A 223897-nucleotide genomic window follows, 5' to 3' on the forward strand; every position below is an offset into this window, starting at 1 on the left:
CATTTTAAACAGACAGTTAAAGCTGCCATTCTTTGTTAAAATGATCTGCAATGCCACAGATTCCCCTGCAGGTGTCATCTTATTCCTTTATTATCGAAGTGAGGGAAGGCATTGAGTTGAACGGAGTGGAATCATCTGACCTGTTACTTTAATATCCCTCCCCCCACACCCCCCCCACGTTGATCCCATGATGGGGCGTAGGCTGAGGATTATCACGAGAAGAATGAAGGGGGAGGTTGGAAGAAATTTCGCCCTGAGGGTGGTTAGAACGTGGAATGCTTCACCATAAGTGGCTAAGGCAGAGACATCATTTTAAAAGTGAATCGGATAAGTGGTTTGAAAAGGGAAGAATACAAAAGAATGTGGGGGAAAGGGCGGGTAAATGAGATGAGAGCAAACATGGGTATGAATAGCAGTCTCCTGTGCTGTAATTTCAGTTACTGGGAGAAGGCGGGAAGAGAGCATTCTTGTGCTTTGTGAATAGTATTTTCAGAGTGTCTGTTGACACAGGATTATTTCTCTAGCAAAATGCAGAGTGGAGTATTGCAGTATTGTTCCATAATACAAATTAAGTGTGTAAAATCAATCACTTACAACAGTGCGGTCTCCAGACATGATTGATGGGGGAATTACCCAATTATCTCCATTCTGGCCGGGATAGTGGTGTCACTATATGCAGCCTAGTATTTTACCACCTGACCGGCTCCAAACTGCTTCAATCGGGTTTACAAACGCCAAAGGGGAAGTACCTCTCTGGGTTCCTTTTGAAGATGGCGCGCTTGACACCATCCATATTTTGCAGAAGTGATATGTCCCATTAACTTGCAAATGGATGGTGGAATTCACTTCCTTCTTGTTCTCCCACAAGAGCACTTCAGTGCATTGCTGAGGTAAGGGTTGCCAACTCCGGTTGGACCTACTCCGAGAGATTTCATCACATGACCTCCTGCCTCCAACTGCCCCCACCCAATCAGACAGCCTTTTTTCCCCCATTTCTAATTTCTATAACTAATAAATGAAAGTGTTCATAGAAAATGGAAAAAAAACAATTTTTTAATACCCCTATGATTTTTCTCCTGGGTTTTTGCTCGCAGCAGTGCCCAGGATATTGTTCTTCAATTCATGGAGACTCCAGGGCAATCCTGGAGAGTTGGCAACTCTATGCTGAGGAGGGTGCCGCATTGTTGGAGGTACGGATGAGCTGCCTGTTCAGGTGGACCGTGTGGACATTGAAGATCTCGCAGCACTGCTTGAAGAGCAGGAAGCTCTCCTGGTGTCCTGGCCCCATCTCAACCAAATAAACAGATCAACTGCTCATTCATATTGCTGTTAGTGGAGCTTTGTGTGCAAGTTGGCTGCCACATTCACCTCCATAAGAACAATACCTGCACTTCAGAATACTTGAGGTGCTTTGAGTCGTGATAAGAACAACAAACAAACTTGCATTTATATAGTGCTGTTCACAACCTCCGGACATCCCAAAGCACTCCACGGCCAATGAAGTACTTTTTTTTGCAGTGTAGTCGCTGTTGTAATGTAGGAGATGCGGCAGCCAATTTGCACACAGCAAGGTCCCACAAACAGCAATGTGATAATGACCAGATAATCTGTTTTTTAGTGAGGGATAAATATTGGTCACGATACTGGGGCGAACTCCTTTGCTCTTCAAAATAATGCAGTGGGATCTTTGAATTCCACCTGAGAGGGCAGATGGGCAATGTCTAACATCTGTTTAACGTCTTATCTGAAAGATGACACCTCTGACAGTGCAGCACTCCCTCTACTTTACTGGAGTGTCAGCCTGGATTGTGTGCTCAAGTCTCTGGAGTTATGAGGGGTTATATAAGTGCAAGTCTGTTTCTTATAAAGGGATATTGCTGATCACTTCTGTAACTAACCACAATATTTTTCTCTAATTGCCTCTACTGTTTGCATACTTATTAAACCCTGTATGATCATACAATCTATTGTCCTTGTGTGATATATGTGCGCTAAGGTTCCATTTCTAGCAATGTACATTTGATATTTTAAAAACTGTAGTAAAATCAGCTGAATATTATTGCCTCTCTGGAACATAGGAACAGGAGTAGGCCATTCAGCCCCTCGGGACTGTCTCGCCATTTAATTAGATCATGGCTGATCTGTCCATCAGCTCCATTTAACTGCCTTTGCTCCATACCCTTGCCTAACAAAACTCTCAGTCGATCTCAGTCTTGAACATTTCAAATGTCCCAGCATTCCCACGGCCTTTTGGGGGAGAGAATTCTGGATTTCCACTACCCTTTGTGTGATAAAGTTCCTGATTTCACTCCTGAATGGCCTAGCTCTAATTTCAAGAATTTGCTCCCTTGTTCTGGATTCCCCCACCAGAGGAAATAGCTTCTCTACATCTGCCCTAGCAAATCCTTTTATCATTTAACAAATCTCAATGAGATTACCCCTCAACCGTCTAAATTTAAAAGAATATAAGATTATGCATAATTCATTAAGCACTATGTCCACAGTGACCAAAAATGAATGCAGTCTCCAGATGGGATCTGATCAAGGCTCTGTACAATTGAAGCATAACTTCCTCCCCTTTGTATTCCAGCCCCCTCGAGATAAAGGGCAACGTTCCATTCGCCTTTTTGAACCTGTGCGCTAGCTTTTAATGATGTCTAGCTGGACGTCCAATTCCCTTTTCTCTTCCACTGTGTCTAGTCTCACCATTAAGAAAATATTCAGATTTGTCTTTGTTGAATCCAAAGTGGATGACCTTGCACTTCCTCACGTTGAACTCCATCTGCCACAGTTTTGCCCACTTAGTTTGTCTGTGCCCCTTTGTAACTTCCTGCTCCAAGCCACTGAATCTACCCAAGTTAGGGTGGCAGTGGAGCTGAGCTCAGACTGTAGACTCAACAGGTGCAACTTGCACAGTGCCCAGAGCCCAATCTGTATCATGGCTCATTGAACCTCTCCACTATCCATTCGATAGCAGTAGTCTGACTTTCCAGCCAGTGGGTAAATCCAATACTTTGTGATCCATTCTGCCCATGCTCGGTACCCTGGTGACGTTCAAACACGCATGCTGGGATGCTCGCAGCGTCTGATTCATAATTTGTGCGCTTATTGTGTGTGCTAATGACACCTGGTGGTTTTGGGATAATGAGATCTGCCATGGCTCAGTTGGTAGCACTGTCGCCTCTGAATCAGAAGGGGACTTGAGCACATTATCCAGGCTGACACTTCAATGCAGTACTGAGGGAGTGCTGTACTGTCAGAGGTGCCGACTTTTGGATGAGACGTTAAACCGAGGCCCCGTCTTCCCTCACGTGGAAGTAAAAGATCCCATTGCACTATTTCGAAGAAGAGCAAGGGAGTTCTCCCCGGTGTCCTGGCCAATATTTATCCATCAACCAACATCACTAAAGCAGATTTTTTGGTTATTATCTCATTGCCGTTGGTGGGACCTTGCTGTGCGTAAATTGGCTGCCGTGTTTCCTACATTACAAAAGTGACTGTTTCAAAAAGTGCTTCATTGGCTGTAAAGTGCTTTGTGATGTCCTGAGGTCATGAAAGGCACTATATCAATGTAAGTCCTTCTTTCTTTCTCAGGATCATTATTAGAGAGTAGCCTGGAGGAGGGTCGGGACTATGGGGATGAGATAGAGTGCCGGCTGGACAAAACGACAGAGGAGATAGGTGTAATGAAGCATCTGGTGAAAATTATTTTAAATGTTAAAGTGTTCATATCTGTTGTCTCCTTTCTGGAAATTTGCATAGGATTGAATTACAATTAATAAATTTGCACTTCAATCAATCAGCTAGAACTGGCTTTTGAGCCAGAATAAATTTGCATTGATAAGGGAGCTGTCTCGCGGGTGACTTTAACATTCGTTTCACCCAGAGGGAGGAGGGCAGGCTCAGGCAGCCTCCACAGTGCAGCAACTGCAGGGCCAACTCATAGCCTAGATGGAGGTAAAGAGCTTCCCGTATCCCAGGTGCCACTTAGTGACATTTAGCAGCCAACCACCACTCTCCCTTCGCCCACAAGGAACACCAGATTACGCAGTAGGGTGCAGTCATTGTACAGAGTCACAGAGGAGAGGGAGAGGGGGAGGGGGACACTAATTTACAGCAGAACAATCACTTAATTATTTGAACTGCATTTCCATTTTGTTTTGAGATGTTAATTTATACTGGGCAGATCTCTGCAGCAGGCGGTGGATGGAAGGGCACGCATGCCAGATGAGATCAAATAAAGAAAAGTGGTGAGTGTGTTGTTTGGAGAGCCAGTTTGTAACACTAAAGAAATCCAGTACATTCCACAATGTGAGGGAGATTTGAGGGGGTGGGCAATTGAGGGTTATTAATGTATGGGATTGTCCAGATGGTCTGCAGAATCTCCTGCTCTTTCCTGTGTTCCTTTCTCTTTTTACTTCCAATCATATTGAGTCTGAACTGAGCAACTCGCCCTCCTCGGAGACTTCAATTTGGATTTATAACTACCTCTATCTACATCAACTCTTTCACCCACATGTACATGTACGGCCGCTTCCTCAACCCTGCCCTCACGTGAAGCCTTCCTACGTTGTAGGTTTCAATTTAAAAATAAGAATACCTTGGCTCCCATTTAGCAGCCAACCAGCTTTCTCCCTTTGCCCACAAGGAACACTAGATTACGCAGTAGGGTGCAGTCATTGTACACAGTCACAGAGGAGAAGGGGAGGGGGGAGGGGGACACTAATTTACAGCAGAACAATCACTTAATTATTTGCACTGCATTTCCATTTTGTAACGCCTCGATTTTAAAATTCTCATCCTTGTTTTCAAATCCCTCCATAGCCTCACTCCTCCCTACCTCTGTAACTTCCTACAACCCCCTGTGATCTCTGCGCTCCAATTCTTGCCTCTTGCGCATCTCTGATTTTCAACGCTCCACCATTGGTGGTCGTGCCTTCAGCTGCCTAGGCCCTAAGCTCTGAAATTTCCTCCCTAAACCTCTCTACCTCACTCTCCTCCTTTTAAGACGCTCCTTAAAACCCATCCCTATGACCAAGCTTTTGGTCACCTGTCCTAATATCTCCTTATGTGGCTTGGTGTCAAATTTTGTCTGATAAGGCCCTTGTGGGAGACACCTCAGGATGTTTTATTACGTTAAAAGTGCTGTATAAATGCAAGTTTTTGTTGTTGATTACCAACAAGACCATCTCTGGTCACTTGCTCATTTCCTTCCTTATTCACATTAGTCTGGTGACCTTTTATCTCCATGGCTGTTTTTAAAAAAAAGTAATACACTCCAACTCCCTCACAAGTGCTTTCTCCAGTTCCTGACTCCCCATCTCTCACTTGCTCACCTGCTCTGACACCAACACTTCCCTCGATCTCCTCAACTGCCTCAGCCCTGTCTTTTCATGCCCTCCCCAGCAGGTCCCAGAGGGAGTCCCACCTTTGCCACTCGTTTGGTACACTGGGACCCCCCCTTTATAAACCGCAGCCTAGATACCCACTGCTAGCACCTGTGTACCTCTGGTCTTTAGCTCAATGGTGCAAAAACTGGTGTTACCTTCTTTGGTTCCTGTGAGTGCATCTATACATCCCATTTCCAATAATACCCTGTGTGATTGCTAGCATAAGCTCACAGTCCCTCTTTAACATCTCCCTGCCTTTCACACTGGCCACTTCGCAGTCCTCTTGCCCCATTGCCATGGTGCCACTCTTTCTCTTGGTTGCTACACAAGATAAGGACTCATGGGGTTGGGGGTAATATAGAGGATTGGTTAACGGACAGAAAACAGAGAGTAGGAATAAACGGATCATTTTCAGGTTGGCAGGCTGTAACTAGTGGGGTGCCGCAAGGATCAGTGCTTGGGCCTCAGCTATTTACAATTTATATTAATGACTTAGATGAAGGGACAGAGTGTAATGTATCCAAGTTTGCTGATGATACAAAGCTAGGTGGGAAAGGAGGAGACAGAGACTGGAAAGGGATATAGACAGGTTAAATGAGTGGGTAAGAAGGTGGCAGATGGAGTATAATGTGGGGAAATGTGAGGTTATTCATTTTGATAGGAAGAATAGAAAAACAGAATACTTTTTAAACGATGAGAAATTATTAAATGTTCGTGTTCAGAGAGATTTGGGTGTCCTCGTACAAGAAACACAAAGTTAGCATCCAGGTACCGCAAGCAATTAGGAAGGCAAATGGTATATTGGCCTTTATTTCAAAGGGGTTGGAGTACAAGAGTGAGCAAGTCTTGCCAAATTGTATAGGACCTTAGTAAGACCACACCTGGAGTACTGTGTACAGTTTTGGTCTCCTTATCTAAGGTTCACTAGATTGATTCCTGGGATGAGAGGGTTGTCCTATGAAGAGAGATTGAGTAGAATGGGCCTATACTCTGTGGAGTTTAGAAGAATGAGAGGTGATCTCATTGAAACATATAAGATTCTGAGGGGGTTTGACAGGGTAGATGCTGAGAGGTTGTTTCCCCTGGCTGGAGAGTCTAGAACTAGGGAGCATAGTCTCAGGATAAGGGGTCGGCCATTTAAGACTGAGATGAGGAATTTCTTCACTCAGAGGGTTGTGAATCTTTGCAATTCTCTACCCCAGAGAGCTGTGGATGCTGAGTCGTTGAATATATTCAAGGCTGAGATCGATAGATTTTTGAATCAAGGGATATGGGCATCGGGCAGGAAAGTGGAGTTGAGGTTGAAGATCAGCCATGATCTTATTGAATGGCGGGGCAGGCTCGATGAGCCGTATGACCTACACCTGCTCCTATTTCTTAAGTTCTTATTCCTACCAAGTGCACTCACTACATCATTCGATATGTTTCTCTCCCTGTAGTGTATTCCAGGGCTCCATCCTTGACTTCTTATTGTACATTATCTATGTTTCCCCCCCACCCCCACCATCTCCAGCTCCAGTGATGACATCCACAAGTAGATACAGAGAAACTATTTCCTCTGGTGGGGGAATCAAGAACAAAGGAGCACCATCTTAAAATTAGAGCTAGGCGTTCAATTGGATCATGACTGAACTGTACCTCAACTCTAGCCGCCTTTGCTCCATATCCCTTGATACCCTCACCCAACAAAACCCTGTCAATCTCAGTCTTGAAAGCTCCAATTGACCCCCAGCACCCACAGCCGTTTGGGAGAGAGAGTTCTAGATTTCCACTACCCTTTATGTTGGAAAAGTGCTTCCTGATTTCCCTCCTGAATGGCTCATGAATTATGTTTTGCTCAATATTTTGAAGACTTTTTAAAAAGAAATTTAAAATTTTCCTGTTAAACCAAGAAGTACAAGATTCAGCTCTTGGACACATAATACTTCGTTTTAAACACTTCAGTTTAAAAAAAAACACACTTATTTTCATGATAGTTGCTGCCCCTTCAGAGATCTTAACCTTGTGACAGGGCAATGTAAGTGTAAGATTGATGAACGCATAACTCGCATTCCTCTCGGATTGCCTCGGTGATTCCGAGTACAGTGTTAACTCACTTTTAGAGCTTTGTGACTGAGATTACCAGCTCAGCAGGCTGTACAGGAGTGCTAACTGTCAAGATCTGTCGCCTCCTCCCGCCCCCCTCCCCCCGCCCCAGCTCAAATAGAATAACGATAGTGTACACACATATTTCCTCAAATGAATAAGTGAGTGTCTATTAAAGAGAACCAGCCTCTGGAAACCTGAAACAAAAAACAGACAATGTTGGGTATGTACAGATAGGAACAGAAGGAGACCATTCAGCCCCTCAAACCTGCTCCGCCATTCATTTAGATCATGGCTGATCTGCACCTCAACTCAATTTTCTCGCCTTTGCTCCATATCCCTTGATACCTTTACCCAACAAAAATCTATCGGTCTCAGTCTTGTAAGCTCCAACTGTCCCCCAGCCTCCACAGCCTTTTGGGGGAGAATGTTCTAGATTTACACTACCCTTTGTGTGAAGAAGTGCTTCCTGACATCACCCTTGAATGGTCTAGCTCCAATTTTAAGATTATGTCCCCTCGTAGGAAATAAAAGCATAGGTTAACAGTCGAGGGAGGGGGAAAGAGAGACCATTCCCTGGAATTGTTGGAAATGTTTGATAATATGTTGATGTTACAAGGTTTAGGAAGCCACATTTTGTAATTTATTGCACAAAGTAATATTAAACAGATGATGGGGTTGACTGTTCCTGACTACAGCACTGAAACAACAGCAATCAAAGTCACAGATTACATCCTCTGTGACTGTGACCATGGTGCATTTTCCCTCCTCATCCTTCGTGACTTCTCTGCAGCCTTTGAGATGGTTGACCACACCATCCTCCTCCAACGCCTCTCCTCTGTCGTCCAGCTGAGTGGGACTGTGCTTACCTAGTCCCATTCTTACCTGTCAAATTGTGACCAGAGCATCTTCTGCAATGGTTTCCTTTCCTTTCCCGCCCCCGCCCCCGCACCGTTACCTCTGGAGTCCCAAGGTTCTATCCTTGGCCCCCTTCACCTCCTCATCTACATGCCGTCCATTAGTGACATCGTCCAAAGACATATGTACACTGACGACACCCAGTTCTACCTCTCACCAATTCTTTCGACCCCTCCACTGCCTCTGTGCTGTCAAACTGCTTGTCTGACATCCAATATTGGATGAGCTGTAATTTGCTCCTGTTCAACATTGTCTTTGCCCCTGCCGCCACCTGCGCTCCCTCGCCATAGATTCCATCCCCCTCCCCAGCCACTGTCTCGATTGAACCAGACTGTTCGTGACCTCGATGTCCTATTTGACCTTGAGCTGAGCTTCCAACCACATATCCTCTCCATCACAAAGACTGCCTACTTTCACCTTCATAATATCACTCACCTCCAACCCTCTTCAGCCCATCTGCTGCTGAAACCCTCATCCATGCCTTTGTCACCTCCACACTCGACTATTCCAACGCTCTGCTGGCCGGCCTCCCATCCTCCATGCTCTGTAAACCTCAGCTCATCTAAAAACTCTGCTGCCCGTATCCTATCCCGCACAAAGTCCCGCTCGTCCATCACTCCTTTCCTTGCTGATCTATGTTAGCTCCCAGTCCTCCAACACTTCCAATTTAAAATCTTCATCTTTGTGTTTAATTCCTTTCATGGCCTTGCATCTCCCTATCTCTATATCCTCCTTTAGATTTATAACCCCCCAGAATTCTCTGTTACTCCAACTCTGGCGTCTTGTGCATTCTCCCTCTCTTCGCTCCATTACTGGCAGCCGTGCCTTCAGCCACCTAGGCCCTACGCTCTTGAATTCCTTCTCTAAACATCTCCTCCTCTCCAACTTCCACTCCTCCCTTAAAATCCACCTCTTTGACCAAGTTTGTAGTCGCCTTGTCCTCATATCGCCTTCCTTGGCTCGATGCCCATTTTTGCCTGATTACGCTCCTGTGAAGTGCCTTGGGGCATTTTTCATCGTTAAAGGTGCTGTATAAATGCAAGTTGTTGTTGTCCAAGGTGTGCTGTCTGGATTTGGTGGGTTGGCCCATTAGAACGACCTGGTCACAACCACTGACGCAACTTGGCCCCCCTTCCCCCCCACCCGCGTAGGACCTTGCACCTGGAAACGAAGGCGGAAAGAGGAACGCAGCTGCAGGCCTGCCACTGGCTTTGGGGCTTTCAAACTGCTGTGGGAAGAGCCCCGAAGCATGATGGTCCGGTCGGCCACTCTGCTGCCAGTCATGGTATCAGCTGTGGGTAGCACTCTTGCCTCTGAGTCAGAAGGTCATGGGTTCTAGTCCCAGTTCAGACACTTGAGCACATAATGCAGACTGACACTTACAGTGCAGTACTGAGGGAGTGCTGCACTGTCAGAGGTGCCGTCTTTCGGATGAGACGTTAAACCGAGGCCCTGTCCGCCCCCTCAGGTGGACATAAAAGATCCCATGGCACTATTTTTAAGAAGAGCAGGGGTGTTCTCACCAGTGGCCTGGCCAATATTTGTCCCTCAACAAACATCACTAAAAACAGATTATCTGGTCAGTATCACATTGCTGTTTGTGGGATCTTGCTGTGTGTAAATTGGCTGCTACATTACAACAGTGACTACACTTCAAAAAGTACTTTATTGGCTGTAAAGCGCTTTGGGACATCCTGAGGTCGTAAAAGAAGCAAAATAAATGCAAGTCAGTCTTTCACTCGGGTATATATTTGAGCCTAGCTTTATGTTCACCTTCATCTTGAGGCGGGGGGGGGGGCCCTCTGATCTGAGGGGGAGGTCCTGGTGCAAGAACGACCGCCAGCTTCCCGGGGCAACCCTCCCTCTGAGCCTCCTAGTGACGCCATGACAGGAATTTGATACAGGAGGTCAGGAGAACCCTCCCCACTCCTGCATCATTAACATCAGTACACTGCGCTTGTGCCCCCTGGGGCAGCCCAGAAATCCCAGGGCAACATAATAGGGGCAGAGACCTGTTGTGATGAGACAAAAGTACTTGAGTGCATAGTGGAGTTTTGATGGTGAGTGTAGGGTACGTTCTGTATTCCGTGCTCCCAACAGGGGGTCATGCTGAGACGGAGCATAGGTCGGAGATAGGGTCCGACACCAACCCCAATTCACCTTTCGACTATAGCTCCCCGCTGGGACCGTGGGATTGGTGAATTCACTTTTGCGTGTCCCATGTTCACACACCCATATTCTCTCACGCATACTTGGAACAATCACCCACAGTCTCACACCCAGCACTCGCTCGCACACTCGTGCCCATACATGCCCACACTATGTTTTCTCTCTCTCTAATTCGTAGTCTTATGATTTCATTCTCTGCAGCATACAACAGTGTCATTCAATGCTTGAGTCTTCATCCCGGACAGTGTGCTGTCAGAACATGTCCAATCTCCCAGACTCGCTGACAGGAGCCTATGACAGGCCTGGGGTTCTGCCTGGGGTCCCTTTGATTGTGTCCATTGAAATCCCTTCTGCTTCAGTTGAACTAGGGTTCCCCTCGGTCCTGATAGAGGTCATTTAAAATAATGAAGCGGTTCGATAGGGTAGACGTAGAGAATCTATTTCCACTCGTGAGTGGCAGAAGAATGGGAGCGTAAATATAAGATAGCCACTAACAGATCAAATAAAGAACTTAGGAGAAATTTCTTTACACAGGGAATGGTGAGAATATGGAACTTGCTGCCACATGGAGTGGTTGAAGCAGAGAGCATTGATGCATTTAAGGGGAGGCTTGATTAGGGTTGCTAACGCTCCAGGATTGCACTGGAGTCTCGAGGAATAAAAGACTAATCTCCAGGATGCTGCTGTGAGCCAAAACCCAGGAGAAAAATTGTACACTTATAAAAATTTTCTTTGAACTCTTTTGTTTGTTAGTTATAAAAATATTGGATTGGGGGACAAAAGGCTGTTTGACTGACAGTCAAGAATCATCCAATCGGGTAATGAAAAGTCTATTCCATTTCCTAATGGCTGTGGGAAGGCGGGGCACCACAAGGATGGATATGTGGAGCGACCAATGGTGGGAGTGTGGGGGCGGGGCGGTTGGAGGCAGGAGGCCATATGATGAAACCTCCAGGAATACGTGCAACCAGAGTTGGCAACCCTAGACTTGATGCATACATGAGGGAGAAGGGAATCGAGTGATCATTTTTTAATATTGATTTAACGTTGTGCTCATCAAGGGGATGTTACCATTGGGCAATCGATCTCTTCCCGGTTCAGGTGCCCAGTGCCAACATCAAGCACTCCTAGGTCAGGTATAGCACAGCCAGATGCAGAGTGATGCTCCCTCTATGGAACTCGCTGCCACTTGGAGTGGTTGGAGCAGAGAGCATTGATGCATTTAAGGGGAGGCTTGATGCATGCATGAGGGATATGGGGGCAGGGTGGGAAGAGGTGTTTAGAATGTGAGGAGGCTGGTGTGGAGCACAAACACCACCACCACTCCAGAGACTTGAGCACAAAATCCACGCTAACACTACAGAGGGAGTGCTGCACTGTCGGAGGTGCCGGCTTTCGGATGAGACATTAAATCGAGGCCCCGTCTGCCCTCTCAAACGGACATAAAAGATCCCATGGCCCTATTTGAAGAAGAGCAGGAGAGTTCTCCCTGGTGTCCTGGGCAATAGTTATCCCTCAACCAACATCACTAATACAGATTACCTGGTCATTATCACATTGCTGTTTGTGGGATCTTGCTGTGCGCATCTTTTGCTGCCATGTTTCCTACATTATAACAGTGACTACACTTCAAAAGTATTTCATTGGGTGTAAAGCGTTTTGGGACGTCCTGAGGTCATGAACTGTGCTATATAAATGCAAGTTCATCTTCTTCCTTTTCACTTTTCATGTTAGAATTACCTGGAAACGAATTTCCAAAATATTTTATCAACTGTTGACCTGTGCTCCTTGTGACCATACCTGCCCTGGTCTCTCTGTACCCAGGACCATGCATGCTCCATGTAGAATGGCCGTGGTCCCCGATTAGGGTTCCCAACCCTCCAGGATTGCCCTCGTGTCTCCAGGAATTGACGATTAATCTCCTGGACACTGCTGCGAGCAAAAAAACCTAGGAGAAAAATCATAGGGGCATTAAAAAAAAATTATGATTTTTTTTTCAATTTCTTTGAACATTTATTAGTTCTAAAAATATTGGAGATGGGGGAAAAGGCTGTTTTACTGGGCGGGGCGATTGGAAGCAGGAGGTCATGTGAGGAAGCCTCCAGGAATACGTCCAACCAGAGTTGGCAACCCCTATCCCAGTGTTTTATGGGCTGGAGTTTTTTATTCGACCTGGATATCTCTCTCTAGCTGAGCCTACACTGGGAGTCGGCTGACGTGAACTTGTGAAAAGGTTAACCGACATCCGACTTTAATGATGGTTTGGGCCACATTGTAAGAGTACAGAACCAGGGTCCTTTTTACTTGAACAGCAGGTTTCCTTTCACACAGCAGATTGTTGAATAGAATATTCAAGGGTTGGTGATTACCTGGTGCTGTGCTTTAGTGGAGCGTTTCAACATTAGGGAGTGAATTCTTGAGCGATTACTTGGTAAGTCCTCAATGAAAATCACAGGCATGTTCTGACTTAGCCCTGAAGAAAGATCGACCAGCAGCCTGCGCATAAGCCCAGATGATTTATGAGATTCTAAAGGACGTGATATCTCAGTTTTCAAACCTGTTTGAATTCCTAACAGGGTTAAACCATAATGAGATTTTTTTTTGTAGTTATTATTGAGATGATGGATAACTCCCGGACTGGAAATTGAATAAGTTGACAGATAGGATCCCAATGTGTGAAAGGTTATCTGGACCCTCTGGTAAAAGCATCAAGTCAACAGCACGAATCCGATAACTACAAGAGGCTTTGCAAAAACATTGCAATGCAGACCGGCTGCAAGGAAAGAACTTGCATTCGTATAGCGCCTTTCACAACCTCCTAAGGTGCTTTACAGCCAATGAGATACTTTTGAAGTGCAGTCACTGTTGTAATGTAGGAAATGCACAGCCAATTTGCACACAGCAAGATCCCACAAACAGCAATGAGATAAGTAACCAGTCATATTGGCTGAGGGACAAATTTTGGCCAGGACATCTCCCCTGCTGTTCAAATAGTGCCATGGAATCTATTCATGTCCACCTAAGAGAATAGACAGGCTTTCAGTTTAACGTCTCATCAGAAAAGACGGCTCTTCCGACAGTGCAGCGCTCTCTCACTACTGCACTGAAATATTGGCCTACATTATGTGCGCAAGTGTCTGGAGCAGGGCTTGAAACCATGACCTTCCGACTCAGAGCTGAGAGGGCTACCCACTGAGCCAAAGCTCTCTGTTCGTCTGACTCAGGCATCCCCGATTTCTTGCGCCCCACCACTGGCGGTCATGCCTTCAGCTACCTACCTACAGACAGTACTCACCAAGCATTGTTCTGTGAATTATAAATGCGATTTCATTTCGAGGATTTCATTTTCACATCGTTCACCTGACGAAGGAGGAAGCCTCCGAAAGCTTGTGAATTTAAAATAAAATTGCTGGACTATAACTTGGTGTTGTAAAATTGTTTACAATTGTCAACCCCAGTCCATCACCGGCATCTCCACATCATAAATTTCTATGATATTAAAGGTACTGTATAAATGCAAGTTGTTGAAACATCGACCAACACTTAAAGAGCCCTGCATTTTTACCATCTGCCTGGGGCATTATTGATGACGTACAGCTGACCATATGGGTCACCCCTTCACAAACAGAAAAGGGTTCCACTCCATGATTGGCAGGACCACGGAGATAATAGCGTAGAAAGAGACTGCTTGGCTCTTCTCTGGAACTGTCTGATTCTGTGTTCCTACCCATTCCCCGTATCCTTTTACAGTCTTCCTTTTCAAATACTGATCCAATTCCATTTTAATTGATGTTATAGTCTCTGTCTCAATAGCTGCTGGGTGAATCAGGACTCTCTGCTGTAGTCATGGGCTGCATCCAGAAAAGGAATACCCAAGGGAAAGATCTGAAGAGCGACACAGTGAGGCAACCCCTCGCTACCAGGGCAATGGAGCAGACAGGAGGGGACTTGATACCAGTGGCAAGAGACGGCCCCAATCAGGTGACAGAGGGCATCTCTGCCGAAGGAACTGGTCACTTGGCAAGAGCTATAAAGCAAGTGTAACAGGCAACACACTTATTTAGGTGCCTATATTGATTCCCAAACTAATCCCACTGCCCGACTCTCTCCCCATAGCCCTGTATCAATCCCAAACTAATCCCATTGTCCTACTCTCTCCCTATAGCCCTGTATCAATCACAAACTAATCTCACTGTCCCACTCTCTCCCTATAGCCCTGTATCAATCACAAACTAATCTCACTGTCCCACTCTCTCCCTATAGCCCTGTATCTTCCTCTGCTTCAAATTCATTCTTAAAAACAAGGAAGAAATCACTGTTAACTGATTGCCTGGGGTATTACTGAACTGGTGGGAAAACTACCAATAAAAAAAAATCAGAAAACAATGATCAATAAACAACTGGCAAACAAAACAAAATTACTCAAAAATATTTTGAAAATGTTTGCGGGTTTTTTATTATTCGTTCATGGGATGTGGGCGTCGCTGACCAGGCCAGCATTTATTGCCCATCCCTAATTGCCCTTGGGAAGGTGGTGGTGAGCCGCCTTCTTGAACCGCTGCAGTCCATGTGGAGAAGGTTCTCCCACAGTGCTGTTAGGAAGGGAGTTCCAGGACTTTGACCCAGCGACGATGAAGGAACGGCGATATATTTCCAAGTCGGGATGGAGTGTGACTTGGAGGGGAACGTGCAGGTGGTGTTGTTCCCATGTGCCTGCTGCTCTTGTCCTTCTAGGTGGTAGAGGTCGCGGGTTTGGGAGGTGCTGTTGAAGAAGCCTTGGCGAGTTGCTGCAGTGCATCCTGTGGATAGTACACACTGCAGCCACAGTGAGCCGGTGGTGAAGGGAGTGAATGTTTAGGGTGGTGGATGGGGTGCCAATCAAGCCGGCTGCTTTGTCCTGGATGGTGTCGAGCTTCTTGAGTGTTGTTGGATCTGCACTCATCCAGGTAAGTGGAGAGTATTCCATCACACTCCTCACTTGTGCCTTGTAGATGTTGGAAAGGCTTTGGGGAGTCAGGAGGTGAGTCACTCGCTGCAGAATACCCAGCCTCTGACTTGCTCTTGTGGCTGGTCCAGTTAAGTTTCTGGTCAATCGTGACCCCCAGGATGTGGATGGTGGGGGATTCGGCGATGGTAATGCCGTTGAATGTCAAGGGGAGGTGGTTAGACTCTCTTTTGTTGGAGATGGTTATTGCCTGGCATTTGTCTGGCGCGAATGTTACTTGCCACTTATCAGCCCAAGCCTGGATGTTGTCCAGGTCTTGCTGCATGCGGGCACGGACTGCTTCATTATCTGAGGGGTTGCGAATGGAACTGAACACTGTGCAATCGTCAGCGAACATCCCCATTTCTGACCTTATGATGGAGGGAAGGTTATTGATGAAGCAGCTGAAGATGGTTGGGCCTAGGACACTGCCCTGAGGAACTCCTTCAGCAATGTCCTGGGGCTGAGCTGATTGGCCTCCAACAACCACTACCATCTTCCTTTGTGCTAGGTATGACTCCAGCCACTGGAGAGTTTTCCCCCTGATTCCCATTGACTTCAATTTTACTTGGGTTCCTTGGTGGCACACTCGGTCAAATGCTGCCTTGATGTCAAGGGCAGTCACTCTCACCTCACCTCTGGAATTGAGCTCTTTTGTCCATGTTTGGACCAAGGCTGTAATGAGGTCTGGAGCCGAGTGGTCCTGGCAGAACCCAAACTGAGCATCGGTGAGCAGGTCATTGGTGAGTAAGTACCGCTTGATAGCACTGTCGATGACACCTTCCATCACTTTGCTGATGATTGAGAGTGGACTGATGGGGCAGTAATTGGCCGGATTGGATTTGTCCTGCTTTTTGTGGACAGGACATACCTGGTCAATTTTCCACATTGTCAGGTAGATGCCAGTGTTGTAGCTGTACTGGAACAGTTTGGCTAGAGGCACGGCTAGTTCTGGAGCACAAATCTTCAGCACTACAGCCGGGATGTTGTCGGGGCCCATAGCCTTTGTTGTATCCAGTGCACTCAGCCGTTTCTTGATATCACGTGGAGTGAATCGAATTGGCTGAAGTCTGGTTTCTGTGAAGGGGTAACCAAGAAGATAGATGAGGGCTGTGCAGTAGACGTGGTCGACATGGACTTCAGCAAAGCCTTTGACAAGGTACCGCATGGTAGGTTGTTACATAAGGTTAAATCTCATGGGATCCAAGGTGAGGTAGCCAATTGGATACAAAATTGGCTTGACGACAGAAGACCGAGGGTGGTTGTAGAGGGTTGTTTTTCAAACTGGATGCCTGTGTCCAGCGGTGTGCCTCAGGGATCGGTGCTGGGTCTGCTGTTATTTGTTATTTATATTAATGATTTGGATGAGAATTTAGGAGGCATGGTTAGTAAGTTTGTAGATGACACCAAGATTGGTGGCATTGTGGACAGTGAAGAAGGTTATCTAGGATTGCAACGGGATCTTGATAAATTGGGCCAGTGGGCCGATGAATGGCAGATGGAGTTTAATTTAGATAAATGTGAGGTGATGCATTTTGGTAGATCGAATCGGGCCAGGACCTACTCCGTTAATGGTAGGGCGTTGGGGAGAGTTATAGAACAAAGAGATCTAGGAGTACAGGTTCATAGCTCCTTGAAAGTGGAGTCACAGGTGGATAGGGTGGTGAAGAAGGCATTCGGCATGCTTGGTTTCATTGGTCAGAACATTGAATGCAGGAGTTGGGATGTCTTGTTGAAGTTGTACAGGGCATTGGTGAGGCCACACTTGGAGTACTGTGTACAGTTCTGGTCACCCTATTATAGAAAGGATATTATTAAACTAGAAAAAGTGCAGAAAAGATTTACTAGGATGCTACCGGGACTTGATGGTTTGACTTACAGGGAGAGGTTAGACAGACTGGGACTTTTTTCCCTGGAGAGTAGGAGGTTAAGGGGTGATCTTATAGAAGTCTATAAAATAATGAGGGGCATAGATAAGGTAGATAGTCAAAATCTTTTCCCAAAGGTAGGGGAGTCTATAACAAGGGGGCATAGATTTAAGGTGAGAGGGGAGAGATACAAAAGGGTCCAGAGGGGCAATTTTTTCACTCAAAGGGTGGTGAGTGTCTGGAACGAGCTGCCAGAGGCAGTAGTAGAGGCGGGTACAATTTTGTCTTTTAAAAAGCATTTGGACAGTTACATGGGTAAGATGGGTATAGAGGGATATGGGCCAAGTGCAGGCAATTGGGACTAGCTTAGTGGTATAAACTGGGCGACATGGACATGTTGGGCCGAAGGGCCTGTTTCCATGTTGTAACTTCTATGATTCTATGATTCTATGATATCGGGAGGGGGCCGAGATGGATCATCCACTCGGCACTTCTGGCTGAAGATGGTTCCAAACGCTTCAGCCTTGTCTTTTGCACTCACGTGCTGGACTCTGCCATCATTGAGGATGGGGATGTTCACAGAGCCTCCTCCTCCCGTTAGTTGTTTAATTGTCCAACACCAGTATATGTTGTCAGTCTTACATTGTAGGCAAAGGAACTGCTCTGATTGGTCTCTCTTGGAAAACCTTTGCAAGGAAATATAATTTAAATGATTTTCCTCAAAAATTTGTATTTTGTATCATGAAAAAAACAGGAAAGAAAGACTTACATTTCTACAGCGCCTTTCACAACCTCAGGACATCCCAAAGCGCTTTACAGCCAATGAGGTACTTTTGAAGTATAGCCACTGTTACAATGTCGGAAATGCAGCAACCAATTTGCGCACAGCAAGATCCCACAAATAGCAATGTAAAAATGACCAGAAAATCTGTTTTTTAGTGTTGCTAGTTGAGGGATAAATATTGGCCAGGACACCGGGGAAAACTCACCTGCTCTTCTTTGAAATAGTGCCATGGAATCTTTTACATCCACCTGAGAAGGCAGACGTGGCCTCGGTTTAACGTCTCATCCGGAAGACAGTGCAGTGCTCCCTCAGTACTGTCAGCCTGGATTATATGCTCAAGTCTCTGGAGTAGGACTTGGTTAAAACTGGGAGCGGAAATTGACTCACGTGCTCTAATTATGTAATGCAAGTCAGATAAAAGTAGATTTTTATATTTCATCTGCGATTTTTATTATTTTAAATTTCCTGTCAAAATGCCCAATTCCCGCCTTACAGGCCAAGCACAAAGGATTCTAAATCAAGAGGATCACCTAAGTGTGACAGGAAGGCATTAAGGGAATAGCGTAACATCTGCCCATCTGATGTCCTAGCTGGTAGTGCCGCTCATCCCTTAATGAAACCACCTGTGCAGCTGAATAAAGTGATTGATTTAACCCACGCCCAGCTGGCACCTGTACTATATATAAATGTATAGAGAGAGAGAGAGAGGGAGAAAAGAGATGTGCTCGTGAACTTCAAAAAAAAGCATAGAATTACATTGAATTTTACAGCACAGAAACAGGCCATTTGGCTCAACAAGTCTATGCTGGTGTTTATGCTCCACACGAGCTTCCTTCCACCCCTCGTTATCTCGCCCTATCAACATATCCTTCTATTCCTTTTTCGCTCATGCACTTATCTAGTTTCCCATTAAATGCATCTATGATATTCGCCTCAACTACTCCTTGTGGTAGCAAGTTCCACATTCTAACCACTCTCTGGGTAAAGAAGTTTCTCCTGAATTCCTTATTGGATTTTATCTTATATTTGTGGCCTCTAGATTGGGTTTCTCCCACAAGTTGAAACATCTTCTCTACGACTACCCTATCAAACCCCTTCATAATCTTAAAGACCTCTATCAGGTCACCCCTCAGCCTTCTCTTTTCTCGAGAAAAGAGCCCCAGCCTGTTCAAACTTTCCTGCTGGGTATAACCTCTCAGTTCCGGTATCATCCTTGTGAATCTTTTATGCACCTTCTCCAGTGCCTCAATATCCTTTCTTTAAGATGGAGATGAGAACAGTGCACAGTCCTCCAAGTGTGCACAGTCCTCCAAGTGTGCACAGTATGCTAAGTGTGCACAGTATTCTAAGTGTGCACAGTATTCTAAGTGGGCACAGTGCTCGAAGTGTGCACAGTCCTCCAAGTGTGCACAGTATGCTAAGTGTGCACAGTATTCTAAGTGGGCACAGTCCTCCAAGTGTGCACAGTACTCCAAGTGTGCACAGTATGCTAAGTGTGCGCAGTATTCTAAGTGGGCACAGTCCTCCAAGTGTGCACAGTCCTTCAAGTGTGCACAGTATGCTAAGTGTGCACAGTATTCTAAGTGTGCACAGTATTCTAAGTGGGCACAGTGCTCGAAGTGTGCACTGTATTCCAAGTGTGGTCTAACCAAGGCTTGATACTCGAGCTGTCGAACACGATGTGGAATAACTGAATGGTCGGCTAGGCACCCACTTTCATTATATGAAAACACAAGTCTCTTCTTCCTCACCGCAATACATGCACCATCTTTCAGGTCATCATGTCTGTGCTGAGGCCTCTGCATGTTCGCAACCTCAAGTCTGGCCCAGTATTTCAGCACCACCATTTAAACAAATGTGCAGTTTGTATCCCACCTGAGACTTCCAACTCTGCTGCTGGCTGGCATCACGGGAGATCTTCTAGTGGGAGATATATATATATGTGTGTGTGTATGTTTTAGGAGCAGGAGTAGGCCATTCAGCCCCTCGAGCCTGCTCCACCATTCAATTAGATCATGGCTGATCTGTACCTCAACTCCATTTACCTACTCTAGCTCCATAACTAGATTGATTCCTGGGATGAGAGGGCTGTCCTATGAGGAGAGATTGAGTAGAATGGGCCTATACTCTCTGGAGTTTAGAAGAATGAGAGGTGATCTCATTGAAATGTATAAAATTCTGAGAAGGCTTGACAGGGTAGATGCTGAGAGGCTGTTTCCCCTGGCTGGAGAGTCTAGAACTAGGGGACATAGTCTCAGGATAAGGGGTCGGCCATTTAGGACTGATATGAGGAAAAGTTTCTTCACTCAGAGGGTGGTGAATATTTGGAATTCTCTACCTCAGAGGACTGTGGATGCTGAGTCATTGAGTATATTCAAGACTGAGATCGATAGATTTTTGGGCGCTAAGGGAATCAAGGCATATGGGGATCGGGCGGGAAAGTGGAGTGAGTTCGAAGATCAGCCATGATATTAAATGGTAGGGCAGGCTCGAGAGGCCGTATGGCCTACACCTGGTCTTATTCTTTGATCCCCTTACCTAACAAAACGTTTTGCCTATGGCATGCACTTCCTGCAAGTCTAACACTTACTTCCTGTCACACTATTTCCATCATTCTTTTCCCTCATGCTCAAGTGATCCTATTGATTTTGAGCCCTTTCTGCTTGGTCTATAAGGCGGGCAACACTACTGACGACTCTCCTGAGATTTCCCAAACCTCTCTCCATCAAGGTGGTCCTGTGAGCACCCACCTGAGACTTTACCAACCTTCAGGTAAAATTAGGGAGTTTCAATTTAAATTGAAGCCTTTTTTACATCATATTTTATAACTTTTTTGCTGTTGCGGCAGATGCAGCCCATTCCCATGGCCCAACACCCGCCCTCAACTGTTCCTACTGCCCCTACTGCCCACCCCCGTCCTTCCGTCACCCACTGCTGCCCATTTCTGCCAGTCCTCCCCCCATTCCTGCCGCTGCCACCATTATTTCCCTCCCTCCTTAGGCTAGAGTGGGAGGAGGAGAGTGAGGGACTGGGGACTGACCAGAACGGGAGAGGGAGGAGGAGAGTGCGGGACTGGGGACTGGCCAGAACGGGAGAGGGAGGAGGAGAGTGAGGGACTGGGGACTGGCCAGAACGGGAGAGGGAGGAGGAGAGTGAGGGACTGGGGACTGGCCAGAACGGGAGAGGGAGGAGGAGAGTGAGGGACTGGGGACTGGCCAGAACGGGAGAGGGAGGAGGAGAGTGCGGGACTGGGGACTGGCCAGAACGGGAAAGGGAGGAGGAGAGTGCGGGACTGGGGACTGGCCAGAACGGGAAAGGGAGGAGGAGAGTGCGGGACTGGGGACTGGCCAGAACGGGAAAGGGAGGAGGAGAGTGCGGGACTGGGGACTGGCCAGAACGGGAGAGGGAGGAGGAGAGTGAGGGACTGGGGACTGGCCAGAACGGGAAAGGGAGGATGAGAGTGAGGGACTGGGGACTGGCCAGAACGGGAAAGGGAGGAGGAGAGTGAGGGACTGGGGACTGGCCAGAACGGGAAAGGGAGGAGGAGAGTGAGGGACTGGGGACTGGCCAGAATGGGAAAGGGAGGAGGAGAGTGAGGGACTGGGGACTGGCCAGAACGGGAGAGGGAGGAGGAGAGTGAGGGACTGGGGACTGGCCAGAACGGGAGAGGGAGGAGGAGAGTGAGGGACTGGGGACTGGCCAGAATGGGAGAGGGAGGAGGAGAGTGAGGGACTGGGGACTGGCCAGAATGGGAAAGGGAGGAGGAGAGTGAGGGACTGGGGACTGGCCGGAACGGGAGAGGGAGGAGGGGTGTGAGGGACTGGCCAGAATGGGAGAGGGAGGAGGAGAGTGAGGGACTGGGGACTGGCCGGAACGGGAGAGGGAGGAGGGGTGTGAGGGACTGGCCAGAATGGGAGAGGGAGGAGGGTGTGAGGGACTGGCCAGAATCGGAGAGGGAGGAGGGCAGTGAGGGACTGGCCAGAATGGGAGAGGGAGGAGGGGAGTGAGGGACTGGCCAGAGTGGGAGAGGGAGGAGGGGAGTGAGGGACTGGGGACTGGCCAGAATGGGAGAGTGAGGAGGGGAATGAGGGACTGGCCAGAGTGGGAGAGGGAGGAGGGGAGTGAGGGACTGGCCAGAATGGGAGAGGGAGGAGGGGAGTGAGGGGACGAGCTGAATACATTTACATTAGTTTTGCCCTTTCTCCCGATTTAATCTGGTAACGGCTGATTCCACATTAAAACTCTGTGCGCACGGTGTCAAATAACAGTAATTGTAAAGCTCAAGTTCTTCTTTTGTGCTCATACAGTTCGAGAGCAAACTCTTATGAAATACAGGTTAAAAAGAAAGAGATTTTAGCCCCTTGTTGGGAAGCTGAAAGTTTCAGTGTATTTGCTCAGCCCCGGATCTTGGTGATTTAGTTTGGATGCTCACGCCCCATTAATAAAGAGGTGTGAGCTAGAACGAGATTTGTAAAATACCTTTCCTCCCAGCTCCTTTCACCTTGTTATTCTGAGATTTAGTAATTTAACCAATGTTAAATTTAGATCCTATAATTTACTGTATTTAGTGGAGCTGTTGGAACTTGCTGCCATGGTGATTGATGTACCTCCCAGCTCACTGCCGGTTACACTCTAATTACATCTCCAGGCACAATGTCTGTTGTAACCCTATCTAACACTGTGTAGCTGACATTAATGGGAACAGGGTAGAATTGATGAGGAAGGGAGGGAGTGAGGGACTGGTCAGAGTGGGAGAGAGGAGGGGAGTGAGGGACTGGCCAGAGTGGGAGAGAGAGGAGGGGAGTGAGGGACTGGCCAGAGTGGGAGAGAGAGGAGGGGAGTGAGGGACTGGCCAGGAAGGGAGTGGGAGGAGGGGAGTGAGGGACTGGAGACTGGCAATAATGGAAGTGGGAGGAGGGAGTGAGGGACTGGGGACCGGCCAGAATGGAGCGAGAGGAGGGATGTGAGGGACTGGGGACCGGCCAGAATGGAGCGGGAGGAGGTTTGTGAGGGACTGGGGATGACCAGAATGGAGCGAGAGGAGGGATGTGAGGGACTGGGGACCGGCCAGAATGGAGCGAGAGGAGGGATGTGAGGGACTGGGGACCGGCCAGAATGGGACAGGGAGGAGGGGAGTGAATCACTCATCTGCAACTATCTCCTGCTTTGAGCACCTTACCCTTTACTATCCCTCTCACTTCTTCTCCAACGCCCTTAAAGGGCAGCTTGTTAGTCACAACAAGGACACAATGGGAGGAAAGGATGAATATCCAATAGAGATTGACAGTAACAAGCATCCAATAGGAGGGATTGTCAGTAACAAGCATCCAATAGGAGGCAATAAAATGAAGGGTGGGCCACTCACACCCGGCAAAGTATCCCACTGGCTGTCAACCCAAAGAATCGGAGCTCCGGCCTCCACTCCGGGACTGTCTGGAGCTCCTGTCTCCACTCCGGGACTGTCTGGAGCTCCTGTCTCCACTCCGGGACTGTCTGGAGCTCCTGTCTCCACTCCGGGACTGTCTGGCGCTCCTGTCTCCACTCCGGGACTGTCTGGAGCTCCTGTCTCCACTCCGGGACTGTCTGGCGCTCCTGTCTCCACTCCGGGACTGTCTGGAGCTCCTGTCTCCACTCCGGGACTGTCTGGAGCTCCGGTCTCCCTTCCGAGACGGTCTGGAGCTCCGGTCTCCCTTCCGAGACGGTCTGGAGCTCCAGTCTCCACTCGCCGGGACTGTCTGGTGCGGGATTCGAACTCAGCACCTTCTGACTCAGGGGCAGGAATGCGAAGGCTCACTTGTCCTGTACATTGATTATACCACACAAGGCAAGGTAAAAGGTAAAGTTGCAGGGTCATGAGCATGCTTAATTACACTGGGAAGACTTGAGCATGGCTCCTTTCACTCTTTCTTAGTAAATAAACAGTTACTTCTAGCTTTCGTGTTTGATCCAATAGCCCTGATGCCATTATCCGAAAACATATCATCAGGTTCCACATGTACGCTGACGGCACCCAGCTCGACCTTACCACCTCTCTCGACCCTTCCACTGTTTCTGATTTGTCACGCTGCTTGTCCAACATCCAGTATTGGATGAGCAGAAATTTTCTCCAGTTAAATATTGGGAAGATAGAAGCCATTGTCTTCAATGTTTGTCCCCGCCACAAACTCTGTTCCCTAGGCCACTGACTCCATCCCTCTCCCTGTCAGAGGCTGAACCAGACCATTCGCAACCTTGGTGTCCTATTTGACCCTGAGCTGAGCTTCTGACCCCATATCCACTCCATCACCAAGATCGCCTACTTACACCTCCGTAACATCGCCCGCCTCCGCCCCGCCTCAGCTCATCTGCTGCCCTCATCCATGCCTTTGTTGCCGCCAGACTTCACTATTCCAATGCTCTCCTGGCTGGCCTCCCACCTTGCACCTTCCAAAAACTTGAGCTCATCCAAAACTCTGCTGCCTGTATCCTAACTCACACTAAGTCCCATTCACCCATCACCCCCGCGCTCGCTGACCTACATTGGCTCGCGGTCTGACAATGCCTCGACTTTAAAATTCTCATCATTGTGTTCAAATCCCTCCAATTGTCACGCCCCTCCCTATCTCTGTAACCTCCTCCAGCCCTACAACCCTTCGAAATCTCTGCACTCCTCCAATTCTGGCCTCTTGTGCATCCCCCATTTCCTTCACCCCACCATTGGCAGCGGTGCCTTCAGCTGCCTAGGCCGTAAGCTCTGGAAATCCCTCCCTAAAGCTCTCCGCCTCTCCTTCTTTAAGACGCTCCTTAAAACCTACCTCTTTGACCAACCTTTTAGTCACCTGTCCTAATATCCCTTTATGTGGCTCGGTGTCCAATGTTATCTAATAATCGCTCCTTTGAAGCACCCTGGGACATTTTTACTACATTAAAGGCGCTATATAAATGCAAGTTGTTGTTGAAGGGGAACTAAGTCCTCACTCATGTGTTGAGATGGTGGCTTGGACATGGTTTGCTTGTGATGGTGCCTGAATTAATAACCTAGTCAGTGTGTGTGGCCTGCTTCAGTCCTCTTATTTCCAGGGCGAGCGTTCAAAGTTGGAGATGGGGAGATTTGCACAGTAGTACCAGGGCCCAGTACGATGGAGACCAGAGGCAACGGTCTGCCTTCTCCATCCGGATGTCCATGATTATCTCCAAGATTTCTGCAACGAATGCTCTCATCCGCCTCGCACTGTGAATTGATAACAACAACCCTCAGCACTATTGAAGGTTATAATTTACTTTGGGGCCACTTAAAAAGCTTGTGACCACCCCCCCTCCCCCCCAAAGTAATGCCTGACATTACTTGCAGGAGTTTTAACTGGTCGACATTCATCTGTCCCTTCCACCACCTCCCCATCTGGGAGTCAAACAATTCTGAGCCCAGCTGACAGTCCATGTGTACTTACAGTGTGACTGTGTGATTGTACTGGAATGTGTTATAAATCTTTGACAGATTTAGACAGGCTGTTTTTCTTTTTTGCACCCCCCCCCCCCACCCCCCTCCCTCCGAAGTGGAATTTCTGATGATAAAATAACCTGCTGTTACCTGGAGTGCAGTTTAAGGGTGCATGTAACAAGCCAGATGAGAATGTGGATGATGCAAAGGGCAGGACCACTCTAGACTTGCAATTAAAAGCTAGGCTGTAATATTTTCCAGCCAGTTGAGGCTAGGGGGTGAGGTCAAAGGCAGGTGCTCACTAACATTTTTCATTTGCCGTCTGCTGGCAGGCTTCTGCTTTCTGTCTTCCCAGATTAAACGAGATAAGGGGGTGGGGGGGGGGGGGAGGGAAAAAAAAATCAAATTATAAAAGATTTACAGGCAGCTGTGTCAGGACACGAAGCTGGGTGGAGGTATGTTAGCACTTTGGCTGTTCAAGAAGTGTGTAAAACCGATTCATATTTCTCACAGGATGACAGTACTTTTCGACTCGCTTTGTTATTGTATGGATTGAAAAAGGCCCCATTCATCTTACTGCTGTCACTTTCTTCTGCGTTCACCTCCTCCTGATACCATCTCCCTTTCTGGGTAAATACAGTGATCCGTCCCAGACAGTCATCTGTTTCACTTACCTCCGTACAGTTATAGCCTCGTACCTCCTGGTGCCCCAGGGCACAGTTCATCATAGTCAGCTTTCGCTATCTGTGACACTGAGACCATCGAGCCAACCCTGCAGTGTGGACTATCGCTGTCTTTTATTACTCTCTCATCATATCAAATTACATAGATCTGTATTTGACGTGAGATATATATACACATGTGTGTGTACATATATAATATATATTGTGTGTGTAGGTATAATATATATATTTGTGTATATATAGTCTGTCTGTATATATAATGTATATTGTGTGTATACACTATATGTGATGTGCGTGTATATACAATACATATATATAGTGTGTGTATGTATATACTATATATATATATATTTAATTCATTCATGGGATGTGGGCATCTTTGGCAAGGCCAGCATTTATTGCCCATCCCTAATTGCCCTTGAGAAGGTGATGGTGAGCCGCCTTCTTGAACCGCTGCAGTCCGTGTGGTGAAGGTTCTCCCACAGTGCTGTTAGGAAGGGAGTTCCAGGATTTTGACCCAGCGACGGTGAAGGAACGGCGATATATTTCCAAGTCGGGATGGTGTGTGACTTGGAGGGGAACGTGCAGGTGGTGTTGTTCCCATGTGCCTGCTGCTCTTGTCCTTCTAGGTGGTAGAGGTCGCGGGTTTGGGAGGTGCTGCCGAAAGAGCCTTGGCGAGTTGCTGCAGTGCATCCTGTGGATGGTACACACTGCAGCCACGGTGCGCCGGTGGTGAAGGGAGTGAATATTTAGGGTGGTGGATAGGGTGCCAATCAAGTGAGCTGCTTTGTCCTGGATGGTGTTGAGCTTCTTGAGTGTTGTTGGAGCTGCACTCATCCAGGCGAGTGGAGAGTGTTCCATCACATGCCTGACTTGTGCCTTGTAGATGGTGGAAAGGCTTTGGGGAGTCAGGAGGTGAGTCACTTGCCGCAGAATACCCAGCCTCTGACCTGCGCTTGTAGCCACAGTATTTATGTGTTGGTCCAGTTAAATTTCTGGTCAATGGTGATCCCCAGGATGTTGATGGTGGGGGATTCAGTGATGGTAATGCCGTTGAATGTCAAGGGGAGGTGGTTAGACTCTCTCTTGTTGGAGATGGTCATTGCCTGGCACTTGTCTGGCGTGAATGTTGCTTGCCACTTATCACATTGGCTTTATATTACTACCCCTTTTCCTCCCTGTAACTTATTCCAGTGCCTGTTAGGGAGCCTTATCACAATGGTGAAGGAGTATTAATAACCTGTCCTGTGTGGACCATTCACTTTCATTCTACTATACTGTCTGCCATTGGTTCAAAATTGAGCAAGAGCTCACTGCCTACTCTTTAAGGAGCAGTAGTAGGGTTGCCAACCCTCCAGGATTGGCCTGGAGTCTTAGGAATTTAAGATCAATCTCCTGGACACTGCTGCGAGCAACCCCCGGGAGAAAAATCATACGGGCATTAGAAAAAATTATGTGTGTTTTTTAAAATTTTCTTTGAAACACTTTTGTTTATTAGTCATAGAAATATTGCAAATGGCAAAAAAGGCTGTTGGAGGTGAAAGGTCTTGTGGTGAAACCTCCAGGAATACGTCCAACCAGAGTTGGCAACCCTAATCAGGAGGGGAGGTTACATCCTGCATTATTTGGTAGCAGAGATACGTTCTCGCCTAAAGATTTAGTTCCTTCCAGTGATGCTGTGGATGGAGGCGCGGTGATCTGTTTAATCTTGCATGATTCCTCATGTAAGCATTCTTGGCAAGACAGCAGGGCCTGCTCTTTTAATATATTGCACGGGCTTGAATTCTGCGTGAGGTGAATAAGACTCAGCAAGTTCACTTCAGACAGCTTCCCTAGATTTTGTGCTCTGGAGTGGGTCTGTGAACCCACTACCTTCTGACTCGGAGATGAGAGTGTGCTACTCTAAGAGCCACACTAAGGGAAGACTTCCCGAGAGAAGAGAAATCCATAATCCTACAAGGACAGATTGACAAAACAAACGCCTGAATACATTGGTGGGAGTGGATTTTTATAGCAGTGGGGTTTTTTTTTTTCAAAATAGAGCAGTTCCCCCCTCTATCAAAATCTTCCTCCTGTGGCTTAGTAAGTAACATTCTTGTATCTGAGTCAGAAGGTTTGTGAGTTCAAGTCCCACTCCAGAGACTTGAGCACAAAATCTAGGCTGACACTTCAGAGCAGTACTGAGAGAGTGCTGTCTTTCAGATGAGATGTTAAACTATGGCCCTGTCTGTCCTGTAAAAGATCCCATGGCACCATTTTGAAGCAGAGGAGTTCGTCCTGGCCAATATTTATCCCTCAGCCAACACCTCAAAAAACAGATTATCTGGTCATTATCACATTTTTGTTTTGTTTGTGGGATCTTGCTGTGCGCAAATTGGCTGCTGTGTTTCCTACATTACAACAGTGACTACACGTCAAAAAAACCTTAATTGGCTGTGATAGTGCTTTGGGACGTCCTGAGGTCTGAAGGGCGCTATACCAATGCAAGTCTTTCTTTCTTTCAGTGCTCTCACGGCCCTGTGAAGCAGCAGCAGGGTTTATAACCAGGACTCTGCTTTTCAGTAGCTACTTTCTTCCCGCCTCCCACCCCCCGCACCCCGATGGCTTGCGGTCAGGGCACTTCTTAAATCGAGTTACCAACACCTCCCCACGTGATGTTGCTCCTCCCCTGAAGACATGACGGATCACATTTACGCTGCCTCGGATTATTCAAATGAGTTGACCCCACCCTTTACGGAAAGGTCACCACTGCGGCAAAATGACGGCTAGAAATCCTGCCGCACCTCACCTCTAAGGGGTATGGTAGTGTGATAGTTATGATAACGGACTAGTATCCCTAACAGTTGTGAGTTCAAGTCCCACCATGGTAAGTTGGGACATTGAACTCATTAAATCGGGTAGTTTACAGCAGCATGAAAGATGCCAGATTGCCAGTGTAAACTCAACTGGTTCATGAATGTCACAAAAGCAGAATGCTGGAAATCTGAAATAAAAACAGAAAACACTCAGCAGGTCAAGCAGCATCTGTGGAGAGAGAAACCAAGTTAATGTTTCAGGTCGATGGCCTTTTGTCAGAACTGGAAGAAGTTAGAGATTTAACAGTTTTTAAGCAAATACAGAGCCAGGTAGAAGGGGGACAGGGAAAGAACAAAATGGAAAGGTCTGTGATAAGGTGGAGGGTAGGAGTGATTCAATGACAATAGGGATGACGGTGCAAGGCAAAAGGAGCTGAGAATGGGACAAACATGGAGATGTTCTCTGGGGAAGGGATCCTGTCACTCCCAGCTGGCCTGGCCTACATGTGACTCCAGTCCCACACCAGGTAATTGACTCTTAATCCCTTCTACCCCAACTATTGCTGGTCTTGCCAGTGTGGCTCACATCCCAAGAACAAAAGCAAAGGCTTTTTTCTTCCCCTTCCTTGGTCTTTGCAATGGAGTGGATTTGTATTTCAAAAGAAATGAAAAGCTACCATGCCACATTAAAATGGAACGATGTCAGGACACTGCGGGAGGAAGAAAAAAAATGAGGCCTGTGTAATTAACCAAAGGGCTAGAACACTCCTTCAAGAGGGAGCTGGACTGGTTCTTGACTGGGGCAGAGATCGCAACATATAGAAGACAAGTGGCTTAACAGTTAACGTACACATGGTCAATGTGATCTCCTGGACTGGTTTGCATCTCCTGAGGAGGGGGGTCGGAAAGGAATTCTCCAGAATATTTTTTCCCTTATTGGCCTTGGGTTGTTCTCTTTTTTTTGCTTCTTCCAGGAGATTCCTTGGCTGCAGGGAGGCAGGAAGTGTCCAGTCAGGATGCTCCAGGCACCAAGAGTGTGGAGCAGGCTTGATGGGCCATCTGGTCTTTTTCCTGCCCGTCACTTTCATGGCTTTCTCGGGGTTTTCCTGATCTCCACGGAATTCCTGGAGAGACGGAGTAAATGGCTCAGTGAAATTCCAGGGGACGGTGTTCATGTTATACTAATTCTGATCTCATTGAACTGCAAGCAGGGCTTTCTGCTCCGACAAAAATGGCACTTATTTGACAGGAATGGATTTCCTTTCCCCGAGGTGACTAGCGGGCCCTGAGAATTTGAAAAAAAGAAAGAACTTGCATTTATATAGTGCCCTCCACAGTGTCCTGGCCAATATTTATCCCTCAACCAACATCACAAACAACAGATTATCCAGTCATTATCACATTGCTGTTTGTGGGATCTTGCTGTGCGCAAATCGGCTGCTGCATTTCCTACATTATAGCAGTGACTACACTTCAAAAGTCCTCCTTCCTTCCTCCCTTCCTTCTCTCCTATCTTCCTACCTCCTTTCCTTCCCTCCTATCTTCCTTCCTTCCTTCCTTTCTCCCTTCCTTTCTTCCTTCCTTCCTTCTCTCCTATCTTCCTTCCTTCCTTCCTATCTTTCTTCCTTCCTTCCTTCCTATTTTCCCTCCTTCCTTCCTTCCTATTTTCCCTCCTTCCTTCCTTCCTAACTTTCTTCCTCCCTTTCTTCCCTCATATCTTCCTTCTGTCCTTCCTTCCTTCCTTCCTCCCTTCCTTCTCTCCTATCTTCCTACCTCCTTTCCTTCCCTCCTATCTTCCTTCCTTCCTTCCTTTCTCCCTTCCTTTCTTCCTTCCTTCCTTCTCTCCTATCTTCCTTCCTTCCTTCCTATCTTTCTTCCTTCCTTCCTTCCTATTTTCCCTCCTTCCTTCCTTCCTATTTTCCCTCCTTCCTTCCTTCCTAACTTTCTTCCTCCCTTTCTTCCCTCATATCTTCCTTCTGTCCTTCTGTCCTTCCTTCCTTCCTTCCTTCCTTTCTATCTTCCTTCCTTCCTTCCTATTTTCCTTCCTTCCTTTCTATCTTTCTTCCTTCCTTCTTTCCTATCTTCTCTCCTTTCTATCTTTCTTCCTTCCTTCCTCCCTTCCTTCCATCCTTCCTTTCCTCCTTCCTTCCTTCCTATCTTCCTTCCTTCCTATCTTTCTTCCTTCCTTCCTTCCTTCCTTCCTTCCTTCCTTCCTATCTTTCTTCCTTCCTTCCTTCCTTCCTTCCTTCCTTCCTTCTTTTCTATCTTCCTTCCTCCCTTCCTTCCATCCTTCCTTTCCTCCTTCCTTCCTTCCTATCTTCCTTCCTTCCTATCTTTCTTCCTTCCTTCCTTCCTTCCTTCCTTCCTTCCTTCCTATCTTTCTTCCTTCCTTCCTTCCTTCCTTCCTTCCTTCCTTCTTTTCTATCTTCCTTCCTTCCTTCCTTCCCTCCTTCCTTCCTTCCTTTCTATCTTTTTTCCTTCCTCCCGTCCTTCCATCCTTCCTTCTTTTACAGAACACGGCCGATAACGTTAATAGAGAACGGGGCCAGTAATGGGCTCTCCCAGAACTAAACCCCTTGACTGACACCTCGCGCTCCTTCCCCCCACCCACAGCCCACAGCCCACATGCTACTGCTGACCCCCCCTCCATGACCTGCAGTTCACACCGCACCACTCACCCCACCACCTATTGCCCGCCACCCGCTGCTGCCAGTTCACTGATGTCTACCCTCACCTCACCTCGGTGCCATACAGTATCGTGCTGTGGGAGGAAGATAGGGACTAGTGACCCTGTACAAAAGGTTCCCACTGGCATGCGCCAGGTGTGTAGGGAGTGATATCACTGTCAGAGATGAATGAGACATAACAGGATGTAGAAATGTAAACAAATGCTCAACCGAGAAAAAACTAGCTGATTAAAGCTATCTAACATTTTATGTAGATTTAACTCTTTGGAGATTGTTTCTACAATAAACTCAGTGCCGTTTGAAAAATTGAGGATGTGGTTTCTTTTTAATTCGTTCATGGGATGTGGGTGTTGCTGGCAAGGCCGGCATTTATTGCCCATCCCTAATTGCCCTTGAGAAGGTGGTGGTGAGCCGCCTTCTTGAACCGCTGCAGTCCGTGTGGTGACGGTTCTCCCACAGTGCTGTTAGGAAGGGAGTTCCAGGATTTTGACCCAGCGACGATGAAGGAACAGCCGATATATTTCCAAGTCGGGATAGTGCGGGACTTGGAGGGGAACGTGCAGGTGGTGATGTTCCCATGCACCTGCTGCCCTTGTCCTTCCAGGTGGTGGAGGTGGTAGATTTGGGAGGAGCTGTGATCCTTCAAGTGATGGGCCTTCCGGGACTCAGGAAACACACTTTAGTCAATTGTGTAAAGAAGCCGGGCGTCAATGGCGCAGTTTGCGACAGAACCAGAAGCTGGACTGAGGTCGCTGCAGCGCTCGTTAGATTGAGGCGGAAATCCTTAATCCATAAATAGCGTGGACGGCAGAAGCAAAAGGAGAACAAGTGTTGGAAGTGCAACTGTGCACTAAACAAAACACCACACGCAGGGACTAAATTCAATTGGCACAATCCGTGCAGCATGCCAGAACAGAGAGGTCTCAGAGCCGCCTGAAATCGTTCCTCGGTCCACCTTGTAATGATTCCGGAGAGCCACGGTCGCCAATCGGGAACTGACCAATTTTGGACCACAGGAGGGGGTCATCGGGAGTGGGGGTGGGGCTTGGTGGAGCGGGGGTCCGAAAGCGGCCTTCAGTCTTAATACGGAGGCAGGTGGAGCACTCCTGCTCCTCCAGGCTCCACATTAATGTAAGTCAAAAATAAAACTTAGCCTCAGGCTTCTCCCACGGCCCCTTCAGGGACCCCTGGTTGGGCTGCTGCAGAGCCTGAAAAAAAGCAGTTGTTTGCGGCAACAGAAGCTCCGCCTCCTTTAAACCAATTTGGCGAAGGGGTCAGGAAATGGGAGCAGGAGCCTCATTTCCCAATGGCCACAGCAAGACTGAGCTTCTGAGCCTCCTGTATTCATTCACCCCAATGCGCAATTTAAAACAGGGGAATGTCAAGTTAAGATTCAGTGAGAGTGAGGAAGAAATAAATGGGGGGAGGGGGGAACACGTTTACATGCAGAGTTACTAATGTCGAATGCTTTGCCACAAGTGATGATCAATGTAAAATTAATTGCTGCGAGTTGTTATGATCAGGAATTCACCGCCCGAAAGGGTGGTGGAAGCAGGTTTAATAATAACTTTCAAAAGGGAATTGAATATATACTTGAAGTGGAAAAAATGTATAAGGCTATGGGGAAAGAGCAGAGGAGTGGGACTAATTGGATAACTCTTTCAAAGAGTCGGCACAGGCACGATGGGCCCAATGGCCTCCTATGAAAAAGGTACTTAATGCCCAGGATTTCCAGTTGGTGGGGGAGAGATTCTCCGTCGAGAGATTTGTGGAACCCTGGGATGTTTTTAGACGTCTCTCTGGTGTGGGGGGGGGGAGGTTGTTCCCGCCAATCTCCCGCCAGAGTTTACAACATGAGATCAGGGAGAAACCTGGGAAATTCAGGGCAAACAATGTAAAAGGACTCAGGGATAAAGCAGGAAAACGAGAGGGCTCCTGAACGGCCTCCTCCTGGGCTAAAATCTGTTCCTATACTTTCAACTTAATTATATCGCTGATAAAAAATGGCTGTTATTGTACCTTCACACTCTCCCCATGGTGAATGGTTTGAAGTAGTGGGAGGATTCATCGGCTGATTAACAGTCTGATAGTCACAACCATCTTTACATCAGCCAATGGGGGGAGTTAGTCCTATACGGGGAGGGGGGGATTTTTTGGGCTTCCACAGCCCATACAATGAGGGAGGGGGCCAGCCACATCCCCCGGACTCGAATATCCCACTGGCTGTCAATGCAGAATTCAGAGCTGGAGCTCCGGTCTCCACTCACCGGGACTGTCTGGAGCTCCGGTCTCCACTCACCGGGACTGTCTGGAGCTCCGGTCTCCACTCACCGGGACTGTCTGGAGCTCCGGTCTCCACTCACCGGGACTGTCTGGAGCTCCGGTCTCCACTCACCGGGACTCTCCGGAGCTCCGGTCTCCACTCACCGGGACAGTCCGGAGCTCCGGTCTCCACTCTCCGGGACTCTCCGGAGCTCCGGTCTCCACTCTCCGGGACTCTCCGGAGCTCCGGTCTCCACTCTCCGGGACTCTCCGGAGCTCCGGCCTCCGCTCCCCGGGACTGTCTGGAGCTCCGGTCTCCACTCACCGGGACTGTCTGGAGCTCCGGTCACCACTCACCGGGACTGTCTGGAGCTCTGATCTCTGCTCGCCGGGAGTGTCTGGAGCTCTGATCTCCACTCTCCGGGACTGTCTGGAGCTCCGGTCTCCACTCACCGGGACTGTCTGGAGCTCCGGTCACCACTCACCGGGACTGTCTGGAGCTCCGGTCTCCACTCTCCGGGACTGTCTGGAGCTCCGGTCACCACTCTCCAGGGCTGTCTGGAGCTCTGATCTCTGCTCGCCGGGAGTGTCTGGAGCTCTGATCTCCACTCACCGGGACTGTCTGGAGCTCTGATCTCTGCTCGCCGGGAGTGTCTGGAGCTCTGATCTCCACTCTCCAGGGCTGTCTGGAGCTCCGGTCTCCACTCTCCAGGGCTGTCTGGAGCTCTGATCTCCGCTCGCCGGGAGTGTCTGGAGCTCTGATCTCCACTCTCCAGGGCTGTCTGGAGCTCTGATCTCCACTCTCCAGGGCTGTCTGGAGCTCTGATCTCCACTCTCCAGGGCTGTCTGGAGCTCTGATCTCCACTCTCCAGGGCTGTGTGGAGCTCTGATCTCTGCTCGCCGGGAGTGTCTGGAGCTCTGATCTCCACTCTCCAGGGCTGTCTGGAGCTCTGATCTCCACTCTCCAGGGCTGTCTGGAGCTCTGATCTCCACTCTCCAGGGCTGTCTGGAGCTCCGGTCTCCACTCTCCGGGGCTGTCTAGAGCTCTGATCTCCACTCTCCAGGGCTGTCTGGAGCTCTGATCTCCACTCTCCAGGGCTGTCTGGAGCTCTGATCTCCACTCTCCAGGGCTGTCTGGAGCTCTGATCTCCACTCTCCAGGGCTGTCTGGAGCTCTGATCTCCACTCTCCAGGGCTGTCTGGAGCTCTGATCTCCACCGCTGGGACTGTCTGTAGTGGGGGTTTGAATCCTGTACCTTCTGACTCTGAGGCGTGAATGCTACCACTGAACCAAAGGCTCACTCTAATAAAAGCAGCGACATATCATCAACATGTTGTTGATCCTTGCCATCCCATTAGGCGGACCTTGCTTTTTATAGCTAAACCTACCCTAGTGTGGAGATCAAGTCTGAATATAGTCGTGTCACCACTGGATAATGAATGGATATCTGTGCCAACCTGGCTTTGGCAAAGGTTGTTTACTCTGTGGTGCCCTTGTTTAGTGCTAGCGGCCATTAGTGCTTAGGATGAGACTCACATTCCCTGGTGCTGGAAGGCATGTGACTAAAAGCAGAGACGCTAATTGTGGGTCCCATCTGTCTCCGTTGCCACATAATGACCGTTGTACTGAACTGAACTGCCCAACTAGCTCCTGAAGCAAAGAGCTTTCTAACTGTTGAATTGTTTGGGGAATTCTGTGTTTGCAGGTTAGACACGTTGGGGGGGGGGCAATTTTCGACTGTCCGAGAAACGGGCAGCCAGCTGTTGAAAATCAGGGAGATGGGATGGGCATATTGGTCACCCCTTGGTGTCAGCCATAGCTCAGTGGGTATCACTGTCTCGCCTCTGAGTCAGAAAATCATGGGCTCAAGTCCCCACCTCAGAAACATGAGCACATAATCAAGGCCGACACTCCCAGAGCCAGTACTGAGGGAGTGCTGCATTGTCGGAGGTACCGTCTTTCAGATGAGACACTAAACCAAGGTCCCGTCTACCCTCTCGGGTGGATATAAAAGATCCCACGGAACTATATTACCAGCGAATCAAGCACGGCGCCCAATCCGCCAATGGTACATGGCGAGAGGCAGGATCAGGGCCCGAAGAGGGCCGAGTAAGATTAATTAAATAACTTTATTTATTAACGAGGGGCAGGAGCGTTCCTCTGGGTTACACAAGGAAACTGTGGGCCTCCCCTTAGCCCCAGCTCTCCCTCGGCCACGATCGCCTCCAGACCCCGCCCCGTCACCTTCTCACCACTTACCGAGAAACCGTTCCCTCAGGACACGGTAAATGATGAGGCAGAAATCCCGCTCCCGCCCACCGGCCAGGTAATGGTTCCTACCGGGAGTCCGACCTCCGAGACGGTGACGGGGACCCCGGAGGCACAATTGCCTCCTGACAGCCATTGCCCCTGGTGGGGCTTAAGGTTTCATTCAACGATCTGGCGCTCCCAGCACAGGGCACCGCCCAACGGGAGAGCCAGGCAGAGATACTCATACAACACCGCAGTACCGATTCAGCGGGCGAGGCTCCCTGTGTGAAGGGTGGGAACCCTCAGCTGAATCCTGTAATCAGCTGGTTTAAGACAATAAATCCAACCATTCCTCAATGCCAGGACTGGAAACCTATAATTCCGTTAGAGCGGAAGACTTGTATTTCTATAGCACCTTACAGGACGTCCCAAAGAGCTTTACAGCCAATGAAGTACTTTTTGAAGTGAAGTCACTGTTTTAATGTAGGAAACGCAGCAGCCAATTTGTGCACAGCAAGATCCCATAAACAGCAATGCGATAATGACCAGATCATCTATTTTAGTGATGCTGGTTGAGGGATAAATATTGGCCAGGACTCTGGGGAGAACTCCCCTACCTACTCTTCTTCGAAAAGTGCCATGGGATCTTTTGCATCCACCCGAGAGGGCAGACGGGGCCTCGGTTTAACGTCTCATCCGAAAGACGGCACCCCCAACAGTGCAGCACTCCCTTAGTACAGGCACCAAGAGTGTCAGCCTGGATTATGAGCTCAAGTCTGTGGAGTGAGGACTTGAACCCATGACCTTCTGACTCAGTCAGCGAGAGTTCTACCCGCAGATCCACAGCTGACACCCATTAAGCCATGCAGTGCTGCCCAAGGCGGGCACCATCATTTTGAGGCTAGTTGATGGCAAGTTTCATTTATGACTCAGGAAGTCGGTAATAGCCTGTGGAGGAGTATTTTTGGATCACGACTTTAGTTGACACTTACAATACTGAACTCTGCCAGTAGAGATTAGAACCATATGGTCAAGTGAGAACATTTTGCTAAACCCAGGCATCTCAGTAAGTTAAATTCAGCATTCTAGCTGCACCTCGCAGTGTCAAGTTTAGGCAGATGTCTCACTTACATAGAACGTACAGCACAGAAGTAGGCCATTCGGCCCAACTGGTCCATGCTCCACACGAGCCTCCTCCACCTCTGTTCATCTCACCCTATCAGCATAACCTTCTATTCCTTTCTCCCTCATATGTTTATCTAGTTTCCCCTTAAATGCATCTCTGTTATTCCCCTCAACCACTCCATGTGGAATCAAGTTTCACATTCTCACCACTCTCTGGGTAAAGAAATTTCTCCGGAATTCCTTATTGAATTTATTAGTTGAATCAAGGATTATGAATAACAGGCTAAATGCTGATTGGGAATGTACTCTGATTGGCGCAATGTGACAAGTGGTGTTCCCCAGGGGGTTGGACTGGGGCCTCAGATTGCCACCATAGATATCAATGGCCTGGATAAAGGAGAGTTGTCTATCCAAGTTTGCAGGTGACACCACGTTAGGAGGAGCAGTATGTTGTGTGGACGGCCTTTTCTCATCCCAATTTTACTTGGGATCATAAGTACGTGATGTAAAGAATAGAGGGTTAAAATTACAAGAAGATGAACCATGTTTGACTTTACAACAGCAACAACTTCCCTTTTCCAGCGTCTATAACCTGGTAAAAGGTCCCAAGGTGCTTCACGTGAGCGATTATCAAACAAAATTTGACATCAAGCCATATAAGGAGATGTTAGGACAGGTGACCCAAAGCTTGGTCAAAGAGGTAGGTTTTCAGGAATATCTTAAAGGAGGAGAGAGGTGGAGAGGCAGAGAGGTTTGGGGAGGGAATTCCAGAGCTTAGGGTCTAGGCAGCTGAAGGTACGGCCGCCAATAGTGAGGTGAAGGAAGTGGGGGATACGCAAGAGGCCAGAAATAGAGGAATGCAGAGGTCTCGGAGGGTTGTTAACACTTCTGGAAGTGAGACAAAACCCCTAGGAGCTACACGTTGTATCTGTGTTCAAAAAGGAAGTAACACCATCAGGAACATTTAGTGCTTTAGCAGCATGTAAAACTGGACTGAATTCTCTGAACATTGCATTTCCATAGCAACTGCTGTTTAAAATGCACGGACTTTGTCCAGTTATGGCTGTAGAATTAAATTACTGAGTATTAATCAGAGAAACAGTGGAGCTGCAAAATTCCATTCATTTGCTTGACTTGTTCATTAAACTGAGAAACAAAATGTGTTTGAGCAAGTTAGGTTAATTTAAGTTAGGTTAATTTGTCTGGCTTATTGTGTAGTACTTTCGCCTCTGAGTCTGAAGGTTGTGGGTTCGAGCCTCACTCCAGAGACCTGATGCACATAATCTAAGCTGCTATTTTAGTGCAATCATGAGGGAGCACTGCACTGTCGGAGGGTCAGTACTGAGGGAGCACTGCACTGTCGGAGGGTCAGTACTGAGGGAGCACTGCACTGTCGGAGGGTCAGTACTGAGGGAGCACTGCACTGTCGGAGGGTCAGTACTGAGGGAGCACTGCACTGTCGGAGGGTCAGTACTGAGGGAGTGCTGCACTGTCGGAGGGTCAGTACTAAGGGAGCGCTGCACTGCCAGAGGTGCTGCCTATCGGATGAGATGTTAAACCGAGGCCCCATTTGCCTTCTCAGGTGATGTAAAAGACCCTCAAGGCCACTATATCGAAGAAGATCAACGGCGTTCTCCTTGGTATCCTGGGCCAATATTTATCCCTCAACTAACAGGACTGGTCAATTATCTCATTGCTGTTTGTGGGATCTTGCTGTGCGCAAGTTGGCTGCCGTATTTCCTACATTACAACAGTGACCACACTTCAAAAAGTACTTCAATGGCAGTAAAGCGCTTTGGGACGTAGTGAGGTGGTGAAAGGCAGTATAGAAATGCAAACTGCTGGACCGTTCAGCATTGTCCAGGATAGTTCGGTGTAAAAGGGGTGCAGCTAATCACGTTGATTATGGTCTACGTGGTTTTCTGAATGTTAATGAGAGGCGTCGTCCCTGCTAGACCACCAAAGTCAAACATATTCATTTGTTTTACAGAGAACCTGGTGGGACTACAGAGGCCCTGCAGGATGAAGCATTCACCTTTAAATTTCCACACCCCCCTGATGATACTCCCGCTCCCACCGCCTGTCGGCCCAGCTCATTACACTAATCCAGATTACAAGGCCCCAGAGATCAGCAACTCCTGTAGTGACAATCCCATCTGTCCTAGATAATTCTGTCAACGCAGCTAACTCCCTCCCCTGCTTGCCTCTTCTCCTCTTTCCAAGTGATTGCCTTAAATGAAAGGTTAAAGTGCAACTCTCATTTAGGGATGCCAACCCTGCAGGATTGTCCTGGAGTCACCAATAATTAAAGATTAATCCCCAGGAGACTGCTGGGAGCAAAAACTCAGGAGAAAAATCATAGGGGCAATAAAAAAACGTGTTTTTTTCCCATTTACTTTGAACACTTTTGTTTATTAGTTATAAAAAAATATTGGAGATGGGGTAAAGAGGCTGTTTGATTGACAGTCGAGAAACATCCAATCGGGTAACAAAGAGTCTGATCGCCTTCCGATTGGCCGTGTGAAGGCGGGGTGTTGCGAGGATGGACATGTTGGATGACCAATGGCGGGAGAGTGGGAGCGGAGCAGTTGGAGGCAGGAGGGTCATGTGATGAAACCTCCAGGAATACATTAGCAACCCTACTGTCATTCCAAGTGATTATGGAAGAAAGAAAGAAAGAAAGACTTGCATTTATATAGCGCCTTTCACAACCTCAGGACGTCCCAAAGCGCTTCACAGACAATGAAGTACTTTTTGAAGTGTGGTCACTGTTGTAATGTAGGAAATACAGCAGCCAATTTGCACACAGCAAGGCCCCACAAACAGCAATGAGATAATGACCTGATCATCTGGTTCACGGACGAATAGTTTGGACGGGTGGCAACTGGAGTAAAAGATACTGTCAACAGGTGACAGGAGACATGGGCCGGAAATTTCCCCGGAGCTGGCCCCCTGCTCCTCCGCTGTAACTTCACCGGAGGTGTGAGGGAAAACCCTCCCTTTACATGTGGCAAAGTAATGGCAGTGGAGTGGGACGAGCTCCGAGGAAATCCCCATTTTGACCTTCACCCTCCCCTCCCCCACCCCGATCAGGTGGTGAAGAGGCCCCCCCCCACCTAGCGACTTTGAGCAGTGACGGACAGGAAAAGACCCTCTGGTCCTTCCAGCCTGTCTTACACAGTTGTGATAACTTGTGTATCACAATATATACACTCCCCACCCTACACCATGTGATCTCCTGGGAGAGGCAAAAAAAATGGATTTAAAAAAAAAACAGGCCAATTTTGGCAAGAAAGAAATCTGGGAAATTCCTCTCCGACCCTCTTAGGTGATGGAAACTAGTTGAGGAGATCACTCTGGCCCCTGATAATTCAACGCATCACATTACCTACCTTTTGTAAGAGGTGATGTCCTGTGCATTACCACAATCTTGTGGATTAGTTAAGAACGTCCTGCCCACTGCTTGCTTGATCTCACCTTGCTCTGAACTCTGCAGTATCCAGAAGAAAGGAGATTAAAAGGGTTCACGTCACATTGCAGGTCAGTTCTAAAGCCGTTCTTAGGCCGGATTAAGAAGTAAAACTGAGGCAAGGGATTGGTTCTCGAAAAGCATCCCCCACCGTCCAGATATTCCCAGTCCACTCTCCGTCTGCCCTGTTTCGGTCTGAGCGGGTTTCGGAGGGTCTTATGCACTCTTCCGGTTGATGGTCAGTTCTGGGTCCATGAGTGCGGAGATTGAGCAACTGGACTTAGAAAGATGGCTTTTCACAGCCTGATCAATAGTCTATGGAGGAACCACAACAGCACCTTTCATCCCAAGGAGACCCCCATCTCAGAGCAAGGGGAGACCATAATCGGCAGCTACCTGCTGATTCTCGGTATGTAGCACTGATTCACACTCTACGTAGAATTACATAGAATTTACAGCATAGAAACAAGCCATTCGGCCCAACTGGCCTATGCCGTGTTTATGCTCCACACGAGCCTCCTCCCTCCCTACTTCATCTCACCCTATCACCATATCCTTCTATTCCTTTCTCCCTCATGCGTTTATCTAGTTTCCCCTTAAATGCATCTATGATATTCAGCTCAACTACTCCTTGTGGTAGCGAGTTCCACATTCTCACCACTCTCTGGGTAAAGAAGTTTCTCCTGAATTCCTTATTGGATTTGTTAATGACTATCTTATATTTATGACCCCTAGTTTAGGCTCCCCCACGCAAGTGGACACATCTTTTCCATGTCTACCCTATCGAACCCTTTTCATAATTTTAAAGAACTCTATCAGGTCACCTCTCAGTCTTTTCTTTTTCTAGAGAAAAGAACCCCAGCCTGTTCAGCCTTTCCTGTTAATGGAAATGTAAAGCTTCCATGGTTTTTGAGGGGATTCTCCAGACTGCAGGTTCAGTTGCAATTAAAACCTGCTTCACACACCGGAAAACCCTCCCCTCCCCTTCCAGGTGTTATTTCTTCAAACTTTGCAGGGAGCAGGTCGAGGGCGGAGACCTATTGACAGTAATCCATCTCTTTGTGCTTCTGCCTTAGGCTGGTTGTCCTGGATTGGGAACAGTGTGGTGATATTTGTGTTGTATAGGCAGAGGACAACACTTCAAGCCTCAGATTATTTAACCTTTAACCTGGCCCTCTCAGATGCCAGTATTTCTCTTTTTGGCTACTCCCGGGGAATTTTTGAGATCTTCAACGTACTTCGAGACGACGGTTTTCTGATTACATCCATATGGACTTGTCAGGTAAGAGGCCTGAGCAAGCAGCTCAAAGTCCAATTGTAGTATCTTTCCATACTTTCTTCACAATGTCAGCCATGGCTCAGTGGGCAGCACACTTGCCTCTGAGTCAGAAGGTTGTGGGTTCAAGTCCCACTCCAGAGACTTGAGCATATAATCCAGGCTGATGCTCCGAGTGCTGCACTGTCGGAGGTGCCATCCTGTCGGATGAGACATTAAACTGAGGCCCCACCTGTTCTGGTGGATGTAAAAGATCCCATGGCACTCTTTTGAAGAGCAGAGGAATTCTCCCCAATGTCCTGACCAATATTGATCTCTCAACCAACATCACTTAAACAGATTATCTGGTCGTTATCACGTTGCTGATTGTGGGATCTTGCTGTGCGCAAATTGGCTGCCACGTTTCCTACATTACAACAGTGACTACACTACAAGAAGTATTTCATTGGTTGTGAAATGCTTTGGGACGTCCTGAGGGGAAGTGACACCATATAAATAGAAGCCCGCTCGCTCTTTCTCAATATTGACTGCTTTGAAGCCATTGAGATCTCATTAAGTCTTGTCTTTTCAGATCGATGGTTTCTTCACACTGCTCTTTGGTCTGGCCAGTATTAATACACTGGCAGTAATCAGTGTGATAAGATATATTAAAGGCTGTCACCCCTGCAGAGGTAACTTTGTTTTATTTTTCACGCTAATAGATTTTTTTTAGATAAGGGTGTTACGGGTTACAGAACCAAGGCGGGTAGATGGAGTTAAGATACAGATCAGCCACGGTCTAAATGGCCTCCTCCTGATCCTATGTTCCTAAAGGTACATTCCTCAATCCCAGATTCCCGGTGGGGAACCTGCTCAAAGGAAGGATCAACGCGTCAGTATGTCCGACCCACACTTCCTGCTGGGAATGTCAGATTGAGGATTGTGTCGTCCTACCTAAAAAACAAACGTTCTTTTTATTTAGGTGGATTTCTTGTAAATGTTACTTACAGAGTGAGCTTCTCTGAGTTTAGCTGCTGCCTATCTGTGTTTTTACGTTCTGTTTGTTTAGAGCTCCTGACTCTGTTAACAGGCTGCACTTTTTAAAAGTGTTTGTAAATGTCTGTCACAGTGGACTGGACGTGTTAAATACGTGTCAACCCCCTTTTGGGCACCATGGGGTGAAATTCTACCTCGGTGGGGGTGAGAAATGGGTGGGAGCGGACCCACCCGCCGTTATACTCTGCCTCCCACCCCCCAACGCCCCATTTCCCTCTCCGTTGATTTCAGTGCCCCGGACTCTGGATCCTGGGCAGGGTTGGGGTCGGAGTTGGGGTTGAGGTTGAGGCAGGGGTTGAGTCTGAGGTTGGGTCTGATGTTGGGGCTGGGGTTGGGGTTGAGGTTGAGGTTGGGGTTAAGATTGGGGTTGAGGTTGAGGTTGGGGTTGAGGTTAAGATTGGGGTTGAGGTAGGGGTTGGGGTTGAGGTTGAGGTTGTGCTTGGGTCGGGGATGGGTCTGAGGTTGAGGTTGAGATTGGGGTCGGAGTTGGAGTTGAGGTTGGGTCTGAGGTTGGGCCTGAGGTTGAGGTTGTGCTTGGGTCGGGGATGGGTCTGAGGTTGAGGTTGGGGTTGAGGTTGGGCCTGAGGTTGAGGTTGGTGTTGGGGTCGGAGTCAGCGTTGAGGTTGAGGTTGAGATTGGGGTTGGGATTGGAGTTGATGTTGGGGTTGAGGTTGGGCTTGAGGTTGAGGTTGAGGTTGAGGTTGGGTCTGAGGTTGAGGTTGGTGTTGGGGTTGGAGTCGGGGTTGGGGTTGAGGTTGGAGTCGGGGTTGGGGTTGAGGTTGGAGTCGGGTTGAGGTTGGAGTCGGGGTTGGGGTTGAGGTTGGAGTCGGGGTTGGGGTTGAGGTTGGAGTCGGGGTTGGGGTTGAGGTTGGAGTCGGGGTTGGGGTTGAGGTTGGAGTCGGGGTTGGGGTTGAGGTTGGAGTCAGGATTGGGGTTGAGGTTGGAGTCGGGTTGAGGTTGGAGTCGGGTTGAGGTTGGAGTCGGGTTTGAGTTTGAGGTTGGGGTTGGGTCTGAGGTTGGGGTTGAGGTTGGGTTGGGTTCAGGGTTGGGGTTGAGGTTGGGTTGGGTTCAGGGTTGGGGTTGAGGTTGGAGTCGGGGTTGAGGTTGGGGTTGAGGTTGGGTTGGGTTCAGGGTTGGGGTTGGAGCAGCACAGGGTTAAACTATAGATAGGGATGGGGTAGCAGAAGCAGAGATAAGGAATATCATCGACTGGGGCACTCAAGGATAGTTTCCTCACACAACACGTGTGAGACAGGCTCCAGAAGCAGCGGCTGTCTCTGATTTGGTGTTTGGGAATCCCTCAGTGCTGGTGGATTAGTGCCTGGGATGTAGTGGTCGCTGGATTGGGAGATCGGGCATTCTTGCCAAAGCTCAGGCCAAGTAACAGGGACAAGTTGTATAACTGTGGGTTCCTAACGCCTGGTGTGATGTTTCTGCAGCTCACTGTATTGGCACCGGGAGTATCATCGTGTCGTTGGTACTGATCTGGGCAGCTGCTCTCTTTTGGTCTGGATCTCCTCTGTTCGGCTGGGGAAGTTACATTGGTGAGTTAGGGGGTTGCCAACCCTCCAGGATTGTCCTGGAGTCTCCAGGAATCAAAGATTAATCTCCAGGACACTTGGTGCGAGCAAAGAAAACCTGGGAGAAAAATCATCAGGGGGCATTAAAAAAAAACGTGATTTAAAATGAATTTCTTTGAGGACTTTGGTTATTAGTAATAAAAATATCTGCGATGGGGGAAAAAGAGGCTGTTCGATTGACAGTTAAAATAATCCGATCGAGTTAACAAAGAATCTATTCGCTTTCCGATTGGCTGTGGGGAAGGTGGTGCGTCGCGAGGATGGACGTGTTGTGCGTCCGATGGCGGGAGAGTGTAGGGGCGGGGCAGTCGGAAGCGTGAGGGCCATGTGAGGAAACCTCCAGGAATATGTCCGACCAGAGCTGGCGACCCTGAGGTGAGATCAGTCACTCTCGGCTCTGCGGGGTGATCCAGGACGTCGGTAACAGCCATAACTCGAGGCATAAGCTACAATTTACGCTGCAGAACTTTAATTACTACAGTAACGTCGGTCGGGTCTCCCGTGCTTCTTGAGTGCAGACAGGCGGCAAGGAAGAGTTTTAATTCTGCTTTTTCTCAGTCCGTTCCGACTTTGCACTGGATCCTTCAGCTCTCTGCGATACTTCATCGGTGCTGTTCATTATTGACAGGGCTACAAGATAGTAGACCTCCAATTCTCTTACCTACCCTCCCTGTGTGGATGGGCAGTGTAGTGGTTATGTTGCTGTGTTAGTAATCTAGATGGCCTGGACTATTACTATTTCAAACTTGAACACGAGTTCATAACTCACTGTGGGCAGTTTAAGGAATTTGAATTCAGTTTTTAAAAAAAACTGGTACCAGTAAAAATGACGGTTTGTTGTTAAAAACCCAACTGGTTCACTAATGTCCCCTCAGGGGAGGAAACCTGCCGTCCTTTTTGTGACTCCAATCCCACACCAATGTAGTTGACTCTTAATTGCCCTCTGAAGTGGCCCAGCAAGTCACTCAGTTGAAGATGGCCCACCACCACCTTTTTTTTTATTCGTTCATGGGATGTGGGCGTCGCTGGCGAGGCCGGCATTTATTGCCCATCCCTAATTGCCCTTGAGAAGGTGGTGGTGAGCCGCCTCCTTGAACCGCTGCAGTCCATGTGGTGAAGTTTCTCCCACAGTGCTGTTAGGAAGGGAGTTCCAGGATTTTGACCCAGCGACGATGAAGGAACGGCGATATATTTCCAAGTTGGGATGGTATGTGACTTGGAGGGGAACGTGCAGGTGGTGTTGTTTCCATGTGCCTGCTGCCCTTGTTCTTCTAGGTGGTGGAGGTCGCGGGTTTGGGAGGTGCTGTCGAAGAAGCCTTGGCGAGTTGCTGCAGTGCATCCTGTGGATGGTACACACTGCAGCCACTGTACACCGGTGGTGAAGGGAGTGAATGTTTAGGGTGGTGGATGGGGTGCCAATCAAGTGGGCTGCTTTGTTCTGGATGGTGTCGAGCTTCTTGAGTGTTGTTGGAGCTGCACTCATCCAGGCAAGTGGAGAGTATTCCATCACACTCCTGACTTGTGCCTTGTAGATGGTGGAAAGGCTTTGGGGAGTCAGGAGGTGAGTCACTCACCACAGAATACCCAGCCTCTGACCTGCTCTTGTAGCCACAGTATTCTTCTCAGTGTAACTAGGGATGGGCAATAAATGCCGGCCTTGGCATATCCCCAGAATGAATAAGTTAACTTCTCAGGATTAGGGAATCAATCTGACTGTCACAATTCAAAATAAGAAAAATTGGAACAGTCACTCCACATCCAGGTGACGTGGAAGGGCTGAGAACAAACAACTGCTCCACTCAGCTCCTTCCTCACCAGAACCACCTTCTTTCAGGCCTCTTTACCTCAGAGACACCCAACTCTGAGGCCCCGCGGGGTTGTCTCTGTCTCAGCAGGTCGTGGGTTCAAGTCCCCCATCCAGAAACTTGAGCCCATAATCCAGGCTGACACTGCTGGTGGCAGTACCGAGGGAGTGCTGCACTGTCAGAGATGCCATCTTTTGGATGAGTCGTTAAACCGAGGCCCAGTCTGCCCTCTGAGGTGGACAGAAAAGACCCCATGGTCACTATTTGGAAGAAGAGCAGGGGAGATCTTCCTGGAGTTCTGGACAATATTTATTCCTCAATCAACATCACTAAAAAAAAGTTGATCTGGTCTTTATCACATTGCTGTTTGTGGGATCTTGCTGTGCGCAAATTGGCTGCTGCGTTTCCTACATTACAACAGTGACTACACTTCAAAAAGTATTTAATTGGCTGTGAAGCACTTTGGGATGTCCTGAGGCCGTGAATAGCGCTATATAAATGCAAGTCTTTTTAACTATTGCTGTCTCTCTTTTTATCGCTCTCTCTTGGTCTCTGCCTATCTTCCCCTCCCTCTTTCTCTTTCTCTGTCTATTTCTTTCTGTTTCTCTTTCTGCGTCTCTCCCTCTCTTTTTATCGTTCTCATTCTGTCTTTCTCCATCTCTTTCTCGAATGCTTTCTTTTTCCATCTCTTTCTCGAATTATTTCTTTCTCCATCTCTTAGAATCATAGAATCATAGAATGGTTACAGCACAGAAGGAGGCCATTTGGCCCGTCGAGCCCTTGCCGGTTCCCTGCAAGAGCAGTCCAGTTAGTCCCACTCCCCCGCCCTTTTTCCCGGAGCCCTGCAAATTTTTTCCCTTCAAGTACTTATCCAATTCCCTTTTGAAAGCCACGATTGAATCTGCTTCCACCGCCCTTTCGAGCAGTACATTCCAGATCATAGCCACTTGCTGTGTAAAAAAGATTTTCCTCATGTCCCCTTTTATTCTTTTGCCAATCACCTTAAACTTGTGTCCTCTGGTTCTCGACCGTTCTGCCAATGGGAACAGTTTCTCTCTATCTACTCATGATTTTGAACACTTCTATCAAATCTCCTTTCAACCTTCTCTGCTCTAAGGAGAACAATCCCAGCTTCTCCAGTCTATCCACTTAACTGAAGTCCCTCATTCCTGGAACCATCCTAGTAAATCTTTTCTGCACCCTCTCTAAGGCCTTCACATCCTTCCTATAGTGCGGTGCCCAGAATTGAACACAATATTCCAATTGTGGCTGAACCAGTGTTTTATAAAGTTTCACCATAACCTCCTTTCTTTATAAAGCCCAGGATCCCATATGCTTTTTTAACAACTTTCTCAACCTGCCCTGCCACCTTCAACGACCTGTGCACATGTACCCCCAGATCTCTCTGTTCCTGCACCCCCTTTAGAATTGTACCCTTTAGTTTATATTGCCTCTCCTCGTTCTTCCTATCAAAATGTATCACTTCGCACTTCTCTGCATTAAATTTCATCTGCCATATGTCTGCCCATTCCACCAGCTTGTCTATGTCCTCTTGAAGTCTATCACTATCCTCCTCACTGTTCACTACACTTGCAAGTTTTGCATCAGCTGCAAATTTGGAATTGTACCCTGTACACCCAAGTCCAAATCATTAATATATATCAAGAAAAGCAGTGGTCCTAGTACCGACCCCTGGGGAACACCACTGTACACCTCCCTCCAGTCCAAAAAACAACCGTTCACCACTGCTCTCTATTTCCTGTCACTTAGCCAATTTTGTATCCATGCTGCCACTACCCCTTTTATCCCATGGGCTTCAACTTTGCTGACAAGCCTATTATGTGGCACTTTATCAAATGCCTTTTGGAAGTCCATATACACCACGTCAACCCTTTCTGTTACTTCATCAAAAAACTCAATCAAGTTAGTTAAATACGATTTCCCTTTAACAAATCCGTGCTGGCTTTCCTTAATTAATCCACATTTGCCCAAGTGACTATTAATTTTGTCCCGGATTATTGTTTCTAAAAGTTTCCCCACCACCGAGGTTAAACTGACTGGCCTGTAGTTGCTGGGTTTATCCTTACAATCTTTTTAAACAAGGGTGTAAGATTTGCAGTTCTCCAGTCCTCCAGCACCACCCCGTATCTAAGGAGGATTGGAAGATTATGTCCCGTTCCTCCACAATTTCCACCCTTACTTCCCTCAGCAACCTAGGTTGCATCCCACCTGGACCGGGTGACTTATCTACTTTGACGTACAGCTCGCCTTTCTAATACCTCCTCTTTATCAATTTTTAGTTCATCGGTATCTCAACTACCTCTTCTTTTACTGTGACTTTGGCAGCATCGTCTTCCTTGGTAAAGACAGATGCAAAGTACTCATTTAGTACCTTGGCCACGTCCTCTGCCTCCATGAGTAGGCCTCCTTTTTGATCCCTCATCGGCCCCATCCCTGCTCTTTCTGTCCATTTACTGTTTACATGCCTATAGAAGACTTTTGGATTCCCCTTTATGTTGGCCACCAGTCTATTCTCATACTCTCTCTTTGCCCCTCTTATTTCCTTTTTCACTTCCCCTCTCAGCTTTCTATATTCAGCCTGGTTCTCACTTGTATTATCAACCTGACATCTGTCATATGCCCCCCTTTTCTGCTTCATCTGACTTTCTATCTCTTTCGTCATCCAGGGAGCTCTGACTTTGATTGCCCTACCTTTCCCCCTCGTGAGAATGTACCGAGACTGTACCCGAACCATCTCCTCTTTAAAGGCCGCCCATTGTTCGATTACAATTTTGCCTGCCAATCTTTGATTCTCTTTATCTCTTTCTCCATCTCGTTCTCTCTTTCTCTAACTCTCTCTTTCTCCATCACTTTCTCCATCTCTTTCTCCTATTATTTCTCATTCCCTATCTCTCTCTAACACTCTCCATCTCTTTCTCTAACTCTTTTTCTTTTTATCTCTTTCACTTCCTCTATCTCTTTATTACTTTCTCTAACTCTTACTCTTTATCTCTTTCCCTATCTCCTTCACTTCCTTTATCTCTTTCTCCATCTCTTTCTGTTTCTCTATCGTTAACTCTTTCTCTTTCCCTTTCTCCCTCTCTTTCTCTAACTCTTTCTCTTTCCCTTTCTCCCTCTCTTTCTCTAACTCTTTTTCTTTCCCTTTCTCCCTCTCTTTCTCTAACTCTTTCTCTTTCCCTTTCTCCCTCTCGTTCTCTAATTCTTTCTCTTTCCCTTTCTCCCTCTCTTTCTCTAACTCTTTCTCTTTCCCTTTCTCCCTCTCGTTCTCTAACTCTTTTTCTTTCCCTTTCTCCCTCTCTTTCTCTAACTCTTTCTCTTTCCCTTTCTCCCTCTCTTTCTCTAACTCTTTCTCTTTCCCTTTCTCCCTCTCATCCTCTAACTCTTTCTCTTTCCCTTTCTCCCTTCCTTTCTCTAACTCTTTCTCTTTCCCTTTCTCCCTCTCTTTCTCTTTCCCTTTCTCCCTCTCATCCTCTAACTCTTTCTCTTTCCCTTTCTCCCTCTCATCCTCTAACTCTTTCTCTTTCCATTTCTCCCTCTCATAGAATCATAGAATCATAGAAGTTTACAACATGGAAACAGGCCCTTTGGCCCAACATGTCCATGTCGCCCAGTTTATACCACTAAGCTAGTCCCAATTGCCTGTACTTGGCCCAATATATTAATGATTTGGACTTGAATGTAGGGGCATGATTGGCAAATTTGCAGATGACACAAAAATTGGCCGTGTAGTTGATAGTGAAGAGGATAGCTGTAGACTCCAAGAAGATATCAATGGGTTGGTGGAGTGGGTGGAAACTAAGAGAAAGAAAATACAAATGTTAGTTACGTATAAAACTAGCACCAATGTAAAAAGTCTTCCACCACAGATTTAAACATCAACTTTGATGAACGTTCAAAGTTTCAATAATTGTCAAAAAGGTATAGGTAGAATCATAGAATCATAGAAGTTTACAACATGCAATCAGGCCCTTCGGCCCAACATGTCCATGTCGCCCAGTTTATACCACTAAGCTAGTCCCAATTGCCTGCACTTGGCCCATATCCCTCTATACCCATCTTACCCATGTAACTGTCCAAATGCTTTTTAAAAGACAAAATTGTACCCGCCTCTACTACTGCCTCTGGCAGCTCGTTCCAGACACTCACCACCCTTTGAATGAAAAAATTGCCCCTCTGGACCCTTTTGTATCTCTCCCCTCTCACCTTAAATCTATGTCCCCTCGTTATAGACTCCCCTACCTTTGGGAAAAGATTTTGACTATCTACCTTATCTTAGCCCCTCATTATTTTATACACTTCTATAAGATCACCCCTAAACCTCCTACTCTCCAGGGAAAAAGTCTCAGTCTATCCAACCTCCCCCTATAAGTCAAACCATCAAGTCCCGGTAGCATCCTAGTAAATCTTTTCTGCACTCTTTCTAGTTTAATAATATCCTTTCTATAATAGGGTGACCAGAACTGTACACAGTATTCCAAGTGTGGCCTTACTAATGTCTTGTACAACTTCAACAAGACATCCCAACTCCTGTATTCAATGTTCTGACCAATGAAACCAAGCATGCTGAATGCCTTCTTCACCACCCTATCCACCTGTGACTCCACTTTCAAGGAGCTATGAACCTGTACTCCTAGATCTCTTTGTTCTATAACTCTCCCCAACGCCCTACCATTAACGGAGTAGGTCCTGGCCCGATTCGATCTACCAAAATGCATCACCTCACATTTATCTAAATTAAACTCCATCTGCCATTCATCGGCCCACTGGCCCAATTTATCAAGATCCCGTTGCAATCCTAGATAACCTTCTTCACTGTCCACAATGCCACCAATCTTGGTGTCATCTGCAAACTTACTAACCATGCCTCCTAAATTCTCATCCAAATCATTAATATAAATAACAAATAACAGCGGACCCAGCACCGATCCCTGAGGCACACTGCTGGTCACAGGCCTCCAGTTTGAAAAACAACCCTCTACAACCACCCTCTGTCTTCTGTCGTCAATCCAATTTTGTATCCAATTGGCTACCTCACCTTGGATCCTGTGAGATTTAACCTTATGTAACAACCTACCATGCGGTACCTTGTCAAAGGCTTTGCTAAAGTCCATGTAGACCACGTCTACTGCACAGCCCTCATCTATCTTCTTGGTTACCCCTTCAAAAAACTCAATCAAATTCGTGAGACATGATTTTCCCCTCACAAAACCATGCTGACTGTTCCTAATCAGTCCCTGCCTCTCCAAATGCCTGTAGATCCTGTCTCTCAGAATACCCTCTAACAACTTACCCACTACAGATGTCAGGCTCACCGGTCTGTAGTTCCCAGGCTTTTCCCTGCCGCCCTTCTTAAACAAGGGCACAACATTTGCTACCCTCCAATCTTCAGGCACCTCACCTGTAGCTGTCGATGATTCAAATATCTCTGCTAGGGGACCTGCAATTTCCTCCCTAACCTCCCATAATGTCCTGGGATACATTTCATCAGGTCCCGGAGATTTATCTACCTTGATGCGCATTAAGACTTCCAGCACCTCCCTCTCTGTAATATGTACACTCCTCAAGACATCACTATTTATTTCCCCAAGTTCCCTAACATCCATGCCTTTCTCAACCGTAAATACCGATGTGAAATATTCATTTAGGATCTCACCCGTCTCTTGTGGTTCCGCACATAGATGACCTTGTTGATCATTAAGAGGCCCTACTCTCTCCCTAGTTACTCTTTTGCCTTTTATGTATTTGTAGAAGCTCTTTGGATTCTCCTTTGCCTTATCTGCCAAAGCAATCTCATGTCCCCTTTTTGCCCTCCTGATTTCTCTCTTAACTCTACTCCGGCAATCTCTATACTCTTCAAGGGATCCACTTGATCCCAGCTGCCTATGCATGTCATATGCCTCCTTCTTCTTTTTGACTAGGGCCTCAATCTCCCGAGTCATCCAAGGTTCCCTACTTCTACCAGCCTTGCCCTTCACTTTATAAGGAATGTGCTTACCCTGAACCCCGGTTAACATACTTTTGAAAGCCTCCCACTTACCAGACGTCCCTTTGCCTGCCAACAGACTCTCCCAATCAACTTCTGAAAGTTCCTGTCTAATACCATCAAAATTGGCCTTTCCCCAATTTAGAATTTTAACTTTTGGGCCAGACCTATCATTCTCCATAGCTATCTTAAAACTAATGGAATTATGATCACTGGTCCCAAAGTGATCCCTCACTAACACTTCTGTCACCTGCCCTTCCTTATTTTCCAAGAGGAGGTCAAGTTTTGCCCCCTCTCTAGTCGGGCCATCCACATACTGAATGAGAAATTCCTCCTGAATACACTCAACAAATTTCTCTCTATCCAAGCCCCTAATGCTATGGCTGTCCCAGTTAATGTTGGGAAAGTTAAAGTCCCCTACTATTACCACCGTATTTTTCTTGCAGCTGTCTGTAATCTCCTTACATATTTGCTCCTCAATTTCCCGTTGACTATTTGGGTCTGTAGTACAATCCTATCAAAGTGATCTCTCCCTTCTTATTTTTCAGTTCTACCCATATAGACTCAGTGGGCGAACCCTCGGATATATCCCCTCTCACTACTGCCGTGATGTTCTCCCTAATCAAGAACGCAACTCCCCCTCCTCTCTTACCTCCTGCTCTATCTTTCCTATAGCATCTGTACCCTGGAACATTGAGCTGCCAGTCCTGCCCCTCCCTTAGCCATGTTTCAGTAATAGCTATAACATCCCAGTCCCATGTACCCATCCATGCCCTGAGTTCATCTGCCTTGCCCATCAGACTTCTTGCATTGAAATAAATGCAGTTTAATCTAGACTTCCCTTGGTCTTTGCCCTGCTTTCTCAGACCATCTGTCCGGTCATGTTTTGTACACTCTCCCTTACTGCCTTTTGTTTCTGTCACCACTTTACTTCCCACTGACTTCCTGCATCGGTTCCCATCCCCCTGCCACATTAGTTTAAACCCTCCCCAACAGCACTAGCAAACACTCCCCCTAGGACATTGGTTCCAGTCCTGCCCAGATGCAGACCGTCCAATTTGTCCTGGTCCCACCTCCCCCAGAACCGGTTCCAATGGCCCAGGAATTTGAATCCCTCCCTCTTACACCATCTCTCATCCTCTAACTCTTTCTCTCTCCCTTTCTCCCTCTCTTTCTCTAACTCTTTCTCTTTCTCTATCATTTCCTTTGCCACAGACCAGATGTATGGGACATGTGAAATTGATTGGGGCAGAGCGATGGTCTCCACCATCTACAAGTCGTACATTGTGTCCGTCTTCGTCTGTTGCTTCTTCCTGCCGGTGTCAGTCATGCTCTTCTCATACGTCTCGATCATCAACACTGTCAAGTCGAGCCGGGCTCTGGCAGGTGTGGCCGATCTGGGAGAGCGCCAAAGGAAACTGGAGAGGGATGTGACCAGGGTGAGCTTTTCTACAGCAGACTGAGGCGGGTCATTTTCACTCGATTTACACCCCGCCCAATTTACACTCACCCAATCTAGTGTCACACTCACCCAGCGTAGTGTCACACTTACCCAATCTAGTGTCACACTCACTCAGCGTAGTGTCACACTCACTCAGCGTAGTGTCACATTTACCCAATCTAGTGTCACACTCACTCAGCGTAGTGTCACACTTACCCAATCTAGTGTCACACTCACTCAGCGTAGTGTCACACTCACTCAGCGTAGTGTCACACTCACCCAATCTAGTGTCACACTCACTCAGCGTAGTGTCACACTCACCCAGCGTAGTGTCACACTTACCCAACCTAGTGTCACACTCATTCAGCCTAGCGTCACACTCGCCTAGCCTAGTCTCACACTGGACTATTGCAATTGTCTCCTGGCTGGCCTCCCATCTTCCACCCTCCATAAAGTTGAGCTCATCCAAAACTCTGCTGCCCGTACCCTAACTCACACCGAGTCCTGTTCACCCATCACCCCCTGTGCTCACTGACCTACATTGGCTCCTGGTCCATGAACACCTCGACTTTAAAGTTCTCATCTTTGTTTTCGAATCCCCCACGGCCTCGCCCCTCCCTATCTCAATAATCTCCTCCAGCCTTACAACCCTCCGAGATCCCTGCGTTCTTCCAATTCTTGCCTTTTGCACATCCCCGATTTTCATCGTTCCATCATTGGCGGCCGTGCCTTCAGCTGTCTGGGCTCTAAGCTCTGGAATTCCCTCCCTAAACCTCTCTGCCTCTCTACCTCTCTCTCCTCCTTTAAGACGCTCCTTAAAACCTAATTTTTTGACCAAGCTTTAGGTCACCTGTCCTAATATCTCCTTATGTGGCTCGGTGTGACATTTTGTCTGATAAATCGCTCCTGTGAAGCGCCTTGGGATGTTTTACTATGTTAAAGGCGCTGTGTAATGTGTTGTTGTTGTTGTTGTTGTTATGTCACACTCACCAATCCCAGCGACACACTCACTTACCCAGCCTAGTATCACACTGACTCAGATTAGTGTCACATGCACCCAGCCTAGAGTCACATTCACTTTGCCTAGTGTCACACTCACCCAGCCCAGTGTCACACTCACCCAGATTAGCATCACAATCACTTTGCCTAGTGTCACACTGACCCAGACTGGCGTCTCATGCACCCAGGGTCACACTCAAAGTTGCCTAATGTCTCATGCACCCAGCCTAGTATCACACTCACCCAGACTAGTGTCACACAACAAGCCCAGTGACACACTCACCCAGCCTAATATCACACTCACCCAGCCTAATGTCACACTCACCCAGGCAGCATTACATTCATCTAGCCTAGTGTCACTTTCACCCAGCCTAGTGTCACACTTATCCAGCTGACTGCCACACTCACCCAGCCCAGCGACACACTCGCCTTGCCTAATGTCACACTCACCCAGCCCAGCGGCACACTCGGGCTGCCTTGTGTCACACTCACCCAGCCTAGTGTCACACTTATCCAGCCTAGTGTCACATTCACCCAGCCCAGCGGCACACTCGCACTGCCTTGTGTCACACTCACCCAGCCTAGTGTCACACTCGGGCTGCCTTGTGTCACACTCACCCAGCCTAGTGTCACACTCGCGCTGCCTTGTGTCACACTCACCCAGCCTACTGTCACACTTATCCAGCCTAGTGTCACATTCACCCAGCCTGTTGCATACTAACACGTGAAGTGTTAATCTGGCGATCGATCTCACATTGAAGCAGTGATGGAAGGTTTTGGCTGGTCTCCTGTTACCTGACCTTGTTCCACCGTTTACAGATGTCCATGGTGATCTGCACCGCGTTCATTATCGCCTGGTCACCGTATGCGGTGATCTCCATGTGGTCAGCGAGTGGTCACGCTGTCCCGAAGCTCGCCAGCGTGCTCTGCAGTCTCTTCGCCAAGTCCGCCAGCTTCTACAACCCCATCATTTACTTCGGAATGAACGGCAAGTTCCGGCGGGAAGTTTGTGTCCTCCTGCTCTGCGCTGGCGAGAAGGACAGCGTGAAACTGAAGCGGATCTTGCAGCGACCTCCGAGAGAGCCGGCTGAAGAGTTCCGGGAGGGGCCTGTACCAGCCTTCGACTCCAGCCCAGGGCTGGAGAGCCCGGTGAAAGGTCCTCAGGAATGGTCCTACTTTCCCAACAGTGAGAATTCCGGCTACGAATGCGACAGACTGTAGGGATTTGCGGGAAACGAGAATACGAGCTGCTGTAATGACGTGGGTGCGTTGTACGAATCAACGGTGCGTACAGCGACCGACAGGAAGCCTCGCCCGTTGTCCGCCATATTTGCAAGTCGCAGACGTGCAGCCCTTTCCTGTAATCGGCCCTGTAATGTGTATCTTATTTATTCATAGTGTAAGGGTCATTTTGTGAGGATCTGCTTCTGGCATTGAGTCTCACTAGATGGCAGATAAGGCTTTAACACTCTCGGGCCCATTTGGTACCCACACTGGGAGTGGGGATAGGGCTATAACACTATGGGGCCCATTCTGTACCCACACTGGGAGTGGGGATAGGGCTATAACACTATAAGGCCCATTCTGTACCCATACTGGGTGAGGATAGGGCTATAACACTATAGGGCCCATTCTGTACCCACACTGGGAGTGGGGATAGGTCTATAACACTATATGGCCCATTCTGGGACCCACATTCCCACACGGCCCTACAGTATAGCCCTATCTCCACTCCCAGTGTGGGGTCTCATTAGACAGGAGTGTGGGGACCCCACATAATGCTTTAGTTTTATTTCTGACTGACGGCCCCATGGAATGGGCTCAATGCAGGAGCAGTTTCGTAAAATGATCCCTGAAGTTAAGATCCTTTCAGAGTGACAGATACACACACTCTACAGATTAACATTGATTTACATTTGATAGGTGCAGTAGAATGTTAAAGTAACAATTCCAATGTTTTGATTTGAACAGTAAGTGACTTTTCACAATAAGTTGACCTAGAAGGCATCTCCCCAAAAAAGTGAGCAACTCTGAGCAGAGTACATAATAAACGGGCGTCTTCAATTCTGACGCGGGGCAGTAAATTTCAGTCTACATGTTGAATTAGTTACAACTTTTTTTTCGTGTGTTGCAAAATTCCAGTCACTCGAAGGATGAACTTTCTGCAGCTTTTCCTGCCTTTGCCCAGCTCGTCCTCATTCCCTGCAACTGTTGCTGGGCCTCTTGCACTGGAATGAAATTCAGACTTGATTGATTAGCTTGTCATATATTTCAGTCGGGGCCCACCTTGCTGATCAGCTCCCACATTCCACATTGCTCACTTCTGTCAGCGTAGGTTTTCGGATCGGTCATGCCTGAACTGGGTGTGACCGAACGGGGGGCGGGGGGATAAGGGGTAGGGATCTGGCAAGCATGATCTCGGCCCGTTTAATGCTTCACATGCGTTTGGTGTCAGCTGTGGCTCAGTGGGTATCACTCTCGCCTCTGTGTCAGAAGGTGATGGGTTCAAGCCCCACTCCAGAGACTTGAGCCCATAATCCAGGCTGACACTCCCAGTGCAGTACTGAGGGAGTGCTGCACTGACGGAGAGTGCTGTCTTTCAGATGAAACGTCAAAAGTGAGGTCCTGTTTGCCCTCTCAGGTGGTAAAAGATCCCATGGCACTATTTCCAAGAGGAGTTCTCCTGGTGTCCTGGGCCAATATTTATCCCTCAACCAACATTAATAAAACAGATTATCTGGGTCATTATCACATTGCTGTTTGTGGGACCTTGCTGTGCGCAAATTGGCTGCCATGTTTCCTACATTACAACAGTAACCACACTTCATTGGCTGTAAAGAGCTTTGGGATGTTGAAGGCGCTATATAAATGCAAGTTCTTTCTTTTCCAGTTCTGATTTTGATTGCCTGATATTGGTTCTTAGGATCTTCAGGCAGCCTCTTGAAATCCAGCTCTGTAAGTAATAGCCCTGGACGGCCACTTTCAACAAGTGGGAGAAACCAAAAAAGAAAGAAAGAAAGATAAAGAAAGACGACCTTGCCTTTATACAGCACCTTTCACTTCCTCAGCATATCCCCAAGTGTCTCACAGCCAATGAAGTACTTCTGAAGTGTGGCAGGCAATTTGCGCACAGCAAGATCCCACAGAGTGACTGGTCAATCTGGTTTAGGAGCAGATGGTTTTTCAGTAGAGTAGAGCAAACATGTTGTCAGGGCTAAATCCTTGACATTGGGTTCATACAGCCCAACCCTCGGCTCACTGAAAGCTTCAAACTCCAGCTTCAAAAATCTTTAGAGGGCCGAGCCCAGCTTACAGCCACATCAAACAGTGTGATAAAGGCTTCATATCTCCAACGCAGCTGGGGTTAACCCCTTGATCCCCTCTCAGTCTTTTAGCCTTCCTGTCTATTGAGCCGATGTTATCTAGCATTGCCAATGTGTTACTCAGAGTAAACGGACTTAATTAATGGGTTACTGCTCTCTAAGCAAAGTACTCGAAGCACAACCTGTAACTGATTGATGAGGGGGGCTCAATCGATGCACAATACCCTTGGGTCTGTGAAGGAGATACTATGGACGGCAAACAGTACTGTACAAAATGTCAATAGAAGGGAAATTTAAAGTTTGAATGACTATTTTAAGGAATGTAGAAATGTAGCATATTCCTCCGTGAATGAAAAGATAAACAACAAGATCAAACACAAAGAAGATGAAGAATATCGGGGGTTTTGGTCAAATGAGCGACTCGCTAAAATTACAGCACAGAAGGCGGCCATTTGGCCCATCATCCCCCTGATCGTACTATCTCTTCAAGAACTGTAATTTGCATTTATTCAGTGCTTTTAACGTAGGCGAATGTCCCAAGGCGCTTCACAGAGGAGAAAAAGGAATGGGGTGGGGTGGGGGGCGAGCCCTTACAGGAGGGTTTGTAGAGGTCGCTGAAAGCTTTGATGAAGTGAAGGCTTTTAAAGGTGGGGAGGCGATTTGAGGGGTTTAGGCAGCCAAGGCAGCTGAAGGCTGTGCCACTGAAAGTACATAGAATTACATAAAATTAGCACAGAAACAGGCCATTCGGCCCAACTGGTCTGTACCGGTGTTTATGCTCCACACGAGCCTCCTCCCTCCCTACTTCTTTTCACCCTGTCAGCATATCCTTCTTTCCTTTCTCCCTCATGTGTTTATCTAGCTTCCCCTTAAATGCATCCATGTTATTCGCCTCAACCACTCCTTGTGGTAGTGAGTTCCAGATTCTCACCACTCTCTGAGTAAAGAAGTTTCTCCTGAATTCCCTATTGGATTTATTAATGACTATCTTATATTTATGGCCCTTAGATTTGGTCTCCCCCACAAGTGGAAACATCTTCTCTACATCTACCCTATTGAACCCCTTCAGAATATTAAAGACCTCTATCATGCCTCCCCTCAGCCTTCTCTTTCCTAAAGAAAAGAGCCACCACCTGTTCAGCCTTTCCTGATAGGTATAACCTCTCAGTTCTGGTATCATCCTTGTAAATCTTTTTTACATCCTCTCCGGTGCCTCTATATCCTTTATATATGGAGACCAGAACAGTGCACAGTACTCCAAGTGTGGTCTAACCCCAGAGATTAGTTTGCATTTTTAATGGCCTTATTAACGTGTGTCGCTACTTTTACTGATTTGTATATCTGTACCCCCAGATCCCTTTGCTCCTGTATCCCTTTTAGACTCTTATTATCCAAGGAGTATGTGGCCTCCTTTTTCCTCCTACTAAAATACACCACCTCACACTTAGCTATATTGAAATTCATTTGCCATTTACATGCCCATCCTGCAAGTTTATTAACATCTTCTTGTATTTTGTCTCAGTCTTCCTATAGTATTAACTAAACCCCCCCAATTTAGTGTTGTCCGCAAATTTAAAAATTGTACTTCTGATTCCCGAATCCAAATTGTTAATGTAAATTGTGAACAACAGTGGTCCCAGCACCGACCTCTGTGGAACACCACTTCCCACCTTTTGCCAATCTGAGTAGCTACCCTTAACCCCTACACTCTGTTTTCTGTTTTGTAGCCAGCTTGCTGTCCATTCTGCTACCTGTCCCCTGAATCCACATGCTCTGACCTTAGTCATGAGTCTGTTATGTGGTACCTTATCGAAGGCCTTTTGAAAATCAAGTATATTACATCTACTACATTACCCTTGTCGACTCTTTCTGGAACTTCTTCAAAGAATTCAATAAGGTTGGTCAAGCAGGACCTAATTATCTGGCATTTTTTTTTAAATGGCCACAAAAGCTGCTAGATTGTTCTCAAAGTCCAACTGGTTCACTCGCGTCCTTTAGGGAAGGGGTCCCAGTTTGGCCTACTTGTGACTCCAGTCCCACACTATGCGGTTGACTCCTAATGCCCCCAGGGATGGGGAAGCATGTAATTACAGGAGTGGTGAGTTTTATTTACTAAGCCATGTTCCCCCCTCTCTCTTCTTCACCTCCACACAGGCAGCCAGCGGGAATCACCATATGGGGAATCCAAGTACAATCCACAGTGTAATATGTTAGCACAGCAACACGGTACAACACCCCCCAAACGAGAGGCTGGGAGTAATTTTGCCAGCCCATATTTCTGGTGGTCCGTGATTTCCTGAGCTTTTAAACTCTTGGGCGCAATGCGTGCCTGGATTTCCGATACGTGCTCCCGCAGGCGAGGCTCCGTGTTGGAAGGCGGGTTTGTGAAACCGCCCCCAGTAAGCTGACAAGGCAATTCTTTTTTTTTCAAACTAGTGAAATGATTGCAACATTGCCTGCAGTCATTTGATGAACATAGGTTTTTCTTTTCATATACAAGATGGCAATGGAGTTGGGAAAAGATACTTCAGAAATGTGCTCTGCAGTGCCGACTAGTGGCTAGAGCACACAACTACACCGTGACTATTGACATAGCAAAATTGAATGGGAAATGTTGACACAGTAATTCACAACAGGCGATCTCTCATTTTTTTTGTTGAATTGAAGAATTTCATCAAAGAATCAGCAGAAAACACAATCAAGCACTTACCTGTGTTTCCACTGAAACATAGGAACAGGAGGAGGCCATTCAACCCCTCGAGCCTGCACCGCCATTCATTTAGATCATGGCTGATCTGCACCTCAACTCCATTTACCTGCCTTGGTTCCGTAACCTTTAATACCCTTACCTAACTAAAATCTATCGATCTCAGTCTTGAAAGCTCCAATTGACCCCCAGCCTCAACAGCTTTTTTGGGGAGAGAGTTCCAGATTTCCACTACCCTTTGTGTGAAGAAATGCTTCCTGACATCACCCCTGAATGGCCTAGCTCTAACTTTAAGGTTATGCCCCCTTGTTCTGGACTCTCCCACCAGAGGAAATAGTTTCTCTCCACCTACACAATCAACTCTTTTTAACATTTTAATCACGTCCTCACTATTTATTTGAGCTGTTTCAAATTCTAAAGGTCACTTTTTATATTTAAATTCCAAAATCTTCACACGTTCACTGTGCTTGTTGACAAGCTAAACTATTTGGGCAATGCTTCACAGAATTTGTGATCAGACTGTGTTAACCTTTGAAAAAAAAGGCATGTTTAACCATTCAGCGGTTGCTTGAGCAATGAAATCAAAAACCAAACAATATTTTATTCAAAGAATAATGTGAACTAGAAGCTGGTCTATGGTTTTGTGCGTGCCCATCTGCTGTTGAAACCCTCATCCATGCCTTTGCTACCTCCAGACTCGACTATTCCAATGCTCTCCTGGCCGGCCTCCCACTTTACATCCTCTGTAAACTCGAGCTCATCCAAAACTCTGCTGCCCTTATCCTAACTCACACCAAATCCCGATCACCCATCACCCCTGTGCTCGCTGATCCACATTGGTCCCGGTCCGGCAAAGCTTCAATTTTAAAATTCTCATCCTTGTTTTCAAATCCCTCCATGGCCTCGCCCCTCCCTATCTCTGTAACCTCCTCCAGCCCTACAACCCTCAGAAATCTCTGCGCTCCTCCAATTCTGGCCTCTTGCGCATTTCCGATTTTCATCGCTCCACCATTGGCAGCCGTGCCTTCAGCTGCCTAGGCTCTAAGCTCTGGAATTCCCTCCCTAAACCTCTCCGTTTCTCCATCTCTCTCTCTCCTCCTTTAAGACGCTCCTTAAAACCTACCTCTTTGACCAAGCTTTTGGTCACCTGTCCTAATATCTCCTTATTTGGCTCGGCGTCAAATTTTGTTTGATAATCGCTTCTGTGAAGCACCTTGGGATGTTTTACTACGTTAAAGGTGCTATATAAATGGCAAGTTGTTGTTGTTGTTCTTATGACATTCATCTTTCAGATGAGACATTAAACCGAGGCCCCGTCTGCCCTCTCGTGTGGAGGTAAAAGATCCCACGGCACTATTTCAAAGAAGAGCAGGGGAGTTCTCCCTGGTGTCCTGGCCGATATTCATCCCACAACCAATATCACCAAAAAGCAGATTATCTGGTCTCTCATCATATTTGCTGTTTGTGAGACCTTGCTGTTCGCAAATATTTGTCTTCAAAAGTAATTCATTGACTGTGAGGAACTTTGGGGCATCGTAAGGACATCGTAAGGTGCTATTATACATGCATGTTCTTTCTTACGTCACTGAGAGGTTTCAGATCATATCCTTGAACATAAGGAGGTCTTTCAGCCCATCGAGCCTGTGCCAGCTCTCTGTAGGAGCTCTCATTCCCCTGCTCTTTCCCCATACCCTTGTAAATTTTTCTTTTTCAATATTCATCCACTTCCTTTTTAAAAGTCTATTATGGGGTTCAGTTTCCACCTCTGTTTCTGTTGGACATTTCTTGTTCTAACAACCCTCTGCATAAAGTCATTTCTTCTAACCTTTTCCTTTGTTCTGTCAGTGATGATCTTAAATCCTGGCCAATATTTATCCCTCAACCACCATCACTAAAACAGATTATCATATTGCTGTTTGTGGGATCTTGCTGTGCGCAATTTGGCTGACATGTTTCCTGCATTACAACAGTGACTACACTTCAAAAAAGTACTTCATTGGCTGTAAAGTGCTTTGGGTCGTCCTGAGGTTGTGAAAGGCGCTGTAGAAATGCAAGGCTTTCTTATTTTATGCCCTCTCGTTACCGACTCACTGATCAGCAGAAATAGTTTTTTTCCCGATTTACTTGATCAAAACCCCATATAATTTTGAACACCTTTCACGGATCTCCTCTTAACCTTCTCTGTTCTAGTTAAAATTTTCTCTAACCTCTCCTCATAATAAAGCCTCTCATCCCCTGTATCATCTTAGAGAATCTTTTCTGCCTTCTCTCCATGGCCTTGACACCCTTCCCAAAATAAGGCACCCAAAACCGGAGGCAATAATCTAACGTCATAGTGTAGAGAACATTGAAAAAACTGCAAGGATCGTTCAACACTCAAAGGGTTACTATCATCGAATCATACAGCACAGGAGGAGGCCATTCAGTCCATCATGCCTGTGCTGGCTCTTTGAAAGAGCTATCCAATTAGTCCCACCCCCCTGCTCTTTCCCTGCAGCCCGGAAAATGTTTCCTCTTCAATTTTGAAAGTTATTATTGAATCTGCTTCCACCACCCTTTCCGGCAACGCATTCCAGATCGTAACAACTCACTGTGTAAAAAATATTTTCTCATGTTGCTTCTGATTCTTTTGCCAATCACCTTAAATCTGTGTCCTCTGGTTACTGACCTTTCTGCCACTGGAAACAGATTCTCCTTATTTACTCTAGCAAAAACCTTTATAATTTTGAACACCTCTATTAAATCTCCCCTTAACCTTCTTTGCTCTAAGGAGAACAATCCCAGCTTCTCCAGTTACTTTCAAGTGAAATTTGCAGACATCAGTGATCCAGACACAAAGAGGAGTTTTAATTATGCAGTTATGACTTTATTTTAGTGACAAACAAGTCATCTAAAGCATGCATTCCACACATAGGAAAAAAAGGAGTATACTAGAGAAAATACAAGCCTGTAGGCGGTAAAGGTTAACTATAAACCCAATTGTCCTGCAAAAGCATAAAACAGTTTATATTTTATATGCAAATAAACTATTAAGAGAGGCGCTGCACAAAATCCAACAGGAAGCAGATGCTCCACAGCTGATTCAGAGGACAGAACGACGGGCTTATAGGGACTGTATCGTTAGCTTGGATTGTGCTGTTTGACAATTGCTAACTGAAAACCTATTGAAAGAAAGAACTTGCATTTCTATGACTTCAGGATGTCCCAAAGTGCTTCGCAGCCAATGAAGTGTAGTCACAGTTGTAATGTTGTAAAGCAGCAGCCAATTTTACACACAGCAAGCTCCCACAAACAGCAATGAGATAATTACCAGACAATCTGTTTTAGTGATATTGGCTGAGGGGTAAATGTTGGCCCCAGGGAGAACTCCTCTGCTCTTCTAAATAATGCTGCGTGATCTGTTTACGGCCACCTGAGAGGCAGCGAGGGCCTTAGTTTCACATTTCATCTGAAAGACAGCATCTCTGACAGTGCAGCACTCCCTCAGTACTGCATTGGGAGTATCAGCCTGGATTATGTGCTGAAGTCTCCTGGAGTGGGACTTGAACCCACAACCTTCTGACATCCGAGGCGAGAATAAGAGCCACGGCTGATACCGTAGTGCGGCCTACATTGTGATCTAAAGCTATTCCTACTTCTCTAATTATTAATGTGTTTGGATAGAGCTGAAGTTTTGGAGGCTGGAAGCAAGCGCAAACTTGACGGAAGGTTTAGCGTGCGCCAGGAGGCTTTTATATCAATCAGTGTTGAGTGGAGCTCCCACCAACTTTCAGCTCCTTCATTTGGGGGAGGCATTCTGTCCCTGTGCGTGTCGCCCTGTCACCCCCCCTCCCCCATTTCCTGTTTGCAAACACATCCCCATTGCGAAGCTTTCCTGTTGGCTTTGCGCCACGCGATGGTTTGAGTTAACAAGGGAAGATTCAGCGAGACTTTCAACCTAGAGTCTAAACAAGTGGTCCCATTGCTCAGATTGAGACTGAAAACTCTTGGATGGATCGGAGCATGATCTGATCTGAGTGTTTGGGCAACGATTGTACCCTGTTGTCTGCTGATGCTAGACATGACCATGAAAACCTTCTAATCTGGGAGCAACATAACCTTGGCATTTCATCAACATTTGATTCTAACAAAAGCATCATCAGAGTAACTCCTCCATCCAATCACAGCACATGGAAAGTTTGACAAATGGTGAGCAAAATCAACATTTCTTTACTTCATGCCTCTTTCATTGAATTAAAGAAAGAAAGACTACAGCGCCTTTCACTATCTCAGGACGTCCCAAAGCGCTTTACAGCCAATGAAGCACTTATTGAAGTGTAGTCACTGTTGTAATGTAGGAAAAGTGGCAGCCAATTTGCGCACAGCAAGATCCCACAAAAAGCAATGAGGTAAATGATCAGATAATCTGTTTAGGGAATGTTGGTTAAGGGCTAAATGTTGACCAGGACACTGGGGAGAACTCCTCTAGTAGTGGCTCCGAAAGGGCCGAGCACATCACGGCTTGGAGTTTATTTTGCAATTTGCACCCAGAGACACGGATAACCTGGGCACAAACCCAGTAGATGCAGCTTAAAAGATGGTGGGATTTTTGAGCGTAAGTGAGTTACGCGGGCTGTTACGATGCGCCCAAGTCGCCTCGATCTTTTACGTCCGTCCAGCAAATCCTCCGCTTGAATGAAACGCCGCCCATAAAACAGGCCCCGCCCACAAAACTGGCCGCACCCACAACACCGGCCCTGCCCCCAACTCTCAAATGCAAGTATCCTCCGAATGCGTTTGTTCTGGACGGTCCCTCAACATTGTGACCAGATTTTCAGGCGCAGCTGGAACGAAAGCCATTCTTTTGGACTTTCAATTGCAATTTCTTGAGTGTTTTTTTTAAATGTATTGTTACTGAGACCTGCTCTGTGTTTTCTATTTCTTTTGAATGGATTTTTATGGCAAAGTATAAGTCACATTAAAAATTGAATAGCTTCCCCGATTGCAAGTTCTTAAATATGCTGTGCCTAATGAGCATGAATGATGGTTAAATGAAGAGTTGAAACTTTAAATTTTAAGACGCAAAGAAGAAATATATTGTGTGGTTTGAAGTTTCCTTGGGCCCCACTTGTTTACGCTGATTTACACCCATTTTGAGTTCGGGAGTATTCTGATGAGATTGGGAGGAGACTTGGGTGTAACTTAACATCGGCAAAATGGGCACAACATTGGGCACAGTTTTGGGTTATGCCCACATACGTGTCAGCTGTGGCTCAGTGGGTAGCACTCTCAGCTCTGAGTCAAATAATCGTGGGTTCATAGTCCCACTCCAGAGACTTGAGCACAATATCCAGGCTGACATTCCAGAGGGAGTGCTGTACTGTCTTTTGGATGAGATATTAAACCGAGGCCCGGCTTGCCCTCTTAGGTGGATGTAAAGGATTCCATAGTACTGTCTTGAAGAAGAGCAGGGGAGTTCTCCCTGGTGTCTTGGGCCAATGTTTATCACTAAGATAGATTATCTGGCCGTTATTACATTGCTGTTTGTGGGATCTTGCTGTGTGCCAGTTGGCTGCTTTGTTTTCTACATTACAACAGTGACTACACTTCAATCATCCTTCTTTGGCTGTGAAGCACTTTGGGATGTCCTGAGGTTGTGAACGATGCTATATAAAAGTAAGTTTGCTCATAAGTGTACAGCTCTTTCAGAGAGCCAGTGCAGGTGCAATGGGCCAAATCCAATGATTCTCAGCACACACACAGACAGAGAGTTGCCCAAAGAATGTAATGTTTGTATTTATAGATTTAATTGAGGGGCTGAATGCCAAATTAAGGTATTTTCCTCCAAATTATAACAAACCCTGAAATCATTATTCAATGTGGTGGACACACTTCAACCTCTAATTAGATTACTCTCCTGCTTAATTGGCTCTATTTTAAAACAGATTTTCAATTACTGGTTGAAAGTGCTTGAACTGCAAGTTACTGAGTTACCAGGTAAGACTGTCTATGGGGGCTGTGTGTTTGAATTGATTGGTGGTGAAAGAATTAAAGCACAGAAGGCTACTTTAAGCATGACACATAAAGTAGAATTTAAACATTAGGTTTTGGTAACATTTGGGGCTTGCTAAGTGTGCCCCGGGATTTTGTTACCCTTTCAACATCTGGAATTTGTGGTGGTCTGTTCTGATGGGCGTGTGGATTTAATGCCACTGGTGCTATTGACTCTTTATTCATTCTCAGGATGTGGGCACTGCTGGCAAGGCTGGCATTTATTGCCCATTCCTAGTTGTCCCTTGAGTGGTTTGATACAACTGAGTGGCTTGCTAGGCCACTTCAGAGGGTAATTAAGAGTCAACCACGTTAGTGTGGGACTGGAGTCACATATAGGTCCAGACCAGGTAAAGACGGCAGTTTTCCTTCCCTAAAGTGGCATAGAATCATAGAATCTTACAGCACAGAAGGAGGCCATTCGGTCCATCATGCCTGTGCCAGCTCTTTGAAAGAGGTATCCAATTAGTCCCATTTCCCCTGCATCAGTAACTGCACTTCAATAACCCTTTTTTGGCTGTAATGCGCTTTGGGACGTCCTGAGGTCGTGAAAGTTGCTATATAAAAGCAAGCTTGCTCATATATGGACGACTCTTTCAGAGAGCCAGTACAAATACAATGGGCCGAATGGCCTCCTTCTGTGCTGTAAAATCCAATGATTCTCAGCACACACACAGACGGGAAGCAAATTTTTCCTTAGCAAGTATTTATCCAATTCCCTTTTGAAAGTTATTATATACCCTTTCAGACAGTGCATTCAGATCATAAAAACTCACTGCGTAGAATGTTTTAAAGACCATGAAAAGCATAGTATGGGAGCTGGAATCACATCAGTAAATTAGTTTTCTTTTTAAATAACCATCCAGCAGCCATCACATCTTGATGCCAGCCCTCAAATGACAGGGGAGAGAGGAGGGGGGAAGTGAGGGAGATCAGCGGCTGTGTATTCTAATCACTAAGGCAGCCAATTAAAGGAAGGTGGGGGGGATGAAGGGAGATTCCAATTATCCACACAAGGTGGACAAAGGGTTGGGAAGGGCCCAAAGGATATTTATTAATCCAAACAGTGGTTGGTCCTTAATCCAGCCTGTGGGGACTAACACTAGAGGGAGTGATACTTGTGTTCAGTGAGGAGCCACAGATGCTAGATGTGAGGGAATATAAATATGAAGAAAGACTTGAAAAATTGGGCCTTTTTCTCATTAGAACAATTAAAATTAGAGGGGTGATATGGTGGATGAGTTTAAAATTAAGACGGGATGGGATGTGGTAGATAGAAGCAGACTGTTTCTGGTAGTTGAGGAGGTCAAGAACAAGGATCCATAGATACAAGATTAAATGTAAGAGATTTAAAATCAGGAGAAACTTCTTCACACAGAGAGTTGTGAATCTGTGGAATTCACTTCCCGGGTCAATGGTGAGGCAGAAACTATGTCAACATTCAAGATGAGATTGGATAGGTGGATGAAGGATCAGGGGAACAGGATGGGAAAATGTGATTAGAACTATTTGCTCGTGCGGAGGGTAAATACCAACACGGACTGGTTGGGCCGAATGGCCTGTTTCTGTGTTATAACTCCCATATATTTCTGTGAGAGGGGGATCGCCATACAGATTCAGACAACTCCACTCCAGGATTTAAAATCTAGGTCTGTAGCGAGTTGAGGGACAGCAGTGCGCTGGTGTTGCTGACTCCAAGTTTGCAGAATCAAGAAGGAATGTCGTAGCAGTTAAGTGGGAGAGGGAGTTGGATGCAGATTACTGCAACACGTAAAATAAAGGATACTTTAAAAATAGCGAGAGGATATGGCACCTTATATATCTCTCTGAGAAGACAGGGCTTGTAACAAGAGAAAATAGCAGTGATTACACGAGCAATTAATTTGTCAACTTTATGCTCAGTAAGATGTATTTCAAGACATCTAAAAGGAAAAAGGGGCCTTTCAGATAACTGATAGGAAGGTGTAAAAAACAGTTAGCACTAACAAACATACTACCTTGGACAAGCTAAAGTGAATCTAGAAAAAGTGGAATAATAGAAAATCGTTCAAACAATTGGAAAGTTTTTTCTCTCTCGCTTACGCTAGGGGGTCAAAGTTCAGTTAGGGAGTGTATGGGGCCATTTTAGGGCGATTTGTGGTGGATCGTCAATGACAATGAATATGGGAAAAGAATTGAACAGATACCTTAGCCTAGAAATTCCACAATTCCACTATTTTTTGGGGGTAAAAATGGAAGATTTGCCATAGATAGGGGGAGGAGGAGGGGGGGATGTCAGGATTTTGGGTGGGACTCAGAAACATCAGAGTTCCATCAATTCTAACACACACCATAAATCCCAGAGGAAGCAAGAGTGGGCGTGAGAAGTGTCATAGGAGCAGTAGGCCATTCAGCCCCTCGAGCCCATTCCGCCATTCAATTAGATCATGGCTGACCTGTATCCTAACTCCATTTACCCGCCTTGGTTCCATAACCCTTAATACCCTTACCTAAAAAAAATCTATCAATCTCAGTTTTGAAATTTTCAATTGACCCCCAGCCTCAACAGCTTTTTGGGGGGAGAGAGTTCCAGATTTCCACTCCCCTTTGTGTGAAGAAGTGCTTCCTGACATCACCCCTGAATGGCCTAGCTCTAATTTTAAGGTTAAGCCCCCTTGTTCTGGACTCTCCTACCAGAGGAAATAGTTTCTCTGTATCTACCCTATCAAATCCTTTAATCATCTTAAACACCTCAATTAGATCACCCCTTAATCTTCTATACTCAAGGGAATACAAGCCTAGTCTGTGCAACCTGACCTCATAAATTAACCCTTTTAGACCTGGTACTGGTGTTGGTGGTACTGGTGCTGGTACTGGTGTTACTGATGCTGGTACTGGTATTGGTGCTGGTGCTGGTACTGGTGTTACTGATGCTGTTACTGGTACCGGTACTGGTACTGGTGCTGGTACTGGTGTTACTTGTAGACAATTTTACAACACCAAGTTATAGTCCAGCAATTTTATTTTAAATTCACAAGCTTTCGGAGGCTTCCTCCTTCCTCAGGTGAACGATGGTGTTACTGGTACTGGTACTGGTATTGGTGCTGGTACTGGTGTTACTTGTACTGTTGTTACTGGTACTGGTGTTGACGTTACTTGTACTGGTGCTTGTTCTAGTGTTACTGGTGCTTAATTGAGGTGTATAAAATTATGAGGGGCCTGGATAGAGTGGATAGGAAGGACCTATTTCCTTACCAGAAAGGTCAATAATCAGGGGGCATGGATTTAAAGTAATTGGTAGAAGGATTAGAGGGATGTTGAGGAGAATTTTTTTCACCCAGAGGGTGGTGGGGGTCTGGAACTCACTGCCTGAAAGGGTGGTAGAGGCAGAAACCCTCAACTCATTTAAAAATTACTTGGCTATACCCTTGAAGTGCCATAACCTACAAGGCTACGATGGTAGTCATGATGTGGCGATGCCGGTGATGGACTGGGGTTGACAATTGTAAACAATTTTACAACACCAAGTTATAGTCCAGCAATTTTATTTTAAATTCACAAGCTTTCGGAGGCTACCTCCTTCCTCAGGTGAACGATGTGGAAATGAAATCCTCGAAATGAAGTCGCATTTATAATTCACAGAACAATGCTTGGTGAGTACAGACAGTTTTTTCAACTGCCCGTTGCCAAGGCAATCAGTGTGCAGACAGACAGGTGTTACCTGCCAGGTCTCACAGAATATACAAATCACCAAAAAAAACAACAAACAAAAAAAAACAGAGATAGAGAGGTAGAAACATAGAAAAGACAGCAACTGACCCGTTATATTAAAAACAGATAACATTTGTTCGCTGGTGGGGTAACGTGTAGCGTGACATGAACCCAAGATCCCGGTTGAGGCCGTCCTCATGGGTACGGAACTTGGCAATCAATTTCTGCTCGACGATTTTGCGTTGTCGTGTGTCTCGAAGGCCGCCTTGGAGTATGCTTACCCGAAGGTCGGTGGCTGAATGTCCTTGACTGCTGAAGTGTTCCCCGACTGGGAGGGAACCCTCCTGTCTGGCGATTATTGCGCGGTGTCCGTTCATCCGTTGTCGCAGTGTCTGCATGGTCTCGCCAATGTACCATGCTCTGGGGCATCCTTTCCTGCAACGTTCATACTCCTGTGACTCGGCCAACGTTGTCTACCTCATACGTTGCAGGAAAGGATGCCCCAGAGCATGGTACATTGGCGAGACCATGCAGACACTGCGACAACGGATGAACGGACACCGCGCAACAATCGCCAAACAGGAGGGTTCCCTCCCAGTCGGGGAACACTTCAGCAGTCAAGGACATTCAGCCACTGACCTTCGGGTAAGCATACTCCAAGGCGGCCTTCGAGACACACGACAACGCAAAATCGTCGAGCAGAAATTGATTGCCAAGTTCCGCACCCATGAGGATGGCCTCAACCGGGATCTTGGGTTCATGTCACGCTACACGTTACCCCACCAGCGAACAAATGTTATCTGTTTTTAATATAACGGGTCAGTTGCTGTCTTTTCTATGTTTCTACCTCTCTATCTCTGTTTTTTTTTGTTTGTTTTTTTTGGTGATTTGTATATTCTGTGAGACCTGGCAGGTAACACCTGTCTGTCTGCAAACTGATTGCCTTGGGCAACGGGCAGTTGAAAAAACTGTCTGTACTCACCAAGCATTGTTCTGTGAATTATAAATGCGACTTCATTTCGAGGATTTCATTTCCACATCGTTCACCTGAGGAAGGAGGTAGCCTCCGAAAGCTTGTGAATTTAAAATAAAATTGCTGGACTATAACTTGGTGTTGTAAAATTGTTTACAATTGTCAACCCCAGTCCATCACCGGCATCGCCACATCATGACTACCATCGTAGCCTTGTAGGTTATGGCACTTCAAGGGTATAGCCAAGTAATTTTTAAATGAGTTGAGGGTTTCTGCCTCTACCACCCTTTCAGGCAGTGAGTTCCAGACCCCCACCACCCTCTGGGTGAAAAAAATTCTCCTCAACATCCCTCTAATCCTTCTACCAATCACTTTAAATCCATGCCCACTGATTATTGACCTCTCTGGTAAGGAAATAGGTCCTTCCTATCCACTCTATTTAGGCCCCTCATAATTTTATATACCTCAATTAAATCGCCCCCCCAGCCTCCTCTGTTCCAAAGAAAACAACCCCAGCCTATCCAATCTTTCCTCATAGCTAAAATTCTCCAGCCCTGGCAACATCCTTGTAAATCTGCTCTGTACCCTCTCTAATACAATCACATTCTTCCTGTAATGTGGTGATCAGAACTGTACGCAGTACTCTAGTGTTACTGGTACTGGCGTTACTGGTGTTACTGGTACTGGTGCTTGTGTCACTGGTACTGGTACAATTGCTGGTGTTACTAGTACAGGTACTGGTGTTACAGGTACAGGTTTTACTGGTGCTGGTACTAGTGTTACTGGTACTAGTGTTACTGGTACAGGTTTTACTGGTGCTGGTACTGGTGTTACCGGTACAGGTTTTACTGGTGCTGGTAATGGTGTTACCGGTACAGGTTTTACTGGTGCTGGTAATGGTGTTACCGGTACAGGTTTTACTGTTACTGGTAATGGTGTTACTGTTACTGGTAATGGTGTTACTGCTACTGGTGTTACTGTTACTGGTACTGGTTTTACTGATGCCGGTACTGGTGTTACCGGTACAGGTTTTACTGGTGCTGGTAATGGTGTTACTGGTACTGGTAATGGTGTTACTGGTACTGGTTTTACTGATGCCGGTACTGGTGTTACTGGTACTGGTGTTGGTATTGCTACTGGCTGTGTCCCTATCCCTGTCCCCGTGGGTCCTGGTGAGATTGCTGTGGTCCTGGAGGTTGTTCTTGTTACAGGTTTCGGGCTGCCCTTTACACAGTACGATCCCTGGGTGCAGGGTGAGGAGCGGATCGTTGCAGCCCGCCCCTCGCTGCCCTCCAGTGGCTCCTTCTCCCACTGCCTCCCAGTCACTCCCAGACTCTCGGAGCTGTGAACCGTCCCGTCCCAGCCCCAGCTCACCAGGGCTGTGAGTCTGTCCCGCCCCGGGGAACCGAGCCGAGCCGAGCCGGGAATGTGATAATGTGGACAAGAGGTCTGGGGAACAGAAAACTCCCACAGACTGATTCCAGGACTCCGCTCCGGTGAGTTTGACTGCATCCTCCTCATTATTATTATTATTCCCAGCTTCTGTTCATTTCACATCGTGCAGCCGATCCGTTTGTTTTAACCCGTTACAGAGACTTGAGCTCAGCACAATACATCAAACAGTATATTGGTATTGGAAGGACTCCTGCCTCGTGAGTTATTGTGCTCCTGTTTCTCACTAAACCTACCTGACCTCTCACAGGCAGGGAGTGAGTCCATGATCGCAAGATTAACATCACAATTTGTTTTGGTTCAATAAACTCAAACAGCTAGTGACACACCTGGTGTTTGAGTTACTTTTTGTGTGTTTGTACATCTATGTGTGTGTTTCTCCGCGTGTGTGTCTCTTTCTCTGTATGTCTATGTGTGTCTGGGTGTATGTGTTTCTCCATGTGTCTGTGTTTCTCTGTATCTGTGTCTTTCTGTGTGTTTATGTATCTGTGTCTTTCTGTGTGTGTTTCTCTGGATATATCTGTGTCTTTCTGTGTGTTTCTCTGTGTATCTGTGAATTTCTATGTGTTTCTCTGTATGTATGTGTCTTTCTGTGTGTGTTTCTCTATCTTTCTATGTGTTTATGTATCTGTGTCTTTCTGTATGTATCTGTGTCTTTCTGTGTGTGTTTCTCTGTATGTATCTGTGTCTTTCTGTGTGTTTCTCTGTATGTATCTGTGTCTTTCTGTGTGTGTTTCTCTATGTATCTGTGTCTTTCTGTGTGTGTTTCTCTGTATGTATCTGTGTCTTTCTGTGTGTTTCTCTGTATGTATCTGTGTCTTTCTGTGTGTTTCTCTGTATGTATCTGTGTCTTTCTGTGTGTTTCTCTGTATGTATCTGTGTCTTTCTGTGTGTGTTTCTCTGTATGTATCTGTGTCTTTCTGTGTGTGTTTCTCTGTATGTATCTGTGTCTTTCTGTGTGTGTTTCTCTATGTATCTGTGTCTTTCTGTGTGTTTCTCTGTATGTATCTGTGTCTTTCTGTGTGTGTTTCTCTGTATGTATCTGTGTCTTTCTGTGTATGTCTGTGTCTCTGTATGTATCTGTGTCTTTCTGTGTGTGTTTCTCTGTATGTATCTGTGTCTTTCTGTGTATGTCTGTGTCTCTGTATGTATCTGTGTCTTTCTGTGTGTGTTTGTGTCTCTGTATGTATCTGTGTCTTTCTGTGTGTGTTTCTCTATGTATCTGTGTCTTTCTGTGTATGTCTGTGTCTCTGTGTGTTGTATGTGTGGAGTGGTTATTGAATTGTTATTGAATGGTTAGTGGGCGAAAGTTGGTTGCGGAATCTCAATCTCCGATTTGTTTTCTTGTCCATTGTATCTGTTTTGGAAAATATGCCGCAGAATATCAGGGAGAGAAAATTACATATGGCCACATAAACTCTGGGAACGATCTGAGTTTGCTAAACCAGTACAAACACGAATAAAAATGCCTTCAGCTCTGCATTTTATCGAGAATTTGGGAATGACTGAACTTGGGTGTTGAGTTGGCCTCGGGAAGCTGCGCCACATTCTGGGCAGAGCAGGTACTGCACCCTAGAGCAGCCCCATCTCGACTTGCAGTCTGGACAGTGTTTAAACCCCTTCATGTTCCTGTAAAGCGACTTTAAACTAAGTGCAGCTGATTGTGAAAATAACAAAATTAAAAAAGAAATGCAAAGTTATCTCAAACTTGTGACTACCTGCGTTAAAATTATATGATGCAAAAAAGATTAGGTGGAAAATTATTTGTGAGAATTCAAAGTTAACAAGTCAGTTTAGTTCTGAAATCAATGGAAATTTTTGCAATGCCAATGATTTTGTAAAAACTAAATATTATTCGCAGCTAATTAAAAAAAAAACAAGTTTTAAAGGGCCACTCCTCCAAAAATTTTAAAGGGCCACTCCCCCAAAAGCCATGTAAAGAAAACAGGCATTCAGCAGCAAAAAATAAACAGGATTGTCTCATAGAAACCAATAGAATCTAATCGCAGAGTCAGCAGTGGGCAAGGAGATCTCCACATTGGCTGACAGTTCTGGGACCAGTCAGATGAACTGTGATATCTGCATTATTCTGAAATAGAACATCTGGTTATCATCATTTGCTTTTAGTCTCAGTTCCATAATATGCTGTCCAAGTGTATTTCCGAACTTTCTCGTGAGGTTTCTCGAGGAGCCCTGTAACTTCTAAAGTCCTACAACCCTCCGAGATCTCTGTGCTCCTCTAATTCTGGCCTCTTGCGCATCTCCCAATTTTCATCGCTCCACCATTGGCGGCCGTGCCTTCAGCTGCCTAGGCCCTAAGCTCTGGAATTCCCTCCCTAAACCTCTCTGCCTCTCTCCTCCTTTTAAGTTGCTTCTTAAAACCTACCTCTTTGACCAAGCTTTTGGTCACCTGTCCTAATATCTCCTTATGTGGCTCGCTGTCAAATGTTGTCTGAGAATTACTCCTGTGAAGCTTAGGATGTTTTACTACATTAAAGGCGCTGTGTAAATGGAAGTTGTTGTTGTTGTTGTTTATCCCTCCTCTTCCCTTTTTGTTTTCCTCCTTCACCCCTTTCGTACTTTAAATGTCCTTCCCAAGTGGGACTTCAGTCTTGTCTCTTTCCCATCGTCTCACCATGTGCTGAAGCATGACGCTCCATCTTTGGCCCAATCAGATACATACAAAATTGACGGGCAGGAAAAGACCAGCTGGTCCATCAAGCCCGCCCCCCAGACCACAATGGCCGGAGTATCGTGACTAAACACTTCCTCATTTCCCCTCCCTGCCCCCCTCCTCCCCCCCCCCCATCATGTAATCTCCTGGGAGAGGCAACAAACCAGAAAAAAAATCCAGGACCAATAAAGGAAAAAATACTCTGGAAAATTCCTCTCCGACCCCCCTCAGGCGATCGAGACCAGTCCAGGAGATCACATGGACCAAATGTTATCTATAAAGTCAGTTACCTTCTAAATGATGCGATCTCTGCCTCAGTCAAGAACCGGTCCAACTCCCTCTTGAAGGCCACACCAGCCGGCAACACATTCCCGAGGCTCACTGCTCTCTGGGGAAAGAACCGCCTCACACCCAGTCTATTCCTACTCTTCCATAGTTTAAACAAACTATCACACCACAGGCCTACGAATATGAACTCAGTCACCACGACAGTTGTCACATGACTTCAACAGCTCCACAGATACTGGACGCCTCGTTTCCATAAGAGAAAAGTTTGAACTCCACATAATCTTAGAAATAACCGTAAGCCATCGAAATAAATGGCAGATTGTATTGTGCCTTACCAGCTGTTTCCAAGACGATTGTTGATTTAACACGTGACTTACTCCAAACTGTTACTAACTCGGAGATAGAAGGGCAAACAAGGGCAGCTTATAATCGAGTCCTTTCATGCTTCACTAAAAAGAAAGTGTGTTCCTAATCCCATTTTACAGCTGCCACAATTCCAATCGAATCATTCGCCATTCAGATCTACTTATCCCCTCCCTTCAGACCTGTGGTGTTAGTCTCATATGCCCGGTGGGGTGCATGATGAGAGAGCTCCACCAATTAACCAGAGTAACTACATTCACTGCGTTAATGGTGTTGAATCAACTTCTGAATGTTAATAGTAGTTTCAAAATGTTTGGAATCTGGGGATTCCCAGGTTGTGGCTCAGTCGGGTCTTACTGGGTAACCCTTGGTTCATTTATTTCAGAATATCTCCAATTTTTTTAAAACAGGAATTTCACCAAAATAGTGGAGTTTTGTACTTTAACGCAGTGGGGATCTGATTTGCACTGGGCAGTGTTCAGATAAGCTAGAATCAACTATGTTGGATTTGTGTTGTTTTGAGCTGTGTGGACTATATTGGGTTTATGTTGGTTTTGTGTCTGTTTTGAGCTGCGTGGGCTATATTGGGTTTATGTTGGATTTGTGTTGTATTGAGCTGTGTGGACTATATTGTGTTTATGTTGGTTTTGTGTTGTTTTGAGCTGTGTGGATTATATTGTGTTTATGTTGGTTTTGTGTTGTTTTGAGCTGTGTGGATTATATTGTGTTTATGTTGGTTTTGTGTTGTTTTGAGCTGTGTGGACTATATTGTGTTTATGTTGGTTTTGTGATTGTTTTGAGCTGTGCGGACTATATTGGGTTTATGTTGGTTTTGTGTCTGTATTGAGCTGTGTGGACTATATTGTGTTTATGTTAGTTTTGTCTCTGTATTGAGCTGTGTGGACTATGAAATATAGAGCTGCTCCTTCAGTGATTGTAACAAATTTAAAACGCCTTGAATTTAAAATTCTCATCCTTGTTTTCAAATCCCTCCATGGCCTCACCCCTCCCTATCTCTGTAACCTCCTCCAGCACTACAACTCTCCGAGATCTCTGTGCTCCTCCAATTCGGGCCTCTTGAGCATCCCCGATTTTCATCGCTCCACCATTGGCGGCCGTGCCTTCAGCTGCCTAGGCCCTAAACTCTGGAATTCCCTCCCTAAACCTCTCTATCTCTCTCTCCTCCTTTAAGACGCTCCATAAAACCTACCTCTTTGACCAAGCTTTTGGTCACCTCTCTGAATATTTCTTTATGCGGCTTGGTGTCAAATTTTTGTTTGATAACGTTCCTGAGAAGTGCCTTTACTATGTTAAAGGGAATATATCAATTCACGTTGTTGTTGTTGTGTACACACTGTGAACTCTAACACGTTCTATAATTCTGTTTTCACTTCAGATGACGAATCTTTGTGTGTTTTCTCATGATCAGCAGGGACCTTGTTCATGAAGTGACTTCATCTAAAGACTGAAAGTGTGCTTTGTGACCCCATCGCAATCTCACAATGAGCTCATCCGCTATAGGAGCCTTCACCCTGGGTACGTTGGCAGAAATCTCATGCCTCTTTATTTGTACGAGTCAATCCCAGCAGAGACATGTGGCACTGAGCACAAAAGGGACCGGTATCCGGGCAGATTAACGAGTAGTCTCCACGCGCCCTTCCAAATGCAGTTGTCCTGTATAAAAATGAGCTGCTATCACAGATTGTTTTCCCAAATAAGTTCACACCTTTCTTTTAATTTAATTGACGTTATATATAATCATTTTTGTATTTGTAGAATGTTCCAACACAGAAACGGTCCATTCAGTGAATCCCACGCTCCTGCTCATCTCACACTCCCTCTTTCACAAGCAACTATCTAAATCCCTTTTAAAAAGAATTAATGGTCTCTGCTTTGAACAATGGGTTTGTGGTAGAGAATTCCACATTCCTACCAGTCTCTGCATGGTGTCAGGAAATGCTGGGAGACACTCAGCAGGTCAGGCAGCATCTGTGGAGAGAGAAACAGAGTTAACGTTTCAGCTCGATGACCTTTCGACAGGTTCACCACGGATGCTGCCTGACCTGCTGAGTCTTTCCAGCATTTTCTGTTTTTATTTCAGATTTCCAGCATATGTAGAATTTTGCTTTTTTGTGTAATGTCAGCCTTGGCTCAATGGGTAGCATTCTCCCCTCTGAGTCAGAAGGTCGTAGGTTCAAACATATAGGGCTCAATTTTCGCATCCGCGATCGGGTACGTTCCTGGCGGGGGGGGGGGCTGCGAAAATTGGGAATTCCCGGGGCGGGTCGGGAGCCCGGCTCCAACCCGCCCACTTCCGGGTTTCCCACTGACGCGCTCACATGCGCGTGCAGCCCCCGCATGTGGGACTCCCGCTGGCAATTAAAGCCGACGGGGTGCCACTTAAAATACTTGAACAGGTACTTCAGGTCGTTTACAGACCTGATTGACCTGATATTTTAGGAGGGGTGGGATTTTGCAACTGACTGAGACTGTTTCCCATACTGGGGGAAACACTCCCAGTTCAAATGGACGTGTTGCAGCCATCAGCCTGTGGCAGCTGCAAAGGTCCATTTGACAGGTTTGGGGGGGAGAGACCCTCACTCATTGCAGGAGGCCACTCTGTCACTTGGGACAAAGTTTGGCCTCCACCACCCTCCTCCTAACAATAACATTCACCAACTTGCACACTTACCCCGGGGTCCAGACACATGTACCTACTTTGCGGACCCCCTCAGATGTACATCTTGCGGATGGGGGCCGCTGTAGCTGCAGTCATGACCTCCTTGGAGGGCGAACAGCATCACCAGCCTCGCCGGCCACACCGTCCACCTCTGACACGTGGAGCTCCACAACACAGTGCTGTGACACATCCACCTGCACAGCAGGAGGGAGGGCAACCGCAGAGAGAGATGCTTCGCAGAGGGCACTACCCTCGCCACAGGGTCCACAGACCAAGGCTCAGCTTCCTAGACCTCTCTGAGCAGCAGTGCACACGGAGGCTCAGAGTCAATCGACATGTCGTTGTGGACATCTGCAGCCTCCTTCATGCCGAGCTGCTCCCGGCTGGCCCGAGCACCATCTTCTTACCTGTGGCTGTCAAAGTCACCACTGCCCTCAACAACTTCTCCGTATCCTTCCAGGGTGCCACCGGGGACATCGCCAACGTCTCTCAGTCGTCTGCACAAAAGAGCCCTGCAAATACACCTACACCCACTCTGCAGTGACACAATGGGTGGCATCAGGTGTGGGTCTTCATTGTGATCCTCAGGGAAGGGCATTATTGCACAAACCAGACAAGATTTGCAAAGATGTGGCAGTAGTGGTGCCAATATAATATGTGATGTGAGTTGGTCAGAAATTCAATATAAGTAACAACCATGACAAACCCTCAAACACCCTTGTGCATCCCCTTCATGCTCACGACACGTTTGCCTTACGCTGCCTACTGCACATATGTGATGCATGCCCTGTGGCTGCAGCACAGGTGGTGGTAGGTTGAGTGAGGCTGGCCGTGAGAGAGATGCACGAGAGGGTGAGTATGAGATAGAGCCATGAGATTGTATGAGGATTGGGTTGAGTGGTAGTGGCAGGATGAGTACTGGCGAGGTGAGTAGGTGCAGGTACGATGAGGATGAGGTTTGAGTGGGTATGAGGGGTGATGTGACAGAGTAGTGTTGGCAGTGCAGAAGGAGATGTGGGGTGGGGGCGGTGATGGGGCAGACGGAGTGTAGGGGAATGAGTAAGTGTACTCACTTCGGCTGACTTACTTAGGTGATTGCAGCACCTCCTGCACTGTATGCAGGTGGGCGATATGTTGGTGGTGCAGGTGACCTCCTCTGCCACCTCGAGCCAGGCCTTCTTGGTGGCAGAGGCAGGCTGCTTCCTCCCGCCCGCCGGGAGGAAGCAGCCTGCAGGAGTTCCTCAGGGCAGTGTCCTAGGCCCAACCATCTTCAGCTGCTTCATCAATGACCTTCCCTCCATCATAAGGTCAGAAATGGGGATGTTCGCTGATGACTGCACAGTGTTCAGTTCCATTCGCAACCCCTCAGATAATGAAGCAGTCCGAGCCCACATGCAGCAAGACCTGGACAACATCCAGGCTTGGGCTGATAAGTGGCAAGTAACATTCGCGCCAGATAAGTGCCAGGCAATGATCATCTCCAACAAGAGAAAGTCTAACCACCTCCCCTTGACATTCAACGGCATTACCATCGCCGAATCCCCCACCATCAACATCCTGGGGGTCACCATTGACCAGAAACTGAACTGGACCAGCCATATAAATACTGTGGCTACGAGAGCAGGTCAGAGGCTGGGTGTTCTGCGGCGAGTGACTCACCTCCTGACTCCCCAAAGCCTTTCCACCATCTACAAGGCAGAAGTCAGGAGTGTGATGGAATACTCTCCACTTGCCTGGATGAGTGCAGCTCCAACAACACTCAAGAAGCTCGACACCATCCAAGATAAAGCAGCCCGCTTGATTGGCACCCCATCCACCACCCTAAACATTCACTCCCTTCACCACCGATGCACTGTGGCTGCAGTGTGTACCATCCACAGGATGCACTGCAGCAACTCGCCAAGGCTTCTTCGACAGCACCTCCCAAACCCACAACCTTTACCACCAAGAAGGACAAGAGCAGCAGGCGCATGGGAACAACACCACCTACGCGTTCCCCTCCAAGTCACACACCATCCCGACTTGGAAATATATCGCCGTTCCTTCATCGTCGCTGGGTCAAAATCCTGGAATTCCCTTCCTAACAGCACTGTGGGAGAACCTTCACCACACAGACTGCAGCGGTTCAAGAAGGCGGCTCACCACCACCTTCTCGAGGGCAATTAGGGATGGGCAATAAATGCCAGCCTTGCCAGCAACGCCCACATCCCGTGAACGAATAAAAAAAAAAAAAAAGGATGATCTCTGTCCTCCCCCTCCTCCTCACCCCATCCAATAAGAGCTGGAGTGAGGCATCATTAAACTGGGAGCAGCCTTCCCCCTGGGCTGCTCCATGCTGTAATTATTCCTATTTCTTGCAGCATCAGTCAGTGGAGGACTGCCCCTTTAAATAGAGCTCCTCCAGCTGACAGACCTTACTGCGCATGCGCAGCCCGCCCGATGCGCAGCTCAGCAGCGGGGAACCCGGAGGAGCAGGTAAGTGGATCCAATCAGCCTGCGATTGCGTGCGGGGCAGACTGATTTCACCGGGCGCGTTACCCACGCGCCCAATCTACCCCCCGCCACGAACCCGCCGCCATGGTAATATCGAGCCCATAATCTAGGCTGACACTCCCGGTGCCAGTACTGAGGGAGTGCTGCTCTGTCGGAGGTGCCATCTATCGGATGAGATGTTAAACCGAGGCCCCATCTGCCATCTCAGGTGGATGTAAAAGATCCCACTTCCACTATTGGAAGATGAGCAGGGAAGTTCTCCCCGGTGTCCTGGGCCAATATTCATCCCTCAACCAACAACAATAAAACAGATGATCTGGTCATTATCACATTGCTGTTTGTGGGATCTTGCTGTGCGCAAATTGGCTGCTGCGTTTCCTACATTACAACAGTGATTATACTTCAAAAATACTTCATTGGCTGCGAAGTGCTATGGGATGTCCTGAGGATGTGAAAGGTGCTGTATAAATGCAAGTTCTTTGGAGAACTTTTTTTCTGTCAGTCTCTACGTATGTTGACTAATTTAGATGACTCGGAGACTGTTGGCTCTTCCGAATGAGCAGCATGGAGGCAAAAACTGCTGCTTCCGTTGTTTCTCCGATTTGCAACGACCAAACACAGATACTTGAGGGTGAATATTCCAATTGTGTGCTCCTGGCATGGAGTCTCGGTCCCTGGGAGCGCGCATCGGGGAATGGCAGGCCTGTGATCTTCCATCCAATAATTGTCGCCCGTAGAGTTTGGTCCATGAGACGAGCGGAGGGAGCGTGATGAGGAAACGCGCCCTGCGTTTCACGATATGCAGATCTGGCAGGCAAGGCCCCGCGATAGGAACGCTCAATCCTAAAACTCTGCCCGCGCGTGTTTGCTGATGCAGTTTCGACAAGCTGAGGGCAGAGCAGGCGTTGACGGTTTTCTCTCTCTCTTTTTATTTGCAGTCCTGTTGCTGACTTTGGCCGACGGCGCGAGAGAGAAGGGACGGAAGAGAGAAGGGACGAAAAGACCACGTAGGTGACCGGTTCTGACCGGGAAACGGGTCCACCATGCAATCGCTTCCCGCTGACCGAGTTCATCCCACTCTTCCCATTAAAACAAAGGCAGACCAAGCACTGGGGTTCATTTCTAGAGGAACAGAATTCAAAAGCAGAGATGTTATGTTCAACTTGTATAGGACCTTGGTCAGACCACACTTGGAGTACTGTGCACAGTACTGGTCTCCATATTATAAAACGGATATAGAGGCACTGGAGAAGGTGCAGAAAAGATTTACAAGGATGACACCAGAACTGAAAGGTTAGAACTATCAGGAAAGGCTGAACAGGCTGGGGCTCTTTTCTCTAGAAAAGAGAAGACTGAGAGGTGACCTGATAGAGGTCTTTAAAATCATTAAAGCTTTGATCGGGAAGATGTTTCCACTTGTGGGGGGAGTCCAAAACTAGCGGTTGCAAATATAAGATAGTCACTAATTAATCCAATAAGGAATTCAGGAGAAACGTCTTTACTCAGAGAGTGGTGAGAATGTGGAATTTGCTACCACAAGGAGTGGTCAAGGCGGATAACATAGATACATTTAAGGGGAAGCTGGATAAGTACATGAGGGAGAAAAGAATAAAAGGTTATGGTGATAGGGTGAGATGAGGTAGGGTGGGAGGAGACTCGTGTGGAGCATAAACACCGGCATAGACCAGTTGGGCCAAATGGCCTGTTTCTGTGCTGTAAAATTCGATGTAAACTGCCCATTCCCTGGTAATTCAATGGTGTAACATATAACGTGGTGTATTTTTGGTTCAAATTGTGACTGAGTTTGTGCAAAAACCTCGTTTGCAGAGCAATAAAACTGTGTTGCTGTATTAGATACCAGCTAAAAATATCAGTCCATGCTCGATAGATAGATGAGGGAGGCTCCTCTCATCTCCTGAAACAGGCCTGCTCTACTGTGACATTGCTTTGGCTAAATGTTAATGACACACCTCCAACAGGTGCACAGAATAAATTTAATGTCAAGAGGTCACAAGGTAACATCAGATGAGAATGACCATTCGGGCCATATAAGATTGACCAAGGGCACCCTACTGTCTCACTTACTACAGAATCTACTTGTTTCTTAAATATATCCGGGGTTTTCACCTCCGCTGGGAGTCCATACGTTCATATACTGTTACAGTACAGAAGGAGGCCATTCGGCCCATCCTGCCAGCTCTTTGAAAGAGCTGTACAATTAGTCCCCCTCCCCTGCTCCTTCCCCATAGCCCTGCAAATTTTTCCTTTTCAAGTATTTATCTAATTCCCTTTTGAAAGTTATTATTGAATCTGCTTCCACCACCCTTTCAGGCAGTGGATTCCAGATCATTACAACTCACTGCGTAAAAACATTTCTCCTCATCTCTCCTCTGGTTCTTTTGCCAATTATTTTAAATCTGAGTCCTCTGGTTATCAATCCTCCTGCAGTGGAAATAGTTTCTACTTATTTACTTTATCAAAACCCCTCATGTTGATCACTCTTTGTGTAAAGAAGAATTTCCTGATATCAGCACTAAGGTTACCTGCTACTAGTTTGAACCTGTGTCCTAATCCCACAGCTTAGTATTCCAGATTAACCTCTTTCATATCATTTACTATCTTATGTACCCCCTCTATAAGAACATCTCTGACACAACTCCTTTCCAGGCTGAAAAACCCCCAAGTTTCTCAAGTCCTTCATCACTCAACCCTTTAACTCTAAGGATCAACCTCTTTGCTCCTTACACTGTCTCCAACCTTTGAAAGTCTGTCTTGTGTCTCAGTGACAAGAGCTGGACACAGTGCTCGAGGTGGGTCTGACCAGAACTGGACACAGTGCTCGAGGTGGGTCTGACCAGAACTGGACACAGTGCTCGAGGTGGGTCTGACCAGAACTGGACACTGTACTCAAGGTGCAGTCTGACCAGAACTGGACAACAGTACTCGAGGTGCAGTCTGACCAGAACTGGACGCAGTGCTCAAGATGGGTCTGACCAGAACTAGACACAGTGCTCGAGATGGGTCTGACCAGAACTGGACACAGTGCTCAAGGTGGGTCTGACCAGAACTGGACACAGTGCTCGAGGTGGGTCTGACCTGAACTGGACACAGTGCTCAAGGTGGGTCTGACCAGAACTGGACACAGTGCTCAAGGTGGGTCTGACCAGAACTGGACACAGTGCTCAAGGTGGGTCTGACCAGAACTGGACACAGTGCTCAAGGTGGGTCTGACCAGAACTGGACACAGTGCTCGAGATGGGTCTGACCAGAACTGGACACAGTGCTCAAGGTGGGTCTGACCAGAACTGGACACAGTGCTCGAGGTGGGTCTGACCTGAACTGGACGCAGTGCTCAAGATGGGTCTGACCAGAACTGGACACAGTGCTCAAGGTGGGTCTGACCAGAACTGGACACCGTGCTCGAGGTGGGTCTGACCAGAACTAGACACAGTGCTCGAGATGGGTCTGACCAGAACTGGACACAGTGCTCAAGATGGGTCTGACCAGAACTGGACACAGTGCTCAAGGTGGGTCTGACCAGAACTGGACACAGTGCTCGAGGTGGGTCTGACCAGAACTAGACACAGTGCTCGAGGTGGGTCTGACCAGAACTGGACACAGTGCTCGAGGTGGGTCTGACCAGAACTAGACACAGTGCTCAAGGTAGGTCTGAGCAGAACTGGACACAGTGCTCGAGGTGGGTCTGATCAGAGCTCTGTTGAGTTTGTTCAGGACTTCCTCTGACTTGTACTCTACTGTTTTAGCTACTAGCTTGACTCTAAGGGTAAATTTTACGGGAAGCTGGGAAGAGGGCAGGGCGGGGGATGGGGGGGATTCCTGACTGGAAACCCAAAAGTACGGGTTTCCGGACATCCTTACAATTTTGACGTAAGGACGTCTTTCAATTTTTTTCTGTAGGTTTCCCGCCCGACAGCCAGCCAGATTGACAGACTGGCCGTCAGTCGGACGGGAGAGTAGCCAGGGAGCGGATGCCAGCAGGTAAGTCTTAGATCGGGGGGGTGGGAGGGTCGGCCATCGGGGGAGGGTTGGGGGAGTCATAGGGGTCGGGGGTCATTGGGGTTGGCAGTCATGGTGGGGGGGGGGGGTCGGTCATCAGGGTGCTCAGTTATGGGGGGTCGGAGATCGTGGGGGGGGTCAGAGATCGTGGGAGGGGTCTGACGTGGGGCCAGGGGAGGGTCGGAGATCGAGGCAGGTAAGCTTGTTGGGCCTGGAGGAAACACTCCTGCTCCTCCTAGCCCACAGGTAGTGCAATAAAGGCACTTACCACCTTCCCACCTCCTCTTATGTGGCGTGAAGCAAAAGGCCTGGAAATCCTGGCCCCCAAGAGTTCAAAATAAAAAACCTATTAAAATGGAGGCCCGCGGCCTCCTTAAGAGATTTCACAAACCGACCCGCCTCCTGAGAGTGGGTTGGTCACCCGCCCCTCGTCCCACCCCCATTAAAACCGGTCCATTAAAACCAGAAGTGGACGAGTTGGGGGCGAGTTTTACTTTTTTTACGATTTTTACCTTCCCACCCGTCCCTGGGGTTAAAGTTGACCTCTCAGTGTCTGTGCTTACTCCTCTAGCCATGCCTCAGATAGACTGTGACATCAGAGCTGGCAAGATAAAGGTGTCTGAGTTTGTGGCGAGATGCCCACCTGGATGTCTGGGCACGAAGCAAGCCGTGTGGGGCACAGACGTCTACGCATCTGTTTCCAGTGTGTGCGGCGCAGCTATTCACAGGTCAACAGCTCTTTCCATTTTGTAACGTCCGAGTGGTTTGCAAAGTGTCGTTTTTTCTCTTCAGCAGCGTGTTGTACGACCATCATGCCTTGGGCTCACTGTGCAAATTGGAAACGGAGCCCAGGGCTTTTAGTTAAAATGGAAATCGATTTCTTCCACCTACTTGGAATCGTAGAATTCTCCAGCACTGATGGAGGCCATTCAGCCCATCGTGCCTGTGCCCTTTCCCTGAGAGAGCTCTTTCCCTATTCAGCCCATCAACCCTGTGCCCTCCCTCTGAACGAGCCATCTGCTTAGTCCCTATCCCCTGCCCTTTCCCCTACAGTGTCCCGTGATTTGGATGTTAGTTATTAATATTCAAAAGGTTTATAATGAATTTTTCATGATTGGAAAAGCTAACACCACAAGTGAAGCTTTGATCTCACTGCTCTGGGCAGCCCCCTTTCTGCCCCCCATCGAGGTTACAATTATTCGATTGTAGCCGCGTTGATGTTAACACCGACTCTGCTTGCTTGAGGACCATTCCAACAGAAAATCACGGGGACCGCGCCTCTGCTTTCCTGATATGAGCTCCCGGTGGGTGAAGCTCCACTCTGGAACTCTCTCCCCCAAAAAGCTTTGAGGCTGGGGGTCAATGAAAATTTCAAACCTGAGATTGATAGATTCTTGTAAGGCAAGGGTATTAAGGGTTATGGAACCAAGGTGTGTGGAAGGGGTTCTGATTGAATAGCGGAACAGGCTCGAGGGGCTGAATGGCCTATTCCTGATCCTATGTTCCTACGACTGCAATTAGAAAATTGGCTCAGTTCATTCACCCCTCCCTATCTCTGTAACCTCCTCCAGCCCAACACCCTCCGAGATCTCTGCGCTCCTCCAATTCTGGCCTCTTGCGCATCCCCGATTTCCTTCACCCCACCTTTGGCGGCCGTGCCATCAGCTGCCTCGGCCTTAAGCTCTGTATTTCCCTCTCTAAACTTCTCTACCTCTCTCTCCTACCTTAGGACTCTTCTTAAAATCTACCCCTTTGACCAAGCTTTTGGTCACCTGTCCTAATATCTCCTTAAGTGGTTTGGTGTCAAATTTTGTCTGATAATTGTTCCTGTGAAGCCTTGGGACGTTTTACTATGTTAAAGGCGCTAAATAAATGCAGGTTGTTGTTGTTGACTGTTACTCAGTCTGGTCCTAATACTGAGCAGGGATGTGAATTGGGTCCTTCAGTCTCCACAATGCCCCTGGATATGATCCTGGTATTTCTTGATCTGTAGATGGCAAGTCTACAAAAAAAAACACAAACTTGTTTACTTCCTCTCTATAATGTAATGTGTAATGCCAAGGGAGTGCAAGAGCACACAAGTAATACAACCACAAAGGCAGCCTGTTTATCATCAACAATAACAACAATAACTTGCATTTATATAGCACCTTTAACGTAGTAAAACGTACCAAGGCGCTTCACAGGTGTGTTATCAGACAAAATTTGACACCGAGCCGCATGAGGAGATATTAGGACAGGTCAAGGTAGGTTTAAAGAGTGACTTAAAGGAGGAGAGAGAGGCGGAGTGGTTTAGGGAGGGAATTCCAGAGCTTAGGGCCTGGGTAGCTGGAGGCACGGCCAGCAACGGTGGGGCGAAGGAAATCGGGGATGCATAAGAGGCCGGAATTGGAGGAGCGCAGAGATCTCAGAGGGTTGTAGGGCTGGAGGAGGCCATGGAGGGAGTTGAAAACAAGGATGAGAATTTGGAACTGGAGTAGGGCCTTGTTAATCTGCCTGTTGTCTGCCGCAGTGGTGTCATCGATAATGGCGGAGGAAAGATTCATGTTCGGAAAGTGCCCAGCAGCTCGAGTTACAAAGGGACCTTCTCCAACGGTGTTCGATCCCTGTCGATCCCCAGGTGGAGAGAGTCTTTTGTAGTATCAGGTAACATTTTCAAGCTCTATATTTAATTAACGAGGTCAAATTAAAGGGGGCATGCTTGTTCTACTTTGCCCTTGATTTTGTCGTTCTGCTTAACCACCAAATAATTCAGGTTGCCAACTCTGGTTGGACGTAGTCCTGGAGGTTTCATCACATGACTTCCCGCCTCCAACCGCTCTGCCCAGTCGAACAGCCTTTCCTTCCCCATCTCCAATATTTTTATAACTAATAAATTAAAGTGCTCAAAGAAAATGGAAAATTAAACAATTTTTTTAAGGCTCCTATAATTTTTCTTCCGCATTTGCTCGCAAACAGTGTCCAGGAGTTTAATCTCTCATTCCAGGAGACTCCTGGACAATCCTGGAGGGTTGGTAACCGGACAAACAATCCTGCTTTAGCACGTGGAGCCATGAATCCTGGTTAGCAGAATCGGTCAAAATCAACTTAATCGGTTTCACCCAGTTAGTAGCTCTCGAGCCTCTGAGTCAGAAGGTCGTGGGTTCAAATCCCACTCCAGAGACGTTGAGCACATAATCCTGGCTGACACTCCCGGTGCCAGTACTGAGGGAGTGCTGCACTGTCGGAGGTGCCGTCTTTTGGATGTCTCAGGTGGATGTAAAAGATCCCACGGTCACTATTTTGAAGAAGAGCAGGGGGCGTTCTCCCCGGTGTCCTGGCCAATATTTATCCCTCAACCAACATCACTAAAAACCGATTAACTGATTATTCACCTCATTTACTGTTTGTGGGACCTTGTTCTGTGTAAATTGCCTGCTGCGTTTGTCAACATAACAATAGTTGATCGAACTTCAGTAATTCATCGGTCGTGAAGCACACTGGGATCCCCCCTCCCCCGAGGATTTGATAAAGCTTCTTCTTCCTTGTCAGCTGATTTAAAAACCCTCGGTAGCTGCTGTTAACTGTGTTGAGATTATGAAGTTAACATTACCAGTCCGTGCTGATGCTGGGAATCCCTACCCGGAAGAAAAATTTGCACACAGTAAGATCCCACAAACAGCAATGGGATAATGACCAGATCATCTGTTTATAGTGATGTTGGTTGAGGGATAAATATTGGCCCCAGGACACCAGTGAGATCTCCCCTGCTCTTCTTCGAATAGTGCCAGGGGATCATTTACATCCACCTGAGAGGGCAGAAGGGGCCTCAGTTTAACATCTCATCTGAAAGACGGCACCGCTGACAGTGCAGCACTCCCTCAGTACTGCACTGGGAGTGTCAGCCTGGATTATGTGCTTAAGTCTCTGGAGTGCGGACTTGAACCTTCTGACTCAGAGATGAGAGAACTACCCACTGAGCCAAGGCTGATACCTAAATATGGCGGCAACTGCTGTCAATGTACCAACTGCACTCTGTGCTCATCACTATGTCCGATCTCAGGAGCAGCTGTTGACCACATATCTTTTCTGACCATTCCTCTAGGGCCCAAACAACAGAAAGGAGTGACCTACCCATCGATCCTCGAATTTCTGCCTTCAAGAAACTCGAGAATAAGGACCGGTAAATGTTTTTGGCTGGGACTGGTTATTTGGGATACTAACAGCAGGCCCTGTGGAATGCATCGTGCCAGTTAAGCACTCTCCTATATACCTCACTAACATAATCTCAATGTGGGGTGAGGTGGGGTGGGGGGCTGGGGGCGGACGGTGGCGCAGCTGGTTACTGCTCCGCCCCTGTATGGTACTGAGCCAAACAGACCAGTAAGATCCCAGTTTCAGCCCTGCTCTGTGCTGAGTTAGGTGAATAGCAGCCTGTGTGGGGGGGGGGGGGGGGGGGCAGTGCTGGAGATGCTTCAGTGTCCCCATTGGCTAGGAAAGGGTTTAAACATCAGCCTCCGTGCCCATTTCTGATCGTTACCCAGTAGTCCGGCGCAGGCAAAATGGGCCGAATGGCCTCCTCCTGTGTTGTAATGTTCTATGAGCCCTTGTTGGAAAAGGCAGGTGTGTGGGCATTGGGGGGGTGCGGGGAGGATTAGAATTGGTCAGCCGCGATGCCCTACACGGAGGAACAGCCTCCCAACACTCGCCGACGAGGCTCATGCGTGAGGAGTAGCCTCTCTTCGGGCGTGGGGTGTGGTGTCCCGGAGGGCGGCTGGGGTCGGTGGAGCTGTGCCACGCGCCAAGAATCGGGCAAGAAACTAGGGAATCAATCCCAGCGAAGGGATGGGGAATAAAATGGAAGAGAGACGCACCCTTGGAGAGCTGGGTGACTCGGGGGATTGGTGTTGGGGGGGGGGGGGGGAGGGGGGGGAACATCTGAATAAGGCGAGAGGTGGGGTGGGGGGCTCTGGGCTCTTTGATCACCGCTGAACTCAAATTCAGTTTAACTTTGCAGAAGGACACGATATTAATGATTTGTTTTCTTTCCCGGGGTGTGGGATGGGGTTTGACAGAGAAGCCGAAGATGACGAGCGCATTACCTCCCACTACCACAACCCCGGAGCCAACCACCAGCACCGCCACACGGCAGGCGGTAACAGCTCGGCACTTTCTACGTGAAGTCACCACAGCCAAGCCTCCGCAACCAAGGACCGTCAAAGCAACCGCTACCCCTTGGCCGCGTCTATTTGAAATGAGGGATGCAGGTTAGTGTCGTTGGGGGGATGGTTTAGGGAAAGCTGTCACTGCTTCATGAACTTGGTCTCGGGTCCAAAGGACCAGGAAACGCTAAAACAAAACTCAGTCTGTGCTCTGATGGTAGCGTGGTGAAGTTTTGCTGACGGAAGCTGAAACTTTATTCCGTGCAGAATTCCTGCCATTCCCTCTTCCGGCAAGGGCAAGGAAGCGAGCACGGATTGGGAAGCTGTAGGACTTAGAATCGTAGAAAGGTTACAGCACGGAAGGAGGCCATTCGGCCCATCGAGTCCGCGCCGGCTCTCTGCAAGAGCAATCGAGCTAGTCCCACTCCCCCGCCCTATCCCAGTAGCCCTGCAAATTTTTTACTTTCAAGTACTTATCCAGTTCTCGGGGCATCGTCCTCTGCTCCACATTAATTTTGGGCGGGAAGGCATTTCACAGTGTGCCACATTCGGCCTCCTTCCTTGTTATAGGCAACAGGTCAAAGGTCGGATGCTCCGCCCGTGGAACCATTCAACGGGGAAAAAACACAGGCAGCCCATGAAAAGCCATAACTAGTACCGATGGCATGCGTCTTGCTTTCGCTTCTAAATTATTCAACAATATAGTGGGTAGCTCTCTCGCCCCTCTGAGTCAGAAGGTCGTGGGTTCAAGTCCCACTCCAGAGATTTGAGCCCATAATCTAGGCTGACACTCACAGTGCAGGACTGAGGGAGTGCTGCACTGTCGGAGGTGTCGTTTTTCGGATGAGACGTTAAAACCGAGATCCCGTCTGCCCTCTCAGGTGGATGTAAAAGATCCCACGGCCACTATTCGAAGAAGAGCAGGGGGAGTTCTCCCCAGAGTTCTGGCCAATATTTATCCCTCAATCAAAGTCTCAAAAACAGATCATCTGGTCACCTCCCTCCCTGCGATTTCCACCATCTAGAAGGACAAGGACATCACGCTGTTGGAAAACGATGCCCGGCAGTCCCCTGGATTTCTGACATGCCCTGTCCCTCAGCCAGCTTCCCCAGCAGGTTTATTCTCAGAATGTGGGCATTGCTGGCAAGGCTGGCATTTATTGCCCATCTCTAGTTGCCCCTTGGGAATGTGGTGGTGGGCCTTCTTCTTGAACCGCTGCAGTCCGTGTGAAGGTGCTCCCACTATTGGGTGGAGAATTCCTGGACGTTGACCCGGCGACGATGAAGGAACGGCCGATATACGTCCACGTCGGGATGGTGAGTGTGACTGGGAGGGGAACTTGTAGGGGGCGACGTTCCCAGGATATTGCTGCCCTTGTCCTTCTTGGTGGCAGTGGTCACAGGGGGAGGGAGAGGCTGTTGAAGTAACCTTTGGTGAGTTGCTGTATTCCACAGTGCAGCCACGGTGTGCCGATGGTGGAGGGGGTGGGATACTGAGTCCAGTGGCAGGGGCGCCGACCTGGCGACCTGCTGTATTGAGTTTCTTGTGAGTGTTGTGACGACTTCAGCTCTGCCCTCCCCGCCCCCCACCCCCCCAGCGAGGGTCCCACGCCAGGAGTGGAATCTCACAACCCCGACCTTCATCTCTGAGGCCCACCCACCTGGTAAAAATCCTTCAGCGGGCCGTGAGCACAGGTGTACCACAGCATGGACCTCTGACACCCCCCATATCGATCGAGAATCTTGTCCCAGGAGCAGGGGTTGGGTTTTGGGGGCTTCGAAATGCCGGGGGAAGGAATGTAAACTTCACAGGGCTCTCTCACAGCCAGAAAAAGTGCTAATGTGTTAATTTTAAATTGATGCAATCGATCTGTGTTGAGTGATTAACATCGGCCAGGACACCAGGAGAACTCTCGTAGAAACATAAGGAACAGGAGGAGGCTATTCAGCCCCTCGAGCCTGTTCCGCCATTCAATTAGATCATGGCTGATCTGCACCCCAACTCCATTTACCCGCCTGTGATCTAGATCCCTTCACACCCTTACCCATCGAAAATCGATCGCTCTCAGTCTTGAAATTGACTCCCAGCATCCACAGCTTTTTGGGGGAGAGAGTTCCAGATTTCCACTCCCCTTTGTGTGAAGTGCTTCCTGACATCACCCCTGAATGGCCTAGCTCTAATTTTAAGATTATGCCCCCTTGTTCTGGACTCCCCCACCAGAGGAAATAGTTTCTCTCTATCTACCCTATCAAATCCTTTAATCATCTTAAACACCTCAATTAGATCACCCTTTAATCTTTTATACTCGAGGGAATACAAGCCTGATCTAGTCAACCTGTCCTCATAAACTAACCCTCTAAGCCCCGGTATCATTCTGGTGAATCTGCGCTGCATCCCCTCCAAGGCCAATATATCCTTCCTGAGGTGCGGTGCCCAGAACTGAACCCAGTCTCCAGTTGGGGTCTGATCGAGACTCTGTACAACTGAAGCATCACTTCCTCCCATTTGTATTCCAACCTTTTTAAGATTTATTAGCCCTCTTTGATTGCTTTTTGTACCTGTGCACTAACTTTTAATGATTTTGTATCGATTCCAGGTCACATCCCCTCTTCACACGGCAGAGGGCAGCAATCAGGTAGGCAGCTGATTAAATTGCTGGGCGCTCTTCATTTTTGCTCTGTGTTGCTGTTGATTTTTGGTGCAGTAAAAGTCCTGACTGACAGAGTGACGATTCCTTCCCAGCATTCCGAGGGTTGGCTGTGTCCGAGCTCGCCAACAGGAACTACCGTCCGCCACACACAGGTACCTCGCCCGCTCGCGATGACCCTCCGCTGCCTATTTACCCAATGAGCCGATTTATGCGGGATCGCACTGTGTAATACTAAACACTGCTTTTGTCGCCACCAGGTGGCCGCCGACCGGAGCCAGCCACCGGGGTTCGCAGGGCGGTTAGCTCGGACACCAGTCTCGGTATGTTCTGCACACACCCTTTTGGTGGACGATTTCTCGTTCCTGTGTCTCCAGACTTTTTCCCTTCTTTCTTTCCTTCTCCTTTTCTTTCTTTCCTTTTCCCAACTCCCTGTCTTCCCTTCGTCACTCCATCCGTGTGTCTCTCTCTCTCTCTCTCCGTCCTTCCCTCTCCCTGTGTGTGTCTCTCTCTCTTCATCGCTCCCTCTCTCTCTCTGTCCGACTCTCTGTCCACGTGTCTCGCCCTCTCTCTCCCTCTCCCCCTCTGTCCGCCCGCGCCTCGCCCCCTCTGTCCGCCCGCGCCTCTCCCCCTCTGTCCGCCCGCGCCTCTCCCCCTCTGTCCGCCCGCGCCTCGCCCCCTCTGTCCGCCCGCGCCTCGCCCCCTCTGTCCGCCCGCGCCTCGCCCCCTCTGTCCGCCCGCGCCTCTCCCCCTCTGTCCGCCCGCGCCTCGCCCCCTCTGTCCGCCCGCGCCTCTCCCCCTCTGTCCGCCCGCGCCTCTCCCCCTCTGTCCGCCCGCGCCTCGCCCCCTCTGTCCGCCCGCGCCTCTCCCCCTCTGTCCGCCCGCGCCTCGCCCCCTCTGTCCGCCCGCGCCTCGCCCCCTCTGTCCGCCCGCGCCTCGCCCCCTCTGTCCGCCCGCGCCTCGCCCCCTCTGTCCGCCCGCGCCTCGCCCCCTCTGTCCGCCCGCGCCTCGCCCCCTCTGTCCGCCCGCGCCTCGCCCCCTCTGTCCGCCCGCGCCTCGCCCCCTCTGTCCGCCCGCGCCTCGCCCCCCCTCTCTCTCCCTCTCCCCCTCTGTCCGCGTGCGCCTCGCCCCCCCCCCCTATCCCTCTCCCCCTCTGTCCGCGTGCGCCTCGCCCCCCCCTCTCCCTCTCTGTCCGCGTGCGCCTCGCCCCCCCCTCTCCCTCTCTGTCCGCCCGCGCCTCGCCCCCTCTGTCCGCCCGCGCCTCGCCCCCTCTGTCCGCCCGCGCCTCGCCCCCCCTCTCTCTCCCTCTCCCCCTCTGTCCGCGTGCGCCTCGCCCCCCCCTCTCCCTCTCTGTCCGCGTGCGCCTCGCCCCCCCCCATCCCTCTCCCCCTCTGTCCGCGTGCGCCTCGCCCCCCCCTCTCCCTCTCTGTCCGCGTGCGCCTCGCCCCCCCCTCTCCCTCTCTGTCCGTTCTTTCTCTCTAGCTGCAACACAATTGCATCAATAAACTAGAGTGACTGTCATCCCATTGAGTAGTTATTGGGAAACGAGAGTCGGGTTGCTTTGATCTCTTAATTTACACTCTCTGGATGTCACTCTTTCATCTCCAGGTTTCACCAGACAGGCACAGATGGCACGGCCGAGATCTGATTGGCTGATTCCTCGGGCTAGTCAGAGCGGTGAGTGAACCATTGGCACCTTTTCTCCATTCTCCTTCGCTGAATGCAGTCACCCCTTCCTGTTCCATAGGGCCCAGGTGCCCGTTAGTACCTCACCCAAGAGGCCATTACTTAGTGAAGCTAGACTGGCCATTCCACCACGGAGGGCATCACAGTTGAGGCTGCTCCTGTCCTCGTCTTAACTTTCACATGTGCACAAAATTGGCTGCCGCGTTTCCTACATCACAGCTTAAAAAAGAAGTACTCCATTGGCTGTAAGGTGCTTTGGGAAGTCCTGAGGTGGTGAAAGGCAGTGTATAAATTCAAATCTATCTTTCTTTCTTTTAAACAATTCTCGACATTCCTTCCTTCAAAAAATGTTTCCCTGGCTGCAGGCAAATTCAGTTATTGTGAGGAGACGGTGCCTGAGGCAGATTCTCCTCAGACCGTTATTATCGAGAAAATAACTGCACTTGAAATATGGTTTTGTGTTTTGTGTCCTTAATTATTCTTGTGGTTTAATGGAGCCTGTGCATTTTGGTACAGGGAGTGCAGTGATCACGTTACTGGACTAATGATCCCGAGAACGTGAGTTCAAATCCCGCCTTGGGCAGTTTGAGAATTTGAATTCAGTTTTTTAAAAATCTGGAACTAAAAAGCTGGTCTCAGGAAAAGAGACCATGAAGCTGTCGGATTGTCGTGAAAACCCAACTGGTTCATTAATGTCCTTTAGGGAAGGAAACCTGCCGTCCTTACCCGGTCTGGCTTATACGTGACTCCAGTCCCCACATCAAAGTGATTAACTCTTAACTGCCCTCTGAAGTGGCCGAGCAAGACACTCAGCGGTTCAAGAAGGCAGCTCACCACCATCTTCTCAGGGCAACTAGGGATGGGTAATAAATGCCGGGCTTGCTAACGAGACCCACACCCCCAGAATGAAAGAAGAAAGCCTGGGTATTAAACTTACCGAATTTACAGTTAACTGTTATTTTATTCTTTTCGTGCGTGCGTGTGTGAGATAAAATTTACAATCACCAGGGAAAGGGTTCTGAAAAAAATATTCGAACTAAAAGCTGACAAGTCCCCAGGTCCTGACTGATTTCACCTTAGGGTCTTAAAAGAAGTGGCTGCAGAGATAGTAGATGCATTGGTATTAACTTTCCAAAATTCCCTAGATTCTGGAAGGTCCCATCAGATTGAAAAATAGCGAATGTAACTCCTCTATTCAAGAAAGGAGGGAGACAGAAAGCAGGAAACTACAGGCCAGTTAGCTTAACATCAGTCATAGGGAAAATGCTAGAATCTATTATTAAGGAGGTTATAGCAGGGCACTTAGAAAATCTCAATGCAATCAGGCAGAGTCAACACGGCTTCGTGAAAGGGAAATCGTCTTTGACTAATTTATTAGAGTTCTTTGAGGAAGTAACAAGCAATGTGGATAATGGGGATCCTGCAGATGTGGTGTACTTGGATTTCCAGAAGGCTTTTGACAAGGTGCCACATCAAAGGCTACTGCACAAAATAAGAGCTCATGGTGTGGGGGTAACATATTAGCATGGATAAAAGATTGATTAGCTAACAGGAAACAGAGTAGGCATGAATGGGTCATTTTCAGGTTGGCAAGATGTAACAAGTGGAGTGCCACAGGGATCAGTGCTTGGGCCTCAACTATTTACAATCTATATCAATGACTTGGATGAAGGGACCGAATGTATGGTTGCTAAATTTGCTGATGACACAAAGGTAGCTAGGAAAGTAAGTTGTGATGAGGGCATAAGGAGTGTGCAAAGGAATATAGATAGGTTAAGTGAGTGGGCAAAAATTTGGCAGATGGAGTATAATGTGGGAAAATGTCCACTTGTCCACTTTGGCAGGAGGAATAGAAAAGCAATATATTATTTAAATGGAGAGAGATTGCAGAACTCTGAGGTACAGAGGGATCTGGGTGTCCTAGTACATGAATCATAAAAAGTTAGTATGCAGGTACAGAAGTGATTAGGAAGGCAAATGGAATGTTGTCATTTATTGCAAGGGGAATGGAATATAAAAGTAGAGATGTTTTGCTACAGTTGTTCTGGGCATTGGAGAGACCACATCTGGAATACCGTGTGCAGTTTTGGTCTCCTTATTTAGGAAAGGACATAATTGCTTTGGAGGTGGTTCAGAAAAGGTTCACTCGACTGATTCCTGGGATGAGGGAGTTATTTTATGAGGAAAGATTGGACAAGTTGGACCTGTATACACTGGAATTTAGAAGAATGAGAGGTGATCTTATTGAAACATATAAGATCCTGAGGGGACTGGAAGGATGTTTCCCTGTGTGGGAGAGACTAGAACTAGAGGCCACAGTTTAAAAATAAGGGGTCTCCCATTTAAGACACATGAGGAGAAATTTTTTCTCTGAGGGTCATGAGTCTGTGGAACTCCCTTCCCCAGAGAGTGGTGGAGGCAATGTCAATGAATATTTTTAAGGCTGAATTAGATAGATTCCTGATTAACAAGGGGGTCAAAGGTTATAGCAGGTAGACGGGAAAGTAGGGTTGAGGTCGCAATCAGATCAGCCACAATCTTATCAAATGGCAGCGCAGGCTCGAGGGGCCGAATGGCCTGCTCCTGCTCTTAATTTGTATGTTCGTATGTAAAATTAATTGGTTTAATTTAATTTAAGTGTTGTGTATTGTGATATGATTTGCTTCATTAATAATGCATTGTGTAAACATTCAATGGGCCTATTTCATCACACATTTTGCCACACGTTTGTGTTTTAATGGATTGGGGTTGTGGGGGGCGGGGGGTGCGGAAGGTTGTTCTAGGGGTGGCCCCCACTCCCTCCCGCCCCCCCCCGGAATGTTTCTTGCTGCCCCAGGCCCCAGGAATTCTTAATCCGCCTCCGTCGATAGCAGTGGGATAAAGTTTAAAAAATGACACTTGTTTGTATCTGCGCAGATAACGGTGAGATGGTAACAGACCCTGCGTACACCTGGACTGAAGTGGAGACATATAACACCCCAGGTCAGAGATTTACACAGCCAATAGTGAATTAACTGCCTCACGGAGACCCGCCCCCCCACCCCACCCCGATCACATGATCGGAGGAACAGCGAGAGGGGCTGAAATTCCTGTTGGTTCCACCAGTTTTATTCCGGAGATAACTGACTTTCAGTTCCCGAATCATAGAATCGTACAGCACAGAAGGCGACCATTCGGCCCATCGTGCCTGTGCCGGGTCTTTGAAAGAGCTATCCAATTAGTCCCATTCCCCGCTCTATCCCCATAGCCCTGCAAATTTTTCCTTTTCAAATATTTATCCAATTCCCTTTTGAAAGTTATTATTGAATCTGCTTCCACCACCCTTTCAGGCAGAGCATTCCAGATCATAACAACTCACTGCATAAAAAAACTCTCCTCCTCTCCCCTGTTTCTTTTGCCAATGATCTTCAATCTGTGTCCTCTGGTTACTGACCAGTTTCTCCTTATTTACTCTATCAAAACCCCTCATGATTTTGAACACCTCTATTAAATCTCCCCTTGAACTTTCCCTGTTTTGAGGAGAACAATCCCAGTTTCTCCAGTCTCTCCATATATAAGTCCCTCATCCCTGGAACACGGGTATATTTTGAAGAAAGGAGTTTTTTTTTAACAAAGCTCCCGGTGGGAGCCATCCCCGACCTAGTGGGTGAGGGGTGTGTTGGTGTGAGGGCGGTGCAGAGTGGGGTCGAGGTGAGAGGTGTGAGAGGTGCAGGGGGGGTGGGTGAGGGGTGTGAGAGGTGCGGGGGGGGTGGGTGAGGGGTGTGTTGGTGTGAGGGCTGGTGCGGAGTGGGGTCGAGGTGAGGGGTGTGTGAGGTGCGGGGGAGCAGGTGGGTGAGGGGTGAGAGAGGTGCAGGGGGGACGGGTGAGGGGTGTGTTGGGGTGGGGGTGGTGTGGAGTGGGGTCGAGGTGAGGGGTGTGTGAGGTGCGGGGTGGGTGAGGGGTGTGTTGGTGTGGGGGTGGTGCGGAGTGGGGTCACGGTGAGGGGTGTGTGAGGTACAGCGGGGGCAGGTGGGTGAGGGGTGTGTTGGTGCGGGGGGATGTGTGGTGTAAGGGAGGGTGCAGAGTGGGGGCACGGAGTTTGTGGAGCGTGGGGTGGGATGCGGAGTGTGTGGTGTGAGGAGTGGGGGCATGGGTGCGGTACGGGGTGCGCTGGGCGTGTGGGGCCTGGGGCGAGGGGTGCGCGGGGCGTGTGGGGCCTGGGGCGAGGGGTGCGCGGGGCGTGTGGGGCCTGGGGCGAGGGGTGCGCGGGGCGTGTGGGGCAAGGGGTGTGTGGGGCCTGGGGCGAGGGGCGTGTGGGGCGAGGGGCGCGGGGTGCGCGGGGCGTGTGGGGCGAGGGGTGCGCTGGGCGTGTGGGGCGAGGGGTGCGCTGGGCGTGTGGGGCGAGGGGTGCGCAGGGCGTGTGGAGCGAAGGGTGCGCAGGGCGTGTGGGGCGAGGGGCGCGGGGTATGTGGGGCGAGGGGTATGTGGGGCCTGGGGCGAGGGGTGCGCGGGGCGTGTGGGGCGAGGGGCACGGGGTATGTGGGGCGAGGGGTGTGTGGGGCCTGGGGCGAGGGGTGCGCGGGGGTATGTGGGGCGCGGGGTGTGTGGAGCGAGGGGTGCGCGGGGCGTGTGGGGCGAGGGGTGCGCGGGGCGTGTGGGGCGAGGGGTGCTTCGCCCACAGTCCTCCCGATGAATGACCCGTGTAGCGCAGAGCCCGAGTTTTGTAAGCTGTGGAGCCTGCCTTTCCCATCATCAGATGACCCGTCTTATTCCCGCACAAGAACAGTCTTTCAGGCAATTCATTCCGCTAGAAGAAACGATTGGAAAATAGACGAGGCGGGTTTTACAAATCGTACACCGGGCGCGGAGCTTCGCGCGGCGAGGGTGGGTGTTAGGAAAGCCAATGTGGAAGAAATCTGTGGGATCTTCTTAAAATTAAGAAATTTTAATGGGAGGACAATCCCCCCTTGGGCCTTGCTGGCCTCCACCCCCTGAATTCCCAAGGTGCTGTCCTGGATTGAATCAGACATCCCAAGAGGGAATGTTCCGAGGGAGCCTGCACGTGGAGCGCCTGATGTAGTGGGATAGACGCTGACCTTTCACCGCTGGGGCCTGGGTCCTAATCCGGCCTGGACTGAAAGGTTGAGAAGCCTCCCCTCTTTAACCATTGTTCCCCTGTAAAGCAAGTCTGAGGTGGCATCACCGATCCGTGTCAGACCCAGGGACCAAGGCAGAGACGGGCACCAAAAGTGCCACAGTGGCTTTACATTTCCACGTGTAATATTCCATGGGTTGTAGACCTCGTCAGAAGGTTTGCGGCCAGTCGCTGATGCATTGACAGTGAGTTTCTGTTCCCAAGGTTACAACTCCAAGCCTGCGTTATCAGATTACGAGAGGTGGATCCTCGGCCTTGGTGAGAGTAAGTATGTTTGGTCATTTTTTTTTTGGACGCATTTATGGGAAAAGAAAAGCCTAAATTGAGCTCGGAGCAGGAGCGAGGCAGTAGGCCTCACCGTGTGACTTCCCCCTTTTCCGTGACTCTCCCCGCCCCGATTTCGGAGGGGTGGGAGGGAGGGGCTTGGGGCAGGAAAATCCAGTCCATCACCACGTGGTGAAGTGCTGACTGAAAGGCTGGCGCAAACTTCACCGTTACCTCGTCACCTTCGACCCGCACAAGGTGGGCACAAGGTCCAAGCAGAGGAGGGTGAATTTCGAGCTACAGGTGCAGCAGAGTTTTGTGGATCCCTATCGATCGACAACAACTTCCATTTATATCGTGCCTTTAACGTAGTAAAACATCCCGAGGCGCTTCACAGGAGCGATTATCAGACAAAAATTGACACCGAGCCAGATAAGGAGATGTTAGGGCAGGTGACCAAAAGCTTTGTCAAAGAGGTAGGTTTACAAGAGTCTTTAAGGAGGAGAGAGAGGTAGAGAGGCGGAGAGGTTTAGGGAGGGAATTCCAGAGCTTAGGGTCTAGGCAGCTGAAGGCACGGCCGCCAATGATGGTGTGGGGGGATGGACAAGAGATCAGAATTGGAGGAGTGCAGAGATCTCGGAGGGTTGTAGGGCTGGAGGAGGTTACAGAGATAGGGAGGGGCGAGGCCATCGAGGGATTTGAACAAGACTGGAACAGTACTGAGCATCAGGCAGATGTGGAACGGGCGTGGTTTTAAAAAAATCATAATGCAGCCAGATCGCAAGATGAGAAAGGCCATTCAGTCAGTCGTCATACAACCACCCCCTCCCTACTTCATCTAACCCTATCAGCATATCCTTTTATTCTTTTCTCCCTCATGTTTTTATCTAGCTCTGTACTTAAATGCATCTATGTTATTCGCCTCAACTACTCCTTGTGGTAGTGAGTTCCACATTCTCACCACTCTCTGGGTAAAGAAGTTTCCCCTGAATTCCCTATTGGATTTATTAGTGACTATCGTATATTTATGGCCCCTAGTTCTGGTTTCCCCCACAAGTGGAAATGTCTCTTCTTTGGATGATTCCAGGGTTATCGCCTCCTCCCCTCCACGTGTTGAAGAGAAACCTCTTGTAAATGGGCGGGAAGCTGCTTCAATATGAGAATAGGAATGTAGGAACAGGAGGAGGCCATTCAGCCCCTTGAGCCTTTTCCGCCATTCAATTAGATCATGTTGTTCTGTATCGTAACTCCATCTACCCGCCTTGGTTTGTAACCCCTAATACCCTTACCCAACAAAACTCTATCAATCTCAGTTTTGAAATTGACCCCCAGCCTCAACAGTTGGTCATATGACACTGTGTGAATCTTCTGGTACAAATGGTGATTAGAATGTGGAACTCACTACCACAAGGAGTAGTTGAGGCGAATAGCATAGGTACATTTAAGGGGAAGCTAGATAAACACATGAGGGAGAAAGGAATAGAAGGATATGCTGATAGGGTGAGAGAAGGCACAGACCAGTTGGGTTGAATGACCTGTTTCTGTGCTGGAAATTCTATGCAATTTGAGACATGATATGTGGTGAGTGGAACAGGCTTGTGAGGAACAGGTGACTTTGGACCTCTGGTTCCCAAAGCTCTCCACCACTGGGGGATTTCCTCACCTCATGTCTGGGTCTATGGAGACTAACTGATAGAGATTGATTGCTGTGATTAGTCAACAACTCCATTATCATTGTATCAAGCGACTACCAGGATGGTAGAAGGTGAACTAGAGGGGCCTCTGTCTTTTCTCGTCCAGCAATTCCTATGTTGTATTTAATTTGGCAGGTCACAGAGTTCAGGACCCGGGTTTATGGAAGTTTGGCTCCTTAGACCAAGGTAAGTCACTTTATATTTCAGACATCGATTTGTACATGGGCTCAATTTTGCTGCAGGAAGCATTGATCGCTGCACTAGAGTATGGGGAGATAGTGGGTGCGTTCCCCGCCATTTTAATGGACAGATATTCTTGGGAGCAAAACCCGGGATCTCGCAATATGCCACAAATGGTGAGGCTCCGTGTTGGGAACTGGGATCTGTAAACTTTACCCTGATATGTTTAATATGGGTACGTGCAATTACATAAATAAATAAATGTCTCCAATATTTTATTGAAGGTCACAGGCTTGGGGTACCAGGGAGCAGACCGTGGGGACCCGGCCCAGAATCATTCAAGACGCAAAGTACGTAAAACTATTCCAATGTTGCATTTAACACGTTGCAAGGTAATTGGAGTGGAGACTCTCTCCTAGATTTTATATTCATTAAGAGGTAGCCGTATGAGAGTTCATTTGTACAGAGAAACTCCAGCCCAGGAGGAGGCCAGTCAGCCCATCGGGCCTGTGCCGGTACTAGCTCTTCATCAAATGAGAGGTGTTGTTCTATTTATTGATTGACACTGGGAGGTGTTATTCTAGTGCCTGACGGTTATATTTGTTTTGGACAGTTTGAAGTGTCCAATGTAACTCCTCCCGATTCTCTACAGTTTTACGGCACCAGTGCGTGGGGCGGGGTGTGGTACCGTCATGACCCAAAGAGGGGGCAGGCACCCATGGGGGAGGAGGGAGGTGGGCAGAATGTTCCTCCCCTCTGTTAGACTCTGCGGTGGTTTGATCAGTGGTGTGGGGACCTGGGGATCAGACACCGCTCTCCCCGTGTTTGAATGTCACCCCACGGTGGAGTGGAAGTTCTGAGCTTCGTGGGTCTAATCTGTTTCCAATATTCCTGAGAAAATGCTGCATTTATCATCACGCCCCCCACACCCCCCACCACTTCCCAGAGAGCAAAACGTGAGCTCGGTGTCTGTGAATAATCGCAGATCGGGTATCACTTCAAACACTTCTTTTGAAAATCACCACAGTTATTCTGTTCTTCTCCAGATCACAACACAGATGAAGCAGAGATTAATTTTTGGAAGACTGACTTCGACACGAGGGGTGAGTTAAACTTTGAGTGTGATTCCAATGTGTTAGACCACACTTGGAGTATTGTGTACAGTTCTGATCTCCATATTATAAAAAGGATATAGAGGCACTGGAGAAGGTGCCAAAAAGATTCACAAGGATGATACCAGAACTGAGAGGTTATATCTAGCAGGAAAGATTGAGCAGGCTGGGGCTCTTTACTCTAGAAAAGAGAAGGCTGAGGGGTGACCTGATAGAGATCTTTAAGATTATGAAGGGGTTTGATAGGGTAGGCGTAGAGAAGATGTTTCTACTTATGGGGGAGACCAAAACTAGAGGTCATAAATATAAGATAGTCACTGATAAAACCAATAAGGAATTCAGGAGAAACTTCTTTACCCAGAGAGTGGTGAGAATGTGGAACTCGCTACCACAAGGAGTAGTTGAGGCAAATAACATGGATGCATTTAAGAGGAAGCTAGATAAACACATGAGGGAGAAAGGAATAGAGGGATATGCTGATAGGATAAGATGAAGAGGGGTGGAAGGAGGCTCATGTGGAGCATTAACGGCGGCATAGGCCAGTTGGACTGAATGGCCTGTTTCTGTGCACTGGATACAACAAAGGCTTTGGGCCCGGACAACATCCCAACTGTAGTGCTGAAGCCTTGTGCTCCAGAATTAGCCGCACCTCTAGCCAAGCTGTTCCAATACAGCTACAACACTGGCATCTACCCGACAATGTGGAAAATTGCTCAGGTATGTCCTGTCCACAAAAAGCAGGACAAATCCAATCCGGCCAATTACCACCCCATCAGTCTACTCTCAATCATCAGCAAAGTGATGGAAGGTGTCGTCGACAGTGCTATCAGGCAGCACTTACTCACCAATAACCTGCTCACCGATGCTCAGTTTGGGTTCCGCCAGGACCACTCAGCTCCAGGCCTCATTACAGCCTTGGTCCAAACATGGACAAAAGAGCTGAATTCCAGAGGTGAGGTGAGAGTAACTGCCCTTGACATCAAGGCAGCATTTGACCGAGTGTGGCACCAAGGAGCCCTAGTAAAATTGAAGTCAATGGGAATCAGGGGGAAAACTCTCCAGTGGCTGGAGTCATACCTAGCACAAAGGAAGATAGTAGTAGTTGTTGGAGGCCAATCATCTCAGCCCCTGCACGAGTTTCTCAGGACAGTGTCCTAGGCCCAACCATCTTCAGCTGCTTCATCAATGACCTTCCCTCCATCATAAGGTCAGAAATGGGGATGTTCGCTGATGATTGCACAGTCTTCAGTTCCATTTGCAACCCCTCAGATAATGAAGCAGTCCATGCCCGCATACAGCAAGACCTGGACAACATCCAGGCTTGGGTTGATAAGTGGCAAGTAACATTTGCGCCAGACAAGTGCCAGACAATGACCATCTCCAACAAGAGAAAGTCTAACCACCCCCCCTTGACTTTCAACTGCATTACCATCGCCGAGTCCCCCACCATCAACATCCTGTGGGTCACCATTGACCAGAAACTTAACTGGACCAGCCACATAAATACAATGGCTACAAGAGCAGGTCAGAGGCTGAGTATTCTGTGGCAAGTGACTCACCTCCTGACTCCCCAAAGCCTTTCCACCATCTACAAGGCACAAGTCAGGAGTATGATGGAATACTCTCCACTTGCCTGGATGAGTGCAGCTCCAACAACACTTAAGAAGCTCGACACCATCCAGGACAAAGCAGCCCGCTTGATTGGCACCCCATCCACCACCCTAAACATTCACTCCCTTCACCACCGGCGCAATGTGGCTGCAGTGTGTACCATCTACAGGATGCACTGCAGCAACTCACCAAGGCTTCTTCGACAGCACCTCCCAAACCAGCGACCTCAACCACCTAGAAGGACAAGAGCAGCAGGCACATGGGAACAAGACCACCTGCACGTTCCCCTCAAAGCCACACACCATCCCGACTTGGAAATATATCGCCGTTCCTTCATCGTCGCTGGGTCAAAATCCTGGAACTCTCTCCCTAACAGCACTGTGGGAGAACCTTCACCACACGGACTGCAGCGGTTCAAGAAGACGGCTCACCACCACCTTCTCGAGGGCAATTAGGAATGGGCAATAAATGCCGGCCTTGCCAGCGACGCCCACATACCATGAACGAAAAAAACATTCTATGTAATATAGCGTGGCAAGTTGTGGGTTTGTGCCCAGGATTCCAGTGCGCCTCTGTTACATTCGGGCTGTCTCTCAATACCTTCTGCAGATACACAGCACAAGTACAGTTTCCACTGCATGTCTTCTATGAATTGAAACTTGCTCTCTTACATGTGAATAGGAGAGCATTCCATACTGCCAACAATTGCATGCTTGCAAAAACTAAAATACAATTTATTTATAAGGAAGATGATTATACAGAAGCTAAAGACCACAGCAAAAATCTTATAGCACAAATACTTGGAATACAAACAACACAGATTGAATCAGTCCACTGAGTTTAAATATCTGCTTTAGGACATATATTTCTTAGTCTGATAATCAGCGAGACTTCTGGAGAACTCTAATTTTATAGATTAGAATCATAGAATCTTACAGCGCAGAAGGAGGCCATTCAGCCCATCATGTCCGTGCTGGATCTTTGAAAGAGCTATCCAATTAGTCTCACTCTTTCCCCATAGCCCTGCAAATGTTTCCTTTTCAAGTATTTATCCAATTCCCTTTTGAAAGTTACTGTTGAATCTGCTTCCACCACCCTTGCATTCCAGATCATAACAACTGGTTGCGTTAAAAAAAAACTGTTCGTCTCCCCCCTCCCCCCCCCTCCAAGGTTCTTTTGCCAGTTATCTTAAATCTGTGTCCTCTGGCTATTGACTTTATTGTTATAGAATTCCTTAAATGTGAGGCTGAGGTGTTATTTCTGTTCACCATATGGAGACCTTCTGTCAATTCAGACACCAAGAATAACTGATAAGGGATGGCGAATGCATATATTCCCCCATCAACAAGTCTCTGGATAGACAACTGTCAATCAAGTCAATTCAAAGACACGGTCATGAAATTGAAATTGGTGAATAGAATAACATAAGGAGTTGCCATTCATACCTTGCCATGGCCTCTGGTAACTAATTAATGCTTTGACCAGGTTTGATCAGACAACGCTTCTTCTTTCTGGGTAATCTGGAGATGAAAGATTCTTACCTTCATCTTGTCGACACCTTCACATCAGGCCTCCATTTCCTAGATTGGCAATGGAGGACTATCACCATTTTAACTCATTAATTGATAAACAATAAAGTCAGTAAAAACATGTAGCTCTGGAATTTTCCTGTTTGAGGTACAGTCCCCACTACTTCATAGAACCATAGAATGATACAGCATAGGAGGCCATTCAGCCCATCAAGCCTGTACCGGCTCTTTGAAAGTTCCACTCCCCTGCTCTTATAGAATTATCCCAGGCATTTTGGGCAAAAGGCACTGACCGTTTGCCAGTACAATAGGCGTCAATTACACAGGCGTCGTTTAAAACTGTACTAAACGGGCCGGCTGTTTTCAGCAGTTCAAGCAGCTGTTGGGGGTCACCTTCCCTCCAGCACCCATTGCACCCCCACCTCCACCGCCGATCATAAGAACATAAGAAATAAGAGGAGTAGTCCACTGCGGATAGCGGGCAGATCACGTGTGCATGAACACGCCCACTATAAACGGTGGGGACCGTATACTGATATTCAATCACAGCACCATCCGTTCTAATGCCACCCCGCATTCCCTCCTGGCCGCAGCTCCTGGTCCCATTGGAAACCTTTCCCCATCTGATCAAAGTCCCCACCTTCAATCCAGTGCCTGGTGGCTGGTGGCTGCCATTTCACTTGGTAAAGGCAAGGCTTAACAATTGAGTACATCAGTAAAGGAACATGTGTGACAGACATGGGTGGTGGGGGGGGGGGGGTGCTACTGAAGAGAGAGACGTCAGAGGGAAGGAGAGACTTATTCAGTGAAGAGAAAGAAACAACACAGATGCAGACAGCACACCGAGAAAAGGGTGTTAGAACTGTAGAGAGAGAGGGGAAAAAAGGAGACAATTTTTCGTTCTCCATCACTAACATTACGAGAGATCAACTTAACACAGGATAATACGATGAGGTAGATTCACTGGTCTCATGGTTGGGAAACGGTATTTGAGTAATTTGAGACATGACATGTGGTGAGTGTAACAGCCTTGGGAGGAACAGGTGACTTTGGACCTCTGGTTCCCAAAGCTCTCCACCACTGGGGGTTTTCCTCACCTCATGTCTGGGTCTGTTGTAGATTAACTGATAGAGATTGATTGCTATAATTAGTCAACAACTCCATTGTCATTGTATTATGGTAGAAGGTGAACGAGATGGACCTCGGTCTTTTATCGTCCAGTAGTTCCCGTGTTCCCATGTTCATGGTTCCAGCGGGGAGATGCACTTGAAGAACGAGCAGTGTTGTCGGCCATCTGGTTCCCAGACTCGCGCTGCCATCCATTATGGTTCCCTGCTGGGAATCATCGGGTTTACCCAACGTGTGTCACTGGGGTTAATGTATACATTATGTGCCACATTCAGCATTACATGGTATCACACCACCGCTGTTAGAAAACAGAAGGATCTCCCACTCAGCCTGACCAATACTGAATGAGAACAGTTGATATGAGTAAAAGTTTCTTCCTGTGTAATTTGTTGCGTAACTTTAATTGGAGTGGAACGTTTTCCAAAATAGAAAATATGTTTCACCATTATTGGTCGCAGCTTACTGTTGGGGGGAAATTGTCCAAACATGGACCCGTCTCATTGTGTTGAAGATGGCCATGTGAGGGGGGAGGAGTTGGGTTGCTTGTCGGGAGGATGGGAGATGGAGTGGGGGGGGCGTGCGGTGAGAAAGCTTGGCCACATGGGAAGGTAGGGGAGCTGAGCCACGTGAGCTGGGGCTTATGAGGGTGGGGGGAGCTGGGTCCAGTGAGTTGGGAGGAGGAGTTGGGCAATATGTGAAGGGAGGAGATAAGAACTGTGCTATGTGTGGGGGCCAGGTGGCATGTGGGGGCAGGAGCAGAGCGGAGCCAGTGTGGAAGGGCTGCACCGTGTGAGGGGGAGGGGAGGAGGCTCTTCTTGTAGTAATCAAGTTCACCTCGTTAAGTCAACAACAACTTGCATTTATATAGAGCCTTTAACCAAGGCACTTCACAGGAGTGTTAACGAACAAAATTTGACACCAAGTCACATAGGAGATATTAGGATTGGGTAGGTTTTAAGGAGCGTTTCAAAGGAGGAAAGAGAAGAACAACGGTGGAGGGATTTAGGGAGGGAATTCCAGAGCTTAGGGCCCAGGCAGCTGAAGGCATGGCCGCCAATGGTGGAGCGAAGAAAATCAGGGATGCACAAGAGGCCAGAATTGGAGGAGCACAGAGATCTTGGAGGGTTGTGTGGATGGAGGAGGTTACAGAGATAGAGAGGGAGCGAGGCTGTGGAGGGATTTGAAAACAAGGGTGAGAATTTTAAATTGGAGGCTTTCCTGGACCAGGAGCCAATGTAGGCCAGTGAGCACAGGGGGTGATGGGTGAACAGGACTTGGTGCGAGTTAGGATACGGGCAGCAGAATTTTGGATGAGCTCAAGTTTACGGAGGGTGGAAGCTGGGAGATCGGCCAGGAGAGCATTGGAATGGTCAATGATGGTATATCATGTAACACCTACAGAGAGACTTTGGGATATCTTCCCTCGCCAGTGAGGAAAACCTAGATATGAGACTTTTGCTGTGAATAAAACATAAGAAGGAATCACTATTGGTAAACGCACTGATTGTAAATTTTCTTCCTAACCAGGATTCAGCACAAGAGACCAAGATTTTGGACATATTCTGCAAGAACCAATTTCCCGGGGAGATCCAAGTAGCTACATATTTTTGCCTTTTGAAATTATTGATACCAACAGATAGTAAAATAACAGAGCGGAGTTACGTTTTACCGCTGACCGTGCGGAAATCCTGGGGTCAGTTTTATGAACTAGCGCTCCCAGTAACGAGCTTCAGGTGACGGGAGCACATATCAGGAATTTGGCACGCTGTTTTCTGCCCCTGAATTTTAACGGCTGACGAGTCAGGTGGATGCATTATCCTCCATGCTCGATATGTGCTCCCGATGTGTGAAGCTCTGCGTTAGGAGCGCTAAATGGTAAAATCAAACCCCCTCCCCCCACTATGTAATTTGGACTTTTAAACCGCTTCAATAATGATTCATCTTTGTAAAGCCAGGCCCAATGAAATGAACGGAAATAGGGTTAACCAGGAAATGGGCAATCTATTGGAGTATCTCCAGGGCCACAGTTTCCTCTTCTTTCAAAAAAAAATGGGCGAACTGGATTTTTTTTCTCAGCCATATCAACTCACAAACAAAATGGTGGAATGTGCACTTCCTGAGAATGAGAATGCGATTCTGTTAATCAGTTTTTAAAAAGGCCAATCAAGACACTCCTCCACTAGTAACACTTTCAAGACTTCTCAAGTATCGAGCGAGTCATTCAACTGATAGACAAGTCGACAGGTTTGTCGATGAGGCGGTAGGGTGGGCAATTGTTGTCTTTTGTTTGCAAAAACGTGAACTGTGCAAAGGAGTTTTCTCCTGGACTGATTTGGAGCGCTTGAAGGGGCCGGAGAGGGATTTTCCAGAGTTATTGGCCCTGGGGTTTTGTACCTCTCCCAGGAGATAACATGGCTGTGGCCACAGTGTGCCGGTGGTGGAGGGAGTGAATGTTTAGGGTGGTGGATGGGGAGCTGAAATAGATGACTTAACGTCTCCCCCAAAACAGCGGAATGTCCTACGTCAAGCGTTAAACATCAGCAAGTTCCAATTTCTAGGCTCTAATTATACTGTTCTATATAACCATCGCCTCCCCCCATTGGTCAGTCCTCTGACTCTGCCCTTTTGTGCGTTTACCCTCCCCCCCTCTTCCTTTTGTCCCACTATCAGTGACGGATGCAGCCTCCAGTTGTCCCTTTAAGGACTGCTGGTTGGGTAATCCATACCCATCATGGCCTATATGTGACTCCAGTCCCACACCAACATGGTTGACTCTTAACTGCCCTCTGAATTGGCCGAGGAAGACACTCCGTTGTAATCAAATTGCTACGAAGAATCACAAGAATAAAACCGAATGGGCTACACGGACTGAAACGGTTCAAGAAGGCAGCTCATCACCACCTTCTCAAGGGATAATTAGGAATGGGTAATAAATGCTGGCCTTGCCAGCAACGCCCTCATCCCACAAATTAGTTTAAAAAATAAAGTTTCTGTTTTTCAGATGAGATGATAAACCACGGACATGTCTGCGGTTTATGCAGATGTAAAAGATCTAATGGAACTATTTGAAAAAGAGCAGGGAATTCCCCTGGTGTCCTGGCCAACGTTCCTCCCTTAACCAACATTCCCAAAAACAGATTATCCGGTCATTCAATTCAGTTGCTGTTTGTGGGACCTTGCTGTGCGCAAATTGGCTGCTGTGTTTGTCTACATTACAACAGTGGCAAGGCTGGTATTTATTGCCCATCCTTGCTGTAGTACGGTGACCAGAACTGTACACACCTCTTCAGGTATGGCCTTGTATAGAGTCATTATCACTTGCAGAGGGATAGAACACACATCCCAGCCTGTACATCCCAAGATTCAGTTAGCTTTCCATAGGATCATAGGAACAGGAGGAGGCCATTTAGCCCCTCGAGCCTGTTCCGCCATTCAATCAGATCATGGTTGATCTGTATCTGAATTGAATTTACCAATCTTTGTTCCATATCCCTTGATACCCTCACCCGACAAAACCCTGTCAATCTCAGTCTTGAAAGCTCCAATTGTCCCCCAGCATCCACAGCCTTTTGGGGGGAGAAAATTCCAGGTTTCCACTCCCCTTTGTGTGAAAAAGTGCTTCCTGATTTCGCTCCTGGAAGGCTTGGCTCTAATTTGAAGATTATGTCCCCTAGTTCTTCATTCCCCCACCAGAGGAAATAGTTGTGTCTACCCTATTGACATTTTAAACACCTCGATTAGATCACCCCTCAACCTTCTATACTCAATGGAATGCAAGCCAAGTTTGTCCTCATAATTTAACCCTCTAAGCCCCGGTATCATCCTGGTGAATCTGCGCTGCACCCCCTCCAAGGCCAATATATCCTTACCTGAGGTGCAGTGCCCAAAACTGAGTGCAGTCTCCAGATGGGGTCTGACCAAGACTGTGTACAACTGAAGCATCACTTTCTTCCATTTGTATTTCAGCCCCCTTGAGTTAAAGGCCAACATTCCATTAGCCTTTTTGATTGCTTTTTGTACCTGTGTACTAGCTTTTAATGATATGCGTACATGGACACCTAAATCTCTCTGCTCCTCCACAGTTCCTAGTTTTTCACCATTTTGAAAATATTCTGATTTGTCTTTCTTGGATCCAAAGTGGATGACCTCACACTTGCCCACATTGAATTCCATTTGCCACAGTTTTGCCCACTTAGTCTGACTGTCCCTTTGTAACTTCCTGCTTCCATCCGCACAACTTACTGTCCCTCCTAACTTAGTGTCAGAAGATATACAACTTCCTTTGGTCCTCAGAATTATTCACTATACCTCATAATTTAGTATCGCCTTCAAACTTGGACACCACTCCCTCTAGCCCGATATCCAAATCATGTACACAATTGTCTGACAGATGCTGGGAGGGAGTGGTAAATTCAGCACCCATATCTCTGTGAAGGGAGTGAAAGTTTTCCTGTGTAGTTTTTAGCCTGCTGCTGAGTCCTGGAGTAAGAAATGAATCTTCTCACCATTGCAGATTGCAAGGTTGATCTTGCGTTCCTGGTGGATGGAAGTTGGAGCATAGGAAGGCGAAGATTTGGAATTCAGAAGAAGTTCCTGGTGAATATCGCTCAAGCTCTTGATATTGGAATAGATGGCCCGCTGATCGGCATCATTCAGTTTGGGTGAGTAGAGTCAACAGCTCCCATCTATGTAGGAAGAACGTAAGTAAAAATGAGGACGAAAAGAGCTTTGGGACATCCTGAGGTGGTGAAAGGTGCTATATAAATGCAAGCTCTTTCCTTTATTTGCTAGATGATAGAGGACACTGATTTTTTTATTGTTCTAGGAATAACGCTACCACAGAGTTCAAACTACAGACTTACCAAAACTCCGAAAATCTTAAAAATGCCATTGAAAAGATTCCACAGAAAGGTGGCCTCTCTAATGTGGGTAAGTGCCTCCTCCTTCCAGGCATCCGTTCACACCATCAATCCTACACCATCCAACTGTTGGAAAAAGGTCACACTAGTGAGTTTGAGAGAGATCTGCCAGTCCAAAGAAAAGCTTTACCAGTGTTCAGAAACAATCTGTTTATGCCGCTCTGCTATTTAAGTATCTGACACATGACTATGTATATTTAAAAGCTGACGACTGGCATGCTGTCATTAGCTCTCAAGGATACCTTCGCCTTAATTTTAAAAAAAAGTCTTGTTTATTTTGTGGCACATGGAAAACAACCTCATACTCCCTCCCCCCGACTCTCCCCACCAGAGATAAAACCTTCCCCCCACCATTGGCGGCCGTGCCTTCAGCTGCCTTGACCCCACGCTCCGGAATTCCCTCCCTGAACTCCCAGTCTCTCCTCCTTTACGACGCTCCTTAAAACCTACCTCTTTGCCCGAGCTTTTGGTCACCTGTCCTAATATCTCCTTTGGTGGCTCACAGGGGACGTCTGCAACGTTTGCAAGACACCAACGTTATCAAAATTATTGGTGCATTATTCACAGGGTTGCCAGCTCTGTTTCTAAGTAATCCAGGAGGTTTAATCACATGGCCAACCGCCCCCCCCCCTCCATGCTCCTGCCATTGGTCACTGAACACATTCATTCTCAGGGCACCTCGACTTTCCACGGCCAATGTTAAAGCAAACGGACTCTTCATTACCCGATTCGATGATTCTTGACTGTCAGTTAAAGGCTTCTTTTTCCCATCTCCTATATTTTTATAACTAATAATAAAGTGTTCAAAGAAATTTATTTTTAAAACATTTCTTTCGTGCCCCTATAATTTGTCTCTCGAGTTTTTGCTGGCGGCAGTATCCTGGAGATTAATCTTTAATTCCTGGAAACTCCATGACATTCCTGGAGGGTTGGCAACCCTAGTTACTCAGCAGGGCCAACTTGATCATTACTTATCCTTCTAAGTCAGAAGGTTGTGGGTTCAAGTCCCACTCCAGAGACTTGATATAATTCAGGCTGGCACTCCCAGTGCAGTACATGGGAGTTCTCCCCAGTGTCCTGGCCAATATTTATCCCTCAACCAATATCACTAAAACAGATTATTTGGTCATTATCACATTGCTGTTTGTGGGATCTTGCTGTGCACAAATTGGCTGCTGCGTTTCCTACATTACAGCAGTGACCACTCTTCCAAAGTACTTCAATGGCTGTAAAATTGGGACGTCCTGAGATCGTGAAATTCTCCGAAGTCCTATTCGGTAGGCAGTCATGTTATTAATCAATTTCACCATTCAGGTAGGTATCAGATTCCCAGTCTTCTGATGGGCTGGTTGCTTTTGACACCTGCCTTGCATACAAATAGCTCAGCTGTCTTCAAACAGATAGCCTGATACTGACATGAGACTACAAGCTAACTAACACGAGGGAGTTCCTGATGCAAGGCACTGTGAGGCACCAGCTGGCATCCTCTCCCTCAAACCCATAGCCATCTCGAAAAAGTATTTGGAAGTGGGAATTTCCTCTGAGCCGTTCCCGTTCCATCGCCGTAACTTCGGCGCAAGTGCGGCGGAAACCCTGTTTACGAAGTGGGACCATCGCCAAGGAAATTCCATCATTTCTCCCACACAAAGACCAAATAATTCCATAGAATTTTACAGCACTGAAACAGGCCATTCGGCCCATCTGGTCCATGCTGGTGTTTATGTTCCACACAAACCTCCTCCCACTCTACTTCATCTCACCCTAACATATCAATTCTTCCTAGAAGGCACCTAACCGAGTTCCATTTTAAATGCACCATACGTTAGTCTACGAAAAGTTTCATAATTAAAAAAAAAGAGATTTTATGGTTATGGCGACACAGAGCTGGGATTCCATCACATGAACGACAGTTCCACATCAATGTTAATTGGTTAAACCAGAGTTCGAGAATATGTCCCAGTGCAATAATAATTTACATCACGGGGTGGGGGCAATGGAGAATACCACTGCAAACGGCATTGTGGAAAGCAAGTGTCCAAACAATTAGAAACTGTAGACTCTCTCTCCCCGCAGGGAGAGCACTCAGTCATGCCATCGGGAACTTCTTCTCTAACGAACAGGGGAACAGGGGAGAAGCCCCCAATGTGGTGGTGGTTCTGGTCGATGGTTGGCCCACGGACAAGGTGGAAGAAGCCGCTCGCCTCGCCAGAGAGTCCGGCATCAACATATTCTTTATCACCGTGGAGGGCGCGGAGGAAGATGAAAAGCAGAATGTGGTCGAAAGAAACTTTGTGGACAAGGTAAAGTGATGAATTCTGTAACTGAGCAATCACAGAATATCCAAAGTGGGTCGGAATGGACTCCAATTTAGGGATGCATACCTCAGTGTTCTACATTTATTACTCTTCAAGTTCTTGTAAAAAAACTGGTAAATAAATGGGGTCAGCTGAAAGCTGTTGGGCTCATATATCAAAGCCACCTCAGTGACATTACTTGTACCAGGCCCACACGCTAACTGTGGCCAGCTCTGTGCTGTTGCTGCTCTCGACACGTAAAATGTTCCAGCAGAAACAGGCCATAGAAACATAGAAACATAGAAAATAGGAGCAAGAGTAGGACAATCGGCCCATCAAATCTGCGTCGGTGTGTTTCTCCTCAATGAGCCACCGAGTCGGATCCCACTCTCCAGGCTCCCTCCGCCCAACCTTTTAATATTCCTCTTTTTCAAGCAACTACATGATTCCCCTTTATGGACTTTGCTTCAATTGTTTACAGCAGAGAATTGCACTTTCTAACCACCCTCTGCGTAAAGATTTTTTTTTCTATCCTTCCCTTGAATTCTTTTTTGTGATCATAAATTTGGGCCCTCTCATTACTGTCTCACTGACCAGTGGAAACAATCCATCACTATTTACCTTATTCTAACCCCTTGTAACCTTCAAGGCCTCTATCGGGTCACCCCTTTAAACCCTTTCAGCTCCTGTGAAAAAGATCCTAACTTGTCAAATCTTTTCAATAAGTATAACCCTTCATCCCTGGTACCATCCCAGTGAATCTACCCTGCACTTTCTCCATTGCTTTTATATCCTTCCTACAAAGGGGTACCAAACCTGCACACAATGGTTTGAATCAGCTTAGAGTCACGGGTCTCCAATCTTCCCACCCTTCAGGGAGCAAGCGCTTGGCTGAGCTCAGAATCTCAAACAAACACACCAGCGCAGGTGACGCTGATAGATGGGCAGAAACTTACTGAAGTACAATGAAATAAAACGTCTCACCAAAAGAAACTTGGTTGAGCATTAATCTTCACGGTGCCCTGTATACACCCTAAGCCGACTCAAACCACTGTGTGCAGGTTTGGTACCCCATCGTATATGATGATTAAAACCAGGCCCAGTTTATGCAGCCATTCCTGGATGGCATTAATCTGGTCAATTTTTATATAACCAATTAATTGCACACAGTGACAACTGAACTCTCAGTCTTGTCAATCAACCACCAGAGAGCAGTGAATAATTAAAGCAGGAACTCGCATTTATATCGCCCCCTTCATGACCTCAGGACGTCCCGAAAGTGCTCCACAGCCAGTGAAGTACTTTTGAAGTGTAGCCACTATTGTAACAGAGGCATCATAATATCTGTGGATATCAGACAGTCAACAAAAAAACCTCATCTGTACTCTCTTTGGTAATAATGCTGGATTGTGACCTAAACAAAATGGCTGAATGAGAAAGAGCTCCAGTTTGTGCAATACTTTATATCACTGTTCAATCCAGTGCCCTGTGGTATACTGATGCCCTGTGGTATACTGATGCCCTGTGGTATACTGATGCCCTGTGCCAGGGAGCTACAGATGGAGGCCAATTGCTGCTCTTGGACATTTCTATATAAAACAGTTGCTCATTTACAAAACACATTGTCTCTTCCTTCTTTGCTTGTCTCCCACTCCCTCCTTCTTTCTATCTGTATATCTTTAACTCTTTCTGTCCCTCTCCCGCTACCATTATCTCTCTAACTCTGTTTGTCTCACTCTTTCTTTGTCTCTCTCTATTACTATAAGCTTCTCCTTCCCTGTCCTCATGTCCGGTACTCGTTTCTCACACCCTTGCTCTCAGTTTTCTCACTCACTCTTTTTCTCTCTCTAAGTTTCTCCTTCCCTGTCTCTGTATGTAAGGATCTGTTCCGGGGCCTCAGCTGTTCACAATGTTTATCAATGACTTGGATGAAGGAATAGAGGAGAGCTGTATATCCACGTTTGCAGATGACCCTAAGTAAGTGGTGCAGATGAGAGCAGGAAGTTACAAAGGGACATGGACAGAGTAAGTGAGTGGGCTAAACAATGGCAGATGGAGTTCAATGTGGGGAAATGTGAGGCCATCCACTTTCGATCTGAGAAAGACAAATCAGAATATTTTTTAAATGGCAAGAGATTAGGAACTGTGGAGGAGCAAAGGGATGTGGGAGTCCAGGTATACAAATCACTGAAAGCTAGTGCACTGGTAAAAAAATTAATCAAAATCACCATTGGAATGTTGGCCTTTATCTCAAAGGGGCTGGAATACAAAGGGGAGGAAATTATGCTTCAGTTGTAGAGCCTTGGACAGACTGCTGCCTGGAGTAACAACAGTCACTTACAATTGCAGCACAGAAGGAGGCCAGTTGCCCCATCGTGCCTATACGGGGGGGGCTTGTCCGGGATTGAACCCTGGAGTGGGACGTGAACCCATGACCTACTGATTCAAGAGTCAAGAGCGCTACCAGCTGATCCACGGCTGAAGGAAAATCAGGCAGGTTCAGTAAGGGTGTGGGATCCTCCCGGGCTGACTATTTCTCTCTGTGCTCCGCCCAGACCAAAATCTAACCCCCCTGCGGCATTTTAATTCAATAAATTTCAATGCAGTGGATGAGAGTGGTGTTCCGCAGGGGCTGCTCATCGCTGTGTCGATGGGAGCAGGAAATTACAAAGGGACAAAGACAATACTGAGTGGGTGGGCAAAGCAGTGGCAGATGCAGTTCAACGCATTTCTAAATTCCCCTTCTCCTTTCCCTCCAGTCCGTGTGCAGGACCAACGGTTACTATTCCATCGATGTGCCCAGCTGGTTCAAACTGCACCAGGCCGTGGGCCCCCTGGTGAAACGGGTGTGCGACACCGAACGGCTGGCGTGCAGCAAGACCTGCCTCAACTCCGCCGACATCGCCTTCGTGGTGGACGGCTCGAGCAGTGTGGGCACCGGGAACTTCCGCACCGTCCTGCAGTTTGTGGCCAACATCACCCAGGAGTTTGAGATCTCCGACACGGCCACGCGGGTGGGGGTCGTGCAGTATACCTACGAGCAGAGGCTGGAGTTTGGCTTCAGCGAGCACAGCACGAGGGAGGCTGTGACAAATGCCATCAAGAACATCAGGTACTGGAGTGGCGGGACCAGCACTGGTGAGGCCATCAGCTACGCGTCAAAGCACCTCTTCAGCAAGTCCAAACCCAACAAAAGGAAACTCATGATCGTCATCACAGACGGACGGTCTTACGATGATGTCCAGGTTCCCGCGCTTGCTGCTCAGAGAAACGGTAAGGTCACTGGAGACAGAGCGCGCGGGGAAACCGCACGGGTCGCTGGGGACAGAGCGCGCGGGGAAACCGCACGGGTCGCTGGGGACAGAGCGCGCGGGGAAACCGCACGGGTCGCTGGGGACAGAGCGCGCGGGGAAACCGCACGGGTCGCTGGGGACAGAGCGCGCGGGGAAACCGCACGGGTCGCTGGGGACAGAGCGCGCGGGGAAACCGCACGGGTCGCTGGGGACAGAGCGCGCGGGGAAACCGCACGGGTCGCTGGGGACAGAGCGCGCGGGGAAACCGCACGGGTCGCTGGGGACAGAGCGCGCGGGGAAACCGCACGGGTCGCTGGGGACAGAACGCGCGGGGAAACCGCACGGGTCACTGGGGACAGAGCGCGCGGGGAAACCGCACGGGTCACTGGAGACAGAGCGCGCGGGGAAACCGCACGGGTCACTGGGGACAGAGCGCGCGGGGAAACCGCACGGGTCACTGGGGACAGAGCGCGCGGGGAAACCGCACGGGTCACTGGAGACAGAGCGTACGATTATAAGTGTTTCCATTTCAAGTATTTATCCAATTCCTTTTTGAAAGTTGCTATTGAATCTGCTTCCACCAAAATAATTCTCCTCATCTCCCCCCTGGTTCTTTTGCCAATTACCTTAAATCTGTGCCCTCTGGTTACCGACTCTTCTGCCACTAGAAACAGTTTCTCCTTATTTACTCTATCAAAACCCTTCATATTTTGAACACCTCTATCAAATCTCCCCTTAACCTTGTCCGTTCTAAGGAGAACAACCCCAGCTTCTCCAATCTCTCTACATAACTGAAGTCCTTCATTCATGGTACCATGCTAGTAAATCTCTGAGTGATGGGCCAAGCCAATAGCGTGTTCTGGGCAAGTCAGCCCCTTTGCACTCTACTTAATCCTTCCCAAGATCTGGTGAAGCTGAACAGGCTGGGGCTCTTTTCTCTGGAAAAGAGAAGGCTGAGGGGTGACCTAATAGATGTCTTTAAAATTATGAAAGGGTTCGATAGGGTAGACGTTTCTACTTGTGGGAGATCAAAACTAAGGGTCATAAATATAAGATAGTCACTAATAAATCCAACAGGGAATTCAGGAGAAACTTCTTTAGCCAGAGAGTGGTGAGGATGTGGAACTCGCTACCACAAGGAGTAATTGAGGCAAATAGCAGAAATACATTTAAGGATAAGCATGTGCGGGAGAAAGGAATAGAAGGATATGTTGATATGTTTAGATGAAGTAGGGAGAGAGGAGGCTCGTGTGGAGCATAAACACCGGCGTGGACCAGTTGGGCCGAATGGCCTGTTTCTGTGCTGTAAATTGTATGTAAAGGATTCTTTTACCTGTCTTCCGTTCGCAGGTGTGATCGCATATGCTGTTGGGATTGCCTGGGCAGCAGTAGATGAGCTGGAGTACATCGCGACAGACCCTGACAAGGACCACTCCTTCTTCGTCGACGAGTTCGACAGCCTGTATAATTTTGTGTCCCGGATCGTGCACAACATCTGTCAAGAATTTAATTCACAGCCGCGCAACTGAGCAAGCCCCTATCAGATTGCGAGACTATAGTCACCGTACTGCCGCTCAATATATACTTACTGTTTATAAGGCAAGCTTCAAAGCTATCCAGCAAAGGGGGCAAACTTTGTTCCGTGTTTTCAGGTTTTCTTGTAGAAACCAACTTTTAGAGGCATGTAGATGTGAAACAGGTGGTAATCTTATGAAGTGCAGAGATGTTTGTGCAGGAGACGCCCTTAGGTCCGCCTGCCCTACCGTTTCATACTACCCATCAGGTTCCTTACCTGGGTCCCCAAAATTCCCGGTGCAATCGTGGTGGAGTGGAACTGCTGGCTGCCCGAGGTCCCAGTCTCGGATCCCCGGGGACAGGTAACATGCACGGCCCAAGTGGCCAGTCAGTGCCCGCAAGTGGCACCTGGGCCCCATCCGGCCTCGGTGGGCGGAGCAGCTCACGTTCTCCCCACCTGAGGCCCATCGATTGGGGGAAGAGTAATTTTTTAAAAATGACCAAAAGGAGCCATTCCGCCTCCAGACAAAATCAATCTCCTCCTTGGTCTAGGTGATGCTTTCTGAAGGCCTCAAAATGGACTGTTCTGCTGAGACTTGTTGGGGGGTAAAGAGTAGAATCCCTGGACTAACCTAGGAACACACTCCCCCAGCCCCCCCACCAACCCCGAGTGGCCCCTTTCACGTGGGGGATGGAGTAAGTGTGCAGAGGAACCACCTACTAGCCTCCCCCCACACTGGGAAATGACTGAAATGGATAAAGAACAGGGTGGAATCCCAGTGAAACCACATCCTTCCAAAAAATTCCAGCCGTAGGCAGCTGATCTGCCCTTAGGCTGGGCTGGAATTTTGGGGCCTGAGATTTTGGAACTAATATCTCCGTGTGCTCTTTCTCGGCAGAAATTCATCCAGTCCCTTTTCTGAGCCACAATTCCATCCTCCCCTTCCTAAAAAAACAAAAGCGGGCACGATGTACTTTGGAGAAGATCAAGACATGGATTGATCAGCGAGTTTAGCCATTAACTAGCAGAAGCACACGAACCAGCGAGGTCCCTTCCTCAATCCTCAGTCTGTGCTGGGTTAGCTGGCTTTGGCTAGGCTGGCAGTACGGGCGCTGCAATTGGCCTCGTTTACAGGGATAGAAAGAGCAAGCTGGAATTTATACAGCTCCTCATCACACCTGAAGACGTCCCAAAGTGCTTTACAACCCATGACTAGGGGCATGGTTCTCGCTTTGGGAGGCTCAGCGATTTGAAATGCAAGAATTAGGCCCAATTGAGGGCAGGTACAAGAGGGTGACCGGTGCCCATGAAACTGTACTCCAGTGGGAAGTCAAGACTTTCAGCAGAGAAAATTGATATAGTATTGGACTAGCAACCAAAAGGTCGGGAGCTCAAATCCCGCAAATTGTGAAACTGAATTCAGTAAAAAAATCTGGTCATTTGTTGGGGGGAAGATTGACTATGAAAGCTGCCAAGTTGTTGTAAAAACCCGAGCAGTTCACTGATGTTGTCCAGGGAAAGGAACCTGCCACCCCTACCCGATCTGACCTACATATGACTCCAGTCCCACAACACATGGTCAACTCTTCAATGCCCTCGAAGGCACCAAGGGATGGGCCCTACCAGTGTCGCCCGCATCCCAAGAACAAAATCACAGCATGTTATGTCATAAGTATTGTTCACATTGGGTCAATATTTAAGACATGTCCGGTTTAGTGAGAGTTCTCTTGCTTAAATATTATTTAAAGCTGCAGTATAAGTACCACTTTGTATGATATATGTACAGTTATTTTATTTACTAAACCCAAGCGTTGAATATATGCAAAGTAACTATCAAAGCCCAGTGCTGCAGATAAGGTTCTGTAATGACCTTCCCGCTGTCACTGGACTCTGGGCCTCAGTGTGATTGGTATATGATTCCACACCAAACAAATAAAAGTTACAGACTTTCAACTTTTGTGACATATGCATTTGATGATCAAAGTAGGCGGGCAGCTACCTCGCACATGGACATCTTTAAATAGGACCCTTCCTCCACTATTGGTGTGTGTGGCTTTATTATAAAAGTATGGGGGGGTGGAGGGTAAATTGGTTTCCACCGAACTCCCACTGATAACATCAGCGGAACGGGAGAAGTCTCGAGGAAATTGACCTCCATAGTCTTTTCTTGTATATTTAAAACTGAATGACCAATTCTTAATTGGCTGTATATAGTGACACCACAAATCCTGGCCAGAATGGAGATGATTGGGTAATTCTCCCATCAATCGTGCCTCCAGGCGACTATGGGATTGATTTTAGGCACATAATTTGTATTATGTAACTCTGCCTCTCAATGGATTTTGCTGGAGAAATAATCTTGCCTTTATCGGGAGTTTCTGTCATGTTCTGTTTGCTGTAGTTTGTAGGGACTGTTTAAACAGACTCGTTTTGCTGAGCAAATCGATACTCACATCGTTCTTAATTATCCGAGGTCCATTCTGGGTGACCACATGAGGGGAGAGGGAGGAAAAGGGGAGAGGAGACAGGAGTCAGCACGATACAGCGATACGTGGCTTGAGAGATGGGGGATGTTGCAAGGAGAGAAAGGTGCTGGGGAAAGCTGTTCAGATGGGATGTGCTTGCATGAATCAATCTGCTACCAATGTCCTTCTTGAGAGGATACAAAGGGTGGGGTGGGTGTGAACTGGTGAGGGGAGGTTACATTTAGCACGCTGAAGATGAGGGGCTATAGATGCTGGATTGAAAGACATTGCAGACTTTATGGAGAGAGGGGACAGCAGTGTGAATGCGGACACTGACACAAGGTGAAGTGTGGGGAAATAATGGCCGGAATTTCCTCGGAGCTGATCCTGTTCCGCTACCGAAACCCCCGCAAGCGGAGTTTCCGGTAAAGTTACGGCGATGAAGTAGAAGCAGCTGTGAGGAGATTCCCAGCCAAGGACAGAATGGAAAAAAAACACTATTCGGGAATCCAGATTGTGGCTGCAAAACAGGTCTCCGCCCACCCGGAATTACAGAGCTCCCCACCCCCCACAAATACCACTTGTCTGTCCTGATGGAGAATCACATCCTCCTCCTCTACAGGTAATCCCCTCCGGCTGTGGCTTGTGGAAGGAGGCGGGTGAGGACTCCGATGATTTAAACTCTGTCGACAAGGAACAACATTGAAGGATCTTGGGGTTTACACTAGCGAGGGGAAAATGTCGGAGTCAGAGACTCGGCTAAATAATAAGGCAGTTTCACCCACCCAGTCTACAGTGATGGGGCAGAGGCTGTGTGTTAAAGAGGACGTGCTGGTAACTGAGATAGAGAAATCTGGATCAAAAGCAAAGTGTAAACAATGGAGAATCGAAGGTAAGCAACGTTAGGGGAATAGTAAAGATACCAGGTCAAGGAGAGAGATTGGACCTGAAACTTTATATCAAGTAAGGGGAGTATGTGAGGGGCAATTGTTTTGGGTGAATTTTTAACAGGGATAAAGTAAAAGCTTCAGAATGGGAGGAAAAGGAGTTTCTATACATGTCAGTGGACTGCTGCAAGTTTCACACACGCAGAGAGAGGTAATACTAGACCCTGATAGGGAAAAGGGGGGATGGCTGGTAGAGGTTACAGGTAAACATCACCTCAGCAACAGCCATCGAAACCTGGTGAGTTCAAGGCTTACCGTAGAGAAAGGGAGAAGTACAAGTCTTTGTGGATGGCAATCCGTTTCCAGTGGTGTGCCACAGGACTGTGTTGGGTCCCTTGCTGTTTGTGGTATATAGAATCATAGAAGTTTACAACATGGAAACAGGCCCTTCGGCCCAACATGTCCATGTCGCCCAGTTTATACCACTAAGCTAGTCCCAATTGCCTGTACTTGGCCCAATATATTAATGATTTGGACTTGAATGTAGGGGCATGATTGGCAAATTTGCAGATGACACAAAAATTGGCCGTGTAGTTGATAGTGAAGAGGATAGCTGTAGACTCCAAGAAGATATCAATGGGTTGGTGGAGTGGGTGGAAAAGTGGCAAATGGAGTTCAACCCGGAGAAATGTGAGGTGAAGCTCTTAGGGAGGGCAAACAGTAAAAGGGAATACGCAGTAAACGGGAATATATTGAGAGGGGTAGAGGAAGTGAGAGACCTTGGAGTGCATGTGCACAGGTCCCTGAAGGTGGCAGTACAGGTAGTTAAGGTTGTGAAGAAGGCATACGGAATGCTCTCCATTATTAGCCGAGGTATAGAATACAAAAGCAGGGATGTAATGATGAAACTGTATAAAATGCTGGTAAAGCCACAGCTGGAGTATTGTGCGCAGTTCTGGTCACCACATTACAGGAAGGACGTAATTGCTCTAGAGAGTGCAGAGAAGATTTACAAGAATATTGCCAGGGCTTGAAAATTGCAACTACGAGGAGAGATTGGATAGGCTGGGGTTGTTTTCCTTGGAGCAGAGGAGGCTGAGGGGTGACTTGATTGAGGTGTACAAAATTATGAGGGGCCTAGATAGAGTAAACAGGAAGTACCTGTTTCCCCTGGCGGTGAGTTCAAGAACTAGAGGACATAGATTTAAGCTGATTGGTGGAAGAATTAGAGGGAACATGAGGAAAAACTTTTTAGCCAGAGGGTGGTGGGTGTATCGAATTCGCTGCCCGAATTGGTGGTAGAGGCAGGGACCCTCAACTCTTTTTAAAAGTACCTGGACCTACACCTAAAGTGCTGCAAGCTGCAGGGCTACGGACCGGGTGCTGTAAAGGTGGGCACCTGGTTGTTCTTCAAGCTGGCGCGGTCACGATGGGCCGAATGGCCCCCCTTCTGTCCTGTATCTTTTCTATGGTTCTAACAGACTCAACTTCAGCAGGGCAGATTTTGAGGAGAACCTAGAGCTAAAATGAAGCACGAGTGGGGAGGATAAATGGAATACTTTTGAGTATATGAGAGAATACAAAGTACATATCCCACTGTAGAAGAAGTGTAGCAGGAAGAGGAAACCAATTGTGGGCAACAAGTGAAGTAATACAGGGGAAATATTAAGAACTTTCCTCAATCAAAATCAGTAAATAAAGGGAAGAATAAAAAGTTTGCATTTATATAGCACCTTGTACATCCTCGAGACATGCCAAAGCGCTTCACAGCCAATGAATTACTTTTGAAATGTGGTCACTTTTATATAGGCAAACGCAAGAGCCAATTTGCACACAGCAAGGTCCCACAAACAGCAGTGAGATTAATAACCAGAAAATCTGTTTTTTGGTGCTGTTGACTAAGGGAGGAATTTTGGCCAAGACACTAGAACACCCCTGCTCTTCCAATAGAGTCACAGGATATTTTACATCCACTTGAACTGGCAGACTTGGTTTAATATTCCCATTCAAAAGACAGCGCCTCTCACACTGCAGTGCTCCCTCAGTATTGCAACTGAAGTGTCAGGCTAGATTATGGGCTCATGTCCTAGAGTGGAGGTTGAACCCACAACCTTCTGACTCAGAGTGCTATCGAGTCAAAAATACAAGTGTAAGGTTAAGTACATTAAGAAACTGGACATGAAAGTTCAAATAGAAAATAAGATCAAATCCAATAGGGAATATAAAACACTATGTGAAAGTCTTAGAAATATATTTGTAACAGGGTATCAAGGGAATACTGGGACCAACTGCTGATCCCAAGAGAGACTTGGTAGAGGGACTTAAGAATGGTACAAGGGTTTATGGAGGGAGAATTTCTTTGAGGAGATAATGGGCTGGAATTTCCTGGATTGCACTTAATGGTGGTTTACACTCAAATTTCCTACAGAGCTCATTTGCCCATACTGGAAAGTACAAGTCAGCATAAAACAATGGCAAAAACAGTGCTGTCTTCTGCCACGGAGTCCTACTCTCAGAGCCTCTGGCCTCTCTTGCTCCTCTGCCATTATTATGCAGGATGTGGAGATGCCGGTGATGGACTGGGGTTAACAATTGTAAACAATTTTACAACACCAAGTTATAGTCCAACGATTTTATTTTTAATCCCACAAGCTTTCGGAAGCCTGAGGAAGGGGAAAGCCCCCGAAAGCTTGTGGGATTAAAAATAAAATCGTTGGACTATAACTTGGTGTTGTAAAATTGTTTACAATTATTATGCAGTACAGGGGTATAGCCATTGGGAAGGCCAATCCAGCTACTTAATCCTTCTGAATGCATACAGGGAGGGATGAAGGTCCAGAAAATTTCTGGGTGCACTGAAACTGACAGCACTTTGGTTAATTATAATGCAGGTCTCAGTAAGAAAAACTTTACAAACATCACAAAAGAACGTTGCTGTCAAACTCCAAGAATCTCAGTTACACCAGTATCCGGTGACTTTAGGTTGTACTGCACCTACATTTTTAAAATAGGGATCGCTGTTAGTTCCCATCTCCTCTCTCCCACTGACTCGGGATCGAGCAGTCCCTCTGCGTTGGGATCGCTGCTCCTTCCGGTCTCCTCTGTCCCACTGACTCGATGTGGAGATGCCGGTGATGGACTGGGGTTGACAATTGTAAACAATTTTACAACACCAAGTTATAGTCCAGCAATTTTATTTTAAATTCACAAGCTTTCGGAGGCTACCTTCTTCCTCAGGTGAACATCGTTCACCTGAGGAAGGAGGTAGCCTCCGAAAGCTTGTGAATTTAAAATAAAATTGCTGGACTATAACTTGGTGTTGTAAAATTGTTTACCACTGACTCGAGATCGCTGCTCCTTCCCGTCTCCGCTGTCTGGATCGCTGTTCATTCTGATCACTTTTGCCCTGCAGATACTGCGTGTTATTAATGTAAATGCTTATAATACAACTTTAATGTGACCGTTGGCCTGTCGCGCGATTCTTTTCTCGTTGTTGAAGGCAATCCTTTTTACCAACAATGTGCTTTATGCTAAAACTAATTGTGTTGCGGCAAAGAATTTTGAGTCACTAAACATGGGAAGCAACTTATTTTGTCACTGCAAAACTTTTTCCACTAGTAAATGTGATTTGGTATCACAACATTCAATTTTGCTGAGGTATCAGTCATGGCTCAGTGGATAGCATTCTCGCCTTCGAGTCAGAAGGTCGTGGGTTCAAGTCCCACTCCAGAGATTAGCACATAATCCAGGCTGACACTGCCAGTACTGAGGGAGTGCTGCACTGTTGGAGGTGCCATCTTTCCGATGAGACGTTAAACAGAGACCCTATCTGCTCTCTCAGATGGATGTAAAAGATCCCATGGCACTATTTTGAAGAAGAGCAGGGGACTTCTAACTGGGGTCCTGGTCAATATTTATCCCTCAACCAACATCACTGAAACACAAATGATCTTGTTGTTATCACGTTGCTTTCTGTGGGACTTTGCTCTCCGTAAAATGGCTGCCACGTTTTCCACATTACAACAGTGACTACACTTCAAATGTACTTCATTGGCAGTGACCGCGATTCCCACCTACCTGCAGATCCCAATGTACTTGCTAGTTATTGGCTCCCCTCTCAGCCAGTGATCAATTCTTTTCAAAATTATTGATCTAAGGGGACTACAAATCTTTTCTTCCCCCCCCCCCCCCCCCCTTAAAAATAGCCCCACAGATAGTGAATATTTTTACTTAAATCCGAGAGAGACCTGGACACACTTCTGGCTCGGTGGGTCTTGCCCAAACAATCTTGCCTTTAATGTAAGTGTGATACACTCGGTTACTATGCCAACTATTCTTGCTGTCACTGCTCTGTGAAACATTAACTGTGTTATTGGCGCAGAGTCATAGGTAGCTTCCCATTGCGGACTCACGTTCACTAGGAACTGGGAGCAAGACCGTCCGGGCATGTAGGAGGCGGTAGATCTGGCTGAGCATAGCAACTTCTATCATCACTTTGGGATGAACCGAAGGTGAAGGGATGACGTTCTAACTCTCTGCACCATCCAGTCCCTTAAAACAGACAAATTTAAACTGTGGGCAGGGCAAACATATACATACAAGCAGAACAAGCATACACAATGCTTCAGCTGGAAAAGATTAGTATTGTGACATTGAAAACAAACCAAAGCCAACAAGCCCAAATGATAAAATAGCTTTATTATGGACAGGATGACAATATATTGTAGAGGCTGACAAACCTTACTCATGAAAAACACTTTGCAGTGGAAAAAATTCCAGCTGAGAGGAGTCTTTTCTCTGAAAGTCAGATAGTTCTTTTCCTGCAGTTGGGGAACTGGACCCAAGTAGTCAGAGTGGGGCATTTAAACATGGGTGGAGTGGGGGGAGATTGTGCAACTCTATCACCACATACATGAAAAATATTAAAAGGCTTTGTGCCCAGTAATTTTCATTAGTGGGCTAATGATATAGGTGGATAGCTACATGAGGAAGGAATGGAAGAACACCTTTTAAAAGCCAGCCAAAACAAAAAGCAAAACTCAGTTCGACTTTTCAGCTCATGTCCATGATGCTTGTAGAAGGAAAAGGAACAGAGTTACCATCAAAGGGGATCAGACAGAAAAAATGAAGACCCCATAGGTTCTGGCTGAAAAGCCTCTTCAGTCCTTCGATTTGATCGATTGCACACTTGACCGTACTCATTATGTATAACCGAAAGAGCAATGAAATTTACTTGAGATAAAAGCTCATTTAACGATAAACGTCAGACACTCAAAAATCCATTACTTTAAACAGTTGAATCATTGTTAAGACAATTAATCAGTGTTTGGTTGTAATTTCAGGCAACATTGACAGGATGCATTGCATCACTTTTGTCAATAACTATCCAAAGATCAGGAGCCTCGGCTAAATTTACACACTGCAAATGCATCATTTTCTGAAATATGGGATTTTTTTATTACCAATAAATCTATCAATCACTTTCCATTTCAGAAAAGAGATGGGTACATCATAGAATAACAATCAGCTTTTTTTTTACAAGAAAATTAGCTTTTAGTAGGTATCAAATAACCATGATGTTTAGACGCCTCTGCTATACATGATCGCTTTTTTTAAATGCAGGTAAACAGCAAATGTGCCCAACACACACATCAAACTCTCTCACTGCATTAGCATCCCTCCTTCCAAATATAAACCACTGTCAGTATTAAAGATGGCCCATTTTGAGATACTTTGTATTCACATGTATTAATATCAAATCATGTATTTCCCTTCTTAAATAGTTTGCTGCTGGGCCAGGAAATGAGAAATTGTAGCAAGGTAACTTTAAAGCAGGATTCCTGATCTGAAAATCCAAACAGCTGCGACTGTGCCCAATGTCAAACGTGTCCAATGGTTAATCTTTTTTAAAAAAGTAAGGAACTAGTTAGTTCCAATTAATGCCAATTTTTTTTCCCAGCACAAAGAAATCACTGCTGTAAAATTATCTTGCTCTCGAGTCCAGCAGCATTCAGTGGCAGCCAACAGATGGCGTGTCACTTGAAAATCGGACCAGTAAAATCTCTTAGCAAAATAGCAGTGCTACATTCTATTCCCATACCATCACCCATGGTGCACATACGAGTCCAAGGAAGTGTTAATGCCAAGGTTTATGATTTACAAAAAAAATACCCCAAAAGTAAAACTCCCCAACACAATAATACTATTAAACATTCCATTGCCGTGTTTACAATATGTAGTCTTCAGGCCATTGAAATTAAAACGCATGTTTTGTGAGAGCACTACACATTCAAATACCCAATGTTAAAAGAATTAAAGTCCCATTTTTTAAGACAAAAATCTACTACTGTGTTTAAAAAGAAAGTATACCTGTATATAACTGTACTTAAAAATGTCAGTGTTTATGTAAGTGCTAAACAAATACCTTAAACGTATAATTATACACAACTCCGAACGAAGTGTAGCTGTACGCAATTAAATTTACTGACGATCCAAATTTACCTTAAAAACTTTTAAAAACGGTCTTTAAAGAGAAATGAGCTCACTGATCACACAGGCTGCTGGCACAAGTCTAATACAGTCAGGCAGCTAGAACAATAATCGACTACAGATATTGTATCCCATATGTAAACATTCAGCTTTTATTGTACAATTGTTTAAGAGGTTTTCTTTTTGTTGTTTAGCAAATGTTTGGCATCTGGTCTTTGAAAATACTCTAATGTTGGACTTGCTACATCTCCCTTTAACCTGGAATCGCTGCACTTGCTGCAGCTTGGCTCTCCACTCTACTGGCATTCCTTGCTATCTCAACTTAGCTGCCCAGCACAGAGAACAGTCTTTGCCTTTCATACAGGTGTTGCCAGATGTGTTTGGAGTTCTCTAAAACCAGGAAATATACCCCCAGCCCAGCTTTATCCAGGCCTGCCTGGATAAACAGGGCAGCCCCAGGATTACAGAAATTAACTTAAAGAAAAACTGAACCGCAAATCCCTCGGACCTTAGCACAGTTGGACTCAGAGCAGCCTGAACAAACCAGGTGTAAAAAAACTTGCATAAAATACAAGTGTTTCAGAACTGTGGACTCTGCAACCCAAGTGTCAGGATTGCTGGGCAGTAAAGGATATCCCTATGTTTGCCAGTGTCATAGACACTAATTGAGAATAGAGGGCCTGAAGTAGTATACAGAAAACTGTGTCATACAAATACTTTAGCCAATGCATCAGCCCCAGCACTGGCAATGTAACATTTGGAAGGATGGAATGCCACATCATGGATGGACTCATCAAACTTTTTACGATGTGCCGTGAATTCCTGAATACACGTCTTGGTCTCAAGGCTCCACAAACGAATTGAAGAGTCATGACCTTTGAAGGGGGTGCGGGGGGGGTGGGGGGAAGGGGAGGGAAGAAAAAACACGATCAGTTGGTAAATGATAATATTCAACATAAATATTTAAAAGCTCAGTTTTGTTTCTTGGTCTGGCACGCATAGAAACCCATCACTGTGCTGAACCAAACGGATAAGAAATCAACACAAGTTGAGTTTCCAATAACGTAATATGGTGCCCATTCTCTTCCTGGAGGGGACATACCCCATTTACCCAAGTCCTAAGAACCTAGGTGCAGGTTGGCAAGAGCTAAAGCTGAGTAACCCCCATGTGCAGGGGTACTGCTGGAGTTTAACTGGCTAAAACTAGCAGAAAGCACTGGTTAGCCTCCTACTGCTTATCCAACGTGATCCTTTAGAATACTGGCTTTTAGGGAAAATTGCCAGTCTTTACTCCTTCAACTCCCATTAATGAGCCAGGCTGACTGGTCAGTCATCAAAAGTGCCCTGGAGCACTGCAGGCTCCAAGTGAAGAAATTCCTCCTCAGCTCAGTCCTAAATGGCCGACCCCTTATCCTGAGACTGTGCCCCCTAGTTCTGGACTCGCCAGCCAGAGAAACAGTCTCTCAGCATCTACCCTGTCAAGCCCCCTCAGAATCTTATATGTTTCAATGAGATCACCTCTCATTCTTCTAAACTCCAGAGAGTATAGGCCCATTCGACTCAATCTTTCCTCATAGGACAACCCTCTCATCCCAGGAATCAATCCAGTGAACCTTCGCTGCACCACCTCTAAGGCAAGTATATCCTTCCTTAGGTAAGGAGACCAAAACTGTACACAGTACTCCAGGTGAGGTCTTACCAAAGCCCAGTACAATTGCAGCAAGACTTCCTCATTCTTGTACTCCAACCCCCCTTGCAATAAAGGCAAATGTACTATTTGCCTTCCTAATTGCTTGCTGTACCTGCATGTTAACTTTCTGTGCTTTATGTACAAGGACACCCAAATCTCTCTGAACACCAACATTCACTAGTTTCTCACCATTTAAAACACACTTTTTCTATTCTTCCTACCAAAGTGAATAACTTCATATTTCCCCACATTATACTCCATCTGCCACCTTCTTGCCCCTTCACTTAACCTGTCTATATCCCTTTGCAGACTCTTTGTATCCTCCTCACAGCTTACTTTCCCACCTAGCTTTGTATCAGCAGCAAACTGGGATACATTACACTCGGTCCCTTCATCTAAGTCATTAATATAGATTGTAAATAGCTGAGGCCCCAGCACTGATCCTTACGACACCCGACTAGTTACAGCCTGCCAACCTGAAAATGACCCATTTATCCCTGCTCTGTTTTCTGTCCGTTATCCAATCCTCTATCCATGCTAACATTTTTTTAAAATTCATTCATGGGATGTGGGCGTCGCTGGCGAGGCCAGCATTTATTGCCCATCCCTAATTGCTCGAGAAGGTGGTGGTGAGCCGCCTTCTTGAACCGCTGCAGTCCATGTGGTGAAGGTTCCCCCACAGTGCTGTTAGGTAGGGAGTTCCAGGATTTTGACCCAGCGACGATGAAGGAATGGCGATATATTTCCAAGTCGGGATGGTGTGTGACTTGGAGGGGAACGTGCAGGTGGTGTTGTTCCCATGTGCCTGCTGCCCTTATCCTCCTAGATGGTAGATGTCTCGGGTTTGGGAGGTGCTGGCGAAGAAGCCTTGGCGAGTTGCTGCAATGCATCCTGTGGATGGTACACTGCAGCCACGGTGCGTCGGTGGTGAAGGGAGTGAACGTTTAGGGTGGTGGATGGGGTGCCATTCAAGAGGGCTGCTTTGTCTTGGATGGTGTCGAGCTTGTTGAGTGCTGTTGCAGCTGCACTCATCCAGGCAAGTGGTGAGTATTCCATCATACTCCTGACTTGTGCCTTGTAGCACAAAGGCTTTGGGGAGTCACTTGCCGCAGAATACCCAGCCTCTGGCCTGCTCTTTAGCCACGGTATTTATGTGGCTGGTCCAGTTAATTTTCTGGTCAATGGTGACCCACAGGATGTTGATGGTAAGGGATTCGGAGATGGTTATGCCATTGACTGTCAAGGGGAGGTGGTTAGACTCTCTCTTGTTGGAGATGGTCATTGCCTGGCACTTGTCTGGTGCAAATGTTACTTGCCACTAATCAGCCCAAGCCTGGATGTTGTCCAGGTCTTGCTGTATGTGGGCATGGACTGCTTCATTATCTGAGTGGTTGTGAATGGAATTGAACACTGTGCAATCATCAGCGAACATCCCCATTTCTGACCTTATGATGGAGGGAAGGTCATTGATGAAGCAGCTGAAGATGGTTGGGCCAAGGACACTGTCCTGAGGAATTCTTGCAGCAATGTCCTGGGGCTGAGATGATTGGCCTCCAACAACCACTACCATCTTCCTTTGTGCTAGGTATGACTCCAGCCACTGGACAGTTTGTCCCGATTCCCACTGACTTCAATTTTACTAGGGCTCCTTGGTACCACACTTGGTCAAATACTGCCTTGATGTCACGGGCAGTCACTCTCACCTCACCTCTGGAATTCAGCTCTTTTGTCCATGTTTGGTTCAAGGCTGTAATGAGGTCTGGAGCCGAGTGGTCCTGGCGGAACCCAAACTGAGCGACGGTGAGCAGGTCATTGGTGAGTAAGTGCCACTCGATAGCACTGTCGACGACACCTTCCATCACTTTGCCGATGATTGAGAGTAGACTGATGGGGTGGTAATTGGCCAGATTGGATTTGTCCTGCTTTTTGTGGACAGGATATACCTGGTCAATTTTCCACATTGTCACGTAGATAGATGCCAGTGTTGTAGCTGTACTGGAACAGTTTGGCTAGAGGCGCGGCTAGTTCTGGAGCACAAGTCTTCAGCACTATAGCCGGATGTTGGCGGGGCCCATAGCCTTTGCTGTATCCAGTGCACTCAGCCGTTTCTTGATATCACGTGGAGTGAATCAAATTGGCTGAAGACTGGCTTCTGTGATGGTGGGGATATCGGGAGGATGCAGAGATGGATCATCCACTTGGCACTTCTGGCTGAAGATGTTTGCAAACGCTTCAGCCTTGTCTTTTGCGTTCATGTGCTGGACTCTGCCATTATTGAGAATGGGGATGTTTACAGAACAACCTCCTCCCGGTAGTTGTTTAATTGTCTACCACCATTTATTATCCCCAACCCCATGAGCCCTTACCTTGTGTAACAACCTTTCGTGTGGCATCTTATCAAATTCCTTTTGAAAATCCAAATATACTACATCCACTGGTTCCCATTTATCTACCCTGCTAGTTACATCCTCAAAAAATTCTGATAGATTTGTCAAACATTGCATAAAACCATGTTGACTCTGCCTAATCATATTACGATTTTCTAAATGCCCTGTTACCACTTCCTTAATAATGGATTCCAGCATTTTCCCAATGACTGATATCAGGCTAACTGGCCTATAGTTCCCTGTTTTCTCTCTCCCTCCTTTCTTGAATAACAGTGTTACATTTGTTACCTTCTAATCCACTGGGGCCATTCTAGAATCTAGGGAATTTTGGAAGATCACAACCAACACACCCACTATCGCTGCAGCCTAGCTTAACCTACATTGGGACTTCTCGTCATTAAAGGGCAATAAGATGGTGCACAAGCTACAGTTGCCATCTACCAGGAACTCCAGATATCAATGTGGAACAATTGGACCTATGCCCCCTGTATTTTCCAATTAATATCTTTAGGATCCCCTTTCAAGCCGTGCAGAGATGCAATACCACAGTTGAAACAACCACTACTATATCCCACTAGTTAGTTTATTGTTCAAGATGGTTAGTGGAGTGCATCATATTCCCAGAAAAGGAGCACCACAATTCTTCCAGGAACATCTGGGGCAGACATTCTAAGATCATTCATACAATGCCATTGAAGACAATGAGCAAGATGGGTAACAGTGAACAACCTTGCCACACTCCCCTTTCAGGGGCTTTCGGTTCAGTGAGTCTCTAATCTACCTTTAGATGGATATTGGGGCTGGATAAGCATGCCAGATAAACTCCAAGATTGAGATAGGTACTCCCACAGCTTCCAGCCTTTTCAGAAGGGCTCCACGGGGCATCAGGTGAGTACAGGCAGATAATTAAAGTATCAAAAGTAATAAGTCTTGGTGTATTTTAAGTGGGTACTTACTGCCAGACATCAGATACAAGCCATTTGGATCTACAGCTAAACTTGTGACAGCATCCAAATGGGCTACCATTGAATGAAGAATTTTTCCTGGAAATAGAAACAGTAGGCATATATTAGAGTGGGATGATAGAAGTTACAGTACAGAAGGAGGCCATTTGGCCCATTGAGCCTATATGGTTGTTAGCTCTTCAACTGAAGCTATTGACTATAATCCCATTTCCCTATAACCTTTTATATTCTGATATCCCATTACAGATTCGAGCACATGATACTTCGGTGCAATAGTTAATGAGTCTGCATTGTTACAGGTGCCAACTTTTGGATGGCATGTTAAACCGAGGTCCCATCCGCCTGTTCAGATGGATTTAAAAGTTCCCATGGCACTATTCAAACAAGGGTAGGGAGTTCTCCCAGTGTGCTGGAAAAAATGCCTCCCTCAGCCAAAACCACAGCAAACAGGTTAGCTAGCCATTTATTCATTTGCTGTTTGTGTGACCTTGCTATGTGCAAAATGGCTATCACGTTTAAGCTACCTTAAAGTAATCTATTCATTGTAAAATGCTCGGATGTCCTGATAAGGTGTTGTACAAATGCACGTTCGTTCTTTCCATATACTTACCAATTTCCTTTTTAACAATATTACATTGCCTGCCTCAATAGCCATGATTGTCTTTTACTTGTTAAAAAAGTAAAGCTTATTGGAATAATTTTCTGCATGTGTGCTAGTACAGCCTCTCACCAGCTACACACCTCAGCAAATTGCAGACAGGCCACTGATGAATTGTCGTCCATTCATTTTGCCAGCTAGCAGGAGGGGTTCTCCGCTGGTAGTAAGCATTTGTAAAATCAGACTTTATTTTGAACTTAGACTTAGCTTAAAAATGTGCTCATTTTGATCACTCTTGCCTTCATTAACAATTAACCTTTCTGTTTTCCTCTCAACTCTTCTATGGTGACTAGGAGTTCGATCATAATTCAAATTATAATATATTTTTAAATATCTGACAGATGTTACCGATCACTTTAAACTTCTGTCCCTGATTGAGGTAGAATCCATATGGCTAAAAGCTGTATTATGAGGAAAATAAGAACCACAGATGCATATGGCTGCTAGGACATTAGTTGGCCTTGATATATTAATATTTATAATTGCAAAGCTATTTGCTGATGTCACCAGAAAGTACATCCTGATAACTAGCTGCATAGTTATCAGTCTATTGAATCTGGGGGCAACTATTTGGCTGGAGACAGATTTTGCAGGGGCATGGCTCCAATGTGCACCTGACAGATGGCTCAGCAGCCAGATGTTACTGATTCTGAAGGATAAATAGGATGGCCTTTACCAGTTCATTAGTTCTTCTGGGTTCAAGATAGAGACTAATACCTAAAGGCCTCATTGTGGCTAAACGAACCTTCCTGTATAAATTTTGTGTTATGGATGCTGGTTCAGGTTTTATATTAATAAGCAAGTTAGCAAAGTATTGCACGCTTTGTTATTTTTGTACAGGAGGAAGCTGACACTTAAACCCTTGGTAAGTGAAATCTGCTGTATTGATTTTATTCTGCTATTTAACCTTTAAACCTGATTTGTACTTTACAGCCCGAGTCACACGGTCAGATAGAGCACTTACTCTTCCACTATCCAAACAGTAGGAGAATGAGAGGTCTAGTATTAAATCAGTACGCTATTACTGAACAAGAGTTTCTGTTCAAGCTCTGGGCAACGTTACACTACCAGATATTCTGCATGTGAAGTTTCACTCCAGTTCATAAGGAGTGAGGGCTCGCTTACAGGAATGGTCTTTGGCAAAAGCAGAGAAATAGCCGAGTAAAGCCAAAAAACAACTTAATAATATAGTTATCAACTGATAATTGACCCTTGGTCTTTATTTTTGATTCCTTACATTTTCCAAAGCGGAGGCACCACATCAATCAAAAATAAAGACCAAGAGTCCATTATCAGTTGATAACTATATTGAGTATTAAATTGTTTTTTGGCTTTACTCAGCTATTAAGAAGCTTTTTTTTTTGTTAGGATTGGAGCATAGATGTCATTTTTTTCTCACGATAATATTCTACACACGTTGCATAATGAAACAAAAAGTTTGAGAAACATTTGTTCAAGGAGATGTTCCCTTTTAAAAACAATTCCACTTAACCCTTTGGTTATTCTTGATCTCCTTATTCAGGCACTGTGCTCTTGGTCTATTTTGCTTCCCTATTATGTCCTTTAAAGCACTCTGGTACTCTTTGCATAACTTCAAAGCTTTTTTCTTCTAAATATGCCATATTTGCAATCCAGTTTTGGCCTTAAACACAATATCAAACCTAACTACACAATAATCACCAGAACCTAAGTGTTCATTCACCTCATAATAAAAATCTGTACTTACATTTATGCAGCATTGTTAATGTTAAAACATTTCAAAGCAATTTACATAATGAATTACTTTTTGAAGGGCAGTGTCTGTTATGCAAGTGCAAACCATTCTCTGATGCCTGTCCTTTTCATTTAATTTAGGAGACGCAAAGCTCCATCCCCATGGTCATCAGACTAAAATTCTCTGGAGCCTCTCTAATGCCCCACTCACACTGCATTTTTGGTGTCTCTGCATAGTGATTTTTTGCACTGCAGAACACAAGACTTGCGTTACAACACGAGCTTCACAGGAACTGCAAACTTGGCATGAGTAGTGAGACCCCCTGGACCAAGTGCATTTTGACAATGTCACCCTACACTGCCTGGGTTGGAGTTAATTTAATCTAATCATTGAGATAAAGGCAGGCATTATGATGCTACAGCTGAAGCATGATTGCTGCTACAGATCAAGGGATCTGAACATTGGGGACTAACACCAGGCCAAACAAAAGAACTGTATAATATCTGCTTATACCCTCCAAGTTCAGCCTCAAATGTTTTCTGTGCAATTCCTTTCCCCCAGTTTACGTTCTTGACCTGTTTAGATGTCCTTTTGGATGCACTAACTGAATGAAGTGCAGTAATGGTTCCACTTTGAAGTTTTCTTTGGAATGAAATTTAACTCCCTCACGTCAGGATGAGTCTACAGCCTTCCTGGAGACAAGGTGGAGCAAATAAAACAAACTTTTTCTGGCCTATGGAAACTTTCTCAGATCTGAGAAACAGAAAATTCTACATCATTAGGGCAAAAAAATTGCTGAGAACACTCAGGCTGTCCTGAAACAATTTTCTCAATGCCAGAGTTGGGTTATCTCTGAACATTCTCACTTTCCCTTTGCCCAAGCATCAGACAAGGACAAGGTTTCACTTCTTTGAAAAATGCTGGATGTGGTTGGCACTGGCAACAGTCATATCAGTACTGGGATGAGTTGTAACTGGTGAGCACGGAGGCAGAGCAGTCACTTTCTGGCCCTTGGTTCCCTTCCTCATTTTGCTTTTTTTGAATCAAGATGCCACAAAAGGAACTCCATTTATTCTCTCAGATGAGTATCTGACTACATGAGAAAGATAAGCCACTTTAGGAGCTGGGGATCACAATGGGACTGTTCACATTTCTTCTCAATTTTCAGCATCAACCCCACTTGTTTATCAAGAGAGTTTTCTTTGTCAAGGACATTTCTGAAAGCTTTTTTCTGGATACACTTAATCCTGTGGGAAAGCACCTTCCTTATTGGCTCTTCTGAGATCAGTAACTCACCATGTGACAAAAGAGCACTGAAGGGGATGCATGCAACATCCATTTTTAAAAGAACAAAAAAAATGGCGGGGTGGGGGGGGGGGGTGGAGAATGTGGTTGAAGGCTCTAATGTTAATGGAATGCTTGACCTAGGGGCAAAGGTCTGTACAATCCAATCCAAAGAACTAAGTCTTAGCAAACAATGTCACAACAAACAGAAAAGAAAAATCATATTTTCCTACCTGTGTTATTGTCAAAGAATTTTATGTGTCTGTCCTCATGGGCTGTGATAGTAACAGGAAGCGTAGGATGACTAATGACTTTATTAATCTGACATATAGATGAAGCTGTATGAGCAAATAAAGTGGAAATACATCAATAAATTGTGACGTTGTCTAGTGCCTTATTTCAACTACGTTTCATTTTGCTGACTAAATTTAAAAAACATTGTCGTAAAATGTAAACGTTCATATTATTTCAGATATATGTGCTTCTCTTGGATGGAATGTGACTATAATAATTCTTTGCACCATACACTAGTAGGTAACCCAGCGCAGCATATGCAGTGAGCCTGGTACTATTGGAGCTCACTATAAAATCAACTGTATTGCTAGGCACAGGAACTATAGTGACCAAATTCAAAGGGCAATTTGGACAGGAAGCCTTTTTTTCTCCCTGAAGACTATGATTTATGCTGGAACATCTTCTCTACCTTCCCCAATGGTTGTTCATCACGTGTGAGCCTAAACATCGAGCATCAACAAGCCTTTTCACGACGGGGGTACTGCCATCCAACCCGATCTTGCCATCACCCAGGCCTCCATGCGCATAATTCCCAGCAGGGGTCACTAGATAGTCATCAGGAGCATCGACCCTGCTTAACTTTACTCCACTCTAGCCCAGGGATATTAAGGCTAATTATAATGTCCTATTGCTCCCCCATAGCTAAGATCAGCTAACGGGACACAGATCATAGATTGAACCATGGAACCTTTTTCCTGAGCTGTACACTAGGTAGCACGTTTGCTCATTAAGGCATCAGAGGTCTTCATTTCAAATAGTGCTTTAGTTTAAATGGGGATATTTCAGACATGTAGATAACCAGCTTACAGATAAGGATTCAACCCAAATACCTAAGGCAGGAAAACAGGATCTTGCACAAAGTGCAGCCCTTTGATTTTTTTTTAAAAAGTTAGGTAAAATATTTATTGAAACTTCAAAATGTGTTCATATAGGATTGTGCAAATTAATTTTTCAGGAAGGGGCTAGTAAAATGATTAAAATGGCTGAGGCATTGCAGCCATTTCATGATGGAGGAGTGGAACACAGGTTTTGCTACAATCTCTCCTACTGTTACCAATTTCAGCAGTTACATTATAGGGAGACAAGGGCCACATGCTTCCCGATAGGAGGGGACAGGGTAGGTAGAAGCTTGTGAGCGTTTGGCTAATGTGAATTACACTTACGATGCTGCTTTCCTCCCCCGCCCCCCCCCCCCCAACTTAAGTTGAGAAGCTAAGCTATAGTTGTTAAACTAGGCAATTGGCAATATGTTGAATGAAAATGTAAGCTGAATAAATTGCAGGGGACTTGCAGACTGTTTCCAGTAGTTGAAAGGTCTAGAATGATGGGCCATAGATACAAGATTAAGTGTAAAAGATTTAGAACAGAGGGCAGGAGAAACTTCTTCACACACACAGTTGAGGCTGTGGCATTTACTTCCAGGGTAAGTGGTTGAGGCAGAAACTATATCAAAGTTCAAGATTACATCAGATAGGTGGATGAAGGAAAAGGAAATGAAGTGTTTACGAGTATTTGCTCACGTGGAGGGTAAACACCAACACGGACTGATTGGGCCGAATGCAACTTCTGTGCATTTCTAGGTATTTCTAATGTGATGTGGGCCATGTCCACTAGGAGCTGGAATGAGATTTCACATGGGATACTTACAGCCAGCAAACAAAGGAAACTTTCATCCCAGTCTGGGATAGATTTGAACCCAGGTCCCAGAGATGAAAGGCCAGTGTCTAACCCCGTGACCAAATTTTTATCGCTTAATGAAAGTATTAATCCTTCCAAACCGAGGCAAAACATCAACATTTTGCTTTTGAAAGGCACAGAGATAACCAGCAAGTGGAATTAGAGAGCAATTTATTCAAGATTACATTTTCATGCAACAGATTACCAATTGCCTTAACTTCGCTTCATCTAAATAAGAAAGACGGGAAAAAAGCAGCATCGCAAGTGTAATTCAAATGAAAATTCGAATTAGCCAATAGCTCACAATTCAGACAATACCGTCCCAAAATTCGCCATCAACAATGTCTGTTTTATAGTCGCATCCTTTTTGTAGTGCGACCTATAATGTCACCCATTTTACATTATCTGATAGCCGGAGATTCCTTACTCCTGAAAACATACCATCAATACTGGACTCAAAAGTGAGGAATCGCTGACACGTCTCCATGTCAAATATGCTCGTCCGTCCATTCACAAAAGACGACACCAAATGAGAAGGATCACTGCAGACTATGTCAACAGAGGTAGGGATTCCAGACTCTGCAGGAGAAAAATAAAACCGTCTACGTTACGTTAAAAGTCATTAGTATCTTTTATGATGTACATACCAGCCTGTAGTTAATATTTAGTAACATTGAATCTGTAATTACAAGAAATTCTAATTAAAAGACAATGTGGATAATTTTTCACATTAATTTTAATGGATGGAAAATCATGGGCAATGGAGGCCCAAATTCGTAATACACACTCGCAGTGTGGACTCAGAAAAATTTCCCAGTATGTGCAGCACAAACTATAGATGCCAATCGTGGACAATGCTCAAATTTCCTTTTACTTTAACTAAAGAGATTCAATTTGAAACTCCAAAATGCTCTTGATTTGAACAGCTGCAGATAGAAACATCTGGCAATGGTTAGAGCAAAAATATTACTTGATCACAATATTCAACAAATTAACTGAAATACAACTAATTTTGGTAACTATCTATTTAATGCATTAAAAAAAACTAATGTCTGCGCACCCTTCCTGTCAACCTATACCATTATAAACTTTCTATATTCCCTGCCGATTTAAACTTGTCATGCTGTAGTTACATCCTTTGCCAATATGAGCACTTATACTAAATTTAGTTTTCAGCAAAAATGTGGGCATAGGAATTTATAATGGCAATATAAAAAAATGAGGATGTATGATTTTAAAATGCAGGCCAAATTACAATCATGCACCCTGGTCCAACTATCTCCACCTTCTAACCCCGCTTCACCCGAAGACTTCACTTGTTCTCAACTCCCTGTGCGCAATGCCACAAGAGGCCAACTAGTTAAACATTATTTATTGTTGAATCCTCTCAAGACTAGTTAGGCCCATACCTCGGTTCTCGTTAAATATGCAAAGTGAAGGTGCTATTTCAGTGGTGTTCCACAGCCGTAGAGTACCATCAGCTGAACAGGACAGTAAACGTTGATGTGCTGCACTGTACACCAAACCCCAAACTGCGTCGGTATGACCTTCCAAAGCGCCTCGCAGCACAGAAGGATCTGCAAACAAACGGCTTCTTAGTACGAACGAGGACAAACTCATACCCTCACGTTTTCTCTGTTCTGATTTCCCCCTCGCACCCTCCTCCTCTGAAAGCTGCAGCTCATGACACAGCATTTTTTGTGTGTGTTAGAGAAGATTTCTAGATATTTGACAACATTAAAACAATGTTCTGTCACAAAAATTGCTTTAGTTAAGTTATTATTTCTATTGTTTTATATATATATAAATACATATATATATATATATATATATATATATTTTCATTCGCTGGTTAGTTGCCGTTAAATTTTGTGGGCTCAAGTTTTTGGAAAGGGAGTTTCTTGGAGCTGTTGCCTCATTATGGATAAATCCTAAATCAGAACACCTAGACCTATTATAGAATCAGCATTTTGGGATATACGGGAACACAGATTTAGAATTGTATCTGGCCTCCGAGGCTCCATGGCATGCACCTATGTGGCCACAGAAAGCGAAAGCTAACTCATTATGTAAAGGACAATTAAATGAGGGGAAAAGGGTCACTTCTTTTTTGTGGGGCTATGAGGAGTTTTATAACAAAGCTACACAGTTTAAGTCAGAAATTATGTTGCAAGGATGAGAAGCAACAGCAGGCTGTCGATGATAAAATTACAATATTATTTCAAAGAAACAAAGTTTTTCATTTATATAGTGCCTAATCACATCCCTCAGGATGTCCCAAAGCTCTTAACATCCAATTAATTATTTTTTTGTGCAGGCAAACACAGTAGACAACTGCACACAGCAAGGTCCTACAAACAGCAAATGAAACAAATGACCAGTTAACTAGTTAATCTATTTTGTTTTTTGGTGATGTTGGTTCAGGGAAGAATGTCAGGACATTGGGAGAAGTCCCTGCTCTCTCTCAATGATCATTTATGCCCACCTGAACCTGGCAGACAGGGCCTCAGTTTAACATCTCATCCAAAAGATGCTTTTGAATTCTCTCCCCACACAGTGATTCAAGCACTCCACTGAAAGTTTTGCTGTGAATAGCTAATTGCCTTTATTTTAGAGGTGATAAGACACTGCTTACATAGGAACTGTATTTCCCAGCTTGACTTCTATAAATAATTACTAATAATTCTAGCTCATGGAAACAATTCACAAATACTTTTATCTGAAGTTTGATGTGAATTGAATGAAAAAATGTTTACACAGAAACAAAGATTTTAGCAAGGTGGATGCCATTCAGAGACCATTTTTACAGTCCCATTATCCTGCTTTCTTCCCAAAACCTTTTATATTCAAGTAATCATCCAGGACCCTTTTGAATGCTGTTACTATCAATCACTACATGTGGTGAAGCATTCCCCATATGAATTTCTTCAGGCAGAAACAGCAATGAGTGTCCTGTCCCCTTCCAGTCCATGAGCATATCCCTCATTAAAGCAATTCACTGATATATCTGCATGTCTTCAGAGTATAGAAATGATCCTCCCCACCTCCTAAAGAAATGTCAGTGGCATCTTTGCTTACTGTGTGAAAAAAACCCTCTAAATTCAAGCCTGTGAAGGATGATGTTCACATTTGGTCACATTGAGGACTTCAAGGGTTAAGTTACGAGGAGAGATTACACAAATTGGGGTTGTATTCTCTGGAGTTTCGAAGTTTAAGGGGTGATCTGATCGAAGTTTGTAAGATATTAAGGGGAACAGATGGGGTGGATAGAGAGAAACTATTTCCGCTGGTTGGGGATTTTAGGAGTAGGGGGCACAGTCTAAAAATTAGAGCTAGACCTTTCAGGAGCGAGATTAGAAAACATTTCTACACACAAAGGGTTGCAGAAGTTTGGAAAACTCTTCTGCAAACGGCAATTGATACTAGCTCAATTGCTAAATTTAAATCTGAGATAGATAGCTTTTTGGCAACCAAAGGTATTAAGGGATATGGGCCAAAGGCAGGTATATGGAGTTAGATCACAGATCAGCCATGATCTTATCAAATGGCGGAGCAGGCACGAGAGGCTGAATGGCCTACTCCTGTTCCTATGTTCCTATTATGTGAGTAGCCATAGTATAGGTAACTCAGGAATTCATGAAAACCTCAGGAATTCACTCAAATTAAAGTAAAAGTTTACCTAGTTAACTTATGCTCTTTCAAACATCAGTTATTATGTGACAGATCAGTTGATACAATATTCAGATATACGCACCGTATGAATCATAGGGATCAATGTTAGGACTGGGAGCATTCCAGCACTGGATTAACCCATCAGTACCTCCACTGAAACATTGCTCTCCACTGGTGCTCATCACAACACATAGCACCGGGCCTCTATTCAACACAAAGGAAAGAAAAAACCACAAACGTAAATATCTCTCCATCCCTATACATTTTGAGCAGAGTATTCTTAGCATTGTACTGAATGTACAGATCACTCCGGCCTACCTGTGAGCCCTGAATGTATATATGGGTTCTACATCCAATGAGGTACTCCTGTGGAATGAAAACAAGAACAGAGAACTGTTAATTTTGTCAGTACGTTCTGGCAACTCATTTTGTTACCTAGTGTTTTACAAGCCAACCCAAAGGGAAGCCTGGATGAAGCACTTTCAGTTTGAAGTACATTCGTACTGGAAAAAAAGTACAAATCTTAGCTTCAAGTCAGTCAATTTTCTCCTCACAGAAATCTGACATTTTAGGTCTTTTCTCACCTAAAGAGCCAGGCCAATGACTCGAGTTATGCAACAGAGCCTATGATATTCTCCTGTTGCTTTCAAGCTCCAAATATTCTCTCCTACACAATTATCTTTCTCCCCACTGTTGAAACCACAGTCTCCTCTTATTTTCAAGGGCCTCAATCTCCCACTTCTTGTACAATTTTCATGCTTTAAAAATCCTTGGCATTGACCACAAGTAGAGCTTAAAACCCCAAATCTGATCCATCACCAACACTGTTTATTTCTAGCTCTGTGATATCGCCTGCCTCCATCCCAACCTGCCCCAATCACTATTCACACCTTCCCCAACTTCATTCTGCAGATCCTTCAACACTCCAGAACTCTGCCCTCCACATCCTAAAAATTACCGATCCACTCACAAACTTCAACTCATCTCGAACTCTGCCCCTCCCATCACTTCCTGCTTTATTTAATCTATTCTTTTCCACCTTGATGGCTTTCTGCACTATTTTCCATGGCCCTACATGGTGGTTTTTTTAATTTAAAAAAAGAAAGCGCCACTGACTGGTGCAGAAGCCAGTGTTTCACACGCTTGAGGATGCCACTGCGGAGGGACCGGAGATGGAAAAATTCAGTGCCCAGTTATACATATGCAATGTCATTTCCTGTCTGAAGTGTCAGGGCTTAAATCTGGATTGCAAATCCAATTCTGAACACTGTTTCTGACAAGCAAAGCCACCCTGCCCTCAAGGGGAAATTCCAAAATTGTAGATGTAAAGGTACACTGCAAGCTATATGCACATACTGAAGCAGTTTTAATTTGATTTTAAAAAATGAATTGCTGCAGTGAGGAAAATACATAATCTTGACATTCTAGAGACAGAAACGGCCAATTCCAAATCTAAAATAAACTCAAAAATTGCTCTAAGTGTGCAGCAGGCCTATCAGCATCTGAAGAGAGACGACAGGTTAGCGTTTTGGGCGAAAATCCTTCATCAGAACTAGTTGTGATGAAGAGTCCATACCAGAAAATATTTTGAGAAGCTGTTCTATGAGTAGAGCAACAAGCATTGACCAGTCTGGCAATCTTGCAAGGGCTTTCATGCAGTATTGGAATGAAACTATAAAAGGGTCAAGGAGGGAACTCTGCTATTCTCATCCTAACCTGTACCAAGTCTCACTTATCCATCACCCCTATCCTCATTAACCCTACTGGCTCCCTATCCCTAACTCACTGATTTCAAAGTCTTTGTGCTCATTGACAAATCCCTAAATGACTTTTCTCCACTCTACCTCTCTATTCTCTTCCAGCACTATGCCCCAGCTCACACCTTCTGCTCTTCCAACTCTCTAGTCCAGTACAGGTGGCACACCGATTAGCCATCGCAACCATGCACACTGGAATTGTGTTCCTCAGCTCCTCTGCACCTTCAGAAGAATCTTGAAAACCTACCTCTTCAACCATGTCTTTAGTTATCTCCCTCAACTCCTACTGGGTGTCTTGATTCTCTCCCCAGCCCATCTTGTAAAGCACCTTGGGGTGTTTCACTATGGTAAAGATACTATATAAGGACACATTCTTGTTAGTTCTGGACTTGATGAAAAAAGTCACCACTGCTCCTCAGTCAAAGAATGAGCCATCTAAAAATGATGCCAAAGCACCTCAGGATTTCAACTACTATCCAGAGTCCAATCTGAGAATTGTTGTAAAATAGTTATCCTTCTGTAGTCTGATTTTGACATAAATGTACTAATGGTACCATTTCTAACAGTACTTTCTGCTTTGTTTTGATGATCTGTGGAGGATGGCAGAAATGGATTACTAATAATCCTGAAGAAGCAATCCAAATTCATTTTGTATTTTAAACCATACTAAGAGTGCACTGTTACACTTCACCACCGTTCTTACTTTTTCGCTGGGGCAGTCTTTTGTAAATTCCACAACTTCACAGTGTGATCTTCTGAGGCAGTTACCAAAACAGGCTCAACTGGGTGAAATGCAAGGCCCCTTATTCCATCAAAGTGGCTCCGTAATGTGAACTTGGGATTCCAAGTTTTCCTTAATGCATCTTTATTGCTTGTGATCTGTTATAAGACCCAAAAAACACTTATCAGAAAGTAGTCAAAAAGAAAAATCCATACAATCTCTTAAACACTGATCAATTAAGGATTTTCACTTTAATCATCTAAAAATGTTCAAAATTTAATCATAGCATAGCACAGAAGGAAGCCATTCGGCCCATACTGGCTCTTTGAAAGAGCTATCCAATTAGTCCCACTCCCCTACTCTTTTCCCGTAGCCCTGAAATTTTTTCCTGTTCAAGTATTTATCCAATTCCCTTTTGAAAGTTATTATTGAATCTGCTTCCACCTCCCTTTCAGGTAGTGCATTCCAGATCATAACTCGCCGGGTAAAAAGAATTATCCCCATCTGCCCCCGGTTCGTTTGCCAATTATCTTCAATCTGTGTCCTCTGGTTACCGACCTTCCTGCCAGTAGAAGCAGTTTCTCCTTATTTACTCTACCAAAACCCCTCTTAAGAATGTATTTTTTTTATTGTTGCATGAGATGAATGACCAGTTCTATTTTTGGTGATGTCGGTTGAGGGAGGGAGGAATGTTGGCCAGGACACAGAGTGCTGGTGTAGATTAACAATAGGCAATCAGCCCATCTAAGCGGTTACCATATTTTAGAATTGCCTTAGTGCATTCCTATTATGTGGTTGTAAACTAGAAGATTCCTTCCCTACTCTAAAAGAACCAACAAGGTGCAAGGTTTCACCCAATAACAGAAGTCCAAAAAGATTATGTACAAATCAGCAGTCAACACTAATTTAGAAGCAGTGACGACAGGCATCATTGTACAAAAGTTTGTAGAAAATAACTCATTACTAATCTAGGATCACTAAACTACAATACATACAATGAAACCAGATACCAAATGGCAAGCATTAACATTAATACATAATCACTCAGGAATACTAATAGTGGCAACCTTAAAATGACAAATCAGAAATGAAGGTAAATTCAAGGCAGTAAACTGAAATACAGTGGAAGAACCACAATACAGTATTGAGAACAAGAGAAAGATAGAAACCACATCAATGTGTAATACTCAGTGTGTTAAGAAAGCACATTACAATTTTTCAATTCTTCCATCTATCATTCTGTTTTGTTGTAGGCTTATACATGGCAAACTGGGATTACGCTAGATCATATTTATAAAGACACATTACACAACACCTTATTAAGCCTGAGAAACATTTCAAAATGCTTCACAGAAATTACTTTTGAAGTGCAGTCACTACTGCATGTGGGCAAATGCAGCAGCCAATTTACAAAGCAAGATTCCACAAACAGCAATTAGATGAATGGGCAGTTCATTTTTTTCCTCCGAGTATTAGTTACAGGATGAATATTTGCCAGGACATCTGGAGAACTCCGTTTTTCGAATTGTGTCATGAGATGTTTAATATCCATCTGAACTGGCAGAAGGTGCCTCAGTTTAATATCCCATCCAAAGTATGGATTTTTAGTGCTATAACTTTATAAACTATAATCATTTTTTTTTCTTGCTGCTTTCTTTATTTTGTTTCTTTAGTTCCTACTAGGTCTTTCTCCCTCTTTCTCATTCATAGATTAGAATCATAGAATGCTTTCAGCACAGAAGGAGGCCATTAGGCCCATCGAGCCCATGCCGGCACTTTGTAAGAGCAATCTAGTTAGCTCCATTCCCCCGCTCTTTCCCCATAGCCCTGCAAATTTTTTCCCTTCAAGTATTTATCCAATTCCTTTTTGAAAGCCACAATTGAATCTGCTTCCACCACCCTTTCAGGCAGCACATTCCAGATCATAACTTCCAGCCAATTACTTTTGTCTTTTGATATCTATCCATCATCTCCACCCCACTCCAAATTAGTCCAATTCCTACTCCTGTATATCCAACATAATTGGATAGATACCAAAAAATTGGGCAAGAATTAACAAATGTTCATGCGTAAACTGGGGCCTACCAGCAAGGATCTGTGCAGAATCAAAATATCATCTGCCGAGATAGTTGGCATGGCTTTACTAAATAAATTTTTGAATTTGTTGTAAGTAAAATGTACAAATCTGCTAAGTGAACTTACATCCCCATAAATTGTATATCAACAAGATCCATTTTTCTGGCAGCATTGCCCAATAGCATTGTAGATAGATAGATAGATCTTTTCAAAGCGGTCTTTTTGGAAACAAAGAACTTGCGTCTATGTAGCACCTTATGGTGCCCTCGGGACATCCTGTAGCATTGCACATGTAATGAATTACTTTTGAAGGGCAGCCACTGTAGCTTTGCAGGCAAAATAAGAACATAACAAATAGGAGCAGGAGCAGGAGTAGGCCAATCGGCCCCTCGAGCCTGCTCCGCCATTCAATAAGATCATGGCTGATCTGATCCTAACCTCAAATCTAAATTCATGTCCAATTTCCTGCCCGCTCCCCGTAACCCCTAATTCCCTTTACTTCTAGGAAACTGTCTATTTCTGTTTTAAATTTATTTAATGATGTAGCTTCCACAGCTTCCTGGGGCAGCAAATTCCACAGACCTACCACCCTCTGAGTGAAGAAGTTTCTCCTCATCTCAGTTTTGAAAGAGCAGCCCCTTATTCTAAGATTATGCCCCCTAGTTCTAGTTTCACCCATCCTTGGGAACATCCTTACCGCATCCACCCGATCAAGCCCCGTCACAATCTTATATGTTTCAATAAGATCGCCTCTCATTCTTCTGAACTCCAATGAGTAGAGTCCCAATCTACTCAACCTCTCCTCATATGTCCACCCCCTCATCCCCGGGATTAACCGAGTGAACCTTCTTTGTACTGCCTCGAGAGCAAGTATCTCTTTTCTTAAGTATGGCAGCCAATTTACACACAGCAAGGTCCCCAAAAGCAAATAAAACAAATGGCCAGTTAACCTGTTTTTATTGGTGGTGATTGAGGGAGGGATGTTGGCCAAGGCACCCTGCTGTTCTTAACTAGAGCCATGGGATATTTAACATCCGTGGAATGATCTTGGCTTAAGTCTCATCCAAAGAATGGCAACTCCGATAACAGAGAACTCCCTCAGTACTGTAACGTGTTCAAGTTCTGCAGTGGGGCTTGAAGCTGAGAGTGTTACCAACTGAGCCAAGCTAGCAATTCTGATGTTCAATTGTACAGCAAATCTGAAATGTAGAATACTACTGGAGTGGGATAGGGCAGCATGTTGAGCTCCCAGTGCAATGCCAGCATGGTAAGGAATGGGTTCTTGCCCACAATTCCCACCATAATAAATCACCAAGGTAGTCGGTCTAGGCCACTCTCATATTGGCTGGTCAAAAAGCTACACTGTCAAAAGCTCTTGGCTGCGCTAGAATTTTATTAATTACACTTATAAAATAGATGATGCATTAATGGAAATTCGAACTTACGTCATAATTTAGAGGGTCGGCCTCATTAGCAACAGTAAGGCCTGCCAACTCTCCAAGACCCAACGCATTCTCTAGCGCTTCATCCGTACCCATGATAAAGGATTTTCCTGCTCCCGGGGGAAAGGTCAATGCCTCCACTAGAAAACAATTTAAAAATTTTTTAAAATATAAATCACCAGAAATTTTAATTCAAATTCAATACAAATAAAAGAAATACTAATATGGTACAGAAGATTTATGATTGTTTTAAATAAAAAGACACCAATTCACAAGTGTCTTAAGACTTGCCCAAGATGCCCCGCTTTCCTCTCACCTACCTTCTTCTGTCCTGCCAGCTTCGTGCTCAGTCAGTCGTGTGCTAGTCGGTCTGGGGGGAGAGTTTACTGAAGTCTGCAGTGGAGGGAGCTCATCTACATCTCTTAAAGTAGCCAACATGTCTTGTAATTTTGATCTATTCGGCCCTGTTAAACAAAAATAGAGCTAAAAGTAATGTTGGATCTTGCATCCTTCTGTCTCTGTAGAAAAGAATGATTTAATTATACATTATCAGGTTTGTCTGGCTTGTGCAACTATTGGCTGGATTTTATCTCAAGTACCATATATCATTAGAAAAGTGAATCCAACAAAAAAATAAGCAATAAAAAACAGGAAATATGTTTTTCATTAAATTTTCTATTTTAACTGAAAGTCCAATCGTATCAAATGTTGTCCCAGATCTGGCCCCTCATTTTTGGCTTGCAGTTCTATTCCCAATTGCAAACAAGCAGGCAATCAGACAAGGTGGGAAACTCAGACACTGCACCTCTGAGAGTTTGCCACCAGTCAGTTATTCTTCCTCCACCTCATTGTGCATATAGAACTCCTGCAAGGTGTTGAAGTATATTAAATTGTGCTGGACACCAGTGCCCATGGGCAGCAGGTGTGGAAAGAGGGTTAAATTCCCCTCTTGCTAATTGATGACCGCACCACAATCATGCATTTGGTCATATCTTTGCTGCCCTTTGAAGATATTTGGGGCTAAACATACTGATCATGCCTATTTCCATGGTATGGGTAATACTCTGCGTTCAAGCCACTCCAGCTAGGATTCAGATCATGTGCATGAGGTTTTGATCACTAATGTAAGCTACTGATCTGCCAGAATGACCCATTATCTGACATTTAAGTGGTGCAAACGTTACTGCCATTTGTCAGCCCAATCCTGGATAATTGATCGCTCATCAACACTAACATATTTTATGCACGATTCGAATTTGAATTATGGACAAATTTTTCTTGTGATAAATTTCAGACACCGAATACACGCACATTAACGCAAGTTTTACCATCTGACAAGCAGACAGTGAAGTGGACTTGATCAACTGCCTAAAATAAGACTGACTACCAATATGAACTTGGGAAATTCTGCTTTTTAAGTTGGCCCCAGAACAAAACAAACCCACCTCTGGGGTAGGTTTCATGGTGAGACTGATTCTGAAGGACTACTAGATAAAGTATTATGAATTCATAGCCATAGTTCCCACTCTGCCCGACACATTACCTTTCCACCTCTGTACTTAAACAAAATCTAAAGTTTGTATTTCACATATGTATGTGGTTGTGCATTACATTCACAGTGCTGAATGGAAACAGAACTGTTTGAATCTGTTCATACAACTGGAAGCATTCAACCAGGATTGAAGCATCAGATCACAGTCTAAAGATGGAATAGACTTCTCATTATACAATCCATAAACTGCTTAAATAGGAATTCTTGCATTGACTCCTGATCAGATTTCATATCATCGTTATCTCATGTCTTCTTCACTGAAGGTTCAAACCTACAACAAGAAGGAACCAAACACAAATCCACAGATCTTCATCCTGAGTTCCAAAAATGTCTTTCCATTCCACAGGTAAACTGGATGAGTCAAAGCACATGCGGGCTTGGGTACTTTGGATCAAGTCATCAGTACTGAGATGAATTCTGTTGTCTACAAATTTCAGTGTTGATAATTTTACTGAAACAGAAATCATTTTAATTGTAACATTTTTAGGATTTGTTTTGCCAGTCACAATGTTGAGACTTGTACTCCACAAGAAAAAGTTTCCCCTCCCCAACCAGTCAACCATAGCAGATGAAAATGAAATAGACCTCCAGCCAAGTTAATTGTTGATCAAATCATTTTTTGAACATGTTTACCTTCATCTGTTATAGAAGTTTGACTGTCCTTCAGTACACAAGCCCCAAAATGTTGTTATCTAGGACATGAAATCATTTCCAGCTTATTTCTTAATAAAAACAAACAAATGAGATTGCAAAAAAATACCAGTTGGCTAATAGTGAAAGGAGAAAATTAAAAATAGTTTCAGGTAGCAACTTCCAAAAAAAAGTTAAACCAAGGTAATGCTGTGAGAGAGGATCAAGAGTATGTAAGAGTGAGCAGATAGTTTTAAAGGAACAGGAAGAGTATCTGGATACTTTTTTTTCTTAAAAAGAGTGGTAAAAGAGGGTTTATGAGCCAAAAGTATACCAGATTTCATACGCACTTACTCTTCACCCCCTTTTTCCCCTTTCGCTCCTTTTTGTACTGCTCCTTGAGTTTGGTTATTAGTCCCTGGTCCACGTCCCAGCTCTCTGTTGTGGGACACACATCTTCCTTGTCTAAACACAGCACAGTGGAACAAATCAGAGATTGTCTTATGGAACAATCCAATTCTTACACCGTTAGCAGGACAGTTCCAACATGTCCACTTAAATACACAGCATCATAGCGAGCAACTTGGTAGCAGAGTTTGGTTGAAGTTAGAGCTAAACGATTATACAGTCCCGTAGGCACCTCTTCAGCTGGGGATTATTTTTATGAGTTAATAACCAAAATAAAATTCACCAGAATTAAGATTAGAGTATTGATATTTTTGAGTATTCTCAAATTAAGATTTTATCACACAGGCTAAAGTTCCAGATAACATTTTTTGGCTATTCCAGCCAACGCCAGCAGTGGGGGATGGGATTTGTATACCATAAACACACATGCATGCATACACACCCATAAGTCACTTATCAGATTTCAGACAGGAGCTACATGACTCAGCTTTTTATCATCAATATACAAAAGTACCCATGCAAGTCACTTCAATTCTTTCTCCTCCACTGTTGCTATCCATAGCACTGTATCTGCAATGTTGTGTGAAGCCTTCTCTATAATATTTCAAGCTTTTGCTAGCTTGTAAAGCCAAGTTTACTGTGTTAACTGTTTGCATATTATAGGATAAAACAATGTACTACAATGGTTTCAAATGATGCTAGTGAGTGAAAGGCAAAATCAGCCACACAGGCCTTCTGATCACAGTCCACCTTCTGTAAAGATGGATTTAAATACAAGGCCCTGCTTTTATCTCGGCTCTAATTTCTTTCCCAGCAATTGAACAAGCAGACACAGGTAATCCACAAGTTACACAACTCCAATAAGCCCTGTGTTGGATTGACGTCAAACATGGATGTTTGAGGGTAATCCTTTGTACTCAGTTACACGAGCAGATTTTCCCCTGAGCTATTACTGTGCAGGGCCTCACAGGGAATGTAGTCTGGATTCTACTTGGGATTCCACATCCCAAACCCAGAAATCGGTCACATGATCTAAAACTAGAGATTAAACATCACCAATTCTATCATCTCTGCAACATTTCACTCTCATTACTGAAACCTTTAGTCATACTTTTGTTACCTGACACTGTCCTTACTGGGCTCCACCCTCCAACTTCAGCTAAAATTATGCTTCTCCCATGCTGCCCCACACTAAGTCCCAACCTGCCCTGCTGACCTCTATTGTCTCCAAATCCCTAATGCAAATTCAAAATCCTGTCCTTATCTACAAATGCTTCTGTGGTCTTGGCCCACTCTAGCTCCACAACCTCTGCCAGCACCACGCTCCATCCTGTGCCCTTCAGTGCTCTAACTCAAACTTTCTGTGGACTCTGTCTCCCTCTGCCATTGTTGGCACAGCAGTCAGCCATCTTGACCTTACTCTTGAACATTCTTTCAAAACTCTACCAGTTGCACCCAATCCCACACTAAGTCCTATTCCTCCATCATCTTTTGCACTCACCAGCCTTCACTGACTCCCCTTCCCAACACACACATTTCAAAATCCTTGTCCTCATTCATACCTCATCATTCCCTTTAGCCTGCTCCAGCGCCACGTTCCTGCAAGCACCTTCTCTCGTGACTCCAGTCTCCTTTGCGTTCTCTTTCCTCTGCTCCACCTTTGGATGTAGAGCTTTCATCGGCCTCAGCCCCCTAGTCTGAAATGCAATCCCATTTGGGGGCTACTTGACCAGCTCAGGTAGAGAATTAAAATAAAACTTATATAAGTATGTTATAACCTTACTTTTTGCTGGCTTCCAGATATTCCCTCCCTTTAAATGGTATAAGGAGTTAATCAGTTTCTAGCTGAATCTGTGCTTTACACTTCTAGTGCTGCAGTGCCTACAGTACTCCAAAAATAAATTGTACACTGCCACTATTGTTCAGATACTTCTAGTTACTGTTCTTACTCTCATCTGGTTAGCACCAAGTTTCATGCAATTTATATTAGGAAATGTAACAAGTGTATTCACAACAACAAAAGGGACAACACATCAAGACAATAACATACAGCATTGTGTGTGGCTGGTCCTGTTTAATTTCTGATCAGTGGTGATCTCCAGGACGTTGATAGGGTGTTCGGCGATGGTAATGCCATTGAATGTCATGGTGAAGTTAGACTCTCTTGTTGGAGATGGTCGTTGCCTGGCACAAATGTTACTTGCCACTTATCAGCCCAAGCCTGAATGTTGTCCAGGTCTTGCTGCATGCATTATAACAATGTAAATGTTTTGCAAACTCCAATTTAACAGAAGGATTAAAAAAGAGATCACAATTTCTTGAAAAGTTAGCGAACAGGTCGAAAGATCATCTATGGGAATTCTTCAAATATGAGATGTAGAGTGCAAAATAAATTTATTCCCAAGGCTAAAAGGGGATGCATCAAAGTATAGAGTTATGTGAATCAATAGAGAGATTAAAACTAAACTAAAACTTAAAAGGGAGGCATATGGTAACGTTAGGGCTGACAGTACTAAAGATAATCATGAGGAATAAATAAAAGTGTAGTACCAAGGTGAAAAGGGAGATCAGAGAAGCTAAAATGGAATATGAGAAAGGATGAGCAGATAATAATAGGAAATGGTAAGGGGTTTTATAAGCACACACAAAGTTCAAGGGAGGGTAGAACCCTCCGGGATGAAGGGAGTCTAATTGAAGATAAATGCATGGCAGAAACATTTTAAAAATATTTAGCATCAGTAATGGTGGAAGCGAGAACATAGATGTACCAGAGAAGGATATGAAATAATTGATAAAGCTAACTGTAGACAAGGAAGTGGTTGAGATACAGACCATTGCATCTTCTAAAGGAAAATTGGATAAATATTTGAAGCAGAGGAAGGTGCAGGGCTATGGGGAAAGAGTGTTGGATTGCTCTACAAAGAGCCAGCACAGGCACGGTGGGCCATAAAATTCTATGGTTCTGAAGTTCAGACTCAAGCCTGTTCTTTTTTTATAAAGAAATATTTTTAAAATACTGAAGGGAATTCTGCAACTTCCGTTGTCCAAAACTTAAAACTGCAGTGACCTTCTCCTGATGTGAGCATTATAGTTTCTCCTCACACCCACTCCATGCACCTCACCATGGACCTGGTTCCCCATGTGACTGCTCATCAGAAATTCTAAAATTAACTAATTATACCCAAACATTCCACAACAATCTTCAGATAAAGCTACAAGAATAAAGCGCCCTTTTCCATCAATTTTCTTCATTTGTTATGACTGTGTTCTGTGCTGTCAAAAATCATGCACAGCTATAATTTAATGTATGATAGTTACAGACTGCATCATATACAGATCCAGCAACTTCAGCGTTCCATAAGTACCAGTTTACAGAACTATCAATTGCTTTGACTTCAAACTGGCTTTCAAAGGCTGGTTATTGGCAAACTAGAACAATCCCAAATTTAACATTACAATAAATCCACCTGCTCCCTCCCTAAGACATGCACACGCATGCACACAAAAACACATATGCCCCTTTTCCTTCCAGCAAAATTTTTTTTGCATTCTATGAAAAGTACTTTTTAAACCATGGAATTAGGTTACCTTATTTTCTTTTGTTTTCAATTAGGAAACCCAAAATTACAATCAACAGGCAAATCAGGCAATCTTTGCTTGTACCATTAATAAATACACGACACATGAACAACAGAATTTACGCTTTTTCCTGAGCCACTGTTGTAGGTGACCAACCTATTTTTTAATCAAACAGTGTATTCGTCTGTCATGAGCTGCTCGTAATTTGAAATGATCCAAAAGAGTTGCAAACCAGACTGTTACACCAAGAAGGAAAAAGCAAAACTGAGATGAGCTGACAATTTTCATATATTAGAAGTCTGTCATAAATGTGCCTTCATCTAGATTATGCATACACAATTCAATGAACATTTAAGCTCATTTTATACCTTCATTTTTGTGACTATTCACAAAAAGCATTTAACTTGAACAGCAGTTATATTTAATGCATCCCTCACATGTGCTACAATCTTTGATAGTCAAAAATTTACAGGCAAGTGAAATTGATTGTCTCTAATAGTAACAAGGTATTGCAAAATTTTACCCCATTCTGTTCCATCGCCTGCACTTCTCGACTCTCCTGTTCCTTCACCATCTTCTGTTGTTCCTAAGAAATCAAACTCTCTCAGTGCTTCCTCAGTGTCCATGTCTTCCGTCATATCAGATGATACTCCTTTGTTAACAAACTGTTTAACAGATGACAATTAGTGCAATTAACCACAGTAGTCATCATCCTACACTGCAGCAAATAGCAACCAAGTTAAGCTAAGCAAATGATTAGACACACTATACTCTTTAGAAGCACTGTATGAAACGTACACAGGTACCTTTCATCATTAGATCAGATTTCATGTGCTTTGCAGTAGCCATTGTATTCAATCATTTTTATCATATGCAGTATACTTTCATAATAAAGGCATGTTCAAAGATGATATTCAAAAATTACGTTTATTTACAGGTGATAGATGTTATTGGACAGTTGTACAGTACCTTATCTATTACATATCAAAAATGGTGAGTGGTCTCAGCATTCCAATGGTATTGTCCGTGTATGTGGCGTTGTGAGCATAACATTATGTGACTCATTACCTTAAGTAGGGCTCCCTTAACATTTCCTGACAGTGAACTGCTGTTCTGCTTATTTGAACTGTCACTGCAATTCTTAATACTCACCAATGGATGGTGCTGCATCAAAGTGTTTGCTGGAGCACGGATATATTGGCAAAGGTGAGTAAACCAAAGGGTTTCTTTTTTTTAAACTTTTTCTCTAGCCCTGCTTCCTCTCCCTCCTCACTTCCATCCCCTCTCTCTTCCTCCTCCTCCTTTCAGCCCCTTCTCCCTCCCACCCTGCTCAACCTGAATACTACACTTGGGTCTTGACTGCTTGTATAAAAAGCCACGGGAGGTTGACTCAAAAATAAAATCCCTGTTAAGAATGTATACATGAAAACCGAGACATATTGTACAGTAAATATTATGTTGTCCAAGCATCAGGTACTTACTTAGCAACCAAACATTAAAGAAGTCCATTAGCATTTTGTTTCTGCTTTTCCAGGCGTTGTCTTTCAATATGAACCTCCTAGCTGGCAAGGACAGCTAATTCACAGGATGAATGACCATCAGTGTATTGCAAGAAAAGATGTAGAGTCTCCAAGTTCTCTAGCACTGCCTTGGCTGTTGGCAACTTAATCATAGGAGAGCCCTCTTCACTGTGACCCTTCCTTATAACTGCATCCACTGACCGTCCTTGTGCTTTAATCTCCGGGTCTGTCACTACTCATCAACTGTCACTTATGCCTCAAGGGCCTCTTCAGAGGGCACGCCAAGCAATTCCCTGAAGCACTCCGAGGCTTTGAGTTGTAAACATCAGTTTCTGGTTTCTTTAGTTGCACACTGCATAATGCCAGCTGCTCTGTGATGCCCTGGCTTTGCTTCAGCAGTTAGTGAAACAGCAACTTTGCAACAGGCAATGACAAGGTCCACGGCAAATTTGGTGGTCCAATTGGACCTCTTGACTGGTATTGCAGACTACAATGTATCGTTCGAGGAGATGGCCTGATATTTGCTCTTAACATTTCTGATGATGCCCATATCACAAGACATTGCCTCAAAGCTTATGCTCAGTGGTAGAGAAAGATACAAGCTGGGCAGGCCAGGAATCTCCTGACAGGAGGCAGCACAACTGCCCAGCAGATTTAGTACCTTGCCACATGCGTCTTGCTATTCAGGTGCTTCATTGAAGCCTCAAATAGGTCACAGGTCATCCATGCATCCCTGGTCATGTAGTGTCAAACAGGAAGCTGCTGGGCAGAATGGACTCAGCAGTCCCCGCCTTCCCCCCCCCCCAGCAATGACAAAGAGTTTGATCTGGTCACTGCCCTCCATGTTGCTGCACAGTAACACAGCCACTCATTCCTTGGTCATACTGTCACCAGTAGAGAAGTATAGGGTCGTCAGGTCGCATACACAGAGAGGCCGGTCACTCTGCCATTTAAAAAGTCTCACAGCCTCTCCCACTAGCTATCTACGACATGTGGATCCATGTGGCCTGTTCCACTACAGATGCCTCAGTTTTGTACCATGACATTTTTTCCACTTTCTGATCCTTTTATTGGTGCCTTGACAGAACTTTCCACAGCAGAGCAACAGTAGCAAGCATCTAATTATCAGACTTTGAGTGCGTACCTAAAAAACCAACACAACAGGGCCATGCCCACACCTTTCCAGGAGGTACTATGTGCTTGAATAGGTTCTTTGTTATTGAGCAAATCAAAAGAAAGAGCTGGTGACAAACTGTTTTACAAACTGACATTTTTCCTCTGCTTTGGCTTGCAGTATCTCAATCTTCTTCTTAGGGAGTCTTAAAAATTGTCTTTCTACACTATTTTTGATCCATGTGCCAGGTGTAACTAAAGGTCACCCACCCTCTCAAAAAAACATCTCAACCCCTCGGCAAAACTACCTCCCTTTCTCCTCCCTCGTCCTTCAACTTGTTGACTTCTCCCAACTCCATTTGAACCCCTTCAATCAGATTTCTGTCCCTGCCACAGCACCAAAACAGCCATAAACCGAGTTACAAATGCCATTCTCTATGACTGTGGTGCATTAGCCCTTCTCGTCTTCTCTGCAGCCACTGACACAGCCAACCACACCACCCTCCTCCAACGACTCTCCTTTCGTCCACCTTAGTGGGACTGCCCCCACTTGGTTCCAATCTTACCTACTGAATCATAACCAGAGCATCTAACAGCAATGGCCTTTTCTTCCAGCACTGTTACCTCGGGAGTCCTCAAGGGTCTGTCCTTGGCCCCCTCCTCTTCCTTAAGTCTTTGATGAGCTGCAATTTCCTCCAGCTAAACAACAGGATGACTAAACACAGTCTTCAGCTCCTACCACAAATTCTGCACCTGTTCCACTGATTCCATCCCCCTCCCTGCCTAATGTCTCAAGCTGAAACAGACTGTTTGCAACCTCGGTGTCCTATTCTACCTCAAGCTGAGCTTCCGATCCTATATCATCTCCATCACAAAAAACGGCCACTTCCACCTCCGTACCATCACCCGTCTCCGCCCCTACCTCAGCCCATCTGTTGCTGAAACCCTCAACCATGCCTTTATCACCTCCAGTCTCAACTTCCAATGCTCTCTTGGCCAGCTTCCATCCTCCACCCTCCATAAAGTTCAGCTCATCCAAAACTCTGCTGCCTGTATCCTATCCTGCACCAAATCCTACTCACCCATCACTCCGTTCTTGCTGACCTACACTGGCTCCTAAATTTGCCTTTCTTGTGTTCATGGCCTTGCCCCTCTCCATCTCTGCAACTTCCTCAATTCCCCTCCCTCCCCACGAACACTTTGCTCCTTTGACTATGACCACTTGTGCATCCCCCTTCCCTTTACTTCACCACTGGTGGCCACCTACACTCCATACTCTAATTCTCTCCCTACATCCCTCAGCCTCTTCACCTCCCTCTCTTCAAAATCTATCCCTAACCAAGTTTTTGGTCACCCTTCCCAATAGCTCGTTCTTTGGCTTAGTGTCCACTTTTATGATTGCACCTCTGAAGCGTTCTTCTATCTTAAAGGTGCTGCATGAATGCAATTTGTTGTTGCTGATGTCACAGGATAGTGCTACTTAATTTGGTTCAAATTAGAGTATGCAAGCAGAAAGGGTTTTGAACAAGCCAGCTGAGTGAATAGAGGGAGCGTGGTCTGAACTAGATTTCAGCACTAAGTGCAGTTGGCTTGAAGATACTTTTACTTACTGTAGTTTGAGACCACTTAGTACAGCAGGACAGTGGAAACCAGTATTGCAAAGAACTTGCATGGGCATGATGTGAGTGTGTCCAGGGCAACCGCAGGTACAAGTCTCTCGAGGCTCATTAAAGCTTAAAGTCATTGAGACTGAGAAACAGTTAGATACATTGTGTCCTATAGAAAGAATCTCTGGAGCAAAACATTGCAAGTGATCAGCCCACAACTAGAGAGGAATACTGAGGCAGAGGATGGGAAGTTGATCATATGTTGGGAGGAAAGGAGGACTCTGGTAAAGACAGTACAGGAAACTCCAGGAGGGTCTGGAGTTGTGTGTTAGGTGCTAGATACTCACTTTACAGACAAGGACACTGATTCAGGGGAGGGAGATCACAAGCAACATCACTGAGCAAGCAGTTAGTCAGAAGAGACTGGAGTGAAGCAATAGCAGTGAGAAAAAAAGGCAAGCAGTAGTCATGGGAGATTCTATTATTCAAGTGGAAAGGTAGCCTGTTACCAGGATTCCTAAATGAGGTGTCCTCTCTCAGATGTCAGGGAAAGGGACATAATAGAGTCAGTAGGAAAAATTCTAGAAAGTGGAGACAAGCAGTCAGAAGCCATGGTACATGTTAGAACTAATGACTTAGGAAAGAGCAGGATGAAAGTCTTCAAAGGGATCTTTGAGGAGTTAAGTGCCGGTTAAAGAGCAGGGCCTCAAGTCTGTTACAGTATGTTACATAATATAAACAATCTTAAAATCTAGTAGATGTTGCATCAAGGGTAGTAATCACTTGTGCCAGTTCATTTAGAGAGAGGTAGACCAGATACAACAACTCGCAGCTTGAAGGTGATTTTATTGAAGTATTTAAGATATGCAAGGGAATAGATAAACTGGATTGCAAAGTGATGTCCAAAGTTAACACCAGCTCCAGCACAAGGGAACATGATTCAAGCTTAGTGTGAAAAAAAGTGAATACCCAATTAAAACATGGTATCTTCATACAGAGGGTGGTGAATACATGGAGTAGCCTACCCAGGAAGGCAGTGCTAGCACAGAAAGTTATAACTTAAGGAGGCGATGGATTCATTTTGAACAGACAGGACGATTGAAGGGTATCAGAGATAAAGTGGGGTAAGAAGCTTGACAGTTGGAAATGGTCTTTTCTGGTCCCATACGGTTCTAAGGAAATTTGGATGTAGAGGAGGTTGTGGGTGTAGTTAACTATGTCTGGTCATGCGTGACCATAATAACTATAATTTCCTGAAGCTTGCTGGATTGTCTTAGGGTATCGGGGAGGAATTTCCTAGTGTTTTTCATGACTGGCCACAGTTAGCACGTCCAGCGGTTGGAGAGGAAGGACTAGCAATGATGGAGCAGATTGTCTTTCCATATCTCAACATTTCCTGCAGTGTATGCCTATTGTGGTTACATAGCATATCGCTGAGCGTGCCAGTATAGTAGTATGGTGCCTCTTGGTTGGTGCACAATTTCCTTTATCGACTCGAGTTTTGAATGATTGACTGGTTAGTTCAGCTATGGTCACTTACAATTCGGATGTTTGAAGAGCACTTCTTGAAATAGTTGTTTCAAAGCCAGGTTAAAATAAAAAGTCTGTTACAGTATGTTACATAATATAAACAATCTTAAAATCTAGTAGATGTTGCATCTTTGTGCACAAGTTAGGCCTCTAGAAATAAGGGAGTAAGCTTTACATTCATATGATTTGAGGACTATTACTGAAATGTTAGAGTGCCTTAGGAAGAAATCTTTATAGCATGTATTATGGATATTTACCATAAATACACAGTACTTTTTCTCAATTTCTATCCACGTGCCCAATTATTTAACTTACCGAACTATCAATAATTGTTCTCTCTTTTCCATCATTCTCATCGTCTTCATCTTCATCACTAAATTCTGCTGCGGCATTTTCAAGGAAATTAAATGTTTCCAGTACAGCTGCTGAATCGGTCAAAAGCGGTTTAACTATCTCTCCAGAATTCCTTTAGAAAAAGCATTTAGAATTATACTGTACAATCTTTAACATATGTGTTTTCAATACAGGCAACTTACAACAGATTTGGGGCAAAAAATAGCATGTTGTTATTCTGCTAAGTGGTAAAAGGCAAAATTCTGCAGCATGCCATGGTTCAAAACTTGCCCTTTCTTTTCGCCATGTATCATGCCCTAGTTGATGAACAAACTGTGCCCAAATGTGATCATTTCTGCTCTATAACAGACCATTAAGAGGTACGTGAAAGGTTCCTGGGTGGGACCTGCCCTTCATTATCCTTTTACTGTAATAAATACATGGAGGGTAATTTCCATGTTGTATCACCCCTTTTCTGAGATGAGAGCACCAGGCCTATAGATGCAAAACAATATAAATCAGACATATTGAACAGTTTTGTTTTGATTTACAAAATTGACTAAAAAGCAGTTGACAAAAAATACATCCTCCCCTTACAAAGCAGTAGGAATAGCTCTTTGCCCCAGAAGCATGTCACAAGATGTTCTCATAGAATCATACAGCACAGGAGGCAGCCATTCGGCCCATCGTGCCGGTGCCGGCTCTTTGAAAGAGCTATCCAATTAGTCCCACTCTCCCATGCTCTTTCTCCATAGCCCTGCAATTTTCTCAATTTCAAGTATATAACTCTGGATTAATACAAAAGCAAAATGTCAATTAGTGGGTATAAGGTTCACTAACTATTCTCATGGAGATTATGAAAATTGTACTGCCACAGGAACGTAATAATGTAATCTCCATACGATACAGAAATTGCATATCCCTATGTAGTTTGCACTGGTGCAGTCCCCATATGAAATATATGCTATTTGACAGAAAATATGTGAAAAACATACCCAATTCAATATGTTTTAATGTTGTGGAATACATTTCTTGTGCAATACACAATTTACCATAAATCTGCATCTTACCACGCCAGGCACAGCACGCTTTGAGTAACGCCATATCACACCAACACCTTTTTGATAAACATTAGATCAGTACTAGCAATAAAAGTAAAACCAAATGAACTTTTGTTCAAACTTATGGCAAAAACCGACCAAAGAAAGCTTTTGTTCATTCTGGGTCTTGCTGGATTAATTCTGGACAATTGAGTCGATAATATTACTTTTCTTTGATATTAACTCCATAATTTTGGTTTTTGATTAGTAACGAACAGGTAACAGTAAATATATTAACAGCAAAAAGAGGTAACAATGGGGTGCAACAGTTCAAAGTTTTAGCTCAATGTTAAGGAATTTAGGTTTGTGGTCTCTGCTCATACGATATCAAATAAAATACAGGATAAATGTTTGTTGCATCCAGTGGAAAAGGTAAAGGAATTTAACTGACTGGGCCAGCATGCAAGTTTAATCAATTCTCGAGGGTAAAGCAGCCTGGTGCCACAGCACTGGAATACATCTGCCTTGGCTTACAAGGTTCAAAAGCCTGCCTGTTAGTCTCTAACGAAACTTTTTTAAAAAATTGTATAATGCACAATTGTAAAAACTAGGGGTGACTGGCAAAGATTGAACGGACTACTTCTCAAGACTTTTTTTTAAAAAAAAGTACAACGGATTGAACGCAAAAGAAATTAAATTTAGATTTTAACACAAAATAAATGTGTACCGGTGGTGCGAAGCGTCAGCACTTACCCAATCATGTCTGTTCCTTTTAGGAGAGTTTCACCACCATTTACAACAGGCTCCAGATTCTTGTTTTCCGATAATTTATCTAGATCATCACTGGAAAGGCCAAGTAGTGCCCGTGCCCGCCTTGACTTCACGTCTATTATGGTATCTGTGTAACCCACCTCCTGTAAGTATCTAGGTAAACACAGTGAATTGTAGCATTTTTTAAAGCAGAATAACAATCCTGTGAAATCACATCATAACTTGTATAGCAAAATAGACCAGCTACAAATGGATGCGATAGTTAGGAAGGATGAGAAGAATATACACACCAGGAAATGCTTTTCTACACTCTGCTGAACTGCAGTGGGTACTAGCAAAAAAAAAAGTCACTCGTACCAGCTGCGGGGTCAAAGTGATGCGTCTCTTTCAGTACCAGCCTCTATAGTCACTAGGAAAATGAAAGCTCCCAGCACAGGGTTATTGTTAACAATTCACCATTCATTACATTGTCTGCACTGAGAAACTCAGCAGCTTCCTTGTTTAGATTTTTTTGGGGGGGGAAAAGAGAGACTTTCAAAAATATTATTTCTACTGTAAATTATAGTTTAAGCACTGAGTTTTAATAAATAAACTGAACACATTAGGCCATTTAACATTAGAGGTCAGCCAGCATCACTCAAAATTATATTTTATTCTTATCCCGCTCAATGATAATATTTAATATTAACACTTTTAAATGCTACATTTTAAATTAAGACCATATTCTGCCAATTTTAAACACCTGACTTTGAATAAGGAGGAAAAAGAGGTCCCAACTCTGACAGTATAAGGTAAAACACTTAAATTAAGACACCAGAATCAAAGTATTTTTGAAATAAAACAGTGACTGCAGATACTCACTGACGAAGCAGCTGCCGCCCTTGCTTCCATGTTAACTGATTATTTTGTGTTGTCTGTATTTCATTTTCATTTCCTTCATCTAGAAAAGCAATGATTCAGACTGAATTCCTCACTCTTCAACCTACTCATCATATTAACAATCCAGCTGCAGGCACAATTGGAGCCAGGTATCAGATAGAGAGGGGTGCGAGCCAACAGTAGAAGTTGCACTTCCCCAATTACACCTTTAGTCAGGGGGGGAAAGCAGAGCTCCGGTCACCAGCCTCCTACTGACAGTCTAATGTTAGGAAGGACAGGTCCCTTCCAACATCAGACTGTCTGGGCTTTTATTAAAACTTCAAAACTGTAGTAAAACGCTCATTTTGCAATGGTTGAATTTATACTCACCTGAGTCAGAAGGTTGTGTATTCAAGCCCCACTCATAGCTTTCAATGAATAATCTAGACTGATATTTCAGTGCAATATAGGAGTGCTGTAGGTTAGAGTTGCTGTCTTTCAGATGGGATGTTAAACAGAGTGCTTATCTGCCTGTTCAGGTGGACATAAAAGATCCTATGACACTATTTGAAGAACAGTGAATCCTCCTCGTGTCCTGGCCAATATTTATCGCTCAACCAACAACACTAAAGCAGATTGACTGGTCATTCATCTCATTTGCTGTGAGACCTTGCAGTGCACAAATTGACTGCCACACCTGCTTACATAACAGTGACTGCACTTCAAAAGTAGCTTATTCACCCTGAAGTGGTTTAGGACATCCTGAGAATGTGAAAAGCGCGATTATAAATGCAAGTTCTTTCTTCACTTTGCACAAGGCTGAAATGGTGCGAGACTACCTCAAGTGCTCGTGTACATGCAGAGATGTACTAAATGCCCGACAACTGTTCAGCTGCAATTCTTGTATTGTTATGAAGCAGAAACCACTCCATCGTGAGAGTGCAGTGCAACTGTACTATATATAACTATAATTTCTGCCGGCAGAATATCTGAGATGTATCAGATAATGATCCACTGACCAGCTTAAATCTTATTTATTATTTTTAGCTAACTATTATAACTAATTTGAAGGTTTACACTTAATTTTTAACTGATTAAATTTGTAATGTTTCATATGCATTACCTTCTTGCCCTTCACTCTCAGAATGCTATACGTGTCATCATGCATGACAGAATATAAATTTAGTTTTAAAAATCTTGGTGGATTTTGTGCTCATGTTGACAGATGATAGTACTGGGAAATGAAACACTTTCCAGTCATCCAGTGTTGACACTGAGCACTCCCACATTGGATGGATAGATGCACATTCTACTCTGACCCATGAAAAACACCTACGACTGAATAAGTTTTCATTTCTCACATTAGGCACCCTGTGGCTAGAGTAACATTGTGGTGAGACCAGCTTATTAATAGGGCCTGAAAAGGGCTGGAATTGTGCCCACATAGCTCCAGATATCCTACAAGCCAATGTCTAATGGGTAGGATGGTCCAAGTTGGATAAGTGGTAGGACCTCATCAGTGCTGTGTACTGGGTAGTAACACGGTTTTAACTGGTTACCATGAGCAGTATCCATGTGCACAATTGAGAGTGTTCCTGACAATCGGCTGTTACCTTTGGTCATAGGTAAGTAGGGAGTGTCCCTATGAGGAAAGAGCGTGGGCTATTTAATATAAACAAACTGTGTAGATTTCTCAATAGTTCAGTTTGAAGACCCAAAGATAGCGATAAGTTTCTACATATATCAAGACACCCAGTTGAGCAAAAAAGATTTTAGGGTTGGTGTGTGTGTGTGTGTGTGTGTGTGTGTGTGTGGGATTGGGCAGGAAAGTGGAGTTGAGGTCAAAGATCAGCCATGATCTTATTGAATGGCGGAGCAGGCTCGAGGGCCGTATGGCCTACTCCTGCTCCTAATGTATCCTGGATTAAATGGGCTGAAGGGACTTCTACATTGGAATCTTATGATCTTGTGACCAATGTTAGTACCAATGAGTGTTGTAGTCCATGCTTACTAGGAACTGGTTTGAGACAGCCCAAAGTCATTTCCATACTACCAGACAGAAGAGACTTTCATTTCATCAGTCTGGGCTGGATTCAAACCCGCGTCCGAGGTGAAAGGCCAGTATCTAATCAACTGTGGCACTCGTGCCCAAAACAGAATCATAAAACATTTACACAAGATAGCAGCTTACCAGTACTTCAAAACAAGTTATAGAATCAGATCCAACAATGTAAAACTTTTTGCATTATAATCAAGCTTATTGAAACCTTTTTAAAGTTTTGAAACTGGTGAGGAACATCAAAAAAATATAGCTTGGCATATTCTCTTGTCGAAGCCATTCCAGTGAGCAGTATGAATTTTTAACTTCATATCCTTACTCAGGAGGATTTTGTAACCTACATTTTTGCTTTAACAACTTACACAATTTAGTTCTTGCAGGTTTGATGTGTGCAGGAATATGTGGCAATGTGTAATGGACTGTGAAGAGCTCTGGTGCACGGTGCCTGGGTATGGAGGAAAACTAATTTTCTTTTAAGTGTACCTCATATACAGGAAGATATCTGAGTGCATTAAACTGAGGAGGATAAACTGTGAACATGAAAAGAGGGGAAAAGGAAAAGAATTGGGGGTGGGGGGGGGGAAAAAGAGAATGGGGTGAGGGAAGTATGGTCAAAGGGCAAGGTTCTGAAATCCAGCAGGGAGGTGGCAAGGTGGAGTTCAAGAAAGAAGAAGCACAGTAATTGAAAAAGCAGTTACCCACAATGGATATGAGAGTCAGAGGACAAAATTGTGCTGAAGTAGGGTGGGTCAAGACCATGGAAAAAACTGGAATTGAGGACTATGTTTCTGAAGTCAACTGGTTAGGGCAAGAGGAGCCAGTAATGCTGGGAAAGGATGGGGCAGGTGAAACATCCTGAATCAGCTGCAACTTGTGGAGGCTTGGGGAAAGGAGGCCAGCTAGGAGGAGTGTATTAGAGAAGACGAGCCTAAAACTGCTACGGGTACAGCCTAAAGTTTTAATGGTGGTGGAGGAAGAGGCAGGGGCAGAGGAGGGCAATGTTGTGGAGGTGCAAGAATATGTTCTTGGTTACGGAGGAATTATGGGGGAGGAAGCTTAGGTTGGGGTCAAGCAGTGCACCGATGTTTTGTACCTTCTGACTTAGCTGAAGGTGGCAGCCAGATCTCTGCCGGCCACATCACATTCCGTACTGTCCCACTCACTCATCTCTCCTATCCTTGTCGACCATCACTGGCTCCCGGTTCCTCAGCACGTGATTTCAAAATCCTCATGCTCAAATCCCTTCACAGCCTCACTCCTCTCCACCCTTCCAGCCTCTGCCAGCCTTATTGCATTGCCTGGATCTTTGCTCTTCCAACTATGGTGGTCCACTGCATTCAAGCATCCACCATTCAAGCAGTTGGAACCAAGCTTCTGAATCAAGATAATTGATGGAAAATCAGACACAGTAGGCATCACAATAGCCATCTTTGTGGTAGTCCACTCAGCATGGACCCTCCCATGCCTCATCAAAGCATGATCCCATGTTTCTGCAGCTATCACTCAGGGATAGCACATAAATGGTTAAGAGGGAACCAAAGATAAACCTGGGTACACCCATGGGTTTAGCAGAGGTGAGCGTACAGGAGAGGAAAGCAAGGAAAGAAAACAAACTGAAAAAACTAAAAAAAGTTTTTTTTCCCCAAGGAGAGAAAAAAAATTGAGAAAATATAGTAGTTCCTATCACTAAGTTTTACTGAATTCCAAAAACCAACAAAAGGAAATTTCACCTCAATGTCCCACACAAATACATACTAGTATTTAATAATGTTGAACCTTTACCTTTCTGAACAGAAACTTCATTAGTGCACAAAATGTTCAACTTCCTACAGAATCTTCTGCAACTTTCCCTAGATATCTTTCAATGAAGTTCGTGAATTTACTTCCTACTTGCACCACAAGGCCAATAATTTGAAGGTTTATATTTCAGAGCCAAATTCAGTGCCTTTCCATTATCACATGGTTTCACAACTGAATTACAAAATCAATTTGGTGATACTTGCAGATGTGTCTGTTAATTTTTTGTGAAATGCAAACTTCAGCATTCATATCTTACCAGAGTCATAATTTGGAGGCTTCATATCCCCTTGATTCAGCTCGGTCCCGTATTTCAATTTATGGTGTTTAGCTCTGAAAGAAAGATGGGGAAAATGTTTATTAGGTATATGAAACACATGTAGAATTGATTTTTCACTGGAGACTAACAAGTTATGCTGAATTAATGCAGCGCACATGAATCCTTCAGGGAGTAAAGTAACATTCAGGCCACGACTGCACAAAAATTACAGAGCATAGATTTGATGATTTCAAACAAAAGAACAAGATAGTTCAAACTTCAGAGAAGTCTTTTCACCGAACTGGAAGACCATACATATAGCCATTAGTTTCAGACAAAAAACAAACAGCAGTAGGATAACTGGATGCTGTAAATGGATTCTATCCTGCATTGACAAGACACCCAACTTAGCAATGCAAAAGCAACTTGCTATCAATCATTCAAATTTTGAATGGTGCTTTTTTTAAAAAGGGGAATGTATCTCCTGTACAATGCCATACTACATAAACTCAACCTTCTCCCTCCCCTGCCCCCCACCCCTCCCCCCTCATCTGGCAGTTACTAGTAAACTAAAAGCTGAGAAGGCATTTTTCAACAGTTCATTTTATGTTAAAGGCTAGCTCAGGAGAAAGGTCTGTTGTTTTTGACATTGGAGATTACTAAGTTTGTAATTACTGTAGACATACTGTATACTGAGCACTGTTTATTGTTCACTTACTTGTTCAATACATTTGCCAGTTAGTTTATTGCCTGAGCCTCAGCCTGATATTCCTCCATCTACCAAAGATAAGATCATGTGACGACACAATATATTCCAGTCAGCCAGAGTACAGTCACAAGGATTCTCCTCCTACATCTAACACTTTGCTATATTGAATTTCATTTACCATTTATCCGCCCACTCTTGCATGCCTGTTTATGTCTTCCTGTATTTTGGTGCAGACTTCCACATCAGCAATACCCCCAATTTGATATAATCTGAAAATTTCAACACCATACCTCCAATTTCCTAGTCCAAATCAATTATGCAGATGTGAACAACACTGGTACTAGCAGATCCCCATAGGGCATCACTTCCCACTTTTTCCCAGGCCAATAAACTTCCCTCAACTGAAACCCTTATCCCAGCTGTTGTAATCTCCAGACTCAACTATTCCAAAGCTCTCCTAGCCAGCCAGCCATCCTTCACCCTCCATAAACTTCAGCTCATCCAAAATCCTGCTACTGTATCCTATCCCATACCAAATCCCATTCACCCATCACCGGTGTCCTTGCTGACCTACATTGGCTCCCGGTCCACCATGCCTCAAATTTGAAATTCACATCTTCATGATTAAATCCATTCATTGCCTCGCCCTTCTATCTCTAACCTCCTCCGGACCTATAATCCCGAGAACTCTGCATTCCTCCGACTCTGGCTTCTTGTGCATATCCATTCCCTTCGCCCCACCATTGGCGGCCATGTCTTCAGCCATATAGGCTCTACGCTCTGGAGGTCCCTCCCTAAATCTTTCCGCCTCTCAACCTCTACCCCCCCCCCCCCCACCACTTTAAGACCCACCTCTTCAACCAGCTTTTAGTCAACCCTCCCAATATCTCTTTCATTGTCCCATTTTTGTTTGATTATGCTTCTGTGAAGCACCTTGGGATGTTTTTTCTACATTAAAGGTGCTTATATAAATGCAAGTTGTTGTTGGTGTTGTTTGAAGAATGGTACTTCAGGCAATGAATATGTGCATTGGCCACAGCAAATCGTCTGTAGCACGTGACACATTGCTTGAACTTAATGCAAGTAGTGACCATCTCAATTACTTTTTTTTAAAAAGTGCGGAATGACATCCAAGATTGAGGAAAACTAAATTTTTTTTGAAAAATGACAAATTTGAAGAATTATGAATAGCAAAGAATTTAGTACTGGTAGTCATTTTATACGAAATCAAACTTTTGAGGTGGAATAGAAATACCATCTCCAGTCATTGAGGTCTGAAGCATTGTATTATTGCTTGGAGAAAACTCCTTTGACAAATCTTCCAAGCAGAGTATTTAACAGTGTTCCAGTGTTTGATAAAGTTTCCATGCAGAGCACTGAAATAGTCTCCTCTGAACCCTGATAACCCTATACCTCAAAGTTCACAATCTTCCCATAGACCAGAGGTGCATCTTTCTTCACAGGGAGGAGGATACAGGACAGTACAAATTCTCCCACTGTCCACTGGTAAAATATGTGTTAAAGGGAAGAGAAATGCACAGATATTCTTGGGTACTGCATGGGAGACTAGCATAAGTGAACTTGGAAGAATGTATATTGAGTTTACCATCTAAGATCACAAGCATTCTTCCTTCAAGGAAACCCAAAATGGAAATGTGTGTGTTTGCAGTTGCTGACTTAACTGTTAAACATCTTAAAACACCCATTAGATACCTGGCGTTGAGATTTACAAGCTTGGTCTACGTAAATTACGAGCTGGATCAAGTTAATTATTAATATAATGACCATTTAAAAAAATCATTGCAATCAGTCATCCAGGATTAAAAAATGTTAGCTAGGCTACCCCTAATACGCATTTTGTTTGCAGATTAAGTTTGAAACATTATACAGACATACGAGATCCATTATTGCACACTAATCTAGCTATGTTCACTGCCAGTCTGGTATTGTGAATATGTTTAACCTTCTCGGACACAAAAGCAGTCCAAATTATCCTAACTTAATTAGAACAAAAGGAATAAAATCAACTTCTTTGTAAAACAAGTGGCATTTCTTGGATTGCTCCAAATTATACCCGGAAACATTTCAACGTGCTTTATATATTTTGAAGTACAGGGACTACTACACAGTCAAACATAGTAAGTATTTTGCACTTGGATCTCGCAAATGGCAATGAAATAAATGATCAGATAATATGTTTTTGAGAATGTTGTTTGAGGGGGGAATGCTGGTCAGGAGTTCTCTTGTTCTTTGAATAGTCCATAGGATCATTTACACACACCCAAACTGGCAGATAATGTCTTAATTTGACACTCCCAATGCAGTACTGAGGGAGTGCTGCACTGTTGGAGGTGCCGTCTTTTGGACGAGATAGTAATCCGAGGTCACGTCTGCTCTCTCGTGGACATAAAAGGTCCCATGGCATTCGAAGAGGAGCAGGGGAGTTCTCCCAGTGTCCTGGCCAATATTTATCCCTCAACCAATATCACTGAAACAGGTTATCTGGTTATTAACACATTGCGGTTTGTGGGATCTTGCTGTGTGCCGGTTGGCTGCCACGTTCCCCTACATTAGAACAGTGACTACACTTCAAAAAGTACTGTGAAGCGCTTTGGGGTGTCCTGATGTTGTGAAAAGTGCTAGAGAAATGCAAATTCTCTCTCATCTGAGGACAGCACCTGCAACAGTGTAGGGATAAAATTTGGATCAAGGGATATAAAGGGGTGGGCCCCAATTCACCAGTATAAAACGGTCTAAAAGGTACCATTCAGTCTTGTTAGGCTGGAAACAAAACACAAAGCACCATGGGATACTTGACCATGTTAGCCCTTTTCAAACTAACATAGATAGGTTTAGTTGACCAAGGACATTCCAAGCTTTACTTAAGGAATGTTTAGAAGGGGTCTGTTCCTGAGAAGAGATAAGAGTACAAAGGCGTATTGATGAAACATCTGCTGATGGTCTGGGAAAGGAGTCAGTTGGCTGCATAATTCAATAGAGCTTTGTAGTCAAGCAGGCCATGTTCCTGCTGAAGATACCCTTGTTATCACTGTAGGGAGGTAAGAGATAGCTCAAGAATACGAAGTTAGAGTGAAGCCTCTGCAGCCCATAAGCTTCTCACAGGGGGTACTCGAGTTCAAAGGGCAGGCCTAGTAGTTGATTGATTAACCCTATAAACCAATGATGTATCAATATTACCATGTATACACCCCCATTAGTAATTAGTGGGTGTTGTCTAATAAACTGTATAAACTAAGTTGTATTGCCACTTTTCCTTTGAGAACGAGGTCTCCAGCTGGGATGGCCGAGATTGTTCTCCCGTGTGCATTCGTAATAAACTACTGATCTGGGTAACACCTGAGTCTGTTAGTTCTGTTTTACCTTCCAGATTTTCCTCACTTACAAACAGCAATTCAGCACTCCCTCAGTAGTGCACTAGACTGTCAGTGTGGATTATGTGAAGTCCTGAAGTGGGTCATGAACCCACAATCTTCTGACCCAAAGGAATCATTGCCATCAACTGAGCCATTTTTTTTTTGGAGTAGATGCAATGGAGAAGTGACTTTAGCCGTTTTTACAATGCACTAGTGGGCACTGGTTTCGGATGTGCAGAAGGCTGCAACAAGAAATTTGCCTAGATACACTAAGGCCAACGGTGAGGAACATTCACTTTTACCAAGCCGTGGCAAATCCACGATATAAAAGCAGCTTTTGTAAGTAAGCATTACCTGCCTGTTATAGCAAATAGCAACTGGTTGATTGACTCCTAACTTTACATCTCAGTGACTCTCTAATGTTCTTGGAATTTTTTTTAAAATTTGTGATTTCTTAAAAAGTAACTGGATTCTGTCGAAAACTTAATTACCTATTATATACAATGCATTAACTCCAAACACTTATTTTCAGACAAGTAAGAATTTTAATTAAAAGAAACTTGAGCTCAAGGGAAGATCTGCTCTAAACAATGATCAGAACAACCTCTTCTCTGAACAAAGTAAAACCGTTCACATTTATACAGTTTAATTAGTAATGTCTGTCTATCATAGAATATGGGCGTACATGTACATTCTTTATTAGTTCAAGTGGTTAGTCAATCAAGTAGTGAGCCTGCCTCCTCTGGACATCCATAGCTCATTCCTGTTTTGGCACGTAGGCCTGAGAGCACTACCTCCCTAAATTCCGAAGCTGGCTTATCAGTAGGGCTGAAGTCAGTCGACAATTGTGCGTGCGTGCGTGCGTGCTGTAGCTACCCCATGTATGGGAGTCAAGGAGTTAACATTGGTCATGCATTTCTTTTCTTCTTTATGGTCAAGTAACTGTTCACGTATTTCTACATTAATGTGGTCTTTATGGTTTTCCACAATTCTCTAAAATGTAAGAGAACAAGGCTGCATTCAAAATAAAATTAATATGGAAATTAAATTGATACTCAAACTTGATGTTAACATGAGGTGGAACATTTCCTTTGCATTAGGTATAGTGAAGTCATAAACACATTTATAAAGATTACAATTTTTCTACACCATCGCACACAAGAATCCTCCCTCTAATGTTACAAATCTTTTACCATGAGTGCCAAATGCAGTGTGCCAATACCAATTTGACTCCAACTTCTCTAAACTGGGTTGAAAATAAAAGCTTAATTGTTGAGATGACCATATGTTTGTAAACATGTAGATTTGTGTGTCCAGATTAGAGGCTGGGCATTCAGCTGTGAGTGGTTCACCTCCTGACTCCCCAAAACCTCTCCACTACCTACAAGGCACAAGTCAGAAGTGTGATGGAATACTCTCCACTTGCCTGGATGGGTGCAGCTCCAACAACACTCAAGAAGCTTGACACCATCCAGGATAAAGCTGTCTGCCTTATCAGCACCTTATCCACTAGCCTAAACATCCACTACTGGCGTATTGTGGCTATAGGGTGCACTATCTACAGGACTGCACTGCAGCAACTTGCTAAGAGTTCTTTGGCAGCACCTCCCAAACACACAACCTCCACTACCTAGAAGGACATGGGCAGCAGGTGCATGGGAACACCATCACCTCCAAGTCAGACACCATCCTGACTTGGACATGTATCACTGTTCCTTCATCGTCATTGGGTCAAAATCCTAGAAATCCCTACCTAGAATCATAGAAATTTATACGGTCCACAGGAGAGACAGGGAACATGGAAGAGGGGGAAGAGTAGCCTTAATGATTAGAGATGAAATCACTTCAATGATAAAGGAGGATATAACGAGAGGTAAGCAGCCAACAGAGACCTTATGGGTTGAATTGAGAAATAGGAAAGGATCTAAGACTATAGTGGGAATTGTGTATAGGACCCCTGGCAGCAGCTCTGAAGTGCTAGATTGTATAAATGCAGAGATTAGACAAGCGTGTAACAAAGACATAGTGGTCTTAATGGGGGACTTTAACCTTCACATAAATTGGGAAAAGCAGACGAGCAACTGTCAGAAAGGTAGTGAATTTGAGTGTGTTCGGGATAGTTTTCTACAGCAGTATGTCCTGGAGGCAACAAGGGGGCAAGCCATACCAGATTTAGTAATGAGTAATGAACCAGATTTGGTTAATGGCTTAACTGTACGTGAACATCTATCCAATAGCGATCATAACATGATCGAGTTCAATGTAGTGTTTGAAAGGGAAAAAAGTGAGTCAGCTGCTAAGATTCTAGACTTGGGTAAGGCCGACTTCAATGGGATGAGAGAGACTGTCCACAGAAAACTGGGCAAATCTATTAATGGGAAATGTTTAAAGGAACATTTAACATGATACAGAATCGGTTTATACCCGAGGGGCAAGAACTCTACTTGCCAAAAAAAACAGCCATGGACAACTAAAGAGGTACGGGACAGTATAAGACATAAGGAAAGGGCATACAAAAAGGCAAAAAATGGCACAGATCCTGGCGAATGGGAAAGATACAAAGATCAACAAAGGGTCACAAAACAGATAGTAAGAACTACAAAAAGAGTATGAAAAGAAACTTGCAAGGGATATCAAAACCAATACGAAGAACTTTTATAGTTATATTAGGAAAAAGAGGGTGGTCAGGAGCAGTGTTGGCCCCTTAAAAACTGAAAGTGGGGATAGTGTCATTGACAATGGGGAAATGGCGGACATGTTGAACGATTACTTTGCGTCAGTATTTACAGTAGAAAAAGAGGATAGCATGCTGGAAATCCCAAGAAAACTAATATTGAATCGGGGTCAATAAAATGAACATAAGTAAAGCAACAGTAATGAAGAAAATAATAGCACTAAAAAGAGTGACAAATCCCCAGGACCAGATGGTTTCCTTCCCAGGGTTTTAAAGGAAGTAGGTGAGCACATTGCAGATGCCCCAACTATAATCTTTCGAAGTTCTCTAGATTCAGGAACTGTCCCTCTGGATTGGAAAATTGCACATGTCTCTCCGCTTTTTAAGAAAGGAGAGAGCGGGAAACCAGGGAATTAGAGACCAGTTAGCCTAACATCTGTTGTGGGGAAAATGCTGGAGTCTATAATTAAGGATAGGGTGACTGAACACCTCGAGAATTTTCAGTTAATCAGAGAGAGCCAGCATGGATTTGTGAAAGGTAGGTCGTGCCTGACAAACCTAACTGAATTTTTTGAAGCGGTGACTAAAGTAGTGGACAGGGGAACGTCAATGGATGTTATTTATATGGACTTCCAGAAGGCATTTGATAAGGTCCCATATAAGAGACTGTTAGTTAAGATAGAAGCCCATGGAATCGAGGGAAAAGTACGGACTTGGTTAGGAAGTTGGCTGAGCGAAAGGCGACAGAGAGTAGGGATAATGGGTAGGTACACACATTGGCGGGATGTGACTAGTGGAGTCCCGCAGGGATCTGTCTTGGGGCCTCAATTATTCACAATATTTATTAACGACTTAGATGAAGGCATAGAAAGTCTCATATCTAAGTTGGCCGATGACACAAAGATTGGTGGCATTGTAAGCAGTGTAGATGAAAACATAAAATTACAAAGCGATATTGATAGATTAGGTGCTTGGGCAAAACTGTGGCAAATGGAATTCAATGTAGACAAATGTGAGGTCATCCACTTTGGATTAAAAAAGGATAGAACAGGGTACTTTCTAAATGGTAAAAAGTTAAAAACAGAGAATGTCCAAAGGGACTTAGGGGTTCAGGTACATAGATCATTGAAGTGTCATGAACAGGTGCAGAAAATAATCAAGACGACTAATGGAATGCTGGCCTTGATATCTAGAGGACGAGAGTACAAGGGGGCAGAAGTTATGCTGCAGCTATACAAAACCCTGGTTAGACCGCATCTGGAGTACTGTGAGCAGTTCTGGGCACCGCACCTTCGGAAGGACATATTGGCCTAGGAGGGAGTGCAGCGTAGGTTTACTAGAATGATACCCGGACTTCAAGGGTTAAGTTACGAGGAGAGATTACACAAATTGGGGTTGTATTCTCTGGAGTTTCGAAGGTTAAGGGGTGATCTGATCGAAGTTTAAGATATTAAGGGGAACGGATAGGGTGGATAGAGAGAAACTATTTCCGCTGGTTGGGGATTCTAGGAGTAGGGAGCACAGTCTAAAAATTAGAGCCAGACCTTTCAGGAGCGAGATTAGAAAACATTTCTACACACAAAGGGTGGTAGAAGTTTGGAACTCTCTTCCGCAAACAGCAATTGATACTAGCTCAATTGCTAAATTTAAATCTGAGATAGATAACTTTTTGGCAAAGGTATTAAAGGATATGGGCCAAAGGCAGGTATATGGAGTTGGATCACAGATCAGCCATGATCTTATCAAATGGCGGAGCAGGCACGAGGGACTGAATGGCCTACTCCTGTTCCTATGTTCCTATTATGGCACAGAAGGAGGCCATTTGGCCCATCATGTCTCTGCTGGCCGAAAAAGAGCTATCCAGCCTAATCCCACTTTCCAACTCATGGTCCGTAGCCTTGTAGGTTACAGCACTTAAAGTGCATACCCAGTTCATTTTTAAAATGCGATGAGGGTTTCTACCTCTACCACCCTTTTAGGCAGTGAGTTCCAGACCCCTACCTCCCTCTGGGTGAAAAAAATTCTCCTCAGCTCCTCTCTAATCTTTCTACCAATTACTTTAAATCTATGCCCCCTGGTTATTGACCCTCTAAGGGAAATAGGTCCTTCCTATCCACTCTACCTAGGCCCCTCATAATTTTATACACCTCAATTAAATTCTCCCTCAGCCTCCTCTGCTCCAAAGAAAACAACCCCAGCCTATCCAATCTTTCCTCACAGCTAAAATTCTCCAGTCCTGGCAACATCCTCGTAAATCTCCTCTGTACCCTCTCTAATACAATCACATCTTTCCTGTCATGTGGCGACCAGAACTGTATGCAGTGTTCAAGTTGTGGTCTAACTAGTGTTTTATACAGTTGTAGCATAACCTCCCTGCTCTTATATGCTATGCCTCGGCTAATAAAGGGAAGTATCCCATATGCCTTCTTAACCACCTTATCTACCTGTCCTGCTACCTTCAGGGATCTGTGGACATGCACTACAAAGTCCCCATGTTCCTCTACACCTCTCAGTATCCTCCCATTTATTGTGTCTCCCTATTGTGTTTGCCCTCCCCAAATGCATTACCTCACACTTCTCTGGATTGAATTCCATTTGCCACTTTTCTGCCCACCTGACCAGTCTAAAGCTTTCCTCCTCACTACCAACCACACGGCCAATTTTTGTATCATCTGCAAACTTCTTAAACATAGGGGGCATGCTTAGGTCTAAATCATTAATATATACCACAAAAAGCAAGGGACCTAGTACTGAGCACTGTGGAACCCCAATGGAAACAGCCTTCCGGTCACAAATCCATTCGTCGGCCATTACCCTTTGCTTCCTACCACTGAGTCAATTTTGGCTCCAACTTGCCACTTTCCCTTGGATCCAATGGGCTTGTACTTTTTTGATCAGTCTTCCAAGTGGGACCTTGTCAAAAGCCTTGCTAAAATCCATGTAGACTACATCAAACGCGCTACCCTCATCGATCCTCCTAGTTACCTCCTCAAAAAATTCAGTTAGTCAGACATGACCTTCTCTTAACAAATCCATGCTGACTTAATCCGTGCCTTTCCAAATGACGATTAATACTGTCCCTCAGAATTGTTTCCAATAATTTGCCCACCAGAGGATAGGCTGACTGGCCTGCAATTATTCTGTCTCTTTCTCCCTTTTTAAACAACAGTACAATGTTAGCAACCCTCCAATCCTCCGGCACCACGCCTGTAGCCAGGTAGGATTGGAAAATGATGATCAGAGCCTCCGCTATTTTCTCCCTTGCTTTTCTCAACAGCCTTGGATTCATTTCATCCCGGCCTGGTGATTTGTCTACTTTCAAGGATGCTAAACCCCTTAATACTTCCTCTCTCACTATGCTTATCCCATCCAATATTTCACACTACTCCTCCTGAACTACAATGTCTGCATCGTCCCTCCTCTTTTGTGAAGACAGGTGCAAAGTATTCATACCGACATCTTCCACCTCCACACAGAGACCAAAAAGGTAACCTAATAGGCCCTACTCTTTCCTTAGTTATCCTCTTGCTCTTTATGTATTTATAAAACATCTTTGGGTTTTCCTTGATTTTACTTGCCAGTATTTTTTCGTGCCCTCTCTCTGCTTTCCTAATTTCCTTTTTAATTTAATCCCTGCATTTTCTCTACTCCTCTAGGCTTTCTGCAGTATTGAGCTCTCGGTATCCGACATAAGCTTCCCTTTTTTGCCTTGTCTTACCCTCTATACTCCTAGACATCCAGGGGTCTCTAGATTTGGCAGTCCCACTCTTTTTCTTTGTGGAAACATATTTGTTCTGAACCCTCACTATCTCCCCTTTGAATGCCTTCCACTGCTCTTGACACTGATTTACCTTCAAGTAGCTGTTTCCTGTCCACTTTTGTTAAATCATCTCAGCTTAGTAAAATTTGCCGTTCCCCAATTTAGAATTTTTACTCCTGTTCTATCTTTGTCCTTTTCCATAACTATGCTAAATCTAACTGAATTGTGATCATTACAACCAAAATGCTCTCCCACTGATACTCCGTCCACCTGCCCAGTTTCATTCCCTAAAACTAAGTCCAGAACTGCCTCCTCTCTTGTTGGGCCTCACCCTCCTTTTTTAATCCCCCTCTCTATCTCGTCTGAAAACCCTGTAACCAGGAACGTTGAGCTGCCATTCCTGCCCCTCTTTAAGCCATGTTTCAGTAATAGCTAAGATATCATACTTCCACCTGGCTTTCTGTGCCCTCAGCTCAACTGCCTTATTCACTAGACTCCTAACAGCATTACAGGAGTATCTTCAACAAAAGGCCCACCTTCTCGGGGCAACTAGGGATGGGCAATAAATGCCAGCCTTGCCAGCAACACCCACATCCCCAGAATTAATATTAACTAGAATAACAAGATTCTAAATCAAAAACCCTTGACACGCATGAATTGATAAAAGTAGTTTAACTTTTTGAATACTAAATAAAAGGGATAACCTTTTAACTTGCACACACCAAACCATTTCTGGTTTCTGTATCCCTACATAATGAAAAGGTGACTATCCAACTAAAGAGATGCTCTGCAATACCAAAATAACTTGAGCTTAAGCTTCTATGTTTCAAAAGTTATAAAATTGGCTTTCAGCCTACTTTTGCTGCTGAATATTAAATGAAATTGTTTCAAAATTCTTAAATCAAATGTTAAAAGCATTAAGCTGTGCAGACTTACTTTTTTTTAAATGAATACAAAAATAAAATTATCTATAACTCTATATTGAAACTGGTAGAACATTTTGCATGGAAATCTGTTTAACCAGATGCAAATCTATAGGAATAGTTTATAATATTTGTTTCACAGTAACGGGGAACTTCAAAGGGAAGCATTTTATAACCAGTGTTTTATTCTACTGAAGTAATTTTTTTTTGCTACATCTAGATTACAGCTTGAATAGAAATTTTTAAAAGCCACACCTTTCCTGCTTTAAAGCATATTCAAGCATTTTAATTCTTCTGACCAAATCCTTCTTCAAGTTCTCCTGGCCTTTCCTCTCCCCTTGTAAGAAAGAAATCTGTGCCTGAAAGGAAAAAGCAGAAGAGGATCAACCACCTCAATTCAAATGTAGGGAAAAGGTGCAGGTTAGCACATTTCTAGATTTCAAAGCAATGAAAACATTTCTCTAGTTGGGCAAAAATGCACCATCTCAGCAAAGAAGAATTGGTAATCACTGTACATGGTGTAAATACAGGTCATTCAAGATTTATTTTTAAAAATTCAAAAATGTAATCCTAGGCGGTAAAAGATGAATCACAGACTATGTGTCAACACAACTTTAGTCCCTTTCTGTGTTCTAGCTCTTTTTCAGTTTCTATATATTCTTAAAATTATACCCACTGAATTACAATAGGCAAGTTATCTCTAGTTAGTTTGAGGGCGGCTCCTCCACTTATATAACTAAGCTTAGGCTATTGTACAAAGACCAGAAATTTAACTCACAAGCATCCTTAGTTTCACTTTATCTTCACAGTCCTTTAAACATACCATATACACATGTACCAAATACATTAACCAGATGACAGTTCTCATCCCATGAAATAAGACTGCAAATTTCAGTTCTGATCAAATTTCAATCACTTTAGTTGAACATCGCCATCGACTATAAGGATTGCAGTCAAAGGTCCTGTTTAGTTATAAAGTAAGCACATAGGCAAGGGCATATCTACACATGATTGCATGCTAACGACGCTGTACCGCCAAAATCTAGGAATATCACTTCCTTATAGTGGAGAAAGAGTGCCTCCTCATGTGAAGCAAAACTGTACTGATCACAAATTACTGGCAACATCCATATAATTTGGTTACACTTTCCTCATCAACCCACATCTTTTAAGATGTGGAAGGCAAGAGGAAATTATTTCTCCAAAAGGAACAAGGAACCTTTGATTTCTCCAGAATGTATATACAGCATTAAATACACAGGCGTTTTTAAATACACGTACAAGCACTGAAAACTATATATGTCATCTGGAATTGATGCACAGATTACAGGGATGTACGTATGTTTACTGTTGGTCTGGAGACAGTGTTATGTGCTATGGTGCTTAATTGTTTTATATGAATTTCCCTCAGCGACAAGCTCTGGGTTGAGTTTTGAGTCACCCAGAGGTGACCAAAGAGAATTACTTCAGTCTTTCCAATGTTTAGCTGGAGGACTTTATGGCTCACCCAGGACTGGATGTCAGACAAGTAGTCTGACAGCACAAAGGCAATGGAGGGCTGAGAGGCAGCGCTAGCTGATCCCAAGTTTCGACAGATGGTGTCACCAAGGGGCAGCACATAGATAAGGAAGGGATGGGACTACGGATGGATCCTCGAGGGGCTCTGGAGGTGACAATGCAGGCCTGGGAATGGAAGCCATTGCTGGAGATGCTCTGGCTACTAGCAGATATATAAGTGGAACCAAGTGAGGGTCGCCCCACTCAGCTGGACAATAGAAGTTTGGAAGAGGATAGTGTGGTTGACTATGCTGAAGGCTGCAGAGGGGTTGAGAATGACAAGGAAGGATAATACACCACAATCACAGAGAATGTCATTTGTGACTTTATTAAGAGCCATTTTGGTGCTGCAGGAGGGGTAGACATCTCATTGGAGGGATTCAAACAGGGAGTTGGAGATCTGGGAGACAACAACACGTTCAAGGACTTCAAAGAGTAAAGAAGGTTTGGAGATGGGGCATTAGTTAGTGAGTACAGTGGATTTAAGGATGTTTTTTTTTTGAGGGGTCAAGGAGGCCAGTTTTGAAAGGGAGGAGGACAACACGTGAGGAGAGGGAACTATTTATATCAGCTAGCTTGGGACCCATGAAGGGAATTTGAGTGGTCAGGAGTTTGGTGGGAATGGGATCAAGGGAGCAGGAAGTGGGCCTGAGACAAGATGAGCGTGGAGATTTCTTACCGTCTAATATCTGCAAGGCTTTTGGAGGAAATAGTCTTTCATAGACGACCGGTTGCTAAGCTTAGGTGGGCATTGCAATTCTTGTGTTTGGCCATGGGCTGAAGCTGAACTGACAATATGGCGAAAGATTGCCATATATTTTCCAGTCCAAAAAAATCTCTGAATAAAGACATGTCATTAAAATTCAGACAACAGTTTACCTCATCACAGAATCATTTGACAACCCTCTGTTCACATCTCATCCAGGCCTCACTTATCTATTAATAATACTTTGTGAATAATTCAATTAGAACTTAGGCTAAAGCTTCTGCCCCCTGGCTAATCTACATATCAACAAACTGTCTGCATCTTTCAGACAGCTCGTCACATAGAAAATGTGGATGAATCAGCATAGTTTCCTGTATTCGCCACTCCCAGAGATGAAGAAATTATTTTACAGACATAGTTGTCAAAGCCAATTTTAATTCTCATTTACTATTTTTAAAGTTACATTAAAAGAAAATGCATAACCCTTCTCCTATTTGAAGAATGAAAACTCTGCTTTTGTCATATTCACATCTCAATTATTCCATCCTAGCCTGCTGTCCTCTGGGGAATACCCCTCCACTGCCCCAGCAGCATAGAGGAACAGGTGATCATCTCAATCCATACCTATTCCTCAAACCATCATTTACATTCACAACTAGATATTCAATCAACTTCTTTAAAAAGAACTACAATGAAATCAAGAATTCTATGGACTGTTTTTTATTCCCTCATGGGATGCGGGCATCGCTGACAAGGCCAGCACTTATTGCCTATCCCCAATTGCCCTCGAGAAGGTGGTGGTGAGCCGCCGCCTTGAACCGCTGCAATCCATGTGGTGAAGGTTCTCCCACAGTACTGTTCGGTAGGGAGTTCCAGGATTTTGACCCCGCGATGAAGGAACGGCGATATATTTCCAAGTCGGGATGGTATGTGACTTGGAGGGGAACGTCCAGGTGGCGTTGTTCCCATGTGCTTGCTGCCCTTGTCCTTCTAGGTGGTACAGGTCGTGGGTTTGGGACCTGCTGTCGAAGAAACTTTGGCGAGTTGCTGCAGTGCATCCTATAGATGGTATGCTGATGGTGAAGGGAGTGAAAGTTTAGGGTGGTGGATGGGGTACCAATCAAGTGGGCTGCTTTGTCCTAGATGGTGTCGAGCTTCTTGAGTGCTGTTGGAGCTGCACTCATCCAGGCAAGTGGAGAGTATTCCATCACACTCCTGACTTGTGCCTTGTAGATGGTGGAAAGGCTTTGGGAAGTCAGGAGGTGAGTCACTCATCGCAGAATACCCAGCCTCTGACCTGCTCTTGTAGCCACAGTATTTATGTGGCTGGTCCAGTTAAGTTTCTGGTCAATGGTGACCCCCAGGATGTTGATAGTGGGGGATTCGACGACAGTAATGCCGTTGAGAATCAAGGGGAGGTAGTTAGACTTTCTCTTGTTGGAGATGGTCATTGCCTGGCACTTGTCTGGCACAAATGTTACTTGCCACTTATGAGCCCAAGCCTGGATGTTGTCCAGGTCTTGCTGCATGCGGGCATGGACTGCTTCATTATCTGAGTGGTTGTGAATGGAACTGAACACTGTGCAACCATCAGCGAACATCCCCATTTCTGACCTTATGAGGGAGGGAAGGTCATTGATGAAGCAGCTGAAGATGGTTGGGCCTAGGACACTGCCCTGAGGTACTCCTGCAGCAATGTCCTGGGGCTGAGATGATTGGCCTCCAACAACCACTACCATCTTCCTTTGTGCTAGGTATGACTTCAGCCACTGGAGCGTTTTCCCCGATCCCCATTGACTTCAATTTTACTAGGGCTCCTTGGTGCCACACTCGGTCAAATGCTGCCTTGATGTCAAAGGCAGTCATTCTCACCTCACCTCACCTCTGGGATTCAGCTCTTTTGTCCATGTTTGGACCAAGGCTGTAATGAGGTCTGGAGCCGAGCGGTACTGGCGGAACCCAATCTGAGCATCGGTGAGAAGGTACCGCTTGATAACACTGTCGACGACAACTTCCATCACTTTGAGAGGAGACTGATGGGGCGGTAATTGGCCGGATTGGATTTGTCCTACTTTTTGTGGACAGGACATACTGGGCAATTTTCCACATTGTCTGGTAGATGCCAGTGCTGTAGCTGTACCGGAACAGTTTGGCTAGAGGCACGGCTAGTTTTGGAGCACAAGACTTCAACACTATAGCCTTTGTTGTATACAGTGCACTCAGCCGTTTCTTGATATTACGTGGAGTGAAACGAATTGGCTGAAGACTGGCTTCTGTCATGGTGGGGACATTGGGAGGAGGCTGAGATGGATCATCCACTCGGCATTTCTCGCTGAAGATGGTTGCAAACGCTTCAGCCTTGTCTTTTGCACTCGCTTGCTGCACTCTGCCTCCCAAAGATACACAAAGCCAACACACCCGGACGTCCTATCGTATCAGGCAACGGAACCCTGTGTGAGAACCTCTCTGGATACATCGAGGGCATCCTGAAACCCATCGTACAGGGAACCCCCAGCTTCTGTCGCGACACTACAGACTTCCTACAAAAACTCAGTACCCACGGACCAGTTGAACCAGGAACACTTCTCACCACGATGGATGTCTCGGCACTCTACACCAGTATCCCCCACGATGACGGCATCGCTGCGACAGCATCAATACTCAACACCAACAACAGCCAATCTCCAGACGCCATCCTACAACTCATCCGTTTCATCCTGGATCACAATGTCTTCACCTTCGATAACCAGTTCTTTACCCAAACACACGGAACAGCCATGGGGACCAAATTCGCACCCCAATACGCCAACATTTTCATGCACAAGTTCGAGCAGGACTTCTTCACTGCACAAGACCTCCAACCAACACTATACACCAGATACATCGACGACATTTTCTTTCTATGGACCCACGGCAAGGAATCACTAAAGAGACTACACGATAACATCAACAAGTTCCATCCCACCATCAAGCTCACCATGGACTACTCCTCAGAATCAGTTTCTTTCTTGGACACACGAATCTCCATCAAAGACGGGCACCTCAGCACCTCACTCTACCGCAAGCCCACGGACAACCTCACGATGCTCCACTTTTCCAGCTTCCACCCTAACCACGTCAAAGAGGCCATCCCCTATGGACAGGCCCTGCGAATACACAGGGTCTGCTCAGACGAGGAGGAACGCGATGGACACCTACAGACGCTGAAAGACGCCCTAGTAAGAACGGGATATGACGCTCGACTCATCGATCGACAGTTCCGACGGGCCACAGCAAAAAATCGCATAGACCTCCTCAGGAGACTAACACGGGACGCAACCAACAGAGTACCCTTTGTCGTCCAGTACTTCCCCGGAGCGGAGAAACTACGCCATGTTCTCCGCAGCCTTCAACATGTCATCAATGAGGACAAACACCTCGCTATGGCCATCCCCACACCTCCACTACTCGCCTTTAAACAGCCACCCAACCTCAAACAGACCATCGTTCGCAGCAAATTACCTAGCTTTCAAGAGAACAGCGTCCACGACACCACACAACCCTGCCACGGTAACCTCTGCAAGACATGCCAGATCATCGACACAGATACCACCATCACACGAGAGGACACCACCCACCAGGTGCATGGTTCATACTCCTGTGACTCTGCCAACGTTGTCTACCTCATACGTTGCAGGAAAGGATGCCCCAGAGCATGGTACATTGGCGAGACCATGCAGACGCTGCGACAACGGATGAACGGACACCGCGCAACAATCGCCAAACAGGAGGGTTCCCTCCCAGTCGGGGAACACTTCAGCAGTCATGGACATTCATCCACCGACCTTCGGGTAAGCGTTCTCCAAGGCGGCCTTCGAGACACACGACAACGCAAAATCGTCGAGCAGAAATTGATAGCCAAGTTCCGCACCCATGAGGACGGCCTCAACCGGGATCTTGGGTTCATGTCACGCTACACGTTACCCCACCAGCGAACAAATGTTATCTGTTTTTAATATAACGGGTCAGTTGCTGTCTTTTCTATGTTTCTACCTCTCTATCTCTGTTTTTTTTTTGTTTGTTGTTTTTTTTTTGGTGATTTGTATATTCTGTGAGACCTGGCAGGTAACACCTGTCTGTCTGCACACTGATTGCCTTGGCAACGGGCAGTTGAAAAAACTGTCTGTACTCACCAAGCATTGTTCTGTGAATTATAAATGCGATTTCATTTCGAGGATTTCATTTCACGTCGTTCACCTGACGAAGGGGGAAGCCTCCGAAAGCTTGTGAATTTAAAATAAAATTGCTGGACTATAACTTGGTGTTGTAAAATTGTTTACAATTGTCAACCCCAGTCCATCACCGGCATCTCCACATCATGCCATCATTAGGGATGGGGATGTTTACAGAGCCTCCTCCTTCCCTTAGTTGTTTAATTATCCACCACCAATCACAACTGGATGTGGCAGAACTGCAGAGCTTTGATCTGATCAGTTGATTGTGAAATCGCTTAGTCTATAGTACGTTGCTTCTGCTGTTTAGCATGCATGTAAGTCCTGTGTTGTAGCTTCGCCAGATTGGCACCTCATTTTTAGGTACGCCTGGTGCTGCTCCTGGCATGCTCTTCTGTACTCCTCATTGAACCAGGGTTGATCCCCTGCTTGTTGGTAATGGTAGAGTGATGAATATGCTGGGCCATGAGGTTACAGATTGTGCTGGAATACAATTCTGCTGCTGATGGCCCACAGTGTCTCATGGATGCCCAGTTTTGAGGTGCTAGATCTGTTCTGAATCTATCCCATTTAGCATGGTATTAGTGCCACACAACACGTCAGATGGTGTCCTCAGTGCGAAGACGGGACTTCATCTACACAAGGACTATGCGGTGGTCACTCCTACCAATACTGTCATGGACTGATGCATCTGCGACAGGTAGATTGGTGAGGACGAGGTCAAGTAGGTTTTTCCCTCATGTTGGTTCACTCACCACCTGCCGCAGGCCTAGTCTGGCAGCTATGTCCTTCAGGACTCCGCCAGCTCGATCAGTAGTGGAGCTACCGAGCCACTCTTGGTGATGGACATTGAAGTCCCACACCCAGAGTACATTCTGTGCTCTTGCTTCCCTCAGTGCTTCTTCCAAGTGGTGCTCAACATGGAGGAGGACCGATTCATCAGCTGAGGGAGGGCAGTAGGTGGTAATCAGCAGGAGGTTTCCTTGCCCATGTTTGACCTGATGCCATGAGTCCCTGACTCCCTCGTATACCAGAAAGTGATAAGTTACAAGCACTCTGGCTACATGAGATGAATAAAAATCTTTGGGATCAATGACTTGCTTTTTTCTTTGAGTTTGACAGCAAACTACCTAAACAATCCCTCTGGCAGAGATGTGAAAACTGTTAATAGGATGCATTAGATATTTGAACAGTGCAATACTGGTCCTAAACTGGTTCACAGAGGTATGAAATTAAGCATGCAAGAATCAGGCAGCTGGAGTTTGAGCCACCAACTTTCAGATCAACTGTTAAAACCCAGATTCTTCAGGAGGTAGAGAACCGAACAGTTAGCTGAGAGAGTCCACTCTGTCCACTGTCGTTTCACAGCTGACTGAAAATTGAGAGATCACAGAGTCAGAGAGTAGAACAGTCAGCTGCGTGAATCTGCTCTGGTTTGTTTCTCTCAAATTGAAAATCTCTCCCCATTTCAAGCAGTTGTGAGACACAGTTGATCAAAAGATAGATATGAATGAGGAAGGCCATTCTACCCAAATCAGCCCCACCGCCGAGAAAACCACAGTTCAGCCCTCACCCACAAGCAACTGTTTCTTAAAACGATTTAAAGACTTTTGCCTCCACCACCCTCCCTAAAATTCATTCTATTTGTTTTTTTTTATTCATTCATGGGATGTGGGCGTTGCTGGCAAGGCCAGCATTTATTGCCCATCCCTAATTGCCCTCGAGAAGGTGGTGGTGAGACACCTTCTTGAACCGCTGCAGTCCGTGTGGTGAAGGTTCTCCCACAGTGCTGTTAGGAAGGGAGTTCCAGGATTTTGACCCAGCGACGAAAGAACGGCGATATATTTCCAAGTCGGGATGGTGTGTGACTTGGAGGGGAACGTGCAGGTGGTGTTGTTCCCATGTGCCTGCTGCTCTTGTTCTTCTAGGTGGTAGAGGTCGAGGGTTTGGGAGGTGCTGTCGAAGAAGCCTTGGCGAGTTGCTGCAGTGCATCCTATGGATGGTACACACTGCAGCCACTGTGCGCCAGTGGTGGAGGGAGTGAATGTTTAGGGTGGTGGATGGGGTGCCAATCAAGCGGGCTGCTTTGTCCTGGATGGTGTCGAGCTTCTTGAGTGTTGTTGGAGCTGCACTCATCCAGGCAAGTGGAGAGTATTCCATCACACTCTTGACTTGTGCCTTGTAGATGGTAGAAAGGCTTTGGGGAAGTCAGGTGGTGAATCACTCGCCGCAGAATACCCAGCCTCTGACCTGCTCTTGTAGCCACAGTATTTATATGGCTGGTCCAGTTAAGTTTCTGGTCAATGGTGACCCCCAGGATGTGGATGGTGGGGGATTTGGTGATGGTAGTGCTGTTGACTGTCAAGGGGAGGTAGTTAGACTCTCTCTTGTTGGAGATGGTCATTGCCTGGCACTTGTCTGACGCGAATGTTACTTGCCACTTATGAGCCCAAGTCTGGATGTTGTCCAGGTCTAGCTGCATGCGGGCACGGACTGCTTCATTATCTGAGGGGTTGCGAATGGAACTGAACACTGTTGCTCACCCTGTGTGATGATGACTTCCTGGCATCATCCCTAAATTTGCATCTTATTGCTTAAGCTCTTATTCCCTGTGCTGCAATTCAACGAAGTAAAAATCTGAATTTACCTTTCCTATTATATTTACCATCGTACATACTTCTATACGGTTACCTCTGTCGCCTTACTTCAAGGCTGGAAAACCTAAGTCTCCCCAGTCTTTCCTCGTCGCTCAGTCTCTCAGACTAAGCATCAATCTCATGGATCTTCTTGAACCATCTCGAGGTTGAACATCTCCCTTGTATCTCTGACTCAAAATGGATATGGAATTCAATGTGTGGTCTGAATTGGGCACTACTGTTTCGAGCGTGATTTCCTCTTACTTGTACTCTACAGTTAGTTTATATACTTCAGCATTCTATTTACTCTAGTGATTGGACATGTTGAGCATAAAATATACTAAAACCCCTTCGAATAAAGGTGAAGATGAGAACCTATGAATGGTGTTGAAATAGCTACTTAGATCACCTTTTTTCTTCCTATGTGCATTATTTTACACTTGTCCATATTAAATTTCATGTACCATTATTCCACCCACTTAGATATTACATTACAGGTATGATAGAGTAGTGATTACGTTATTGGACTATTAATCCAGAGGCCGAGAGTTCAAATCCCACCACGGCAGTTTGAGAATTTGAATTCAATTTTTAAAAATCTGGAAATAAAAAGCTAGCATCAGTAAAAGTGATCATGAAGCTGTTGGATTGTCTGACAGCCCAACTGGTCCATTAATGTCCTTTAGGGAAGGAAACCTGCCGTCCTTACCCGGTCTGGGCCTATATGTGAGTCCAGTTCCACACCAACGTGGTTGACTCTGCCCTCTGAAGTGGCCTAGCAAACCACTCATTGTATCAAAATGCTCAAGGGCAACTAGAGATGGGCAATTAATGCTAGACTTGTCAGCAATATCCACACTGCAAGAAAAAGTTTGATGTTGTAGTTCCCGAACTCCCTTGATTTTATCTGTAAATTTGAACAGTTTGCATGAAGCTTCTGAATCCAAGGCATTAATGTTAATTAGGGTTCTCAACACTAGAAGTTACTGGATGTAAGCTCATGGTTAAGTGTGGTTTTTTTTGGCAGTAATAATTCTTTAGAAAAATTTACTGTAGAGGTGTACTCTGGGGTGGATGTGAAAGTAATGGGGCCTCAAAGGATTTGACAAGAATTTTGAGAGATGTGCTCTGAAAAACTGAAATGGTTAACTATTTTTTGATGAGGTCAGGCTTTTTGAACCCATCAGGATGTTTTCTAAGCTTTCAGCGAGACACGCAGAATGACATGCATTAATATGCAACCAAGCAACAGTTCAGTATTTATGAGGTTCCTGCTAAAGTTTAAGTGCCTATTTTTAGGCATGAAGTGACAGCACAGCTTGCAGGTTTCTACAGTAGCAACAGAACTGATGTACAGTGCATCATCAGTTTATTCATATCTGCCCAAAAAATCTGTGGGAGGCAGACAACATGACAAAGTTCAAACATGCCTCCTAGTGGTTTGCCACAGAACACAATACTGATGGCATCCCCTGAAGCATGTAAGCTGTACTGTCTCACTGTTCACAATGTGACAGCATGCATGTCTCAGCATTGGGGTAGGGGCAGAGAAAGTGCAAAATTAAAAACTGATGTCCACATAAAGAACAATGAAAGTTTCACTCATTGTACATGTTGCATAAAAAATATTTGCTAAGGCCCGTACAATTTGGATCTTCAAGTCACTATCTGTAACCAAAATTTCAACTACAAAATTTACGTGCTTCGCTACAGTAACTGAAAACCAGTAATCACAATTCAATTGATCTATTTTGTTCAAACTGCATGACTATGTTTTGTTAATCTTTTAGTGAACAGCACATTTTATCCCAATGTTTTATACAGGTATGTGTAGTTTTAGTTGAATGGTCTATTAAAAATAGGCTGAACAAACCAGTTTTGAAGTGAGATTTCTCTAAAATTAGTGCACACAGACAGAACAACTGTAGAACCTCTTGCTTTTGCCTTGGCCCCCATCATTTAGTTGAATCAAGACAGGATTAATTAACAATATGCACCTACATATCCACATTTCAACAGCAAGTCATACTGAGTCACAAAAACTAATTTTAGAAAGATCTCATCTGTAAGACTAAGTCAATCTCTGTGTCCCCACTTGTTCTGTTTTGTTTGAACCAATAAATGGTATTTGCCACAAAATAATCACCATTTTCTGACAAGTGCCCCCTTTTCCAAGTAGCGTACCACGACTCACAAACTACAAAATGTGTGCAAGTTTAGAATATTGGAATATTATTCTATTTTGATAGTCGGTATGTCCAGCGGTGCCTCTGGTCTCCATTTGCGGCAACAATAAAACCTTGAAGATACAAACTGAGCAGCTCTATCGAGAACTGCATTTAAGAGTCAGCATAGATTAACATTTGTAGCCCCACTTACATGTTAACAGCATATTTTAATAGATTTGTACTGAAACCAAGAATCTTGTTGCAGCACAGGATAAAATTCCTATATTAACAGACAAGTTTTTGCCACCTTTTTACAGAGATATGGTGCAATCTTAGTATGTGCAGAATTTCCCCATCATGCATCAGTAGGATTCTGTCAGTGCAGTGACAGACTGACCCATAACTGAAGAGACCATCTCCTCATAGTGTAAAAGGATTTTTGCATTTCCTTTGAGTTTTTCCACATTAGAAAATAAGCCGCAAAATTAATTTTTAGGTAAAATTTTAAAATCAAGTGTCACATTTTTAGCTCAGACAGCATGAAAGTCAGAAATTGTAACTATACAGAGACTTTTCCCAAGAAAAATAAATTGAATGTAGAAAGCTTCTCAGATAAACAATTTGATTATCAATGTGTTTTGTTGACAATTAGAAATTGTGAATATTCTAATTAACTGCAGTTAGTTGTGCATCCAGGTGTGTGAGCAGTCTCATGTCAACCACCCCAATGCCCACTTCCCAGCTCCCAACCATACACTACCCCAACTGCCTACCCAGCTGCTCAACTGACCACCACACCACATACCAAGACAGACTATATTCCCCGAAACACTGCTCACTACCATACAAATGTTCGTTGACCCTAGCCACTAACCTGAAAACTCCACTCCAACTCCAATTATTCACAACCCCAATTTTCCCCAATGCTGTCAATATACTATGTAATTAATGACTTACTGCTCCTCTGTCACTTCACTACTCAGTCCCATCTCATCCACAAAGTACTCACAATTCCCACAACTGTTTAATTCCCCAGCTTCTAATCACTCTCGAACTACCTCCCAAATCCTTATAAACAGAGTATCCTTCAGCCTGCTGCTGCCGCCATCTACTCGACTTATGCCAATTACTCGACTACTGCCTCTGCTGTATGCCTGCCTACTACTTAAGCCACCACCCAACCTGTTTGCGATTGGGCATCCCACCTTACCGGCCTTCCCAATGATCAATCTGCTTTGTGGCATGAAACTGCTTCTAGGCACTCCAAATACGGCATTGTTGAATTTGGGGCCCCTGCTCCCAGTATTCCCCTTCAAAACTGTTTCCAAATCCTAAAATCCCATGCCAATACTCCCAGACCTAGATACTCCTCTCCCCATTGCCTCCAGAGTCTGCCTGCCTTCCTTCCCCCTCCCAAAATACTAGCAGAGCCCAGTGACTTCCTCCTCACACCATTCCACAACTTTTAACTTTGACAGGAAGAATTATGGTCATTGTGTGTCTGAAACAGGAAAGTGTCTCACTCAGCAATGCCAAGATTCCTCCAGTTGATGAGCACATTTGTTTTTAAGCCTACAAATGATGGATTTTAAAAAAAAATCCTATTACCAGCAATCTCTTATTGGGAACATGTTTCCCAATATGCACACGCTCCTCTTTAAACCCTTTATCCAACCAGATTAATGTTAATCCTCCATACAGTATTGTTCGAAGATGAAATTACTTGATGCCAAATAACGCTGATCAGAACAAGTCTTTGTTCAAATTCTGTATGAAACAAGTAGTGCATTTAATACAGTGGACTGAACATCTGAAACAACTGATGCCAACAGGATCTGATCTCATCAAACCAACAGTTAGCAGTTTCCATTGTAATCTGGTCTGGATGCATACCAATGTGCTGTACTGCAGAGGAGGAGGGGGATGCAGATTCACATAGTGACCTGTCTGTAAGGAAGAGGCTGTGAGTGGAACAAAGAAGCTTCCAACAGTATAAAAGCATAGACAAGCCAACCTTTGCCACTAACTTTCAACTTAGTGTTTATGGACTATTATTATCAAAGGCTTGGGTGGGGGTGGAAGGCTGGATGGATCCCACTTCAGCATGGGAAAAGAACTTGGTGTTGGAGCCTAAAATATGATGATTAGAGAAACCATTTTCCAAGGATTTCCATTCAAACTTGCTTGCCCTAAGCTGGGCATGTTTCATTGGTTCTCCAGATGGAACGACTCCTTCTCTCACCAACAAGATAACTTTTCTGAATGCTGCTACCGGTAGGTAGCCTTCCCCACCAGCCACGCACATTAGGAAAGGGCAGGCGCACAGCCTCCAAATCCCATCTATTAATTTTAATTAATAGAAGATTGTGAGCTGTGTACCCACAATTTCCCCATTATGCACAGACTGCTGTGCTGGGCTCCATGCTAGTAACAGGCATACAGAAAGACTGGCCCTTCATGTTTATAACAACATTGTCCAACCAAATCTCCTTTAGCTTTGCTTCCAGATGGCCAAACTGAGTGGCTATGCAGAAGTGCAGGGCACCCTAGTCTCTGATGGAGAATGCATGGCCTATGACAGAAGGGGAAAAAAATGAAAATGGCTTTTACTTTTTTTGGGGAATGGAACCTAATCTTACCTTTCAGAAATCAGTTTGTCAGAGAGGGAGAGGTATTTTATTCAAATAACAGACTCCAAAACAGATGCAAAAAGTATCCAATTGCCACGTGTGGTGACTGTCAAGTGCTGTTTAAGTCAGGCCTATCCTGATTAGATGTTATTAGTTATTTGATGCATGTTAATTATTTCCAGCAGTTGGTGACCGTTTACCCCAAAACATACCTCTATCAAAAAGAGACTTGACTGAACTTTTCTTATATATTTTGTGAGGAGCCAAAAGAATAGAAGCCACTCTTCCATTTTGAGGGTGGTATCTTTCTTAAAGGTACCTATTTTTAAGCTAAGAAACATAGCAGAAAGAAAACCCAGAAACTTCAGGCAAAAATACTCCACTTTTGTCACAGTACTCCCGTTTTAAAACATCTTCATAGGCTCTTTTTGGCTGTGACTTTTACATATTGTCACTAGAACAGTATCTTATGCTTCTGACAGCTATCACCAACTCTGCCACAGCAACTTCTAATGTGCTTTTGGCCAGCACCTGTGGTCCAATCCGATGTTTGGCTGCTCTCAAACCTGGGCTCATACTTTGCAGCCAGCCTTGGGGTCTGGATGACTTACAATCTGTTTCTCCCCCTTAGTACTCCCATAACTCCATCTCCTGCTAGCGCAACTATCCCAAGAACTTCAACATCGGGTCCCACCCATTTGCCAATACAGCAGCCAACCCTACAGCCCACACTTCTCATAATTCTGCCAGAAATTCAACTTCCTGAGTTTTCTCACATCTCTCGGGGCCTAAGCACTTAGCCTGAGCATGGTGAAATAAAAAAATGGCAGGTGACAGTTTATGTTACTCTTCAGGCCAAAATGCACCCAAAGGTATGTGGGAAAGCAGCTTTGAGGTGCTCCTACATTTATATGAGCTATTTTTACTTTTAGCTTGTAAATGTTCAAGTTTAAGCACACTTTATAAGCTTTATTTTTGGTAACTTTTGAGCCTTTTGAAGTACATACATACAAATGGATTTATTATCATTTATTGGGGAAAGTTTCAGAGAAGTGGAGAGAACGTGCGCATTGCCAGTTGTTTCACAGGTCTCAAAGTCTGTTTGTTCAAGTACCCACGGAAGGCGCACCTTCAAGGAGGGAACTACATAGTTACATATAAAGAACAAGAATGGGTGTGCTTGATTATGCAATACTAACTGCAATGCAAACACGGTGTTACAATATTTCATTTCTGCAGCTATCTGATCCACAGACTGTTACAAAGCCAACTCCCCATATCATATCAGTTCCATTCTAAATGCAGAATTGCTGGGTGATCTTTAAAAAACTCTTTTAAACAGTGCATTAATGAATACTGAATACAATTGCATCATAGGGAACTAAACAGGTTTACAGCAAAGAAGGAGGCCATTCAGCTCATCATGTCTCTGCTGACTGGAGTAATTCAAAACTAATCCCACTGTCCTTCTTTCCCATAACCTTGTATCTTCCTCAGATTTAAGTATACTTCTCTCTGCTTTAGTACTCCCACGGCAAAGCGTTTCATAGTCCAACAACTCTCTGGAGAAGGGAGGGGGGAGGATGAGGAGAAGGGAAGAGGGCAGGGTCACCACCGATCCTGACAGTGGAAAGGAGCTGCATCATCATTAGGAAGGAGCTGCATTTCCACATTTTGTTGTCCTTTCTCCCTTAATTCAGTTCTCCTTGCATGATGAGGCAGCGAAAATAATGTCAAGCAACTAAAGAAAGGAAAAAGTGTTGAATTCTTTTAGGACGCTGAAAATCTATTTAAAAGCACAGTAGAAACCTCCCTATAACAGGCTAAAGTTGTCAAACTGTAACTGTCCTTCTTGAAGTTTGATAAGTTTCAACAGTTGCTTGTAGATATAGGACTGCAGCACAAAACTGCCCACACATTGGCAATCTTAATAAGGCTACAAGGATGCCTGGTGTGAAAAATAGCAACATCACACTGGTAACTATAACCTAAATGATAAAGATTCTTAAGAGGAACTTAGAAACTTAGGAATGCATATACATAAATCTTCAAAAGATAAGAGTACAGGTAAAAAGGACATGAAAAGGCAAATATAATTCTGGGTTTTATTCATAGCGACATTGAACATAAAAGAGTATAGAGCATAAATAGGAGTAGAAGTAGGCCAAATGGCCCCTCGAGCCTACTCCGCCATTCACTAAGATCATGGATGATCCTCTACCTCAATTCCACTTTCCCGCCCTATCCCCATATCCCTCGATTCCCTTAGTGTCCAATAACCTTTCGATCTCAGTCTTGAATATACTCAACGACTGAGCACCCACGGCCCTCCGGGGTAGAGAATTCCAAAGATTCACAACCCTCTGAAGAAATTTCTCCTCATCTCGATCTTCCAACCCCTTATCTTGAGACTATGACCTCAAGACTCTCCATCCAGGGGAAACAGCCTTTCAGCATCGATCCTGTCAACCCTCTCCGAATTTTATACGTTTTGATGAAATCATCTCTCATTCTTCTAAACTCCAGAGAGAGTACAGGCCCATTCGACTCAATTTTTCCTCATAGGACAACCCTCTCATCCCAGGAATCAATCTAGTGAACCTTTGTTGCACCCCCTCTAAGGCAAGTATATCCGTCCTTAGGTAAGGAGACCAAAACTGTACACGCACTCCAGGTGTGGTCTCACCAGAGCCCTATATAATTGCAGGAAGACCTCCTTACTCTTATACTCCAATCCCCTTGCAATAAAGGCTAACATACCATTTGCCTTCCTAATTGCTTACTGTACCTGCATGTTAACTTTGAGATTCGTGAACAAGGACACCCAAATCCCTCTAAATACCAACATGGATGTAGTGTTGAATTTGTACAAGGTATTGGTTAGAACAGTTTGGGAGTATTACGTGCAGTTCTGAGCACCCAATTATTCGAAGGGTGGGCATGTGTGAACGAATAGAAAGAGAAAGAGGGAAGAAAGGGAAAAAAAAAGCATAAAGAAAGTAAAGACTTGCATTTATATAACGCCTTTCGTGACCTCAGGGCGTCTCAAAGCACTTTACAGCCAATGAAGTACTTCTGAAGTGTAGCCAATGCTAAAGGAAACACAACAGTCAAAGTGCGCACAGTAAGGTCCCTAAATAGCAATGTGATAACCAAACAGCTAATCTGTTTTAGGGATAAATATTGGCCAGGACACCAAGAAGAACTCCCCCGCCCTTCTTCGAATAGTGTCATGGGATCTTTTACATCCACCTGAGGGGACAGACAGGGCCTCAGTTTAACTTATCATTTAAAAGACAGCACCACCAATAGTGCAGCACTCCCCCCATACTGCACTCAAGTCAAAGATAAGATACAGCAAATGATGCCTGGAATGAAAAGTTACAGCTTTAGAGAAGGACTGAAAAATTGGGGTTTCCCCTTACCGAAGCACAGAAAGTTAAGGAAACCTAACAGAGGTTTTCAAAATTAGGAGAGATTTTGAGAGGATAACGGAGAAAAGTTGTTTTCATTGGTTGGAAAATCAGGGGTGTAAAATGAGGATGAAAAGGGATCTTTCTTGGAAGATTTTTATTCCATGTAGAGGGTAATTAGGACATGGAATACTTAATTACAAGTAGCTGTTGAGTCACACTTATCTAAAATGGAATTGGATTGCTATTTGAAAAAAAAATACAAGGATACAGGTGAAGATTAGGAAGATGGGATTAGAGAAAATAGCTCCAGTTGAAAAGCCAGCACAGGTGTGATAAGCCAAACTATCTTGTGTGTTATAATTCCTACAATTTTATGGTATAGTAGTTAAAGTAGGTGTTATTCAGAGGCTGGGATCGAGATGTATTTACTGGAACAGAATACAGGAACTAAGCATCCAATCAGTACAATAGCTGATCTGGGAGTGTTAGAGGCAAAGTGGAAACATGTTCCAGTCTACTGTACAGTGAAAAGCACAAATTTAGAAAAAAGGGGCACTGATGGGAAGACTAACAAATTGTTTCAGAAGTGCTTAAGGATAGTGTAAACAGTTCCCACTTTGCATGATGAAAAAGTGACAGTAAAACTCCAGTCAGGCACCAACTTGTTTTCAGAACAGTGGTGCGAGGCTCCCCGGGGTGGGTCTTAAACCACTTTGGTATGGAGCATAACAGGATATTTTATAAACACAAGAGTTATTTTAATTGTTATGAGTGCGGAAACTCCCACCTATACTCAATGCATTTAAAATTTACCAATTAGGAGAAGAGCACGGCTCAAACGTTAAACATTCATGCACAGAGCTCTCCCTTGGAGTGGAAAGTTGGGATTCACAGCCAGGTAGTACAAACTAGTAGCTATCGGGTAATGACAGTCTCAATGCAATGAATTGTAACTTGTTTTCAGTTTTACCTCACCCCCCCCCCCCCCCCCCCCACCCCACCATTTAATTTTCTCCCCATTTGAAGGTGGAGAGTCATCCTGTAGTCACAGGCACTGGTAACCCTCCTGTATCCCCCCCAAATGATCCTTCATCACATGCGATGCTTGTTGACAACTGCTGGCAGAATATTTGACAGCAGTTGTCAGTGAACACCAACCATGCACTGTCCAACAGGATCAAATGCATAGCAATCAAGAACAAGAACCAAGACCTGGGACACAGACCAATCATAACAACCCTACTGCTTCCTGAACATAGATCACCTAATTCAACACAACAGGGGTCCATTGTATACTCATCATATGGGCATTATGTTAGAAACTAGTGTTAAATATTTTTCCCACCATAGAATAATTTTTGTCCTACCAAATTATTGTTAAATAGTACCACTTTGCCAGTGTAACAGAGCAAAGCATGGAAGCAAAGTGATGCTAATGAACATTTAAATTATTTTTGTATAAAACTTGGATAACTTGCTGCGTTCATAAGAATTAATTAGACCTCCTGTCCCAAACCACAAATCTTAACATAATTTGGTAAGTACAATCTCAATGCCATGTGTTACAAATAATTGGATTGTGTCATTTTTTTAAAAAGTGTTGAAGTGACAGCTGTTTATTGGAAATCAAGAGGTCCTTCACAGTACAGATGCCAAGTTTTTACAGTTTACCCTTTATGAAAAAATAAATGAAACTTTGTACTGATACTAAATCAGTTATTATTTTCAGATATGGGGCTACCATTAGAGTGCTAACTGGGGAATAATAACTGACCCCATGTGGTGGATAATTAAGGTTTAATTGCCACATATGGGAAGCCCTAGGAGAAAAAGTAGTCATGTAGAATTGCTTCATTTTGCAATTTTTATCAACTTACTGAAAAAAAACTTTAAAGAAAAAGTTTTGGGCAATAACTAAAAGCAAAACGAGCATTCACTCGTGATTTTATAATCAATAAACCAACTGTTTCTCTTGTGGTGTTACTCACATTTTTTGTGTTATTGTACCTCTCTTCCAGTAACTATCATCTTGTCTGTTCAAGAAATGAGGTCCAACAACCAAATCTGCAATTCATCGCAATTTACTGTCAAACAATAAAACATGTGGGGATGAGAGGAATGGGGCGCTTGGGCCTCAGTTGGGAAGGATTCGGGGCTGAGCTCATGGGAATTGGTCCTTAGCAATCACATGCTGTACATGTTCACAATATACGAATTGTCATGCACTTTGAAGAACCAGTTAGAAGTGAGGAACATAATTTTTTTTTAAATTTACATACCAGGAGACAAAGACCAAGCTGCTCCTTCTGTCTTTTCCCCACCAAGAGAGGCTGATCAAAAATCAGGACATGATCACTTTGACCTGTTACCCATTTTCCTTCAGCTACTGATAAGCTGTCACTGTAGTCTGTTTATATACAACTATTATAGCACACGGCCTATCTACTTTTGGGACCGTTGTTTTGTTTCTTTTATTTTTCCACTGTCATTCCGCCTTCCCCCACCTCCCCCTCAATCTTTTTTTCTTGTCTCTCCTTTTCCCCATTGTTATTTATTTCTGACTGGTATCCAGTTTCTGCCACTCACACTTATTCCCAATTGTTAACCATTTTCCTGGTTTCTTCTGTTACCCACTTGGTGCCTTGGTTGAGAATCCTGGTTCAATCCCTCTGAGCAGGTACTTTCCTCTCAAATCTTTCCTTTTTGGATAATTCAAAGCAGGGCAAAAGCTGATCAGGTGGGGAGTAGGGCCTATAAAAACTGCTAGCCACACAATTAAAATCAAGATGTGGAGATGCCGGTGATGGACTGGGGTTGACAATTGTAAACAATTTTACAACACCAAGTTATAGTCCAGCAATTTTATTTTAAATTCACAAGCTTTCGGAGGCTTCCCCCTTCCTCAGGTGAACGATGTGAGGAACATCGTTCACCTGAGGAAGGGGGAAGCCTCCGAAAGCTTGTGAATTTAAAATAAAATTGCTGGACTATAACTTGGTGTTGTAAAATTGTTTACAATTAAAATCAAGGAAGTGGTGAAGAGTGGCCAGATGTGGTCACAAAGAAATGCAAGATGTGATCATGTAGTTGACACAGTATACTATAATGTCTGGAAATGAACAGAGATGGACACATATTTGCACTGATTCACAAAAATCTCTTTATAATGTACCTCTTAAAAAAATGTTACTTCATTTAATGGCACAAAGTTGAATCAGATAAAATACTGTAGTAACATCACTTGTGGTAATATTAACAAGGAAAATTTAAAAATATGTTGTAAAACCTGAAATGGTTTCCTAAAAATATTTAAGAAATCGTTGCACAGTTGTCCACACAACTCGGGATTATGTGTGGTTATGTGTCTTTTTAAAACTAAAACACTTCATTATTCTCAGTAAGCTCATGGCCTGCTGTTTCTATGCCCTGTAACGGTTGAGAAGAACAGAGCAGAAGTGCTGACCTTTCTTACACTTGTGATGTGGCGTCAAACCGAGGAACTTTTTAAAAAACTGTTGCCGCTGACAGTAGTGGCTTAGAGTCCAGCAGCACTCCAGCTTTGGGGGGGGGCACTGACATTACTCAGTTGGAACAAGGGGTATATGGGAGACATCGATGGCAGGCCAGGGATCTGAGTGCTTGGAGGCACAGGAAACTGATGCATTGGAGTCCCCGCTGCATGGTAGTTCCTGGGAATTGTAGTCTTTTACATTCAAGGCACAGACCTTCACTTGCACGCTTGGTCCATATCCAGCCTATGAACATGCAGTGTAAGCTGACCAAGATGCATTATGCTGTGTTTGTTTGTGGGATAAAGGAGAGGAAGCTGGCATGACTTTTGTTGTGTTTATTAGGTCATCAATTTGTTGAGCAGTGGATTATTGTGGCTGGAATATGATTGGGGAGAAAATTGAACTTTTCCTGGTATGATTGGTGAATACTGAAAGTAGAAAATAACTTATGAAAATTAAACACTTAATAATCAGAAAGGAAACTGACCAATACTCCAAGTACATAGAAAATAAAAGGATGACAAAAGGGTCAAAGAGGTTAGGAAAGAAGTCAAAAAAAAAAATCAGGAAAGCAAAGAGGAACTAAGATTAAATTATCAAGGAATGTAAAAAAGAAATAGTATTCTACTGACACAAATAACAAAAGAAAAATCAGAATAGGGATAGGGCCACTAAGGGACGCATACGATAAACTCATAGGTAATGATAGCAAAATGGCAGAAATATTGAATAGTTATTTTGTCTCCATATTCACCAGGGAGATTAACAAGATGGGCAGGATATTAGAAGAAGAAGAGATCGAAAAAGATATTAAAACATTTAAGATAGAAAGGGGGGAAACTTAGGGAGGATAAGACTCCTGGTCTGGATGGATTGCATTCGCGAATATTAAAAGTTATGGAAGAGATAGCAGAGGCATTATTACATATACATAAAAATTCATTAGAAAAGGGAATAGTACCAGAGGACTGGTGGACAGCAAATGTGATTCCTATATTTAAAAAAGGAGAAAGATAGAACAAGTCCAGGGAACTATAGACCAATTAGCTTACTATTGGTGATAGGAAAGATAATGGAATCTCTACTCAAAGATGTAATAGAAAGACATCTGGAGAACGAAAATACAATACATAGTCAGCACGGATTTCAGAAGGGAAAGTCATGCTTGGCCAACCTTACTGAATTTTATGAAGTAGTAACAGAAAAAGAGTAGATGAGGGTAATGCAGTAGATGTAATATATTTGGATTTTCAAAAGGCCTTCGATAAGGTACCACACTGTGGACTCATGGCTAAGGTCAGAGCATGTGGATTCAGGGGACAGGTAGCAGAATGGATAGCAAGTTGGCTACAAAACAGAAAACAAAGTGTAGGGGTTAAGGGTAGCTACTCAGACTGGCAAAAGGTGGGAAGTGGTGTTCCACAGAGGTCGGTGCTGGGACCACTGTTGTTCACAATTTACATTAACGATTTGGATTCGGGAATCAGAAGTACAATTTCAAAATTTGAGGATGACACCAAATTGGGGGGTGGGGGTGTAGTTAATACTGAGGAAGAATGCGTCAAAATGCAAGAGAACATTAATAAACTTACAGAATGGGTATGTAATTGGCAAATGAATTTCAATATGGATAAGTGTGAGGTGGTGAATTTTGGTAGGAAGAATAAGGAGGTCACATACTGCTTGGATAATAAGCAGGATATAGGAGCAAAGGGATCTAGGGGTACAGGTACACAAATCAGTAAAGTGAGAATGCAGGTTAATAAGGCCATAAAAAAGGCAATTCAGGCACTAGGGTTCATTTCTAGAGATAGAATTGAAAGGCAAAGAAGTTATGTTAAATTTGTATAGAACCTTGGTTAGACCACACAGTATTGTGCACAGTTCTGGACTCCATATTATATAAAAGGATATAGAGGTGTTGGAGAGGGTGCAAAAAAGATTCACAAGAGTGATACCAGAACTGACAAGGATATCCTTATCAGGAAAGGCAGAACAGGCTGGGACTAAGAGGCAGCTAAGGTGTGATCTGATAGAGGTCTTTAAGGTAACAATAGGATTTGATAGGATAGACGTCAAGAAAAATGTTTCCACTTCTGGAGGAGTCCAAAACTAGAGGTCATAAATATAAAATAGTCGCTGATAAATCCAATAGGGAATTCAGGAGTAACTTCTTTACCCAGAGTGTGGTAAAAATGTGGAGCCCGCTACCACAAGAAGTAGTTGAGGCAAATAGCATAGATGCATTTAAGGGGAAGTTGGATAAACACATGAGGGGGAAAGGAATAAAAGGGTATCTTGAAAGGTTTAGATGAAGTAGGGTGGGAGGAGACTCATGTGGAGCATAAACACGGGCATGGGCCAGTTGGGCCGAATGGTCTGTTTCTGTGCTGTAGTTTCAATGTAACTTGTTGAAATTGACCATGGTCTTGGGTGTCACAGCAAACAAAAGTTTAATTGCGAAGATACCTAGAATATAAAAAGTTGTGTGTCCGTATGTAGGAATGGATGATTTGTCTAAACGGTCTCCAAGTAGAACCCAGAACCAGGCTATGATCCCTTCACCCAGCCAGATCCCAGAATCCTCCTATCTGTAGTATCTTTGATTGCTTCTGTGATAAATTATCACATACGTTATTGTGGTATACAGGTGCTATGACAGTTTCCCATTCCATCTGCTCAGTCCGGCTCAAGAACCTGCCTCCTTCCCATTTGCCACATCCTGCATTTCATACCTTTACAAGCATGGACAGTTTAAACAATAGTGTTTTATTCCCAACGAAAATAAATTCTTTCCCATTTCAAAGCATCTCTGCTGTGACAGCAATGACTGACATATGCCTTTGCCACATGTTGAATGCTTTCAGATTACCTGGGAAATAAACATCCTACACATCTATTCTGGAGTACTTTTCAAATGGGACTCCACATGCAGTATGCATACTTTGAATGTTTTTGGCTGGTCAGGCTGCCATGTACGCATCACTATAGCATCATCCAGGCTTTTGGCATCCAGAACTGGAGCAGCTGATGGTGTTGCTTCATCAATTTCTGAACATTTTTTAAAAGGTCTCTCTGCTACCTAGACATACTTGATCATCCTGGAACAGAGATGGAAGAAATGTTTGCGTCTGATGCTTGAAGAATTAATTCATATTGATTTGTCTATTCCTGTTCCTATTCTTCTATAAACTAACATGAGAAAAAGTACATCAATGTAAAATGATTATGTGGAATTTTGTATTGGTTGAAGGTTGCTTCTAAAATGACCCTTCACTTTAGTATTCTGTATTGCAATTGTTTACGTGATCTGCAACAAAAAGTTTGGACACTCCTACACCAGGAATGCTTTAGCAGAATCTCTGCACTAGACAGACAGCCTATTGCATAAACAAACATTAAAGTGCTATGGTATTACTTATAAAAAGTCTAATTTATAGCTTTTCCAGTTTATAACCTATTTTTCTCTTTCCTGGTTTTACACTAGCTGCTCTCCAAATTAAACTTACCAAATTTTATTTAAAAACTTGAGACTTACCCCATTAATTATTTTTCTAAGAATATTTTTTAAATCCATAGTCTCTCTTTACAAGTCTACAACCGAAGCCACTAAAATCATCTTTGTTGGTCCTTCCGTTGCCACTACAATTTTTCTTAAGGGTCCTATGTGGTATACACTGGCAACCACTTTGCACATCAGTTGCAAGGCCTGGCATACAACACCTATCCGAGCTACTTGATTTTTAGTAGGACCTGAAACATGATCTCCTCAAGCAGGTACTCTCTCACCCCTGTGCAGGAGCAATGTTGTGTGCCAAGCCATCCTTTCCAATTCCCACCTACACATACTTACTTTTAACCAAGAAGTGGCTTAAAGGGAAATGTGCACGAGTTGCAAGAATCACCACTGGTATGCCGGATATTTATCATCCATATTTCTCTTTAGCCCATCCATCCTGCTGCACTGGAGCAAGGCCCAATTTATTGTTCCGTAATCTTTATAGAAATGGTTCTGCAGACTTGGGTAGTTCAATCTAATCTCATTGGGCTCTTTATTAGTCCTCCAAACTCCTTAGTGAAACCATTCAAATCACTTTACAGCCTTCATGCTATTCCACAATGCAAGGGAATACTGCACAAATTCTATTTCCCAGTTTTTATCTCCTGCTAGGATACTTCCAGATATTTCTGGCACCTTCTGAGGGCATGCTTTTGGTAGAAGGATTTGTATTCAGGTCTTCACAGCAACACTGAGGACTTGGAAGATATAGTGGCATCTGGACACCCTGCTACATGTCCATCCAGCGGCCATGGCAGAGTTCATTTTCGACATCAAGGTGCAGAGGTACAATCAATCAATCAGCTTGGTATACAGCAAAAAATGTGTTTTTCTGGTGACAAGCACCTTCAGATCATTTCTCAAGCAGGTTTATAGTGTCAGCTCACATTTCAGTGTTTACAGCCACTCTAGAACACAATTAAACAGAGGAGGAGGCCCAAACTGAAGGGCCTCCATGAGCTGCTGCAACTATTTACAGTGCCTGGTTGATTTGCATAGATCACAGTGATTCACAACCACTTAAAATGTACATATTCATATTACGATAAAAAAGATATTTCCCCACACAAAAACAGTACAAATACCATTAGGACAATAGCGAATAATGCCAATTTTAGCTAAACAAACAAAAAATACTCTTCCTGCTCAAGTAAAAAAAAAAACTTACAGGTTCCATCTTTGTAAAGCTATCAGGATTATTCAACCAAACAAAAAAAAGTCATATTAATCATCTTATAAATCAAACTTCTCAATTAGCATTCATGCAATTTATCAGAAAGGAGGAATCTTGTTCTTGCTACTTTTTTGTTGAGTAGTTACTTGGTATCACAAGGTTGCATACCATACCTTAACAATTCTATAAATCCCAAGTATGTCTAAGTCTTGAAAACTGCTCCTCCATCTGGAAAGGCTCACTAATACTTCCCTTACATTCCTGGACAAGATTTTTTTTTTAATTGTCTGATTGGAGATCACAGCTGAGAGAAGCATTACCTGCCCCCTTCTTGACTCTATTTCACGGTCACTGCTCTCATGAACATTCCTCTTGTTCTTCCTATGCTTCAACCTACATACTTTTTACTCTTGCATCCTGTCTAATTTGAACTCAAGATTAAAAGCATCTTCATATGCTCACAATCAGCATTCTCAAGGCTCCAAAACTGTCCCTCTCAATTTTCTTTTCATTCAATTTACAGGCTTTTAAAACTTAAGCTTGAGATCACCTAATCACTATCCGCTGATTAACCTGGGGTCACCCGCTCCCCCTCCAAAACACTCATTTGAAACTTAGCACCCTGTACAACACGTGTGAGGATCTGTTCGGCTTCAGATCATGAGAAATTGTATACTGAGACAGAGACAATATGGTGGCCCACATTCTTCAGTTTCCTATTTAGCTGTGTTATACAGGTTGGGAGCTTAAATAAGAGACTCAGTGAGATTCATCTAAAGCTTTTTGTCAGATTCATGACTCAAAATTACTGAAGGGAATTGATAAGAACTTATGTTTTGGAACAGATGACAAAGCTCAGTGAAGTACAGTCTCCTGTTCCTTTTTTGCTTCTGTGTAACATAACTTAACTCTAATTAGTAGCTTATCCTAAGCGAAATAGTCGGTCCGTGATTCAGATAGATCAGGATCGTATGGTGACATCCCATACTATTTCTGGTGCAAACTCCAATGGAGAATGGGTTCATCGTTCATCCTATGTCATTTCAGATGTTTTGCATATATTGTCACTTTTCATTTCAGCACAGACTTGCCCATGGAAGTCGACTTTGTGCAGAACAAAGAGCAGGTGGAGGCAGTCTGAAATATTAGCATTGACGAAAGCTCAAGATCCAAAGTGCAGAAAGTGTCTCAACCCTTAAATATGCCAATTTAATCAGATATCAGGAAGTACACCCTTTTTATTTAACATGAAAAGAATATTATGACGCAATACACTTTCAATGGACCTCGTTCCTGCTCTTTTTCCAGCAGTATTTCTGTAGTAGACGGCTGTTCTGCAGCTGCTAGTAGACTGGTATGTTGCAAGTGCATGTGTTAAACTGGCAACACTGCTGTACAACTTTCACAATCAGGAAGAATGTCAATCAGGAGCCACCAATTGCACTGAAACCAGCATCAGCAGTGGAACACAAAATCAGTGTATATTTTCATAGTAAACCAGAAAGATGTGAAATTTAACTCCAACCCCACCCCCCCGCAATGGAGATATGAAAGCAGAGTTCACATAGAATCATGAGCATACACAGCCCTCTGGGGTAGAGAATTCCAAAGATTCACAACCTTTTGCGTGAAGAAATTTTTCCTCATCTCGGTCTTAAATGGCCGACCCCTTCAATCCTGAGACTACGATCCCCAGTTCTAGACTCTCTAGTCAGGGGAAACAGCCTCTTAGAATTTGCCGTCAAGCCCTCTAAGAATGAGATCACCTCTCGATTCAAAACTGAGATTGATAGATTTTTGGACTCTAAAGGGAATCAAGGGATATGGGGATTGGGCAGGAAAGTGGAGTTGAAATAGAAGATCAGTCATGATCTTATCGAATGGCGGAGCAGGCTCGAGGGGCCATGTGGCCTACTCCTGCTCCTACTTCTTATGAATCATAGAATTATACAGCACAGGAGGCCATTCGGCCCATCTACCACGATGTCTCAGTCTACAGCATTGTCACCAGACTTCATTAGTCGCAATATGCTACAAGGACAAATCGCACTTGAGCCGAAACTCCTCAATGTTGTTCAATTACCTTCCATGTGTGATACTCTTAATTCACCATCACCAATTGCTCTCACTACTATGACCAGTGACAGATCTGTAACCACCAGTAGTTGACCTAACTATATGGCTCAAAACACTCTGTCCGGATACAACTTAAGTTTAGACGGACAAAGTTTATAATTGTACTGCTGGGTGTCTCAACAGTTCAAATAGGCACAGTACAATTGTTTTACAGAAACCCTAGCGTCAATGTTGAAACAGAAGAGTTTTGTGGCAGGAACAGATAACTGAAAAGCTGGGGGAAATATCTGTTATAGGCACTAAAAATTCTTGCTTCCAGAGCAATTACTTCAAGCATGTTCAATTGAGAGGGGTAATTCAAGATTTTACCTATCAGAGTCAGTAACATTACTTAGATTGCACACTGCTAGAGATTACGACTAGTATTGAAGTGCCAAAATTGATCTATTTAGTATATTATAAATCCAAAATACAGGCAGATGATTATAGGAACTGTGTTCAACATTCTCAAGAGGGTAAACTGAAGTCTATTAGGTCTCCATTTATTTTTACTTTAATTTATATAACTAAAATAGCTGGGATTGCTTCATATCCTGCAGGATCCTGAAAACAATACAGTAGACATATTAATAGAACCAAGTGCATCAACAGTATCCCATGGTTACTTCCTGACAATATGCAAATAAATGAGAGCTCACTCAAGATAGGTGTGCAATCAATGTCCCCTTTTTGGTCCTTATCTAATCAACAACACTGAAGCAAAGATTTTTTAATCCTTCATCTATAACAGTGTGCCATATCTTCCAACATTCAACAGCCTCTTCAAGCCTGTCATCAATCTTACTTTTCGTTTCCTCTCCTAACGTCCTTTTATAAAGCTCCTTAGAAAATTGCGCTACATGAAAGACACTATGCAACTCCAAGCTGTTGAATGCAGTGTTGAATTATAAACAGCATGTGATGTACTATATTTTAAGGCATGCAAGATTCAGCAATATCACACACAGAATTCCCACCACAGCATGTAAATTGTTATATTTTCACCCAAAATGAAAAACAGAGTTTAAGAGGAAGGTGTTCAGGTTGGTGCACCTTGATCAAAAATCTCATAACATTTTCTGAAGGGTTGGTTAACTTTGGATGTTTCATTCTGTTCTGATACGTTGTCAGGAATCCTCTACACTACAGCACAGCCACGACAACATTTAGCTATACAGAACTGTTTTACTTCCTCCAGAATGTCATTGCGTAACCTTTGGTTACAACAATTCACTGATAACACCACATATAAAACACTAACCATAGATTGCAAAGCCATAGATATTTAAATCTGTAATGAGCCAAAGGTGACGTTCCCCCCCCCCCCCCCGCTCCCCAATTCACAGAATACCAACCCCTCACTCATTTAGACACATTTTATTTCGCCACCACTTAAAACTGCTCACAACGAAAGCAGGCACGACATTCCAGGAGGTGCAAACTGGCCCAGATCGATCCATGCAGACTGGATCACCAAGATTGGCATAGGAAAAGGAAAGCGGATTGAGCAAGGGGGGGGATTGTTCAACTATGCGCTTTGCTCAACATTTCATAGAATCATACGGCACAGAAGGCCTCCAGCCCATCGTTCCTGTACCAGTTCTTTAAAAAAGCTGTCCAATTAGTCCCATTCCTCCCCTGCTCTTTCCCCATAACCCTTCGAGTATTTATCCAATTCCCTTTTGAAAGTTATTATTGAATCTGTTTCCACCACCCTTTCAGGCAGTGCATTCTAGGTCATAACTCAATAGATTTTTAAAAATCTGATTCCCCTCCCCTCTTTTGCCAATTACCTTAAATCGTTGTCCTCTGGTTACTGACCCTCCCTCCTGACTTCCTACAGTCTCCAGCCCAATACATAAAACACTGTGGCATTTCATAGAATGATACAGCACAGGAGGCCATTCCTGCCTGTGCCGGCTCTATGAAAGAGCTGTCCAATAAGTTCCAATCCTCTGCTCTTTCCCCATAGCCCTGCAATTTTCTCACCTTCAAGTATTTATCCAATTCCCTTTTGAAAGGTATTATTGATTCTGCTTCCTACACAGAAATTGCATTCTGATTAAAATACCCCCGCCAATTGGGGAATGAGAGCTCCCAAGGCTGGGGCTTTAAAAACATCCCTCTTTTTGACAGAAGGAGCAGGCGGACTGGGACACCGCCATCTTAAGATGTCAAGCTAAAGGTGGGAGGGGGGGTCGATCGCCCGCTCACCCTCGTTATCAGGGGTGGCGTGGACAATAATAGAGGCCCAGGCATGAAGCGCGGCCTAGCGCTGGTTCCACCCCCGTCCCCAGCTCCGGGGGTCGATTTACCTGTAACTCCGCCCTATCCACTTCCCACTGCGTCCTCTCCACCTCGAAACGGGCCCACTCGTGCTGCAGGAAATGCAGGATCCCCGGGATGTTGTACTGCGGCCTCTGTGCTTCCCCTTCGGCCCCCGCCGCCTGCTGCAGGTTCTTGCCGCCGATCCCCGGGCCTCCTCCGCTCAGCACCGAGCTGCTGCCGAAGAACACCCCGGCTCCCGGGTGCTCATCCATGGCCGGGCCCCAAAACCCGTCGTCCGTCGCCTCGGCCTCCACGCCGACGGCAGCACCGACCGCGGTGACGGTGACACCGCCGAGCCGCCGCGCTCCCTCCTCCGGTTGGCTTCGCGTGCAGGGGCCGGCCGTTAGAATTTAAACCGCGGCGCGTGTTCCATGGATGCGGCCGGACCGTGGCCCGGCCTCTTCCCCCCCCCCACCAACCGCCCACTGACTGTTTACCGCGGTGAGTTACCCCTCACTCTCTCTCCCCGCCCCCTCTCCGCGCACGCGCTCTCACTCCCGAGACCCCCCCCCCCCGCTCTCTTCTCTCTTTCGCTCTCTCGCGCGCGCTCCCTTGTTTGTATGCAACGGTCCCTCCTCGCGCTCCGGGCCGCCGACCTCCTCTTTCGCCGCGCTCTTCGCCACTGACGTCACGCACCCAAGCCACGACCAACTGTCAACACAAGGGGTGCGCGCGCACTCACTCACTCACCCGCGAGCGAGGCCACACCCCTTTTCCCCTCCCTCGTCCATTGATGAAGACGTAAATGCGGCATTGCGCACGCACGAAATTGCTGACGGCGCTGCCTGGTTGTCGCTCCGGTAATAAAGAGGGAGCGCGCGAGAAGGAAGGGAGCGTTCTCGTGCGCGCGTGCACGCTAGTGCGCGCTCCCCATACGTTGACAGTTGATCGGGAGCTCCCTTGGATTCGTGACGTTAGTGGCGAGGAGCACGAGATCCAATCCGGGGTCCGGGCGGGCGCGCGCGTTGCGCGAGCGCGAGTGGGCCCAGGCCGCTGAACTACTTTTCGCCGGTGACGTCACAAATCCAAGCCGCACCCCCATCGACTGGCAATAATAAGGCGCGCGTGCGCAGATCCGCATGGACAGGCCACGCCCACACACCCATCCTGTCAGCGGGATAGAGCGGTTTCTAGTGACGTCGGGTCGAGCCCTGTACCGCCCGCCATGTTGCAGAGAATTTCACAGCGCAGAAACAGGCTATTCGGCCCCACTGGTCCATGCTGGCGTTGATGCTCCACGCGAGCCTCTCTGCTCCATACGAGCGTTGTGTATATATATATTTAAAAAAGTGTAAAATTAAATTTTGGACTTTGGACAAAAACAAAATTGCAAATAATGTAAATCTGAAATTTTAAAATCACAAGCAGAAAATTGTGGAAATACACAGCAGATCCATTATTATATGAAAAAAAGGAATCGTAACATAATTCAGAATTTGTAAAACGAGTTTGTGTCAACCTAATTTGATTAATAAGTGATTAAAATAATTTGATTAAAACTTAAACCCCTAAAAAAAATTGCAAACGCTGGAAATCTGAAATAAATGAAGAACAGAAAGGGCTGGGAATATGTGGCTTGTCATTGGGCCTCTGTAAAGACCAAGTCTTACACACAAAATGTTAATCTGTGTTTTCATAGATACTGATTTTCTTGCTTTGTAATGGCAACATTTTCTGTTTTTATTATGTGTAGACAAACACACACACACATTAATCAGTGCTGGGTCTACTTCTGGGAAATTAAGTAGGACAAGTTGGAAATGTAAGGATAGGGGAACATGTAGGTAACAGTGACCATAACATAATTATGTTTGACATAAAAATTGAAAAGGAGAATAAACAGTCTCTCAAGGAGAAAAAGTGGAGTGAATAAAATTAATATGAGACTTATTAAAGAGGCAAATGAAAAATCTAGGGGTAACAATTTGAAAGAAAATCAAGCCAACTATAGAAAATGTAGAGGGGAAGTTAAAATTAAAGGGATTAGAAAGACTAAGAAGAATTAAATATTACTTAGAATTACACAGAATTTACAGCACAGAAACAGGCCATTTTTTTTATTTGTGTGATGTGGGCATCACTGGCAAGGCCAGCGTTTATTGCCCATCCCTAATCGCCCTTGAGAAGGTGGTGTTGAGCCGCCTTCTTGAACCGCTGCAGTCCGTGTGGTGACGGTTCTCCCACAGTGCTGTTAGGTAGGAAGTTCTAGGATTTTGACCCAGCGACGATGAAGGAACGGCGATATATTTCCAAGTCGGGATGGTGTGTGACTTAGAGGGGAACGTGCAGGTGGTGGTGTTCCCATGTGCCTGCTGCTCTTGTCCTTCTAGGTGGTAGAGGTTGCTGGTTTGGGAGGTGCTGTCGAAGAAGCCTTGGCGAGTTACTGCAGTGCATCCTGTGGATGGTACACACTGCAGCCACAGTGCGCCGGTGGTGAAGGGAGTGAATGTTTAGGGGGGTGGATGGGGTGCCAATCTAGTGGCCTGCTTTGTCCTGGATGGTGTCGAGCTTCAGTTGTTGGAGCTGCACTCATCCAGGCAAGTGGAGAGTATTCCATCAAACTCCTGCCTTGTGCCTTGTAGATGGTGGAAAGGCTTTGGGGAGTCAGGAGGTGAGTCACTCGCCACGGAATATCCAGCCTCTGACCTGCTCTTGTAGCCACAGTATTTATGTGGCTGGTCCAGTTAAGTTTCTGGTCAATGTTGACCCCCAGGATGTTGATGGTGGGGGATTCGGCGATGGTAATGCCTTTGAATATCAAGGAGAGGTGGTTAGACTCTCTCTTGTTGGAGATGGTCATTGCCTGGCACTTGTCTGGCGCGAATGTTACTTGCCACTTCAGCGAACATCCCCATTTCTGACCTTATGGTGGAGGTAAGGTCATTGATAAAGCAGCTGAAGATGGTTGGGCCTAGGACACTGCCCTGAGGAACTCCTGCAGCAATGTCCTGGGGCTGAGACTGGTCCAACTGGTCTGTGTCAGTATTTATGCTCCACCCGAGCCTCCTCCCACCCTACTTGATCTCACCCTATCAGCATAACTTTCTACTCCTTTCTCCCTCATGTGTTTATCTAGCTTCCCCTTAAAGATATCTATGCTATTTGCCTCAACCACACCATGTGGTATCTAGTTCCACATTCTAACTACTCTCTAAGAAAGTCTGGGAAATAACGTAAATGAAATTATTAAAGTACTTTCTAGACACCTATTGAATAAAAGAATAGATAAGGAAAGGGCAGGGCTGATTAAAGATGAGAAAGAAAATCTTATGGAGGGTGAAGGAATGGTGGAGATACTAAATGAGCACTTTGCCTCAGTTTTTACAGAAGAATGTGGTATTGGGAATGAAAGAATGCAAGGGGAAGAGGTGAAGGATAGCTATTGGTAAGAAAGTAATATGGATCGCATTGGTAGAAATCAAAGTGGAAAAGACACTGGCTGAGGGAACTCAGTGAGAAAATAGCAGAGGGCTCTGACCACAATGTTTCAAACACTGGACGTTTGTTAATGTAACACCTTTGTTCAAAAAGGGATAACAGAGTAACATTTTGGGGACTTTTACCTACATGGTCATAAAGGATTTTGTTTTAATTTATGTTATGATCGTATTCTACGGTTCAATTCAGCTTGCAAAAGATTAACTCTCAGAGGTAAAGAAAATGTCACTTAACATTTAAGGCCAGCAGAACGACACTGGGACGATTTGATGTGTTAAAGAGTTTCCCAACATGAGATGGGACAGCCATCAGACTGTTTACTTTTGCATGTTACCTTAGCTTTGAGCCAATGAGCTTCAATAGGTTTGATTCTAAGTGTTTCTCACTATTGTGATAGAATGCTGTTCACTCAACGTGCCCTACAGGGGGCTTAGCTAAACAGACACACCAATGCCACTAGTCATTGCATCAAAGCATTTCGTCAAAGTGAACATTTTGAGTGACAGCTCAGTGGCCAATCTCCTCCCACGCAGAATTCTGGGAGAGTCAGAGGGTTACCATTGTCTCTCACTCTCTCTGGACAAACAGACCCCTGGCTAGCGTACAAATGCATACAGCCTGTAACAGAGGAAGACATTACTAGTTATCTTGAGATTAGCTAGCTCGAAAGTGAGCTTACATCTGGAATGGCAGCAGAGTTGCATTTCTATAATTTTTAATGGAGTGAGAAGTGGTAGGAAATTAATATATTTCACTCATGTTTTTATGTAAAGTAAACCAGTTTTTAAAAAATTAATTCTCAGGATGTGGGCTTCGCTGGCAAGGCTGGCATTTATTACCCATCCCTAATTGCCCTGAGAAGATGGTGGTGGGCCTTCTTCAACCATTGCATTTAATGGTTTGATACAACTGAGTGTCTTGCGGGGCCACTTCAGAGGGCAGTTAAGAGTCAACCACATTGTTGTGGGTCTGGAGTCACATATAGGCCAGACCAGGTAAGGACGGCAGGTTTCCTTCCCTAAAGGACATTAGTGAACCAGTTGGGTTTTTACAACAATCCAACAGCTTCATGGTCACGTTTACTTAGATCAGCTTTTTATTTCCAGATTTTTTAAACTGAATTCAAATTCTCAAACTCTCTATGGTGGGATTTGAACTTATGTTCTCTGGATTACTAGTCTAGTAACATAAGCACTACGCTACCTGTACCCAATTGTACCATGTCTCGTTTGAGTGCCTTTCAGTCTTCCCGTCATAGAGTCCATAAAATGCATTGGCAGCACATGTGAGATTACAGTCATCAGTACACGCATGGGATTAATGTCATCACCCCCGAGTCACACTATTATTTAACTAGATATTGGGCAGCAAAGTGCACGCTGGATCACAGGGGACATGAGGCCCACTTGCAGGAGTCGGTGGGGCTGAACCCAAGAGAATATTTAGTGCAAAGCCCACAAAATCTATAATAACAGGTAACTAAAGATCAAATGTAAGGAATCTTACAACACTAGGTTATAGTCCAACAGTTTTATTTGAAAATCACAAGCTTTCGGAGTTTACCTCCTTCGTTAGGTAAAAGAGTGAGTGAAGCATAGCATATATTAGGCTGGGAGGCGATCACAGCAATCAAAGGTGTTGTTGGTGTTAGCCACGGAAAACATTACATCCCAGTAAAAAAAAAGTTATCTGTTTTTAATACAACTGGACATTCTCTCTCTCTCTCTGCCTTTCGGGTCTCTTTCTCTATCTGTCTGTGTAATCTGACCCACTGTGTATTCAGTATACTGGGATGTAATGTTTTCCGTGGCTAACCTGTCTGAACACCAACGACACCTTTGATTGCTGTGATCGCCTCCCAGCCTAATATATGCTATGCTTCACTCACTCACCTGACGAAGGAGGTAAACTCCGAAAGCTTGTGATTTTCAAATAAAACTGTTGGACTATAACCTGGTGTTGTAAGATTCCTTACATTTGTCCACCCCAGTCCATCACCGGCATCTCCACATCATAACTAAAGATCAGTAAGCCTAAAATCGGTAGTTGGAAAACTTCTGGAGGCCATAATAAGGGATGAAATTAATGCTTAGCTGGTAAGGCATGGGTTAATTAAGGACGGCCAGCATGGATTTATGTGGTTGTAAAGCGCTTTGGGACATCCTGAAGTCGTGAAAGGCACTACATAAATGCAAGTTCTTTCTTTCTATGCCTTGTCCACTTTGGGGAACAACGAATGGAAAACAACTGATTTGCCAGCACCTTGATGGGGAAGCTTTGGCACAGCTGAGCAGAGCAGTGACACTAGGCAGAGCTCCAAGTGTCAGGGGGTGCCTGGCCTGCTGTATAATCGGACCTGCAGTTCTGAGGGCTGACAGTTGGCACGCAGATTCTGACTCATTCGATGGCTCCTTTACCCCTGACAGTCTCATTCATTTTTCTGCCGTCTCTCTTCAACTATCCAAAGTATCTCTGTAACTTTCTCCAGCCCTACAACACTCTGAGATCTCTGCGTTCCTCCAATTTTGGCCTCTTGCGCATCCCCGATTTTCATCACACCCCCATTGGCGGCCGTGCCTTCAGCTGCCTAGGTCCTAAGCTCTGGAATTCCTCCCTAAACCTCTCCACCTCTCCACCTCTCTCTCCTCCTTTAAGATGCTCCTTAAAACCTACCTCTTTGACCAAGTTTTTGGTCACCTGTCCTAATATCTCCTTATGTGGCTCGGTGTCAAATTGTGGTTGATAATCGCTCCTGTGAAGCGCCTTGGGACGTTTTACTACGTTAAAGGTGCTGTATAAATGGAAATTGTTCTTAGCTCTTGTTTAAAGCTGGTTTGATTCCAGAGAAACTCATGGCTAATCACATTCTCCTTTTATTCCAGAGCTAGAGCAGCAGTCAACATCCTCCTATAGTTCTGTCTTTACAGACAATTGTCCAAGTGTTTGCACTTTGTCCTATGAGCTCAAGGTAATCTCCTCCAATATCAACTAAAGCACCTGACAAACAGATTTCTGAGACACTACTTGTACAATTAGTCATAAATCAATTCAGTCACACTTAACAACACAGGCAGCTTTCAGGGGTTGTAGATATAATAACTACCGCAGTGGGAAGGATGTTTTTCTTTCAGTACATTGCGGAGTTTTACTAGGAGCTGGTGTACTTGGTCACGGCCTTTGCCCCTTCTGACACGGTGTGCTTGACCAGCTCCCCTGGGCACATGGCGGTCTGGATCCCCCCGGAGCTGATAGTCAAACACTTGCTGTAATGATTCTATAAGTGCAGGCAATTGGGACTAGCTTAGTGGTATAAACTGGGCGACATGGACATGTTGGGCCGAAGGGCCTGTTTCCATGTTGTAACTTCTATGATTCTATGATTCTATAATGGGCCGGGGCGGGAATCCTCACCCGCGATGCGCTCGGAAATACCGTTCACAAAGGAATTCGTGATGCTCATGGCCTTGGAGGAGATGCCGGTGTCCGGATGAACCTGCTTGTAGATGTAGATGGAGTGACTCTCCTTCATCGACCTTCTCCGCTTCTTGCTGCCCTTTGCTGGCGTTTTATTCAGGGCTTTCTCAGCACCCTTCTTGGGAGCTGCTTTCTTCTCCTGGGGCATTTTCAAACTCAATTTCACACACAGAAAGCTGCCGTTCAACAAGGAATGCCATTCATCCTTTTTGTAAAATTAACTTATAATAGCTGGTCTATTACTTGCAGGCAGCGTTGAATAAGAATACTGTTATACTGCCACTTCTGCCTCACTGCAAAGCATCTCTGGAGACCTGATGCTGTTTGGAGTATGGCATTAATCTTAGTTTAATTGGTGCTAAAGTGAACACCCGTTGGACCTCAGAGGCATTTTGTAAATATACGCAGATTTGTTTAAGATGCCTGGAGATGTGGACACTCCCACCCACTCTCCCAATACATTACAAATTTACAGGCTGGCAATGCCTATAAACATACATGTGCAGGGTTTCCTGACTCATTGTACAGACTAGGAGCTGCTGGTACTAGCCAATCTGAGGTCGGTAGTTATACACTAACTGATCTGAGATTTGTAGTTAGATACCAACCGATCTGAGATCAGTAAAAGATGTGGTAGTTCAGGTACTGGATGGGCTAAAAATTGATAGAGGAGGTCCTAGAAAGGCTGGCTGTACTTAAAGTAGATTATTCACCCGGTCCGGGTGGGATGTTTCTAGGTTGCTGAGGGAAGTAAGGGTAGAAATTGCGGAGGTACTGGCCATAATCTTCCAATCCTCCTTAGATACGGGGGTGATGCCAGAAGACTGGAGAATTGTAAATGTTACACCCTTGTTCAAAAAAGGGTGTCAGGATAAATCCAGCAACTACAGGCCAGTCAGTTTAACCTCAGTGGTGCGAAGCTTTTAGGAACCATAATCCAGGACAAAATTAATAGTCACTTGGACAAGTATGGATTGTTAAAGGCAAATCGTGTTTAACTAACCTGATTCAGTTTTTTGTTGAGGTAACAGAGAGAGTTGATGAGGGCAATGTGGTTGATGTTGTGTATTTGGACTTCCAAAAGGTGTTTGATAAAGTGCTGCATAATAGGCTTGTCAGCAAAGTTGAAGCCCATGGAATAAAAGTGGCAGTGGCAGCATGGATACAAAATTTGCTAAGTGACAGGAAATAGAGAGTGGTGGTGAACGGTTGTTTTTCAGACTGGAGGGAGGTGTACAGTGGTGTTCCCCAGGGGTCGGTACTAGGACCACTGCTTTTCTTGATATATATTAATGACTTGGACTTGGATGTACAGGGTACAATTCCAAATTTGCAGATGACACAAAACTTGGAAGTGTAGTGAACAGTGAGCAATGATAGACTTCAAGAGGACATAGACAGGCTGGTGGAATGGGCGGACACGTGGCAGATGAAATTTAACGCTGAGAAGTGCGAAGTGATACATTTTGGCAGGAAGAACAAGGAGAGACAATATAAACTAAAGGGTGCAATTCTAAAGGGGGTGCAGGAACAGAGAGATCTGGGGGTATATGCGCAGAGGTCGTTGAAGGTGGCAGGGCAGTTTGAGAAAGCAGTTAAAAATCCTGGGCTTTATAAATAGAGGCACGGAGTACAAAAGCAAGGAGGTTATGATGAACCTTTATAAAACACTGGTTCGGCCACAACTGGAGTATTGTGTCCAATTCTGGGCATTGCACTTCATGAAAGAGGGTGCAGAAGAGATTTACTAGAATGATTCCAGGGATGAGGGACTTCAGTTACATGGATTGACTGGAGAAACTGGGGTTGTTCTCCTTGGAACAGAGAAGGTTGAGAGGAGATCTGATAGAGGTATTCAAAATCATGAAGGGTCTAGACAGAGTAGAAAGAGAGAAACTGTTCCCATTGGTGGAAGGGCCGAGAACTAGAGGACATAGATTTAAGATGATTGGCAAAAGAACCAAAGGAGACATGAGGAAAAACTTTTTTACTTAGCGAGTATGATCTGGAATGCACTGCCTGAGGGGATGGTGGAGGCAGATTCAATCGTGGCTTTCAAAAGGGAATTGGATAAGTACTTAAAGGAAAAAAATTTGCAAGGCTACGGGGATAGGGTGGGGGAGTGGGACTAGCTGGATTGCTCTTGCAGAGAGCCAGCGCAGGCACGATGGGCCGAATGGCCTCCTTCTGTACTGTAACCATTCTATGATTCTATGATTCTATGGAAGTTAGACACCGAGCGATCTGAGATCGGTGGTTAGACACGGTAATTAGACACGAGCGATCTGAGATCGGTGGTTAGACACAGTAGTTAGACACGAGCGATCTGAGATCGGTGGTTAGACACAGTAATTAGACACGAGCGATCTGAGATCGGTGGTTAGACACGGTAATTAGACACGAGCGATCTGAGATCGGTGGTTAGACACAGTAGTTAGTCACGAGCGATCTGAGATCGGTGGTTAGACACAGTAGTTAGACACCGAGCGATCTGAGATCGGTGGTTAGACACCGAGCGATCTGAGATCGGTGGTTAGACACAGTAGTTAGACACGAGCAATCTGAGATCGGTGGTTAGACACAGTAGTTAGACACCGAGCGATTCTCTGAGATCAGCGGTTAGACACTGAGTGATCTGAGATCGATGGTTAGTCACGGTAGTTAGACACTGAGTGATCTGAGATCGGCGGTTAGACACCGAGTGATCCGAGATCGATGGTTAGTCACGGTAGTTAGACACCGAGCGATCTGAGATCGGTGGTTAGACACTGAATGATCTGAGATCGGTAGTTAGACACTGAATGATCTGAGATCGGTGGTTAGACACTGAATGATCTGAGATCGGTAGTTAGACACCGAGCGATCTGTGATCGTTGGTTAGTCACGGTAGTTAGACACTGAGTGATCTGAGATCGATGGTTAGTCACGGTAGTTAGACACTGAGTGATCTGAGATCGATGGTTAGACACCGAGCGATCTGAGATCGATGGTTAGTCACGGTAGTTAGACACTGAGTGATCTGAGATCGATGGTTAGTCACGGTAGTTAGACACCGAGCGATCTGAGATCGGTGGTTAGACACTGAATGATCTGAGATCGGTAGTTAGACACCGAGCGATCTGTGATCGTTGGTTACACGGCCTTAAGTACTAGGAAAGTGGATTCCTGTCATGGGAAAATTAAGACCAGTCTATAAACACCCATCCTGGGCTTTCATGTTCCCAGCAGTTCAAAGGATTTTTTTTCTGTTGTTCCAAAGATTACATTTTTAAAAATCACTGAAATGAATAGACTAATAGGAGATGAAGAACACTACTCCAGCAAATTGACTTACCCAGTGGGACAGAGACTAGTCACCAGTCCTGAAAGGGAGGGGAGTAGAGGTGTGTGCACACTGATGCCCATTTTAAAATTCTCATCCTTGTTTTCAAATCCCTCCATGGCCTCGCCCCTCCCTATCTCTGTAACCTCTTCCAGCCCTATATCCCTCCGAGATCTCTGTGATCCTCCAATTCTTGCCTCTTGCCCATCCCTGATTTTAATCGCTCCACCATTGGCAGCCGTGCCTTCAGCTGTTTGGGCCCTGACCTCTGGAATTCTCTCCTTTAAGACGCTCTGTAAAACCTACTTCAGTCAAAGCTCACCTGTCCTAATATCTCTTTGTGAGGCTCGGTGTCAAATTTAGTTTGATAATCGCTCCTGTGAAGCACCTTGGGACATTTTACTACGTTAAAGGCGACATATAAATGCAAGTTGTTGTTGTTGTTGTTGTTGTTGCAGCGACCAATCTGCCCCAGTTTTTGAAACTCTTTCAGAACTAAAGACCACTTTCTAGCCACTATCAACGTGGCTCAGTGGTAGGCCTCCTCCCCCCTCCCCCGTTAAGAAGGTCATAGGTTCGAGTTGCAGCCCACACTTGAGTTCAGAGTCTAGGCTGTCACATCAATGTGTTCCCGAGGGAGTGCTGCATTGACAGACGCACTGTCTGTTGGGATGACCCACTTAACTGAGGCCCAGATGTTGTCTGAAGCTCAGGAACACATAAAATATCCCATGACCCTACTTGAAGAGCAGAAAGTTCTCCTGGTGTCTAGGGCCAACATTTAACCCTCAAGCAGCACCATGAAAACAAAACTTATTCATTGGACACTCATCTCATTTACTGGTTGGATCAGGGTTCTGTTCTGGGACCACATCCATTCACTATGTACATCGATGATTTGGATATAGTGCTAGAGATGGCTTCCAAATTTGCAGATGATACTAAAATGGAAGGAATAATAAATAATTCTGAGGACCAAAGGAAGATTGATGAGATGGTGGAATGGGAAAAAAGTGGCAGATGGAATGCAATGTCAGTAAGTGGTAAGGTGGTACAATTTGGTTTAAAAGAATAATCATATTTTTATAGGGTGTCAGCTGTTGCTCAATGGGTAGCACTCTCGCCTCTGAGGCAGAAGGTTGTGGGTTCAAGCCCCACTCCAGTGCAGGACTGAGGGAGTGCTGCACTGTCGGAGGTGCCGTCTTTTGGATGAGACATTAAACTGAGGCCCCGTCTGCCCTCTCAGGTGGACATTAAAGATCCCACGGCCACTATTTTGAAGAAGAGCAGGGGAGTTCTCTTCAGTGTCCCGGCCAATATTTATCCCTCAACCAACATTACTAAACAACAGATTATCTGGTCATTAACACATTGCTGTTTGTGGGATCTTGTTTGTGGGTAAATGATCTGCCGTGTTTCCTGCAACCGTGACTACACTTCAAAAAGTACTTCATTGGCTGTAAAGCGCTTGGGGACATCCTGAGGTGGTGAAAGGCGCAATAGAAATGCAAGTTCTTTCTTTCCACTTTGAGTGGGCGAAGATTGGGTGATGTGAAAGAGCAGAGGGAATTGTGCAGTTTAGGTTCACAAGACATTAAAACGCGCGCATCACAAGTGGATAAGGCCATAAAATATACTGGGTTATACGTCAAGAGATATAGAGTATAAAAGTCAGGACGTAATGGTGAATCTATATTAAACCATAGTAAGACCACAGTTGGAGTACTGTGTGCAGTTTTGGGCTCCACATGATAGGAAGGCTATTGAGGCAATAGAGAGGGTACAATACAGATACATTAGGATGTTGCCTGGTACGAGGAAATACAAATATGAAGACATGAAAAATTGGGGCTGTTTTCATTCTAACAGAGGGATTACAGGGTATTTTGACATAGGTGCTTTAAATAATGAAAGAACGGGCCAGAGTAGATAGCAACAGACTGTTTCCAGTAATCGAGAGGTTTAAAGCAAAGGGACATAGATATAGGGTTAAATGTAAGAGATTTAGGGCAGAGAGCATGAGAAACTTTTTCTCACAGAGGGTTGTGGAGGTGTGGAATGCACTACCAGAGTTAGTGATTGGAGGAGAGACCAGGTCAATATTTAGGAATAGGTTAGATAGGGGGTTGAAGGGGGATAAAGGAACAAGACTAGCACATGGGTTTAGGATATTGCTGGTGTGGAGGATAAACACCAACACGGACTGGTTGGGCCGAATGGCCTGTTTCCATGTTGTAATTTCTATTTCTAAATTCGTACAATCTTGCAGTGTACAAATTGACAGCTCAACAGCGACTGCACTTTGAAAGCTGCTCATTGGCTGTGAAGGGCTTTGGGGAGCAGTAAGGATGTGATAACGAACTATAAATGCAAGTTCTTTCTTGCTCTCTGCAGTTCAGTCTGCAAATGCCTGTTGTGATTTGTTTACCACTCGTCTTTCAGATGATACCAAACAGGCTGAATCTGAGGAGGCACCCAAGGCTTACAGAATGAATTAGATAGAATATGGAAGTGGGTGCAGCTGAAATTTAATACAGGTCATCGAAAAGTACTGCACACTGGAGTAAATAATGGGTAACATCTCAAGGATGGCATAGAAAGAGTTTCAGCAGACACGAAGCTCTAATCAGATCAAATGCTGCAATGTATGGCAGAACAGAAGAGTACAAGTCAGGGCAGACCATGTTCAAACTGTACAGAGCTCTGGCAGACTGCATCTCGAGCACTGTGTCCAGTTCTGGTCAGACCCACCTTGAGCACTGTGTCCAGTTCTGGTCAGACCCACCTCGAGCACCGTGTCCAGTTCTGATCAGACCCACCTCGAGCACTGTGTCCAGTTCTGGTCAGACCCACCTTGAGCACTGTGTCCAGTTCTGATCAGACCCACCTCGAGCACTGTGTCCAGTTCTGGTCAGACTGCATCTCGAGCACTGTGTCCAGTTCTGGTCAGACCTACCTTGAGCACTGTGTCCAGTTCTGATCAGACCCACCTCGAGCACTGTGTCCAGTTCTGGTCAGACTGCATCTCGAGCACTATGTCCAGTTCTGGTCAGACTGCATCTCGAGCACTATGTCCAGTTCTGGTCAGACTGCATCTCGAGTACTGTGTCCA

General features: G+C 45.2%; 3 protein-coding genes across 6 annotated transcripts; 2 read left to right on the forward strand and 1 right to left on the reverse strand.

Annotated features, from left to right (window-relative positions):
• The first annotated feature begins 41174 nt into the window (after positions 1–41174).
• Positions 41175–56247, forward strand: opn6a (opsin 6, group member a). Its single transcript, XM_067983727.1, has 6 exons — positions 41175–41295; positions 41963–42168; positions 42734–42833; positions 44637–44741; positions 53802–54025; positions 55846–56247. The coding sequence occupies exons 1-6, from the start codon at positions 41175–41177 to the stop codon at positions 56245–56247; spliced, it is 1158 nt and encodes a 385-aa protein (XP_067839828.1).
• A 16797-nt stretch (positions 56248–73044) lies between these two features.
• On the forward strand, positions 73045–121818 carry vit (vitrin). 3 transcript variants are annotated; one of them, XM_067984103.1, is made up of 22 exons: positions 73045–73245; positions 77923–78062; positions 82638–82706; positions 86288–86444; positions 88229–88362; positions 89801–89877; positions 90755–90962; positions 93455–93493; positions 93601–93660; positions 93766–93828; positions 95114–95182; positions 98108–98173; positions 100530–100589; positions 102419–102469; positions 102748–102813; positions 103510–103566; positions 109371–109436; positions 112357–112504; positions 112669–112772; positions 114836–115062; positions 117816–118329; positions 119700–121818. In XM_067984103.1, exons 2-22 carry the CDS (start codon positions 78029–78031, stop codon positions 119876–119878), a joined length of 2448 nt encoding a protein of 815 aa, XP_067840204.1. In that variant the 5' UTR covers positions 73045–73245; positions 77923–78028; the 3' UTR covers positions 119879–121818. The 3 variants fall into 3 exon arrangements, with proteins under 3 accessions (XP_067840204.1, XP_067840206.1, XP_067840207.1); XM_067984105.1 differs by having other exon boundaries at positions 77956–78062; XM_067984106.1 differs by having other exon boundaries at positions 73046–73245; positions 89801–89878; positions 90771–90962.
• A 6080-nt stretch (positions 121819–127898) lies between these two features.
• strn (striatin, calmodulin binding protein) lies at positions 127899–210994 on the reverse strand. 2 transcript variants are annotated; one of them, XM_067984107.1, is made up of 18 exons: positions 210539–210993; positions 180795–180898; positions 169100–169173; positions 164988–165066; positions 164109–164279; positions 162298–162448; positions 156736–156877; positions 152580–152690; positions 150364–150507; positions 150047–150183; positions 146508–146683; positions 144366–144413; positions 144130–144251; positions 141785–141952; positions 140817–140954; positions 138638–138742; positions 134740–134826; positions 127899–130581 (listed from the first exon to the last, which is right to left on the reverse strand). In XM_067984107.1, exons 1-18 carry the CDS (start codon positions 210761–210763, stop codon positions 130412–130414), a joined length of 2352 nt encoding a protein of 783 aa, XP_067840208.1. In that variant the 5' UTR covers positions 210764–210993; the 3' UTR covers positions 127899–130411. The 2 variants fall into 2 exon arrangements, with proteins under 2 accessions (XP_067840208.1, XP_067840209.1); XM_067984108.1 differs by lacking the exon at positions 152580–152690 and having other exon boundaries at positions 210539–210994.
• Between the last annotated feature and the right edge of the window lie 12903 nt (positions 210995–223897).

The sequence above is a fragment of the Heptranchias perlo genome, chromosome 5 (assembly GCF_035084215.1).
Source record: "Heptranchias perlo isolate sHepPer1 chromosome 5, sHepPer1.hap1, whole genome shotgun sequence".
NCBI classification, from domain to species: domain Eukaryota; kingdom Metazoa; phylum Chordata; class Chondrichthyes; order Hexanchiformes; family Hexanchidae; genus Heptranchias; species Heptranchias perlo.

Bases quoted from the DNA above. Each gene is read 5' to 3' on its own strand.
- vit (XM_067984103.1), top strand. From the start codon at position 78,029: ATGAGCTCATCCGCTATAGGAGCCTTCACCCTGG. The intron at 78,063-82,637 runs GTACGTTGGCAG...TTTTATTTGCAG, and splicing joins TATAGGAGCCTTCACCCTGG to TCCTGTTGCTGACTTTGGCC. The intron at 86,445-88,228 runs GTCAACAGCTCT...TGTCTGCCGCAG, and splicing joins TGCGGCGCAGCTATTCACAG to TGGTGTCATCGATAATGGCG.
- opn6a (XM_067983727.1), top strand. From the start codon at position 41,175: ATGGCTTTTCACAGCCTGATCAATAGTCTATGGAGGAACCACAACAGC. The intron at 41,296-41,962 runs GTATGTAGCACT...CTTCTGCCTTAG, and splicing joins CAGCTACCTGCTGATTCTCG to GCTGGTTGTCCTGGATTGGG. The intron at 42,169-42,733 runs GTAAGAGGCCTG...TTGTCTTTTCAG, and splicing joins CATCCATATGGACTTGTCAG to ATCGATGGTTTCTTCACACT.
- strn (XM_067984107.1), bottom strand. From the start codon at position 210,763: ATGGATGAGCACCCGGGAGCCGGGGTGTTCTTCGGCAGCAGCTCGGTG. The intron at 165,067-169,099 runs GTAAGATATGAA...TTGCTTTTCTAG, and splicing joins GCCTCCAAATTATGACTCTG to ATGAAGGAAATGAAAATGAA. The intron at 138,743-140,816 runs GTATGTTTTCAG...TTGCTCATACAG, and splicing joins TTTTGAGTCCAGTATTGATG to CTTCATCTATATGTCAGATT.